At 36.5% G+C, this 238,882-nt stretch overlaps 17 protein-coding genes, 1 long non-coding RNA gene, 1 other non-coding gene and 2 pseudogenes across 26 annotated transcripts; 8 read left to right on the plus strand and 13 right to left on the minus strand.

Moving 5' to 3' along the window:
* Window positions 1–2,961: 2,961 nt before the first annotated feature.
* Window positions 2,962–3,594, minus strand: LOC127798525 (protein CLAVATA 3). 2 transcript variants are annotated; one of them, XM_052332143.1, is made up of 3 exons: window positions 3,444–3,594; window positions 3,295–3,359; window positions 2,962–3,154 (listed from the first exon to the last, which is right to left on the minus strand). In XM_052332143.1, exons 1-3 carry the CDS (start codon window positions 3,520–3,522, stop codon window positions 2,972–2,974), a joined length of 327 nt encoding a protein of 108 aa, XP_052188103.1. In that variant the 5' UTR covers window positions 3,523–3,594; the 3' UTR covers window positions 2,962–2,971. The 2 variants fall into 2 exon arrangements, with proteins under 2 accessions (XP_052188103.1, XP_052188102.1); XM_052332142.1 differs by having other exon boundaries at window positions 3,295–3,594.
* A 7,199-nt stretch (window positions 3,595–10,793) lies between these two features.
* LOC127797156 (serine/threonine-protein kinase Nek5-like) lies at window positions 10,794–20,787 on the plus strand. Of its 2 annotated transcripts, XM_052329759.1 has the most exons (15): window positions 10,794–11,354; window positions 11,452–11,518; window positions 11,607–11,672; window positions 11,763–11,809; window positions 11,920–11,965; window positions 12,178–12,258; window positions 12,357–12,399; window positions 12,502–12,551; window positions 13,661–13,742; window positions 13,842–13,891; window positions 16,752–16,825; window positions 17,987–18,038; window positions 18,123–18,776; window positions 18,855–19,182; window positions 19,282–20,787. In XM_052329759.1, the coding sequence occupies exons 1-15, from the start codon at window positions 11,257–11,259 to the stop codon at window positions 20,451–20,453; spliced, it is 2,910 nt and encodes a 969-aa protein (XP_052185719.1). In that variant the 5' UTR covers window positions 10,794–11,256; the 3' UTR covers window positions 20,454–20,787. The 2 variants fall into 2 exon arrangements, with proteins under 2 accessions (XP_052185719.1, XP_052185718.1); XM_052329758.1 differs by having other exon boundaries at window positions 10,795–11,354; window positions 18,855–20,785.
* Window positions 20,788–22,229: 1,442 nt separating this feature from the next.
* On the plus strand, window positions 22,230–25,925 carry LOC127797695 (nuclear intron maturase 2, mitochondrial). Its single transcript, XM_052330800.1, has 2 exons — window positions 22,230–22,378; window positions 23,381–25,925. The coding sequence occupies exon 2, from the start codon at window positions 23,460–23,462 to the stop codon at window positions 25,671–25,673; it is 2,214 nt and encodes a 737-aa protein (XP_052186760.1). The 5' UTR covers window positions 22,230–22,378; window positions 23,381–23,459; the 3' UTR covers window positions 25,674–25,925.
* LOC127797696 (uncharacterized) lies at window positions 22,230–27,490 on the plus strand. 3 transcript variants are annotated; one of them, XM_052330803.1, is made up of 2 exons: window positions 22,230–22,378; window positions 26,908–27,490. In XM_052330803.1, exon 2 carries the CDS (start codon window positions 26,919–26,921, stop codon window positions 27,156–27,158), a length of 240 nt encoding a protein of 79 aa, XP_052186763.1. In that variant the 5' UTR covers window positions 22,230–22,378; window positions 26,908–26,918; the 3' UTR covers window positions 27,159–27,490. The 3 variants fall into 3 exon arrangements, with proteins under 3 accessions (XP_052186763.1, XP_052186761.1, XP_052186764.1); XM_052330801.1 differs by having other exon boundaries at window positions 22,236–22,378; window positions 26,900–27,490; XM_052330804.1 differs by having other exon boundaries at window positions 22,240–22,378; window positions 26,892–27,490.
* A 1,106-nt stretch (window positions 27,491–28,596) lies between these two features.
* LOC127797508 (transcription factor E2FB) lies at window positions 28,597–36,399 on the plus strand. 2 transcript variants are annotated; one of them, XM_052330479.1, is made up of 14 exons: window positions 28,597–29,045; window positions 32,624–32,816; window positions 33,045–33,104; window positions 33,242–33,327; window positions 33,401–33,489; window positions 33,652–33,706; window positions 34,280–34,332; window positions 34,422–34,472; window positions 34,590–34,638; window positions 34,774–34,839; window positions 34,913–34,989; window positions 35,188–35,410; window positions 35,695–35,758; window positions 35,862–36,399. In XM_052330479.1, exons 1-14 carry the CDS (start codon window positions 28,908–28,910, stop codon window positions 35,981–35,983), a joined length of 1,326 nt encoding a protein of 441 aa, XP_052186439.1. In that variant the 5' UTR covers window positions 28,597–28,907; the 3' UTR covers window positions 35,984–36,399. The 2 variants fall into 2 exon arrangements, with proteins under 2 accessions (XP_052186439.1, XP_052186438.1); XM_052330478.1 differs by having other exon boundaries at window positions 35,867–36,399.
* A 145-nt stretch (window positions 36,400–36,544) lies between these two features.
* Window positions 36,545–38,098, minus strand: LOC127797510 (uncharacterized). Its single transcript, XM_052330481.1, has 3 exons — window positions 37,631–38,098; window positions 36,879–37,070; window positions 36,545–36,788 (listed from the first exon to the last, which is right to left on the minus strand). The coding sequence occupies exons 1-3, from the start codon at window positions 37,886–37,888 to the stop codon at window positions 36,627–36,629; spliced, it is 612 nt and encodes a 203-aa protein (XP_052186441.1). The 5' UTR covers window positions 37,889–38,098; the 3' UTR covers window positions 36,545–36,626.
* Window positions 38,099–40,388: 2,290 nt separating this feature from the next.
* On the minus strand, window positions 40,389–41,539 carry LOC127797509 (probable CCR4-associated factor 1 homolog 11). The gene has a single exon (XM_052330480.1). The coding sequence runs from the start codon at window positions 41,338–41,340 to the stop codon at window positions 40,471–40,473; it is 870 nt and encodes a 289-aa protein (XP_052186440.1). The 5' UTR covers window positions 41,341–41,539; the 3' UTR covers window positions 40,389–40,470.
* A 1,094-nt stretch (window positions 41,540–42,633) lies between these two features.
* LOC127797647 (ubiquitin-conjugating enzyme E2 variant 1D) lies at window positions 42,634–50,549 on the minus strand. Its single transcript, XM_052330730.1, has 4 exons — window positions 50,382–50,549; window positions 48,074–48,213; window positions 43,235–43,360; window positions 42,634–43,070 (listed from the first exon to the last, which is right to left on the minus strand). The coding sequence occupies exons 1-4, from the start codon at window positions 50,413–50,415 to the stop codon at window positions 42,930–42,932; spliced, it is 441 nt and encodes a 146-aa protein (XP_052186690.1). The 5' UTR covers window positions 50,416–50,549; the 3' UTR covers window positions 42,634–42,929.
* Window positions 50,550–71,015: 20,466 nt separating this feature from the next.
* LOC127797614 (uncharacterized) lies at window positions 71,016–72,098 on the minus strand. The gene is made up of 2 exons (XR_008022255.1): window positions 71,815–72,098; window positions 71,016–71,716 (listed from the first exon to the last, which is right to left on the minus strand). It is a non-coding gene; the product is annotated as an uncharacterized LOC127797614 (long non-coding RNA).
* Window positions 72,099–75,917: 3,819 nt separating this feature from the next.
* On the minus strand, window positions 75,918–81,785 carry LOC127798252 (uncharacterized). The gene is made up of 3 exons (XM_052331695.1): window positions 81,469–81,785; window positions 80,629–80,823; window positions 75,918–76,583 (listed from the first exon to the last, which is right to left on the minus strand). Exons 2-3 carry the CDS (start codon window positions 80,782–80,784, stop codon window positions 76,416–76,418), a joined length of 324 nt encoding a protein of 107 aa, XP_052187655.1. The 5' UTR covers window positions 80,785–80,823; window positions 81,469–81,785; the 3' UTR covers window positions 75,918–76,415.
* A 3,950-nt stretch (window positions 81,786–85,735) lies between these two features.
* LOC127796902 (secoisolariciresinol dehydrogenase-like) lies at window positions 85,736–92,531 on the minus strand (annotated as a pseudogene).
* Window positions 92,532–93,770: 1,239 nt separating this feature from the next.
* Window positions 93,771–99,604, minus strand: LOC127798251 (NAC domain-containing protein 40-like). Its single transcript, XM_052331694.1, has 4 exons — window positions 99,188–99,604; window positions 95,895–96,148; window positions 94,671–94,967; window positions 93,771–94,472 (listed from the first exon to the last, which is right to left on the minus strand). The coding sequence occupies exons 1-4, from the start codon at window positions 99,378–99,380 to the stop codon at window positions 94,005–94,007; spliced, it is 1,212 nt and encodes a 403-aa protein (XP_052187654.1). The 5' UTR covers window positions 99,381–99,604; the 3' UTR covers window positions 93,771–94,004.
* Window positions 99,605–109,018: 9,414 nt separating this feature from the next.
* Window positions 109,019–114,771, plus strand: LOC127797643 (bifunctional nitrilase/nitrile hydratase NIT4A). Its single transcript, XM_052330725.1, has 5 exons — window positions 109,019–109,302; window positions 109,946–110,125; window positions 111,447–111,740; window positions 112,304–112,585; window positions 114,280–114,771. The coding sequence occupies exons 1-5, from the start codon at window positions 109,116–109,118 to the stop codon at window positions 114,417–114,419; spliced, it is 1,083 nt and encodes a 360-aa protein (XP_052186685.1). The 5' UTR covers window positions 109,019–109,115; the 3' UTR covers window positions 114,420–114,771.
* Window positions 114,772–115,371: 600 nt separating this feature from the next.
* Window positions 115,372–119,726, minus strand: LOC127797644 (uncharacterized protein At5g41620). The gene is made up of 3 exons (XM_052330726.1): window positions 118,126–119,726; window positions 117,911–118,009; window positions 115,372–117,332 (listed from the first exon to the last, which is right to left on the minus strand). Exons 1-3 carry the CDS (start codon window positions 118,456–118,458, stop codon window positions 116,091–116,093), a joined length of 1,674 nt encoding a protein of 557 aa, XP_052186686.1. The 5' UTR covers window positions 118,459–119,726; the 3' UTR covers window positions 115,372–116,090.
* A 138-nt stretch (window positions 119,727–119,864) lies between these two features.
* On the minus strand, window positions 119,865–121,157 carry LOC127797645 (photosystem I subunit O). The gene is made up of 4 exons (XM_052330727.1): window positions 120,952–121,157; window positions 120,749–120,821; window positions 120,416–120,595; window positions 119,865–120,081 (listed from the first exon to the last, which is right to left on the minus strand). Exons 1-4 carry the CDS (start codon window positions 121,040–121,042, stop codon window positions 119,991–119,993), a joined length of 435 nt encoding a protein of 144 aa, XP_052186687.1. The 5' UTR covers window positions 121,043–121,157; the 3' UTR covers window positions 119,865–119,990.
* Window positions 121,158–124,143: 2,986 nt separating this feature from the next.
* On the minus strand, window positions 124,144–125,393 carry LOC127796531 (F-box protein At3g44326-like). The gene has a single exon (XM_052328705.1). It carries the CDS (start codon window positions 125,328–125,330, stop codon window positions 124,326–124,328), a length of 1,005 nt encoding a protein of 334 aa, XP_052184665.1. The 5' UTR covers window positions 125,331–125,393; the 3' UTR covers window positions 124,144–124,325.
* Window positions 125,394–138,155: 12,762 nt separating this feature from the next.
* LOC127797718 (uncharacterized) lies at window positions 138,156–145,574 on the plus strand. Of its 2 annotated transcripts, XM_052330841.1 has the most exons (10): window positions 138,161–138,460; window positions 139,456–139,610; window positions 140,003–140,107; window positions 140,258–140,314; window positions 143,092–143,172; window positions 143,849–143,883; window positions 144,106–144,195; window positions 144,286–144,442; window positions 144,520–144,732; window positions 145,068–145,574. In XM_052330841.1, exons 1-9 carry the CDS (start codon window positions 138,271–138,273, stop codon window positions 144,637–144,639), a joined length of 990 nt encoding a protein of 329 aa, XP_052186801.1. In that variant the 5' UTR covers window positions 138,161–138,270; the 3' UTR covers window positions 144,640–144,732; window positions 145,068–145,574. The 2 variants fall into 2 exon arrangements, with proteins under 2 accessions (XP_052186802.1, XP_052186801.1); XM_052330842.1 differs by lacking the exons at window positions 144,520–144,732; window positions 145,068–145,574 and having other exon boundaries at window positions 138,156–138,460; window positions 144,266–144,424.
* A 585-nt stretch (window positions 145,575–146,159) lies between these two features.
* Window positions 146,160–181,612, plus strand: LOC127797715 (uncharacterized). The gene is made up of 14 exons (XM_052330838.1): window positions 146,160–146,620; window positions 166,637–166,806; window positions 167,654–167,757; window positions 168,145–168,211; window positions 168,708–168,800; window positions 168,889–169,053; window positions 169,161–169,301; window positions 169,381–169,458; window positions 174,394–174,506; window positions 174,592–174,652; window positions 175,792–175,959; window positions 180,321–180,422; window positions 180,795–180,884; window positions 181,042–181,612. The coding sequence occupies exons 1-14, from the start codon at window positions 146,338–146,340 to the stop codon at window positions 181,102–181,104; spliced, it is 1,698 nt and encodes a 565-aa protein (XP_052186798.1). The 5' UTR covers window positions 146,160–146,337; the 3' UTR covers window positions 181,105–181,612.
* LOC127798583 (U2 spliceosomal RNA) lies at window positions 148,894–148,994 on the minus strand (annotated as a pseudogene).
* A 371-nt stretch (window positions 181,613–181,983) lies between the features above and the next one.
* Window positions 181,984–227,793, minus strand: LOC127797716 (mRNA-decapping enzyme-like protein). 2 transcript variants are annotated; one of them, XM_052330840.1, is made up of 9 exons: window positions 227,656–227,793; window positions 227,398–227,583; window positions 227,272–227,312; window positions 227,055–227,104; window positions 224,921–225,065; window positions 204,708–204,764; window positions 203,798–203,924; window positions 182,974–183,417; window positions 181,984–182,397 (listed from the first exon to the last, which is right to left on the minus strand). In XM_052330840.1, the coding sequence occupies exons 2-9, from the start codon at window positions 227,554–227,556 to the stop codon at window positions 182,341–182,343; spliced, it is 1,080 nt and encodes a 359-aa protein (XP_052186800.1). In that variant the 5' UTR covers window positions 227,557–227,583; window positions 227,656–227,793; the 3' UTR covers window positions 181,984–182,340. The 2 variants fall into 2 exon arrangements, with proteins under 2 accessions (XP_052186800.1, XP_052186799.1); XM_052330839.1 differs by having other exon boundaries at window positions 227,398–227,767.
* Window positions 227,794–233,011: 5,218 nt separating this feature from the next.
* LOC127798558 (small nucleolar RNA R71) lies at window positions 233,012–233,118 on the plus strand. The gene has a single exon (XR_008022422.1). It is a non-coding gene; the product is annotated as a small nucleolar RNA R71 (small nucleolar RNA).
* The last annotated feature ends 5,764 nt before the right edge of the window (window positions 233,119–238,882 follow it).

Below are 238,882 nucleotides of genomic sequence, written 5' to 3' on the forward strand. Positions count from 1 at the left end.
CTCCCTCACTCTCTCTCAAACTCAGTTGCAACGCCAGCCCCTCACACAGCCGCTCGCACCGCCGTCACCGTCACCCCCGCCACCACTGCTCGCACTGCCGTCGCCCAAGAATGGCGCCACCGTCGTCGCCTGCCATCTCCCCCACCAAAATCGCTCGCCGTCGGTCCCCCACTCGCATAGCCGTCTCCTTCACCAACACCGCGAACACCTCCCGCCGTCGTCGTCACCTCTACCATCGGCCACTGACCACCGTCGTCCCCCACACACCGTCGCTCCGACAGCCATTGTTGGCCCTTCGCCCCTACACGGTCGCCTGCCCCACCCTCTTCGTCGCCCACAGAAACCCTCCACCCCCACCCGTCGCCCCCTTTGCATACATTTATATATTTTTTATATATTTATATCTTTTTATTTTTCTGCTTTAATTTTTCTATTTTCTTCTGTTATTTGTTTGTGTTGATGAGAATTTGGTTGTGAATGTGGAAAATTAAGAAGAGATGATGATTTTAGTTTTTGTAATTCTGAAAATGAAAAATTTGTTATTTGAGTGTAAATTTTTTAAAATTTATGTAATTAAATTAATATTATGAAATTTATGTAATATAATTAATTTTATTTTATGAAATATATTTTAAAAAAAATAGATTTGTCATATTTCAATCCCGAACTAGGTTGAATTAGGTTTGAAAAACTGCTACAATATTGTGCAAATGATCCCTTAAACATAGTCAGCTCATACATGACACTGAGAGTCAATTTGTTTGTTGAAGCCTCCAAATGACCAACACAAGGGCTTTCATCTAAAAAACCAAATTACGGGTGAAATTACGAGTGAGCAAGATCAAGAACTCAAGTTGAAGTCTCCTGAATTTCAATTTTTCTTTTTATTAAGTTTTGATATATAATTTTCATTATAGTGATTTTGATTAAATATTGTTAATTCTAACCTTAAACGCTTAAACTTTTAATCAAATTTTGATAATTTTTTTAAATATATTACATAATATAAAATTAATTATATTACATAAATTTTATAATATAAAATTAATTACATAAATTTTAATTTTTTGAAAACTAAATTTACAAACAAATAATAAATTTTTAATTTTCAGAATTATAAGAAGTAAAATAATTACAAACAAAATAATATTTAATATTTTCATCTTGCTCGTCAAAGTCTTCAATCATTCTTATTCCGACTACTACATTCGCTAGTAGATAAATTTCATTTTTTTGACAATATCATATAAATTTAATATTATGTAAACCCAAACCACAAACTCCTAACACAATCAAAAAATCAACCAAGTAAATAGAAAAAAAAAATACAAATCTATGTAAATGTATGTGCGTCCCGCCATGGGGCGACCCGGTGAAGGTGGACAACAGCAGCGGGTGGCTATCCGAGCAGCGATGAGGGGCTGGCAGTGTGGTAGGTGTAGGCAGTTGCTCGCGGCGGAGGGAGGGGCGATGACGTGTGGGGGCGTGGCGGTCCGAGCGATGCTGGGGGGGGGGGGGGGGCGACGGTCTGTGGTCAGTGGTGGGGGCGAGGCGGTGCGACCGGTAGAGACAGGGGCAACAGCGGCCGGGGGGCGCGAAGACGGATGCTGCAACTCGCGAAGGTGGGTTTGAAAGAAAGAATGAGAGAGAGATAGAGCGATTTTGAGAAAAAGAGGGTTGAGAAAAGGTGGTTTTGAGAGAAAGAGTGAGAGATTTGAGAGAGGGTGGTTTTGTTCTTTGGTGGGTTTGAAAATGGGCGGGCCAAAAATTAATTCAAAAATATTTGGGTGGGTATTTTAAAACATGTCAATCTCTCACAATATTTTGATATTAAAATATCGCGAGAAATTAGAGTTGTCTAACTTTCTGTTCACTTTTACGTACGTGTAGCATTATCCACGTAGCATAGCAGTGTTGGGCCTTAGCTGTTTGTTTGGTTTATTTTTGGGAATTTGGTTTTTGTCCGAGTTTGAGAAGGAACTCATGATATCCCTCCAAACAGTAGAAAATTCTCTAAATCCCAATATCTTTTTTTTTCAGTTGAAAAAAAAAGGGCTCTAAATCCCAATATCATTTATTAAACCTACACCAAAATTGATTCTTGTCATTCAGCAATCTCCACACCCATTTCAAAAGTAAGGGGGCTTTATTCTTATTTTGTGAAGTACTCTAAAATTTTAATGTTTAGAATAGGTGATTTGTTACTATTTAATTATATTTATAAAATGTGCTCTAATTAAAATAATAATAATTTAAATGTATTTATCAATTTAATTTTACCATTAACAACGTAACAATATATTAAATTACAGGTTCAGGGCACCAAAACTTCTCGTCTCCTAAACACAAATAATTTATCATAAAAACAACATGGGTTTCACTCAATTAATTTTTTGTTTATCAAAGAAGCCCACCCACAGATACTATTATTCATCTGTCAAATGAATTAATTATGATTCCTATTAAATAAAATTAATTCTTAAATAACCTTTCTGCTTAAAAATCTTCTAAAACAATTTATTTTACCTATCAGTACGGAAATATAAATAAACTATTATTTCGTATAAAAAAATGATTTCTTTAACATTCCAAAACAAGATTTTTCGGCACTACGAACGGATCATGGTGTCGTCAGCCTGGCTAATATTCTATCACAGTGAACGAGAGGATCAGTATTCAGTACAAATCTGGAATAGTGGATGAAGGTTTGTTATGGCAGAGGATTTGAACATTTTGCCCCAAACCATCACATCTCTCATGAATCACATCTACGTTCAACATTTCGGCTTAGTTTGCATGCCAAACCAACTTCCAAAAATTTGCATTAATTTGAGCAAATCCACATAACATATGCACATATATATATGAGCACTAATTTCATCAAAGAGACAAAAAAGGATTTATATATATATTATATATATATATATATGCTTCTGGGTACGTTGCATCTAGTTGAGGGGAAATAGGGTTTTCATGGAGTAGTTCTGGGCTTCTTGGGGCTGCCGCCGTTATGGTGCAACGGGTCTGGACCGGATGGAACCTTCCTCAGTTCCTCGAAGTTCTCTCCATTGCCATAGCTGCTTGTGCTTGTTGATCCATGAGCTTGATTCCCAGTTTCCAAAGCCGCCCGCTTCGCCTCCAAGCTGTAAAGCACCTGCTCCGTGAAATGCTAGAGTTCTTATATTAAATACAAATGGAGATTATATGATGAACCCTAGTTAGTTGTATTTTCAGCTGTACGGTGGAGTTTTGTTTCATTTAAGATTAAATATATAGAGAGTACGGAGACTAAACCTTTCTGGATTGAACCAGTTGAGCAGCTGCCTTGGCGTAGAAGCCTCCACGACCAGAGTAGCATTCTGCAGAAGACGAAACAACTTCAAGACATAACTTTCCCTTTCCACATTTACAGAAATTAACAGCAGTGGCGAGAGAGAGAGAACCAGAAGTTTGCCGAGTGAGGAGTAAACACAAGAGGAGCGTGAAGATTAACAGACGGGCAAACTTGAGTGCAGAATCCATGAAGCAGAGCGGAGATTGTTGCAGGCGTTAGAAATGGGACAGATGAAAGCTCGATGAGGAATATTTAGCAGAGATGGAGAAGGTGATGGGGATGACGAGGGAGTGGGATAGGGGACCCAATTTATAGAGGGTTTGGAAAGGGGAACAAATGATTGCATAAGCAGCCATATCTGTAGTGTATATGTGATAATTAAAGACATGATTGCGAGAGTATTGAGTTAAAAAGTAAAACCAGACAGATACATGTAAATCATTAGATACGATTCTTGTCATTAATTACCGTCGTCGTCGTTATCATCATCCGAACTTTCCACCACCCGCTCTATCTTTGGCGGCCTCCCTCCCTCAGCACCGTCACCACCACCGTCACTTTGTACGTGTCAACCGACTATATACCTGCAGCTAGCTCCCTCATCCTCCATGATGATGACTAGTTTAATTTGGATTGGTTTTAATTAATTTGGATCGGTAGGGTGTAGGGTATTGTATGTATTTGAAAGTTTTCACAAACTGACAACTGTGGTTATGCATCATGCTTGCTAGGGTTTATAACTTTGATTTCTATTTTAGTTAGTACTTTGATATTCTTTGCCAACCCCACATTTGTGCCACCTTAATGTCATGGGCTATCGCTTCTTAATAATTACGTTCCAAGCAAAACGACTCAAATACGAACATCCATGGCAAAACATAATACATTATTTTACATCAATTATATGCATGCATGCATGCCATTTCTAACTATATATATATATATATCACTGGCCTTATTTAATTATTATTCTTATTTTTTAATAAAATTAAAATAGAATATATATATATTATAAGAATATGTTAAAAAAAAAATAGTTTTTAAGATTAGAACAGCAGGAACTTTTGAATGTACATTTGCAGAACGGTATCTTAATATATATATATAGGGTAGGGTTTTTATTAGCTGAAGATATATAATGAATGATGATGCGCAATGATGGTACATTATAAATTATACTTTTGTACGTTTACAAATACATATATGAGCAATTATTCTGTGATTTAATAAACGGACTGATTGATTTGGATCTCTGTCTCTGCGTCTGTCTCCCGTGTCTGTCTCGCGTATCATATATATATATATATGTCTTGATGCGCGCGCGCGCGTGTACATGCAGGAGTGATGTCACAAATTATCATATTTTATTTTAAATCAAAATTGTCCAACTAAGCAAAATAAATTTAAAGTTGAAAAGAAGCAGCAATTCCAAACTAATAAGTGGCGGCGGGCAAAGTCATATTTATATTTATGTTTCTGATTTTTTATTGAAATTTTAATTTTTTCATATTTTTAAATGTATTCTTGAATTTAAATTAAAAGTATATTTACATCCATAAATTTTTTTATAATTTTAAATATATTTTTAAATTATATAAAATTACTTATTTATACATTTGGCCAACAAGCGACAATTTTTTAATATTTTCTCAACTCATTTTCTTTCCCTATCTGTCTGATCTCTCTCTTACGTCTCTTCCAATTGGGTTACACAAGCTAGATAAGTTAGATGGGTCACTAACGTACCCAAGTCAATGATCACCCCACCATTTTGGGGGATCACAGATGGGGTCAATTTAAAAATAACATTTATTGTAGGAGATGCAGCTGAATGAGATGTCTAAGAGATACAGAGGGAAAACTAGAGAGAGATGAGATGCCGAAAAAAAAGAAAGGCATGAGTTAAGAAGATATCGAAAAATTTTCACATCAGTACATGTGAGTATTAGTATCACTTGTTAGCCAAATGTTTAAATAAGTAATTTTGCGCAGTCTAAGCACATTTAGAACCACAAAAAAATTAGCATTTTCACAAGAAAAAAATGCAAATTTAAGAATAAAAATATGTTTTTGGTCTAAGTTTGAGGGCACATTAATTTGAAATCAAAAAAAGTTTAGACTTTCAAAAAAAAAAATTAAAAATATAAATACGCTTTTGGTCAATAAGTGCCCAATTTGCATGACATGAAATTCACTATCATGGGATTTTTTTTTTTTTTCATATTAGTGACAATTGAGAATCAATTTATAGGTTAAGTCTCGCTTGGTCACAACTCTTAAGATAGATTTCACTTAGCATAGGTCCTCTACAACAAGTCTTTCACGATCTAAACTAAAAAGATTTCATAGACTTATAAGCAAACGTGCTTAACTCAAAATCGAACTCTTACAATTTAACCGTTCAATCTAAATTTTAATAAATTTGAGATAGAAATATTTTCTTAAATCTTAAAAAGACATTCTACAAATATAATCTTAATTTTCTTTAAGATAACGACTGTTAAACGCTATTGAACAAGGAGATTTAATTTTCATAAGCATACTATTCGACAAAAAAAATTAAATGTAATATATAAATTCTAGGAGTCTAAATTTTTTTTTTTTTAAATTAGAAACAGCTGGGAGTTACTCAATAGATATGCAGAAAGGGTAAATCATGTTAACAGGGTTTAGCTGAAGATAATGATGTGCAATGATGGTACATTATTGTTATACATACAAATAAATACGTATATGAGCAATTATTATGTGATTTAATAAAGGGCCGCGGGCTGATTGATTTGGATCTTTGTCTCTCTCTCTCTCTCTCTCTCTCTCTCTCTCTCGTATCGTGTAAGTCTTGATCCGAGCGCTTGCTTATATACATGTAAGTAGGAGTGACGTCACAAGTTACACTATTTTTATATTTTAAATCAAAATAATAATCAAACTAAGCAAAAGATTGGATTTAAGTCTCGAAGTGATTTCTCTGTCCAATCTTAAAACAGTCTCACTATTTATTTGTTTGCAATCTATTAACACCCCAAGGATCTTGATTGGAGTTTTCATCATCTCGTGTGTTTTCTTTTTATTAAATATATCAATGATGAACTTTCAGTAGCATCAGATATATTTTATAAGAATTACTTTCGAGTAAAAATAATTTAGTGCTTAACTAAATAATCGGAAAAATTCTTTTAGTGTGGTTATATGTGTTTGATTAATAATTTAAAAATAAAAAGTGTTTTTAACCATAAAATTATCAAAAATGGCATTGAGAAATTTTTGTTTGTGAAGTTAATTCTATTTAATAAGTGTATTATTTGTAATTTTAAATATTGATTAAGGGTCAGGCCGGCCCAAGCCATAAGCCACTAAGGCCTATGCCTAGGGCCCTCAAAAGTTTGGGGCCCTAGAAAATATACCGCCCCTCCCAAAGTAAAATATAATCTCCCAAAAAATACACCCCTCCAAAGTAAAATACAACAGTCAAATTTGAGGCCCCAAACAAATACAACCCCCAGAAAATACACCCTCCAAAGTAAAATACAACAATCAAATTTGAGGCCCCCCAAAAAATACAGTCCCCTAAAAAGTAAAATATAGCAACCAAATTTGAGAACCCCAAAAAAATACAGCCCCCCAAAAGTAAAATATAGTAGCCAAAATTTGGGGCCCCCAAAAAAATATAGCCCCCAAAGTAAAATATAACTGTCAAAATTTGAGCCCCAAAAAATACAGCCCCCCTCTCCCCCGTGAAAGTAAAATACAGCAGTCAAAATTTGAGGCACCCAAAAAAATACACCCCCTCAAAATAAAATATAGCAGTCAAAATTTGAGCTCCCAAAAAAATACAACCCCCCACACACAGAATAAAATATAACAATAACTTGAGATAACAAACCACCTTCCCTTTCAAAAAAAAAAAAATTAAATTGGGGGCCTCCAAAAAATACAACCCCCACCCTCCAAAAAAAAATTATTTTCGCGTAGGGCTCACTTGACCTCGGGCCAGCCCTGTTAGGGGTCATGCATTGTTTAAAAATAATTTTATTTTTTCTTTTACTTTTACTTTACAATATAAAAATGAATTTTATTGTCAGTGATTTCACTTAATTTTGGCCAAACAAACAAAAAGAACTTTTATTTTGAAAAAAAAAAAGAAGGTATTTTTGACTTTGGACTTTGGATTGGGGCACAATTAATGTGTTTGGACTTTGGACTAGGCAAGCTGGGCCTAGAAGCTTGGGCTTCGAGGGGGTAGGAAAGCCCATACTATGTATGGTCTGGGTTGTGGGTTGATCTTCTTAGTGGACCTTGGGCCTAAATCAGAAAAGCACGCCCACAGTCCACCACATGTATATAGTTTGGTCTGGGTAGGATTCAGCCCTAATGGATCCAACGTATTTTGGACGACGAAATTTGATAGAGGACATGCCCAATGGCGACAAAATCAATTATTTGGGGAGCTATAAAACCATGTTGGACTAGGAGATGCAATAATTAGTGGATTTGAGTTGAGTTGACAAGCAAGCAGTTGGCACAAAGGAAGTGCCAATCTTGAACCCAAAACCAGCAGTACGCCACGCTCCATGTTTGTTGCGAGATCTAGATTAAGCGATCAGATAAGTGATATTTTGGTGTTAGTTTGGTGGGTTATGAGTTTAATCTTTATTTTACTGATTGAGACAAAGACTCATATTTATAATTTATTTCTCTTAATATAATTGATATAATGTACAAATATTAAAAATCATACAATGATCCAAGTCATCCTACTTGACTAAATGCAATAAAATATTGTACTTGCTTGAGCCTGCAACTGCCTTGTTGCTATCTGTCCAAGGAATCTCTTGCCCCTCTTGGAGGCAGAGGCGGATAGATAATAATAGCATGTATACGTTTGACAAAGGACATTAAAATTGTTTAAAAAGAAAAATAAATTATTTTCAATACAATATTGTTTAGGTCGGGAAATGAACTTGATGAGATGTGACTGTCACATTATTCCTGCATCGGTTTTTAATGCGAAAGTTATGTAATAATATGCCAATTGATTAGGGAAAAAGATGGTGCTTTTTTAAGTTAACGAGTAAGTGTCACTTGGAGGGCAAGTGATAAGAGGCAGGCATGTGGGTTGTGGGGAATGACTTAAGCTGGCAGGCAAAGGACCACCATGTTTCTGATATCCCACCAAATCTTTTTTTTTTTTTTTTGGGGGGGGGGAACTGCCAGCACTCTCTTATTTTAGAGTTGAAGAGGGAACATGGCCTCTCATCACTTGCTGCATTGACCACTGACCATTTTCATTTCTCATTCCCCTTCTCAACTCCAACTTAATTATGTTACCTAGCTCAAATCTAATTAAGTTCCTGGTTCGGCGCAAGTTAGTCTCAAATATTCTTTTGGCTTCAATTCATCTCTCCATAATATATATAGTTCAAGATTAATTCTAATATCATTCGTGTCGCTATAAATTTTTATTTAAAAGTGTTTGTTAAATTTGACAAGAGCAAAAGTGTTAAAAAATAATGATGGGTGATAGTTTATTAAAAAGATTAGTGTTACATAAACATTATGATTTTTTTTTTTATTAAAAAAAAGAAAAAGAAAACACATTGGAGCGGAGAAGCTATTGTTCAAAGCAGTGCCCCAACAACCGGCTCGCAGCCCCTAGGAAATGCCATTTGGTGGCTAAAGGAAGGTTTGGTTCGTGTGTTTTTTTATAAGAGGGTACTTGTGATGAAGTACAGCCAATATTCCATCCTCATCCCCCATTTGATTTTCATCCATCGGCAGCCCAATGGCAAAATCTCTCGTTGATATAACTCGGATTAGTTCGGATTTTATATTAACTCAGATTTAAATTAGTCGACGGGAGATTTTGAATTTGAGTTTGTATTTAAATTTCAAAATTTAAACCCCTAGTAGTACTATTACTTTTTTGAGTTTTCACCCCAGTAAAAGTTGTGATTGCATTTCCATCCTGTTAGTGTTAACGCTCCAATTAAACCAGAGTAGGAATAGGGTAGGGTAGCTTAGGTGTAGCTGAGGTAAGTCTTAAGTCCCACAAGATGACACCTAATTGCCTTCGTCGTATTCCGTAACTGCATGTGCGCGCAATTGCCGAGACGACTCCAACAATCGTCGTCCAACGGTGCCGGAAGAAGAAGGGGACCCCGCACCCCCTGGCCCCACCAATCATACTGCGCCAGCGTGTTGCTCCGGCGCAGCTGACCAGCAGCGCCCCCGCGCATGTTAGAACCCATTATTGGTTCTGATTTTTTCCCCCACTTTATTAAATGGTCCATTTTGATTTGGCAAATAATTAATTTGTTGGTTGTAAACTTATTCACAGAAATTTGACGGTTTGCTTGAAACCATCCGAAATTGGGCGCTATGTCAGAGAGGAATTCCCCATTTCGGCTTGCTCTTCTCTTCTCTTCTCTTCTCTTCCACAGTTAACAATTACCAATCACGATAAGTTGAAAAGATTGTTTGTTGGATAATACGCAGTAACTTAAAACACAAAAGAAAAAAGAAAACAGCAAAAAGGAAGTGGCAAAATTATAGGTAGGACTAGGAAGCAGTAGTAAAAGTACCAGCCAACTGGGGCGGTGGTTGTACGTTAGCGGTTCGAACTAGAAGCTTCATATGTTGAACGAAACCCAGCGGAGAAGTGACCGCAGAAGCCATTAATCATTCCGCCCTATTATATTGCGACGACATCCCATTTCCTAATCATTCATTGCCTTCTATGTTGTCAACTCGTCCAATTATGCATCCCCACACCTAACCCAGAAAAAAAAATTATATATATATATATATATTCAAATGTATTGGTGTTTCCTCTGCGTCTCTCATGTAGGAGAAGGTGAGAGGTGTTGTTGGAAGTATTACGAGTCAAATACTTCGAGATGGATAGAATAGGCGAACGTTGCTAAAGATAGATTACGAGTCAAACAATAATTAAATTATTATAATTGCCAAATATCATCTTGTGTTCATTTAAATTTTTTTTATTTTTTATTTTCACTGCATAACGCGAATCACCCTTAATTGAAATTGTTTCTAGGTGATAATATACAATTTTAAAGGATAAAATAAATTTTATTTTTAATTACCGTACAATTATAATTAAGATATATATATATATATATATATATGATGCAGCAACACCACAAGGCCATATATGGCAGAGTTGTAGTTGATGAGTTTAATTCAACCCAGATAGGCTAGCTGTTGGCTGAGCTGGCAAGAGAGCTCGGGAACCCAGCTGGTCTTCTCCGCCGACAGCCAAGCATGCACGTGACCTCCGCCTCGTCCTCCGGCTTGGCCGGCTGGCTCCACACACACATCTAAAACCGTGGTTAAGAGCTAATTAACCCATATCTCTCAGTTAAATAATTGAGCGCTACATCAAAGTGTGAGCTCGAACCGTTTCTTTCGTTTTTTTTTTTTTTTTTTTTTTTATTTACTGCGTACAGACTCTTATACTCACTTTTAGAGAGAGGAAGCAGAGAGAGAGAGAGAGAGAGAGGGGAAGTGGGGGGGCGGAGCCGAAAAGAGGATCAACAATTGGACCGAAAGTGGAAGGAGGCAGCAACCGAGCGGAGCGGAATCCTTCCCTCTGTGTTCCTGCTTTGTTGACTGATGAGTGCATTTCGCGAGTTTCCAGAAAAGCGATTTCAGTCTGATCGCGTTTGGTGACCAAGTCGAAGCACTGCCGAGCGTGGTGTTAGGGCTTATGCACATGTTGTATGTGTGTCTGAGATGTTCCTTTCCTCTTCTGGATGTGATCTGAAGATGCGCCGGTGGAGTACGTGGAAGATCAAGAGATTGTAGGATTGTGCACTGTGAGGTCGGTGATTGACTGGAGGAATTGCGATTTGTGTTGTCTGTGAATTGAGGTATTGGTTGGCACCGCTCGCCGGCTTTTGCTGATGGAGTCCCGAATGGATCAGTACGAGATCATGGAGCAGATTGGCCGCGGAGCTTTTGGAGCCGCCATTCTCGTCAATCACAAGCAGGAGAAGAAGAAGTACGCTCTTTTTTGTCTTTGTGTCTTTGTTAACTCTTCATATATATATATATATGGCCCTTCCGTTTGTGATATTGATCGTATTCTGTATAAATAGGTATGTCTTGAAGAAGATTCGTCTGGCAAGACAGACGGAGCGTTGTAGGAGATCTGCTCATCAAGAGGTTGCTCAATTTCACGGATCTTGAACCTACCCTTTCTTATTCTTGAAATGATTGTTTTCATGTACATTTGGGAAATTTTGACATGTAGATGGCACTGATTGCACGCATTAAGCATCCTTACATTGTCGAATTTAAGGAAGCGTGGGTAGAGAAGGTCAGGCTCCCCAATTATTTGTACTGAATTGGTTCTTGTTTCATGTCCTCCGCTTTTGTACTGAATTAGTGATCATAAATCCTAATGTAGGGTTGCTATGTTTGCATCATTACTGGGTACTGTGAAGGAGGAGACATGTGAGTTTCCAGAAAATCCGGAACTTCAGAATAGCTTATCCTTTCTCCTTTCCTATAAACTAAACTGCAGGAATTTCAATTTCAAATTCTGATGTATAACTTGTCCACAGGGCTGAATTGATGAAAAAATCAAATGGGCAGTATTTTTCAGAGGAGGTATATACTTTCATTACGGGAGGCATTATTTTTCATGGATGTCCCTTCCAAATGATTTTAACTGGGGCATTTTAGTAAATAAATATAGTAATTGCTCCAGAAGCTCATGGTGCAGAATGTTGATTCTTCATTTGCTTATTGATATACCGGTTTCTTAGCCAGGAGATCATCTCTGATATGCAACGTTTATTAACAATCATGATTCTTATCAGAAATTATTGAAGTGGTTCACTCAACTACTATTGGCTGTGGAGTATCTGCATGCAAATTTTGTTTTACATCGGGACCTAAAAGTATGTCAAAGAGTTTTGGTCAATACTTCTGGTTTAAATTCCCAGCATTACCCACCAATGAAGATTATACAGACTGATTTTGTCCAATTTTCTGGCAGTGTTCAAATATCTTTCTTACCAAAGATCAAGATATTCGTCTTGGTGAGTATTGTCTTAGTTTCTCTAATTTTTTTTCGGCCAATTAAAAATGACATTTTCCTCTAAGACATTTATTTTGCATCATTAATTTTTATTTAAATCCAGGGGATTTTGGACTTGCTAAAACCTTGAAGGCAGATGACTTGGCTTCTTCAGTACGTCTCCTATAGGCTATTTACATTCTCTTAAATTTTAGCATTGTTAAAGGGTTAAGGACTTCATATTAAACATCTTCTGGATATGATTTATTCCTGGAAATGATTGTTTTTATCCACATCGCATGGTTAAAAATGGAGAACTTGTACATATGTCTCACATATTACAAAGAGTAAAGGCATATTTCTTCACCCTGAAACGCAGAAGCAGGTATGTATGCTAGTCTGCATCATTGGGCACTAATATTCAAGCTTGATATGCAAAACATCTTTGCAAAATGGATATTGATGTTCCTAATGTTGAATTTTTTCCTGTTGCCAGAACTCAGTGCTTGGAAAATTATAGATATCGAAGATATAAAATTAACAGGCACCTTATGATATTATCATAAACTAATATTTCTGTGGAAGATAAGGATGTTAAAATTGTGTTAAATAATTTAGTTTCTTAGAAGATAAGCAACACAGAGTTTGGGAAAAGAAACTGAGAAGGTAACTCAGTGCACAAAATCCCACCACTGGGGAGGGGGGGGGGAGTTGTTGTCAGGTGCATGTAGTTTTCCCTGCAACAGCTGTACTGTGATTTCTACCTGTGACCTCTAGACCGAGGTGGAGCAGCTTTTACAAGGCTAGAAAAATGTTACATAAATAGTGCAGAATGTTCGAGTAATGAGTATCAGTTTTTTTCAATTGAACATGGATTTTGATTTATTAAAATAAATATTATTAATTGAATGAAGGAAATGTTGGTTAGTTATTTGGTTTACGACATTTCCAAATTTGTTGTTGAACAAATAGTATGGAGGATAATAAGTGTGAGGAAATCCCAAGCACATAATACTTACATATAATTTCTATTTCTAAAAGAAAGTGCCTACTTTGTTAAGTCTTGTTATATATTAATTGCAATATGCCAATTTGATTTATGTTTTTTCCTATATAATTATACAGACTATGAATGATATTTATAGCTGATTTATTTTATTGAATCTATGTTTATTTACCTTTTGAACATGTTATTATGTTATACTTTTTGATTTTTCTGAAAAGATAAATCCATGCTATACATTTCCACCATGGAGCTAATGATCATAATCCATTTTCTTTAGGTAGTTGGAACTCCAAATTACATGTGTCCAGAACTTCTTGCAGACATTCCTTATGGTTTCAAGTCAGATATTTGGTCCCTGGGTATGTGTTTTTGCTTTGTGTACTTGTGCATTTTCCGGAAATCTGTTTGATAGAGCTTTACCTTTATTTCCGTGGGTGAATTTTTACTTTTTGGATCAGGTTGTTGTATGTATGAAATGGCTGCTCATCGCCCTGCATTTAAAGCATTTGTAAGATTTTTTCCAGTTTGTCCTATTACAGCCATTTCTGGCTTCATTTCAACTCTTGATTTGAGATATAATTACAGTTTTTGTTATGTTGTGTTGTGAAGCTAAGTGGTTACTGAATTATTTTACTGCCTATTGTTAAATGCATAGGATGCACAATAAAGTATATGTTATGGCTAAAGAAGAGACCAAAAGAAATTCTTTCATGTATATTTATAGTGTAAAACTGATTACAATTAGAGTTGATCTTGTTATTTTGTTTTTATTTATATAACTAGAAGCTCGCCTGAGGGGTCAACCCTGCACCAGAAAAATAGGCAAGAGGCTTAAGGTTCTCACTAGCTATTTATCAGTAAGATTTAAGTGATCTAAAACTTGCACAATAGCTGATTGTCCAACACAAGTCTCCTTCCTCAATCATGAAATAGGAAAGAGATTATATATTCCTTCAAACAAAAATCAACCTCTTTATGCCTCAAAAGCATTTTTTTTCCTTACCATACACATCTCGTAGCACAAAAGGACAAGTCAACCAAGCTAATCCATCACAAATACCAACATACCTGTTGAACTCCCAAAATCATTTAAACAGGGCCCCAAATCTCTAAAGTCACTAAGCAGTGAAAGAGGAGATGATCCCTCAACTTACAAGAGCTCTTGCATGTGTAACACCAATATAGGACTGCTTGACAAGGCTTGAGAAAGTTGGCAGAAGTGAGAATAGTACCAAGAGCACATAACTAGGTGGAAAAAGGCAGTTTTAGGAGGAACGCTTGATCTCTGCACAGCCCTGTCATATATAGGACATCACAAAATGAGCAAATAGAAAAGGTTGACCCTCGTAATTAGGGGCTATATAGAGACAGAGGGGCACTCTCCCATCACTATCTCCATATATATAGTTGCAAACATTGAAGTCAACAAATTTGAAAAGTCATTCTAGACCTCATATCAGTCGTCTACAGTGCCTATAGTGTTACTGATTTTGTTCCATACCAACGGATACATCCTGTTTAGGAAGGTTTTTGGTGTACAAATCCTCCTTTACCATTTCTTTTTTTGGTTCTGGAGAATACCAGACGCCTGGATCAATACTCAAAAAGGGAAGGAACCACAATGTAGTTCCCAGAATCCTGAGCATAGGCTTATAGCCCAGGCTCTACAGGCCAAGTTCTCAGCTTAGGGCCAGTTCTATTTTTTTTATTTCTTATTTTTATGAACTTATATAAGTATTTAATGTTAAAAAACACATTCAATTTAAAACTAACAGCAGTTATGGTTTAAATAGTGTTTATTCCTACCTTACGATAATTTTTATAGAAGCATTTATATCATTATATTGAATTATTTGTTTAAAACATATTCTTGATTCTAATTATAGTTTTATATGTTTTAAAATGTCATTTTGTATACAAAAATTTGTTCATATTTTTTATAATATCTGTTATTAATTTATTATAATGATATACCTGAAACAGTACCTGGTATCATCTGGTACGATGCTATGTGATACTAATAACAAATCTGGCACTTTATCTGATATGGTATTTATAATTATGATAAAAAATTCTAAAACTGCCTGCTGACCAACGCCTCATTGCTTTATTCTTTACCTATCGTGATTCTGTTCCATAACACCAGTTCCACTTGCTGAGGAGAGCTTTATTAAAGAGCTTCCACTTCAAAATACAGAGAACACCCCCGTTACAGGGAAGGTGAACCCAAATCCCAATTCCAAGTATACTTTCCCATCAAAAATCTTGTTTGAAGCTTGTTGGGCCTATAAATAACAAAACAGGGTTATTGAAAAGGAAAATGCATGCACAGGGAACTAGAGATGGTGCTTTCTAAAATAGTGAGTCTGCTTCCCTTTGAGAAATATTACCTTTTCAGGAGTCCAACCTATTCTCAAAATGCTCACTTACACCATTCCATATGCCATTTAGCTTTATAAAGAATCTCAAGGCAAACCAAATAAGAGGCAGGAAGAAAACTGACCCCATAACTGTAAAGAGATGGTCATTGACCTCAGCATCTGGCCTGATGGCCATGATCTCACCCTTAGTAAAATTAATGCTCATTATGAACACATATTGAAAATGTCAAAGGGTGCATCTCAAGCTTCTCAGAACTCTCTTTAAAGCACCACCACATAACAAAACATTATCGTCAACAAAAAGAAGATGCAAAACACTGAGCATGGCATTCCACCTTTTCCGAAGCTCAAAACCCTTCACCTAACCGAAATGATCAGAAATGAGGAAATGCCACATAGCTCTCTTGAATTATCATAAAATCTTCTAGAATGACAAGAACAAAGAATCTGATGGAAGAAACATGATGATTAACCAATGTCTTCACTTGGAACCAATCTGAAGAGCTAACTAATTCAGTAACCGACCACATGTTACATTTGTCTAATAATAACTAGCAACCATGACCAGTGTTACAACCCTTTATTGATCAGACTTTTCTAGGATCATATCTAAATTGAAAGTCCTATATCATATTTAAATTTGTCACTTATTTTTGTTCTCCTTGTGTTTTCTGTCCAGTTCTTTCATCTATGTTCAGTAAACCTGCACTTCACAATGTATGGAATAGCAAGCAAAGCTTTAATGGTCCACAAAACCACATACTATATGGATACCAGTTTATTATCTTCACTTTCAGGAGGAAGTTATTGCTTATTGCAAAATTACATTATTGTAGAACTCTGTAGTATTATCATCTTATTTTGCTTTCTAAAAATTTGATTCAGTAGTTTCTTATTGCAAAATCCATTGTGAAAATTCCTATCTTCTTTTAAATGTCAGTTCTTTTTGTTTAATTTTTTGATATTGGCCTTTTAAATTGGTGTCAGGATATGGCAGGATTGATAAGTAAGATAAACCGATCGTCCATTGGTCCTTTACCTTCCTGTTATTCTCCATCCTTGTAAGTCAGAGAAGATTCTTGATCTGGTGTTAGACATGTTATTCTGTTACATCAGATACAACTGAACCATCTTGATGAGCTGTTAAGACATGCTACTTAGTGTCTAAGCTGTTACTTTTTCTGCTGCTCCTCCAATGGTTTTGTCTTAGGTGGTTGCATAGTTGATAACTCTGTTGTTTCTGAAAGTTCTTTCACTTAGTTCTGTGACTTCCATCTTGTGATTAGTTACTGTTTTTGTTGTGGTCCACCACATTTATGTTTTATTGGCACAGTGCACAATATTAACCAAACAGCTGATCTAAAGCAAACCGGAAGAGAGGACTAGAAAATTATGTACATGGGCCCTTTTGGAGGAAGAAAGTTCCATCATCCACAATGTGTATAAAATTAGATTGTGTTTGTTACTTATCCTTGAAATCTCCCTTAATATGTCCTTGACTCTTGTGGGTTCAGGTATTGGATATGATGTAGTATCCACTTAAATGAACCGCTGTTATTATTCTGGGCATGCAAATTTTTCCTTGCTTAAAGATATTTTGATAATTTTTTAGGCAGAGTCTGGACTGCATGCTTTGATTTCCCTATATTCTGGTTGATGGCATAAGCAAACTAGTTAACAGATGCAACGAATAATGGGTTAATAACTCGCCTCTTTTACTCAATTGCAACCTTAGGGGCTCTCTTTGCATACAGGCATCAATCACGGACCAAGGATACCCTGCTGGGTATGAAAATCCTTCCATCAGGTTTAGATGTTCTGAGAAAGTCAGTGTTTTATATTAAAAGCTATTCTCTGAAATGGAAAATTTACAAGAAGACAATAGATGGAATTAGTCAGACGACCACTATCATAAGCTGAAGAGCTAAAGAGAGAGAGAGAACAAAAGTCAACAATGAGATACTATCGCTGGTCTATATAGGTCTATTCTGTTCTGATGCTTGAAATCATTTAGATCCAAGCTAATTATCAATTTGATCTGCTTTTAACTGTATGAAGATTCTTAACAAAGCGTATGGGTAGAACCTTAAATCTACCAGTCTACAGAACATTATCAATTTCCACCTTCCTTTATACTTCTTTATTGAATTCTATTCTGTGATGATAATTTTTTGTTAAAAAATGTGGCAAGGTGATAACTGATGTGTTGCATTCTCCTTCAGAAAAACACTTATCAAAGGCATGCTAAGAAAGAACCCTGAACATCGACCAAGTGTAAGCCATTGCGGAATTTCAGTTTTGTTGGAAAAACTTTTCGATTAGGATATATAATAATCATCTAATTCCAATTTTTGTCAGGCATCAGATGTCTTGAAGCAACCATATTTGCAGCCTTATGTTGAGCACTACCGCCCATCATTCAACCCTGCTGCTTGTTCTCCAGAAAAGCCTCTTTCTGGTGCTCGTGATACTAGGAGGAATTTGGCTGAAAGCCAAAGCAGCAACAGTTCTTGCAGCGATAAAGATAGCTTGTTTTCAAGTGACAAAAATGTTGTGGCTGCAGCATTTAATTTTGAGAGCAAAGGTACTGATACAGATTTGGCTTCCACTGAGGATGAGGTTAGCTGTCAGCAGTTGGTGCTAAGTGATGAACAACATGGGAACAAAATACGTCCCCCAAAAATGGATGGTGAAGAACTGATGAAACATGTGCATGCTGAACAGAGATGTCCTGTTGAAGCCAAGCAGCCAAAAACTGTAAAAAATATTATAATGGCTCTGAAAGAAGGCAAAGGTAGAGAAAATAGTTCCCCTTTGAGAAGCAATCGTACAAAAGCTGGGGCAGCAGGGGCCCAGAGAAATAACTTAGAAGCATCTCCTAAAGTCCCCAAACCTAGTCCAGTCACTCCTGGTTTCAAGGTTAATAATGTAGAGGAGCCGCCTTCTGTCCCAGCAAAGCCTGGCGGTGATTCTGCAAAGCGTAGTCTGGGATCACATACTTTGAAGCATCAGGTAATACAGTTCAATATTCCTGCTTGTATCAATATCTGTGGTTGACTTGTCATTAACTTTCTTGACCTATCCGTGCAGTTACCTGTTGTGGACTCCTCACTCAATACAAAACAGAGACATGATGGAATCCCTCCTGGCCCTACAAGGCATGTTACTGAAGATGGTATTCCAGGAAAGCCAAGACTAAAAACACCTCCTAATTTGCCCAGAAGACCATTTTCTGGACAGTTGAAGCAAACAGTGATTGATGCCCCCGTTGCAGTGGCCAATACTACGAAGGTTGGTCCAAATGAGACAACTCAAGATCCTGAGAAGACTTTCTTTAAAATGCCAAATGGTCGCTTTACTCATGTTGCAGAAGAGATAGTACCGGAGTTAGATAAGGGTTTTGTGGGAGGTTCCAAGGGTATTCCACTAGATAGCAGCAATTCTGTCTCGTCTTCAATTTCAATTCAAGCATGTGAGCTTTCTGATGATGCAACAACTCCTCTTGCTGCCTTGACAGATTGGATACTTCCCGACCATGGAACAGTTACCTGGACTGGAAGTTCAAACTCGACCTGGTCCTCTGTAGCTTCCCCGTTCCAATCTGACATGGCTGAGAACAGGACAAGGGAAAACTTTGGAGCTGACCATAAATCTATACAACTGGAAATCTCTGAGGATCCCTTAAATCTGGAGACTCTGGCCACTAATACAGAAAAAGCAAGTCCTAGTGCACCTTTGAAGGTCCCATGCCAACACCCTGAAGAAATATATGTTTTAAAGGGTGATAACCATTCAAGCAGGACTGATACTGTTACTGAGGTCCCAAGCCAGTGTTCTGAAGAAAAATCTGTTTACAAGGATGAGAAGCCTTCAAGCAGTAGTAGCAGCTGGTCTGATGAAGGGCCCCAGTTAAATCTCACCTCTAAATCTAAGGGTAATGATAAGTTTACTGTGAGGGAACTTCTGTCATCTGTACCCAATGGTAACACTTCCCCAGGCTCCCTCTTTTCTAGCCAGAAGAATTTTCTACCGGACAAACAAACCATTTCACAACATTCAGCTATTCCCGCAGAAAATGTTTCACAAAATTCAGTTGTTGAAAAACCAGCTACCACGCATCTTCCTCCGGCTTTTGATGACGTCATACATGTCATAAGGCACAGCAGTTTTCGAGTTGGGATGGAGGTAGAAACCATGGAGAGGGGGAGGGGCACGGATGTAGGGAAGCTGACAAACGTAGTCAAGGATGAGACCGAGACAAAAAGTGTTGCAGGTCCTTCTACTCTGAAATCATCTAGCTGCTCCGAAACTCCAAGCCTGAAATCAAATTCATCCGACAATTCTGGCATCAAGGAAGTGGATATGAAACATCCGACGTCTCCAAATACCAAAGTTGAAGCTTCTTCAAAGCCAGCAAAATCTAAACCTCCTGCAACAGAAGAAGAAACGCCAGTCAAGGAAACGCTAGATGTTAAGTCTTTTAGGCAGAGGGCAGACGCATTGGAAGGGCTATTAGAATTGTCTGCAGACTTGCTCCAGCAAAACAGACTGGAAGAGCTTGCAGTTGTTTTAAAACCTTTCGGTAAAGATAAGGTTTCTCCAAGGGAGACGGCTATCTGGTTGGCAAAAAGTCTGAAAGGAATGATGCTTGACGACTCTGGGCGGAATACTACTGCTACCCCTACGTAAATCATGTATTCTGCTGCTGGTAAATGTTGGTTGGTCTAATTTCTTTTCCTTGATATTTGCTTAAGTTAGCACTGAGGTTATTGCCTTGATTTTCTTCTATTCAAGTTCCATTCAAATTTTAACAGAACCAGCTCTTTTTTTTTCTTTTTTTTTTCCTTCTGTTTTTTGGTGGGGGTGGGGGTGGGGGTGACTTCTCACCTTGTAATTCTTTCAATGCAGTACTTTGTACATAGAGAGAAACGAATTAAAATATGTTCTCATTGCGAAATGTATGAATATGTTGCAGCTTAATTACCCTGGCTAGCTATACATCTCATTTCATGGGGACTCTCTTAAAGTGGTTGTAATTTTGTAAACGTGCTTGGCTAATAGAAAGTTAGCCATGGATATGTATTTTGACTGTTGTCTGTTGAAGTCAAATCGTTAGGTTGGATTTGGCATTACCGCGCTCTTAACGTACAGTTGCTTTTTTATATACATAAATAGAAGATTCACACAAAAATATTTTATATATTTATTTATATATCTAAACACTGTTAAAAAAATGTTGTAGTTTACAAAAGTTGATGGTAAACAATATTGTTTACGAGTTTAATTATATTATCATTAAATCTAACATCTAGCATGGCTTCATACTGTTAAAAACATCTTCTTCATGTAAAGATACTGATTATCTAAAGATATTTTTACTTAACAAATATAAATTTAGAAATATCTTTAAAAACTAATGTTTTACATTATCAAATAATTTGCAGAGTATTATTTTAGTTATCTAACTCTATTTTAATCTTATTTTATTTTAAAAAGTATACTTTCTTACTAAGTACTATTTTCTCAAGAATTAACCTAATAAGCAAGGTTTCTATTGTTCTCTCTTCACTATTGGGTTTAAATTTTCACAGGCTAATTCACACACGAATTTTATATAATTATTTAATATATATAATTTATGAGTTATTATATGTCAAAAATTTATAACCATACATTGTAATATTTTTCGTAGTTATTGTATATTCTTAATTTAGACCTAAAATTAATGTGTTTTGTTAGGTAAATTTAGTACACTTTATTTTTAGAATATAAATATTATAATTAATAAAAACATTTAAATATCAAAATAAAATATATTAAAGATATTTAAATAGAAAAACTCGTTTAACTATAATAAATAAATTCTCCAATACCTACCTACGTATTAAAATGCACCTATTCAATATAACAAATATATAATATTTTGTGAATTGTTTTCATTATGCAAGAGATCTACCCATCCAAATTGGGCTGCCTTTTGGAGGATTCCGAACCTAAATCCACACTCTCCAAATTTTATAAGATTTAAAAATTTATCCAAATTGTTAAAGTTTTGTATAATCTTAATCATCATGAAATATCGATTATTTAGTATATCTCTAAATTTTTAAGAATTAATTAAAATTTGAATGCCTAAAATAAATTTTTTTTCTATGATGCAAGAAAATGCCTAGAAGGTACTCTTTCGATGATTCCTAAACATTTAGTATCGAAATATTTTGAAATGTCAAAAAAAAATTTGGGGACATTTCTGAAATTTCGAAAATATTTTAGTGCCACTTAAAATATGGAGGGTGGTGTTCGTCCACGAGGTTAGAGACGGAAAAAATTCCGTCTCTAACCAGCATAATATTAGTACGCACTCGAGGGCTGCCCGTGTCTCTCTCTCTGAGCCCTTATCATCGTTCCCCCTTGCCTCCCGGTTGCTCGGCGCCGCCGTCGATTCACAACTCCGATTGCTCGGTGCCTCCGTCGATTCACAAAACAGGAATCGACGTTTCCGTGCTCGGTGCCGCCGTTTCCGTGCGACACGAATCGTCGCTACCCCTTGCCGCTATCGATTCACAAACACAAACTCCGTTTGCTCGGTGCCGCCGTCGATTCAGCTTAAAGGGGTATGATTTCTTTTGTTTTTCTTGTTTGTCTGTTTCTTGGTCTTATTTTTAGTGATTCTCGTATTGCTTCGTTTTGACTTAAAAGGGTCTGATTCCTGTCCTTAAGCTAATGATTTTTCTTTCATTGTGATAATTTGATTGTGGTGTTATAATCTTTCAGTGATGGGAAGTTGGGAAACTTTTCTTGCTAGGGTTGTTGATTCGTGTCACCCTAATTTTGAGGCTGCCCCTGTTTGATCAAATAAACTCAATCAGAATTATTACAAACTGAATTATTGTTGGTTTCTTTAATTTGAAAGTGAAATTTGTCTGGTGGCAGTTAAAGGGATGTGCCCACTCTCATTTCAACCCAATAGATGCTTAGCATTTAGCAGAGCTGACTCTGTTATCCATCCCAACCCGCCAACTGCTATGCTTTTAACGGCTCTGTCATCTCTCTATCTTCTCCGTTCCTCTTAATTATACTGATTCAAGGTGCTAGGCTTTAGTCTGGGAAAGAACTGAAGTGTGAACTTGGTTGATGTGTTGATTAAATGATATTGGACTTGGTTGATCTCCAAGAGACCATGGAGAAAGAGAATGATGAAGTGGAGGAACTTTTATAAATTTTATTATGTTTGATTGTTTTCTTTTTTTAAATTTATTGTTTGTTTTTAATTAGTAAGTCATGGTTCATGGATGATAGAACTTATGTTTATGTTTGTTTGAATGTATTATGGAATTTATGTTTATTTTTAGAGAAAATAATTATTTTTTATAATTTTCTATATTAAAAATTATATTTACAAAAAAGACCCCTATATTTTTTTATTTACACGTTTCCTTTGCGTTTTCATTTCCCACTTTTTTGGAAAATGTTGATTTCCTGATTCCATTTCGTATCATATACATTTTCCCTTTCCCGTTTCCATTTCTATGCAACCTAGGTTTTCTTGGTTTCAAACAGCGTAAGGACTTCAATAGCCTTAATTTTTTACCTCAATTTCTTTGTCATTTTTACAGTCTTACCACAATCCTTGTGCGTACAATTCATCGGAATTTCACCAAAGGAATGTCTTGAATTTGGGACATTTATGCTCTGATGCATCGACGCCTTGCTGTGTTTGGTCGTCAAGTTCTCACAACTTCATCGCTTTTTACACCAACCACCAAATCTTTATTATTTAGTCAATCGAGTGCTTGGAACTGCAGGGTTAATGCATTGGCTGTATTTCGAGTGTTTATGTTCACTTCGACGCATCGTAGGGGGGTTTTGGACCCTGATGACCCGTCCACATTGATGAAGGAGGATGGAGTTTCAGTTTGTTCGCACATGTGGATTGAAAATTTTCGAGAACCTGATAAGACTGTGACCAACGTGTCCACTTATTTACGTAGATTTGAATTGTGGGTTTTGGCATACCAGAAGGTTTCTGCTGATGAGACGGGTGCTTATATGCCCCGAAGTGCAATACAGAGGTCAGCTCTAGAAGACTTGTTAGCCCTTCGAAATGCAGTACTTGACAATCGTTTTAAGTGGGGAGCTAGGTTAGAGTTCTTTATTAAGTCTCCAAGGGATAAGACAGAGTATGAATCATTGTCAAAGAGGAAAATTAAGGCCATTTTGACTACTACACAACCAGCACCATTTCAAGATCGGATTGTTCAGGAGGTTTTATTTATGATTTTAGAGCCAATTTATGAGGCTCGATTTTCACAGAAATCATTTGCATTTAGACCAGGTAGGAATGCCCACACAGTTTTGAGGGTAATTAGGAGGAGTTTCGCTGGTTATTTATGGTACATAAAGGGAGATTTGAGTACTATCTTAGATGGTATGAAAGTAGGAATGGTCATAGGTGCCCTCACAAGGGATCTTAGGGATAAGAAAGTGGTTGATTTGATAAAAGCGGCATTGGTTACACCTGTGATCACCACTCCGCCTGGTGAAGGTGAGAAGAAGAAAAAGAAGAAGAGGAAGTACCAAAAGAAGAGGGTGTTAGCTGAAGATGAACCAAAGCCTGACCCATATTGGTTAGATACCTTTTTTGGTTTTGCGCCTGAGGAGGCTGAGAAGGTTCCTTCTTGGGGGCATTGTGGAATTCTTAGTCCCCTTCTAGCTAATGTATGTCTTGATGAGTTGGACCATTGGATGGAGGACAAAATAAAGGAATTCTATCGTCCTTCAAAAAGCGATGTCATATGGAATGAACCGGATGGGGAAGTGGAACAAGGAAATACATCTTGGCCAGAATTTGTTCCAACAAGTGGGCCAGATAGGACCCGAAAGATTGATTATATCCGTTATGGGGGTCATATTCTGATTGGAGTTAGGGGACCCAGGGCAGATGCAGCAACTTTGAGAAAGCAGTTAATTGAATTCTGCGATCAGAAATATCTCTTGAAGATTGACAATGAGAGCCTCCCTATTGAACATATAACCAAGGGCATATTGTTTCTTGATCATGTACTTTGTCGTCGAGTTGTGTATCCAACACTTCGGTACACTGCAACTGGTGGAAAGATAATTAGTGAGAAGGGTGTGGGCACACTCCTGTCAGTTACAGCAAGCTTGAAACAGTGCATAAAACAATTTAGGAAGTTGAGTTTTCTCAAGGGGGATAGGGATCCAGATCCACAGCCTTGTTTTAGAATGTTTCACGCCACTCAAGCACACACAAATGCACAGATGAACAAGTTATTGTCTACAATGGTTGAATGGTATAGATATTCTGACAATCGGAAGAAGGTAGTAAATTTTTGTTCTTACATCATAAGGGGTTCACTCGCTAAGCTCTATGCTGCAAAATACAAGCTCCGATCTCGAGCAAAGGTATACAAGATTGGTGCACGGAATCTTTCACGTCCTTTAAAGGAGAAAAAGGGTCAGTCACCACAGTACCATAATTTGCTCAGGATGGGTCTTGTTGAGTCAATTGATGGGCTTATGTATACTCGAATGTCTTTGGTTCCGGAGACTGATTACACACCATTCCCCACTGGCTGGAGGCCTGATCATGAGAAAGCATTGCTTGAATATATAAGTCTGGATGACTCCAAAACCCTAGAGGAGCAGCGAAGTTCCCTGAGAGAACAAGGTCTGTTTTCACCTCAGGATTACATCTCAATGCTTGTATGGAATTACAAACGGAATGCTATTGTCATTGATCAGCTGCCCACATCAGTGACGAGTGGCAATAACATAGAAAATGGAAAGCAATTGTTATTGGGATCAAATGATGGAAGCAATGAAAGAATAACTAGAGATGATGAAGTTGGGGAAGAAAGATGTCACGCTGCATTAGCTGTACTTTGAGAGTGATTTTTTTCTTCTGTTTTTACCATGTAATTGGTTCTCCCAACTAGTTATGAGAAAACCAGTCCAATGACTTCACTTCTGCAGTGTTTTGTTAATCCAATTCAGAATTAAGAAAATATAGAGTAGCTTGTGATCCTTTTGTACTATTTTATAATATTGTTGCATTAGCTGTCATTCATTTCTGGTACTTTCGATGGTTGGTCATTTGTTAGTAGATGTCCAAATGAAAACAGCAGTGACTTATTGTTATGTGATTAGTTTGTTCCTTTTCAGCTTCAAAGTTGATTTTCTCATTTGAGTTACTTTAATGATCCCTGAAACCTTTGTTCTTTTTTAATGATTTTTTGTTACAATTATGGTTTGAAGACTCCACCTGGGAATTTTCAATATTGCCTGTAGTTTTACTGTTTTCTCACAAGAGCTTTGTTTGTGTTTCTTTGTGCATGTTACTCATTAAATTTAGTCTTAATGGTCTCTTCTAAGTTTTTGTTTGTTCTGTTTCAAAATTCTTCCTTTGAAGTTAATGATAATATTATTATTAAGCTATTATTGGTTAATAAATTTAGCTTTTTATTGGTTCTCTTCTAATTTAGTTATTGTTATTTTCTGTAACAATATTGATTCATTTGCTTATCTCCCAACCAAAATTACAGTAAATGCTAGCTTCAATTTCCTCATTTTCATTCCCTATCCTTTCTCTTCCTTTTCCTTTTTCCTTCACAAATCCTACCTCAACATGTGCTAAAAGTTTAACGGCTTTGGGTGAGAGGATTTCAAGAAATGTGCACTGGCTATGCTTTGGATTTTCTGGAGCTACGCACACCCGTTTCTAATAGTTCTAGTCATGCTAAACAGCTCAAAGCTCCTGAAATCTTGAAGCTAAACTTTCACCAGCTCCTGTACGATTGTTTTGTTAACAGCCAGCATTTGGTTATTCATTCATATACAATTCAGGAGTTAGATTATCTTACATTTAGTAATGAAGTCAAACACGTGCACCTATTTAAATATTAGTTGGCAATGACCAGTGACTTTGTAATACAGAAGTTTGTTTGTTTTGGTATCGTGTTAATTTGTGAGTATTATTATTTGGTCTAAAAGGTTAAAACTTTTAGAGAGTGATAACGTTATTATATATTTATGCATGTTCTCCCCCACGCTCGTGCTTGTGTGTGTTAGAAAACATGGGTGTTATTTTCTTTTTGTGATTGCCAGTTTCATAGATCTCCAGGTTTTCTTAAGATGGGAAACAAGCCCGTAAGTGTAAAGCAAGAGAAGGAAGAAATACTTTTGAAGATTGTGCCTCCTTTGGACCATTCGTGCGTTCGTTGGCTTGCTCGTGATCTTGAGAGGATTCACAGATTTACCCCAAGAAACCATCGTGCAGTGAAGCCGCCAGATGGTTATATCGAGTACATGCGCTTGTACGGATGGTTGGATGTAGACCTGGATGATCCTGATCTTGCCCATTTATTCAAGTAGATGGTGAAATATGAATGGTGGTGAATGAGAAAGCTGAGTATAGCAAAATGTAATAATGTTCTCCCAGGGGAGATTGACAAGGTCTTCATGTGTGTTTTAGAGTGAGCTACACTAGCAGTAACAGTTCAAACTAGTAGTTTGGTATAATAATGCTTTACTTGGTGTTGAGTATGTTTTGTGAAGCAAGTCCCACCCACCTATAGCCTGGATAATGTACAACAAAAGGCTACAGGGTCCAAGTTTTATTGCTGCTGCTGGTGTTTGTTTGAACAGCAACATTTTGTATTCCAATATATCTATCCATTTATCTTGAAAGCAGGATGACTTTTGAAGTTTTGATGCATTGTGTTTTTAAGTCTTTTTAGTTCAAGCTAAGCTAGTTTGTGGTTTGTATGTGTGTGTGTTTTTTTTTTCTCTTTTGCTAGGTAAAAGTTAAGTTAGCATTCTTATGTTTTAGTTTGTGTATATAATAGACTAGTGGCTCCTAATACGTGTATATGTGTCATTACACAATTTTTTTTTTTTTTTTAATTTGGTTTATCAAACAGTTGGAGGTCATATATGTAATTTACATTTATAGAAATTGGGATGGTATATACTATACATTGTAACTTACTGATGTTGAGTGTAATTTACTGTTTCTTTATTGCTAGGTTACTCAAAATAATGTCATTAGAATGACGAAATAGACAGGTATCTTTATAGACTTTTTTTTTTTAAGTGTTCCTCATTTGATTGATAAATCATCGAAAACTGCCCTTTTGGACCCTCAAAATTGGGGGGGCCCAGCTCAAGTTAAATTCCAACTGTGGGCCTATTTCATTTAAGAAAGAGCCCAGACCCGAAAGGAAAAGCAAAAACTACTACGAGTTTAGCCTGGGGGCGGGGGGGGCTGAGTTAACAAAAGGCGCGAATCGCCGATTCGAACGACCTGCTTATAGAATTTTCCATTTTTTTTTTGTTGCATAAATAAAGTAATAATGCTCTCATTTCTGATATTATTGAAAGAAAGCTCCCCCTTTCCTTTTCGTACATTCCTCCATCATAAAAAAATAAAATAAAAACCTAATATTTTGACATATATATATATATATTAGTAAAATTAATTGCTATATTTGCTTTGGAAACATCTTTTACAAATTACAGTAATAATAAAATTATTACTCTCCTTTTTGTTTTTTGTTTTTTTTTTTCAGAGCATAGAATATTTAATTGTTTTTTTTTTAAAAAAATAAATTATGAACTCATGAATAAACTTACGAAATTATGAAAAATATAAAAAAAGGCGGCTAATAACTCGTCTGACGTGGAAATTTGAATTCTAATTGGACAATTATTATTTATTTGACTTTATTATATAAAAATAAAATAAAAATAATAATAATAATAATAAAAGCCGCAGCGGGGGCTTCCCTCCACATCTATATCCGAACCAAATTCCCTCCTCGCTTGGCTTCTTCCCTCGTTTTCCTCAACTCACTCTCTCTCTCTCTTCCCGCTTTTTTAATCCTTTGTTTTCTTTTCTGAATTAGATCTCAATTCATTCAATTCCATTCACCACCGCAATCCTTCCAATTTGCCAATTCCAATTCCGATTCCTCTCTTTCTCTCCCTCAGAAACCCCCAAAAACTCTCACGAAGAAGGGCTTCCTTCTTGATTCATTGATCCTTCTCGAATTTCCAGCTTTGAAGTTCACTCGATTCCAATTTTCCACTTCGCCAACTCCGAATCTGCCGCCGGAGTAGATCATGCAACAACAACAACAGCAACCGCCTCTGAAGCGCCAACTGCCCTTCACGTCGGCCAAGCCGCCATTTGGGGACTACCACCGGTTTTCGGCATCCGTAGCCGCCGATGAAACTGAGGGTATTCTTGTTAAATCTCCGGTAAGTATTCTTTTTATTACGTTCATTTAACTGTGTTTGATTTGTAATCTTAAGGGCTTTGGTAATTGCAGAATTTGCAGTGAGATCTGCTGATTTTTAGGCGTGAATTACCTTTTTTCTTTTTATGTAGTTCGGGTTGGCTTGGATTTTTCTTCTTCTTTTTTTTCGGGGGTTGAGAAAGACTAGTTACTATGTTTTGATGCAATTATGTTTTTTGTTGATTCAATCTTGGAGCTATATTCATGTGATTGTTCACTTAGATTTATATGCTTACTTTTTAGGAATCATAATTTCTCTTATACACCATGCTCTCTTAAAGGCTGATGAGGTCCTGAGGACTGTCAGGTTCTTCAAGGCTGCTGAGAAGTACAATTTAACCATTGGAAGATATCTTCCTTCCAATTAGAGTTCTGTGCAGGTTGCTTTAAGCCACTGAAATAATTAAACGCTGATTAGGAAGTTAAAAGATAATTTATGTAATTCAGGGACAGTGCTGAGATTACATATAAATTCCACGAAAAGTTAAGAGTTAGCAATTCATAGCAGCCTTTAACAGATATTGGTAACTATGTAACTCACCTAAAGAGAAAGGCTGCTGGGGATAAAGCTGATCTAGAATCATGTTAAGACTTAAGAGGAAGATAATGATTTGTACCACACAGAGATTCAGGATCTCCATCTTCATCAAGAGATGTAGAATATGTCTTGCTTGAATGTTTGATACAGAAGCCCAAAGTTAGAGTCATGATATGACGATGTGATACACGTGGACACACATTTGTGGGTGTTGGGAATGGTATCAGTTGTTTTGCTACCTCCATATAATATATTTCTGGATCACTTATCCCTCACCATATTATATTTAGATCAAACATCCACCTTTCTATGGTTTCCCTTGCCACATAAATTTCCATGTCCACATCTCCATTCCCAAACTGCATTTTACTATTTGAATTTAATTTCCATGTTGATTTATTTACTCATTGGCGGAAAGGTTCAAAATGTCCTGACCTCTCCAGGTGCTTAGAAAGCCTTTGATTTGACTAGTTTTATGAAATCTTTGAGTGAATTACTCAGTGCACTGTATTGAAAATTTGGCTCACTATAACTTCAAAATGACTATATGAAAAGGCATAAGTATCTTCCTTTAAAATGTATACTCACAGAGAAAGGATATCCCATATGGAGTTTGTTGTGAAAGTTAAAAATGAAATTCGGTTTTCGTGTGACTGATATGTATGAATATCTAGACAGAATAATCTATACCTTCTAAGACGTAAAGGTTATAAATGAATTGATCAGGCATATTTATGATGAGCCTTTTTTTTTCCTTTATTCGTGGCTCCAATTTGTTTTACTGTGTAAAGGTAGGTGTGTGTGCTGTGTTCAACTTACATGCAAAGTCTATGGATGACTAGTAGATACGAATACTGGTTAGAAATACTCAGTATCCAGGCACCAATATTTTGATAAAATGAGATTTATTGAGGAGACATGGTATAATATTAACAAATTGAGACCTTTGATGAGTATGGTTTTCTGGATTATAGCTAACCATGTGGAGAAATGCTTCTATGAAGTAGACACTTGGTTATGTAAGTTGTGTAAGGCCTTTATGCTGTACTTAATTTCTATTTCTTTCTCATTTATTAATTTTTCTGCTTCTTAAAGGACATTATAGACTAGAAACACCTGGATTTAGGTAGCAAAGTTAACATAATAGTATTTTCAGACCCTCTCCTAGTCAGGCAGTTTTAGGTTAAATTATACTAGAGAAGTTCATTGGGTTCCAAGATGAATCTCTTCCTTGGGAAAAGAATACAGAAGACCAGACTCTAGAGCAATTGAAAGCTGGCTTCTTTGGTTGTGTGGTGGCAACCGAGAAAACTTTTTACTAGTGAGTCTGATAATAGTTTCTAAATTGGTCTTGTGCAAGGTAGCTAAGGAGGTTAGTGGATCACCTCCTCGTACAGTTCTGGCAATGAAATGCAGAACATTTGTTGTCTTCATTTAAAGCATTATAGCATATTCTTCTTCCCAGAGAAGGGATAAAATGGATGAAGTAAAGCAGTTGTGTTGGTGTGTTTGGTTGACTTGCCTGCTGAGCAATCTGATTCGTCCTTATCATTTCTTCTTATTTGGTCAATTTATCCATATGGAAGAAGCAACAAAATGTGTTGTTCCTGTGAGATAAGGAATGATATGGACGAACTAAGTTGGTGCTGTTGAAGTGCTAATTAGCTGACTTCCATGTGGATCAAATCAGTGGAGAATTGAATTTGAAAGAGAGGACATCAATTCACTGCTGTAGTTCAGAATTGCTAATACAATTTGTTCTTGCATGTGGACCCGTACAAATACCATTGTGCACTTTTTTATTAGACTTGTTTCATTTTTGTCTTATTTTCCGCTCAAAGTCAAATCTTATGGCTTATACAGGAAAAAAGCACAAAGCTGTATCTAAAGCTAAATCTTACAGAGAAAAACAAAACATATCAAACAAATATTTGGACCAAATGGGCTTAAACTGTTAGCAGGGTCATAAATCCCATTCCATCTACTCACTCAAAAATGCTTGAGGTCTTTAGAAACTGAGACACTGTTCTGCAGCAGTAATCCCTACTCCAGATCTTGAATAACAGAATCCATTAAAACATCCATAACAAGGTAACTGGCATGCTTTATGGTTTAGCTTGAGAACTACCACTTCTTGTTCACTGGTGTCTTGTTTTATATTATCAACATCATAATTTGCATAACTTACTCCAACAAGCTCTTTTGAATTTATTGATAATTGTTATGTTTCTGAAATTACAGATTACCTATTGTCAGAGACCTTGGCTTAGTGGACACAGGTTATGGTTTACCTCCTCTTCCCATCATTACCAATATCAACTTTCAATCACTGCCAACTGCCACCATACCAATAACATATCACCTTAACTTTCCATCTAAATGAAGCCATTGATGGTGAAGATCAAAGTAGGAAGCTCCCACCATGTAGAGACTATAATAGGGCATATCTATCTAAATTCTGAACACCTCCTTCCCCCTCATTACCTCTACTGTAATGGAACACAAGCACTGAGAATCAGCCATCATCACTGCAGATTCTAGTTGTCCTTACTGCATTATATGAAGCTTGAGAAGAACTTGATGTTATCAAGTACTCTGCCATTACTTGTGATGTAAAGTAAGGGTGTCAGCATATTTTCTCTTGTAATTATGTTTAGCTACTAAATATTAATCCCCTATTAATGATTATACAAAGAAGGCAAACTTAAATTTATTGTTTCCAGTCAGGTGTGGTTTACAATCAACCCTCCTTAATATTGTGCTCATCAATGTCACTCTGGTTGTGCGATTATTTGTCTTGAAAGCCAGTTGATATTTTATGATCATCAGAGTAATAGTCTTTGTCTTTGTAGTTGGTAAAGTGGTTGGCAGGTTGAGTTGAGTTTAGTGTATATTATTTTCCTTGGACAGAATTTCGATTTATTTTCCCTATTTAATTGTATATTTAAATTTTCAGACATATTGTTGATTTTATGTTGTAAAATTTAACTGGTGACTTTTAGCCACTGAAGCGGAAGAGTGGAGCAGTGCACTCTGAAGTTGAATCTAATGAGCAAAATCCTAGTGCTGGATTTACCAAAGTTGTTAGTGGTCCCCTTCAAACACCTGTATCAGGAAAGAGGGGAAAGGCACAAAAAGCACCAAGGATTGCAAAGTGCAATAGATCTGGATTTCAAACTCCTGTCTCTAATGCTGGTGAGTAGTGCCACGCACCAAAGTCTTTATTTTGGCATCTGTAACTAATATGCCATTGCATCCCTGTGAAAAATTTTAGTAGCCGCTGAAAAAAATCTTCCACCATTGTTTTTCTCATGATTTTTTCATGACTGCTCCCTCTATTGTTTATCAAGCCGGCAAATATGGAGAAAAAATACTGGGCAAAAAAATGGAGAAAAAATGTGAACTATGTTTCTTTTTCTGCAGGTTCTCCTTCAGGCAATAATCTCACTCCAGCTAGTACCTGTCGCTATGATAGCTCCCTTGGTAACTGAATTGTGGTGCTTTAATTTTGTTATTTTTTTTATTTTCAAACCACTTTTTCTTTATCTACTAAATAATCTAGTCATGGAGCATGTATCCATCAGAATGACCAATGACAGTATTCTTTCATTTTTATGCAGGTCTACTTACAAAAAAGTTTATCAATCTGATCAAACATGCTGAAGATGGTATCCTTGATCTAAATAGAGCTGCTGACACTTTGGAGGTAACCATTCCATGTCCGTTCTGCACGGCATGTGTTACAATGTTTTATTCAGTTGGTGGTTTGGTTGTTACAGGTACAGAAGAGGAGGATATATGATATAACAAATGTCCTAGAAGGGATTGGTCTCATTGAAAAGAAGCTTAAGAATAGAATTCAATGGAAGTATGGATGTCACTAAACTTCTATCAACTTTTATGATGGTTACTTTATATTCTGCTGTTTGTAATTTATTTAGTTAGTTCTATTTTCATTATTTAGAATTTAATTAGTTCTAAACACCACCTCAGCACATGAGAATTGATTACTAAGTGATTAATTAATCAGGGGACTTGATGCGTCCAGGCCAGGGGAGGTTGATGAGAATGCTTCTACCATTCAGGTATGAAGAAACTGCAAACATATGAGCTTATTATTGGATTGTGAAATTTTAGTGTCTTAGGTATTGATTACCACCTTCAGAAAATGAGAGTTGGATCTGACACTTGCTAGCAGAAGCCAGATTTGTTTATACCTTCACAGACACGTTGGTCTATGTGCCACACATCTTTTAACATTTTGATCAAGATTACTGCACAGGCACACATTGAAACACGTCATGCATGTAGCAGGCACTTCTTAATATACAGATATAATACTATTGATTAAAGATGAGGGTCCCACAATATCAGTAAAGTTCAAATGAAGCATAGTATGTAACAAATCAAGAGAAATGCTGACCTAATAGAAAATAGATTTGAGCACGTACTTATTTATGCATAATGAAACATACACGTGCCTTGTGGTCTCCCAGAACAGAAAGAGGAAGGTTTTGGTAACATGCCCCAAAAGGACTCTGTTGGGGCATCTTTGGGTTGCTTTCAATTCTTTCAGCTCGAAAGGTGAAAAGGTGCCTCGTGTTCTTTTTCTTTAGAAGTGCATTAGTTTTGTGCTCACAAATGCTTTCTCCTCTCAGGCAGAAGTTGAGGACCTTTCTATTGAGGAGCGCAAATATGATGAACAAATAAGGTTGCAAACGCTTGTGCCAAGAAAATCATATCTATTTCCTTTTTGCAACCTTGGATGTGCTGATGTTCCTATATTTCAATTTTGTGCAGAGAAATGCAGGAAAGGTTGAGGGAGATGAGTGAAAATGAAAACAATCAGAAGTAAAAAATCTTCTTCTGCCTCTTGCCTTTCTTGAAATTCAGTTATTAAAGAGTTTCTGAACCATGGTTTATCAGTTTAGCTAGCACAATTATCTTGCTTTCTTGCTTCTTTTGTAGGTGGCTGTTTGTGACTGAAGATGATATCAAAAGCTTACCCTGCTTCCAGGTAATATGTTTCCTGTCCCTTATAATTTGTATAATTATTGATTTCTAATTTTATGGTGTTAGGCTGCTGTTTTTTTCAAAGTATAGATTTCTTCTGCTGAAATTTCCCTTAAAATTATTCTTATTGCTTTGTCAGAGTGAAACCCTGATTGCGATCAAAGCTCCACATGGCACCACTCTGGAAGTCCCAGATCCCGATGAGGTCATTCAAAGTCACATTTGATTCAGGAATAATCTATAGATGCATGTTCCTTACATTGTTTGATATTTACCAGGCTGTTGACTACCCTCAGAGGAGATACAGAATAATGCTAAGGAGCACCATGGGGCCAATAGATCTTTACCTTGTCAGGTACTTCTGCTTCTTGTATAGGAATCAGGGATCAATATCTGTTTCTGTCTTTTGGTTAGACCCAACCTTTAATCTCTAGTCCTAAATAAAGTAGAGTTGATATTTAATTCTTGAAGAACGTAGTTGCTTGTAAATGTATATACCTATACATTCTTGTCATTTCTATTCCCCCCTTTTCCTGAATGCCATTTGTTTCAGTCAATTTGATGAGAAGTTTGAAGAGATAACTGGTCCTGAGGTATCACCAAGCGTTCCTTCAACATCAGGGTTCAACGAAAACCCAGCCATTCCAATGGTAGCTGAAGAAAACATACGAAATGAGACTGAAACACAGGGACAAGAATCCTATAGAATGTTCTCAGATGTAAATGCTTCACAGGACTTTGTGAGTGGGATCATGAAGATAGTACCAGAAGTTGAAGTAAGTCCTGCTGCTTGAATTAATATAATTAGCAGTCGTTTTGGTTCGGAGGTATAATTTGCAGGATTGCCTCAGCCTCCAAAACGTTATTTTTTTTATCTAGTTCCATAACATCTGCAAGAACAACTTAATATGATGCCGGTTTTTCAAGAGTAGGCATTGTTTTTCTTGTGACTTTAATTAATTGGTGTATTGGTTAAACCATTGCAGGTCCAGTCCAATCAAATTCTTTTTGAGTTTCTTTTTTTTTTAATAGTAATAGATGCTTCCTTTGATCTTTGCAGAGTGATGCAGATTACTGGCTCCTATCAGATGCTGATGTTAGCATCACAGACATGTGGGCAGATTGTATCCTCTACTCTTATTTGGCTTTCTTTCTTTTGCGTTGCCTTCCTTTCCTTCGTCTCATCTTGGTATTCTCGAGTATGAATTGCAATCCCTGACTCGCAAGCACAGGTGGGGTTGAATGGAACGAATTGGGTGCGCTTCAAGATGACCACGCAACAGCGAATGTCAGCACACCTCAACCCCAAACCACACCTTCAACTACAACAGAAGTGCCATCTGCTGTAAACACCACCGGCGGATGACAGGGATTGAGTAGTTATCAATCCATGCCATGAGAATGCATAATAATCATCACTTCCATTTTATGCTCATTCAGTCATGGAGTCCATTGGATTTGAGCTCTGCATTCCTGGATTAGAAGCCATGCCCGGAGACGAACAGCCGCCTCACTGTATAGTAGTAGATTAATAGGCTTGCAAATTTTGAGTACATCGGGGATAGTTATGAATAAATAGGGGTAATGTTCTTATTAGGAGTGTGCTCCCGTATATTGTTTTATTTCTCTTTGCTGGAATGCCTTCATTAGCATTAATTCCAGTTGTTGTACAAAGTAATTAAGGAAATCAGAGTCATGTACCATTGGTTTTGCATATCTATTGATAGTAATATAATAAGAGTTTAGGGTTTAAGGTCCCATGGTCAATAGATAAAAATGCTTGGCTGAGTTAAAATTCCTATAGTTAACTCCATCTAGGGAGACCAGCTATGAGGTAATGTGGCTTGGTGCTTCAACGAGCTCCACATGAATGTTTGCTGTTTAAGTTGGCATAAAAATGGAGTTGCAGAGGTGGCAAATATCATGTAATTAACTCTGGTTAAAATTGTTTGCAATCAGAGCGAATAAGGGAACATTACATGCTGATACAAACTATTTCTTGTCTCCTTCAACTTTCTTCCCAATCCAACTAGCAACAATGGGGGTGAGAGCCACCGTAGGAGGAAATCTTATTGGAGATGCAGCCTTGTGAGCTGCGTATGCTAATGCAAAAGTTCCAACTTTCTCCCCGGTCTCATTCGTGGAGATTCCTACCTGCAAGTAACCATAAGGATTTTCCAAATTGAAGTTGGTCGCGTACAATTTGCAGGTAATGTGAATTAATGCAGCTATATCCGTACTAACCTTCTGTAACAGAGTTTGGACATCGACACCGGCACTGATCAGGGCATAGCAGAGGCCGAAGGAGATCAAGGACAGAGTAATGGAGGTTGCCAGATATGCTCCTCCATATTTGGCCAAGAGCTCTTTTGCTTGATCCCCCTTTGATTTCTTTCCACTGTCCTCTTCCTTTCCTTTCTCTTTAGAGCTGAAAATCTGCACACACAAAAAAAAAAAAAAAACGATTAAAACTGTCACGAACCGAACCAATCCCTCGTCAGTAATTTACTTGGTTCCATGAACCCGTAAGACAACTTCACTAGCACTCTTGGTCACAACTTAATGCATCATCATCTGTGAGCTCAATGTTGAACATATCTCAAAGAGGATTCAGCGAACACGGAAAGTAGCGGCAAAGTGGCTTTTCCTAGTGAAAATAGGATAGAGGATCCTCCTGTTCATTCCATCACGGAACAGAATTTCCAATTCCGTTCCTCAATCGATAAGCTGGCATATTAGTCTGACTACTGAACCTATAGATATAACATATTGCCAATTGAGTTTTCGTTGGCTGTGTACGGACCAAAATATACATTGATTTTATTTATGGCTGTATATGGACGAAGATATAAATTAATCTAAAACAATTCATTGGCATCATCATCTACATCTAGTAAGGACAGACAGAGGATTAAGCAGACTCCTCATTGAGATTGAATCTTCATCACCAAAACCAAAACGAAACAGAATAAAGAAATAGGGCAGAGATGGGTTACCTTCCAAAGACCAGCTTCTAGGCCATACTTTTTGGTTATTTCTTCTGCAGAAGACGGAGACGGAGATGGGGCCTTAATTTCCTCTGCTTTCTCTTTAATTGCTCTGACTGTGAAGCTTTTCAACTTGGGCTTTGAGGAAGGAGGAGGAGCTGAAGCACAGCCGCAGAAATTGTTGCATCGGCCACTACTCAGAAAAGTTGCACCGAATACAGTCTTGTTGTTCAAATGGTGGCAAGGGGCTAGCAGACCTGTGGCCATTCTTAATATTTTCCTGGATACTTTCCGTCTATCCAAACATGCTTCCAATTTCAGACGAGAGAGTCTTGTCTCAACTCTGTATAAGTTGTTATTATATCGCAGCACCAGTGGGATGAAGAAAACAGTGAACTTTCTAGTTTACCCTTTTTTGGCCTCAATTTTTGCAAATAGGAATAGTGTTCGTTGTAGGAAAGAAGAAAATAATAAAAGGAGAAAAATTAACATAATACAAAGCAATTGAGCTTAAAAAAAGAAAGGGTTGCGTCTGTCACATGCTTGATCGACTTATCTTCCCTTTTCAAGTTGTATGGTGAAGAGAATGGACAAGTAGCACTCTTTAGGCTTCTTTTCCACACACCCCCAAAAGACGCCTTCTATCTATGGCCACCAAATCATCGCCCTCCCTGTTTCTGGATGCAATAATAATAATAATAATAATGATAAAACAAACAAAGTTGATATTTTTACAGAAAATCTTATTCAAAAAATAAAAGCATTAGTCGTAAGATATTATTCTGAATCTGAAGTGAATAATTTTATTTTGACAAAACCGAGAAAATATGAGTTTGGGCTTAGCAGATGGGAGATAAAAAGAAGGAAAAATCCTTTAGGCCCAATCTCATCTCTTTAGGCCCAATTGAGCTGAGCTGAGCTGCTGAGAATAGAAATGCAATACTAGTTTTATAATAATAATAATAATAATAATAATAATAATAATAATAAAATACGGTTAGCATCTAATATGAGTAGAGAATCATATCATAATTTTCCCATTATTATTATTATGCATGGTGTCTAAATCTAAATTCTAAGATAATCCAAAGGATATGAATGTAAATATATATTTTTTAAGGAATGACTTTATCCAAATGGGCGTAAGAGAATAGTGCCAATTAATTCGGCGGCCGGTGATCATATTCATATGTATATATTTTATCTCCACACCACACCACACCACAGATCGAAGATCTGATCTGCAATTCTTCGTCTTCCACTGGATTCCAGTGATGAGAGGTTTAGGGATGCAATTAGGGTTTGAAAGTAGCGAAGCATCATCGTCATTTCTAGCACCAGACCTGGATTCTCCGTCGACGTCTTACACATCCTTGAAGGACATCATCATAAACGAAGGCCGATCACAGACATTAAATTGCTGCTCTGCCATCGAAATCTCCATCCAGAATCACCTCGTCAAGCAAGCTGCGTCCTTCTACTTGCAGCCCATGCCGTCCAGTTCCAGCCCCAGCTCCATCGCATCCAACAATCATTTTCTTCAACTGTGGGAAACCATTTGCACAAGGCTCAAGTATCCCATCTCTTCTTGTCTGGGCTTCACCAACAACTAGCAACAATATATATATATATATATCGTGAATGTGGCAAATGCATGCGGCCAAATTGTTTCGTGTAAGTACGAATATTAACTTTGATGTAAGGATGATGACTTAATTAGCGATGATGCGATTTGTCCCAATTTTTCTAACAAACTCGTTTTTTCTTCCTTTTTATTATTATTATTATTATTATTAAATAAAAGAACCACCGATTGAACCGATCCTTCTTTTCTCCTTCCCCTTCGCCTTTGACTGTTGTTTTTACTCGAATCTCCAATCCATCCAAACTAAAGATTCAAGCCTCTTTTTGACAGTTGTCATCTTGACTAATCCCAATAGAAAAAAAAGTTAAACATAAGAAGAACCAACCGAACCAATCTTTCTTCCCTTCTTCTCCTTCGTCTTTACTTGTTGTTTTTGCTCTTGTCTCTCATCTCATGTCAACTCGAATGGAATAACCAAGTCTCCCATCAATAGATTAGTGACTCGCAAATAGCTATTCCCCTTCTTCGACCAGTGATCCTCAACTAACTCACCCTTCCCATTCTTACCATAATTAGATGGTTAATTTGTGTAAATTATAAAAATTAAATATTTGATAGGTTAAAATTAAAGTTTAGAAAGGTAACAAACTTTTCAAGGTAAAATTGAAGGGAAAAATATGAAATCAGCCTAGATTGCAAGGGTGGTGGGCTGAAACGTTAGTAAGTATGAAGTTGAAGTTTTATATTATTCTAAGTCTCACGAGTTTTAGCATTTCCATTGGTTCCATACACGATATCCAGCTCATGAGAGTTTATCGACTTTTAAGAGAGAAAAGACAGACTAATATAACTGCTACCAATTCCCTTTATATATAGCTAATACATTCTGTCGTCTGCATTGATTTTCTAAAGTATCAACTGTTCTATACCTAACCTAAGTTGAAAAATAATGTTTTTTAAATTAGACAACATACATATATATACGTATATAGAAATGTTATTTGTACCCTTAAATTTAATACTTTTACTAATTAATATAAATAAATATGAAATTTAAATATTCAAATAGTAAGAAGCTGTTCAGTATGGTTTAATTTTCCAAGTAGAACAGTTCAATTGATTCGATTTGATTATCAAACTCTTTTGTTATTAGTCAAATTAAACCATTTGCTGCCCCTGCCGTTAAGTTTGAATTTGTTTGATCACTACTGATAATTTGAAATTTTTATTTTGTCCAAAAAGAAAGAATCAATTAAACGAAGTTTTAGTTTTGCACAAAAGGGCTTCTTCCTTCTTCCAAGCCATACAAAACACCGGCATGTTTCTCCGGCCCATCCCCTGCAAAGTAGACGTCCCTCATCTTCTGGAAGGCATGCCACGTCAGCAGGCTATCCGAACCGGCCTGATGGCACTTCCCCACCGCCCGGTCCAATTCCAGGGTCCTCGCCACCCGCTCCAACCCTCCGTACAGCCTCTCACAGAACCGCATCAAATGCTTCACGTCGTAAACGTTGCTCCCGAAAATGACGCGCAAAATTCCCAAAAAGTCCTCGAGACCACTTGGCAACTCGCGGCGCGTGAGGATCTTCACCAGGTACCCGAAGTCGTACGCGCTGTGAAACGTGACCCAACTCACTGAGTCGTTGCAAACCAGGCCCGACGACATCATCAACTCAGCGAAGCGGGCCGAGTCCACCCCCTCTGACCGGTTCCGCTCGAAGTCTATGCCCTGGCGGCGGAGAAGCTCCACGGAGTCCGGGGCGTGGGGGTCGCGGCGCTCGTCGAAGTCGCAGAAATTGAACTCCCAGATGAAGCTGCTCTCGCCGTCCCCGAGATCCGGGAGGTTTCCGGCAGCGTCGGTGAGCGTTAAACCCACCTGGATCAGGTTCAGAGCGTCGACGTTTGACTTCAAGAGCCTGTAGTGGTCGGACGGCTGTAGCCTAGGTCGGCCGTGGCGGTAGTCGACTGAAGCCGTGAAAACGACGCCGGGGAACTCAGTGTCCATGGAAACGTAAGGGTAGCGATCGACGAGATCTCCAATGAGGGCAAACTCGGAGTCAAGATTGGCCGACCAGACTTGTCGGATGTGGACAGATTTGGATCTAGGTTTGGGAACCAATACGTCGCCTGACATGATCGATCACTCCGGAAGCTCCTTATCTGTGCTAGTGCTTCGTGATCTAAATTCTCCAGAGAGAGAGAGAGAGAGAGTTGATGATGGGGGTGGTTGTTTGTATTCTTATGTTGGTGACGGACGGGAGAGTGGGGGCCGGGGTGGGTTTTATAGAGAGAGAAGAAGAAGAAGAAGAAGAAGAAGAAGAATGAGAAGGTGGGAGGAAGAAGATGGATCGAATAAAGAAAGAAAGAAAACGGATAAGTAGTAGGAAAGAAGGGGGAAGGAAGGAAGGCTTCTTTCTCTTCGCTTCTCTTCTGAAAGAGAAACTGTTTCAGGGATGGGGAGGGTGGGGCCCGGCCGCTCGTCCAGGTTCAACGCGTTGTTCTGATTTGACTGCCCCCAAGCATTTATTTATTTATTAAGAAGTAATTAGAGCCCCCCCTTAAAAACTGTTTTAAAATCATATCATATCATTGGAAATTAATATAATTATTATTATATAGTAAGGTTGAATTATTCAATTTTCAATATAAATGAGAAAAGGAAAGCGGATGGCTGGCGGCATGATAAGAGGAATCGGTCTTCGGTCAACAAGTTCAAGCTCCTCATGCATGCTCATCCTCCCAACTAACTCTCTCTCTCCCCCCATCACTTTCAATCATCCCCCACCCCACGCCTCTCTCTCTCTCTCTCTCTCTCTCTCTCTCTCTTCTCCTAATTATTATAATCCTTTTGGCGTTTCTTTATTCTTCTATACTAAAAGATGGAACATTGTTTTTGAGCGAGCTGTCTAATGAAATCTCGACATTTCTCTCTGCCAGTTGGTACTAGAAATCGATGGGTTTGACTAACAAGGGATGGCTCATCTCGTGGCCGTGTGAATATCAAATGATTAACTCGTTTCACCGATTATGTTAGCATATAATGCCATTAGGAACTACTACTTTATCGGAGATTCATTGAGCCAGTCAGCTAAACGATATTCAAATTTTCCCGAATTATCATTTAACAATAGTTCACATTAAGTCTTATGAAAAAAAAAATAATAATAACTAAGACTAGCAGAGTTCTACTTTTGAGTTCCCAGATAGATGATTCTGACTACCACCAACCCCAACCGCCTCCACTCTAATTACAACTTAAACTATTAACATAAACCATTTTGCCAAAATACAGAATGCCACCTGCGTGGCCCATTAACGAGATTTTCCATCCAATCCATAGAAGAAGATGGCAAGTTTCCGCAAACTCTCAACACATGGGAAAATCATAACAATGCCACTCCACTCTAAATAAAGGAAACAACAGGGATTAGGTTCAAATAAAGTTAACACGCTTCTATTTATAGTTGCGATGCAGAGGATTAATAAGAGTGACCTGTCCTCTGTTCATGAAGTTCCGACTAAATACAGAGCACACAAGACGAGAAACACACAGAGAGAGAGAGAGAGAGCGGAGGCGGCGAGCTGCTAGCTCAGCTCATTCACTTCCATTAGGACAAAGACAAGACACTTTAGAAACTTTTTATGCAGAGAAATTCAGTCTACAACATTCCCATATTCTGATAGACAAAGAGGTACCCCTAGAATTGAGACGGTTCATCCCAACTAGAAGTAGGTACCTTCTGGAGGCTGCACAAGCTTTCGGTTATGCGGGGCTGCCATTTCCTTCCGCAGCTGCGTCAGTATGTCTTCCATGGTGTACTCCCGCTGCCAGTTTGCCAGTATTCCGAATTTCTTGGCCTCAACCTGTTAAGAATGAGACCACCCTTTAGTCATGGAATAACAATTTCTAAAAATCTTATTTTCTAGCTAGGATTCTCCTATTCAATTAGTAAGACAGACCAACCAAACAAATAATTTCACTGCGGGAGGTGAGGGCAGCGATAGCAGAATAGATGTGCAATATTTACCACTCCACTCTCATGATTTACACATGACATGTTGATGCGTGAGTGGAAGCGAACGCTTGGAGGCTTGTCAGGATAATCTTTGTCGCAGAACAGCTTCAACTGATAAATGCGGCCTTCATGTACACTCTGGAATTAATAAATATGAGTTCATAAACAGATGTCTACATACATTTAGTGTTTAAAACGCAATTGGGGATGATACATAAAAAAATATTCACGAGGAAACAAATTGCTTCCCTTTGGCAACCAAACCATTCAGAAATAAACATTCCCATAGGGACCACGCCTAAACCAAGATCATTGACTTTAACCTTGGTAAATTTCCAGACACAGAGTTGGACCCAATGTCTATGGACATGTCAGCCAAGCTTACATGCTTATCCATAAAATAAGAACTTTAACAATAGTTATATAAGAAACTCAACTACTTAGATATACATGTTGGATGCATATACCAAGTGTTCCATATATCGAAACCAAAGTTTTGATGGTCTGACATGGGTATCACACAAATTGGGAAAGGTAATGAGACCTCAACTCTTCCAAGTTCCAAAATGGTCCCGTTTTAGGTAATGGTTTATTTGATGCAGAAGGAATAAGTTTCTTTCAAGGACTTGGCTTCTCAATAACACTACTTCTACCTTACCAACAACACTAGCAGTTAAACTTAGAAGATACACCTGAAACATAAGAGGCTGTGAGTTTAATCAGATATCAATCAGAAGGATACAAGGTGGATATTTAGGAACTTGGATATTTCTGTTACAACTAACTTCTTGGTCAAACTGTGGACAGTAGAAATGAATAATCATTTAGCCTAGATTTTGGTAATATAAGAAGAATGAGAGCTGAATATGACATAAATCTATTGTCACGTGATCTACCTAGTAAATTTGGACATGCAAGCCATCTAATAGCAATTTCAGGTTACTGGATAAGCAGGTATTGCAACCTGGAAGTCACCACAAGGGGCCAAACCCTGCACAGAACTTTGAGAGAATGTGTTATATCCACAGCCTTAGTATTATCCCCTTCAATCTGTTGAAGTATTCTTCTGTTTTCCAATATTAAGCCTCTCCATGCAATAGGAAAAGAGAAGCTAAATACCCTAATATCACAAATGAGGGTAAGAGTTACAAAAATCTGATCTGACCCCATTAAATGAGTTGCACATGCCAATCTTAAGAGCAAAATTTATGCCACCTGTGATATGAGACGAGCTCAATCAGAAAATGCCTTAAAGCTCACAACTCCATCTTATTCCATTATTCTAGTGGGTCACAAGAGCACTTAAAGTGGGTCAAGTAGTTATTTTTCTCTTTAGGTTAACAATTTAAGTCCAGCTCATATTTGTATTGGCAAAGTGACAAGTTGATATGAAGTCAAAGTGATATCCACGATCAAGAAAGTCTGGATTTATACTCCAAATATAGTATTTTCAAGGTAAAAAGGATTCAGATACTGACTTGTCACATTGGATTTTGACGATATATGGACCAATAAGAATCCTAAATGTATTCCAAGTACCACATTTCATTTCCAGAAATCTCCTCTTGACATGCTCAACTCCAGGCAGTATATGAATTGAGCTAACTGCAATTTAGCTATGACAGGTTGAATTTTAGTTTAATATTCAGGTTAGTTGGAAGCTAACTTCCTAGCTACTAACTGTCATGATCCGAGTAGCAAAAGGGGGGTGGTATAGTAATTAAATGTAATGGGAAGGGAGAATTAGCAAATTAGTAGAATATGTTATAAGGGGGTGGTACAAAGTTTGTTGCTGCTGTGGGCAGGTTGTACATTCCCTGTTGTAAGCGGTTACCTGCACACGGGGAAGGGAATCCAGCTATATATACAGCTGATTCCTTCCACCTTATTTCTCATGCAATCATTCTAACAGATTCTGAATATTCTCTCTCAATTCTCTCTCTCTCCCTCTCTCTCTTCCCATCTCTCTTTCTCTCCCTAATTTCTTTCTCAATCTTCCCTTCTTCCTCCTTTGATCAATCTGTTGATCGAAGAAGTGCTGGTCAGTTCCTTGGGAGCTGACACTAACTCAAGCACAAACAACCTAAGCTTACCCATTCAGGAATGAACCCTGCCTAAACATCATTACAAAAATGTCTTATATTCCTATAATGACAGGCACAAGTAAAGCAAGTGAAAGAACACTTTACCAATTATCCAAACGAGATTCCCATGTTAACCTGGACAGAGTCTGCGTATCATAGATAGTTTAGAAAAAGAGTTCAACCTTCAACATTTTTATTTTTCACCTTGGGGCATTGCATGCTTGGTTGAAACCAAACAGAAACAGTGCTAAATACTCTTAAGGATATGGCAAAAACATCCATGCATACATGGATCACAACACAAACATTTGCATGTTCAATAATTTCAGATCTTATTATCTGGCAATAATCTCCATACATTGTCTCAGTCCAATTAAACATTAGCATGTTCAATAATTTCAGATCTTATTATCTGGCAATGATCTCCATACAGTGTCTCAGTCCAATTAAACATTTGCATGTTCAATAATTTTAGATCTTATTATCTGGCAATAATCTCCATATAGTGTCTCAGTCCAATAAAACATTTGCATGTTCAATAATTTTAAATCTTATTATCTGGCAATAATCTCCATACAGTGCCTCAGTCCAATTAAACCAAGCAACAAAAACTGACCAATCTCAAGTGTGATGGCAATCAATATAATCCTACTCTTAACACTAGCAAGCTTGCTCCTGAGCTACTAACCTGTCTTAGCATTTTCCAGTATAATTTATTGGGATGTAAAAATGCACCCTGACAAACAAAATAGCCCGCAAAATCTCTTTCGAGCATGTGCAGTGTTATTAAAGGCACGCCTAGGTGCAAGGCACAGCTTTGGTGACTAGAATGCTCCCAGGCAGAAGCAGACCAGTCAAGCGCGCCTAGACCAACAAGGCCCTCTGGCGCAGCCATGGGCTTAGGCATGCCTGGCTTTTTTTTAACTGTTTTTAGGGTTTACATTTACTGTTTATTACTTTATTTAATTTTTTACTGTTTAGGATTTATATTTATTGCTGTAACTTTTTTAAAAATTAACTATATCCAATAGAATCCTAATGGGAAAAGGAAACTTTAAAGATTCCAATTCCAATTATTACTAAATACTAAACAAACAATAAATGAAAAGAAAGAAAAAACAACACAAGAGCTGACAGCCATTAAAAAAATGGAAAGAAAACTGAACCATTATTAATTTGGCGAGTGAGATGACGTGGAAGAAGAGTTTATTGGAGATGATGCTTCTAATAATGAAAATATGAAAATGTTTGATCTTGATGATGAGGATGATTTTTAAGTTATTTAAAATGCGTAGTTAGTTCTTAATTAGGATTTAAGACCTATAAATGGTCAGGGCAGGCTCAAGGGTATGGGCTATGGTGGGCCCTAAGCAAAAACTAATTTAGGGGCGGCAAGCCCTGGTTGGCAGCAAGAGGAAAGGAGATGGCATGGCAGTTCGGCGACCGAAGGCAAGCGGGAGGCCAGTGGTCGGCAGGGGGCAACGACGCAGCCGAGAGGTAGGCGAGGCAACCCTCTCTCTCTCTCTCTCTTCGGTCGCCATCTGCATCTGCACAAATGGTGAACCGACCAGCGACCACTGCCATCTCCTTACGCCTGCCGTCTCCTCCAATCTCCGTCACCGCCTCCTCCTTGGTGGTCGGCCAGCAACGACCACCTGATTCCTAAAGCTGGGCCTGAAATTTTTTTGGGGCCCCCCTAGCCGATCTTGTCTCCGTCGCCGCCGCCTCTTTTGGGGGGCCCTAGGCATAGACCTTAGTGGCCTATGCCTTAAGCCGTCCCTGTAAATGGTTTAAGATTTAATTTAAGTTGATTTAAAGACTTTTAAATTGCATCTTTTGGTATTTTTTTATTGTTCTTTTCATTATTTATATATATATATATATATTGTTGACATATATATATGCCAACAATAGATTTTAAAATTTCTGACAAAATTTTTAACTTTTGTGATGCTTATATGCAGGTTACTGAAATATGATGGGATGTATTTTGTTGAAATTTACAAGTATGTAAATTGTTTTAATATTTTTTTTAGTTAGTATATGTTGAATTTTTTAATTTTCTTGATAACATACTTGTGAATATGTTATTAGGAGTCAGGACCTATTTTATACTTTATTCTTCAACTAGGACATATCTATATATATATTTAGACAGCATTTGCCTAGTATCCACTAGGCACATGCCTTGCCTTGCACCTTGTCCCTTAACCTCCAACTCCCTTTGCGCCTTAGTACATCTTGAGCCTTTAATAACACTGAGCATGTGAACCACTCATTCTAAAAGTGAAAATGATGTGGGCCCAAATACCACTCATCTACACCAGCAATCAAGTGACAATTAGCTCATGCATCTCAATTTGTCCCACTCAAAATGACCACAAGTGTACATCAATATAAATTCAACACTCTGTTATTTCCCTTTATCTAGAAATAAAAGGGAGTCTTAAATGCACAATGAATGATTTGATAGAGAACACTTTGAAGTCTTTACATGGAAATTCCGTGCATTACACACAAGCAACCAACAATAGGAACAAAACCGTTTCAATAAGAGTCTAACAGAATAACATGCAAGAAGATCTCATTATTGTCAGCAATATGAGAGAAATTAGGGAACAGTCAACAGAACAAAAGGGTTTCAATAACCTTCATATTCTAAAGCAGCAGCAAAAATTTTTAGACCGTCAGCATACAGCAAACAGAAGATTGATCTACTGGAATAAACAGGTGAATGATGTAGAATAAAGAGTGGAAAGATAATTACATTGTGGGGACCAATTATAGTACCAGTCCAGGAGCGCATATATATGTCATCAGCATCATCCATTCCATAGCTGACAGAACCATCTCCAATACCCTTCTCCCCACGTTCAAGCTCCTCTAACAATCTGAAGTTCCTAGGAACTGCAGAGAAACAGTAAACTTTTAAGCTCTCATCACAGAGAAAGTTGTTCCACTGTGCATAATATAACATACAAATCAGTGATGAACTTGCTTATCCAGTGGTTTCAGTAAATGTCTCAATTAACCAGAGAAGTTTTTGACATAAGTTAAATACCAAAATTGCAAACAAGTTGCAAGGTTCAATAAACATTCTTGAAAAATTCTAGCAAGAAAAAAAGAAACTGAAAATGAGAAAAGGAGAATATGGCTTATTTTCACAATATTCAGCACTACATTTCAGATAAGAACCTCCAAATGATATGGATATCCATGTCAAATATAAGTACCTATTGACTAGATCCAATAATTGTTACAAAATTCAGCCTCTTTTATTGATTCTTTGTAACTTTCTTGTTTCATATGTGCAAGGACAGATCACGGAACAAACTTCAAGATAAACTTCAAACTTTCCATTCACAGTTGAAAAGCTTTAATCCTTTGCCATGGTAATGTACTATACTATGAGAATGGTAAGGCATGTGCATTATGAGTGGCATAAATAAACCATCATGCCTATTAGAAAAAGAGCATTTTTTTTCTTTTCTTCATAACTTCTTGATATAAACTTTTTACTGGGATACTATAGCTTATGTAACTAGAATTATTCATTCATCATCTGAAATATGCATCCACAAACTCCCATTTTCATCAATTGTTTTCCTCTTTTCCTACAACCATACTTTCCCTCATGCCTATAAGGTAGCAAACTTTTCCTAAGTTGAATGTTTTGAAATGTACAGAATGCCTAGAATATCAAACATAATTGAAAGATCCTGAGAATCTTACATAAAATTGACTTTTCAATGTTTTCCTAAAGAAAAAGATAAGACACGAGTCACATGGCTTAAAAGAAAGCAGTCCCTCTGTATTTTAGCATAAATTTTCCTGGAATAGAATAAACAATGTCGGCAAGACCCAGTACCAAATTCAAGCATTGAAATCCAGAGCATTTAAAATCATAAATATGGATTCCAAAAACCCACCCACCCTGCATCAAATAATGTGACAGAAAAGTTAGCTGCTAATGCAAGGAAGATTCCAACTACAAAAGCCAACAAAAGATATGGTTCTTCCAAATGCCAAACAGTCTGCAACCCACTCAGAAAGTACAGAAGGTGGATTTGTCATCCTTACATTGGAGTCTTTGAGAGGAGAACCGGGAGCTGGTTCCCAAGAGCAATGTTTTGAACCTGTAACTTCAAGCATATGTTCCTAGTTACCCATTTCATTGGTTTCTCAGGTGGAAAAGTCTACTTCTATTAATCCCTTACTCAACTTTAGAAGCTCAAGCATGCACTAATCTAGTCTTACATGTTTCCTTTTTTCTTCATCTTATTACCTTGGGTAGCAGTACCAATCTTCATCCTTGCTATGATTTCCTAGTGCAAATACTTTCCCTAGAAAACAACAAGAGGAGCTCTGGTCTTAAAATGCCAAATTTCCAATTGCAATATGAAAAAATTGACCTTTTAAGTTGGCTTCCACAAATATAATCCCCGAAGAGGAAGGAGAATCACTGCTCAAACACAACAACAAGAAGAACAATCACAAGCCTTAAACCCACTAGGTGGGCTTGGCTGCTGTGAAAAATCAATTCTCAAACATGCAATTTATTCATCATAACTAAAAAAAATTCAAAAAGAACATTTTATGGCATAAATCTCAAGTAAAAGCCAGACACACGAACATCCAAGCAAATCAATGCGGGCATGCTCGTACACGCTACTATCAATATTCTTGGATTGGCTTGTTTAATTACCATGTTCCCGGTCTTTTCTAACCCTTTTTCAACCAAAGCTAATATACTTTACTTTCAGTCTATATTTTAAGCTTTTCCAGGGAAACTTAAGTAAAGGAGTAAACAAGCCGCAAGCAACTTTAATAAGCCAGCTTATAAGCTGTTCTGTTCCGGACGCAAAATAATTGGCATGCCCTAAGATCAACAATATTTGCACAAAACCCCAAGGAAACAGCAGAAACCACAGCAATCAGATTTACCTGCCACTAAATCAAGAATATACATCTGAAAACTAACATAGAAATGAATTGATAAGAAAGATTAGTGCACTCGGATCCAAATATTACAAGTAAGACTAAAGAAATGCGTATGAAGATGGAGTGGATCATACCAACGACGCTGGATCCTCCTGAACCGATCGTCATTGATGCTGATGGAGCTCTGAGAGTAGAGAAAATGAAAACCTAATCGAACTCAAAGCTAACAGCAGAAGAGAGAGCGATCTGGTCGGGAGAAAGAACAAGGAGAATGAACCGAGGCCACCCCAACCCCCAATAAAGAACAATATAAGGCACCAATTGTATTTTAATAATGGAATAAGATATTCTGAGAAGAATATTGCTATGTTTGGATGCCAGGAACCAAACAAACACAAAGGCACGTGAATCCCCTTTCCAAGAATAGGATAGCTCGCGGTTTATCCAATTCTCATTTAGCTCAATAATTTTCATGTAAAAGCATTTCTATCTTCGACTTGCAATTTTGTGTTATTTTTAAAAAATAAGATATATTTACTGTATTTTAATCAATTAAAAATTATTTATTTATTTTTTTATACTAAATATATTATAATATATAATATTTTATCACTTAATAAAATTATTTTTAACCCAAAAATATGATATATGAAATGCACCTTATGTAATATTTGAGATTTTTTAATTTAATTTTAAAAATAAATTATTTAATATTTCAGAGAAACAAAAATGGGCTTAATGTCAATTTCATTCAAGGGCATTTTGGGTAAAAGTAGAGTTTTTCAAAAGTTTTGGGACTTGAGAAAAATATTTTAAAAGTTTTTGGGATGCTGATGAAATTATTTAAAAATCTTTGAGGTATAAGTAATATTTTGAGTTATAAGGGGTCTCAGTGAAATTCTTAAAAATTTAAAGTTGTGATACAAGGGCATGAATGAAAGAAATCAAAAATAAAGAGATGGAAGCATAATTTTCAAAAATTTTGCAAGTTGCACAAACTTGCTGTGTCTTACTGTCACCACCAATGACAAATTCCAAGATTTGACCTAGGGATTAAAAGGAAATGAAAGAATGGCAAAGTTTGGAAGACTTGTCATGTTTTTTTCGACCAAATAAGAAGACCAAACGGAGGGCTCGAGGTAACGATAGTCCACACGGCGGGGGGCAGCTGACACTTACAAGTATTTTGACTCTCAGGTAAGTGAAAGTTTAAGGTAACAGAATTTCTATAAAGATGAAAGTAAACATATCTTAGCTGACGACCAATTAGCTTATAAACAGAGGAAAGCCTTTTACGTGTTGTCAGTCGTTGCAAGTGGGCTGGGAGTCGAGGATCTCGAGGCAGTTGAGGCTCGCCATGGGTGTGAGTAATTTGGGCATTGAATCAATGGGATAGATGATGTTGTTGAGCTGACGTTGATGAGATAGTCCCTAAGAATTAGACCCAGTACCGAGTTATAGGTTTACCTTTGGGTCGGGCTCAATAGAATTAGTAAGGTCCATAACTATTTGGACAATTGATTTGGATTATAAAATGATGAAAATGGTTGAGAGTTCCAAGGATATAATTCAATGGGTTCATGAAAATTTTAAGTGGGCTTGAGATAGTTTCGAGTAAAATGGATAAATGTTTTTTTTTATTAAGTCAATACGATTCGATTAAAATTAAAATAAAGATAAATTATGAGATTTTGAAGGGGTTTTGTGATGTCACTAAAAATTGCATCTCACTAGAAAAATCAATCCAATGAGGTACAAATAGATGACACTAGTAATTGTTTCGATCAAAAAAATGGGGCAAGAAAATAAAAAGTGGGGAATAAAAGAAAATGGGAAGAAAAAATGAATAATTTGAGGGTTTTTATAATCACTATCCCTAATAAATATAGTCAAAAAAAATAAATGATTGAACACATGTAATCAACATGTAAAGAGGTGTACGTGTGTATTCCACATGCCGAAGGAACACAAATATATAAAAGAAAAAGGAAAAAATAAATTAAAAGTAAGGAAAATAAAAAAAATCAACAAATATAAGAGATTACCAAAAAAAAGAAAGAGAAAAGTATTTATAAAATTATCAAGTACTTAGAAAAGCATTCAAGGCTACGTTTATATAATTGACATAAACCAAACAAGTGACGATATCCTTTAGGTCATCTTAATCGCAAACAAGTTAAAAGTTGACATTGACATAAAGATTTTTTAAATCTTTCTTTAAGGATAATACTACACCAACAAACGCTTGGACAACTTGATAGACAACTCTACATTCTCATAATATATTGACACCAATATATCACAAGAATTTGTTGACTCTCTCATTCTTTGACTCTCTTCCACCCTCTTATTCTCTATTTTTCTCTCACGTGACTTACTCGTTCTCTATGCAGTGCGAAGACCTCATTTTTTACCACCAAGATGAGAAGATTTGAGTCTAACTCTCTCCCACATTTTCTCTTTCTACAACGCAAGATCGGCCACCACCTTTGTTTGTTAAAGGTCAGCCTGACCATCTCCTTCAAGTCGACCACTTCTAGATCTGCCCTCCACCGGCGATTCATTGCTAAATCGACCACCTACACTATCACCTGTCGGTACTTCACTGATCTCTCACAACAGCAATAGGTCTTCATTATCTATGGTTCCTGATCTCTCCATTGGTATGTGGCTTTACATCGTCTAAATACGTATTCACTTTGTATTTGTTTTAGATATGTTCGTTGCTTGTTGAATGTGATTCTTTGTTGGTTTGTAGTTACTGGGTTAATCTCACAACACACAATCTTTTCTTGGTAAGTTTTTGAATTTGGGCCCCTGTTCATCTTTGTTTTCTTTTCTAAATAAAGGGTCTTGCAATTTTTAAAGAAAAACTAAAAGATGTTGGTGTAGGATTGCCTCTTTTTTTTATCATTGTTTATTCAGTCTTGTGTCTATGCTTATGTCTCGAGATTGCTAAAGGAAATGAAATGTTGACTTTTGCGATTTTTACAAGTTATTTGAATATTGAGTTTTTGACATTAAGTATAATATTGAGTATTAGGCAAGTGCTAATATATAATTAGTGCCCAAATAACATTTTTACAAAATTTATTCAATGGTAACTTTAATTTCCATAAAAATTCATTTACTTCAAGTATAACTATATACATATTTTGTGGGAAACACGTGTAGAGCACCTCAAGACACATTTTCAACAAAATATATAGTCACCGAATAAATTAAATTGCCCATAATATATATTAGCTATGATATGAAGGCGTTATACTCAAAGGGTTGCCTTGGTCTTGGTGTTGATGGTGATAAGAGATATATAATATAATGTTTTGTAATTAATAAAAAAAATGTATGTACGAACTTGCATGAAAATGAAGTAGGCATATAGTTATTGTTAGGAGGTGGGGTGGAGGCCCCCATAACTACTTTAGAGTTTGTGACTGAAAGAGAAATGTCATAAAGAGAGAATTGATAGCTATATTTCACATGATGATATAAGTGTACAACACTTGCCCTTATCTCCTTTCATTTTCTCTTCCCATTCCGAAAGGCTAAAAGGTTGATGTTAATTAAAGTTGTTATACTTTTCATGGGGTGGGTCTCAATTTTACAAGCAAAAGAAACAAACATCTACTACTATATATTGTTTGTTTTGATTTTTTAACTTTGTTATCCAATTATATGATTGTGGTTGGCGCTGATACCTTACTGATGGAGTACTCTTCTCCATGAAAGTCTTTCTTATCTTGAGCTCAATCAATACTCTATTATAATATTAGATGAAGCTCATGAAAAGAGTCTAAACACATAAGATTCATTTTTTGTTTCAATATTATGGCATGTTCTTTTAGTTTATGGGTTTTTGTTATTTCTCTTTCTAGTATTAGATTATAGAATCCAGGTTGTTGGTCCCCTTAGGATATGGCCACTCAAAATGGGGGTAAATTGAGTGATTAAAATTTTCTCAATTTTAATAAATATTATTGATTAATGATTTTATTGAAAAATATACATTTGATAAATATAATAAGTTATATTTGAGATTAATAATAAATATAAGTCACAAGATATAAAAAAATAAATAATATGAGGTACAACATAATTTATAGTGGTTCGGTGTTTCCACACACACCAAATCCACTCTCCCAATGTCTAACCACCCTTGGGGTTCTACTAAATCAAAATCACCAAGGTTTCCACACTACCTCACTTTGAAAACTAGATACACACCTAGATTACAATGGGTTTTAGGTAACCACTACACTAAGGTTTTCTCCCTACCTTACCTTGGACACAAATAAGCAATTAAAAACAAATTATACAAGACAATAATATTTAAATAAATAAATAAACAGTGACCTCAGTTTGAATAGAGAAGATCGGATTCGGTTTTGCGATCTCTTTTTCTCTTCTTGCCTTGTGGCTCTTCAGCAAATAAATAATGAATCTTTGAGAGCGTTGGAATGTTTGAAAATTAGTTTGAGAGCTTTTGGGAGCTTTGGATGTGCAATATGTACAATGAATACTCAAAAAATGAGTTTAGGGAGTATTTATAAGCATTTTAGCCACTAAGAAAGGTTTAATATGTAGTTTGAAATTCAAAAAATGTTTAAGCTTTCTCAAACAATAAAAAAACATGTCTCATATTTAATTTAAAATAAATTTACTTTTTGCATGAGAAATCAAAATTTGAAAATTCAAATATAAGCTTTTGAGACATAAATGATTACAACAAGAAAAAATAAATTTACTTTTTGCATGAGTAAGAGAAAACATATTTAAAATCAATTCTCTTTAATTCAAAATAAATTTATTTTTTGTATGAGAAAGAGAAAACATGTCTAAAAGTAATTCTCCTTTAATTCAAAACAAATATATTTTTTGCATAAGTAATAAAAGCAATCAATAAATAAAAATTCAAACATAAACTTTGGAGACATAAATTATCAAAAGAAGGAAATATGTTTAAAGACAATCTACTTTTAATTTAAAATAAATTTATTTTTTTATATGAGAAAGAAATACATTTATATCATAAAAATATTTTTGTTAATCATCAAAACTTAATTAATATGAGCAAGTTGGCTCAACACTTGTCATGTTTGAAACTTTTATAGTATTTTAGTTTGTCTATATTGGATTTAGTCTATGCATTTTTATGTACGATAAGATATACATTTGTACATACTTTTGCCTTTGAACGTGGAAATAATGTGTAGGGATATATTGCAGGGACTAATGAAGCGATCAATATGGTTCCTAACAAGTGGTATCATAAGATTATTTCTATGTTTTATTGACGCATTTATTTTCTATTTTTTTACATACTTTTTCTATGTAATGTTTAATCATATTTTTTACATACTTTACTTGCATATAAATAGGAGGATATTGACAATGTTAAAACATTTCAAGTGCAATTATTTCAGAAAATCATATTTTTCAAATTTTATTATTTTAATTAAGATGACTTCTAATTTAAAAATGGGTGAAGTTTCAATCAAATCTTCTACCTCTCATTAAGGAATAATGTGTGAGCATGGTGTATCTGTTTGATCATATATATCATGGACTAAATCTAATCTTGGAAGGAAATTCTTACGATATTGATTTTGGAAGGTAAGTTATTTTATAAATGAAAAAACTTTTAATTAATATGAAATTGATTGTTGGATGGTTTTAGTGGACATGATGATGATTGCAGATGGTTTCAATAGATCGATGATGAACGTACAAGTTGTGAGAAAGCATTATGTGGAGGTTTGCTAGATAAGTTGAAACATAACATGGAAGAAAGAATTGAAAATTAGAGAGTTCTTCAAGAACAAGCTAGAGTTTTTGAAGAGAATGCCTTAAGGAGAAAAAAAAAGAAGATACTGAAGCTTAAGAAAAACCATAGATGTATAATGAAAGAAAACTTTCAATTGAAAATGAAGCTCCAAGAGTATAGGATGAAAAATGTTAAGTTTGTTAGAGGTCTAATAGTGTTAGGATTCAGTTGTTTTCTGTTGACTGTATGGCTAATGAAAAATGATAATAGTAAATTTAGATATTTAGCTTTAGTGTAATAAGTGTATAAATAGGTATCAAACATGAAAATACGTTTATTGTTTGTTAATTATGTATATAATCAATTTGATCGCTCATTTTTCTATTCATTATTAAGTATGCAAGTTCCTTTTACAAAATCCGTAGTAGTCATCCTGAATTATATTTTAGCAATTATGCATATTTTCAAGTGGAATCTCCTTAACTACCTTGCAAGAAGATGATACCTTAAAGTATGTGTTGGAAGAAATATAAGACTCAAAATATAAAATATTGTACTGCTTTGGATGCAAAGTTTGAGGACCTAAAGATATTCAAAAGCTCAATTTGATGATTGAGCCTTGATTAACCAAAACCAAAAAGAAAAGATAAACTTCAAATTAATTAGCTAATGTACTTCTAAAATTGGTATCCATGGAAAAAAAATGAAAACAAAATAAATAGTTCAATGTAAATACCAAAGTGCATATAAATTATATCAATTTTTCATTTTTTTTTAAAAATGCACATTACATGAAAAAGAATCATTATTCCAAACACAGCCTAAAGGAATTCTTCCACAATGATTTAACTGTAAAATTACAAAAACTATTTTCAAAATTATAACTAGTAATAAAGTTGCTTACATGCCACATATTCAAAATTACTAAATCCTTATTCCTACCAAATTTATAGCAAAGACACACAAAGTACACTTTCCATTGAAATGCCTAAGTGCTCCCTTCATTGTTGGCCAAAGTTGAGGAATTTGGGTTGTTTTTTCTTGAAATAATATATCAAGCCTTAACCTTACTAGATGGTATCTAGATAAGGCAGTTGTTTCTTCTTGAAACAGTCACAAAAATTTCAAAACAAGAGCCTAAAGTCGACAAAGCAACCCTACCACCATGATACAGGGCATAAACCATCTACATCAAGTGAGCCATGCAAAATAATAATAATAATAATAAAATAAAATTTTAGAATCTTCATAGAGTAAGTCTAGCTGTCTGTGCTTAACTAACACCATACTAAAACCACAAGCAGGACCATATTAAAGCCACATTGTCTCAATTTATGCAATAGAGCACCAATAAGTAGTGCTAGGAGTCTAGGAATAGTCTTTTTTTTCTTTTTCTTTATGTTGTTAACTAGATTAAAAGTCTGGGAGTACACTATTCCATAGATTGCAAATAGTAATAACTAGGGAAAAAATAACATAAAATACTCTAACCCAGATGAAAAAAAAATAACTTGAAATCTTAATTGTTTAATGAAAAAAAATAACCTTTTGGTCGTCATCAAGATTTTCCCTCAAAATTCACAAAAACATAACATAAAATACTCCTAACCCAGATGATATTTTTCTTCATTAATCATAAATTTAAAATACATGCCATATATACAATTACATCACAAACTCTTTCTTTCAACATAAAAAAATACCAAAAATAGAGATATTGGATATAAGATGAGATTTACTTTAAGTGGTAAAAACAGTCTCTGAAAAATAAAATCTAAAAGCTACTTCATTTAAACCAAGAATTATACAAATCAAAAACTACCAAAAGAAGAACCTATTAGTAGCCAATCTGTTGGTATAAGGCTTACAATCTCAAAAATCTAGTGGGTTGTCATCGGGTTGTCGATGAGGCGGGTACATTGGCATAAACGGCGGTGTCATGCCAAATGTAGGCACCATAGTCACTCCGTGAGCAGCATTCCAAATTTGATACTGAATATCCTACAATGAAAGAGATTAGATGCAAAAAGATGTATGCAAAGCATAAGATAAAACCTATAATATAAAAAAGAAAAATTATAAAATCCAAGTTATATTATTAGCCTAATCTTATCCTACTACTTACCATCATTTGTTCTAAGTAGGTTATTGGTGGAAGCACGTGATATTATGCATCTTGTGAAAAAACTTGATTGAATACTTGAGCATCTTGAACAATATTTTACCTTGGGCCCTTACATTTGCTTGATTTCGAGGATTTCATCTAGACATTAAATGAAAGTAACAACCATTACATACAAGTGAGAATTTGAGCACATAATCAATTTGATGTAAATAAAAAATATAAAAAAATATACCTTCACTTTCTTGGTACTTATTTCCAATGGGCCCTTCTTGCGAAGCTTCCTAGGGTCTCTCTTTGTTTGGGAGCATCTTGGATCCATTATTTGCTCGTTAGAAACTATTGCTCCCTTTCCACAATCAGGGAGTTGTTCTTGCACACTTTGTTTAACATATATATTATTATCACAGTTTGGCTTCGCATTGGATATGGTCAATGCCTTCATTTGAGATTGGATCCACTCCATAGTTGTCTGAGTTAATTCTTCGTCCTTTGCTACCAAGTCGGCTACCTTCGCAAACTCACTACACAGTTCATCGTATCTTAACTAGCTAGGAATACTAATCTAACCATTGTAATTGATTTTAACCCTCATGTAAAATCTACTGACATCTCTCATTCATCGCCGTAAGATATACCTCTCGGGAATTAATCTGACACCATTTTGGATCAATATTGTAACAACATGTCTGCAAATTATTCCCATAAAAAAAGAACATGTGACATGTGCAAACAATATCACATTTCTCTTTCTAAAAAATAACCAAATATTTTTTTTTCTTACTCTTTTGTCAAATATGATATCTTCCCGTACCATTTACCGCGTACCCAGCAATCCCTCTTTGGTAGACACAATTGCGTAATACATCTTTCCAATGAACTCTTCTTGAAACTCCTTGAATTTTGCAATTGTGTAGACTTCCTGAAATTGTTTTTCTATGGGATACTTCAATATACATGGGACCATTTGAGAAAATGACCTAACGTTGGCCTGAAACTCCTTTTCTACCTTACACCTCATTGTCCGATCATATTGTTTAACAAATTGTTTCAACGAGATTTTTGAGTGTACATATCCATCGAAGAATGCGTCCTCATTTCATTGCGTCGTTGACATCCCTGCCCAAAAACTAATTTTCAAGAAACATAGGACCTATCGGCCTCTTTCTCTGTAAAATTCATATAACCAATCGTTGTCATATAGTGCATATTGCTCAATCATTGAATTCCAAGCTTACTCAAATTCTCCAGGACTCTGTGATTCATACATCGCGTCATTTATGACTGAAAGAATATAAGCCTTGCAGTCATGGTTCTCAAATTTTTCAAGCAACTTCTTTAATATATGCTACAAACACTATTTATGCTTTATGTTAGAGAAGATTATCTCAATAGCATTTTGCATTGCCCTATCTCGATCAGCGATTATTCCTGTAGAGGCTTGATCATCCATAAACTCAAGCCATATCCTAAAGAGCCACACGAAAGTCTTCGTATCCTCGTTGGAAATTATACATCCAAGTAGTGTCAACTGCCCGTGGTGATTTACACCAACGAATAGAGCAATGGTATGTCATACCTATTGGTCAAGTATGTGGTGTCAAAAGTGATAACATCGTTGAATTCCTTGAATGCTTGTCTACACCTATTATCAGCCTAAAAGACATTCTTCAATCGACACTCTTCATCTAAATCCACACTAAAGTAAAAACCCGGACAAAAGAGACTTGCATATTCGAAAAGTAAGCTTGAATAGCAGCAACATCTCATTCCCTAAGTCTTAACCTTCTCACTTGATCAATGTAATTATTGCAATCCTTTTCCAAAAATGTCAGGTTCTCATATATATCCAGCAGTTTCAACAACAGCTGAGTTAAAACTTTTGTGTAATGGAATTCCTGCTATATTGATGAGAGGTCAATATTTCCTAAATCTTAATGAATTATATCTCCATTTTGGCTTTATATTTATACTTAAAATAAATAATTATTTGCATTACATATTATTACAGGATAAAGCAAGGAAGTTGATTTCTACAATTAATTAGGGGCATAAATCGAAGACGTTGGATTACTCATTATTGTTTCTCAAATTCATGGACAAATTATGGAGTCTAGAGGATGTTTCAAATGCACTTGGCCCAACTATCAAATAGAATCTAACATAAGAAAGGCTCAAGACCAACCAAAGGTCCAAGACCAATCAAAGGCCCAACAAAGCCCAATTTGTAGAAGACTTTTATTTGTTTTGTATTTTTTTTATAAGTGATTTATCACCTAAAGTCTTTTGTATTCTTATGAGTAATCCACCACCTAAAGTCTTTGGTATTTTTTGTCTTTTACCTAATTTTCTTACATTGGTTAGGTGAATGTTTTGTGAGTGCCCATTAGATATAATTATGTTTAGTTGAATAATTGTGTGATTTGTATTGCATCTTGTGGGCTATAAATAGCTCACTTGAGTGCATTTTTGAGGAAGTTGTTATTATTTGAATCAAAGTTTAGTTTTGTTCTTAGAGTTTCTCTTAGAGAATTGTTCTTATTCTCTCTCTTGTTTTCTCTTGTAATCTTACTTCCTTCATTTCTTCTTTTAAATTCTTATGTCATTTATTGTTACTTTATTATTGTAACGCCCCGCTTTCCCGGGCGCGTTATAAATTGGGACAATAAATTTTTTTTTTCAAACACTAAAGGTGTGTTTGATTACATTAAATTCTAGGTAATATTGCCTAGAAAACAAAAACCACCTCACCCCCTTAGAAAATGAATTCCATAGAAATAATCTTTAAATACTTGTACTATATATATTTTTCCATAGAAAAATTAAGAGTGTTTGATTGTTTTCCATAGAAAAAGTGTAATAATTACATATTTTTTATGGTAAATATGTGCAATCAAACACACTCTAAAGCTAAACCGCATCATTCCTCGAATTTTCCCCAGAATTCTCATACATTAATCTCGAAAGAGAATCACTATACACATCAAATGCGGAAGCAAAGATTGAAACCTGATATCTTAACATTAATCATAAATAAATTCTTACATCTTTAACATTCCTCAAAACGTTCAGAATTTAAAGTAGCAGAACTTAAATACAGAGACTACGATACATACATTTCATTTCTCATGCACTCTGCTAAGTGTCATTTCATGCATCATCCATTCTCGTTATCTGCTACAATCTCCATATGAAACGTTTGAATATTCCAGGTACAAAACCCAAGTTAGATGATGAATCATCTAAGTAAGGGTACAGAAAACATATTTCGTGTATGAATGCAATGTCTTACCTCGTAGGTGTCAACTGCATCCCTTATGCTACCTACCATTTTTGCGGCCCCCTCTTTCGAAGCCGAGGTGTATGGGTGCACCCTTGGTAAAGTAGCGGTGTCAGTTCGTACTCCTTACGGCCTCAAATGCGAGTGATCAATGATATCAACGTGTATTCATGCATTTCATAGTTATGTCATGTATGCAGTCTAAGTGATGGATACATATCAAGGCATGTCAATATGATGAAAACATTTCGAGGAACATAAACCAAACATTTTTCATAAAACTAACTTTAATCGGGGAATACCATTTACCTTCTCAAGCTTATCGAGCTACCTCGATATTCGCACTTGCCTAGAAATTCGTGCATCGCCTCGATTTGAGTGCCAACCTCAAAATTTGCACAAGTCTCTTCAACTTACGCCTCAAAGCATCCTAATCACCATATTTATTTAAATAAGCATTAAAACCTATTTTTCCATAATTACTGGCATTTTCTATAATTTTCTCTCTATTTCTTCCTATTTTTCCTCAATAAATCCAGATTAAATATTTCTAAAAATATTTTCTCAAATATTTCACTATGAAAATTCATAAAATAATATTCTTGAATTTCTGAAATTTTCTAAGAAATTTTACTTACCTTGACTTAGCATCTCCGACTTCCTCGGTATGCGTGCCACATTCTCGAAACACCTGTCCGGACAATTTTTCCTGACAAAATCTCTGAAATAATAATAAATCACCAAATCCTATTTTTTTGGATTTTTCCAAGACCTTTTCCTATTTTTCTTCTTTTTCTTTTTTTTCTTTCCTTTTCTTTTCTTTTTCCCCTTTTTCTTTTTTTTCTTATTTCTTCTCTTCTTCTCCACCTTCTTCTTCCTCTTGCTCCCGCCTGCAACTCCCTCTTCTTTCTTTCTTTTTTTTTTTCTCCTTTCTTTTCTTTCTTTCTTTTTCTTCATTCTCTTCTTTTTCTTCTTCTTCCCCTCATTCTCTTTTTCCTCTGCTTCTTCTTTCTTCGCACAGCACCCGCGTGAACAGAGCACCGCCCACAGCCACCCGCCGTCGCACGCTTGCTGCAATCGGCCGCTGCTGCCCACCTGGCTGGACTCGCTGCCGCTTGCTTGCGCCTCCGCTGGCAGCCTGCGCATAGCCACCCAGTTGCAATGGCGGCGGCTGCCATGGCCGCTTGCAGTGTGGCCAACCCAGGCTGCTTTCAGCCCGGCCAGCAGCTGCACCAGCCTTCACTGGCCTCTATCACCACCTCTTTGCATCACCTAGCTTCGACGAGCTTGAGGCTCGCGGCCATGGCTGCCGAACAACAGCTTACTGCTGCTGCCATGGCCGCTTTTGGCCATCTCTCCCTCTCTCACTATCCCTCTCTCTCTTAATCTCCCACTTGCTTGCTCTCAATCGGCTAACTTCTTTGCCTATTTATAGGCATTCGATCTCTCTTTCACCTCACCGCCCCATACTTCCTTGGCGTGCAAAATCTTTCTTACATGTGAAATACTTCATTTACTGCCATTGATTTACAGAGGTAATCTTCGGTTGCAGAGACGCGGCAAATTTGGAGTTGTAGGGCATGGCCATTGCGTGCCTTGGTTGCTTTACAGAGGCATGGCCTCTGCGTCCATATATATATATATATATTATATTTTATACTATATTACATATTTAATTACATATAAATCCCAATTTTCTTCTTATATCACTTGGCCAATTTCGTAATTTCAATTATACCCTCAAACACTGAATTAAATTGCATTTTAATACAGAAAACGCAAAATTAATAATCCAATTCTTAGTTGAAAATGACGATTTCGCCCCAGTGTCCTTACTGGGCTGTTGTTTCATCCCAAAACCACTGAAAAGTTGTTTATTATGCAAAATCGGAACCCCCTAGGGTTCCGTTGATTTTTCGGGAGCCTCCTACAACGATTCGGTTTTACAGCCTAAATGGCAGCTATATTTTAGCTATACCGAAAACTGTTCCCGATTTGATCTCTTTCGATACCATAAATCCTATCTCGAAATGCTCGTCGAGACTATGTCATTTTCCTTAGACAAATCCACTCCAAGGTATTCCCTGCAGCCGATTCGGTACTTATAACTGCTATTAAACCAATTTTTCGGTATTCTAAACTCATTGAAATTACGTGGCAACTTCATATGAACATGGGGTATTACAATTATCCACCACCTAAATGGCCGGTTAATTTATGCCTTTAAATTTCTGTAATTTTAATTCTTGTCTTTTAATTATCCATTGCCTAAATGGCTGGTTAGTTTATGCTATTTTAATTCTGTTATTTAAATTACGCTATTTAAATTCTTGTCAATTAACTTTTAAATGGAAATGAGTAGCTAAATCTAATCTTGGGTTAAGGCAATAACAGTGTCCAACGCCAATGATTCCTAAAGAAAGCTACGCTTTAAATGAGTAACATCAATTTAAATTTCAGTATGAGTGTGTTTTAATTATTAGAAAATCACTAGGTTCGGATTGGAGCGTAAGCCTAACTTAGAGCTTTCATGTCACGTATGAGAGTTACTAGAACTGGAAACGTTATCATACCCAAACCCGGATGATTAATTTAGTTATTTTGTATATTAATTGTAATTGGATTTATGGTAGTTGCTTAAATTAGAATCCCGCATATCATGTATGGGGATTGCTTAAACTAGAACTATCATCATCTCTAATTGCATTTAGTAACAAACTCTCATATCTGAAATTAAATTAATGTTACTAACCTTATCTGCTAAAATTTGGGAATCAACGAGTTGGTGCTGAAATTGTCTTAACTCAAGTGCTATCCAATTTTATATCCTCACATTAAGTATTTATTTCAACTTCTACCTTACTTTATTTTCTAGTATCTATTATAAAAAAAAAAATCATAAAAAAAATCTTGTTACCAATCCATCTAAATGCGTGTGCGTGATATTCTTTTTCTTTTGCCATAAATAAATCTCTCAGTGTACGACCTGCACTCATCCAGAAAGTATAAATTTAAATTTGGACTACAACTGCACTCGTACACTGACGAGTATAAACCTTTCACCTAAATAAAGAAAAAAAATATAAAAATTTTATTGTGTTTTGTTTTGTGTTTTAATTGCAGGGTGAGAGTGCAACCATATATCATTCACTTTAAGTTATCGCTTCACATATTTGCTTAATTGCATGTTGCATCAATATAACCTAGACTTGATTGGATTTGTTTTATGATTATGCTCAAGATGGACCATGCTTATTCGCCGTGTTCCTAAAACATTTGAACATGCTGTCATCCTAGCTTTACACCCTAACTGCATTGTTGGTTGAGGGTTCAAAAAGGTGTTAGCTTTAATATTTCTTTTATCTTCTCGACAACATGCATATCACACTTATCTTACCAGCCCATCATCTCCCTTATTCGAACTCTTTCTTTTAATAGGAAAACCCATATGGTAAACATATCTTTTGTAAAATTCAAAAACTTCCTTCTCGTTATTGAACTTCATTCCAACCTTAGGGATAAGCTCACTGTCTTCTTCTGGCAGTTCGTGTTCAATGCAAGACACTCATTATCTTCGATAATTTGCTCATTATTAACCAAAGTTCTCTCATTATCTCAAATGATTCCGCAAGCACAGTATGATTTTTTGAATCAAAACAAGGTACGATCATATGATAATATAATATTAGATTTATAATTTGCATTATCTATATACATTCTTTTAGCAAGCTTGTTTTATATGGTTGTAGTCTGAGGAATCTGTGCCAGATTTGGAAAAAAAAAAAAAATCAAACATACCTATGTCAATATTGGTTTCCTTCGTCTTATAAAATAGAATTGCTTGTCCACAATAAAATCTGAAAAATAATAGTAACTGAACACAAAATTTGGCTATTAACATCACTCATGCATCAACCCTATAGCTCACATCAAATATGAAAAATATAATGTTGTAAATTTTTTATTTAACAACCCTATAGTTAATATCAAATCTGAAAAATATAATGTTGTTAATTTTTTTTATTTAACACCCCTATAGCTAACAACCTTCAAATTTGAAAAAAAATTAACATCAAATCTAATTTAACATCACTCGTGAAATCTAGAAAAAAAAATTAACAACTAAACATAAAATTTGATACAGTTAAACCGAATGTTAAATAACAAAATAAAATAAAAGAATACATGCAAGAAAAATACACGCTAAGAACTGAACATAAACTTTGAACATAAAGGAATGGATTTGGTTAAGGTTGTTATGCTCTTACACATGAATGGAAAAATACACCCTGAGAAAAATATCACAAATTAAATACTCACCAAAAAATATTAAAAATTAAATATAAAAAAATACCATCGATGGAGGGCAGATCTAACAGAGAGAGGCTGAGCTCAAACAGAGAAAGGCGATGGCCGACTTGGAAGAGACGGTGAGGCTAAGCTCCAACAGAGAGAAGCAGTGAGAGTGTGGCAGTAAAAAGGTTTTCGAGATGTGAGGTGAGAGGTCACTAATAGGGTTTTTAATCTGGGAAAGTGAAAGAGTGAGAAGTAAGAGTGAAAGAGAGTGTCTCAATCAAGGGTGAAGTGGTTTTCGAGAGGTCAATAATGGGGTTTCCGATCTGGGAGGGTGAAAGAAAAAGTAAGAGGTGAAAGTGAAAGAGATAGTGTCTCGATCAAGGGTGAACTAGTTTCTCGTTGACAGTAATGGGATTTATGATTTGGGAGTTCGAAGATGGGAGAGTGATAGAGTGAGAGGTGAGAGTGAAAGAGAAAAGGAGAGGTAAGAGTGAATCAGATTAAGGGTAAAGTTGTCTTTTACACTAAGGGTTAATATGGTAATTTTATTGGAGTTGTCTACTAAGTTGTCCAAGCGTTTATTCGTGTAGAAAGAAAATAAGAAGAAAAAATTAAAAAAAATGAATAATTTGAGGGTTTTCATAGTCATTATCCCCAATAAATTAGTCAAAAAAATAAATGATCGAACGCGTAATCAACATGTAAAGAAGTGCACGTGTATTCCACACACCATAAGAACACAAATATGTAAAAGAAAAAGGAAAAAGTAAATTAAAAGAGAGAAAAATCAACAAATATAAGAGATTACAAAAAAAAAAAGAAGAGAAGTATTTATAAAAATATCAAGTGCTTAGAAAAGCATTCAAGGCTACATTTATATAATTGACATAAACAAACGAGTGATGATATCTTTCAGGTCATCTTGATCGCAAACAAGTTAAAAGTTGACATTCACATAAAGATTTTTTTAATTTTTCTTTAAATGTAGTTGAAATAGAGGATGTGAGCATTTTATTTATATAATAATTGACATAAAAATATATAATTGTATAATATTATATTGAACATATGTTATAAAATATACAAAATAGTCATACACGTGCTATTTATTGTCTTTGAAAAATTCATGTGAATGTACAATTTACAGTATTTTATTGTTATTAAATTATTAAAATTGATTATTTACATTATGTATCTTATGTAAAAATATCTGTAAAACACTTAACTCACCCCAAATATATACATATATATATATATATATTTGTTTGTAGATGTAATGAATAATTCACAAAATAAGATTCTCAAAGACAAACGACTCATGAAAATATTAATGAATTTGTTCATTAAATTTTCAGATTTACTGGCATTTTTATATTCAATGTTTTAAGTTTGTATTCTTATTTTGTTGTATTTTTAAACAAATTAATTAGAATGTCATTTGAATTCAACTTGGATATATATATATATATATTATATATATATTGTTCATTTAAAGTTTAATACTTTATTTTAGGTTTAATATAAAGTACCACTTTATGTTAAACTATGTTTGCTTGTCTTTAACTTTGTTTTATTGAGATTGAAATGTTAAGGGGGTAAAAAAGAAATTTTAAAAATATTTGAGGTCAAAGTGTAGTTATTGAAAAATATTGTTTGTATGTGAACTTTAGGTTTTGTATTAAATTATTATCTATACTTTAATTTGTCTTAAAATAGTTAATTAAACTTTAATTTTGTTATAAGTTTAAGTCTACTATTAAAAATTTCACTAAAAAATTATGATGAGCAAATACATTTAAAAAAAAAATTAAAAATAAAAATTGTGATTATTGCGTTCATCACTTCACTAGTAACCGCTAGTTAGTTTAACCTTAACGATAGAAAAGGCCGTTGTGGGTGTATACAATCAATTATAATTGAACTAAATTGATTGAAAATTATGAACTGAATCGAACCAAATTGAATCATATGTAATAACCAAATCGAACCGATTGACTATAACCATAACAAATCGAACTAACCGACACCTAAACTGTGATAACCGAATTGAAATACAAAATAATCAAGAGACTGAACATTAGTTCAATTTTGTTGTTGCCGCCGGCCGATAATTCCAATGATTGGAACCGATCATCAAATTCCTCCAACCACAGTGACCCACATACCCAAAAATCAAAAGTATCTAATGGTTGGATTTTAGTAAATTTAGGTTTCAATGTAAAATAGAAATAGCTGGAAAACTTACCGAACGGGCCATTGGCGTCATCTTCGTTTCCGGCATTCGTCTTCGTCATCGACGATGGTGAGAGATGGAGATTGGAGAAGGCTATCGCTTATCGAGATTCGAGTGTCGCGTGAGGGTAGTAGGTGCACAGTTCAGGTGCCATGACGGCGTGGGGTGTTGCGCCTGCGTTAGGGTGTTGTCAGTTCGTTTCGGTTGGGGAAGGGGTTTATGGCTATATAGTTCGGTTCGATTTTTTGATTATTTATATTAAAATAATTGAACCAAACTGAATAATCAATTTTTAGAAGAAAACATAATTGAACCGAACCGTTTTCTATGAAAAATTGAACTGAACCGTTCGAACTTATCAATTGGATTCAATTAGTTCGATTTATCCGAACTTCTGCTCAGCCCTAATCATGGGTTCTTTCCTATTCACAAATTGCATGCATTCTATAATTTTAAAATGAATTCTGGAATTTTAATTTTATGTCCACATCGCATGCATTGTTGTTCCTTAATTAAATTAGGACACATTTTGTATGCGTAATCTGTATCATCCACAAACGTACATATTCATTCGTATTTACAATTTTTTAGTCGGAATACAATTAAGAGGGGTGACTTTTAAGTAGATCACACAATCAATGGTGGCCGGAAGGTGGCGATTGGCGAAGCAGCGAGCAATTTAATTCTCAACAAATTCGGCAAGTCTTACTGAAACTTGCTTTCGCAATACATACAGCAAACCTATAACGCGCTATGCATTAAATGAATGAACATAGACCGGTCAACTGCATTATATACTAGTAATAAGTTCGTAACGATCGAACAGTTTCGAGGAACTTACGGCGGCTTCCGACTCAATTGGAGTCCGTGCCAATTCGAAAACGACGGGCTGGGAATAAATTACACCGAAGAACACAAAATTTTAAAGTTCTTTTCAATTATGATGTAGCGTTGAGATGATATGGCCATTGTCACGTCAATAATTTTAGTAAGAAATTATCTAAAAATTACTTTAGTGACCATATTATAAATATTTTAAAATTTTATTATTACTTTATAAAAAATTAAAATTTAGTATCAAATTAAAAAAGACGTCAAAATTTTGTGACCCTTGGTATGATTTACCCTCACAGGGCCCAATAGTTATGCATTAGGTTTTTTATTTTTTTTAATCAAATTTGATTTTTGTTATATAAGGGACTAAAGGTCAAATATTTTAATTATTAAGAAATTAAATATCATATTTATATATTAAAACTAATTTAATGTACCTCGTTAATATAATTTTTTTATGTGACGTAACATCTTATGTGATGTAAATAATAACTTCATTTATTTTTAGTCACGGTAAAAATTTAAAATCATAATTTTTAATAATTAAAATATCAAATCTAGATGTTACATTTCAAAAATCAAACACCATATTTTTTAAATGGAAAGGCTTGTCTAACTACATATTATTTTAGGAGTAATATTAATTATTATTTTTAGGATAATGGCTAAGTATTAATAAATTATTTTACTTTTAGGTAAAATATATTATTATTTTTTTAAAGTTTAAATAATTTTATTTGCTAATAATAAATATATCGTGTTTTAAATCAAGATGCAATAAATACGCTTTATAAAACAAAATACATTGACAATGGTTAGTATTACCCTGTTTTTAGATATAGTTTTGCTTAGATATTTGATAAGATATGTTTAATATACTTTATTTTTAACATTTAAATACTTTTATTAGTTGCTAATAAATATTATTTTGAAATATTTTACTAATTATTAAGAGTGTTTAGATATTGAAAATAAAGTTTATTAAATGCATCTTGAGGACACTCGTTACCAATTTTTTTTACATAAAATATGTTTCAAAATTGTTGTGTCATAAGTAAAGGCATATTAAAAACTCAAAAGCCTAAACTAACTTTTTGGGTTAAAAAACATAAATTTTTCATATGTGAGAGGTCCCACACAAACAAATAAACTAGATAATTTCGATATTCAAAAATTTATTCGAAAAGATAAATAATTACATACATAATTTTAATTCTAAAATGATTTCAAAATATTCTAGGCACATTAGGAAAAATCATGGTAAACGCTATTTGTAAAAATATTAGTTCTAACAAAATTAAAAAAAATTAAAATAAATATTATCTATAATAATCATAATCCCATATTAATTAAGATCACTTCATATCCATATATAAATAAGCAAACACTCATCTCTTATATTGGTTTCAATACAATCTTCATCACTTTTAGTGTTTGACTTAAATATCGGAGTGTTTGTGGGGGAACTTGCCTTTCCCATGCTCTCTAATTATTTTCTTATTTTTACATATTCAGGCAGTTTGATAGCGAATTTATTTTATAGATCCAGTCAAATAAAATTATTATTATAATTGAGTAATAACAGAAATAATTTTATCAAGTGATGAAACATTTCAAAATGTCATATATTTATGATTAACCATTAATAATATTTTTTATCTTAAAAATAAAGTATAATATATATATATTTTAAAATAGAAATATTACTTAAATACTGGGAAGTGACATTTACTATAATATTCTTATTTTTTTTATTTATTGGGCGGGGGGGGGGGGTGTTGATTGATCGCAAAAAAAAAAAAAAAAAAGAAAATCATTATTTATGTTAATTGGCTCACCCACCAAACCAACCATTAATTAACGATGCATTTATATCTGCAGAAAAGCATTAGGATGTGGGTCAGCGTCAGCCACCACCCCACCCCAGCCTGCTTTAATTTCAAACCACGACCATTTCTTCTTCCACTTCTTCTAATTATATATTACTTACTCTCTTTGATTAATTATTTAATTTCACCACACATGCATGCATGAGTGGATGATATATAGTTTTTGTTTATAACAGTCAAAGGAAATTAAGGGCCATCCTTTTCCTTTCCCACACGCTTTCTTTTCTTTTCTTTTCGTGCTTTGGACTTTTTGAGTAGCTTAATTATTCTGGTTGAACTTAATTACATATTTATTATTTATATAAAAGAAATTAACTGTAAAATTGCTGTAAATTAAAAAAAAAAAATTAAAATAAGCTGCTCACCAAGCTCATCATTAGGAGTCAAGACGTTGTTTCCCCATCTCAAATTTTTCTCGGGAACCAAACACGATATGTAAGATGAAAGGAGACAAGAGAAGAGAAGAGAAGAGGAGGAGGAGGAGGAGGAGAAGGGGCAGAAGGACAACTAATTAAGCTAACAAGGGCTAGAGACTAATTAATTAAGTAGAAGCCTCCTGACTATCCCTAATTAATATCTAGTTCTAGCAGCAGCAGCAGCAGCAGGCATAAAATATATGATGATGACGACGACGACGACGACGACGATTAATTTGGTTGTTCTCTTCATCATTTGATCTTGTTGGTGAGGTGTTGATCATGGAGAATATCAAGCAAGAAAGTGCCCCTGCACTTGGGGCACTTGGGATCCTCAGACGACAGCATCACGTACATCAGGCACTGCGGGCACCCCATCAGCATCATCGTCTTCGCCTCCGCGGGGCTCGCCTCCGCCGTCGACAAGCACGAGCTCGTCGGCGACATTTCCATACTCCTCGTTGTCGACGTCGACGTCGACGTCGACCTCTTCGGTGACTCCATCGCCACCACCCTCGGCGGCGAGAGGTTCAGCTTCAAATCCAGCTTTGGACCACGCCCGGCCCTCTGATTCATCATTATAATATATTATAATATATATATATATATATATTTAATAATTCTCCACCAGCCTGCAGGAAAAACATAATTAACTATATATAATTAATTATCCGTGAATCAATGCCAGCATGAACTTAAAATAGACAAAAAAACGAATTAATTTGATTACTTGGGCTGATCGATTCCTGTCCGATCAACTCTGTGCAGCTCCAAGAATCAAACTTGGGAAGGAATTACGAACTGATCAAACTTGAAGATGAAGATGGAGATATATATATATATATATGCGTGTGTGTATGTATAGCAGAGAGATGATGAGAAAATATGTATATATCTCTGATGAGCGTAAATAGTGTGAGGCGAGGTTTGGAGATGAAGCGTATATATATATATATATATATATATAGCGGAGCGGGATGACAATGAACAAGAGAGGGTAGGTTTATTCATAATTAATTTTAGTTCGTTATTAATTGTTAGGACCGGTTGAGGAAGATGATGGTTTTATAGGTAAGCTACATTTGCAGAGACACGTGGCAGTTGAGGTTACACCTTGGCAGTTCAACTTACACACGTACCCCAAGTGTTTCGATTTGATCATTGATAACAACATTTACTCTTTTTTTTTTAAAAAAAATAAAAAATAAAAATAAATAAACCCTGACCTAATAATGTCATCCATCTCAGTTGCGAAATGTCGTTATCGTATTCATTTTTGTGTTAAATTTTTGTAATAATATTATATATTAGGCAGATGATTATTGACATTAAGTAAAAAGGGATCGAGGAGAGCTGCAAATTAAGGTGTTTTAGCAAGTAAGAAATTATGACGTAATTATTACATCACCAAAAATCATCCCATCAGAACAAAGATATATATATATATATTATTGTAATTCTAAAAAAGAAAAGAATCCCAATAATCGACTAAAATGTATATAACCCAGAATTTTTATGTAAATTAATTATTTCTCTTTTGGGTGAAGCTGGCCATGGAGAATACAAGTAACATCAAACATGTTTACTTAGGTTGTAACGATGTAACAATGGGATTTCAACTGGCCCTTAATTAGAAGAAAGGGAAAAAAAAAAAAAAAAGAAGCATTAATGGTTGGCCATGAATCCACCCAACTACTTCAGTTGATGGTAGTTGATATATAGTGGATAGTGTGAGAGAGATCGATTTTAGACAGTGAATGATATCTGAGACTGAGAATGGAACAACTGCAGTAAATAAGGGTTTTTAACCATGAAAGCTAAAAGTGGGAAGAGGAAGGTACAGGAGGGCAGTTCTTCCTTTGCTTTGCCAATTCATAATAATTAATTAAAGCCAGAAGTAGATGAGTGTCGTTTATAATGCATGGCTTTGCCTTGCTTGCCAGGCAGAGACAGAAAGCCAGCTCTTCCTTCCTTTGCCCAAGGCAGGAGGACCCTGCAACTTCATTTCAACTGCTTGCTGATTAATGTATCCCCAAACTTCAATTCACATTAATTGTTTCTTTCTTTCTTTGTTTCTTATTTTTACATTGCTAGCTGATGACATGGTGACCTATCTATTACACCATCAAGGACAGCATCAATTAATATTTTTATTTATGGATCATCCACAACTATTTGAAATTAAGGGCATGTTTGAGAGAGGGCATTAGTAATGAATGTTGTATCAGGTGGGCTACTGGGGTTTTATTAAAAAAGAGAAGATGATATTGCGAGGAGCGTTTGTCAATATAATAGTGGGGGGGGGGGTGTTAAGGCAAGACGCTGCAACAATAAATTTGGCCACCTAGTTTCCCCAGTTGAGGTCATTGCACTGGGTACGTACGTGGTCCAAGTACCGTATGTATATCCTTTTATGTACATATACATATATGTGTGTGTGTGTGTGTGTGTGTGCAACGTCTCTCCAACTACTGTTAGTGCTTAATTTTATGAGTATTTTCAGCAGGAAGATGGTTGCATCTGAAAAAGACTATATACACTTCAATTGCATGGACCTAATCCCACTGACTCATCATCTGCTACTGCTGTTTCGTCGTCTTTCCAAAATCAAAATATGGCTGAAATCTTTAATTAGTTCTATATAATATATATATAGAAGAAGAAGAAGATAAGATATGGTTGATCTATATATATATATATATCCGATTAATTTCTACATAGCTAGGAAAGCCCTAAAATGAACCAAATTCAGCTACTGACCCCGTAGATTCACGTACGTTTGATGAGATGGGGTTTGGAAGTCCTAATCATGAAAACTTGAATGACCTCCAAATCAACTGATATATGATGATGATCATTTAGCTATGTATGGTGCATGATAATTCCCAATAAATAATATATATATTTATACGATCCATTCTAGCTGGCCAAAGCAGCCAAAACCAATGTGATGATCTGACAATTCAATGTATTGCAAGGACTTTAGACCACCCAAAATTTGACTCTTTAACTCTTGAAGTGACAACAAGAGCAGCTTCTTAACCCTGCGCATAGCAGAGTGCCATATAAAAAGCAACAAGCCATGTCGCTTTGTACTAGGTAGTCGGCATCATCTTTGTTTAATTTTTTTCTAAAGAAATATTATATATATATATATAAAGAGTCCTTGTATTATAGTTATATAATATATATTATATTGTGTACCACATTCTTTATATTATACAAAATATCAATACCTATAAATATCACAAAACTTGGTGATATTTTAATCACAAGAATTTGACAGTAAGGTGCACTGTTTGCCAAGATTAGATATTAACTTTGTGATATCTTCAAAGCTTCATTTCTTTAACTTTAACTAAAATAAAAATATATATAAGTTCCATTTTTTTATCTTTTTTGAAGATCCAAAATTTCATTTTATTTCTTTGACTGACTCTTGGACAGGGCTGGGATCAAAGGATGGCTCCTTCAATGCCAATGCAAAAGGTGTTTACTGGTCTGATAACTTTTGTGATGGAACTCTTTATGTTATTTTATTATCTTCCGAGATTATTTTTTTGTCTTTTGTATTTTTAATTTTAATAAAAGAGATAAATCATAAATGAAAGATTTATCTCACTGTGTAGAATAAAAAATCGAACTTACGACCGATCTACTGATACGAATCTCAACTTATCATGATCTAATTACTTGACTTGTGTCTTGAGAATAATTTTATTTTATTTTATTATCTTTTTGCATGTTAGTAATTATTGATGACAATACATTCATATAAAGTAGTGTTGAGTATATTGCATTTGCATGTTATATTTATACTAAAATGTTACCATTAATTGCCGGGGAAGGATTAAAAAAGTGGGTGCACAAACTACCAATTAATTAATGGTGTTGGAAGTTGAAAAATGTCCTTCACGGACCAACCCAACCCAACCCCACCCCACCCATCTAGTGATGGATTCCATACCCGCCTACCTATTATTTTTAGCCCATCTAGTAATAGCTTACCAATTAACCTAACACTTGAAAGCAAGAGTCGCTCTGTAGGACCCAACGAGCTTACAGAGCGACTCACAAAAAAGGGCAAAAAAGATAATTTTGCCCCCGCCCGCTTTGCAAATTTGCAAAGCGGGCCACTGCACCCCCCTCTCTGTGCATTCACTTGCCATGGCTGCCGTGCCTCACGGCTGTCGCCTCTCAGCCATGGCCACCTCGCCCTCGCCGACAGTCGATGCAGCGACTGTCGGCAAGGGCGAGGCGACGGTCGTAAGGCGCAACGACGAGGCGAGGCGGCAAAGACACACAGAGCGAGGGGGATCCATGGGAGAGGGAGGAAGAAAGCAGGCGTGGGGGCAAAATCGACTTTTTGCCCCCTTTCGATAAGACTGTCGGGCTTTCTAACATTTCTCCGAAAACAAATCTGTTGCGTTGTCATGGACATATTTAACTCCATAAAAATAAAATAAAATAAGTAAAAACTTAACAAATCATACACAGGTTGAACAAATATTATTTTCGACGGTTGCTCGTGAATTATGTCCTTTTTATTTTTTATTTTTAAATTGAAAAATACGTCATCATATTAATGTAATACTATATATAAATTAAATTATGTTCTCTTATCATATTGAAACAGTGAGTAAAGACAAAATAATAACAAAAATAAAATTGGTCTTGAAGTACTATACTTCAAGATACAACAAAGGCCTCAACTCAAAACTCTCGAAAAACAAGTGCCTGGACGACGGACATCTTGGTCTTGGACGCTTGGAAATTTAAATTTCAAAGAAAACCTGTTGTTATTTAATCAATCCCCAAAAGGAAAATTGGTAATTCTTCAACTCCTGTAATTAATTACCATATATCATTACAAACACAGCTCCACAGAGGCTTCCGTTTCACAATCCAAACAACTGCTTCTTTAAACCCACAACAATGCGAAAGTGCTGTCATATAATTGGAATTAAAATGACATTGATACCAATCACTTTGAGATAATATATTCTCCTAGATCATCTAAAGTTTCTTTCTAGCAAGTCAAATTCTCAAGACTTCAATTTTCCAGAAAGATCACCTTGCAATTGTACCAAGGTTCTGAATCAGACAGACCAAACGAAGCATTGATCAGCAGACGCTGCTGTATGCACCGACATCGACATCGACATCGACATCAAAGGGGAATGCTGGACCTTGTGACACTTTTGAGAAGTTTCGGTTAATTGGAAATGATGCTAAAGTTAACACACAAAAGCTGCAAAGAAAAGCCCTGGCAAAGAAATTGGTGTCGTAGTATACCATACCGAATGATAAAAGGGAATTTCAAAGTCCCTTCTAATCTTCCAGAATTTGCTGTCGCTCAAGCTCGATAACATTTTCACTCAAAGAATTCATAGATCCATTCATAGTCTCATTAGTACTCCGACATTGTAGCAATTGTTCCTTAAGACTCCGGACAAGCTCATTGAGTCTCTGAATGTTCTTTTCTTGCGATAAGATTATCTGCAACAAGAATTGAGCATTCACTAGAAAGCAATTTTATCTCAGATAATGCAGAAGACAAAAATGCCACATACCACTTTCGGGTAAAACAGTTCGAGAGCCATTTTCTCACACCAAAGTGGCATACGATATGCACAAAACATAAAAGCTACCAACTCCCATTAATGTTTCACTGTTTCTTCGGTACATTATTTTCAGTATGAAAAGTGAAAAGTTAAAAGTTAAAACTGCAACCTTAAGTTCTAAACCATTTACTCCCGTGTAGGGTAAAACTTAATTGCGGCATTCATCAAGCATAGAGTCACGTAAATATCTGACACATCCCTTATGTTGTCCCCCTAACATGCATTCTAGGGTTTCCAGTACATAATCATGCACATCATACTGTTACAAGCATGAAGCTCACTGATGTAGTTTTGTCCCTATAGATGATGCTCTTTGAAGCACTAAATACAATTGAATGCAGATGATAATACACTTTCATCTAGCTATGCACAACAATTAAAAACCAGGCCAAAAAAGAAAAAGAGCAACAACTAGATTTGCATTTGACATAATTGATTCCTTCTATTACAAACAGCTTTTCTATTTCATTTTGAAGTCAATAACATCATCATATGACATGTTCTTCAACAGTTAGACTGATATATTGATTGATGTTACATGTGAGACGAACAGGAATAAACCACTGTCCAGTCACTTGTAAAGGCCTGCAGCCCCACTTATTCAGTTTTTGGTGTACAGCATTGATATCAATAGTGTCACAAGTGTTTTACTCTTGGAGTTGGGGTTGCCTGAGGCACAGGCCCAAGCATGCTTGGATGCTACTACTTTTCCTGTTATTAGTGCTTCTCGCATAAGGGACTGGATACCTTCTAAAGACAGTTTATTCACTTATTATTCCCATTTCCTTATTGGTGTGGTGGAGAGAAGACAACCTTGATCTCTGTTCTTTGGCGCAGCTTCTGAGAAGCTTTCCATTCTCAAAATACATAGCTTTTTCCTTCTTCTATTCAAGGTTTGCCCCACTTTCGGCATTTGTTCAACATCATTCAAAAAAATGTCTGGAGGAACACAGGAAGGCTCAACCACAACATTTTACTTTTACTCATGGTTAACAGGAATATTAACATTTCTACAATATTCGCATACTTTTCTCAGCCATGCAAGTTATTATCCTATGGCATTTTAAGGCAGAGGACATTATAGGTTTGAATTTGTGCACGAAGTTTCATCCTTTATCACATTATGGTGGAGCATTTTTGCCCATCAACCCCTGACCTTAATAAATTAAGAGACACACCAAAATAGTAATAGAGAGGAAATATAGAGAAATCCACATCTAAAGACAACAATGTATGACATAAATAATATATTGAGCTTCTACCTTTTTACTTTGGTATATTTATGGATTTTAATTGAAACAGTGATAAATAATGTAAAGAAGGAAAAATACCCAAGTAGAGAAAGATAGCACCTACCAAGGATGCAAATGTGACAGAAGGAAAGATTATCAGAAAATGAATAAAGACTAAACTTTAGAAACCACATATAAAGCAAAAAATAAAATACAATTCGTCTCAAACTTAATTCCTAAATGTGAAAGATAGATAGCAACATAATGGAAAGAAAAGTTGAAAAAGCTGAAAAAGCTGAAAAGTTAATAAATTCCTAGATTAATATGATATGATTAAAGGAAAAGAAAAGACAAAATAAACAAAAGGAAATTTGGAGGTATCCCAAGGTAGACAAAACAACTACTCTCTATCTATCTATCTATCTATCTATCTGTGGTTGGGTTCGGGAGGAAATTTCTAATGGTTTTAGGGCTTTAGCAGAGTAAGTGAATAATTTATATTCACCAGACATGTTATCCCCATTTTATTCTCAATATGTTATCCTCCGGCACCATAACTCCCCCTGTGTACAAGGATGGGATAGTCACAGCTCATTGACTTGCTTCAAAATTTTCTGTTTTTTCCTGATAAGTTAAAGATTCAGATTTTCCATTATTTCTTCAATAGCAATGATTTCTAGGGAAGTTGAAGCATAAGGACAAACCTGAAGAAGAAGAAGAATTAAGATCCTCTTTGATAGGACCAGAAGTCTAAGTAGTGCTTTTCATAGCACCATGAAAAACTTAGCCATCTCCATGGACAAAGTCTTCTACTTCATTTTTGCTTTTAGAACCATATCTAACATGGAATAAGTTGAGATTAACCAAAAACAAATCATCAAGAATGGACCTACTAGGGTGTCTTTTCACCTGCTAGGGGTTGGGATATAAAGCTCTCCTTAATACATGGTCTAGACATCTCTAAAGAAAGCTAAGTTAATGACAAAAGTAACTATATAAACCCATTTTACTCACTGGCTACATAGAGAACACAGGAAAAGGGTGATTGCAGATATGACTAAAGGTTCTTAACAGGCCTAGGTAAGTAATAATAACAGCAGCACCACATAAAGCCTCAATCCCACTAGATGAAATCGGCTGCATAAATTCTATGTCACCTTTTGTTGTTTGATCTGACAAGCCTTGACAGGCCTAGGTAAGCATTTTTCTCAAAATAGTCCATTGTGTTAGAACTTTTATTTGTACATGTTTTCAATGAAAACACTTAATAGGATTACCTCTTTAGATCTTCGACTACTTCTACTTGTTTGAAGATCTGCTTGCAAAGTTTTCATGAAGCAGGCCCTATCGTTTTCTAGACCAGCCATACCCAGTTTATGCTCACAAACAATTTTCTAAATAATAGAACTACAAGATGCATTTGCACTAGATAATAGATTTGAGGCAAATTTGAGTGGTTTATATTTCAAATAAACATAGCATGGAAATCTCCTTTATGTTGGTCTTGTGAAAGGATTATACCATAGCAAACTCTCATACATGAGTGAGAATTGGATAACTAAAAGAAACTTCATTTATCAATATGGCAACTGCTGGGCTTCCTCCATATGTGGGCTGATAGGGAGATTCCCACTTTATTTTATTAAGCCCGTAATTGTTTCTTCTAGCCTATTGGGGCACCTGTATTAGATGAAGAAACAAAGGGGGTTTGGTACAATTTTAAAATTTTAATTTTACATACCAATTAGGAAAATGTTCCAAGCGTTGTGCGACTTATATTCTATTGGTTTATGCATCTTTAGGGAACACATATATTTTGGTTTTGTCTTGAAAGGTCTTCACTTGGCTTGGCTTGAGGGAAGATGTCATTTGCAAAATTGAGCTTTTGGATTGCATCCTTGTGATGAGCTTTTCTCAATTGGGTTTGACTTGCGTGTCCTTGGTTTTAATAAGTTCTCTACAAGACTACAACTACTTCTTGGCTATAATCAAACAGTTGATTTTTATCTAATTGAGTTGAAATTAAGAGATTCTTCCAATCATCACTGACAAATTCCATATGGTGGTTTCATATATCAGAGGTCTCTATACAGGATTTATGTGATACATCAGTTTCTAGCCATTCTAAGTAGATTGTTCTAAACTCTCTTGGATATTATTTGTTTCCGTTGTGGGGCTATAAGATATCTGATCATTGTAATGCCATATGGGGCTAAACTTCTTGTACCCATTGATCATCGACGGTGAAATTTTGTTGGAGATTGTCCCATGATTTGTCCCTTTACATTGAACGGTTTGCCATGTTAAATCTTGTGTTCCTACGTGAGTGTTTGATGTTCCATTCTATTCGATCTGACTATTATCATTATCTAGTACTCCTATTATATTATCACAATAGGGGAGAATTTTACTGGTCGATTATTTGATTTCTTGGATATTCTCTCAACAGAAACATAGAGTAAGGACTGCAGATTAAAATAGTAGATTCTCAAGAGTTCCCGCCTATCCTCTCTCTTCATGGTACTATTAGGAGAAAAGAAGATACACTTCTTTCGAAATTGGGCTTGCATAATTAAGCATGTTTCCCAGGGAACAAGCAAAACTATGCTGAACTCATTCAGTAGAATAACAGTGTATTCATGGTTACATCAATGAGAAAAAATAACAGATGATGGGAAATTTGGTCACCTTCTCTTTAACTTCTTCCCTCTTGGAAATTTGTTGTTGCTTTGGAGATACACTTGGAGTAGCATCAATATCACTCACAAGTTGTTGCTTCCACTCAAATTGTGAGGTGATTATCAATACGAGCAACAAGAAAACAAGCAACATCGGTCTTGACATCTTTACAATCTCCTCTCCAAATACCTGCTTCCTCAAAAGCTATACAAAGTAAACAAAAGACATCACAATTAGAGTGCCAAACCTAACAGCACATACAAATAGAAGACTACATCCAAGTAAAACCATAAGTAGTAGAAAAAAAAAACAAACAATTTGAACACATAAGCCTAAATTCCTCAATCTGATTGCTCAAAAAATGAACCAAACGCTAAAGAAACTGAAACTTTGAAATCTCCCGAAACTGAGCTCAACTCAACTATATGGCCCTAGACCAGGATGGCGAGGCCCCAAGTTCGATATCCAATTTGTGTTCTTTTAGCCGACTTTTGTGGACAACCACACAGCCGGAAATCACAGCTCAGGGTTCACAATTCGTTACTCCCATTGATTATGATTATAGTTCCAATAATTACAAACAAAAACGAAATTGAGCAAAACCAAACGTCGGAAACCCTAAATAAGAGGCAACCAAAATACCAATGAACAAAGGAATTCAAGCGCAAAACCTAAATTACTCTGCTTGCCTGCTCCTAAATGAATAAAAGATGAACAAACTGAAAATTTAAGCCTATGTCAACCAGATAGCCATTCTTTGTTCTCTTATTTCCCGAGGCTGTTTTTTCTTTCCTTCTCCTTCCAGGCAACCAAACGGAGAAACGGAGGCGGATGGTAAAGAAAACTTACAGATCGAAACTTGATTCAGACATTATCCAAATCAATCACTGGTCAAGGAGTCCACTTCGTTCGTTAGCTTCGGGTGTGCGACGTCAATTAAAGTTGGAACAGAAGCCACAGAAGAACTCCTTGTGTGTGCTTTCTGGGCTTCGAGAGTGGTTGATGATGGTGAAGCTGAGATTATGACTAATTACTTTTTGGGCTTAACGAGCAGAAAGAGGAATGAAAGCCATGAATTGAATTGCTTCTCTCATGTTGGCATGCAATCGAGAGGAGAGGACGAGTGATGCATTCAGTTTGACCCTCTAATTTATGGGTAGGATCGAGGAATTTAGAATGATGTTCTTTTAAGACAATTTTTAACTTTGTATACAACTTTTGGATCGTTACGCTTTCACCCCTAATCTAGGGGAGATTTTCAGTTCGTGGCGTCTAAAAATCTATATAACAATTAGGCCAAGTTAGAAAATGTTTACAAGCTGCTGATATTGATTAGACAAAACAAATTAAGACTGCGTTCTCTTTATCGTTTTCACCTTTTTATGAGATTTCAGTTTTTTAAAATACTGAAAATACGTTTATTTTATTATTTTTAAAAATATATTTTTAAAAATAAAATAAAATTTTATAAAAAAAATGTTGAAAATAGTCAAAATAAGTGAAAAATTCAAAATATTGAAAATGGGTCTTTGTCATTTTTCTCTTTTTTTTCTCCATTTTCACGTGCTGAAACTTTCCTAGAAAATAAACGACATCTCTATCCTTCTTCATCGGTGTTTTGCAATTCATATATGTTACCTTTTGCAACTCATTTTTGTCTTCATTATTGTTTGGGCTTTTGCTGCCACCGCTTCGCCCTCTACCACCGATCTTTTGCGGTGTTGCTTCGCGATTGTCGGCTTTCTGCAACCATTGCTCACCATCGTTGGAAACTAAATTATCAAAATGTCATTAGTATTAAAATAAATTACTCAATGAAAGTAATCCGTAACAGTTGTAAACGGAAATTAACAATAGGGGGTGGATTTGCAGATTTTAAAAGATGATCTGACTGACGGTAAGAAATTCAATCTTCAGGAGGCCTGCAATCTAGAGATGCTGATCGATATTTATATATAGACTCTGGTGAATCCTTTGGTTTGATCCATCGAGCTGGAAGAATTTGGAAACCTATGATTTATTTAAATCTAAATCAGATTATTCTATTGCTACAGCCATGAATGGTCCGAAAAATCTGTCCTTAGCTCTCTCACCGAACTAAAATAATATTCTATTACTACCAGAGACACAAAAAAGTCCATTTAACAATAATTTCATTTCCACATCAACCGTTGTCAAATTTATAATATATATCTATCAATACTTTCCCACCATTACTAAAATCTAACCGGTTACTGGGGTCAAAAAATGGTTATTATTGTAAATAAATTTATTTTTATAGCTCTACTGCAATTTTAAAGAAATAATATTGTTATTATTAAGATAGAATATATTTACTTCTCTGGAACTTAGACTAAATTTAGAAGACTTGATCGCTATTTTGAAAAATTATAGTAATGTAACTCGTATCATTTATAAATTATTATTAATATGTTTTAAAATACCAAAAATATCATTTTCTTTTATTTCTCCCTCTCTCGCTTCCATCTTTCTCTATGAATATCTCATTTTCTAATAGTAGCAAATCCATTTTTCAAGCATTAATATTGAATTTTTCCTTTCTCCCCCCTCTGGTTGTCTCTTTATTTTTTCAATAACCTAACCATTTCTTTCTTTTCTTTTTTTGTTCCTTTAGCTATATATCTCCTTCTTTTGTCTCCCTTTTTTCGGCCATTTTATCTTAGCATGATCATGCTACTTGTATTGTATCAACGGGATGACAAGTTCGATGACCAAATCAAACTTCATCGTCGATCATCAAGTTGTTGCGGACGAGAAAAGCCCGACAGAGATAGCAATGACAAGGTGACCAGATGGTGCAGCGATAGTCGACGCAAGACGTTGCAGTGAGGCAACGACAGAATGTAGCGGCAATTGCGCGAGGAGGTGCAGCGGGGCAATGACCTGATGAAGCGGTAGTCGCGTGAGGTGCTACAGCAAGACGACGAGATGATGTATCAGCAGTCAACAAGGCAATGAGGAGTGACAATGAGGCGAGGCGGAGGTTGCTGGGGACAACCATGGTAGAAGATATAAGAGACGACCAAGGGTAGAGGTGGTGAATATGCAAATTGGGTGAGGACATTTTTGTCATTTGACGTCTTCGATCATCCTCTCAGTCATGCTCATTCAGGTAAAATAGTATTTTCCATCTTAACAATCTTTGGGGTTCATTTCCAAAACCCCATTGGGTTTCACAAGGTAACAATTATTAATAATTTTTTTTTAACTTCTAAAAAATAATGGAGAAAGAAACAAAGAGATGAGAGAGAAGAATATTATTACATGGACAAAATAGTTGTTTTACTTTGATTTTTGACAACAATAGAGATACTAGTAAATTTTTAAAACAAAGGATAAATCTCCAAGCTTAATTTATGAGATTCTTACCATTATTGCAAGCAAAGCTCACCCTCAAAATTATCACACTTAATTGATATTTTACTCTTGAAAAATAAAATAATGGTTTTGATAATGACTATATGAAAATCAATCTCTAAATCTTTATGAGTAAGTAAATATATATGGACAAAGTTTTTTTAATCAATCTATATGAATGAGAAAATCAATCTTTAAATCTCCTTGAGCAAAGTTATGAAAATTTATATAGGAGAAATGTTGAAGTGTGGTTGAGTGTATTTAGATTCAAAATAAATATGTTTTTAATAATCTCAACTTGCTTTCAAAAGAATCGAAATGAGGATTTGTCAAATTTTCATTTTTTCAAAATGGATAGTCGACTATGTGGTTCATTCTGTTGACTATGCCTAAAAATAGTCGACTATGCTGTTAAGGATAGTCGACTATGCATAAGAATAATCGACTATGCTGATTTGATCTGTCGACTATTTAAGGCTTCTGTCGACTATTTTTTCATCTGTCGACTATCAAGTAAGGATAGTCGACTGTGGCTTTTCATCTGTCGACTATTTTTATTCATAAAATTCAAAATTCTCTTCACATTTTTGCAATAGTCGACTGTGTATATGTATCTGTCGACTATGGAATTTTTGTGTTAGAAGATAATCGACTATGCCTTTTTGTTTGTCGACTATGTCTTGTTTTATTTGTAAAAATAGTCAACTATGCATTTTCTTCTGTCGACTATATTTTTTACAGAAAGCTTCCAACAGCTAGTTTTTCAACTTCAACGGTCACAAACGGTTACATTTCTCTTCAATCTTTTGGGAAGCCTATAAATACAAGTCATGGATGATCAAGAGAAGACTAATGGATGGAAAGGAATTTATTTGAGCTTACATCGTATACACATTTGTATTTATATTGACTGTGCTTTAATTTTCTCTCTTCAAGGCTTTGATCTTCACTTGTAATTATTCATTTTAAGCCTTATATCATTTTTGAGAGACATTGTAACTAAGAGATTTATCTCTTAGATTCTCTCCAATTGTATACTTCTTATTTTTCCTACCTTGTGTAGCTAGAGGGCCTACTTGGTTTAAGTAGGAGGTTGTATTTCTTAGCTTGTGTAGCTAGAGGGTCTACTTGTGTAAGTAGAAGGTTTTAGTAAATTAGTTTAAAATCCTTAGTGGGAGCTAAGGTAGTGGATTAGACTTGGTTTAAGCCGAACCACTATAAATCATTTGTCTCATTTATTCTTCTTGCTTTACATTTGTCATTTTATATGTTCTATGTTTTAAATCACTAAAACCTCAATTGGGTCAAAAAGTTTTCAAGTTCTATCAAGATTTTTAAAATATCCAATTCACCCCCCCTCTTGGTGTGTTCCAGAGCACCTCCCGTTCTAACATACATTCCATTCAATTCGAGAACACAAAGTCTTTTGAAAATTCTAAAACCATATTTCTCAGAGGTAAAACCCTCCATCAACCACAAAATTATGCCCACTCACGTACTTAGAATCATCACTTGCCAAGTACAGCACAGCCCGAGTCACATCCTATCCCTCGAGAGTTTCCCCATGAAGGTTGGAATAGACGAGTGCGATTTTGTTCACCCCCTCTAACGGGGGTGACCATCACCCTCACTGCTTTTGTGAGGGTGAAAAATAACGGAACGACATGGGTGTAATATTTGATTGTTGTTCCGTTATTTTTCACCCTCACAAAAGCAGTGAGGGTGATGATCACCCCCGTTAATGGGGGTGAACAAAATCGCACTCGGAATAGACATCACTAGCTGGATCCTCATCCTTCAATCCGAAAAACTTCCTCGATATCGATGTCACAACTACATAAGGCGACACATAGTTCACCCGAAATGCCAAACTTTCCCAGCTTCACGGCAGTGTTCCCCTTGAGTCCCAGCACTGCATGCTTGGAACTAGTATAGGCATGGCTGCAAACGCTTGTAGTCATTGCACAAATGTTGGCCGAGTTGATTATGCTGCCCTTCCTAGCCGGTTCCATCACTCTGAGCGTTTCGTGCCCAGAAAAGTGCCGGTCAGATTAACGCCAGTAGCCTTCTCGAACTGTGCTTTGGCGTTGTCCAAGATTGTCCGGCTTTCTGGTGTCAATGATGCCTGCATTGTTGAACATTATGTCCAGCTTCCACCACAACAGCCTTGTCAATGGCATTTTGGACATCCGTCTCGCTCATGACATCGCGGTGGATGAAAGAAGCGTAAGCCGGGCCAATGTGTTAGGATCTCAAGTCTCTGCCCTTGAGGTTCAAGCTGCACCCGGCTCGGACAACAGCACGGGAGTTGGCGCAACTAGCGAGAGTTCAAGGCAACCCGATAGCAGTGACAAGCATGATGCGCCAAATGAGGCCCCAGCCTACCAACCAGTGGACCAGCCAAGCCAACATGAGCCATCTGGGGCCTTAGCCCAACATTAGCCTGCAGACTCAACCCATAATGCAGCTACTCAGGGCCAGCCCAACCCAGCAGGATGAAGCCCACCAGACTTGGCCCATCACAGGCCCAGTCCAGCAAGCCCATCAGCCCATTTCGTCCAGCCCATCAGATGGAGACCAAGAGCCAAGTCAGTTCACTTGATCTGACTCCTTTATTAGATACATAAATGTTTCCTTTAATTGTTCTCTTTATTTCCAGCATTGATGTATTGCATTATTGCTAACATTCATGTAGATGCTTAAGTTACATTCTCAGCATTCATGTACTTAGCATCTAAAGGATCAGGGACAGCCTATTATAAAAGGCTTTGATCTGCCTTCATTTAAAAAACTTTTGATCAATTCAAAAATGAAATTGCCAAAATGTTCTTCACACTTTCGATTTCTTTCCTCTATCCTGTGATAGTTAGGCAGAAATCAACCTTCCGGGAACTAGGGCATCCATCATTGTTGTTCTCGTTGAGAGTCTGCCCACAGTCTCTTTTCGAAGCTTGGTGCTTATAAGACATTCTCAGAAGTTGTCTATCCAACGGTCATCCAACAATGGCGGAAGGACAGACGCACAAGGATCGCATAGAGAATTTGGAGAACATGGCCAACACTATGGATGAAAAATTCTCACGAATGGAGCAACAACAACAACAGGCGCCAAGGCACAACAGTAGCCGCTCATCTTCCCACAGGCGGTGATCTACTGCATCAGCCAGCCAAAGATCTGATTCGGGCTCTGGTGGTGAATTCGAGACAGACGGACGAGGCAGCAATTAGAATCCCACAAGCACCAACCAGCCAGCCTTTAAACCGCGCCTATAATTTTCCACATTTTCGGGTGAGGATCCTATCTCTTGGCTCAACCGGGCCAATTTATTTTTCAAGTCACAAGACATGAGCAGTAAGGAAAAGATGGAGTATGCCGCCTATTACCTTAAGGGCGAGGCAAGTCATTGGTGGCAGTGGCTGTCACGCACTTATGAAAACCAAGGCAAGAGCATCCGTTGGAAGGATTTCGAACAGGAGGTACGGACTCGTTTTGGCCCTACAGGTTTTGTGGATTATGATGAAGTCCTGTCAAAGATACGTTAGACAGGATCCTTGAGGGACTACCAGCAGGAACTCGAAAAGGTGGCCACACAAGTCGATGATTGGCCAGAGAAGGCCTTGATTGGGGCATTCATTGGGGGTCTATTTCTAGACATCGCTGCAGAAGTCAAGCTTCACCGACCCACCACTATGCGCCAGGCAATTGATATTGCTCAGCTGAAAGATGATCAATTGCGCGCCACGCGCAAGGCAATGGCATACAAAGGGCCAGCCATGGCCGGATCCAGTTTTAGGGCACCCAAGCCCAAGCCACCGCTTGTGCCACAACCCGCAACCAACAAGCGCATACCACCAGGCATTAAGCGCCTATCATAGGCCGAGATGCAGAAGAGGCGTGAGCAAGGCCTCTGTTTTAACTGCAATGAGAAATTCACCCCAGGCCACAAGTGCAAGGTGGCCCAGTCTTTTCTGATTGAAGTAAGAGAGCCACTAGAGAAGGAAGAAGACAAAGAGTCAGACCCACATATGCCTTTTGACATGCCTGCAGCCAACAGTGGGGTGGAGGCTGAGGATCTTCCAAAGGTGTCCCTTCATGCGCTGGCAGGATCCGAGGGGCCACAAACTATGCGGGTGACAGCAATGCTCAAGGGCAAAGTTGCCAGCCTACTGATCGACAACGGCTCGACCCACAACTTCATCAGCACCAAAGTTGCCCACAAGCTACAGATTCCAACTACCATCATTGAGCCATTTGAGGTGCGAGTTGCTAACGGGGAGCGCCTAGCATGCACACAACAGTGCAAGGCAGTAAGTCTTAAAATCCAGCACATCTATGTTATTGTAGATTTATAGGTCATACCTTTGGCCGGAGTAGACATAGTGCTGGGTGTGCAGTGGTTGGCCCAACTGGGCAAAGTTGTCTTTGATTACAAGCAGATGGCCATGGAGTTCACTTTAGGGGGCCGACAGGTTCGCCTATCCATGCAGCAGGGCATTGCTAGGGCAGCAGAGGTGAATGTGGTGCATAAACTGATTAGGGCTGGCAGTGAGTGCTATGCCATACAAATAGCATCACAGCCACGCGCATCCGACAATTTCCAATCCACTGATGTACCGCAGCTGTCCACAGATATTTAGGTGGTCTTGGCCAAATTTCCCACAATGGTGCAGGAGCCCACAAACCTACCACCAAGCTAGCCTTTCGACCACCGCATCCCACTATTGGATGAGCAACCCATCAACGTTGCTCCCTACCATTATGCCCATCATCAAAAAGCAGAAATTAAGAAGCAAGTCAAGGAGATGCTACAGAAAAATCTAATACGGCCTAGTACCAACCCTTTCTCATCACCAGTTTTGCTAGTCAAGAAGAAAGATGGGACATGGCTCTTCTATACAGATTACCGAGCACTCAACAAAGCCACAGTTAAAGACAGATTTTCAATACCAGTCATTGATGACATGCTAGATAAGCTAGCAGGATCCACAATTTTTACCAAGTTAGACTTGGGGGCAAGCTATCATCAAATCAGGATGCACCCAGGAGACATACACAAGATGGCATTTCGCACGCATCATGGGCATTACGAGTACATGGTCATGCCATTTGGCCTGTGCAACGAACCATCCACTTTTCAGGCTGCCATGAATCATATCTTCCAGCAAATGTTACGTAGGTTTATGTTAGTATTTTTCGATGACATCCTGGTTTATTCGAAGAATAGGGACCAGCATTTGCAGCACTTGGAGCAAGTCTTGAGCATACTGGCCAGAGAAAGTTTCTGCATTTAGCTGTCCAAGTGTGCTTTTGGGCAAACAGAGTTGGAGTACTTGGGTCACAAGATCTGCCCTGAAGGCGTCAAGGTAGAGCCACACAAGATCACAGCCATTTAATCTTAGCCGAAGCCAAAGAATGTTTCCCAACTGCGAGGATTTTTGGGCCTTACAGGCTACTACAGGAAGTTTGTGCAGCATTATAGGGCCATTGCTAGGCCATTGACGCAGCTATTGAAGAAAGATAAGTTCCGATGGACAGACGATGCTAACCACACCTTTGCCACATTGAAGCAAGCCATGACGTGCACTCCTGTCTTGGCTATGCCAGATTTCTCACAACAGTTCGAGGTACATACTGATGCTAGCAACATTGGCATTGGCGCAGTATTAGTGCAGCAAGGCCGACCAGTAGCCTTCCTCAGCAAAGCGCTTGGCCCCGCCAAAGCCACATGGTCCGCCTACGCCAAGGAGATGTTGGCAGTTATTGAGGCAGTGAGGGTATGAAGACCCTACTTGTTGGGGAAACGATTCAAAATTGTGACCGACCAGCAACCTTTAAGGCATCTATTGGAGCAGCGCATAGTGACCCCAGACCAGCAGAAATGGGTGGCAAAGCTGACGGGGTACGATTATGAAATTGTTTACTGACTAAGGGCGCAGAACAAGGTTGCTGATGCCTTGTCTAAACGAGATGATAGCCCTCAGCTACTGCCTATCACAGGGCCAAATTGGGAAATTTGGCAACAGATCAGAGATGCATTAGCCACTGACCAGTGTAGTCAGGATTTGATTGAGGCCAGTACGGATAGTGAGACTGTCAGCGACTACAAGTACCGCAACGGGCTACTATTGTACCGAGGCAAAGCTTACGTGCCAGATGCTGATGATCTGCGCACCACCCTCGTGCGGCACTTCCATAATTCAAGGGAAATAGGACATTTCGGAGTATACCGCACTTGGCAGCGACTCAACCGACTTTTCCATTGGGAAGGCATGAAGCAACAGGTTACCAAACATGTGATGGAGTGTGACACTTGCCAACGCGCCAAGAGTGACTCAACTCAGCCCAGTGGCCTATTGCAGCTGTTGCCCATGCCAGAGCAGATTTGGAAAGACTTGAGCATGGACTTTGTGGAGGGCCTACCAAAGTCACAAGGGTACTCATCTATACTTGTCGTGGTAGACAGACTTAGCAAGTATGCCCACTTTATACCCCTTGTGCACCCTTTCACTGCACAGTCTGTTGCAAGAGTATTCACGCAAACAGTGGTCCGCTTGCACGGCCTACCTCGGACCATCGTGACAGACAGGGACAGAATTTTAACCAGCCATTTCTGGAAGGAGCTCTTTAAGACCATGGGAACTGAATTATCAGCGAGCTTTTCCTATCACCCACAAACCGATGGTCAAACGGAGGTAACCAACAGAACTTTGGAGCAATACTTGCGGTGGTTTTCACAAAGCAACCCGCACACATGGGCCGATCGAATCGCATGGGCAGAATATTTGTATAACACCTCTTACCATCAGTCTTTGGGGCGTAACCCGTTTGAGGCAGTGTATGGGTGAGCACCACCCGTTTGAGGCATTGTATGGGCGAGCACCACATACATTAGTGTCTTACACGCAGTTTGCCAAGATGGACACTGTGGACCGAGAGCTAATTGATTGAAATGAGCTGCTAGAAGAGTTGAAAGCAAACTTGTCTAAGGCGCAGACCCGAATGAAGAATTACTATGATCAGGGGTGACAAGACCGACAATTCCAAGAAGGAGACCCGGTCTATGTGAGGCTGCGACCACGAAGGCAGAAGAGCGTCACACTTGTAGCCAAGATAAAGCTTGGTTATCGTTGTTACGGGCCTTACAAGATTTTGAAGAAGATTGGGCAGGTTGCATACAAGCTGGACTTGGTAGCTGATACTCGAGTCCATCCAGTATTTCACGTTTCCCAATTGAAACGCAAAGTAGGTCACTTAACCAATGTTGTGCATGACTTACCTGAGCTCAATGAAGACACTACACTGCTAGTCCAACCCTTGCGGGTCCTAGACTACCGTGTGGTCAAGAAGAACCGCAATAAGACACCCGAGGCATTGGTTTAATGGGAGAACATGTCACCAGAGGAAGCAACTTGGGAGTCAACCGAGTACCTGGCCTACCAGTTTCCGCATCTATATCTTGAGGACAAGATGCTTCCGAAGGGGTGGGGAATGTTAGGATCTCAAGTCTCTGCCCTTGAGGTTCAGACCGCACCCGGCTCGGACAACAGCACGAGAGTTGGCGCAACTAGCGAGAGTTCAAGGCAATCCGATAGCAGTGACAAGCATGTTGCGCCAAGTGAAGCCCCAGCCTGCCAACCAGTGGACCAGCCAAGCCAACATGAGCCATCTAGGGCCTCAGCCCAACATTAGCCTGCAGACTCAACCCACAATGTAGCCACTCAGGGCCAACCTAACCCAGCAAGATGAAGCCCACCAGACCTAGCCCATCACAAGCCCAGTCCAGCAGGCCATTAGCCCATTTCGTCCAGTCCATCGGATGGAGACCAAGAGCCAAGTCAGTTCACTTGATCTGACTCCTTTATTAGATACATAATTGTTTCCTTTAATTGTTCTCTTTATTTCCAGCATTGATGTATTGCATTATTGCTAGCATTCATGTAGATGCTTAAGTTACATTCTTAGCATTCATGTACTTAGCATTTAGAGAGTCAAAGACAGCCTATTATAAAAGGCTTTGATCTGCCTTCATTTAAAAAACTTTTGATCAATCCAAAAACGAAATTGCCAAAGTGTTCTTCACACTTTCGATTTCTTTCCTCTGTCCTGTGATAATTAGGCAGAAATCAACCTTCCGGGAACTAGGGCATCCATCACAATGTCCTTGCATGGCAACTCGCCCTGCTTGTCTTGTGTATCGGCAACGAGGACTTTCGCCCCGTGTTGATAGAATAGTTCGACTGTACAAGATCCAATTCCACCAGCACCGCCTATTAATTATCAGTGCCACCTTCCCTTCCAATCTGTCGTTGAAGGCATCAGACATGACCAATTAGGCATCTTAAATACATATATTGCTACACACATTCTAAGGGTAGCAATTTGGAAATCATTCTTGTAATTTTGAAAGCAAATTCAGAAACTTCGAGCAATAACTTGTAAATGGTTTTGCCATATGTTTTAATGAAATACAGACGATGGGGGAGGGGTTTGATTACCTCCTGGCAGCCGCTGAGAGAACCGTGAAACTTTCCATGGTTTAGAGACTTTCTGAGCTGCTTAGAACACCACCAGAGGTCTCAGACAAGCATTGATTGTTCCAGTGAACTTGAGCATTCTCAGAGCATCAAAACATTACAGCATCGGCCAAAGTACATATCGAATGATACAAGCATGATAATATGCAGTGGAATAGCAAGTTTCTGCTTTAGCTTGTCAAATGGTTTCTTAAAACTCTCCCGAGAAACATAATTTTATAAATACACCCATTTCTAGAAAGTAAGCTTAAACTGTTTCCCTATATATATTCCCCTAACTTGGGACTACTTCAATTTGAGTGCATAAAGTTCTCTAAATTATTCTTGGTTTTTGTTACAACAAACCAAAAATAACAATGAAAAGGTTTCTACATATCCGAAAAGCATCCAACCTTTTTCTTGTTCTTGATAATTCTAAGAGGGTATTATCAAAGGCTACACTTATTTCCAAGTCATTATCCCCTTGACTTTAAGTGGCTAGTGATGCTGAACAAGCTATCCAAACACACACACACACACACACACAAAAGGAAGACCATTTTCTAAGGGGCTTTGATCTCCACAAGATATTTCAGAGAAAATATGGTAGACTGAAGAAGTTTCTTCGTTTGATGGAAGCCATACCCATTCGTCCAAAAAGCATACAAATTTCTTCTAGAAAGAAATCACTCTCATCTCTCTCTCTCTATAATGGAGCTGATCTAATTGTCTTAGTGATCAATTAATTAGTTATAACTATTCCATTATTATACTTACTCCCAAGTTACGGTCGAGTGCACGTCTGTGACAGCATGGGAAGGGAAGTCTTCGACGGCGATGGCTGTGAGCTTATGGTTTTCCATCCTGTCTATTTATAAGGATCAGACAAAATCCATGTGTTAGGTGATTTGTAAGGAGACGGAAGGTGATAGAAATCAAAAGGAAATTTGTCGTTCTTTCTTAATTTTTTTTTTTTTGGAAGAAAAAGAGAGAAAAACTAAATTGTTAGATTAGGAATTAGAAAACGATTAGGATTAGGGAAGACAAGAAGAGGATCGACTGTCCTTTGTACATTGGCATGAAAGAGAATGCTTGGGTTATGTATTAATTAAGAATCAGTTATACTTGACACTCCTAAAATTTCACTTCATATCCTAAAAATTACACTAATCTCTCGTTGCAATTCGTTTAACACTTGAGGTAATCTGATGGAGCTCCCGAACAATATTGCACAAAGCATGGATAAATATACCCAAATATATATGCCTGTTATTTATTCAATCACTTTAGATAAACATTCAGGAGGAAACTAAGAAGAAACGGATCAGCTATAATATAAAGCATAAATCAACACACTAGATATATAGCACACCTACATATTACCTATACAACAGACAGCAATTTCTCCATCTACGCACAAATTTCACTTGCAAGTCTACATCATGAGCCGGGCAAATTAACAATGCTCACTCCACTTCGAAACTGCCTGCTTTTCATAAGGAAGGATATTTGAACCCTTTGCGCTGCCATGGTACTTCCAGCAAAGACACAAACACCAGCAGCAAGCCCAGGAATATGAAGACAAGAGACCTCGTGCTGCGACTCACTCCCCGGTCTGAAACTAAGCTCAGGATGCATTTTGGAGGCTGCTCTGGGCTGGGACGCGTGAGTTCCTCGATCGAGTGCCTATTGCTTGCGTCGACCTCCACTGGCTCGAAATTGCCAGTTTCCGGTGTTTGCCGCCTAAACCTGATTCTTCGGTTGGCTGCGCCCTGGAGAGGATCAAGGTGTAATGAAGTTTCCTGTACATGCTCTTGAGGCGGCCTCTGATCCTCGGATTTTTTATCAGCCGCTGCTGGCAAGAGATTAGGTGTTGGAGCCAGTAAAGATCCGTCGAGGGTGACAATATCATCCTCCATTATATCAGCAAAATCATCATAACAATATCCTTCATCGCCAACCTGCAGACATCCAGACAAAAGCCAAGTAAAATTTTGAGGTCAAGCGTCCCTAAGTCCATTCAGGCAAAATAGAGACCATAGATTTGGGAATCCACGTGCCTTAAACTAGGTTAACAGTAAGTTTCTGGGATTTTTTGACCTTAAAACTGTATTGGTAACATGAAAGTTGTCAACCCGAAGCAGAAAAGACAAACCAACCTGGTAGCTAGAAGAACCAGGCTCAGAACACTCACGTGTCAAATTCTGATTAGACTCATATCCGGAATCAGTCTGCTCCTGAACTGAGTGGGAAGTATAACTGCTGCTACCCTCCTTCGAGCAGGATTCAACTGCTTTAGCTCCTTCAGGTATGCCTGATTGTTCAATTACATCAGCTTCTAATGAATTAACATTACCATCACCTTCAGTCTGTAACTGCCTTCCGCTTGAAGAACTCTGTCCATCATTTAGTCGAAAGTCATAGTTCTTCCGTAGGCGGCAAACAACCAAAGAATCCTACAGATGGTTCAAATAATTGGAGAGTTCTGGTTACTATTTGGAAGAAATGCACTGATGGTGAGTGGGAAACAGACTGGTCCATTATGTACAAAGCAAACTTCACAAATCACAAGATGACATCAGAATTACATTTGCAGGAAGTGAATGAACGATAAACAACGGATAGATCAATATGGCAACCAGATATGAATTCAACATGGATGAGGCTAAGAAGAACAAATAAACCATAAATGATTTGAACACAGGAAAAATAATTTTTCCGCTTAATACTCAACAAATGAAAAATAAAATAGACAACAACCTTGACAAACTTCTTCATCTAATTCTGAAGCATGCATTCCTCTGCATCTTCAGTACAGGAACCTTCGACTATGGCTGCTACTAGATCTGGGACTGACTTAAAGTTCACAAAGCAAAAACACACAAAGAAGCCTGCTCTGGTATAACCAAGCAGGAATAGCTTATGAATACAATCCAGATGGGATAGATATTTATGGTGAAACTCTTGACGTCTTATTTCAGAAATAAATACCATAAACAAAAATCTAAAAATAAACATCAATTCTGATTAGCTGATGATTGATACATCACAAAAATTAAAGCACCAAGAGGAAACTTCAACCATCTTCAAAAAGAAATAAGAAAGATGAAAAAGAAAAATCAATTATCAGAGGAAGGTTATGAAATGGCTAAACTTGATAGCTTACTATTACCTAGAATAAGCTCAAGTTGATATAGGACAAGAGTGAATATGTAACTATAACAGTATATTCTTCCGGGAGCTTTTTTTTTGCTAAGTGAGCAGGCATTTCAAAAAATACTCATTCAAGTTAAGACAGACCTAACAATCAATATGGTCATGATAGTTTAAAGTATCAGTCAAGTCCAAATAACTAACATCGTCAACTGTATAGCATTGTTCACCTGAGACATTCCATTCATACAGAGTTCATGCATAATCCATTCTGTCCTCTCCCCCTTTGGTGCTCGACCTTTATGGAACACCAGAGTCCTCTTTGTACCAATCGCATTAGACCCTGACTTAACATTTCGCTCTTTCCCCGTAGCTTTCCAATAGCCAGATTCAGTCGCCCTCTTACTTTGAGTTCCATTTGGGTACTTCCTTCCACGAGGAGAAAAGAAGAACCACTCATTGTCTGATTGAATGACAGCTTTAGCTGGCAAAACATAAAGATCAGAAATAAAATTTATTCATTTCTTTTTAGTAAATGAACTGCCAATTAATCTTTATGCTAAACAGAAGCATAGAAAATTTTACTTCAAAAAACACCCTGAAAATGCATTTAAGCCTGTGAACCAAAAATCACAGATACCAACAAAGGGGCACTTGATACACATAAAACAATAAGGCATAGCGTCCAGAAATCCTGATTGGTTTGGATTCAAAAGCTTACACCCAACCAGGATTCAAAAGCTTACAACCAAGCAAACACGCAAGGCACTTCTACAAATATCTCATTTTTTTCTTCAGGAAAAAGTATCAGGAACTGCACGACACCTGAACAAATATATACAAAGCATATGATTCTAAGTCAAATATTTGAATAAAGTCATCGACTGAAATTGTAATATGGACATCTGAAAAGTAGAACCTCTATAACTTATGTTACACATAGGGATCTGCTGGTGTGTCATAAAAATGAAACTACACTGGGCCAACAAAAATATTCTCCCCTCTCCACACCCCAACACACAGAAGAAGAAGAAGAAGAAGAAGAAGAAGAAATGTGTGACAAAGAAATAGTAAAAAATAAAAGAAAAAAGAAAGAGAAAAGGTCAGATTATTGAGCTTGTCTTGAATTCACCTTTGAACCCAATCTAAAAGATAGTACAAAATGCCAAACATATTCATAGATTACTTAGGATTTTTGACTAATTTATTCATTGATTTCAGAGTATGGATTGTGTCATAGAATTATCAGAGTAGTTATGAGATTGAATATATGGGGTTCTTGGGTTGAGAGTTTTTCTCCTCGCATAAACCTATTTTTCACAATTCACATAATGAATTTTTTTTCTCCTCTTTTGACAGTGGACGCGAGTTGACTCGTGATTTTACGAGTTTACGAGTCATCAAGCATAAAACGAGTCAACTTGCTTGTAAGATCGAGTTTTGGTAGAATCAGACCCGACTCGCGAGTCAAACATGTAAAATCGGTCCGAGTTCACCGAGCTAGTCTTGCGCTTAGTATAAAATTAATATTTGTGCATATATAGGTGAGGAGGCTTGCAGCTTGGTGGTCACGCGTGCGAGGTAAGGGTCTTGGGCAGCAGGTTGCGGGTTCAAGGCTTGGTGGCACGCTGGAATTAATTCCCAATGCAAGGGTGCCAAAATGGTGCCGTTTTGGGGGCGAAGTTTTTCTAAGTCTCCCACAAGTTTTGATGCTAATTTAAGAATAAGATAAAAGGCAAACTTGGAAGTAAGGTATAGAAACAGACAAGTTTTTTTTTTATGCTAATTTATGACTTAGTATTTTTATTTATATTTAAGAACAATGTTTGTTGATGATAATGGTAATGTTTGTTGTTTGGAATTTTGATTATGGATGGATGAATGATGAATTGATGATACATGATGGATTTAATATTTAGAAATTTCATATTATTTAGTATTTTTGAAATTGATAGATGAAGTAATTTTGAAATAGGTACATGCACATCATTTATAATAAGGATTATGTCATTATAAACATGTATTTATATAAATTAAAGGGTATTTTTAATGTAAGGTTTTACGATTTAATTTTACAATCCGATTTTATAGACCCTTTTACGATCCCACTTAAAATCTTGATTTTAACAACTATGGTCAGACCCATTAAATCAGTATGTCTTTCATTTTGATCATTTTGTGGGTTACAACTATTTATTCTATCTGTTTGTTTGGTAAGTGTGATTATCTATTCTATATTTGACCCTAATAAATATGTGGTATACACAATTGAGGAATCCCAGCAGGAAAAAGAAAAAAAAGGAGTATCCTGTGGCAGCTAAGCAACGGAAAGAACTGTTAGACGTGAATTTTTTTTTCCAGTTATTTATATTGACCTAGTCTTTGGAATTGAAATCCCTATTTTTCCTTGATCACTCTCCCAAACTCAAACAAACATGATAGAGGAGATATTAACTAATAAGATAGAGCAGGGAGAGAAATGATAATGGCTAGTGCTTCAAACTTCAAAAGGGGACAGGAGGAGAGAAAAGTGATCATCTATCAATCTGATCATTGTTCTCTCTCTCCCCAACTACCTTAGCAAAAGATCATCTAATTGCTGCGAATAGAGTCATCAATGCATATTTTTTTTTATGTAAATCATTTGGGAACATACAAGACAATGAAGTTCATAAGAAAGGCCATACTACACAAGAGCCTCCGAAGAGATCATTGTATTTTGTTGGGAGGAGAATGTCATTCAAATCCAATGCAAAAGCAGGCATATCTACTCTTAGAAAAGAGCAGCTTGTGTGCTGCGGATCTACATTTATGGGCCGTTTTTCAAACCTTATATAACATACATGTTTTTTCAAGGTTGCATTTGAAAATAGAGATTTCAAATTATATCATTTGAAATTTGTCATTTCAAATTCCTCCATCTTTAGGTCCAAATCCACTGTGGATTTAGACTCAAATCCATATGCTTTTAACAAAAGTGAAATTGGAATTTCAAATGATAGGGTTAAATGACCCTGTCCAAACGCAACATGAATAGAGAAATTTCAAATGGTGTCTTGTGAAGTTTATAATTTAAAATACTTGCATTTCAAAGTCTTCCATTCGTTAATGTCTAAATGTAAATTTTGACTTTTGACTCAAATCCAAATGCTTATGTACCCAAATAAGACAGATAAGGTCAAATGACCCTGTCCAAACGCACCCTAACTGAAAAAGGAATAGAGAAGGTCCAGATATAGAGAAAGACGCTCGACTCTAACAGTCAAAGGAAAAGCATAAATGCGTCCTGATCGTATTGATGTAAACGCGGGGCGTCGACAAGTGCAAAGAAGAACTTGCATCTTAGGAAACTCGAAGCTTAAACTGTTTACGAAATCGATCCAACAATAGACCAGACAGCTATCGAACAAACCAAATGAAGCACCATGTAACTGATTGATGAGGTACCAGCTATAAAGAGATTGGTTTGAATGATTAAAGCAGTCAAATGCAGAAGAATAAGGGCAGTGATTACGGAGGGTACCAGGTAAATCCCAGGGATCGTATTTACAGAGGTCGACCTCGGCAATGACTTCGACGCATTCGTCGCAACCTTGGAGCTTCTTGCTGAGGTAGAAGGATATGAGTTCCTCGTCGTTGGGGGAGAATCGAAACCCCGGGAACATCGACGACGTCTCTATCGAAAGCTCCATCTCTCTCCTACTTCCTTCACCCATCTCTTTCTCTCTCTCTTTGGATATAAGTTACAGAATCAGAATCAGAATCAGAAGCAGAAGGCTGAAGGAAGAAGAACTATTTCCTGCTGAAGCAATTATTATTCTTTGGTTGTGGTGGGGGCGCAAACGGGCTTTCTTGGGTCTTTTTACTTCCGAGGAATCACTTGGACCATGCTTTTACGCTTTGGTTTGGCTCCGTATCTTCCTCTTCTGTTTCTGTTACTATATTTCTCCTCCGCTTCTGCTGCTGCTTCTTCTTCTTGGTGTGTGCGCCACGGTCGAGAGCGCAGCTGGCGATGCCACGTCGTCCGCCCACGTGTCATTGTTTTGTGACAGGTACTCCCCCTTCAACTTTTTTTTTTTTAATTTCCCTGCCATATCCGTTTACACCATTATTATTTATTTACCAACTCTTTCTCATTAATTATTTGGATATGAAATGTCACGCCATTCTGCTAAAACTTTAATTTTATTCTGATTGTAAAGATAAGGATTAAATTTAAAACGTTACTCTCTTATTTACGTTTGAATTTAATGAATTAAAAATTATTAATTTAATTTTTTTTATTTTTAAAATTTATATAATTTATATCATATGTAAACATGTTTCACCTAATTTTCTTATATTTTGTTATGGGTATTTTTTGGACCACCTTTCGTATGGGTTGGATTCAACCCAACAGGCCGACCAACTTCTTGAAGTCCGATGGGCCCAAGATTGAGGTCGTCAGAGTAAGGTCGCACATCGTCGAAACTCAAGCTTAGATCGCAGAACCAAGTGAGCTCTCAATGATATTATCAGCTCGTTAGTCAAACCATTCAGCTTGCATAATAACAAGGCCATGGAATAATCGGAGGCGATGCCCGCCTGTCTTATCTAAGGCAAACTGGATCCCTAATAATGTCGAACCCACTCTCAATTTTATGGAGTTAATAAGGACACATTGTCTCCCATGATATTATCCTTCTACTTTTGAATTTTACGTAAATTGTAAACACTCCACACTATAAATAGGGGTCAAAATCATTGTATAAGGGAATGAACAATAATGATATACTATTACTCTATCAGAATAACCAGAGAATAGTCGTAAACTAAGCATAGTTTTGACCGAATCACATAAAAACTTCCCTACGTATAATTTATCATTCGTTATATTTATTTCTTCTCTTTGTACTTGTACTCATTTTCTCATTGCGAGCCTACTAATCATGGTTGACCTACTTTGAAAGTGGATATCTTTCGATACTGAATACTTGTTCCATTTTTTTCACTCTTTTCATGTGAGCTTAATATATAATTATATAATTTAATAGATATTGTACTTTTTATCTACTTATATTCTTAGAGAGAAATGAAATATAATTAAAGTATATGAATTTATATGACCTAATAATTATAAATTCAAATAAAATATTTATTAAACTAATTAAAATTATTGATGTGGTGTGTGAAAATCCCTAACAATGCATTTTAACTAACTTAAATTGACAATTATTCAATTGATGGTAAAAACTATTATTTGTTCATTGTAACTTGAAATCACATAAATATAGACTTGTTTGGTAACATGCCTCAAATAATTTTTTAATATTAAAGTTAGAAAGATTTTTTTTAAGGGATAATACAAGGGAAGGAATAATTCAATTTGTTAATGGTTGTGTAGTGGTTTTGGTAGTCATAGAAACCATAAATTAAAATGTCCAGATTAAGATATTAGTGATTGAGATTTCATTTACCTTATTATATATAAATGATATTGTTGTTGTCTGAATACAAAAATGAATTTATTTAACTGAAAACGTCGTCATCAAGTCACTTAAATCTGTAAAAATAATAAAATAATCAAATCTCTCCGCGCAAATACTCTAATCGATGCTTAAATCAAACACTGAATATGATAAAAGAAATTGCATTAAAACTAATATAAAAAAATGTCATACATTTTCAATAATGAGTGCCTGATCATTTATAGAGGTATATGGAGTGATATAAAGTGTAACATAATTAAGATTTTTGTAAATAATGCTTATCTTGATTAATTCTAATTTGACTGAGACTAGATTTGTTATTTATGATATCACTTTTTTATAGATGAAATTTATCTTGATTAATCATAGTCTAGCTGAGACTAGATTGTTATGGATAGATTTATTTCTTATGGATGACGTTTATTCTAATATTCTAAAATTATTTTAGAATTAAAATTCTTTATAGATAATTGATAATCTTCCTGGAAAAATTTTTGGATATCGAAATTGTTTTGTTTGAACGTTTGTGTGAGACCCCCCCGCATGTGAGAAATTTATGCTTTTCAACCTAAAATATTATTTTGGGCTCTTAGGCTTTTAATGGACTTTTATTTATAACACAACAGATAGTATTATTGTTGAAATATAATCATAAATTTATAGTTGTGGGAGATTCTTTAATTTTCAAGAGACTCTAGGTCCTCAAGCGATTACAAGATAGAAAACAATTAGAGGCAAGTGGTCTCTCTCATGCCAACTATTCGATGTTTAAATTAGTTTAAGTAGAAGTTTTTGTGTGTCTAGAGAGTGGGGGTTCACCTTTATTTATAGAAGTTGAAGCTGATAAATGAGAGATTATTCGTATATTTTTAAATTGTTTATTTCACCTTTTAAGACATTAGTTTCAGAAATTAGTTGGAATGCTTTAACTGATACCATATTTGAAGGGTTTTCGAGACACTTATCACTTTTTCGAAAAGTCTTCTCAATCCTTCATGGTTTTCAAGGACTTGGTTCTCTAGGAGACTTAAACGATAGTCTCCTAATCTTTCGTGATTTTCTTTTTAATCTTTTAGTTTTCTTTGGACTTGTTTATTCTTGAGCCTAGTATTTTTGCAAGTGGGTCATGATCCCAAGCACATCACTTGTTCACCCCCCCCCCCCCCCCCCCCCCCCCTCCCTTTTGCAGTTTTCTCAAAGGAAAGTGTAAATATGCTATTTCTTTCTTGAGTTAGGGTACGTTCCTTATTCTTTTGGAAGAATTTTGCTCATTAAGGGTGAAAAACGAATATATACCCAAGATGGCATCCGAATTAGATATTTTAAAACGTTTTCAGTTAAAAGAAATTTTGTATAAAAACTGTTTGTGATGGATTTGTTTGGCACAATGGCACCACAACTATCAAGACGGGGTGAATTGAGTTATTTTAAAAAAATATTTTAAACTTTGAAAATATTTTACTTGAATGAGGTTTTAGTAAGATAAAATAAAAAATATGAAATGTCAAAACAAATGCTTGAAGAAATAAAAAGCAAGAAAGAAGATAATTAACTAATTATTCAGAGTTAGCTTTTGGCTGGATAATTGTCATGGTCACATTTGAGTGAATTGTGGCAAAACCTCTTCTGTTTGGCAAGAGATAGGATATTGTGAGTAATTGTTGTTCCTCCACCTTAATTTGAAAATTAACACCACAATCCCTCACCAAAAAGTGTGAGCTGAAGTTTTAACTCTTAAATTTATGAGATCAAGTAATATATCCAAAACCTCCTTAGTACTAATGATCTAGAATTGGGTTAGGACAAGGAACCTTGTTTGGTCCCTGCAATGTAGGTACAATGTGAAAATCAACAAATTGAATCCACGCAGCTTTGTTGAGATCATTCAAGTGTATTTGGCCTGGGGCATGGTGATGACAAATGGTATGCCTTCTTCTATTCACTGTAAAAAAAAATGGGTTTTTTGCGATGATTTTTCAAGCGCCGCAAAGTATGTTTTTTATAGCAGTTTATCTAATATTTTGTGGCGATTTTTGGAAACTGTCGTAAAATTAATTAATTAAAATTATAAAATTAAATTTAGAGGCGGTTTTAAAAAATCGCTACTAAACTCAATAATAAAAAATTAAATTTAGCGACGATTTTCTCAAAATCGTCGCTAAATTCATTAATAAAAAATTCAAAAAATTAAATTTAGTGGCGGTTTTGTAGAAACCGCTGCAAAATTTAATAATAAAAAAAATCAAAAATTAAATTTAACGACAATTTTGTCGAAATCGTCACAAAATTCAATAATAAAAAAAATCAAAAATTAAATTTCCTGGCAATTTTAAAAAATCACCACAAAATTCAATAATAAAAAAATTAAAAATTAAATTTCGCGACGATTTTATAAAAACGCCGCAAAATTCAGTAATAAAAAAATAAATTTAAAAAAATTAATAAATTAAAAATTAAATTAAATTAAATTTTACAAAATAATCTAATTTTTTTATTTTTTAATCAATTAATTTATTTATATCAATTAATTTATTTAATTTCATTCAACTAAATTAAATAATTTATTTATTTTAAATTTATCAATTAATTAATTTATTTTAAATTAATTAATCAATTAATTTATTTAATTTAATTAATTGGTTTAAAACATTTTATGTTCAATTAATTAAGTTAATATGTTAACTCTTTTTTAGGTGTTTTGAGAGTTCAATTAATTAATTTAATTTAATTTAATTTAATTAGAAATAAAATTATTTTTTTATTTTATTTAATTTGGAGCCAAGTGTAATTTCAAAAACTTGAGTTTGTGGGTGCAAAGTGAATTTTGAAAAATAGTAGTTTGATTACTTTATAATTAATATGCGCCAATATTTTATAAGGTGACTTTGCAAATTAGTTGGTTTCGCACGCGTACGTGCGTACTGCTGGTCACGGGATTGAAACTTGAGAATTACATTTGTTGGAATTTATTCCAACAGGCGAACGCTCGGGCAGGTGCGCACATGGCGAGGGTTCACGGCAGTGGGCGCCCAGGGGCGAGGTCTGGCGCGCACTTGCTTTTGGCTTGCATGCGGTAAATAGCGACATTTTTAAAACCGTCGCAAAAAATTAAAAAAAATTATCGTTAAATTATTTTTATAATTAAATTAAATAATTTAATATTAAATTTAATTAAATTTAGCAGCGGTTTTAAAACCGTCGCAAAATTTAAAAAACCGCTACAATTAAAAATATCACTTAGCGGCGGTTATACCAGCGGTTGATAAAAATCGCCGCTAAATGCTGCCCGACGGCTGTATCAGGGGCGATTTTGATCACTTTACGACAGTTAAAAATCGACGTTAAATACCAAAAAAATCATCGCTAAAAATCAATTTTGAAAAAGAGATAGCTTTCTTTTTACTCATTTAGGAATATCCCTTCGTGACAAAGTAAGAGAGATCTTCGCAACGGAGTTGGGCTTTTTCAAGTTAAAGGGCACAATCAGGTCTAGAAGACTTCCTTTCCACTTCATATAGGACACCCAGTGTGGGAGGAATTCAAGAGTTGGGGTGTGCACAGTATCAAGTTTTTGTCTAAAGGGAACCATTAATTCTTGGAACGTCCCAAACTTTGATACTTTCCACGCCATGGATCCTACACTTCACCAATGTTCCCCTCACCATATACCGGAACACACACTGGCCCTTTTACAAAGGTATTCCACCACACAGCTTTCCTATCTGCTACAATTTGGAAAAATTACTAACAAGTCCAACGCAAGCCTCTCATTTTATTACTAGATGTGACTCTCAGTCTCAGATGTGACTCCCAAACTCTATTTTACGTACATCCTACCAAATATATCATTGCAAACTCCAGCCTATATAGATAGCTATTGCGTATCTGCTGGTATAAATTAAGATAATCTACTCACTCAAAGTGCATATATAGCATGAGCAATGCTCCTTTTATCTGGCAAATCACATGTGTAGCTACTTTTCTTTTCCTTGGACAAGAAAAATCATGTTTGTAATTGAGCCAATGAATTGAAGTTCATTACTATATATATATCTATGTGTGCATGTCAACATATACACCCAGCGAATACAGGAAAATGTACTCCAGACAATGTAAGATTACGAATTATAGGCAAAGATATATATTATTATGCGAATGAAAAGAACCTGCGCATAGAAGCCCCGCCAAGTTTAACAATTCCAGTGGTTAAATTCCTGAGGTTCTCCTCCAAGGGTTCCAAGAGCATATATAGTTTGTAGCCAGCCAAGCAAAAAGAGCTTCTTCTTCACCTTTCATTATCGCAGCCCATTGGTCCTCGAACAGAAACCCGGACGACCTCAAAACCCGTCTGCAGCTCTCCAATATAGCCTCCCTCGATCAACCTCAATTCCAACCTTTCCAACTCCGGTCGTATACGTACACATCAACTGCACCTTGGTATTCCTCCACTCGCTCCTCGGAACCCGACTCTTAGCAAACTGAACCAACTTCGATACCGATCGTCCGGGATCGTCGGCGAACCGGTGCAATCCTGGCTCGACCTTGAACAACCTGGAGCAACATATATAATATCTACACGAAATTATATTATTTTAGTAATTTTTTATTTAATTTTACTTGAGAATAACATTGTGTCCCTAAAACTGCAATCATTATACAAAAGATAAAATAACATTTACTTAAAAAATTTAAACTAATTTTTAGTACATTTTTTATTCAATGTACAAAGATAAACGAGTTGCATTGTTATAAGGTAAATCACAATGTTTAGACTCTTTTAAATTTTATATTTTATAATTACTAAGTCATTTTACTTTAATTTTTGTTATAGTACGAAGTTTAAGAACTAATATTGTAATTTATCTATTATTATATATAAACATATTATCTGAATATTTTAAATAAATTTATTTGAATTATTTTTAAAATTGTTAATATGATTCATTTCTTATTATGTTATTTATATAAAAGCTTTTAAATAGAAATAAAATAATTGAATTGAAGTAATTTTATCCACGACTCGGTTGGATATTGTTCAATTTGGATTGATTTATATTGATATTCAGAGTTGATCGACCGTGATTTGTAGGGTCATAACGAGAAAAATGAGCACAATAGCAAAGAGGAGAAATAAATGGAACGAATGACAATCAGTATGTAAGGAAATTTTTACGTGGTTCGACCAGAATGATGACTAGTCCACGATTGTTCTCTTGTTATTCCGACAGAATAACAATATATCATCCTTCTCGTCCCCCTCATTCAATAGTGTTTTTTGATCCCTATTTATAGAGTGGGATGTCTACAATTTACATAAAATTTAAAATAATATGATAATATTATAAAGACAATATGTCATTATCAATTCCATAAAAACTAGGAGTGTATTCTGCATTACTAGGGATTTGGTTTGTTTTAGATAAAGTAAGTAGGTCCTTACCTCTGGTTGTTCCGCGATCTTGTTGTTATGCTAGCTGGATGATTAGACTAGCGAGCTCGAAACATTGCTGAGACCTCGCTTGGTTAGGCTAGCGAGTTGGGAGTATCACTAGGAGTTCACTCAGTTTCATAGCCTGATCTCGAGTTTCAGCGATATGTGACCTTATTACGAGCTCGGTCTTGGGCCTATTGAGTTTCAGGAGATTAGGTTGCCCTGCTGGGTCAAGTTCAACCCATAAGAAATGGTGCAAGAAATATCCATAACAATTTATTTATTAACTTTACCTGCATAATCATCTTTATATGGATAGAAATAGAATACATAAGATATCAATTTAAAAATATTTTATATTTGATCTAGTTTTAATCACGATCTATTTGTAAAAAATTAATAAGTTCGGAGGAGAGAAGAAAAAATCACGAGTGCATCTCAAAGACCCTTTTAATAATTCTCATTCAAACATTAAAAGAGAATTTTATAAAAGAGTGATAAGTCTCTCAGAGACTATTTGAATATAGTTTCACCGAAGCATATCAATTAACACTCAAAACTAATGCCTTGAAAATTAGAACAAAAGATTTTGAAAAATATGAATATTTTTTTGGCTATCAATTTTAGCCTTTATAAATAAGGTGATCTCTTACTCTTTAGGTATATAAATTATATTATACAAAACACTATTTTTCTTTTAATTTTTGACAAATCTAACTTAGATATGGAATGATCTGCACGGATGACATCTCAAATTCTTTGATAATCTTATGTTTTATAGATTTCTCAAAAATCAAACTCTCTTATAATTATAAATCTATTATTGTATTTTGATAACAACATTAATATTTTATTTTTATATATATATTTTTAATTTTATTTTTGGTAGGCATTGTATCTAAAATTCCATTAAAAAAATGTGTACCTTTAAATGTGAAATATTTTACTCTATATATCATGTTTGATATTTTAAAAAAAAAATATGAACGACTTAAAAAATATTTTTGTATGTAAAGTTTTAAAAATATTTTTATATTAAAAACATGGAACATTAAAAAAGTTGGAAGTATTTTGTGTGTGTAAAAAACTTTTAGTTTTATTCTGAAAACAAAAAATAATTTACAAATAACCATAAAATATATAAATGGAATATCAATTAAAAGAATTTCAAAGAATTATTGATATTAATACAAAGAGAAATTCTATTGGCAGTCCAAAAATTTACTCTTCACAGCCCATGTCCCATCAAATTTTCTAAAAATTTTAAGTACCTATTTTATCCCACAGCCAACCATCTCCTCCAATCACCTCTCATCATTGCCGGCCATCGTCTCGCATCTCTTTTTCTCTCCCACATTATATACACACAAATACATATAAATACATATACACATAGCCATGCAACCAGCAAGTGCCCACACACACACATAAACCAACAAGCGCGCGCACACACATATATATATATACACACACCGCATGGCCGCAATCATGACAACCGCGGCCATGCAACCCAGCACACACACACACATATATATATACACACACCTATATATATATACACATAGAAAAACATGGTCACGGCCATGAAAACCTTCGCACCTCGCGGTGCGAAGGTTTCAGCAACCCCCACATCGCGAGATGCGGGGATTTCAGCAATCCCCGCATATTGTGATGAGGGAGTTTTAGCAACTCCCGCATCGCGAGGTGCAGGGAAGGCCCGTACCTCACGGTGCAAGAGTTTTAGCAATCGGTGTGGGGATTTCAGCAATCCCCGCATATCGTGATGCGGGAGTTTTAGCAACTCCCGCATCGCGAGGTACAGGGAAGGCCCGTACCTCTCGGTGCAAGAGTTTTAGCAACCCCCACACCGGGAGGTGCGGAGGTTTTCATGGTCGCATCCATACTTTTGTGTGTGTGAGTGTGTGTATATATATATATTTGTGTATATATATATGTGTGTGGGTGTTGCTGGTTGCATGGCCGGGCCCATGTTCTGTGTATATATATATATGTGTATGTGTTGGTTGCATGGTTACGTGTATATATATATTTATATGTATGTATTTGTGTGTGTATATAATGCGAGAGAGAAAAAGAAATGCGAGACGATGACCGGCGATGAGAGAGGAGAGGGTTGGCTGTGGGGTGAGAGTAAATTTTCCGATTTACTTAATTACTAAAATAACCCTAATACAAATGGAAAACGGTTTTCTTTGGATTACTTAATTACTAAAATAACCCTTTCATGGTTTCAAATTACTATACACGACCACAAAGTTAATATTTGCAGCTAAAATGTTAAAAAACAGTACAGAAAAGACAATTCCATTAGGGGAAAAGTGGCAGCTTTTCTGAGGCTAGAGACTAAAGCCTAAAGCCCGATCCGATGGTGGCCACACGATGCTGCTATCTGACCCGCCATTGGCTGCTCACTATAAAAACCAAAACGAAAGCGGAAACGAAATTGTACTGAACCAAATCCCAGCGCGGGAGGATTCTAGAAAGTCCGGAAGGAAGGAAACGGGCTCTACCTTCTCACCTTCCGTAAATCAATGCAAAATTCCACTTCCCAGGAAGAGAGTGTTGTTCCCTCTCGGAGAATGGCATTGGCACCGGCGACCCACAGCGACGGACCTCTCTTTGCGGAGGTAGATATGGGCGGCGACTCCTCTGCTCCAACCGTCCGCGCCACCGTGGTCCAGGCCTCCACGATCTTTTACGACACACCGGCCACTCTAGGTACGCTAACTCGCTCCATTTCTCCGATCTGATGTGATCTCAAGGGTTTTCCATGAAAATTGATTTGCTATTGTAAAATTATCCTTAAGAGAGAGTTAAGAATTGAGAAGTTCTAGAGTATAGTGCGGCGAGCTGATGGTGATGCTGGAAGGATGGGAAAGAGAGCATGGAAGGAGTACTAGAGACCGTGAATTTGCTTGAGTTTGTGCTGTGTGACTCTGGTGATGTTTTTTTTTTTTTTTTTGAGGTTCATAGGGAAATTATTTTCGCAAGTTCTTGAATAGAAGAGACCTTTTACTATCAGTACTATGGCAACCCTCACCCTCCTATCAGGACAATGGGATAGTAATGCAACAGGCATCGAGATTAACGTCCTATCAAGGACCCACAAAGTATGCCTTCGCTGGGTAGCGTTATGCGTTTCTTACTTGTCGATGACTGATATGGGCGGATGCATTTTACTAGGCATGTATATTTTTTTCATTTTGGTATTTTCTCCACGATAAAATAGAGGACTTATAAGGTGACAATTGGTGAGGATTGATTCATTTCCAATTTTCTTTGCAAACAACTACCTGTGTTACGAAATTTTAGACTTTGTTGGAAAATTTATGCATTTAATACATTCTGTATTTGATTGCAGATAAGGCTGAGAGATTACTGGCAGAGGCAGCCTCATTTGGTTCACAGCTTGTTGTTTTTCCGGAAGCCTTTGTGGGTGGCTATCCACGTGGATCAAACTTTGGCGTTACAATTGGGAACCGCATGGCTAAGGGTAAAGAAGAATTCCGGAAGTATCATGCTTCAGCTATTGATGTGCCTGGTAATTTCTCTTGTGTTTGGTCTGGTTAAAACTGATTTATTGTTATAATGCAAGCTTGAGAAGGACCATTTTGGACAATAACATTCGTGGAATGCTTCTGAATACCCAGTCAAATGTTATTTATTTTATTAATTTTGTGAACCAAACATTTATGACAATTGGGGGCTTGTCCTTTATTTGAACAAGTTTGAAAAAATAACTTGGGATGCATTATGCAACTGTATATTCTCAGTTTCAACCTAACCTTTTGAAAATTTTGCCTGAACAATCGAAAGTTTACTCCATTGACAGTCCCACTAAACTGAGGACAATTTCACCTGTAGACTGTTCTGGCTTCCTTTGAGTCATTTTTATTGTGTTCTCTTAAGTTGGGTCAACTGTAGTCCTCAAATCATTCGCAAATTACATCTCAAACCTTTCTTAGGAATTTTAGGGCATTTTCTAACATCTCGGATCTCGGTCATCTCCTGTTTGGGGTGTAAAATGAAAATTTTCCCTGTCGTCATTTTCTCCAATTTATCCACTGGATTCATTTCTCAGGTTCCCTATTCATCTTATTTTAGCCAAATTCGTTATTTTGAACTCAATAATTCATTGGGATGTATTGTTACACCTCCATTGTCAGTTGAAAGTATTTGTGGTCTAGTAGCATGGAAAAGCTGGTGCGCTTAAGGTCACAAAATAAATTTTCGTACAAAGGGCATGTAAACAGGATGCTCTGATTCACTGTAGCAGTTGTTCTATAGAATCCTGCTAACCACACTGTGTCAAAGAGGTTTTGCATTTAAAAAGAAAACCTTTGCAAGGGAGCTCCTCAAACTTCTAGGAAATCCATATTTAGTCTGGGTATATTGCAAATTCCCTTGAAAAATCCCGTGTACTGCTCATATGTCAGATATCATCATACACTCCTATTTGTTGTATGCAATTCAAACTAACTTTGAGGTTGGTCTGAATTTCAAAACAGATGATGTGTTTCACATGGTGGTTGGGCAAATCAGCAATGGAATTTTATGCAGTCCCTAATATGTCCGTGCATATGGGTGGAGCATTTTATGTAGACAGCTGGATTAGGTTTAGGACTTCATGTATTATATCCGTATTGTACAGTTCTACTAACTGAATTTATTTGGGAAACCACGTTTTAGGATATATTTTTGCATATGCATGTCAAGCCAGGAAGAGAATGAGAGGAAATGATGCTTGTCAAAAGCTAGACATCCTAATTTGTTGATTGATCATTTGCTTGCAACACATCCATCTATATATTCCGTGCATTTTCAGTTAATTAGTCCAATATTCTGATGTATGATGTATGCAGGTCCCGAAGTTGATCGATTGGCTGCCATGGCTGGAAAATACAAGGTTTATTTAGTGATGGGTGTGATTGAAAGAGATGGATATACACTCTATTGCACAATTCTGTTCTTTGATTCTCAAGGCCATTTTCTAGGAAAACATCGCAAAGTCATGCCAACAGCTTTGGAACGTATAATATGGGGATTTGGAGATGGATCAACAGTTCCAGTCTTTGACACTGCAATTGGGAAAATAGGTGCTGCCATATGTTGGGAAAATAAAATGCCACTTCTAAGGATGGCAATGTATGGAAAAGGTTTGTTATATTTATTTGCTTTTCATTTTTTGTTTTTGATGTTCTTTATTCAACATGGCAAGCACACTTAACTTTATAAAGATATATCTTTTCTTGTTCTTGTTTTATTTGTGTGGAACCTTTTTTTTAGATCCTTTTATGTAATTAGTTGTCATGGGTTATCCTTTGTGGCTCGCCCATATCTGAGAGTCTTCATTGCACAATGAGAGAAATCTTCAATTACCTGTATTCCCTAAATTCTAAATTTGCTTATTAAATCATTTAATTATGATGAAGATCATGAATCTAAAACCTCACAATGCACTTGTTTAGATGCTAGCTTGAACTTCTCCGTTGGACATTGGGAGTTCCTAACTGATTTTATGGGCTGAATACTTGAAGTATGGTTTTGATGTGATTGTTAATCGAGTAACCTGTGCAATTGTCTTTATGCCTATATGCATGTATGAGTATGGGATGTGTTTCTTAATGAACTGGTGATTCTTCCTACCCTGTAGTTGACCACCTCGTCTTGGTGCAAAAGATGTCAGTGCTCTTTGGTTGACAAAATTTTACCTGTGTAGGTATTGAGATATATTGTGCACCTACTGCTGATGCAAGGGACATATGGCAAGCATCCATGACCCACATAGCTCTTGAGGGTGGGTGTTTTGTTTTGTCGGCCAACCAATTCTGTCAAAGGAAAGATTATCCACCTCCTCCAGACTATGTATTTCATGGGACAGAAGAAGATCTTACTCCAGATTCTGTTGTTTGTGCTGGAGGCAGTGTCATTATTTCACCATCAGGCACTGTTTTAGCGGGCCCCAATTTTGAAGGGGAGGCACTTATCTCTGCTGATCTAGGTATGGTTTCTGATTTCTCCTTTCAATTTTTTCCAAATGCCTGCACTTATTCTCATGTTGCAATACATGATTACAGAAAGAAATGAATATAACCATGAGAAAAAATAAATCCACTGAAAAGAAATGGGGTGACGGGTGAGAAATGATAGATCATACAACCATATTGAATCCAGTTAGGATTTCTACAATTGTGAGTTTCATTCATTTTCCTGAATTCTCCTAGCCCCCCCCCCCCCCCCCTCATAATTGTTCAGATCATGGTTCACCAGCTTCTGGCTTTGGGACTATTTCTGCTTTTCTTAAAAAAATCATGCCCTTTGCTATTCCCAAAACCCAGCTTCTATTATTAATACTAAAGTATAGCATGCATGCAATGGTTACGACCACTATGGGATCAATCTTTAGAATACATCATTTCATGAGAGGATATTTGGGAGCGAATTGCAGAAATGCTTAGGGCCTGTTTACTTGTGGAGAATGTTTTTTGTTTGCCATCTCCAGTTTTCATCTGAATGTTTTCATTTCTACAAAAAATTAGAGAAAAATGAAAAATACGTTCATTTTTATTAAATATGAAACTAGTTTTACATTTCATAAAACGAGCGAAATTGTTTAAAATCATGCAGAATAAAAGATGTAAAAATTGATGGTAAGAGGAGAGATGAATGGTTAGGGTGGCCTGATGAAGAGAGGAGCTGTCACCATCGTAGTGGCAGAGGGAGGTGCGTGCTAGTCAAGGGATAAGGACGATAAGAGGAGCTGTCACCATCGTAGTGGCAGAGGGAGGTGCGTGCAAGTCAAGGGATAAGGACGATAAGAGAGGAAGAGGACAGTGGGGAAGAGTGCACTGGTGGTGCCCATCACAGTGGCAGGGATGAGGACAGCAAGAGAAGAGGCTGGTTGTGTTCACCGTTGTAGTGGCAGAGGGCGCGGGGGAAGAGGAGAGGAAGGTGTGGTGAGTGGGTGGGTGGGTGCGAATGAAACATTAGGAAAAAGAGAAGTAAAAGGGAAAAAATTATTGTTGACAAGATTCGAAGTGGGGCTCAAATTAGAAAAACGTGTTTTTTTTAGAAAACATTTTTAAGATGCTTTCTATTCTCCAATTTAGGAAAAAAGATCGTTTTGAACATGGTTTCCAATTTTCTATCTCAAATATATTTTCTAAAAAACTACTCTAGTTTTCCACAAGTAAACTGGCCTTTATATTTTGAGTGTTGGAGGTGGACTTATATTAAATTGAATGCAAGACTAGTTCTCATTACAAAACTGAAACAAACATCAATGCTGTCATTGAAGCTATAAACATATCTATAATGATGCATTAACTAGTTTTCTGTCGATTTAAATTTTCTCTTGCTTGAGAGACCTCTACATCTGACACAGCATGACCAAAATAACTCTGCAGCTCATACATTATAACAATTCAATATAGAAAACCCCAGAATTCCATATTCTCTCTGAATTTTCTAATATAAGATATACTGGTTGAAAATGTTATTAAGTTACCCCGGCCAGGAATTCTGTAGGGGGTTTACCTGTGATAATTGTGGTCCTTTTGCTTGGTCCAAAACTAAGAATCTCTCTCTCTCTCTCTGAATTGGAGATTTAGTGCTGAGCACGTTCTTAGTAAAATTCTGTGATTGGTCTTTTGAGAATTTAACTCTTTATCTTGACTACGATCCAATGATGCACAGATCTTGGGGAAATAGCACGTGCAAAGTTTGATTTTGACGTTGTTGGACACTATTCAAGGCCTGAAGTGTTCAGTTTGACTGTGAAAGACCATCCAACAAATCCCGTTACTTTTACATCAGTATCTGGGAAAACTAAGTAGCTCCTACACGTAATACCAAAATATTTTACTGAAACCTGTTTCAAGTGCTAGCCTGAATGCTGAAAGAGATTATAAGCTATCATCACGACTGTTGTCCGGTGGTGTACTGGATGCCCTTATGTTTAGAATCTTCTTTGCACGGTTGCATTCACATGTTGTCTTAATTAGTCGTATGCATATGTTGGTATGCATATGCTTCTCGTTGCCAATAGTTTGAGATATGAACGTTTCTCCTGTTTGTTACTTGCAAAACTCCGATTGTAAATAAAACAGTTATGATGACAAGTTGTTCATTGGATGATCGCAAGTTTCATTATCAAGAAGCTATGGTTCCCATTGGTTGCGATGTTGATATTTTTGTTTTCTTTCTTTGTGTTAATTGTTTTAGACAGAGAATAATCAAAGAAATAATAAATCCATCTTCGGGATCTATTCCGCACTAAGACTTATGAAATTTTATCTAATTTTGGGATTAATATATAATTTTTAGAATGTCCATTGCTTTTTTACTTAGAATTGATAACGGAGGTATATGCCAGGTACGAGTACGTGAGAATCATCTCTTATTACAAATTCAAGGGCATTTTCAGTCTTAGAAAATATATTTTTTTTTAATTTTTCAATTCTAATTTTTTATTCAATGATTGAATCTCCAATTAAAAAATAAAAGACTCAATTTTTTTACTTTGTATTATGAATTGAAAAACATGAAAAAGATGTTTTCTAAATTTTTTGAAATAAATTATATTGGTTTTTGAAATATAAAATGCTAGGTATGTGTAGTTGTAAATTTAAAAATGTTTTCGACAATTGAAGAAGCCCTAAGCTTTCCAAGCTTTGATCTGCCCCCGCCTGATTAAAATCTGTATTGATGCTTTGCTGGCTAAGCATACTTGGACTCCTACACTAATCTGTATTGCACAATCATTTTGTGGAAAAAATAAATATCTGCAATAAGTAAAATTAGATTTATTAGAAGCTTCCATGCCAGGATATTGATTATGATTATAATTGATTACTAATTCAATATGTTGAAACAAATCAGTATTGGCTTACATGAATATTGGAAGGCCTGTTTGTTGTTTGTTTTCTCTCGTCTTTTTGGATTATATTAAGATGGTTCTGTTCTTTTTTAATTATTTTTTTATGTCCCGTCAGTATTTTTGATATTTTTTTTGCATTGATGAATTTTATAGTTTTGTTAGTAATCATTCACATCATTACAACTGCCTTCCCAATCGCAATGAAATCATCAAAGCCAAGGCAAAACTTGATACATTTTAGTACATCCACTGCAAAGGAACATAGATCAGACTTTTTGTTCAGACAATCAGAGTCGTTTTTGGTAGCAATATACAAAACGTTTCATCAGACTCAATATATTCCTATTCAGCAATGGACTTTGTCCAACAGACGGTAGCTACCTGGAGGCTGGAGAGACCTAACATTCTAACTATATGTTGGCATATATGCAAGAGAGTTGGCTTGGTCTGTCATGAAACGGATTAAGCAAATAAACAAAATACCTTTCTCCACTTGGATTCATTTTGCTGCCTCCAGGCCAACACACTCCAATATATGCCAAAACTTTATCACATACCATAATGCCAGATTCCTGGGAAGGTAAAGATCCAGTGTCTGTTTCTTTAGGAACTTAGGATTGGCAATGCCTTAGGGAGCTGCTTTTCTTGTTCTAAATAATATGTGGTCTCTAAGATCTTTTACCATCTTGTATCTCTCCATTTCCTCTTTATAATCTTTTCTCTGAACCTGCGAGGCAAATTCCAGTATTCGTCCCTTGTCGATCCAATCTGAATATTCCTCTGCTTTCTTGCCTAAATTCCATCCAAACCCATCTGTGTACTTCTCTTCCAAGTCAATTCTATTTTTCTGAACTCTCTCTTTGATGGTCCTCCTTTGATTGATTTCTTCATCAACTGCATCATTGTGAGTAACACCCCTGCAAGTGTAACTCCAATTGAATCCCTTCCCAGTGTTATCCACATTAAACTCTATCGAATGAAGATCACTGCTAGCCGAATCGTCTCCCTCAAGCTCCTGTCGACTCACAGTCTCCCCTCTATCACTCTCTCTCTCTTGATTACCACATGTTGGAGTGAGGTTCTTCCTCAAATACTCTTCAAGCTCCTTGATTCTGTCATAGCTAGGAGAGCCATCGCTTTTTAGTTTACTCAGTTCAGTTCTTAAGTAGCCTCCGTCGTCACTCTCAACAGCTGCATTTTTCTCCTTAAACTTATGTTTGGCTTCTGAGATCTTCATCTGTACTCTTTCCTTGTGCGACGCATCAGCAAGAGGAATCATACCACTCTCACTTTCCACCTTGTCCCAAGCTCTGCCTGATTCTTTTTTCATTTCTTCCACATTCCTGTCTTCTCCAATGCCTTTAGCTAACTCATCACATATTTGCTCTATTGTCTCTTTTGTCCTTTTCTCGCTCTGGAGCTCTTTCAGTGTCTTGGACAAAGAGGACTTCATGTCTGCCAACTCTCTGCCGAGCTTCTTGTTCAGTCTTTCAGTTTGTCTTCTCAGTTTCCTCTCTACCTCGAGTTCTTCTGCAATGGATGAAATTGCATTCCAAATTCTATTTCGCTCCCTGCTTTTCCAAGATGCCTTTTCTTCTGCAATCTGCTTCAGAAGGCAATCTCTCTCACCGCGGTTAGATTGCTGCACTTGGATCAGCTGATCAATGTGCATGCGAGCTCGACCAAGTTCAGATTGCAGCACTGAAAGTAGAGAGATTCCTGAGGAACAACGTTCATCCTGAACACAAATATGATTCAACACCTTCACGAGCTCCTTAGATGCAGTGAGGCCATTACGAACGTCCTTCAAACAAGTCTTAACATCAACTACACATTTACTTGGAGTTTGACCACAGGATTGAGTCTCAGCCTGCAAAGTGATCATAGCTACATTTTCATACAATTCACACTGCATGAAAATCTAACAAATCTGCACTGTTTTGAATTTTGAGCTTAGAACATTTTACACTTTTGGCCTCAAAAACTCTCTTTACTTTAGTATACTTGTCTTCCACAGAGCCTAGACATGGTGGAGGTTAGATTAAGGCAGTGTTTGGCACAGGCCACTCTCAAATGGTCCAAAGTTCTAATCATGTAAATCATAAGACTTGTCCTAGGACCATATTCTCTATTTTCTACGTTTGTGCAAGATCCTTGAATGATAACAGTAATCAGAACCACTGAAATAAATAGCTTTGCTACTTAGATACGTTAGATTACCGATTGTTAAGATAGGAATCAGATCAAATTTGAATTGTGTTTATTTCTCTTCAAGATATTATATTATAGGCTTACTATCACTTGACCAATTCTCTCTATAAATAACTCTGTACGACAGTTTATAATCCATTTGAAACAATACAAAATTTAATATTTTGGGTATTATAATTCTTACAGCACTTGTTAATTATGTTTCATAACGATCATATGCAAAACTTAAATTGATACCTTAATTATGCCGGAATCCTGAAGAGACGGCTCCAAGCCTCCCAAACGAAGAATAACGGACCTTCTTCCATAATCACCATGTCTATATTCACTCAATCTCTGAGAAATTCAACAACAGTTAGAACAGTAAATACAAAAACACTAGTTAGTTTATATGCAAAACTCTGATGCCTCAAGTTCAGTTGGAAAAACCAATTAAAATGAAACCCACAAACCTGAGCCGTAGAACAACCTGATTGCAGTCCCTTTAGAACTCCCCCTCTGCTCCTCACCACCATCTCCCTATTCCCTTCCCAACTCTCTCCCACTCCGGGCAAAGAAACTTCATTGAACTCCCAGAGAGCTGTGGCCCGTCCCCGCGCAGAGGCAGCTACAGCCTTACATGGTGGATACTTAGTGTTCGACCAGCCTCTCTTCCCGACAGAAACTGCTCTTTTCAACCGGTAATTGTGCACCAATGAGGAAGATGACGATGAAGAACAGCCTCGCTTTCTGATTCTACACTTTCTTCCTACCCTCGCTTCGACATTCAATTTCCGCCTCTGCATTCTCTGGCACACTAGTAAGTAGTAACCTCTCAATTTGACGGCAAAATAGAATTGGAATTCAGATTTGGTTCTAGAGATCTGGAATTATAGACAATGGCAATGAGCTTGGTTAGCATCTTTCTTGGTTATCTCGAAATTGTCCCTTGGAATTTTGGGATGGAAACGTACTTGTCGAAGGTCGGTTTCAGTGCTTTTACCGGTCACAAAAAAGATCAAAACCCGATAAACGGAGGGGGAATCTGAGCGCTTTAAGCCTTTAACACTCGAAACTTTGGTGGCAATGAATGGGAATTAGATGTCAAAGTGGATCTCTTTCAAACTTAGCATAGAGGGAAGGAAAAGGAGAAAGCAGCAAAGCAAGAGAGAGAGGCCTTGAAGTTGAGGAAGATTCAAATCTTGATCTCGAAGTTCAGTTGATAAAGGCCGATACATACATACATATATATATATTATATACACGGGAGGAAGAGCTGTTTGTTTCCATGGAAAATGGACGAGAAAACAGGGAAGAGAGGAGGCGGGGAAGATCGTTAATGGTTGGCATGCACGTGGCTCGGATTTGGCAAATTGGATACATTCCGGAGCAGGTTAACTGTATTTATCCCTTAATTGACTCGAATCTCATACAGCTACAGTTAGTTACATTATTCAAAAATGTTATGGAAATTGGAAGTTTTGGTGGTAATGACGACGCTGCAATCAAGGAAAGAATCACAATCTTCCAAATAAACTAAACAATTTGTAATTGAATTCACATTAACAGCGTTCACCAAAATAGCATCTCTTTTAGAATTTTTATTTCCTTAATTCATTCATTACTATACGAGATGATTGATACTTATTTTCCCCACTAAAAGGTGTTTTTGCTGGTTATTTTATTTTAAACTATAATATTTTTAGTTTACATTTGTGTATAATTAATTATTTACTCATGAAATCCAGAGCCAACGAGAGTCTAGCACATTGATATTGTTTATTAAATTTACAAAATTCCCGTTAAGAATCATTGATTGATTGTTTTTTTGGCCTTTAAAATCGAGGAATTACCTAAACATAGTTATAAAACTCAAACTTGAATTAGCAAATCTTATTAGGAAGGATATCCCATCTTTTTCTTAAATTGAAAAAAAGGTAGTCCATCTTAGTGGCTTGTATTATTATTGTTATGAACACATTGACCTCTTCTTAATCAGTTGGTGTTTGTGAGTCTTCCACAAGCATACTCCTTTCTTTCTTCAACATATATATATATATATATATATGCGTATTGTTACTCATTAATTGGTTAGTTTTGTAGGCAGCAGTATAGCAAACAGCAATGCACAAATAAGGTACAAAATGGGCGCCACAAATGGAAGCCTAACCCAAAAAAGGGCAGAGAGAAACGATTAAAAGTACAGCAATAATTTGAGAAATAGCAGACGTTGAGAAACTACTAAATAGAAAGGGATGTTATAATACATGATAGGTCACACATAAAAAGGAAAAGAAAAGAAAATAAAGCAGGAGGATAAGCATATATATATGCCAGCTTAAAAGTAATCCTCAGTCCTGCCTTTGAAGCCAATTTGCCCAAAAGTCAGGCACAAGAACAACCCCAGGTGCCAGCATACCATCCACAACCTACACATGTATACATATAAAAATAAATAAATAATGGTCTCTTTATTAGACATTTTTGTATGTAAGAATTTCCAATTAAGAATACTATATCAATAGATTTTTTTATATTTTACAGAAATATAATAATGTGGTTATTTGTTGTATCATTGTTTGAAATAAAAACCCAACCATTGCCTTTTTATTTTATTTTATTTTTAAAAGAACTGATGAATGAGAATTTTATATATACATACATATATATGAAGAGTATTTAATTTGAAAGAAAAGCGGACGCGCGTATTAATGTATGTATATAGTGAAATGAAATATGCAGTAGTAGCAAGTAGTAACTGACCAGAAAGGAGAACTGAGAGCAGGGCCGGTGGGGAAGTGAGAGAGCTCAGATCCAATGCTTTGGAAGAAAAGCCCCGTCAGACTGTTGCCATTTATCGCCGGAACGCTCGATGGCGCCAGCCACCCGATCAGTCCAAACCCAATCACGTTCAGATCTGTTCTCAGCCAGTCTCTCTCAAAGCTATACATACATATATATATCCATCATATTAATTCGATTCCAATAATTAATTAATATCCCATCACCACCATTAATCACATATTGTAGCAATTAATTAGTTAATATTAATGGCCATGCATTTAATAATAATAATAATAATAATAATAATGTTACCATGTAAATTTTCCTCCGGATGCATGAGCTTGCATTAGAGGGTTTCTCACCCTGACTGGAGCCTTCACAAACCCTGCAGTAGTCACCACGTATGTATTGGTTATTACTTTTGTCGATGAAATATGAAACCTTGTCCTAGCCAGTCGCTCCGATCCGGAACATGATTATCACAAAGTGCGTAATATAATTGATTAGACAGACACCTGAGCTGAGGGATGATGTCGTTGTCTTGCGCGGAGAGAGGGAGGGAGCGGCGGCCAACCCTGAGACGGTGGATGTGGCGGCGGCGGCCATTTTTCTATGATATATCACTCCGACGATCTGTATCTGTACTGGGCTCAATAGAATGGCGATCGATGGATGGGGCAAAACTTAATTTAGCTGCCGGTATCTGGTGACATGCGATGGAGAGATTGCGTGGATGGAATGTTGACCTATAGCATCGTGCCAACTGGGATTTTGTGGATAGAGAGGGTCCGTGGGTGGGTTTTATATGTGGTTTTGTTTTGTTTTGGTTGAAATTTGAGTGATCCACTGGCGGGCCGACACTGACGGGCTTATCTTGAGCGGATTCGCAGCGTTGGGCCCTCACCAACCAAGTTTACTGCACCTTGAACTTGAACTTGTGGATTCCACAGCGCATTCCTCCTATTTTCTACTCTCTTTTTTTTTTTTTTTTTTAATTAAGATATGAATTAAAATATATATAAAAAATATTTCAAATACAAATATTTTTATTACATTTATTAAATTTATTTAATATTTTTTTAAAAAAAGTAATGTGAATTCTTATATAAAATTATTTAGTTAAATTTATCAGATAAATTTATTTTGAATCTCACATATAAAAAAGAAATAACATATATATTCTCTAATGTATTCTAAAAAATTTAACAAATAATTTGATAAAAATTTTAAAATATTTTTTAATCTTATCTTAATTATTTTATATATTAATTTAAAAAATATTTTAATCTTATTTTAATACAAGCACTATCATAAAATGCCGAATTGTCGACACGTGCAAAATCTTGAAATACCAACAAAACAGTCAACTCAGAGTTGGAGCCAGCCAATTAGAAAACATTTAACCACAGATTTATGTTCTTGTGTTATTTTAATATTTTTTAATGTTAATATTTGTCAGTAACGTTATTCATATAATTTAAACTACAGAAATGTTCTACGTAAATAAATAAATATTCATTAAATGATATTTGACAGTTATAATTTATTTTTTAATTTTCTTGATAAAATTTAAATAAAATGATTTTTAGTATAGTAGTAAAGTTTTTAAAAATATATTTAAAAAAATAATTTATTAACAAAGTTTTGTATATAACATAAAAACGTAATATTTGCTTATATCATAGTGATACTATTATATTTAGTAAAATTTAAAACCAACAATTCACTGATGGGGCCAATGAACTTATGCCCTTCTCTGTTTAATGGTTGCATGAGTTTAGCAATTCTGCCCATTAGGCAATGTGTTTAATTTACATAAAATTTAAAAAATAATTTATGAATAACATTATTTCGTATTCTCGATCATATTTTGCTTATCACATTAATGTCTCACACTTCAAATTACTATGGAAATTTTAAGGAATGAAGCAATGAAAAAAAATTGACAAATAAAAATAAACCTGAAAGTTAAAAAATAAAACATAATAAATAAAGTACCACGTGGCACATAGTTAAATTTTGCTACAATGAATAGATTTAGTCATTTAAATATTTAAAATATTTTATTTTTTGATAAACATCTTATATTTAGATTAAAAAAAATAAAATTATATGTACATAGAATAAGTATTATAATTATCTAAATAAATTTACGTATAGGTTAGGACGCCCTATCCCTGTACTCATCTTTTAGGGGGGGCGGGGGGGGGGGGGGGGGGGGGGGGGGTTCATACCTATTCCCTAGAAATAGGGTTCATACCTACTCCCTATAACAGATTTTTCTTTTTCTCCAAATCCAGCCCAAATGAAACAAATTTAAGGATTACCTATAATTCTGTCTGTAAGTTAATTAAGCCAATTAGGCTCATAATCAAATTTAAAACTTGTTCTAGTCTAGTGCCTGCTGCTATGCCATGCCATTAAAAATGGCCAATTAGGCTCATAAATTTTTTTATTGAAATTTTATTATTTTGGTGGTGTTAGCGACAACTCCAAGGCAATTTGTTGATTTCGAGGCAATCTCAACTCTTGATGAGCTTAATCTCGTGGGCGAGATTGATGATCAGGAGGGGTCATGCCCCAAGGGTGAAAAATACAATTGGTGAGTTTAAAGCTCAGACATGGTCCAAATCGACAATTAAAGTTGTTGGGTTAGAGGGGTCGAAATGTTATGAGATATTTTTGCTATTATTGTCTTCTTAAAGAATTTGAAAGAAAAAAAATTATCGTAACAAAAGCAAAAGAGAGAGTTTCAGGGCGATTTTAAGATTTCTAGTGAAATACAAATGAATGGAGATGATCGAATTTAGGATGATATTGTGACAGGAATTAATGGTGGCAGGTCTGGGTTTTCTATTAGCAAACCCAATAATGGAATTATCGTTGAATGAAAGGAGATATATTTATTCGATGATTCAACGAATTCGAATGACTCCAAGCGATGAAGTCACATTCTTGAGGGAGAGAGATTGGTTGAATACGATGAAATCTATTCGAGATAGAAGATTGGGTTTTGGTTTTTTTTCGAGTTTCGATGATGAGGAGATGGCATCAAGCAGTAAGATGAAGTTGATCTCATTAGAAAATTTTCAATCAGATTTCTATGATGATAAATATCAAGACTCTCAATTGGGAATGGCATATTGTTTACATGTGATGGGACAAATATCTCATGATCTAGGTATGTTTATGAAATCAAAATTTGAAATTAAGGAGAGGAAGTAGAAAAAGAATGCCCTTAGGAGAGTCCAAAAGGGTTTTAAGTATAGTTATTACTGATTTAGCTTGACGGTGATAATTTTTTATATATTTTCTATGCACACTCTTAGATTAGCAGTGTGTTAGATTATTATTATTATTTTTGTATTCTGCTCATGACTCAGACCCCAAAGCGCAAGCGCGCACATATGTATACGCACGCGTAACACAGCATTCACCTTCGCATTCGCATTCGCGTTCGGATTCGAATTTTTAGCCTGTACGCCGGCTTTGACCTGCAATCTTGACCCCATTTTGTATATGCACTTTAGTTTGTGGGGGGTGGCATCCCTCGTGAATAATAATAACTTAATACTATAATATATATATAACTTAATGTCAATCATTATTGAACACATGCCATATCAAAGTGGATAACATATATCTTCTTATGCCACAAGCATACATCTTTAATTGCATGAGTGAGAATAACAAGGCCAAGGCCAATGGAATACAACTAAAACTGGTTCATTAATTAAGAAAAAAATTAAAATAATTAATCAAAATTACAAAAATAATCCTGCTATATATATATATATCATTTTAATTACTAATAAAAAAAATTGTGTAAAAATATCATTTTCCTACTGTCTGTAATAATAACAGCAAAGAACTACAATTAACAATTTAATTATCTTCTTAACAGAACAAACACCCAGGCTAAGAAGATGACGACTCCGGCGGCTATGCACGCCATGTCCATTGTCCTCTCTCTCCTCAGATTTCTCTCTCTCCTCTCTCTTTTCATCCTCAAGAATTCTCCACGCCTCTCTCTCTCTTCCCCTCTCTTCCCCTTTCTTCTCTCCCCGCTCCTCACAGCCTCCTGCAAAATTACCAAGCTCTGCTGCCCTCTCAAATTCTTCCCTTCCATGTCCTCCATCAGAAAGCTCACATCCTTCACCTGCAATTCGCCTCCCTCCTTCGAATTTCCACAGCACGTTACCACTGCTTCGCACACGACCAGCTCTCCTTTCCTGCCACCGGCGAGGACCACCGAGTATCGAACCTCTATGTCGCCAGTCAGCCAGTGCCGGTTCACCGAAACCGGCCTCCTGCTGGAGAAGTTCGCCGCTCGGTTCTGGGTTGGATCGATCATCACCCAGCTGAGAGTCAGGTTGTCTTCTAAGTTCGCTCCGTCGAGTTTGATCGGTGTTGGTACGGTCTCTTTGGGTTCGAGAAGGTCCAGCCGGAAAGGCGAGCATAAGAACCACCCGGTCACGGTCTCGGTCCGGTGGATTCTGGATAGTATAATATGATCTTGGTAGTGTATGTCGATAGCGGAGATTAATTCTGAAGGTGGCGGCGGCGGCGGAAGTTGGCGTTTGGTCTGTGAACGATGGCGATGGTGGAGGGTGGAGAAGGAGTCGGAGAAGAATGAACGGTGACCTGCCGGGAAGGTAGAAATAAGGTGGCGCAGAAGGGGGTCGCTGGTGGAGGGCCACGTTTGGTTGCAGACGTCTCGCCAAAGGTTCTCGTCTTGGGAGAGAATGTGTAGTTGGGACGACGCGCAACAGGCGGAGGCGAGGGTTGGGCCGTCGAGCCTTGTCAATATGTGGGTTTGGATTATGTCGACATGGACGGCGGAGATTGCCGTGCCTACGCCGCCACCAGTGGTGGCCGAAGAATCAGAGTCCATTCTCTCTCTCTCTCTCTCTCTCTCTCTGCTCTATCTTGAAGCCGAGCTTCCTTGAGAAGGGACAGATCAATTAGAGTGGTTTTATACAAAAGTTTTGAGCATACATTGAAAAGTCAAAGTGACGCGTAATAAATCATTGTCACGTTATCTTCAGTACATTTTTTGTTTCTCTAAGTGGTATTTTTTTTAATATATGAGAATTTTGTTTCCAACATATCATTATTCTATCATATATATATTAGAGATATCTAGACTTTTATATTTATAGAAAATATATATAGTAATATATAAATAAATAAAACAACTTACACCATACGCACGTTTTGAGTTGTTGACATAAAAAAAAAAAAATAATAACTCACCTTAAACGAGTTTTTGGAGATGAAAGAAGACTGCAAATTTGAGCAGTAGTAGCTTATTAATGGGGGTTTAATTAGATGTTTCAAAGTGGCCGCTGGCTCTGGCTGGACTTTTCTTTCTTTGAGAAATGAAGGTGTACAGTCCATGCACTGAACATAACATGAGACTGAATGAATTGATATCTATCAGCATGGAAATTATGTGTCAAAACTGCTCGACTAATTAGAAAATATCCCCTTGGTCAAATTTGGCAAACCCCCCGCCTGCCTTCCTTCGTCTCCATGCACCACCCACCACCCGGATTTTTAATTCATTTGTTCTCACCTCTTCCCGGTCACATCTATCTTCATTCTTTTCTTTTACAAGTACCAAGTACCATTATATTATTCTATACTCTATTATCTTAATTTTATCTAAATAATATTATGAGTCATATATGGTGATAGTATCATCAGTCATATATCACAACTTTATTAAATGATATGTTATACAATTAAAAAAAATAATGACATATAATCTCTTTAATCTCTTTTAATGAGAATACATCATATAACTGATAATATCATTATCAATCATAAATTGTAACATTATATTTTTTGGGCCAATTCTTCTGAAATTAATTCTCGCCATAAATCTGTGGAATTCAAGAAAAGACGGCTCGGCTGTATATAAAGTTTCTAAGCCCGCGACTTTGAATTGTCAAACAGGCCTTAGCCCTCCCTCAATATTAAATTAAATAATTGAGTCACAATTAATGTTTTCCAACACTGAGCAGTTGGGGGATCAACGGATATTAGCCATGCTTGGCCGCCGTTATTGAAGAAACTATATATAATTTTTTTTGGGGTACATAACTAAATATAAATTTTATAAGATTAATGTCTTGCTTACTAGATTTAGACCATGAGTTAGCTGTATTGGATTATCCATTAATTAAAATCTAATAATGTGTAAATATAAATTTGATTTAGAATTTTTAAATAGAAAAATTATTCTAATTTATTTATGACCCCCTCCATGCATTGCTAACTATAAGCACCCCTGCCCGGATATCCCCAACCACTTGGACTACCTGAACGGAATTGCCTACAGGAGAAGAAAAAGAATGAACATAAGACAAAAACCACCCTGACATGCATACACAAAAAATAAGAACAACGGAAGCGAAGCTAAACACATGCATGCTCTACGAGTACCCTGCAACATAGCGGTCACATGATAAATAAATAAATACAAACTCTTGTGCTGACATACACGAGACTTGAGGAAAGACCTGACACAGTAAGAATAATAGAGTAAATCGTACTCAGACATCAGAGTTAACCGGGACTGCCTGTACACCATACCGACTCTGTCGCTAAGAGATGACTCCCTTGCCATGGCCCACGCTGGCACTACCTAAAATGATGGAAAGCAAGGTGAGTCGAGAGACTCAGTAAGCATAAGAAAATAAAGGCTGAAGGCTGTATAGATCCAATAAACTCTCCTCAGCATAAACCCTCAGGTACACACAAGCCATGAGACGCTACAACAAAATGGCATAACATAATAAAAGCACATATCGGTCCTTGGGGCCCACATAAGACACCTGGCACCCAAGTCCTATACCAACATGTCGCTGCCCTGGACGGTAACAAATACCTCCAGCAAATCTGTGCGCGCCATCCCGGGTCGGTACTCCCGTCACCCGTCCATGTCGGTACTCCCGACACCCAAGCCATAGGCTCCCTCGGAACGGTACTCCCGCCCAAGAACTAATAACTACCAGTAGCCATGCAATGCACATAGAAATGCAATGGCATAGTGAGCATCAACGTGATACACCGGCGCTCATACATCCAGTCATCAGGCTATGCTCCGCCCACATAGTAAATCAGACGCGATGCATATGCCCGTGTTGGATGCAGCATAACCAAACTAGAATGTCCGTGACCAAGCATAACCAAATCATGATAAACCCCACATGTAGCCTGTACCCATGTGCATATCAAATCATGAACAGTAATATAATGAATCTAAACGTGCAGTAAATCACATACTGGCAGAACTAGTCAGCAGTGTCTGGCACCGGTCAACGGCCAGTGACTAGGAGTGTCCACCCGACGGTCCACTTCAGGGCCGCACAATAGTCTACCCCAACGTCACCAACAACCGACCCCTACCCTACTGCTCAATAGCTCTAACCGAACCATAAATAAATCCGAGAAAAACTGTAAATAAACCCGATAAAATCGTAAATAAACCCGCACGTCTAGGAACCTAGTTTCCAGGCTGGTTCAGCATCATTCTCAAAAGGAGTGGGGGCGATACAAACCCCCGTAGGCACTCAACGAATAAAACTCTAGAAGTCTCGGATTTATTTAAATTAAAACAAATGAATAACAATTCAACAAATAAGGCTAGGCGCCGAATTAGAGTAAGGGAGATGATAAAATACGAGAAACTACGAAGTCTCTCAGGAGAATTAGAGAACACGAGGAGAGGGTTAGGAACTTGGCTTTACACGGTTGTTTCTTACATTTCTTGTACTCCCGCTGTGAAGTAAAACGTTTAATAGCGATTAATAAAATCGTGCCTTGTATTAATTAAATCTAACCGTGTAATATAAATAATTTAACCGTCTAAAATCACATGTAGGCGCACCATAAATAAAACCCCAACGAGTCTCATATTTAATTTAAATTAAATTACGCTAATAAAATCCTCATTTCGTATAATTAATACGCGAAATCGGAACGAATTAAGGGAAGGCGAGGGGTTCATAAAATAGAAAAAGATCGCAAGGGTAGAGGGAGCTTGCCTCTATTTAAGCTGATTACAGCGTTCTCACGCTTGAACACCACCAAATTAATACACACTATAAATTAATATACTCTCCAAAAATTAATGAAATTGGACCTAAAATAAAATTCCAACCGCATAAAATGATTTATACACATTTATTTACTTACCTGGTTGATTAAAACCCATTTATACCAAGTTTAATCTTGGATTTCTTCTCAAAAATAGCCTTGTGTGCACTGTTCTTTTTCTCCCAAATTTCCTTGCTGCTTTCTGCTTCTAAAATGGCCGAATTCGGCCTTAAATCAGAGCAGAACGAAGGCTGCTAGCGTAAAATAATTGGGCGGCTGGGAGCGCGCCACGTGGCGGGCGCTAAAGGCTTCACCGCCTCCTTGAAACGACGTCGTTTCGGGGAGGAAATTTGCTGAAAGATCAACAAACTTCTCCCAGCCTCGCGCGTCCGTCGGGTGGTTGATCCCGCGTCCCTCGTCTGGTCAGCCTCGCGCGCGACTGCCCGCGCCCATGCCCATCTTCAACCTATAAGGGTTTCCATTAAATTTAAAGTGACTTTCAGTCACTTCCGCAAATCACACTTCAGCACCCATTATTTTCAGTAATTGCACATACACCCGATCTTCTATTTTCTTCTGATTTTACTTACACCCTGATATTTCCAGAAATTCCACTCGATTAATTTATTTTCTTATTTCATAAATACTCCCAATTAACTTAATTATTTTCTCAAAATTACATAAATAACATTTTTCTTAAATCTCCCAATACCCAAATAAATTAATATTTCCTTTTAACCCACAAATATACAATAATCTCCACAAACACAATAATTAATAATTAATGTCTATTAAATATAAAAATATTTAATAATTATTAATTGGTCCTACTAACTTAATAATTATTTATTTAATTCTCAAATTCTGGATATTACAGTAACTAACGAGAATAACCAATAAAAATAAAAATAAAAATACCACTTTGACGAAATTTCCGATGTATCAAGTCAAAATATCAATAATTTTCTCAATTCAACCAATGATGTGCTGAACGTGCTTAATTGGGCAATCACTAACCCATTAGAAGAGAGAGTGGTTGCCTATCTAGTGCCTTCATTAATCTATATGTTGACCATACAGCCTGATGTCTTGCTTGTAACTATCCAAGAATATAAGCAACCGATCATCTCGATTGGACTTTTGGAGTGATGGCCTTATTGGACCAAATCCAATCTGTGGGGCATCAACCTATTTGTTTCCACAACTTAGCATGAAACTTGCAAAGTCAAGAGAGGAGAACAGACTAAAAACAAGAGCCAAATATTAAATTCTCAAAATGATCATGATAAGCAAATAAGAAAAAAGTTAAGAGAACCCACTTGTTTTTTTTCTTTTTTTAATTTTATTAGAGCTTAGTAAATTTTTAATATTTAATAATAATTTTTAAATATTTGAAATTTAATGTCTGCTATCTCCTTGAAAATTTTCCAAACAAGATCCCATGAATAAATAATTAGTCCGTACAATATAAAATTCATAACAAAATGTTTCATTAATATTATTAATTACTTGTCACAACAACAAACTTTAATTATCTACTAAAGTTGATTGTCGGACCATTTTTGTGATGATCTAACTAGGGCTGACTGAAGGGTAAGGCCACTAAAATCTATATCTAGGGGTTTCAAAATATTTTTAAAAGTCAATTCTATCTATTATAAAAAATTAAATACATATATATTATATTTTAAAAGACTCCTAAATTAATAATGATTTAGCAGCCTAACCCCTTGAATCGACTCCGGACCTAACTTAATTAACTTTTGATGCATTTCCTACTTTATATGTTTCTTCACACTTTTTATAAAGACCCCACTTTGATGATATGATTGAATTTAAGATAACAAGTCTCCCATGACTTACCTGTCGATAAAATAAGGATCAATCAAACGAATAATTAAAAAGCCCTTCTTCGAGTGTGATAATGTAATGAAAATAAAACGAAAAAATAGCTGTACTTTAATTACTTAGTTCATATTTGCCATTAGTTAGTTTCTATTATTAAAAGTCTGTAGAAAATTCAATATACCTAATTATTATGTTAAAAAGTAATGGTTAAACTTTAATAAATGGTTAGAAATTATCATGCAGAAGAAGAATATTACAGAATTAAACAGTAATTATATAAATCATACCACCAATTATAGTTAATTAAATAATTATTTGTACGTATTCAAATATCACAAAACAAAACTTCAATCTGTGTTGTAAAATCCCTTAATGGTACCCGTATAAATCATACATCCTCCTGCAAGCAACTGCAGCACTCAATGCAAAGAAAGTTGGCCATATTAACCAAATTACCCCTTTATTTCCTCACGTAATATTTGCTAACTAAAATACAAGTTAAAAAAAAATGAGATATAGAAAGTATTATAAATAAAAGTATTTTTTATTATATTTATTAAATTTATCTGGTAATCTTTAGAAAAAAAGTCACGTGACTTATTATCTTAGATTGTTCAGATAAATTTATCTCTTCTATCTTGAACTTTATAAATAAGAAAAAATAGTTCATATGCCCCAAAACGTATTTTAAAAAATTTAACAAATATTTTGATAAAAATCTTATAATGTTTTCACAAACTTATCTTGATTATTCCATATCTTGGTTCAAAAAATAATTCTACCTTATCTTGATACAACCTTATCTTTCTCATTTTAACAAATACTATCTAAAATGAGTAAGATAAGATTGTATCAAAATAAGATTAGATTGTGTTCGATCAAGATATGAATGATTAAAATAAAACTGAGAAGCATTATAAGATTTTTATTAAATTATTTGTTAAATTTTTTAGAATGCACTGAGGAACACATGGGTTATTTTTTTTATTTGTAAGTTTCATGATAAATTTATCTGGAGGATGAGAGAGATAAATTTTTTTGAACAATTCCAGATAAAAAGTCACGTAACTTCTTTTTCAAGTATTGTTAGATAAATTTAACAAATACAATAACAAATATTTTTGTCTAAAATGCATAAACGATCAAGTAACTTTGGCTTTCTTCTAATTTCACTAGCAACCATGAACCTTTCATTTATGTTTACAAATGAGACAACATCCAAAAATTTGACCAAATCTTTCCTCTGTTATGATCTCTTTCCTAATTTGTTATTAATTGAGCACAAATTTTTATCAATTCTCTTTAGTAACTTGTTAATATAATCACTAACAATTTACTCTTTTCGTTCCTATCTCCATTTTCTTATTACTCTCACTCTCTTGTTTATGGAAATCAAAAGACATTATCTTTGGTAATGTTCTAGCCTATCTGTCAACAGCCTTGAAAAATGCCATGAATTTGTCGACAGTTTGGCAAGCAACTGTCGATAGTCAATATGCTTACAAAGGCATCCGTCGACACCTTGCATGTATTTGTCGACTATGTCCTTATTCTTAAGATAAAATTGTCAACTAACCATTTCTTTTTGTCGACAGTTTGTGTCACAAAATCTCATAACGACTAGTTTTTTGAGCATTAAATACACATCAACCACCAAGCAATGGTCTAATTTTTGGAAGCATCCACTATCAACTATGAATAAGTGGTAGGATCATTCAAAACTCTTAGATCATTCAATACTCAACTATCAAGTGTCTAAGAAGTTATTGAGCTTTAAATTTCTTTTATTCTCTCGTATCAAGTGTAAAAATTGTGCTTTTTTTATATCTATCTTCATTCTAGCCTTATATTTTTATTGAGAGAATCTGTAACTGTAATATCCCAAAAAAATAAATAATAAAAGTATAAATTAAATTTATCTAAATTAGTTTAAATTAATTAATTTGTTAAAACTTGAGGCGGTGCGCGTGTGTTGATGTGCTAAGCATCAATTTTTTTTTCTATTTTTTTGTCTCTCATTGAAGCTTCTTGAAGCTTTTGGCCGAGATGGGGAAACAGAGAGGGAGATGGCTCGGCCAAGTGAGGGAGAGAGCTCGCGAGGAAGTGATGAAGAGGCTGAGAGAGGGAGGTGGCTGCGCTCGGCCATGGAAGAAGTAGCCTTGAGCTGCTGCTGCAGTGATCGAGAGAGAAGGCCGAACTCGCCATGGCCGATGCAGCCTCGAGCTGCTATTGCTGTGGCCAAGTGAAGTAAGCATGCGGCGAAGGCGAGCAGCGGTGGCCGGTTGAAGACGGCCTGAAGCGACCGCTGTGGCTGGCAGTGGTGGCCGCTTGGAGCAGTGGCCATGGCCGACGCACCAGCAGCAGCAACGCGGAGGCAGCGTGCGCGTGGGGAACCAGCGACGACGGAAGCGGCTTGTGGCGGCGGTCGTGGGGAGTTCAAGATGGCCGGTGGACCAGGTGGCGGTGGCCAGCGACCATGCGCGACAGCCCTGCGCTGGCGCAGTGAAGAGGAATGAAGAAGAAGCTGCGCAGGAGAAGGGAGAAGAAGATGAGGGAAAAAGAAAAAAAAAAAAGGGAAAAAAAAAAGAAAGTGAAATAAAAGAAAATCTGGAAAAAATGGGAAAAATAGGAGAAAATTTCTAAAAAATTACGAAAAAGTTCTGGAGATTATTTTGGGGTTCGGGAAGTGTGCTTAAAGCTCGAAAGTGGAAATTCGAGGGCATTATGGCAATCCAATAGGCGATGCCAATATGGGCGATTAACTAATTTTCTCTTCCTGATTAACTGAGCGTGTATTAATTTAGTGGTGTTTAAGCGGGGAAACGCTGTAAACGACTAGATACATGCAAGCTCTCATCTACCCTTACAATCTCTTTCTATTTTATGATCCCCTCGTCTTCCCTTAATTCGTTTCGGTTTCGCGTATTAATTATTCGAAATGAAGATTTTATTAGCGTGGTTTAATTTAAATTAAATATGAGACTCATTGGGGTTTTATTTACGGTGTGTCTACGTGGGATTTTAGACGATTAAATTATTTATATTACACGGTTAGATTTAATTAATGTGAGAAATGGGTTTTATTAATAGTTATTAAATGTTTTACTTCGCAGCGGGAGTGCAAAAAAGGCAAGAATCGGCCATGTAAAGGCAAGTTCCTAACCCTCTCCTCGTGTTCTTCAATCCTCGTAAAAGACCCCGTGATTTCTCGTATTTTATCATATCCCTTACTTTAATTCGGCACATAGCCTTATTTGTTAAATTATTATTCATCTGTTTTAATTTAAATTAAATCCGAGACTTCTAGAATTTTATTCGTTGTGAGCCTATGGGGTTTGTACTGCCCCCACTCCTTTTGGGAATAATGTTGAATTAGCCTGGGAACTAGGTTCCTAGACGTGCGGGTTTATTTACGATTTTATCGGGTTTATTTACAGTTTTTCTCGAATTTATTTATGGTTCGGTTAGAACTATCAAGCAGTAAGACAGGGGTCGGTTGTTTGTGACGTTGGGGTAGACTATTGTACGGCCCTGAAGTGGACCGTCGGGTGGACACTCCTAGTCACTGACAGTTGATCGGTGCCGGGCACTGCTGACTAACTCTGCCGGTATGTGATTTATTGCATGATTAGATATATTGTATTACCGTTCATGATTTGATATGCACATGGGTACAGGTTGCATGTTGGGATATTCATTTATTGACTATGCTTGGACACGGACATTCTAGTTTGATCAGGTTGCATCCAGCACGGGTATATGCATCGCGTGTGGTTTACTATGTGGGCAGAGTATGGCCTGATGCCTGGATGTATGGGCGCCAGTACATCACGTTGATGCTCACTACGCCATTGCATTTTTATGTGCATTGCATGGCTACTGGTAGTATTTAGTTCTCGGACGGGAGTACCGTTCCGAGGAAGCCTCTGGCTCGGATGTCGGGAGTACCGACATGGATGGGTGACGGGAGTACCGACCCGGGACAGCGCGCGCAGGTTTGTTGGAGATTTATGTTGCCTTTTAGGGCAGCAGCAGGTTGGTATGGGACTTGGGTGCTGTGTGTCTTGTGTGGGCCCCAAGGATCGGTATGTGCTTTTATTATGCTATGCTATTTTGTTGTAGCGTCTCATGGTTTGTGTGTACCTGGGGGTTATTTTGAGAAGAGTTTATTGGATTTATACAGCTTTCAGCCTTTCTTTTCTTATACTTGTTGAGTCTCTCGACTCACCATGCTTTCCATCATTCTAGGTAGTGGCAGCGTGGGCCATGGCAAGGGAGTCATCTTTTAGCGGCAGAGTCGGTACGGTGTACAGGCAGTCCCGGTCAACTCTGATAGTTCAGTATGATTTACTTTATTATTTTCGACTGTGCCAGGTCATCCCTCGAGTCTCGTGTATGTTGGCACAAGAGTCTGTTTTTATTTATTGATCTTATGACAGCTGTGCTAGCGGTGTTCCCGTAGTGCATGCATGTGTTTAGCTTCGTTTTCGCTGTTTTTATTTTTGTGTATGCATGCCAGGGTAGTTCTTGTCACATGGTTCATTCTTTTTTTTTCCTTCTGTAGGCGCTCCCGTTCGGGTAGTCCGGGTGATTGGGGATATCCGGGCGGGGATGCTTACAGTAACTAAAAGGTTAAACTCTTAGAACTCTCATTTTACTATTGTATTCGTTTGTTCCAAGCTTGTAGAGCTTGAGAGCCTATTTAATGGATATGAGGTTGTATTCTTCCATAATCTTTGGACTAGATGACCTACTTGGTTTAAGTATGAGGTGTTAATGGATTGAGTTTGAAATCTTTAGTGAGGAGTTAAGATAGTGGACTAGACTTAGATAAGCCGAATCATTATAAATCTTTGTATTCTTATGTGCTTGGTTTTTATTTTTTATTTTTTTTTATTTTCCGTTTTTGCTTTTAACCATCATTCACTTGTTTCTTATTGCAATATTTTACATTGTTCAAAGTATTGAAAGTTAATTATTTTTAAATTCACCAATTCACCCTCCTTTTGGTATGTGCCCTAGTACCTAATTTTTATCACTACCAACTACTCTAAGTACATTGATAGAAATTTTTCTTTTTTTACTTCTATAATGAGTCTTTTTATCTTCAGACATTATTACTTTAATACGAGTGTCATTTAGTGTACCTAAACAATCCTATACAAAATGCAAGTGTTTTAACGTTAAGGTATGATTAATGTGTAACTTCAAAGCTAATTCAAAATTATTATAAAGGATTAACTCAAAATCTTTCAAAGTATTTTCAAGCAGTTTGTTGTTACTTGTTCATGATCCACAATCATCATTAGGTAAAGTTTTAAAATGGCAAACAAAACTTTATAAAAAACCTTACTAATGGTTTGTCCTGATCTAGTCTAATAAGTGATTTGATATCTATTTTTCATACAATATGCACAAATATTGAGAAAAACAACCACCATCTCTTTTATTGTTACGATCCTAGTTTATTTTAAACCAACACACCTCAACAAATTACATAATATACCAAAAGTTCATGTATCCATTCTTATAGTGCATATTGCAGTTCTGTCATTATGGAGCAACTTGTTAAGTTGTTCCACTTGTGATTTTATTATGATATAAATTAGATCTCTACTAGGATTTCTTACCTTAGGTAGGGTCATCAAAACTAAGTTCTAATACTTTTGCAACAACTACAACAACACTTGTTGTAGATCTAAACAACCAACATATTACAATTATCAACCATAACAATCATTCGGAGTCATCATCAATGTTCCACGAGTTCTCGTCCCATTTAATGTCAAACTCCTTAAGATCCATATTATCCATTACAACTATAAATGAAAAAAAAGAAGAAGAGTAAATAAGAACTTCTATGCAAATAACATTATTTTTCAATGCACAAATGATTATTCTTGAACAATCAAATACTAATATTGAATCCAATGTTATTATTCTTACAAAAATTTAAGTCCACAATTTGCAAAAATTTTGGACATTGAAAGAAGGTTCCAATTTGTAAACTACACATGAGAAAGCATTCCACAACCTTACTTCTATCATATGACAAATTTTAAAAGGTGAAATAAAAATATGCATAAAAATAATACCATACATCAGCAAAAAAAAAGGTAATTGATTAAGCATGATCAAAAGGAAAATAGGAATGATGCCATGATACACTTGAGATTAAGATAAGAAAAATATTAAACAAATAATAAAATTTGAATAAATCCAATGATTAGCAGAATGATTAAAAACTGTAACAAATATTTAGTATAGCATAAAAGGCTAGCAATTGTAACACAATAAGTTGATAGATTAGATATCAAGTGCTAAAATGATAAACTTACAATACAAGAGATTTAACACTATAAAAGTAGTGATGTAAAATTGCATGATTGATTCAACATAATTGAGATAAGGTTAATCCAGAAAGATTAAACGAGACAAGATTACAAAATGTACTTTGATTACAGAGTCATCATAAAATTATATAAAAAAAAAAGGGAGAAACATTAACTTTGCATTATGAGCCATGTTTGTGCACATTAAAATTTTCTAAAATGGAGTACATTATGATTGTTAAAACAAGTTATACTAATGCTGGATGTGTGAAACCTAGAGTACAATGATCTTTCAAATAGAAAATTAAAAAAAGGAAGATAAAATAGTAGATTTTTAAAAGCATTTGAATAAAGAGCAATCTTTATAGTGTGCATTGCATTCAATCAAACATATAATACTCATATGTTGTAATATATGCGTTACAATAGCAATACTCTATAGTTGAAGCGATAACAAGAGATAAAGTAAGCCACTCTGAAAGCAATAACCAGAGATGAAACAGGTTGTGGCAAAGGTGATGATCAAGGCCAAGTAGATTGTGGTGGATGCAATGGTGGTCGTGGACTACGTAGAAACCAAGAAAATGAGTAGGAAATAAAAGAAGATGAATAGAAAATAAGAGATAAGACTTTCTTTTACCTTCTAGGGCTATTTTCGTTAAAGCGTGAAAAAAATAAAAGATAAAAGAAAATGAAAACGAAAGAAAATAAGATGAACAAGTGAAAGAAAAGAAGATGAGTGATACTTTTATACAAGAAGCATATGAGTTATTTATCTTTATCTGTAAAATCTCAGATAAATTTATTTAGACGAGGGGAGATATAAATTTATCTGAAGGGAGAATAATAAATTTATTTGTAAAAAATTATATAAGAAGTCACATAACTTCTTTTTTAGTGGTTGTCAAATAAATTTAATAAATACAATAGAAATAACAAAAGTTTGAAATGTTTTCTATATCTTATTTTTTTAAACTCACATCTTGATTAACAAACATTAAAAAATATCAGACATTTAAGTTTGTTATAATCATAAAATATATTTTAAATTTTTATATTTATTATGGTTACATAACATTTTAAAAATAATTAATTTTTATTATAAGATAATAACTTAAGGGATGAGTTGAATAGAGAAGGAATTCACTCACTTTTATACTAGAATATTGATTTGTTAAGAAAATAAAGAAAGATGAAAAAAAAACGTAATTAAAATTGAAGATAGAGCCATTTCCGGTTTTTCTTTGTCCATTTAAAAGCAAACGATATTTTATTAATTATAATAAACTTATAAATCTAATTAATGAATTCAAAAATTAAAAAAGTATTATTATAACATTATTTAACAATTCGGCACTCCGAGTGAAGTGGGATTGAAAATCATTATTAATCCAGTAATCCTCTGCCTCTCGATCTTTATCTATCGGTGGGCCATTTCGGAGCCTAGAGATATTTTGGTGTAGCCCAAACCAGAATGAGAGAACCGATTGTTTCCACGGACTTGGCAAACTCTGAGAAGAGGAAAGGGATTTGCAGAAGATTTGGGGAATGGGCGCTGTGGCTGGAGGAGGTGTTGAGAGATTGCTGTCTACTTGTACCGCTTTCCAGTTGCCTTCATCTCACTCCCTGCTCTGTCCGAGAAGAATTTCCCTGATACGTCGCCGTTTCGGGAAACTCCCTCCTCGAAGACCGCCATTATCAACATCGGTGGCTGCAGTCTTGGGAAGTTCTCCTCCAGGTGAGTTTCTTCGTTTGGTCCCTACAAATGTCACGAACAGAAAATTAGATAGGCATTTCTATTATAACCTTAATCTTTCGCAAGAGCGAAGGTGCATTCTTTGAATTTCAACGGATTTAAATGATTTCAGTTTGAACTTGAGTACACACACACACACACACACACACACACACACATACACATACATATATATTATGAATGGACATTTAGGCGGAAAACCACTGAATGCTACGGAAATTGTATCGACACTCCATGCCTAAACATACGACGCACTTAATTTAGGAAACAAATGCCATTTAATCAAATGGGTATCTGCAATTTGAAAGTTAATTAAACAAACATGGGTTAATGGTAACTAGAAAATTGAAAAAAAGTTTCGAGAACGGCATTTTTCACCAAAAGTTGGGGAGATGTATAAGTTATAGGATAGATGATTAGATGCTTGGTCCTTTCTAGTGATTTAATGTGTGCTGTAGTAGAATTGGGGGTGTTTTCAGTATGATAAATAAGGATAACTTGATTTTGTACCTAGTGGGATTAAGGCTTGCTATGGTGGTTTAGGCAGTTTGTTGTTTTGCATGGTTTGATATCCTAATTGACTTTGAACTAATCTTTTAAGTTCAAAAGTTCATCTGCATTTTGTTCAATTATAATAATTAATATTTGTGTTTTGTAAGATATAAGAAACTCGTTTTTGCTAATTTCTGTGTTTATTTTTGTTTTCAATGATCAGTTCGTCATTTTTGGTTGCATTAATTTCTCCAATAACTGCTAATTGAAGTCAGACATTTCTGACGAACTTTATATATTTTTTTAATTATTTTTCAGATTGGCCTTCTTATACTTGTGAGCCAATGAACCTAACAAACTGATGAAACCAAATGCCTGGGCGATTCCTTTGCTTTAATTAATTAATTCAGACATTAGAGGATTCAACATAGTTGATATTTATTGTTTGCCGATGGTTTATCATTCTTTCTTCTCTTCATTGCCAGCAAACAAGAGTGCAGAAAATGATGTTCTGCAAACATTTCTTAAGGAGAGAGAGTTGAGTGGAGATATCATAACGAAAGTTTCTGATATAATTTGGCTTAGAAAGGCAATCAGAATTGATGATGAAGAGGCTGATGTTACTCAACAATCAGATGAGGTATCATTTATTTATTATGAATCACTGTTTCCCCTTTTATGTTTTACTGTTTGATAGCATTATCTGACATTACAAGAACGTATTGCCAGAATTCAAAATAAATACTGTAAAAAGCAATTTCCTGGTTACAAAATATGCACACTTATGCATATATTGATTTCCTGGTCACAGTGAGTTCAGTAGCAACAAATGATATTTAATATTTTTGATAAGCTGCAATAGACAGATGTTGAATCTGTCTTTGGTGTTGAACTGCCTGGAAAATCAAAGTGCCATGGCAGTTTTGTTGTGCCAGTTTATTTCATAGGTTTTTTTTCTTTCCTTGAAAAAGATATAGGTCACCTTTTATCTTAATCATTTATTTTTATTCTTCTGATTCTATGTATTTGCAGAGCATGGGAGATGAAAGTGAGGGTGGGTATCTGAAATTGACGAGGACCCATGATTGGGTGGCAGGTGACAATTCTGCTCCTGTCAACAAGAAGATGTTCTCTAAGGTATGCCTTGGTTGGACATCTTTACTCTTTCCGCTGAAGGACTCTGATCTTAGCATTTTGCCACCTTATCCATGCATTTGTTGATCTTTCCCAATAACAGCCTACAGGCCTTTGGCTTAAGCTTTACTTATTCATGCTTTCTAATGACAGGAATTACAGAATGATAGTGACAGAAGGAAGACATTGAATCTTCTGAGATATGAAGCAGTATGATACCTCCTTGATGCACTTGTGACACATTTAATTTTCATCGGTTTGGTTCCTAATGTGTGCATTTAAAATGATACAATTGCATTGTCCTGCATGTAGGCAAAACTTTGATTTTTGTGGAAGAATTTTGGTTTTTTAGTTTACATATCCAAAAGAATGAGAATTGGCTTGGTGCAGGAAAACCATGACTGCTGTTATTCCCCTTCTCTACACTGTCTGCTGTGTGCATCTCGTGTTCAAGTTTTTTAATTTGGGGTTTTAATATTATTGGGATATCATACCTTTTTGGCATCTTGTTGCTCTTAAGATTGAATGTTGACATTTGTAATAATGTATTTTTTGGAATGTGTTTATCCCTTCTGTTTTTTGACATAAACTTTTACATATTTGAAGTTTCATAATTTGGTGCAGCAAAGTTGAGTGGAAATATTTCCAGAAAAATAAAATTGTTTATCTTGCGGATTCTGGGTTTCATGTTGGTTACCTCATCTGATATGGATAATTTGATACATAGCGAAAATATTACATTTTTATTAAGAAACAGGAAAATAAATTAGGGGGCTGTTCAGTGGAAAATTAATTTCAGTTTTTTATCTTGAATTTTCTATATAAATTATCTCTATTTTCATTTTTAATAAAAAATTTGAAAAACGCCTTCAAATGTTAGAAACAAAAAACTAATTTCCAATCTAGAAAATTGAAACATATGTGCAAAAAAGGGGATATGTTTTAATTTATTTTATGAGTAACTTGTATTAAAGAAGGAGATGGAGATGATTTGGGGGAAATTTTTGGAAAACCGTCTTTTCCAAATCTCCAAATTAATGAGGAAAACTTAGAAAATTCATTTTTGGAGTTTTCTAAGTTCAGTTCAATTTTGGAAACCGTGTTTTCCGGACCTCCATTTTCCATTTAGAAAATTTTCGTATTTGAACAAGTTTTCTATGGAGTAATTTTTTGGAAAACTAGGGCTGTTTTCCACAACTAAACACCCCCTAGGGGTTTCTACTGTTCAATTTTTGCTTAATACATTATGAAATGTTCGAAGAACTTAGTGTGCTTGCCATGAGACGTTATCATTTTTAGTATACATACAGTAAATTGCTCATGTTTATGTGCATAATTACATAAAAAATCCTCATAAGAAACTCATCTGATTGTTCATAATCTCATAAGTACACCTAATCCTCCTTGTTAGGTAGTCCTTCCACTTGTTGCTGAACTAGCCTACATCCTCCACAATGAACTACTACCTATCGGTGAGCTTCCACCAGGACCACCACCATTTACCCAATAAGGCTTATTAAATCAACCTATCCCCCTATTGCCCAAACCACCATCTGCCACGGAGAAAACAGTGTATCACTGCCTACCAAATGAAATTAATCTCTCTGTCTAGACCTTCCAAATAGAAGTGTCTCCAGATAACTTTCTCTAGTCTTTTAAACTCGAAGGATGGAGGACGTTACATGGTTGTGCATGCTTGAGAGAGCACCTTTGATGGGCATAAGCCACCCATCTTTAGATGAATACTACATTTTCTAATAAGTGAGATTCTTCTCACACTTGCCTCCACCTTGTCCTAAACCAATCTGAATTTTCCCCACGGGAGCCCCATAGAACCAACCAGACAACTCAACAAACAAATTAAATAATTGGTATTACCCACATCTGTACTGGAACTATTACACTTTTGGACAAATTGATTCATAATCCAGGTGGTCTCAAAACTTAAGAGAATGCATTTGACTGCTACAAGCCTTCCCGGTTTACAGCTACAACATTTATCATTGACAACAAGAGGTAAAGCATAATAGAGCACTTCAACCCTTGTACTATCTAACCTCAAAACCAAGTGATACTCCTCTAGGAGTAACCATAAATCTGAGGGCTTCCATGACCAAGATAAAATGGGTTAATCAAATATTTCTACCATTTGATCATATGCTTAATTGTAAACCCAATCTTAGCTGAAGTTTTATAGATTGCGCCAAATTTGAGTGATTCACATTACCTTGCCCTTATTCTGTTATGGGCAATTATTAGTGCTCATTAGGTCCATGATTACTGTTGGTTATATTATTTTGTTCTGTTTCCTATCACCAGAATTTGTTTCCTGGATTAGTCAGTGACAAATGACTAGCTGACAGTAATACTCTATTGGCCCATCTTTGTTTACTTCTTGATAAATCCAAAAGTTCCACTGACAAAATTCTTTCTGGAAAAGAATATTTAGACTGAGTTTTTCCTATTAGTTTCGGTCCGATTGGGACTGTTACTATTTCTTCTTTCTTCTGCTTTTTATTTTCCTGGGAATCTTTTCAATACCCTGCTTGTATATGGATTATGGACAGATTCTTGAATATGTTGAAGCGTAGAAATTTCATATATTTTTGCTTTATGGTTCCTTCATTGTTTGTGAATAAGCTTTGTTACCTTCAATAAAGACTTTTTTAAGATGAATTTTGCTGCTGTACAAAATTATTGTATGAATGCCCTGCTTCAGCTTTACAATTTATTCATTTGTGGCATTAGATACATTTCATGTACCAAACTGCTTACATGAATATTTAAATTTGAAATGGTTATGTGGAATTGTGTATTCCAACTAATGGATCTAGAATAAGTGCAATAAGCATGTCACTGAAGTAATGCTGAAGCATGAATACCTTTGTTGTTCTCTCTTTTAAATTTGCTTTTAGATAGGAAAAAAATATATTGATGCATATTCATTTCCACAGAAAGATGCTCATCATTTATTCTTCCCCTTGCAGCTCAAGAGGGAAATGCTGCTTTTAACCGTGGGTATTGGAACTTTTTGCAGTGGATACTGTTTCCTAGCTTTATCTGCACAGGTATGTTAGACAAAGCCCATGCTACTTGTTAGTTCTACTTGGGTGGTCATCCTAGTGTTAAAGCAACATTGGGTTTTTCTAAACAACCAGTGCTTTGATCAGTTTCTATTCTAAGCACCACTTTATTTGGCATTTTTTGTAAAAAGTTGCTTTGGTTAAACCTTTCCTTTTTATCCTTTTCAATTGTATATCTCATTCATTATGAAGAGAAAAGTTGGACTGGTTATTTTTGGAAAACTGTGCCCCATCTTTCTGTTCATGGTTTATATATTTTTTTCTCTTCACATTGCTCATTTAACTAGAAGACAAGGAAAACTCAATCTTGTTTTATTTTCGTATGTTTGAAAAATAAAACAAATTGCAAGGAAGAAAATTAAATTAAAAAAAGAGGATTAGTTGCAGAGCAACAAAAAGAAAGCTCCTAGACTATATAAACAAGAAGTGAATGGGGAAAACAAGATTTTCTAGGATTTGCACTTCTGCAACACTCACTAAACCTAAGTTTTTTATTCTAAATTTATTTTCCTTCTGCACTGTCTTTGGATCATAGGAATCAGGATTGCCCTCAACTTTTGGAGAAGGAAATACCTTAAAAAATTTTGTTTGAAAAGTTAGTTATGAACTTTCCTAGATCATGTACTTCATAATTGACCTGTTTCACTTATAAATTGCACAGGCTGCTATGAGTTATGGGACAGGAGTTCTTTTCAGGTCATTTTCTTTCCTTGAATACTGACTCAGTACTCATTAGTCTTTAATTAGTGAAACATCTGTCACTTGGATAAGTCATCGGATTGGTTTATTACTAGGATGATGCTCATGAGTAATGAACTTGTCTTTTTCCATGGATGCCCATTGAAATTTTAATTTTAAGGCAAAGTGAGCCTCCTTTCATGGTGACTTCGTTTATTGTTGCTATTGCTCTCAATGCAGTTGCATATACCTCCAGCTCTTATACAAATATGTGGATAACCTCTCCAAGGAAATGGTTCCACAGATTTTCAGGCTAAAGAAGTCAAAAAAGTACATTCAAAACTTTTTAGCCTCTATGTCTGCCCATTTTGGATCTATAGTGTTAACTTCTCCTGGAAAGTGATTTCTGTCTTATATCAGGATTGGTATAAGAAGCCAGGACCTGAAGGATATGCTTGAGAGATCAGTTCAAGGTTCTGGTATTTCTCTTTCATCGCCTAGGCTTGTGATCCCTGCTGCAATATATGGATTGTGGGGACTGTCTCAGCACTTTACCAGTGACTTATTTGACTTCCAGGTGGCGCTCAAATCTGCATTTCAAACTTCAAATTTTTAGGGTCTTCTCATCTAATATGCAGCTGCTCTTGTTTGCAGCTTGTGCCAGCGATGGTAGGGTTGTTTGCATATAAAGCCGCTGCCTTGGTTCAGGTTTACAGGGACAATGAAGATCTGAGATTAATTTTCCCAGAGGATGGAGAAGGATCAAGTGAATGAAAGTTGGTTTTTGAATTCCAAAGACGATAATCATTCATCTTCTCTGGATCTTAGAGCAAAGTTGGCCAATTTGTACAAGTCTTTGTCGTGCAGGTCTCACATTCATCCTTCTTTTCTTCAATTTCATTTTTCTCTGTCCTTTCCTCTATTGAGAATGCTAAGGTTTCGTTGCAAGCCAAAAAGTCTTTCATTTTACTTTGTCTTCATTTTTAGCAGTACGTACGTTTGTTCTCCTTCCACATTTGCACCGGGAAATTCCGTTCCCATTTCCTGATGCTCAATTGCAGTTTTATGCCACCCAAAATTGGTTGGATTTGCAAGCGATCGTGTACAACCTGCTGTCTTTTCAACATATCCTGTCCATCCACCAGTTGGATCAGAATTACCTCTTCCGGTCTACTTGCTCTAAAGGTTTCTTCCTTCTGCAGGAGTGAAAGGGAATGCTGAAACAAGATTGTCTACACCAGATGGAAACTGGAGAGTGAGAAGAAAGAAATTTCAAGCAATAAGCGGACCTTGCAGCGGCCTCTCGATGCAAAACCCGGTCAAGTCTCACTCATTCTCTCTGCTGGACTATTCAGGAAGCTATAGAAATTGTTTTACTGGTATCGTAGAAGTAACAGAAACCTTGGGCTTTTATTTTATTTTGGGTCTCGACAGAGCACAATCTTGGCCATGCCATAGATCTGCAGTGAGGAACCATCGAGACAAAGATTTACCGTGCTGTCTCTATAGGTTAGATGTTGTCCTTTGGGAATGCTTTACTGTGAGATTCGGATGATAAGTATTTGTAAGTTTGGTGTTTATAGAACCCTTTCCTTACCATAAGGGTGAGTTTATGGACAGGAATTTCTTATGGGATTAGGCTTTAAATGTTTCTTTGGGGCTTAGCCAAAAATTTGTGTGTTGACTTTGATTTGTGAATTATTGAGTTTATCCACTGCTTATTGATTTCTAATGAAGGGTATCAGGATAATGATTTTTTTGACTTTTGTGTTTGCCGAGATGAAGTGGCACCCCTGTTGCCACACCATCTTGGCAAATCTAAGAAGAGTCAAAAGAATCATTGTCCATGGTATATTTGCGCCTATTTTTGCATATTGGATAAGTTGTTAAAGAGTATCCAAATTATAGATTAAAACATGTGGTTGGACAATCTGGTTAGTCTCATGGGTTTGCAGGTTGACATGAGATTGAATCTGGTTAATCTCAAGATTCGAATGCTTAACTCCGGTGCCGGTTACAAAAAAAATAAAAATAAAAATAAAAAGAATCACACTGCTTTCATCATCAGATATATACTTGATTTTCTCGGTGGCCTATAATTTTCATTAATTTGCCAAATAAGCTCACATGGAGCGCAAATATTGCCAGTGTAATATAAAGCTAGGGGCCAATAATTAGTTGGTTTGAATTTTAATTCTGCAAAGTGCTACTGGCCAAAAAAGGGAACGTAAAGAAAATAAATAAATTAATAAATTCTGAATTTCAATTCTGCTATTGAGAGTTGAGTTGGGGTTCCGCTCCTGGAGCGATACTTACGAGAGAGAGAGAGAGAGAGAGCTCTTGACACAAAAACTTTCTTTATTGTTATTACAGATCAATCTACAAAACCATCACCAAAAACCCTAACCCCCCCCCCCCCCCCCCCCCCTCCCCCTTTCTCTCCCGCCTCTCTCTCTCGAGTGTACTCCTCCGATGGCGATTCCGAGAAAAGCTCGCAGTGGCGACGTGTTGGAATCCGTGTCCTCGGTGATCGCGATGGTGTTCGTGCTAGTGGCGTGCGTCGAGCTCTCCGACGCCGTGGCCGTCGTCGACGTTTACCGGCTCATCCAGTACGATCTCGCCGGGGTGCCCTACGGATCTCGGCTCGCGTCCCTCAACCACCACGCCAGCTCTTCGCTCTTCGGGCCAGGCACTGATCTTTCCCGTTCTGTCCTTATGATTCCCATCGGCGAAGTCAACATGACTTTCATTCGAGGTATACTTTTGAAGTCTTCTTGTTCAATTGGAGATTTGATTTACTGGTTGATGAGTGCGAAAACTTTGCTTAATATGCAATTTAGTTCTACACATCGATTGATCAATCGCTGTTAATGAATTCAATTAAATGCTTCCAGTTTAAGACTTTGAGTTTAAAGTATGGTCGAATGTGAGATTTTGACTACAGTTGATGTTAGCCGTGAGTAGTGATGTATATGAGCATGCATTCCTTTCTTGAATCAGGGACACGAGTCTTTTTACTTTCAGGTTATATGGTTATAAGCTGAATCATATATGTATTTTTGGAATTATCTTAATTATGCTCCATTGTGACCTGGAGGTCATAGGTGGAAACAACTTCTTTACTAAGAGTAAGGTTGCATACAATTGACCTTCCCTAGATTACACAATGTGGGAGCCTTGCACTGGATCCACCTTTATCTTAATGCTGAAAATTTTATTTTTGAGTAATTATTGGGAGGAAGCTTGGAAGCTTTTGGCTGTATAGACAAAATTCACAAAACTGGATTTAAAAATCCGATCCATTTCTTTTTGTTTTTCATTCTTTAGTATGAATGGAATTGGAACTTTTCAGTTTGCTTAATTTAGTGGGTACCTGCTTGAAATGGATTATATCAAATCTTTTCAAATTACAATTGGATTATATCAATGATCTACATTAAGTCTTGGTGTATGCTATTTGCAAATGACATTGTGTTGGTGGACGAAACAAAAGGCGTGAATACTAAGTTCGAGATATGGAGAAACACTTTTGAACTTAGAGATTTTAAGTTAAACAGATTGAAACTGAATATATGGAGTATAAGTTTAGCAAGAATATCAGTATGGATGATGTTATGGTAATACTCGAAGATTGAGTCATATCAAGAAAAGACCAGCTAGGATATTTTGGATTGATCATAAAAAAAAGATGGGGAGATAAGGATGTTACTATTAGAATTAAGGCATGACCGTTAAAAGTGCATCCAACATTTTATGTGATAGTAAAATTTCATTAAAGCTAAAAGGAAAATTTTATAAAATAGTTATACACCAATTTTGTTTCATGACAGAAAATGTTGGCCAATAAAAGCCCCAACATGTGCAAAATATGAGTATAACAAAGACGTGAATATTAAGATGGATGCATGATCATAACAGAAAAATATTAAGATGGATGCATGATCATAAAAGAAAAGATAAAACTAGAATTTATGTTATCAGTAATAAGGTCGGAGTGGCTTCTATTGAAGATAAGATGTGTTATACACAACCAACATGGTTTATTCATGTGACGAAGACTAATAGACTCCTATGAGGAGAATATATTAAATGGAATAAGTATTAACAAAAGAGGTAGTGGAAGACTGAAAAAAACTTAAGTGGGAGATTTTTAGATATGATATGAGTTATAAGGGCATTACAAAAGATAAGGTTATAGATAGAAATGACTGGTGACTTAGAATTTTTATAGCTAGGCTTACATAGTGGGATTAAGGATCAATGTGTTGTTATTGTTGTATTCTAATTAAAGCAAGACAATTGTCATGTACCTAGGGTTCAACCTAGGGTTTAAGAGATAATTGGAAGGAATTTCGGGAGATAGATAAAAAGAAATGGGAAGGAATTCAGAAAGAACATAAACAGTGAGAGAGATTAGGGAGAACCGAGAGAAAGAGAGGGAAATTGAGAGAGATTGAAATCAGATTTCATTCAATAATATTCTTTTGTGTCTTGAATTAGATTGGATCAGCCTTATATACTGATCCGGGTAGCTAAGGTTTGGTGCCAATAGGGCTGCCAAATATTCAAATCAAGTACAGCTGAAGGCAATTGTCTTTTAGGTACAAACCGCTACAACTACAGTACAACTAAGAAGAAATTCATCTATTATCTAATTACTATCATGTCCTTGGGTCATGACAACAATCAATAGTATAGGATAAGAAAAAAGTTTAACGATGTTTGAAAGAGTAAAATGCACTAACCACCCCTGAGGTTTGGTATAATTATAGAGACCTCCCCTCTAGTTTGAAAACTTGTAGGGACCTTCCCAGTTGCTAAAAAAATTGACCAATTTACCCATATAACTTTTTAACAGTTGAATTTATCATTAATGCTTTTATAGTTAAATACTATTTGGATATAAAAGTGCTTTTAGCATTTTTTAATTATGATGATTGAATATTATTTTTAATTTAAAATCTATTACTTTAAATTATGAAAATAATTAAAACAGAATTAATATCTTGAATTTAACACAGTAACGAGATAAGTTATTGTTGGCTTGTGAAGATAAACAACAATTTGTTGGTTGGTTAGGATGAACAAGGTACTACACTTGATCTTAGCCAAAAGGCTGAGAAAGGTATGATTTAAGGTAATTTTTATACTTTTAAATGTTGATTGGTGTTAATTTTAACTAAAACTATGCATGTGCAAATTAAAAAAAAAAAAAGAAGATTTCCAGTGAAGGCTCACCTTTGATGAGTGGTGTATGGTGGTAGCAGTTAAATTTTTATTTTTTAAGGCATATTTTAAATGAAGGTGAGCCTTGATGCCATGATAAGGTTGTTCTCGTTCTACCGTGACTCGGAAGTTCTAGGTTCAAGTCAAGGAACAACTTCTTTGATTGCTTTGCTTTTTTTCTTTTCTTTTTTAAGCAGGATATATAAAGGGTATTTTTGGGAAATAAAAAGTTGACAGGGCTTCATAACACCAAATTTGGTGTTTACGTGTTGGCTTACACAATAAATAGATAATTATATTATCTACTTTTGTTTTGTTATTCTGCAGATGTTCCAAATTTATGCTTTTGCTCCAGAGGAAAAAATAGCTTTTGCTGTCATGTAAAGGCACTTTTTAATTTTGGTCAAACACCACAAAAATAGACAAAAACACTTTTGTTAGAGAAAAGCCAATTAATCATCAATGTCACACATCAATTTTACTGGACTTATTAAGTTTTAAATTGTAGACTTTTGGAAATCATGCTTTTTGCCCTTTCTAACATTCAACTTCATCAATCTAAGAATATATTCTATGTTCCTCCTTCTATCTACACCAGAACAATTACTTAGTGCTACAAAAATTGTAACAAACAGCTAGGGCTACAAAGAAACCTAGGGCACAAAGATAGCGAGAGAGAGAAGAAAAGAATGCTCTCGTGAATTTTACTAAAAGAAAGATTAATGAACAAAAGACACAATAGAAGAGGTATTGCTGAGATTATATATTCAGTGAGCCTAAGTTCAGAATGATACACCGCCTAACTTAATTATAGCAAACAAACAACAGCATACATATAACATTACATTAACATAATCGAGAAACAAACTTAAGTAAAACTTTCTTCCACATTCCCCCTCAAAACAAACTCCCTCTTGGATATCTTCCTGCCTAAAGAGCCACGAGAATTAGAGATAACAGGAGACAATCTTAGACTCAATTTGTCACACAACAACTGGAATATGCTTCTTGGGAATCCCTTAGTAAAGACATCAACCACCCAATGAGAAGTAGGAACATGTTTGATTTCTACTTCATTTTTCTCTACCATCTCTCGAACAAAATGCACATCAATTTTAATGTGTTTAGTATGTGAGTGGAACACTGGATTTTCAACGATACTCTCGGCAACTAGATTATCACTCCATATAACTGGAGTATGAACACATGGATAACCCAATTTAACAAATAATGACTTCAGCCACAAAACTTCTGTAATACCTTGGGCAGTAGCCCTATATTCAGCCTCTCTAACTGATCTTGCTACTCCAATCCACCAGATTATTGCCAAGAAACACACAAACTCCACTAATAGATCGTCTAGTAACCCTACAGCTAGCGTGATCAGCATCTGTATGCACAACTAGAGGTAAATTTGTAGGGGATGGAGGAAACAACAAACCCAAGCCAAGAGTACCCTTGAGATACCAGAGTAATCTCTTACATGCCAACCAATGTTGTTGCTTAGGAGCCAATAAAAATTGGCTTAGTTTATTTACTCCAAAGGCTATATCCGGTCTTGTATATGTCAAGTATTGTAAAGACTCGATAGCAGTTCGATATAATGATGGATTGGCAAATGATTCACCCTCATCAGTTAAGGAAATAACAGAATTTACAGGAGTAGCACAAGGCTTACAATCTTGCATAGCAGCTTTCTTCAACAAATCTATTGTTATTTAAGACTGTCAATTGAAGACCAAACCCGAAGAGAATTCCACTCAAATTCTTGCACATTCACAGAACTTAGAAACCAACTAAGAAAACAGACAAAACAGAAATGGAAATGAAAATACAGGAAGATAAAAACAAACCAACACATAGACGGTAGTTATCCTGGTTCAGAATGCCTTTGGCAAACCTACATCCAGCAGTCAATACCCACACACAGAGCATCCTTTATTCAGATGAAAACAATCAGTACACCAAGCTTCTAAAACCCTCATCTATGTCCTCGAGTACATTCACTCATTCTCTTAAGAAATACACTAGACTAAATACTAATCACTCAGTCTCTCTTTTCTCAAGAATGAATCTCAGCACTCGATCATAGAAGAAATAGAAGCTCTCCTTGGAATAACTCCCGATTGCCTCCCTTACCCTCTTATTTATAGAAAGGGAAGACATCCCAAAGTAACTACCTACTATTGGGATATTACAATTAGACCCCTGATATACTAAGTAATTACACTTGGTGTTTTTAACCCTAATTGATCTAATCTTCCGGTCGATGTATCTCTAAGACTTTACTGATCTTCTACTCGCATACACTCTAGGCAAACTCAACAATTCTCCACCATTTGCCTTGAGTCCTTCACTTGATAGCCTTGAACCTACTCTCATCTGGGATGAAGACAAAAACACTGATCATATTAGACATAAAGAACATTAAGAATGGATAAACAATACTGTAATTTAGACGTAGGGACAGTTTTGGTAAACATGTCAGCTGCATTTTCTTCTCCTGCAACTTTTATTAGGGTTATCTCCTCCTTCTCAAGAATTTCCCTAATGAAATGATACCTAATATCTATGTGTTTGGTTCTTTCATGGTGTAAGGGATTCTTAGCCAAATGAATAGCACTTTGACCATCACACATTAGCCTAACCTTAACATTTATTCCTAGCAGTTCACTAATGATTCCCTTAAGCCAAAGACCTTCTTTTATTGCTTCAGTTATAGCAATATACTTTGCCTCGGTTGTGGATAGTGTCACTACTGATTGCAGGTTTGTTTTCCAGCTAATGGAAGATCCCCATAGTTGAATTACATAACCTGTTGAAGACCTTCTCTTGTCAATATCTGCAGCAAAATCTGCATCTGTGAACCCTAATATGTAAGGTTTTTCTTCTAGTTTACCTCCACCATAAACCAAAGCCATACCTAAAGTCCCTTTAACATACCTGAAGATCCATTTTATAGCATCCCAATGAGCTTTACCTGGATTGGCCATAAACCTACTAGATACACTCATAGAATGGGCCAAATCTGGTCTTGTACAGACCATGCTGTACATTAAGCTCTCAACCGCATTAGAGTAAGGAATCTTACTCATTTCCTTAATGTCTTCTTCATCCTTAGGAGACTGCTCATTTGATAATTTAAAATGTTGGGCAAAAGGAACTGATACACCCTTTGCATCACTCATGTTGTATCTCTTGACTAACTTGCTAAGATAGGATTTTTGAGACAAAATTAGCTCCCTATGCTGCCTGTTCCTTTTAATTTCTATGCTAATATCTTCCTAGCTTCTCCTAATTCTTTCATTTCAAAAACTGATTTTAAACTCAGTTTTAGATTCATGATTTCCATAGTTGAATGGCTTGCACATATCATCTACATATAAGAGAAGATATATAGATACATTATTTGGCATATGCTTAAAATAGACACAACTATCATATGAGCTTCTCTTAAACCCTTGGGACAACATAAATGAGTCAAATTTCTTATACCATTGCCTAGGGGATTGTTTTAAACCGTAAAGAGATTTCTTAAGAAGACACACTAGTTCTTTCTTTCCTCTCACCTCAAATCCCTTTGGCTGTTCCATAAGAATATTTTCCTCTAAATCTCTATGTAGAAAAGCTGTAGTAACGTCCATTTGTTCTAAAATTAAGTCTTGATGGGTTGTGATTGCAAGTAAGATTCTTATTGAGGTGTGTCTCGCTACGGGTGAGAATACCTCATTGAAATCTACACCAACTACTTGAGTAAAGCCTCTAGCCACTAGCCTAGCTTTATACGTAGGCTTATCTTCCTTCCCAGCTCCTTAATTTTATATGTCCACTTATAGCTAACAACCCTCTTTCCTAAGGGTTTTTCTACAAGAACCCAAGTATTATTCTGTTTAAGCGAGTCCATGTCAGATTTCATGGCTTCCTGCCACTTTTGAGAGTCTCTAGACTTTACTGCTGCTTCATATGAAAGGGGTTCCTCCCCTATTTCTATAACTGCACTTAACAGGGCATAGGAAACTAAATCAGAATAGCCATATCTTACTGGAAGTTTGGAAACCATCCTCTGTCTATCCCTAGCTACATTATACCTCTCTGGATCAGGTGAATTTTCTGAACAAGAGGATTCTTCATAATCCTCTTGCTGTCCAGAAGATGATGCCTCATAATCATCCTGCTGACTTGGAGAAAATTCTCCATACCCTTCATTTTCTTCTTCCTGATCTTGAGGATTATTTTGGTCTCTATCCAATGGTTCTTCAGATAGATCTACATTTACTGATTTTTCTTTCTTAGCATCATTTGATTCTTCCTTTCCCTCAAAGTCTTTTATGTTAGATTCCTCATTAAAGGTAACACCTCTACTTACAACGGTCTTAGGCATATTTGGATCTAAACTCCACAATTTATAACCCTTAACTCCTTCCGGGTATACTATAAACAAACACCTAATTGCTTTAGGGTCCAGCTTGCCTTGCTTGCTTAGAGTGAGCATAGACAATACACCCAAACACCCTAATATGATCTACATTAGGCTTGTGACTAGTCCATATTTCATAGGGGTTTTAAACCCTATGGCTGTGGATAGTGACCTATTAATAACATAGGCTGTCGTAGATAAGGCTTCTCCCCAAAAAGATTTGGAAAGCCTAGCATGAATAATCATGCACCTAACTCTCTCTAAGAGAGTTCTATTCATTCTCTCGGCCAAACCATTCTGTTTGGGTTTTCTTTTAACCAATAGGTGTTTTAGAAATTCAGAATACCATCTTGTTTACATAGGCGGGCAAATTCCTTATTGCAAAATTCCAAACCATTATCAGTCATAATGATTTTAATTTTGCTTCCTTTCTGATTTTCTATCATGGTTTTCCAAGTTTTAAAGGTTTCAAAAGTTTTATCCTTTGATTTTAAAACATAAACCCAAACCATCCTAGAATAATCATCAATGGATAGGAAATACCTAGCTCCACCATGAGATAAGGTTTGGGAAGGGGCCCCATAAATCAGAATGAATATATTCTAAAGGGGCCTTAGTAGAGTGTATAGCCTTTTTAGGAAATTTAACTTTTACAGATTTTTTAAATATGCATGTTTCACATTTGTCTATAGCTGTAACCTTTCCAGCACTTAAAATCCCTTGCTTAGCCAATTCTTTAAGTCCTTGCTTACTAATGTGAGCCATCCTATAGTGCCACAGTCTAGACTGCTCATAGGATTTTCCCTCACCTAATGCCTGTGGATGCTTGCAGCATATATATGCCATTTTGAAGGATAGCCTTCATGCATATGAAGGACCCCTTTGTTACCTTAAGAACTCCACCAACTCCTCTATAGGAGTAGCCTTTTTTGTCTAATTCTCCAAGGGATCTCAGATTTCTCTTCAAATCTGGTACATATCTTATAGCAGACAATGTCTTAATTATTCCATCATGCATTTTTATTTTAATATCCCCAACCCCTTTGTGTGGAGATAATGGAGAATTAAAGTTGATAAGCTGAGATTAAAGATGAGATAAGAAGATTTGAAGACTGGTTGCTACATAGATAAGAATACCGAGTATTTAGGAGATAAGATAACAAAGCTGATTTAGTTTTTCTAGAGGTAGCTAGTTTATATTTAAATTTATCTGATATGTTGTACATAGAGTAGACTCCAACTTAAGGTAGAAGACTTGTATATGGCTGTATATTTATTCCCCTTTACGATTAATGAAGTACTCGATTCCAGCCTTAGAATCGATTTCTTCACTTTGATTTTACATTCTTGGTTGTTTCCTAGAAGGACTTTACCCCCATCTATGTTCCTAAAACCTAGGAACCAATCTCTATGAGGAGTCATGTGGAAAGAACAACCAGAGTCTTAACACCCAGGCCTGCCTATTCTTGATATTTGACACAATTAGTGCATCAGCACTATCATAATCAAATTAACAAATTGAGGATGAAATCTCAGCATTTCCTTTATTATGAAATTCCCTCTTTTTCTTAGGGCAATTTCTCTTAATATGACCTTCTTCGTGACATAAGAAACACCTTACTATTTTCTTACCATTTTTAGACTTTGATCTAGACCTTCCCTTAGTCTTTTGATCCTTCTTTTCTGTCCTTGACCTAGCTGTAAGAGCATCTCCTATAGAATTCTTGATTTCTATCTTTTGTTGAAGTTCTTTGGAGTTTAAGGCTCCAATAACATCATCTAGAGATAGGTTTTCTCTACCATGTTTTAATATATCAACAAAAGTCTCATGAAATATTGGTAAAGAGTGTAAAAGGACAAGAGCCTTATCCTCATCATCATATTTCATATCAATGTTTTCTAGATCTAAACATAGCTTTGTAAAGTCATCTATATGGTCTTGTAGCTTCTGACCTTCTCCCATTTTAAATGAGAAAAATCTGGTTTTCAAGAACATTCGGGTGGAAAGATTTTTGGTCAAATATAAAGTCTCTTAACCTATTCCATAGGGATAAGGCAGTGGTCATCTTGGAAACTTCCCGTAGGACTTTATCACCAAGACCAAGAATCAAAGTATTATAGGCTTTTTCATCTATTTCTTCCCTCAATTTACTATATTCTTGTTTCTATTCAAGGGTACTAGATTCAAGTAACTTTTTCTCTTCTTCTAGTGCCCTTTTTAGTCCTAGATTCCCTAGAAGCACTTTCATCTTAATTCTCCATGGGCTGAAATCATTTTGGCAAGTGAATTTTTCTATATCATATCTTGTTGCAGCCATAATCAGAACTAAAGTCTAGCAGATTCAACAATAAATTATCAAGAAAAATATCAAGAAAGCTTATCTTGGTCGAAGGATGGCTCTGATACCAGATTGTTGTTATTTAGGACTGTCAATTGAAGACCAAACCCGAAGAGAATTCCACTCGAATTCTTGCACATTCACAGAACTTAGAAACCAATTAAGAAAACAGACAAAACAGAAATAAAAATGAAAATACAGAAAGATAAAAACAAACCAACACAGAGACGGTAGTTATCCTGGTTCGGAATGCCTTTGGCAAACCTACATCCAGCAGTCAACATCCACACATAGAGCAGCCTTTATTCAGTTAAAACGATCAGTACACCAAGCTTCTAAAACCCTCATTTGTATCCTCGTGTACATTCACTCATTCTCTCAAGAAATACACAAGACTAAATACTAATCACTTAAGTCTCTCTTTTCTCAAGAATGAATCTCAACACTCGATCATAGAAGAAATAATAGCTCTCATTGGAATAACTCCCGACTGCCTCCCCTGCCCTCTTATTTATAGAAAGGGTGGACATCCCAAAGTAACTATCTACTATTGGGATATTACTATTAGACCCCTGATATGCTAAGTAATTACACTTGGTATTTTTAACCCTAATTGATCTAATCTTCCAGTTGATGTATCTCCAAGACTTTACTAATCTTCTACCGCATGCACTTTAGGCAAACTCAACAAAATCCATAGTATACTTGGATTGAGCAAGATAAATGCTACTATGATCTCTATATGCTTCAAATCCTAGAAAATAATTGACAGAATAAGGGTTTTAAGAGAAAAATGAGTATCCATGTCTTGAATGCATGCCTTAAGAGCTGCAGAATCGGATCTTGTAATCAAAATATCATCCACGTAGACTAAGATGAACAACACACACTTAGGAGTTCGCTTGATAAACAAAGAGGCATCAAACACAACTCTTGAAAATCCCCAAGATTGAAGAACAACCCTCAATTTTGTGTACCAAGCTTGAGGAGCTTGTTTCAGATCATAGAGAGACTTTTTCAGCCTACATACATGAGAGGGAAATTGTGAACTTACAAACCCCTCACGCTGTGACATAAAAACCTCCTCCACAAGATCACCATTTAGAAAGGCATTGTTGGCCTCAACCTGTTGTATATCTCAGCCAAAAGTCACAGTTAATGAGAATAATACTCTAATTGTAGGGGCCTTGACAATAGGGCAAAGTTTCAGCATAATCAATTCCTGGGTTTTGAAGAAACCCCTTGGCCACCAGTCTAGCCTTGTGCTTAAGAACTGCCCCATCAGGATTATACTTGATTCTAAACACCTATTTACAGCCAATGAGATTCATATCTTTAGAAAATGGAACCAAATCCCATGTATTATTATGCTGCAAGGCTGAAAACTCTTCCTTCATAGCCTTAACCCATCGTGAGTCTAGTAGGGCCTCGTGAACTAAGCTAGGTTCTAAGGAACTCACTAAGGCATGAGGAGAAAAGGTTAAAAGTTGTTTAGTCTTGGACCTTGTGAGCATGGGATGAATTGAAGGAGCTGGGACAGCTTTGTGTTTAGGAACATGAACTGTAGGTCTAGGTGAGAAAGGCCGTGTATTAGATATTGCAGGCAAGGGATCAACAAATGAGGCGGAGGAATCAGTAGAAACAATTGTTGATAAGGTAGGAATTGAGGGTCGTGCTACTTGAGAAGAGGAAGAAGTGGAAGTGGAGAAAGGTAAAGGAAGAGACTTGTGAGAAAACAATTATGAGAGAAAAATCTAAGAGATTAGTCTCTTAGTGTGTTATTTATAATAGGCACAACGGGCCTAATAACTTACGTGCTTAGTCTATGGGCTTAGCCTAATTACACATGATTATAACAAATAAATAAATAAATAAAAACACATACAACAATATGTAATATATCTAATTATACTAATAATTTTAATATTCCCCCTCAAGTTAGAGCATAGATATCATATGCACTAAGCTTGTTACAGATATATTCTATCCGATGACCGTTTAGAGACTTGGTGAAGACATCAGCAAGTTGATCACTGGAATTAACAAATTCTGTAGCAATAACACATTCAACCAGCTTTTCTCTAATAAAGTGATAGTCGATTTCAATATGCTTAGTCCGCTCATGGAACACTAGATTGGAAGCAATGTGTAAGGCAACTTGATTATCACAAACAAGCTTCATAGGGGACACTTCACAAAACTTGAGTTCCTCCAAGAGTTGCTTAAGCCAGATGAGCTCACAAGTTGCATTAGTCATAGCTCGATATTCTGCCTCTGCACTGGATCTAGCTACTACATTTTGTTCCTTACTTTTCCAAGAAATCAGATTTCCTCCAACAAGAACACAATATCCAGAGGTCGACTGACGATCAGAAGGAGAGCTAACCCAATCTACATTTGCATAACAACAAATATCTGTGTGCCCCTTATCCTTGTAGAATAGCCCTTTACCCGATGCTCGTTCGATATATCTTAGAATCCGGATAACAGCATCCCAGTGAGAATCACATGGAGAATTGAGAAACTGACTCACCATACTCACAACAAAAGCAATGTCGAGACGAGTGACTGTGAGATAGTTCAGTTTGCCTACCAATCTTCTATACCGTCCAGGATCTGAGTAAGACTCCTCCTGTCTCGGCAAGAGCTTGACATTTGGGTCCATTGGGGTGTCAATCGGTTTGCAGTTCACCATACCAGTTTCTTTTAAGATGTCAAGTGCATACTTTCTTTGAGAGATTGAGATCGCATCTCTTGATTGAGCAACTTCAATACCCAAGAAATATCGGAGTTTGCCTAGGTCTTTAGTCTGAAAGTGCTGATGGAGATGTTCCTTTAGATTTTGTATACCAACTTGATCGTTCCCTGTGATAAAAATGTCATCTACATAAACAACAAGGTAAATACATAAAGAAGAAAAATATCGATAAAAAATTGAATGATCAGCTTCACTTCGAGTGAGACCAAAGGCTTGAACCACAGTGCTAAACCTGTTGAACCAAACTCGTGGAGATTGTTTCAGGCCTTAGAGAGACTTCTTGAGTTTGCAGATTACATTAGACTCCCCCTGAGCAACAAAACCAGGTGGTTGCTCCATATAAACCTCCTCTTGCAAATCACCGTGAAGAAAGGCATTCTTAATGTCCAATTGATAGAGCGACCAATGACGTGTGGCAGCCATAGAGAGAACTAGGCGAACAGAGGCCATTTTAGCAACTGGAGAGAAGGTATCACTGTAATTCGACCCATAGATCCGTGTAAAGCCTATGGCAACCAAGCGGGCTTTAAGACGTTCAATCTGTTCGTCGGGGCCCACTTTAGGGGTGAGCACCTACCGACAACCAACGAGAATCTTTCCTAGTGGTAAAGGCACCAAATCCCAAGTGCCAGTAGAATGCAAAGCACCCATCTCATCTAACATAGCTTGGCGCTAACTAGGATGGGACATGGCTTCACCTGTGGTTTTAGGAATAGAAATGGAAGAAAGGCTCAAAACAAAAGCACTATAAGCAGGTGACAAATGGTCATAACACAAAATTATAAAGAGGATGTGGATTGCGAGTAGATCGTGTACCTTTGCGGAGTGGAATAGGAAGGCTGTCGGGCTGAGGATCCATGGCAGGAGTGACCACTGACGGAGAGAGTGAGTCAGGAGAGTTGCAGTTAAGAGGAATGCCGGTGCCAGGAGCAGGATGAGGACGACAGTGATAAGTAAGAAGTGGAGGAGTTAGGGAGTGTGGACCGAAAGATGGAAGTGAAGGGTCCATCGAGGAGGAGATAGACGGATCTGATAAGGGCAACGGAAGAGAAGGAATAGGCAATACCTAGTCAAGACGTTGTGAATTAGGCTGAACAACCGAGAAGGACTGTTGTTCGAAGAATGTGACATCACCAAACATAAGATAGTGGTTCAACTTAGGAGAGTAACACTTATAACTAGGGGTGTTCAAAAAAACCGGTGAACCGCAAAAATCGCACACACCAAACCGGACCTCACCGAACCGCACGGTTTTTTTAAAGAGGCGGTTCGGTGCGGTTTGGAAAACCTCCAAATCGCGGTTTCGCGGTTTGAAGGTTGGCGGTTCGGTTTGAAACCGAACCGCCCGATTATCCTTTAATTATATTAAAATATATATATGTATATATAATATAAAATATAAATTATAAAATGAGAAACGCGGCAGGGGAGGGGGGTGTTTAACCAGTAACCCTAAATCCCCAAATCCCTTCTCTCTCCCCCTCTTCGTCTCTTCCCCTCTTCCTCTGTTAGAATTGGTGATGGTGACGCACCCCTCGCCGCACCAGTTCTCTCACCGACAGACCCATGCCACCGCCGGCTGTCGCTACCACGCACTTGGCCCTGACTCACCCGTTGCACCCAGACACTGATCGAGGCGAGAGCGACGAAGCTTGCGACGAATCGACCCATCCTTCCGCCGGCGGCCGCTGCCACGCACAAGGACTTGACCCACCCGCCGCACCCAGACACCGACTGAAGTGAGAGCGACGAAGGTTGCGATGAACTGACCCCAGCCACCCACCGCACCAGACCAACTTACGACGCCATTTCGATCAAGGTACTACAATATCCTGACTAAAATAAGATGGATTCGAAGCTTTTATTATTTGGAGTAAATCTTAGTCGATGAGCGAGTGTGGAAGTTTGGTGATGGTGAACTGAGAGTTGTTGCATTTCCAGCAAACCGCAGAAATCGAACCGCACTGCACCGCAATCTGCGGTGCGGTTTCTTCTCACCAAGTTAGACCAATCGGTTTGCTTATAGGTGCAAACCGCATGTGCGGTTTGGCGAATTTTCTTGGCCCAAAACCGGCCAGACCGAACCGTGTACACCCCTACTTATAACCTTTCTGCAACCGGGAGTAATCGAGGAAAATACACTTGAGGGATTTGACAGCAAGTTTATCCTGCCCTGGTGAAAAGGAATGTACAAAACCAATACATCAAAATACATGAAGGGGAACAGAATAAAGGGGCTGGGAGGGGAACAAAAGAGCGTGAGGAATGTTGTCCTTTAACATTGAAGATGGCATGCGATTGATCAAATAACACGCAGTACGAACATCATCTCCCCAGAATTTGGTGGGAAGATTGGCATGTAAAAGTAGTGTTCGTGCAGTTTCAATGAGATGGCGATTTTTACGCTCGACAACACCATTTTGTTGAGGTGTATAAGGACAAGAAGATTGATGCATAATGCCACGAGTAGTCATAAAAGTAGTAAATTGAGAAGAAAAGTACTCAGGGGCATTATCACTACGCAAAGCACGTATAGAAACTCCAAACTGTGTTTTTATTTCAGCAGTGAATGTCTGAAAGACAGAAAACAACTTAGACTGACTCTTCATGAGAAATAACCAAGTGCAGCGAGAAAAGTCATCAATGAAAGTAACAAAATATGAGAAACTAATAGTAGAATTGACACGATTGGGCCCCCATACATCAGAGTGCACAAGAGAAAACGGAGCCTCAATCCTATTATTGACACGACTGGAAAAAGAACTACGTGCGTGTTTACCACGCTGACATGACTCACAATAAAAAATAGACAACGATGACAAACTAAGAACTAATTTCTTCAATTTGAAGAGGCTGGGATGACCAAGACGAGAGTGGAGAAGATCTGGGGAAGCAGCACTCGTGCAAGCCATCGGCATAGCAAGATGATAGTGACCCTGTGACTCATGCCCGACGCCAATCGTCTGCCCCGTACCCTGGTCTTGTACACAAACAGAGGTAGGAGTGAAAGTGACTGAGCAGTTAAGGGTTTTAGTAAGCTGACTAATTGAAATCAAATTGAAATGACTGTCAGGGACATAAAAAACCGAATTTAAAGATAAAGATGAAGTGGGTGTGGTTTGGCCTATCCCTTTAACTACAGTTTTGGTGCCATCAGCCAGGGTAACTGTAGGCAAGATATCAGAATAAGTAAGTGAAGAGAAAAGAAGTTCATTACCACACATATGATCAGTGGTGCCAGAATCTATAATCCAAGGACCAAGAGATGGGCTTTTAGCAACGCAAGCAACGGGATTACCAGGATGAGACTGTTGGGTGGCCTGAAACTTAAAAAAAAAACATCATACTTAGCTGCAGACATAGGTATCAACTGTGAACCCAGTACAGATTGGACAGAACTAGGATCACTCTGGAATGCATGAGTTGCACTGGTAGATGATGTAGGTGGAGTAGCGGGCCGACCATGTTTTTTCCAACACCTGTCCTCAAGATGATCCAGTTTCTTACAAAAGGTACACTCTGGACGTGTCCGATTATTATTACGGCCTCTATTTCTTCCTGAGTAGGAAGCCTGAGACACAAGGGCTGAAGATTGGCTGGAGGAACAACATGAGAAGAAGAGGACATACCATGCACACCAGTCATGTTCATCAATCTTTTAAAAGAGTCATTCATGGTAGGATTAGTGGAGCTAGTAAAGATTTGATGCCTGATGGCATCAAATTCTGATTTTAGACCGGAAAGAGCAACAACCATAAAAAACTTTTCTTTTTGAGAAACCTATTCGGTCTTGGTCGTAGTAATGGGAAGAGGGGCATCAAATTCTTGCATGAGAGCCCGAACTTGTCCCAAATAAGATTTCATGGATGACTCTTGCTTCAGATTCTTGATATTAGAGACCACAATGTACAAACGTTGGATGTCATTCGTATAACATTCTTCAGCTTCCTTCCACACGTCAACACAAGTTTCAAATGGCCGTAAAAGCTGCATGATGGATGGATCAATGGACTTCCATAGGAGACTGCATGACTGGGCATCAACTTGTTCCCATCTAGCCCGATTGGCTTCCCGCACACTTTCAGCCTTTGTGGTAAGATGATCGGCTTGGCCTTGCCATTTGAATCACATTTTGACAGAGGTTGCCCATGAGAGATAATTGGCGGACCCTATCAACTTGACAGTGGTGATATTGGCTATTATGAGATTGGAGACAGTAAAGGACTAAGAGGCAGTAGGGGCAACAGGTGCGGTTGCGGGAGTAGCACCAATAGAAATTGCATCACTGAAATTAGACATAGCGAGGATTTGACACCGAGAATAGGCCTAGAGCAGGGAGACGGCTGCGCGTGGGGCATGGGAGCTCCGGTGGCTGTGATTTTCTGGCAGCAACTCGGCCTGAAGGCGGCAAACCCTAGGGTGGGGTTGGTTCCAGCAAAATACGGCCGGACAGTGATGTTCCGGCGTGAATAGTGACGAATAGAAAGAAAACTAGGGTTTTCTCGGCGTGAACAATGACGGTGAAGAAAGAAAATTAGGGTTTTTAGGTCGCTGGAAAAAGATACACATCGGTGGTTAGGGTTTTTCTCACCTATGGCTCTGATACCATGTGAAAAAATAATTATGAGAGAAAAACCTAAGAGATTAGTCTCTTAGTGTGTTATTTATAATAGGCACAATGGGCCTAAAAACTTACGGGCTTAGTCTATGGGCTTAGCCTAATTACACATAGTTATAACAAATAAATAAATAAAAATACATACAATAATATACAATATATCTAATTATACTAATAATTCTAATAAGACTGAAACAACAAAGTAGAAAAACCACTTGGAACTGAGTGAGATGTGGAAGATGAAGTAGGAGAAAACAAAAACAAAGTAAGAAATGGGAACTCATCTGGATTAAAATGCACATGTCTAGAGACATAAACTCTTCATGATGGATGCAAACACTTGTAACTAGCTTGAGTATGGCTATATCCAAGAAATATACACTTGGTTTAGTGGAAATCAAATTTATGCTTGATATAGGGTCTTAGGTAAGGAAAACAAGCACATCTAAAGGGCTGCAACAATAGGTAGTTAGGTTGCTTGTGATAGAGCAATTCAAATGGGGTACTGAATTTGAGAGAAGAGGATGGGAGCAAGTTTATGATATGAACTACAGTCTGAAAAGCCTCTTCGCAAAATTTTAGAGACATATGAGCCTGGACTAACAATGTAAGTCCCATCTCAGCTATATGTCTTATGTTTTCTCTCAGCTACACCATGTTGTTGGTGTGTATAAGGACAAGTAAAATGAGACTGTATCCATGGCTTTGAAGATAAGGCAAAAAGGCACCCCCGCCCCCTCCAGTGCGGCTGCATAAATTATCAGTTTGAATGGCCTCAATTTTGCTCTAATATTGGAGTTCAACAAGTTTATGAAAAGTGACAAAAGTAGGCAAAGCATCAGACTTTAATTTCAATGGATATAGCCATGTATATCTTGTGTATGCATTAACAAATATGATATAGTATCTGTACCCTCTAATAGAAATAGTAGGAGAGGGACCCCATAGATCAGAATAGATCAATTCCAATGGTCTCTTCGCTGTAATTTCATGAGTAGCAAATGGAAGTTGATGAAGTTTTCCAATTTGACAAGAATCACAAAAGGAAAGAGCTGAATGAGAACAAGGGATACGAATTTTATTAAGAACAAATTGCAGTACATTGAAAGTAGAATGTCCTAACCGCGCATGCCATTGCTGACGTGTTATTTTGTTGGGCTACATTAGCACTAGGAGACAGTCTATGATAGAATGGATGCTGTCTATTACAATTTTTCAAAGAAAATTCATTACAATGGTTCAAAGAAAATGTACTGCCGGCAAAGGTTGTAGGCTGTTTAGGCTTGACAGGTTGGGCTGGAAAGCTGTGAGCATGGGCAAATGCTGGAATCAGCTGGTAAGGCCCATCCGTAAAGCCCATCCTTAAGACGTTCTCGGAGTAGCACCAGTCCTGAACTCTTGTCCTTAATCAAACACAAATTGGAATGAAATTCAACAATCACATTGTGATCTTTTGTAAACTGTGATACACTGATTAAATTCTTCTTTATATGAGGTACATGAAGAACATTAGGTAAAGAAATAATAGATGTAGGTCTAGTTTGAGTGTATAATTGTCCAAGACCAATGTTAGAAATTGGAAGCTACTTAGCATTACCAACGGAGACTTTATCACCACCGTTGTAAGAAGCATGCAAGGACAAGTTGATGAGGTTTGAGGTGATATGATTTGTTGTGCCAGAATCAACAAACCAAGAGGGTTTTGGTAAGGAAGCTTGAGATCAGGTTTTAGATGGTTGAGACAAATGACCATAGTGAGCTCCTTGAGCTGATCCTATGTCACTCATGAAGGTCTCGTTAGAATCACTAAGGGAGGCTAAATTAGCTCTTGAATCAGTTTGATGAACAACATGAGATTTTCCAAAATTTTGACCAGATATTCTCTGAAATTTCTGTCAAATCGATGATAGCATTTGTCTACAAAGTGCCTTGGTTTTCCACACAATGGACAATAAATCCGTCTACCGAATGTTCTACCCCGACCTCTTCCCCCTCTTTTCATATATCCACCTCCTCTTTGTACAAAACTGCCTCTACTGTTACCATTTCGTGGCATATATGAGGTCATGTTTACCTGCATAGGAGTAGTCATAACAGATTCAAAATTCACAGACGATTGTGGCATATTCTTAGAGGTTAATCTCTATTCATACATCAACAACAAGTATTGTACTCTCTCTAGATGGATTTCATCCATTTGATAAGTGATGAGACTGACAATAGTCTCATACTCATGATCTAAGCCATTCAAAATTGCAAGAAGCAAATCTTTATTGTTAAGAGGCTCACCAGTGGCAGCAAGTGCATGACTTGTAGTATTGATTTTCAAAATATAGTCATTGATAGACAATGAATCCTTCTTAGTCTTAATTGCTGCTTTAATTGAAATGATTTTGCTATGGTTTGGCGAGAATAAAGACTTTCAAGTGAAGACCATACCTCGGCCGATGATTCACAATGAATCTCATGCGCTAAAACCTCCTTGTCAATTGTAGAAAATAGCCAACCAAGCAACAATTGATCTGACCTCATCCAATTTAAGTAGTCCGGATTCACCACCAGAGATCCAGCTTCACCAGCAACTGGATCTAACACATACTTTGGCAGAGGCGGTGATTTATTGAGGAACGATAAGAGATTGAAGGCTCTGATCGTTGCTAAGATTTGAGCCTTCTAGAAAATGTAGTTGTTCGAATCCAATTTGATAGGTATAAAACTGAAAGCTTTTGCCACCGCCACAAAATCAGACTGCGAGGCAGATGACAACGTGGAAGAGGAATGAGGTGGAAGAGAGGAAGAGGAACTATGATCAGGATGAGACGCCATGGACACAAGTCGAAAGCTCTGATACCATGTAACAAACAGCTAGGGCAACAAAGAAACCTAGGGCACAAAGATAACGAGAGAGAGAAGAAAAGGATGCTCTTGTGAATTTTACTGAAGGAAAGTTTAACGAACCAAAAGATACTGAAAGAAAGATTATCGAACCAAAAGATACAATAGAAGAGGCACTGCTGAGATTATATAATCAGCGAGCCTAAGTTCAGAATGATACACTGCCTAACTTAATTATAGCAAACAAAGAACAGCATACATATAACATTACAGCAACATAATCGAGAAACAAACTTAAGTAAAACGTTCTTCCACAAAAATGTAATCACATATCATTGAAATTTGATTGAAAAATGTGAGTACATATTGTTGTCTGTCATTTTTTTTTTGGTTTCATTTTTCTTTTCACTCATCCCTCAGGAAGATGGGGTTCCCTTATGCATCTGACATGGACCACATTGGTGCATTAATGCTTTTATCATTGTAACAGTCTTTGCACCATATCTACTTAACTTAATTTTTTGTGAGTTTTGTTTGTTTGAACTCCAAATTTTTTTCTTGTGTGACAAATATGGCAGAATATATTGGAAAAAGACAACCATTGGGGGGTTTAATATTTTTACTTCCTCGGATATTTAGCCCTGAAAATGAAGACGGCATTGATGGAGATGATGAAGATATTGGCAAAGACTCCATGAATAACATATTGGTGGAATTGGAGCAGTTACTTGTACATACCAATGTTCCTGTGAGTAAAAGAATAGTATAGTAGTCCTTTTATACTCTCTTGATTATTATTCTTTCATTGTTTAATTCTATCATCTTGAGTTATTTGGTTTTCTTCTTTCATGATTTTTCTATTTATCCTGTGTGTGTAATGATATAGCGCAACTGGTCATGTTCCATTACATGCATACACTGCTTGGTTGCAACATGTGTACTGTGCCTTTGTTGTATTGAATGGTTCTCTCTTATGATTCTGGGTTTGTCATTTTCTCCTGGTCCCTTTCCCAATGACTAACTTCTGTCAACCAGACCAATTCTCCCATTTCATTGTCTTTTCTGAAAATGTAAGCTATCCTCACAGGTAAATGCAGCTGTTGTTTTGTTTTTTTTGGTGTTTTTCTCCTATATATCTTGCACTGCCTTCCTTATTTTATTAATGCTTTTTCAATATTATCTGTTAAATTGTACCCAAAAAATTAAAAAAAAAGCCTGAGTGTTTATTGACTGTCAAAATCTGACTTGTACATCTTCCCCGATCCAGAAGGGGGAGGTGCAGTTTTCAAGTTCCTATACATTCTTTATGCACATGTGTGGTATTAGGATGGAAAAGGAAACAAAGTTAAACAAATTAAAATTGTAGCTGCTGACCTCCATAAAATTCTGCATAAATTGTAAAACTAGTCGCTGTTTCTGGCTCCCAACATTTGTAATTTAGTTCTAGGATTCCTGGAGAGCATTTCCTGGGACATTTTACTTCCTGCCACACTAATTCATGGTCATACTCATACATTGAGGCATCACAGTTCTTTTCATTTACTGTCTGAGTGATTTTATCTTGGAAATTTATGATGTGCTATATTTGGTTCCAGTATCCAGTGTATTATGCTTTTGAGGATAATAACATCAATACTGTGTTAGCTGATATAAAGAGGAATGATGTCACTGGCCAGCCTGCTACAGCAACTACTGGAGGGTGAGCATATATACTTATAATCATCATGTTACAATTCATTTGAGTACTATTTTCCAGAAGTTTGACATTGGGGCATAGCATGATTATTCTGATTACTAAATTTGGGTCTCCTGTGTCATTTGTCAGTAATTTCTGGCAGATATTTTTTTCGTCAAATACACTTGGGATATGTATATTCTATTATGGTCTTTGAGCAAACCGTAGTAACTAGTGCACTGAAATTTCCTGCTCTTACATTATCGTAAGCTATGACATTAATGATCCCCCCTGCGTCCTGTGGTTTTGATGAGTAGGAGCAGCTTTCAAGCAACAAATGTTTAAGGCATAACATGTTACATTGTCAATGATCTCACAAATCACATCTTTTCTATTTCTAAAATGTTGCAGATATAAACTTGTTGTTCCGGCGCCAGAACCTAGGAAACTTGCACCTCCTACTATCACAAATATTCAGGTCAAGATTCAATTTCATCCTTCCCAACCCACTACATCATGCAATGCACTCAAAGAGTGATAGAACTGCTATTGAAGAACTTTATGATAGCATGTGTAATCCTGTTGTGGTTGATGTTCTTATCACCTCTTGACGTGCAATTAACATTTTTTCTGTTTATCTCTCTCTCTCTCTCTCTCTCTCTCTCTGCCATCTACATGTCTTTCAAGCTAGATGTACTTGAAGTTTTGCTGATTTTTGGGGTCCTTATTTGCTAAATGAGTGCTGTTCTCTTAGTTTTGATGATTCAGATTTGCAAATTTTCAGCCTAACTTTTTGTATTTGGCATCTCCAGAACGATTAAAATTCTGAATGCATATATAGTGCTTTAGCTACATGTATCACTTAGGGCTTAGTGGCCATGAAAACTACTCATGGTTTAACCTTTCAGATCCCTCTGGTGATGCTTATAGTCTAAAATTATCTGCCTGTGTAACTAATCTTATTGTGCTGACAGGGATGGTTGCCCGGATTGAAAGCAGATGGAGATTCAAATCAACTCCCAACCATTGCCATAGTGGCGTCATATGATACCTTTGGGGCAGCACCGGTAGCTAGGTTTATTGATTGCTAGTCTATTTACTTAATATTTATTTTTAGGAAGTCTGATTTTTTCTTCCAATTTTAAATGTTTGTAGGCTTTATCAGTGGGAAGTGATAGCAATGGAAGTGGTGTAGTGGCACTTCTTGAAATAGCTAGGTTATTCTCTCTGCTATATTCAAATCCTAAAACTAGAGGAAGGTACAATTTACTTTTTGGGCTAACATCTGGTGGACCTTACAACTACAATGGAACTCATAAGGTGCTTAGATTCATTTCTGGACTAGACTTCTCTGTTCTCCCTTTATTTTGTCTTTCATTTCTTGATTTTTTTGCCATGCACTCAATGTTGTATTTTACCCTCTGCAGTGGCTGAGAAATTTTGATCAACGTTTACGGGAGAGTATTGATTTTGCCATCTGCTTGAATAGTATTGGCTCATGGGATAATGAAGTCTGGATTCATGTGTCTAAGCCTCCAGAAAATTCCTATATAAAACAAATATTTGAAGTAAGAAATTAGTGTTTTTCTATCTAAAGAAAGAAGAGGCTGCAGCACTTCCTGTTGTAACTGGTGGAATTTTGTGCAGGGCTTCTCAAATGTTGCTGAAGAACTACGGGCTAAAGTTAGTCTCAAGCACAAGAAAATAAACATCTCTAACCCTCGAGTAAGGAGACATGCATGCAAGTATACATTTAGTGAAGAAGTGTACACTTAATGTTATCCATATAGAAGATTGTGTAGAAAGAAAAAAAAAGCTGGATAGCTTTTTTTTGTGCACATTTATCCAAGTCTGATAATAGTGAGAACATAACTGAAAGTCTGAAACAGAATAATACCCATTTCTCCTCTTTTTCTTCGGGAAAACATTTTCCAGTTAATTCTCATGCCATACTTAATTACCAGACATGATTAAACCATAATCAATAGTTTTTGGTATAACTCTGTAGAGAAAGACCATGTTTATAATATCAGAGTCAACATTTGGCTTAATGCATTATTTTGTTCCTGGACTAATCAAAAAAATGGCTTTAAGGACCTCAAGTATTTTGTACTCACTGTTCATCCCTAGACTAAGTATTTTTGTGCATTTTTCATCCCTGAGTTAATTGCCGTTAAAAGATGCGTTAACTTTGCCTCATCAGCACTGCCACCTCATCAAAATTATCCCCATCAGCTTCTTTCCTTAATTTTAAAAAAACAAAACAAAAACCAGTCACCCTCTGATTCACCCATCCCCCACATTCGTGACCCACCCATATACCATTGAAACAGCCAATGAAACAACCTCTAATTCACCCAGTCACCCTCTGATTCACCCATACCCATTGACTACCATTGAAACAGCCACCCATCGACTACCAATCTTGTGGGCTTCATGAAGCAGTTGTCGGCCACTCCCTGCCGCTCTTCCCGTCGAATCAAGCAACCGAACCTTAGCATCAGATCTGGCTAGCTTCTCCTTGGAACCAGTCACCCTCTAACTCTCCCTAAGGGGGGGTTATGCTTGGATATGCTGACAGCAACAGAGGTAGCCTCGTCATCGCCGGAGAAAGCCTTGAATGTGTCTCTGCCCTATTCAAAAACCAGAGCCTTGTCTATCGCTAGCTCCCTCGTGAACGTTGATTTCCTTGTGCGAGATGGAGTTTCCAAGTATTGAGGACCAGAAAATAACTCATTTCCAGCCTAAGAAGTCGAAGAAACAAAAGCATCAGGTAATGGGATGGTCAGTTCCTCACTCGATCTCAGGACCCCTGTTTTTCTTTCCTCTATTTCGGACGAATTGGAATAATCCTAACCCTCCCCCACCCAACCCACCAGCTTGCTCTCTCCCCCAAAACCAGATCTGGCACGCGGCGGTGGCGACGACCGACAGCGACGAAGACCTCCAGTGTCATCGTCGTCTTCTTCTTCTTAAATGAGCTGCTGCTGCTGCTGCTGTGTGATACTTTGTGTGATTGATCTCGTGTATATTATGTTATTAATTTGTGTATTTAATTATTAATTTTGTATATGTGTTTATTTAATTATTTTATGTATTTGATTATTAATTATGTAAAATTATATATCTGATTATTTTTGTATTAAATGATTGATATTGTGTGTTTAGTTATTAATTTGTATAGTTAATTTTGTGTATGTGTATTTGTTAAATTTTTTGTATTTAATTATTAATTTTATTTATGTATGTATCTAATTACTTTGTGTATTTAATTATTATTTTGTATATTTAATGAGGTGGCAGTGCTGGCGAGGCAAAGTTAATGCCTGTTTTAATGGCAGTTAAGTCAGGGATGAAAAATGCACAAAAATATTTGATTCAAGGATGAACAGTGAGTACAAAATACTTGAGGTCCTTAAAGCCATTTTTTTGATTAGTCCAGGGACAAAATAATGCATTAAGCCGTCAACATTTCTAAGTGAACTGCGTTAGGATCTCTGTTCAATATTATCCCATGGTTTTATTTTGAACATTTACCTTTGTTTCATTTTTTGTCTTAAAAACTTCTTTGCTTCTTCCTAATTTTTTAGGCTTAGTTGGCTTATTTGGCTACGTAATTCTAGAGTGAAGCAAAATTTTGGGAGATAATCACCCTGGGTGTAAATATAGGGATCGACATTGTTTATTTTATTTCTATTTTTATTTCCTAGTTTGTATTTATTTCTTTTGTTTATTGTGTAGTTAATCCTTTAGTTATTAGGTTCCATTAGTCGTGATCCTAATTAGGGTGGATTAGTTGCCTACTTAAAGCTTTTTTTGGATGTATTTGAGGTGGCCTGTGATCATTGAATTGATATTGAGTTGATTTGAGTTTTTGATTGTGTTCTTTTTGAGTTTGTGCTTGTTATCTTATGGATTCTACATCACTGTTTCACTTGCCCTTGCATTTGTGCCCCTTTATTTTTATTAACTGGTCTATATTTTGGTTCTAAGTTAACTTAATTCTTTTCAATTCATCATTCTTATGTAGAAAGGGGGGAAAGGGTAGTTTCATCATACCCAAAATTCTTTTTATGTGCTTAGTTAGATCATCAGTTTCATCATTATCCAAAAATTATAGTCATTTCCTTGCTAGAGGGTTGTGTCAAGAAGAGCATCTGGCATAAAATTTTGCCACATTGTTCTTTTGTATGGATTTGTATTATTAATGTAACTTTTAGAATTCAATTGACATTATGAATGTTGTGCCACTGACCCTAACTTAGTTAGGTTTAAGGCGCAATTGATGATGATGTTGTGCTTAGTTAGGAGATTAATTTTGCTAAATTACTGTAGTCATAAATAATTTGACATCTAAAATAAAACCAATATGGTGTTTATAGATCTAGAAAATGCCTATGATAGGGTCCCTAGAGAAGTATTATGGAGAGTTTTAGAGAAGAAATGAATTCAAATAGCCTATATACAAGCCCTTAAGGACATGTATCACGGTGCAAAGACAAGGGTCAGAACATGCGGAGGGGATACTGAACAGGTTAAAATTACAATGGGACTACATCAAGGTTCTGCACTAAATCCATATTTATTTGCTTTAGTAATGGATGAACTCACTAAACACATTCAGACAGAGGTGCCATAGTGTATGCTATTTGCATATGACATAGTGTTGGTGGATGAAACAAAAGAGGGAGTGAACACTAAGCTTGAGTTATGGAGAAACAATTTAGAATCTAAGGGATTTAAATTAAGTAGAAGGAAAACATAATATATGGAATGTAAATTTAGTAAGAATGCAAGAGTGGAGGATGTTATAATAAAATTGGAAGACCAAATCATACAAAGAAAATACCATTTTCGATAGTTGGGATTAGTGATTCAAAAATATGGAGAAATTCACGAGGATGTCACGTATAGAATTAAGGCAGGTTGGCTAAAATGGAGAAATGCATCGGGGGTATTATGTAATAGTAAAATCCCATTAAAACAGAAAGGAAAATTCTATAGGATAACTATAAGATCAGTTTTGTTGTATGGCTTAGAATGTTGGGCAGTCAAATATCAACATGAGCAAAAGACGAGCGTAGCGGAGATGAGGATGCTAAGATGGATGTGCGTCCATACAAGAAAAGATAAAATTAGAAATGAGATTATTTGTAATAAGGTAGGAGTAGTGCCAATCGAGGAGAAGATGAGAGAGATTAAACTAAGATGGTTTGGTCATGTGAGAAGAAAACCAAGAGATGCTTCTGTGAGGAGAGTTGATGAAATGAAACAATTAGTCAAAAAAAAAGAGAGATGCAGACCCAAGAAGATTTTGGGAAAGACATTAAAGTTTGATATGAAGTGTATGAGCCTAAATGAAGATATGACAAAAGACAAAAATATATGGAAGTCTAGAATTCATGTAGCCGACCCCACATAGTGAGATAAAGGCTGGATATGTTGTTATTTTCTAAGTTGAAGCACTTGAAAGATTAACAACAACCACCACCAACAATCACTAGATTTAATCTCACTAGGGGGGGTTGGCTATATGAATTTTAGACCTTCACCCATCTCTATCCAGGTCATGTTCTCTATAAAGGCTATTGTATCCTATGTTATGTTTAAGATTTTTCCACCAAGTTTTCTTTGGTCTTCCTTCCTCTTTCGCCACAAACTTCCTTTATTTTATCCACTTGCTTTATTGGTGCATCCAGCAGTCTTCTTCTCACATGTCCAACTCATCTTAATTGTGTCTCCTACATTTTATCTTTAATGGGCACTGCTCAAATTTTATTATGTATAGCCTGTAAGATTAACATACTGACAATTTTTTTAGATGGGAACTTATAGCAAATACAGTATTCCCTTCAGTATTTTCCTTTATTCTTAAGAAAGCCATTTTTCATTGCGTTGTGTCATTAGATTATTAGTAGCGTGAGATGTGAAATGCAGCTTCATATGTTAAGTCCAGAAAAATGGGCAATATAGGACTTGTTTGTTTTTCTAAACAGATACCTCTCTGAGGTGCATTAGTAAAGAAAAATGCAATGGTTTCAAGTAAGAGACTTAATATTCCAGGTCTACTGGAGAGAGAGTGGTCAGTAGAGTTTTCACGCTCTGTAATATCACCTTATTGATATTTCTTGAGGAAATCAATTTACAGTCTCTGGACTGCTGGTCTAAATCTTTATCTAGAATTCCCCCTCACTTAATCTTTTTTTCTGGTTGGTTCTTTTGTTATTGTTCTTTTGTCTTCATTTTTTTATTTTTTGCGGAGGGTGGGGGGATGGGTTGATGCAGCATATGAAAGCACCAAGTGCTTCTGAATGAAAAATGTGTAACGTGTTTTCCTTTTCTCCAATAAATACTGGTTGAGACATTCTTGGTTGGCCTTATGTTTTCAATGCAAATTTGGTGACCTGTAGATACATTGTCCCGCCATTATCAACATAATTCTTAAGGAGCAGTTAATTCGTTGAGATTCCTATTATGAGCCAAACATGTGCGGTAAAACAAATTTTTTATCATATAATTAATATTACTGAATTTGTATTTTTTGTATGGTTCTAACCACAATTGCAGATATAAATATAAATCACAACACAACTTTTACTATGATTGTGTACTGAAATCCATCTCTTTAACTGGGATGTTAAATCCATTACTGTACTGTAGGTAGCATGGGAGCACGAACAGTTTTCCAGGCTGAGAATTACAGCAGCAACCCTCTCTGAACTTTCTGTTGCACCTGAATTGCTAGAAAGCACTGGGGGCCTGTTTGATAACAGGTCATGGTTTGGAACGAAAACCCTTTCTTTTAAGAAATCCTTCTACATGTCAGTCCAGTTCTTGAGAACTTTCTTCTCTGTGCAGACATTCTGTGAGTGACGCTGCAATCATTAGAAGTGTCAAGTTGGTTGCAGAGAGTCTAGCGGTATGGGTTTATGGTGACATTTTTTCATGCTGAACTTTTATCATGGCCCTTTTGTATGTAATCCTATTAACACAAATGCACATTACATGCATACTTGTCCCTATGGATATTTGTCATTGGTTTACCACTTTCCTGTTTTGGTTTAGTATTTCTTTGTATGCAAGGATAAGGTTATGTACACAAACCACCTTTAGCAAAGCGGGGAGCCTCATGCACTGGGGATACCCTTTTATTTTCGTTTCGAATTTCTTATTATTTTTGGGTTGATATGTAGTTCTTAAGTTCATTAGAAGAATACTGCTCCTGATAGAACATAAACAATTAGCATTTATGGATGTTGGTCTTTTATATCACCATGAATTTTTTTTTTTTTGTTGATAAATCATTGGGAAAATTCTGTAACTGTACTTTTTTAGCACATATACCTATATGCAGATAGTCAATTAAAAAAAGTACTTAAAAATCTATGAGATTCTTTGAAATGCCAGAACTGGCCGACATTTTGTAATTCAGCTTTGATTCTGCTATGTTGTGGCTTACTTAGGGGTTGTGCTACTATTGGAAGTCCACAGAACCACAATTGATCAATCTTGCATGATGCATATGCTTCACTGTAGATACGACAGGTCTCTGAAAGCTATCGTTCCTGAAGTTAATCTTCACATTTCTTTAACTCCACTGTTAACTGTCTTCCTGCATGAATGAATCAGTTGAGGAGACTTTGAGGCTTCTCAGTAATCACTTCTATGCTTAGCTTCATGAATTTATTTTTCAATTTTACTCAATCAAGTGTCATATTTATCATAGTATATACATAAATGTTTATGTATTATCAGTGATACTTTCAATTTTCCAAAAAAAAAAGATGTATAGAAGTGTATGTCTGTATATATGAATGTGTCACTTTATGACTGCATGCATGGATGCATTTGTTGTGTTTTAACCTTCTTTTTTGTGTGTGTGTGTTGGGGGGGGGGGGGGGGGGAGTTTAAAAGATTACTAATATTATTGGTGCTTATTATTTTCTCTCTGACATTTCACACCCAAGATGTTATGTAGAATATTTTCCAGCCAGATGTGGTGTTCATTAATCTTCAATAATTTCAACTGGCTGATGCGTGCCCCTTTTTTGTTTACAGAGGCATATCTATGGCTACCAGGGAAAGAACATTAAAATATTTGCGGACAACAGTAGTTATGCTGTCAATCCTTCTTACATTGCGTCTTGGTCCAATCTTTTGTCACGAACTCCTCGGGTGGCACCATTTCTTTTGAAAAATGACCCATTAATCATTGCATTGGAAAAGGTACTTTTTTTTTTTTTTTAATATCTCTCATATTTAAAGCATTGGCACCCCAAAATCAGTGCTATATTTGTATCTGGCATGAATTTAGAACTTGCTCCTTGTACATGTCAAAATACTACCTTAATGCGGTGTGTAGGTTGAATGTGGCGCATGGACCATGTCAAAATATGTGTTAAGACAGAGACATGGCAGGGCCAGTGGATATAACATGTTTGAAGTTAGGCACACTTGAAAATGAGATTTGTTTTAGAAATAATGATGCACTTATCATGTATGATATTTCTTACTTATGAATTTATCTATTTTGTATTTTCAATTCATGTTACATTTCTGTGGTTTGTCGAAGTATAGGATTCATTTCACTCTGAAGTCTAAGGAAATGAGACAATCCAAGATATCGTAATTTAAACCCTTTGTATCTACTTTATGCAAAATTTTTACAATTTAGAACTCTTTTTGTGTGGAATAAGAGGTTTATGCATTGTAGACAACTCTTTCACTTTGTCATATTTTATTGAGCCTAAGTTCAACTAGCCATGTTGAACTCTGATCCTGTATCCATATCCTAACAGTCCGTATTGGTTGCTTCACAAATTTAAGATAGTCCTTAAACTATAGGCTTGTGGATGTTATTTATGTAGGAATAACTAATAAAAAAATATATGAAAATATAACTGTTTTGCCATGTCTGGTGTGTTTCCTCAATTTTCTCAAATCACCATGTCCCATGTATGTATCAATTTTTATGTCCTTACTCATATCCATACCCATCTTTCTTACCTTCTCATATCTTTTGCATTCAATGGAATCATCCTATCTATGCGCACGCACACGTCCAACATGGTTTCTTACCTTCTGGGTTTTTCTTATTAGATGGTTGTCAACTTAAGTAATAACTTCCTTACTGTAATTGGAAGGTCATAATGTCATAAGACTCATAACATACGTGGCCATTCAATGTTAAATTGAATCGATCTTTCCATTTCTTTTAAAGGAGGCATACCCTGTGTTTATCTTGTTAGATGATTGTCAACTTAAGTAACAACCTCCTTACTGTAATTGAAGGTCAAATACTGTCACAAGACTCTTAACATATATGGCCATTTGATAGTACATGGAAACAAATGAAATAAATCTTTGCTTCACCTGCTTTGTAAACCCAGTTTCAGTGAAGGATATTAGGTTCAAAAATATTAAATGATGTTTTGTATTTATCCTCCTGGTATTGTTTTATTATTCTTTGAAGAACGAAAAAACTAATTTGTGTAGAATTCATGTAGTTTGTGTAGAGCAATTTATGAGGAGCAATGTATAAACTAAAAAATTGTACAATATGCATGACATGTTGGGACACATACCTGATGCATGTGTTTTGTGCTCCAAAGTTTATCTTTCTCAATTATTTTCATATTCAGTTAAGGCTTAACTTTGTACATAAACCTTGGCATTCTGTTTAAATTTTTACTGCCTAGTTATCAAAGAATTGTAATCTAGTGTTAGATTTTCATGATGGAGGTACGTGCATGTATTAACAAGGCTTAGTTTGGGAGAAATTTAATAATGGAATGGAATGAAATAGAATGAAAATGAGCAGAATGGAAAGAGTGAAACGGAATATAAAATATTTTCTCATTTGGGAGAGTAGGGAATGTAAAAGTAATGGAAAATGTTTATCCTTGTTTAGGCGAGCAATGGAAATAGATGGAATTGAAGGTTATTACTCATCAAATGACGATTATACCCTTTTAATGAAAGGATAGTGTGCGCGAAAGAAAAAGTCAAAGTTGAACTTAAAAAAACTATTAAGGTTAATATTGTCAAAACACAAAAGTTTGTTTTCCATTTCATCCATTCTCTCCCAATTTGAGGGAGACAAAAAGGTAAGCTGTTGGATGGAAATGGATGGAAACACTTTTCTGCCATTCCATTCCATTCTGTTACTAATGTGTCTTCCAAAAGAGAAGAATCCTCTTCCACCCAATTCCATTCCATCCCCTTCCCTCAAATGCCCTGTAAGGAGTTCTATTCGGTATATCACACAGATTTGGCCCTTTAGGTAATCTTGCTGTTTTTATATGTCTGGTTTTAGGTGTCTTATCATTTGCTGTGGACAAAGGAATGTTGTTTAATAATTGCCATGACCAGATCTTCTTCATCTTTCTGGTAGTAATCAGTAATCTTCTGTTAAAATCTTTTTGTTTCTGTTTTCTTTAGCTTATCAGGAAAAAAAATTCTTTTAGGGTATTCATATTAGATAGTTTAGTTGCACTACCAGTAAAATCGATGTAGTTCCTTGGTTACCCCTTGAGATTTATTGTGAACAAGATCTCTTTACTTTTCCTACTTAAGATATCCAATAATATCACCAAGCAATTATTTCAAGTAGCTATCAAATTTCAAAGCTTATGGTGTGTGGAGAAAAAAGGTTTTAGGTTTCAGTTAAAATATGAGTTGTAATACTACCAAATTCTTATTAGACACCTTATTTGTGCTGCCTTTTATTACTGTTGCAAGAATTTCTCTTGTATTCAACTAAAAGAGTGTACACCTATATATACACATATCATGACATAAGCCATGACATAATAACAATTTTATATACAACTCTACACTCCCCCTCAAGTTAAGAGTATAGATATCATATGCACCAAGTTTGTTACAGATATATTCTATCCGAGAACCTTTCAGAGACTTGGTGAAGACATTTGCAAGTTGATCATTGGAGTTAACAAACTCTGTAATGATAACACCTTCAACCAACTTTTCTTTAATAAAGTGACAGTTGATTTTAATATGCTTGGTCAGTTCATGGAACACTAGATTAGAAGCAATGTGCAAGACAGCTTCATTGTCACAAACAAACTTCATAGGGGACACCTCACAAGACTTAAGTTCCTGCAGGAGTTACTTAAGCCAGACGAGCTCACAAATTGCATTAGTCATAGCCCGATACTCTATCTTTGCACTAGATCTAACTACTACATTCTATTTCTTACTTTTTCAAGAAATCAGATTTCCTTCCACAAGAACATAATACCCAGAGGTTGACCTACGATTAGAAGATGATGTACAGTAAAGGGTTGATAGGCAGCAGAGTCATTAGAGATATCAAATGTTGAAATGGACTCACCATAGATAGGGGTGGTGTTACTGAGGTCAGACATGGCGAGAGCTACAAATTAGATCTGAAACATGATGGAAGGAGCAGCGTGTAGCAGCTTGCTGGAGCACCGACGAAGATAGACCGAAACTGGAGTGGATCTAGCCAGGTGGGTTTGGACAGATCTGATGGGTCGAATCTGGTCTGATGGATCCGATCTGGGCTGAACAGATCTGAAGCGAATCAATGGGTCAGATCTGGGCTAAACAGATCTGAAGTGGATTGATGGGTCGGATCTGGGCTAAACAGATCTGATGGGTCAGATCTTAGGCTGAATAGATCTGACGCGGATCTAGGCGGCCGGATCTGGGCAGCGTGCAGTGATGGTGGCAGCGGCGGCTAGCGGTGGGCTGATCTAAGAGGTGGCTGGATCTGAGCAACGGTTCTAAGCGACTGGATCTAAGCGATGCGCGATCGGATCTGAGCAGTGGCATTCAGATCTGACTGCAATGACTGGAGGTGTTGGTAAAGGAGGGAAGCAACGGTCGGCAACTTCAATGTGGATTCGGGCGACCAGGTCTGAGGTTGCTGGTGCCTGATCTGAAATAACGGTGGCGTTGGCGACTCTGGCGATGGCGGAAGCAGCTCTGGCAGCGATGGCACGGTGCGGCGAGGACGGTTGACGCGGTGCTGTCGGCTCGGTGATGATGGTTGCACGACCGCACGACGAGGTGGTTGGAGTGTGAGAGATAGATCTAGGGTTTGGATACTGCTGGAGAAGGATACACAGCGGTGGCTTAGGGTGTTCTCGTTGATGGCTTTGATATCATGTGAGAATTTCTCTTGTATTCAACTAAAAGAGTGTACACCTATATATACACATATCATGACATAATCATGACATAAGCTATGACGTAATAACAATTCTATATACAACTCTACAACTGTCACTATTCTTTTGTATCAGGCTGTCAGTGTCAGCCCTATTGCTGGTTGAGATCAAGTGGCAGAGTTGGTTTTGGCATAAGATAGAAAAAAACATTAAGTTAATAGTTGTTGTCATTTCTTTATGTGCTCGCTGTGTATGCGTGTGCATCAGACAAATGGTTGTAGAAGCTGTAATATCAGTTTCAAATTGCCATCTGTGATAGAAACAAATGCTTCTAGTTATTTTGCCAAAACCAACTATAAGCTGTAATATAGTATTGTCCTTTATTCGTTTGTGTTTCTTATTACTTTTTTTGATCAATATTGTTGACAGGAATTAGGAGAACATATGGTTGAGGTGAATTTACAGCATGAAGTCCTTGATGGGATGTTCACATTCTATGATACAACAAAAGCCAGGCTTAACGCATATCAGGTGCCTCTCTCTCTCTCTCTCTCTCTGGTGTCAGACTTGAGTGCAACAGATGGAGTCGTAGTACATCTGTGCTTGATAGGGAAAATTATTAGTGTTCTATTTTCTTGGGCATGTAATATTGAAGTTCTGGAATGGAATTAGATGGCTTTCTTTTACTTTTTTTCTGCCTCCCCCTGTTCTAAATGACCAAGATCAATTTCACCAGAAAAAGAACCTCTTGATTAATCCTGCTCTTTTTAGTCAACAATGTTGACCTCTGCCCTGTCACAATTTTTAATGTTCGGATATAATCATCCAAAGAGTTTTGAAAATTGAAAGAAGAAAATCTCTTTGGTAAAATAAGCTGACTGTTTGCTTGAATGTTTATTGCAGGTTGCCAGCGTCACATTTGACCTGCTTTTGCTGCTAGTGTTGGGGTCATACCTAATTATCCTCTTCAGTTTTCTTGTTATCACAACAAGGGTACATTTCTCTTTTAATATCTCTACACGTGTTTCTGATAATTGTATTATATTGGAAGTGCTAGGTCGTTGTATGTTCTAATTTTGATTTAGTGGCCTTATATTCTGAGCACATAGAACGAAACTAAGGCATTGCATGTGATGGTAATTTTCAACAGGGTCTTGATGATCTGATCAGTCTATTCCGCCGCCCCCCCTCTCGTAAAGTCAAAGCAGCTTGATCCTTGCGGTAGGATTTGTAGGCCACGTCTTTACCCCGGTGCTCTGATAACTGAACGCCAGCTTATACTTGGATGGATGAGTTGGCCGATTGGGTTCCTACTTTTTGTAGGTTAAGTTGTTCTCCACTAGGTGCTCATTTTGGTGTCTTGACCTTCGGAAGAAGGATGTGTCATTTATTTTTGTCTTTACTTTTTTGCCAGTCAAGAAAATTAAGCTGCTTCAGTTTTGTTGAGAATAGGTTAGATAGCAACGTATTATACCTTCCAGGAATTTTCTTTATTTTGGATTTAAAATTAGAGGGCATCACCCGGTGAGGGTAGACAAGAAGGGGTGTGCACTTTTAAGCGTCGGTGACTTTTGACTTCAAAATTCCTCGGAGGAGAATTCTCAGGCTGACGAGGCATGACCCCGAAATGTCATGTAACACAGGCTGGGCACGAGGGGTACTTATTTTTCAACGATTGCATTTGATTATCTATTTGATTTAGTCCATTATATACTCATAAAGCTCCGGACCTCTGTTGATCTGCTTTTGCCACGATGCGATTGCTTTTATTGTTTGTTGTAGTGAGTGATTGTCGACTCTTTCTGAATCCTAGCCAAAGGTTATATAGAAATTTATATCAAGCTATAAACCACGATTTTAAGGTTAAGACAATTGATCCATTGGCTCACTAGGCTTGCCATGCATGTGTTTTATGTATATTTAGCCCAATATGAAACCTGAAACCTGAGTGGGACGTGTGAATGGCCCTGTTCTACAGTTAAATGGGCCTACTTGCCTAATACTTCCACAAATGTTGTAGGCACCCGACAATACAGAGCCCACTTGAATACACGAGTCACCAAACTGGCAAGTCCCAATTCGACAAAAATCATGCTTGGCCCAATTATTAAAGCCCATTAAACTTTATTTTCTGTCGTCGGCCAGTTTATGCATGTTTCATAAGGTCCTTCAAATGAAAATCCATATGCTTGATCTCTTCTTCCGGTTACGATCGCTGCATCAATCCTACGTTGAATCTACAAACTTACGTCATCCATAACTGGGCAAATTTTCTTACCTCTAAAGATGATTGATAAGAATTGACAGGCTCACATTAACAAAGCCAACATATAGACAATATAAAGGGAAAACTTGAGGCCCAAAATAATAGTTTACAGCCCCTCCAAACCCTACCATCTTCACTCATGGTTGCAGAACAATGTAAACTAAATTTGATGCTTTAAACTGCTCAGGAGTGATGTGCATTCAGCAGTGCCCGGTAAACCATGTCAATGAATTGGTTGTCCTACGACAAAAGAGATGATAGTTAATCAGATATATGAAAACTATATCATGAATTGAGTGTCAAAACTGATCCAAACAAATTAAGCACTGGAACCATATTATCAACCACCAACTCAGTTACCTACGATGGAATGCAATTAGAATGATCAGACCTGTATGGCAATTAGCGTGATGCAGGTACACTCATCAGACTACATTGTCTATTAACACACTGCCCATGACAACTTGGGCTTTTTTTTTTTTTTTTTCCCCTAGAATCAAGAATTACATATCATGCTATTAAGTTTATATTTTTTTCCCATAAACACCATTTTCTTGACTATTTTCTACATTCTATAAGAAAAGCCCCTGAAGCGTTTTCTAGTCTTGATACTGATAAGCTTACATGGCAAATCTCCCAGTCTTATCATAATCAATTGCACCTTATCCTAACCAAGTTAGGATTGGTGGCAAGGCATTTCATAATACATTGACAAAACAACCAAGTTGCAACAACCAAAATAAGATTTAATGAAAGCAAGTCAACATGGCATCTTATTTTACTGGTATAAAATTACAAAGATCAGACAAGACTTACCTGTACAAGTGTCAGTATGGCATCACGGACTTTATCTTTACTAATAACATAGTCCAGACCAGGAATAGAAGCTGGAGTAAGGGATGGTGGGGGAGAGGGTGGGGGGAAGGGTTGCAGCAAAGGAGCACCATATGGGCGTTGTAGACTCCCAGAATGACTGAGTGGTGGAGCAGTAGGGACAGATGACAAGATGGGTGGCATCACCAGGCCAGAAGAGGGACGACTGAAAAATGAAGATGGCTTTAAAAGATTTGCTGCTCGATTGCTATTGCTGCTGATTTCTGGGGGCATCGAAGAAGTGGATGTTGACAGTGGAGGTGCGGGTAACTGGATGGTTGGTAAAGTCCGAGGAACACTGGGTGGACGAGGAGGAATCACTGCAGAAGACTGGTTATGTTGTCCAGTCATTGCAGCATTTGAAGTATTCCCAATAGTCATAGCAGCCTGAAAACATATGATTGGAAGATACGCCAGCAATCAGACACGTAGAAGCGATAGATTTCATGCAAATGAGGTGTGAATGTTAACTAAGCAGACCATTCCAGAACAATATTTGATCATTCACCATCTGAAGTAAAAGACAGAACAAATATTGACTTACTATTTTTTTTCTAAGCAACATCATTAATTAAATCATCCAATGTTGCAAATAAAGCTTGAGCAAGATACTGCAATGAAATGACTGGAAAACAGGTAGTCTCCAGATTACACAAATTCTTCACTGGGGTGAAAGGAGAACCTTTCCCAAGTTGAGAGTTCAATACACAATGTGAAACAATCTAATCTTGCCTCTTTACTTTTGTGTTTTCATCTTTTTTTTTTTTTTTAAAGGAGTAACATGAACCATACAAAAACTCTGAGAGTAAAAATGCACCAGGCCCTAATCCTGCTATGTGGGGTCAGCCGCATGAAATCTAACTTACAAATCATCTCTATCCATGACCATATTTTCTGTAAAGTCATCATGTAATGCTTAAGAGTTTACCACTGAGGTTATCTTGACCTTTTTCTACATCTTTTACCACAAGCTTTTTTTCATTCCATCCACTCTCCTCACAGGAGTATATATAGGTCTTCTTCTCAAGTATATATCCTAAATAGGAGTTACTCCAATCTTGTTTTGAATAAACACATTTCTAATTATATTATTTCTTGTTTGGCTGCACATCTACCATAATTTTCTCATCTTAGTTCCACTCATTGAATATCTACACCCTGTCAAGAAATCTATAACTTTGCATCCCACTACAAGTCATCAAATATCTAGAACCAAGTCTATTCCTTCTCTTTGCCACCCCAGATATCCACTCCAGCATGCATTACATCTATCAGCTTCCTCAGAATCATCCAATCATAGTGAATATGCACAAAATGATGTCCAAAACCCTTACGGCCTTACCAATCCCATCCATCATTCTGCAGATAACTATGCCCAACATCCATGTTACAAGGAGTATTTCATTTGCCACTCGCCATTGTTTTCTCATATCCACCAAATAACAGTGAAAGACCACCTTCACAAATTAGATACATGGGATTCTGTAATTATAAGTCAATCTTGAGAGAAGACATTTCTAACCCCTCATTGACAAGAGACAGAAATACAAATTACCCTCTAAATTCCTTGCTATTATTTTAGGAATATATTTAGAAAGAGAAGAGGCTGTCACTTAGATTGAATCCTCTACATGTTTGAAAAGACCGCATTGATAATGCTAATTAACATAATGTCCAATCACTACCATATCCACTAAAAACCCATCTTAACATAACAAACTCCATGCACCTGAAGAATGCTTCCTGAAATCATCGACATTAAAAGATCTGTTTCAAATGAGAACAAAAGCAGTCCTCATCATGCAATCCAAATAAATCCTGGTCAAAGGAAAATCTATCATATCCAACTCCTAAATGACGGTGAAGTTAGAAAAATTCCTCATTACCCCCAAATTTCCAAAATCCCTAAATTTTAGGCTATAATTTTTTGGTGGGCTAATAGCATGAGAAAACCAAACCTTTTCGCATTTTTGCGATTTTATCCGAATGTTTCAATTTTGGCAATAGACTCCCGATTTGGTCGATTGGTTGCAATTTTAGACACGACCCGAATCCAATTCGAAAGGTGTGTGCGCTCGCTGACATGACACACCACCTGGCATTTTAAAATATTTTGAGTGGGCCCCAAATCGACATACGTGGAAAAAATAAAAAAGAAAATAACATATATAAGCGTTTTATATATATATGTTGATGTTTTGCCCGAGTTAAATGTGCTGGAAGCTTAGAAGAAATCAAAGGAGTCAAGGTGGATGATCGAGCAACAATTAGTGTGCAAGGCATTTCTGTAATTAACGGGATATACTAGGGGTAATTTAGACTTTTGTAGAGTCGGTCATATCCCTAGGTCGGTCCACCCCATAGTCTATAAATATGAGGGCAGGGGATCGGTTGTGATCATCAATCAAACAAATCATCCTATTCTCTTGTGTACGAGTGCAGTGAGAAGAATAGTTCTTGGATTCTTTTGTGAGAATTGTACTCGGGTTCTATGAGAGGGTGAATGACTCTGTTGTACTGATTCCTTTCATTCTTAATGGATTGTTCTCTCAGTGGAGTTGTTGGATGTAGTGACATTTCTGTGGCATGAACCAGGGTAGAAATTAACGTGCAAGACTATGGGTTGATCTTTCTTTTTGTATTTCAATTATGTCTTTCATTTGCTTTCTGATTGGGTATGTTTTGTGGTTTTGTTGGTGAGTGATTGAGTGAGATATTGTGTACCAACAGTGATCCCAGTTTTAACAATCTAGTATCAAAGCCGTGGTCACTTAATCAAGAACCACCAAGAACCCTTAGAAACCTATAGAATATTTGTCTATCATGGCTTTCGCGTCCCTTGATGCCTGGTACAACATTGAAAAGTTTGATGGCACTAACAATTTTGGACTTTGGAGGATAAAAAATAAAGCCTTGATGGGAGACCTAGGGTTAAAAGAAGCCTTAGAACCCCAAAAGCCATTGCCTGAAACGGCTACGACTGAATAGAAATTAGAAGCAAATAGTCGTATGCAAGAAATCTATGAAAAGGCCTTTAATACTCTAATCTTGAGTCTAGGGGACAAAGTCTTAAGGGAAGTGTCTAAGATGGAAACTGCTGAGGCATTGTGGTTTAAGTTAGAAAGTCTCTATATGACTAAGTCTCTCTTGAGTAAGTTATATTTGAAAGCTAAATTCTTTATTTTCAAAATGCAACAAGGGCAAAAGCTCCAAAACCATATTAATGATTTTAACAAATTATGCCTTGATTTGGAAAACCTAAATATATCATATGAAGTGGTCCTAATTCTACTGCATTCATTACTTAAGTCATATGAGCATTTTGTGGACATTCTAAGGCATGGTAGGGACACCATATCCTTAGAGGATGTTATAGGTGCTCTTAACCCTAAAGAGCTACAACAGAAAGTGGAGATGAAGAAATCTGTTGGGGATGCCCTTACAACTAGATATAGGTCTGAAAAAAGAGATCCTAAGGCTAAGGGAAAGGCTCGATCAAAGTCAAGAAGTGGTAGGAGAAACCTTAGATGTTTTCACTGCCACGAGGAAGGGCATATGAAGAAAAATTGCCCAAAGAAAAAGCAGGATTTTTTAGATAAAGGTAAATCATAATTCTCAAACTCTATATATGAGTTTGACTATGATAGCTCGGATGCACTTGTGGCATTAAGTCATTCGAATAGAGAGGTGTGGGTATTGGATTCCGGTTATTCTTTCCATATGCCACCCCATATAGAATGGTTCTTGAATTATAGAGACATTGGTGAGGGGTAAGTTTTGTTAGGGAATAACTAAGAGTGTAGCATAAAGGGAATTGGGGACATTAAGCTTAAGATGTTTGATGGGTCAGTAAGGACCCTGTCATCAATAAGATATGTCCCGGACTTAAAAAAAGAACTTGATTTCCCTAAGGGAGCTACCTAAGAGTGGCTATAGTTATAGTGGTCATGGTGATGTTCTCAAGGTAGCTAGGGGATCACTTGTATGTATGAAAGCAGTCCTGAAAAATGGGATATTTGTCATGTTAGCTTCCGCATTATGTGGGGATGTGGTTGTAGGGGAAAATAAGACCTATGAGCACACAACTATGTCATTTTAGGATAGCTCATATGAGTGTCCAAGGGCTTAGAGAACTAGTTAGTCAAGGGATTTTAGGCTTCGGTAACGTAACAGATTTAGACACATGCAAACCATGTATCTATGGAAAATCTGTGAAGGTAAAGTTCCCTAAGAACGCAATCCATACCTCTAAAGGCCCACATGAATATGTTCATTCGAACTTATGGGGCCCTAGTCAAACTCTAACTCATGGTGGAGTTAGGTATTTCCTTTCTATAATAGATGACTACTCTAGAATGGTTTGGATCTTTGTTTTGAAATCCAAAGATAATACCTTTTGACGCTTTTAAGACCTGGAAGATTATAATTGAAAATCAAAGGGGTGTAAAATTGAAGGTCATTAGGATTGATAATGGCCTAGAATTTTGTAATAAGGAATTCACCCAACTATGTAAAAGAGTGGCATTCTAAGGCACCTTATTGCCCCCGGTAACCCTAAACAAAATGGGTTAGTTGAGCGCATGAACATGACTCTCCTAGAGAGGGTAAGATGTATGTTGTTTCATGTTAGGCTTCCAACAGCGTTTTGGGGAGAGGTTGTTGCTATAGCAGCCTATGTGATAAACCGGTCACCTTTATCAGCCATAGGTTTTAAGACACCTTATGAAATGTGGAATAATCATAAGCCAAACCTAGATCATCTTAAGGTGTTTGGGTGTATAGCTTACGCTCATGTAAAACAAGGTAAATTAGAACTTAGGGCTAAGAAGTGTGTGTTTATTGATTATCCGTCAAGGGTTAAGGGGTATAAGTTGTGGAATTTAGAAGAAGAAATGCCTAGAACCATGGTAAATAGAGATGTAACATTTGATGAGAATTCCTTTATTGATCAAGATAAGGAGAATATGGATAGGAAAAGGAAGGAAAAAGTTGTAAATTTTGAACACCAGCAACAGGATGATGTTGCTGCATATGATACTCCCTTAGAACCTATTTAGGACTAGCCAAGTGCTGGTAAAGGATCCTTAAGCCAAAATAGCCTTGACAGATCTATAGATGTGAGGGATTCATCGAGTTATGATGAAGACCAGCATAAGAACAGTGTTGGTTCATCAAGTATAGTAGGAGATTTAATTAAAAGAAGGTATAATGTAGGCCAAGATAGACAAAGAAGAGTCAGTAGGACACCATTGAGATATGGTTTCTCTAATTTGGTAACATACGCACTGCTAAGTGCGACTAAAATGGCTAGAGAAGAGCCTCAATCCTATGAAGAGGCTGTAAACTCAAAGGAATCTTAGAAATGGAAGGCTGCCATGGAAGCTGGGATGGAATCCTTGAGGAAAAATGAGACTTGGGTTTTGGTAAATAGACCCTTGGGAAAAAGAATAGTAAACTATAGGTGGTCGTTTAAGGTGAAAGAAGGAGTTGAAGATAGCCTCAAGCCTAGGTATAAAGCTAGGCTAGTAGTAAGGGGTTTTACCCACGTAGCAGGGCTAGATTTCAACGAAGTGTTCTCTCTAGTTGTGAGTCACACTTCTATAAGAACCTTGCTAGCTATGACAACCCATCTAGACCTATGCCTAGAGAAAATGAATGTTACCACAACATTCCTCCATGGCAAGTTAGAAAAGGAAATTCTAATGGAGTAGCCTAGAGGGTTTGAAATTAGGGGAAAGGAGGACAAGGTTTACTACCTAGGAGACTGTTTTAGTCCATATAAGGACTTTTTAAACAAGCAAACCTTGTCCTCCTTTCCCCTAATTTCAAACCCTCTAGGCTACTAGGTAGTGGTACAAGAAATTTGATTAATTTATGCCAAGTCAAGGTTTTAAAAGAAGCTCATTTGATTGTTGTGTCTACCTTAGGCATGCTTCCTCTAAAGTAACAATCTACCTCCTGTTATATGTAGATGACATGTTTATTGCAAGTCATTCACCTGTTGAAATCCAAAGTTTAAAGCTGAAACTTAGTTCAGCCTTTGAGATGAAGGAGTTAGGTGAGGCTAAGAAAAATTTTGAGATAGAAATTACTAGGGATAGACATAACCAAACCCTCCAACTATCCTAGAAAGCCTATCTAGAGAAAATCATAAGGAAATTTCATATGTTGGATGCAAAAGTGGTAAATGTACCCTTGGCACAACATTTCAAGTTATCGCATGCCCAATCTCCAACGGATGAAGAGGAGCCTAAGAGAAATGGAGAGAATTCCCTATTCTAATGTTGTTGGCAGCCTTATGTATGCTATGGTATGTTCTAGGTTGGATTTAGCCCATGCCATGAGTGTTGTAACTTGTAAGTAGATTTATGGCTAATCCGGGAAAGGAACATTGGACAGTTGTAAAGTGGGTGTTTAAATACCTAAAGGGGTCAATTGATAAAGTTTTAGTCTATGGTGGAGCTAAGGAATTAGAAGAGCCGAATATTATAGGATATACAAATGAAAATTATGCATCAGACCTAGATAGAAGAAGGTCTTCCACCAACTATGTGTTCCAATTATAGAACTCCACAATTAGTTGGAAGATTAATCTTCAACCAGTTGTGGCTCCTTCAACCACTAAATCAGAGTATATAGCAATGACTGTGGTGTCATTTCCGTGACATGAACTAGGGTAAAAATCAATGTGCAAGATTGTGGTTTGATCTTTTTTTTTGTATTTCAATTCTACCTTTCATTTTCTTTCTGATTGTGTATGTTTTGTGGTTGTGTTGGTGAGTGATTGAGTGAGATATTGTGTACCAACATTGATCCCAATTTTAACAATATATACACAGAGAGAAGGAAGGTAGACGAAGGACGAAAACGATGATGAAGGAGGATGATGACGGCAATGGCGTTGGGTTGGAAGCGACAGTTTATCTAGAAACTGGAGGCGGCGATGGAGGCCAATCAAGAAAAAGGCTAATGGGGCCGACTTAAGCGATCAACAATGAGGGTGAGGCGGCCGACAAAAGACGTCATTAGCCGGCAATAGCAGAGGGCCGTTGGTTGCTTTCTGTGAGGTGGCCGTGAGTAGGAGGAAGCCAAGATCGGTTGTCGATCTAGCTTCCAGATTGATCGTTGTCGCCGTGAGCAAGATGAAGCCTAGATCAATTGCCGCCTCTAGCTTCCAGATTGGTCATTGCAGTCGTAGTCGTCGCCATCGCTATCGCCGTCCTCTTTTGTCGCCGTCCCCATCCTCCACTTGCTTCATCCTTGTCCTCGATATGCTTCTTCTCTTTGTGTATATATATATATATATATATATAACTGTAGAAATAGAAGTATTTTGAATATAGAATATTCTTTGTATATCTTAGAAGCTATGTATATTCTGTGTATATTCCTCTTTCCTTTTTGATATTTTCCTTTTGTATTATTCTCTTCCTCTATAAAGGAAAAAGGAGAATTAACGTGTAACCTTAAGAAATAAAGAAATGTATTTTTCTCAACTTTGTTTAGATAGTATCAGAGCAAGAATTAGGGATTAAATCACAGTTGTTCACTGTGAAACCCTAATTTCTCCTATTTCTCTATTATACCCAAGAACTGTCGCCTCCCTTTCACCGGCCACCTGTCACTGTTGCATTCTCAGGCTGCTGCCGCCCGTACACCAGCTGTCGCCTCTGAGATCCGGCCATCCTGACCGCCGCCGCCGCCTCTACAGTTATCGTCGTTCTCCAGTGGGTTCCCACATCTGGAACGACCACGGCCTCCTAGCCTCTGGTGTGCGATGCAGAGGCAACAAAAAGTACAGCAACAGATGCGACGGTCGCTCCTATCCGCCATCCTTGGTCGCGTTCGTGCTACCTCTATATTGCGCATCAGAGCCGCCTCAGTTCGCCGTTCAGCCCCGTCCTTAATCACTGTTCTACATTGCCTCTATCACCCAAATAAGATCTGATTTTCTATTGTTTAGATTGGGGGCACGTGGGTACCCAGATCCAAGCGCCCAGATCCGTGGGTCACTGCTAGCGAGTCTGGATCCATCCACTGTGTACAGATCCGGCTACTGCATCGCCTTGCTTCTGCTGCCCTGATCTATTTTTTTTAGCCACCATGACTGAATCTGCATCTTCAGTCACTCCAACCCAGCAATCCTAGTCCTCTCAAGACCAGTTTTGAGTTCCCCGAAACTCCTACTCACATCAGGTACAGATTACGACCATTCGTCTCAATGGTACTAATTTCCTGCATTGGTCGCAATCTGTTTGTATGTACATTTGAGGTCAGGGAAAGATTGGTTATTTGACTGGCACCACATCAGCCCCAGACACTAAAGACCCACTGTATGACATTTGAGATACCGAGAATTCAATGGTGATGACATGGCTTGTTAACTCCATGGAGGAAGAGAGAAGTTCAAACTATATGTACTTCTCTATAACAAAAGAACTATGGGATGAAGTCACTATCATGTATTCTGATTTAGAGAATCAATCCCAAATCTACGAGCTCAACTTAAAACTTGGTGAGATTCGATAAGGTAGCGATACTGTCACCATATATTTTAATTATTTAAAGCGCATTTGGCAAGATTTGGATCTCTTCAATACATATGAGTGGAAAAACACAGAAGATTGCAAATATTATCAGAAAATGGTCGATGCTAACCGAGTATTTAAGTTTCTTGCTAGACTCAATGTTGAGTATGATGAAGTACGAGGGAGGATCGTCGGTAGAAATCAACTCCCGTCTCTTAGTGAAGCTTTTTTTGAAGTTCGACGTGAAGAAAGCCAAAGACTGGTTATGTTGGGCAAAAAAAAGAGTAGTGAAAGTGGGCTATCTGAAAATATGACGCTCGTTACTGCTGATGCTAATGCTGATGCTGGTGGACGGTATATTGCAGGTTAACGAAAGGCGGAAGAAAAGCCTCGTGTTTGGTGTGATCATTGCAATAAACCACGCCATACTCGGGAGACCTGTTGGGTGCTTCATGGTAAGCCAGCCAATTGGAAGCCAAGATCGAAGCGATCCCAACCTACCACCCATGAAACTAATGCAAGACCATTCAACAAAAAGCAACTTGATCAACTTTTGTGATTGCTAAAACCTAATCTGTCACCTGGTACACCCAATTGTTCATTGGCCTATTCAGGTAGAAATTCCTTTGCACTATCTAACTCCTTTCAATCTGTTCCATGGATCATTGATTCAGGAGCATCTGATCATATGACTGGTTTATTGCATCTATTCAACTCGTATATTCCTTGTTCTAGTAGTAAAAAAATAAGAATAGTTGATGGTAGTCTTTCAAAGACTCTAACTATCGTGTTATTTTTTTTTATTCCTATTGCATTTTTTAGGCCTAGAACTTGGGGAAGACGATTGGTAGTGCTAGAGGAATAAACGAGCTCTACTATTTGGATGGGGATGTCTTGCGTAATAAAAAAGCTCAAGGGCTGAGTGGTATTAGTTCTACTTTTGTTTCTAATCAAATAATGCAACGACATCTTAGGTTAGGCCATCCTAGTTTTCCTTACTTGAAATATTTATTTCCTACGTTGTTTAAAGGAGTGGATCCTTTTATGTTTCAATGCGAGAGTTGTCATTTATCCAAAAATCATCGTGTTAAATTTCTTTCAAAACCCTATTGTCCTTCAAAACCATTATATTTGATACATAGTGATGTTTGGGGCCCTTCTAAGGTCTCCATTTTGTCTGGCAAAAAGTGGTTTGTTACTTTTATTGATGATCATACTCAAGTTTGTTGAGTTTACTTACTTGCAAAGAAATCAGATGTACCTAAAACTTTCAAGGATTTTTTCCATATGATTGAGACTCAATTTAACACAAAAATCTGTATTCTTCAATCAGATAATGGCACTGAATATTTTAATGAATCTTTGGGGGTTTTTTAAAGGAAAAGGGAATTTTACATCAATCCACTTGTTGTGAAACTCCCTAACAAAATGGTATTGCTGAACGAGAAAATCGACACCTACTAGAGGTTGTCAGAGCCATCATGTTTTCGATGAATGTCCCTAAATACCTCTGGGGTGATGCAATTTTAACCGCTTCCTATCTTATCAATATCAATCATATGCCCACCTGTGTTGTACAGTTTCAAACTCCCTTAAACTTTTTAAAATAACTCTTCCCTCTATGCCGTATATATTTTGAGTTACCCTTAAAAGTTTTTGAATGCACTTGCTTTGTTTATGTTCCTCAAATATGTCGTTCCAAATTGGATCCAACAGCTAAAAAATGTGTCTCTTTGGGTTATGCACCAAATAAAAAAGGGTACAAATGCTTTAATCATGTCACTAAAAAAAACTTATATTAGTATGGATGTGTCTTTCCTCGAAACTCAACCCTACTTTCCCAAAAATCATCTTCAGGGAGAACATATTGAGAAAGAAGATAATTTTTTGCATTCTAGTATTGAGGAGGATAATTCCTTAAAACTCTATGATCCTCGTCCTACCATGATTGGTGCTCCTCTCCATTTTGATAAACAACTCAAGGATATAAATGTTCCAAAGATTGTGGAACAGGGTGTGTCTGGTTCACAGGCGCCTAGCGTGATAGGATTTGAACCAGGGGGAGAATTACCACAAACGGATCAAAATATTCCAAAATCGAAGCTTTAGTTTTATACAAGAAGGCAAACCTTGAAGAATACTATCAATCCGAATATTCCTCTAACTACTAAACAATCGACGTCTTCGAATGATGGGCCTTCCGATAGTACTTCTTCTCATGGTAACTCTAAACTCACTCCTTCAGATTACTCTTTATTTGACTTGTTCGATCTTGATGTCCCTATTACTACTAGGAAAGGGGTGAGATCTTGTACCAAACACCCAATTGCTAAATACCTGTCATACCAAAAATTGTCTAATTATCATAAGGCCTTTCTTTCAAATATTTCTAACCTGCATGTCCCAAGAACAATTCAGGATGCCCTTGGTGACCCAGATTGGAAGTTAGTAGTCCAGGAGGAAATGAGTGCTCTTAGAAAGAATGGAACTTGAGAGATTGTGAATAAACCAGAAGGCAAAACAACGGTAGGTTGTAAGTGGGTATTTACTATAAAATGCAAGGCAGATGGGAGCATAGAAAGATACAAAGCAAGGATGGTTGCTAAGGAATTCACCCAAACATATGGCATCGACTATAAAGAAACATTTGCTCTAGTAGCTAAAATAAACTCCATTCAAGTTCTTCTCTCCCTTGCAATGAATTTTGATTGGTCACTCCACTAATTTAGAAGAATGCCTTCCTAAATGGTGATTTAAAAGAAGTGTTTATGGATCTTCTACCAGGATTTGAGAAGAGCCTCGGTACAAACAAGGTATGTCGTTTAAAAAAATCCTTGTATGGTCTAAAACAATCTCCGAGAGCATGGTTTGTAAGATTTGGAAAGGCGGTGAAAAGTTATGGTTATATTCAGAGCCAAATAGATCACACACTATTCTTCAAGCATGCTAGTGACGGTAAGAAAGCAATCTTAATTGTCTATGTGGATGATATAATAATGACCGGTGATGACAAGGAAGAGATTGAAGAGCTTAAGAGGAGATTAGCTCATGAGTTTGAGATCAAGGACTTGGGTCCTCTAAAGTACTTTTTTGGGATGGAATTTGCAAAATCTAAGGAGGAGATCTTTGTTAACCAACGTAAGTATATTTTGGATTTACTCAATGAAATAGGAATGCTTGAGTGAAAGGTTGTTGAAACTCTCATTGAACCCAACTTAAAACTTCAACCTGTTGAGGCCAAGAATGTGGTAAAAAGGGAGAAATATCAAAGACTTGTGGATAGACTTATCTATCTATCTCATACTCGACCAGACATAACTTTTGCTGTAAGTGTTGTAAGTCAATTTATGCACTCACCTGGTTCACAACATTTTGAAGCTATCTACAGAATTCTGCGATACCTAAAGGGAACCCCTAGGAAATGTCTACTTTTTAGAAAACGTGGACATCTTCATATAGAGGCTTATACAAATGCAGACTGGGCAGGCAATATAACTGACAGAAGATCTACATCACGGTACTACACCTTTGTGGGAGGCAATCTTGTTACTTGGAGGAGTAAGAAACAAAATGTGGTGGCCAAAAGCAATGTTGAAGTCGAATTTCGTGCAATTGCCCATCGTATTTGTGAGGTCATGTGGATAAAAAGTCTTCTATCAGACTTAAGGGTCTCCACTTCCCTATCAGCTAAAGTTTACTGTGATAATAAAGTTGCAATCTCTATTGCTCATAATCTAGTTCTCCATGACAGGACGAAGCATGTATAAGTGGATAAACACTTTATTAAGGAAAAAATTGATAATGGAATAATTTGTATGCCCTACATTCCAACAGTTGACCAAGTGGCTAATATTCTTATAAAATGATTACACAAAACTCAATTTGAGAATCTTGTGAGCAAACTTGCTATGAAAGATATCTTCAAGCCAGCTTGAGTGGAGAGTGAAGAAATATAAGTATTTTGAATATAGAATATTCTTTGTATATCTTAGACAGTATTCTAAAAATCGCTCTAAGAGGCTGCCTAGGCGCTAGGCGGCCACTGGCCGCACCGAGTATGCCTTAGTCGGGCCTCCTAGGCGCCGACCTGATTAATTGACCGCGATGGCGCCTAAGCGGCCCACATCGCCTGGGCCGCCCAAGTTTTTGCTTTATATATCAGCCAATTTTAGGATATTTTATTTCTTAATCTCGTCTCTCAGCCTCTCCCCCTCTCACCCCAAGGCCGTCGTTGCCTCAACACCGTCGGCTCGCCGGTACTCACCGCCATCGCTGCCTCTAGCTCCATCATCGCCGTCAAGCTTCATCAACACTGCCTCTATGCCATTCGCGTCCTCCTCGCTGCCTGAACGTCGTTGCCGCCGCCAGCGAGCTCCATCTCCTTTGTAACCCCCCCCTCTCTCTCTCTTTATGTCTTGAGTCTCTGGTTATTGGTTTTTCTTTATCTTCGTTACATTGTGTCTGTTTTTCATTTTATTTTATTTTATTTATTTGTTCTATTTATATATTAGATATATATTTAGTTTTCACTATTATTAATTATAATATGTGTTTTTAAATGATGAAGAAGATTGAAAACAAAAAATTATATGAGGTTATTGGTTATTTTGCAGAAAATAATTTTTTTTCATTATAATATAAAACAAAAGTTATTTTGCTATTTTATTGTTTTAATTTTATTATTTTGTAGTTATTTTGCAGTTATGGCATGATATATTATTGTTATTTTGAATATTAAGTGAGGTTATTGGTTATATATATATATAGGTTTCTATTGCAAGTTTCTCCAATTAAAAAAAATTCAAATTTTTCTATACTTTGCCTAGGCACCCTAGGCACTAGGCCCCAGCCTGACGCCGGCCTAGCGCCTTTTAGAACACTAATCTTAGAAGTTATGTATATTCTATGTATATTCCTCTTTCCTTTTTGTTATTTTCCTTTTGTATTATTTCTTCCTCTATGAAGAAAAAAGGGGAATTAACGTGTAACCTTAAGAAATAGAGAAATCTATTTTTTATTAGAATTATTAGTATAATTAGATATATTGCATATTGTTGTATGAGTTTTATTTATTTATTTTTTATAACTATGTGTAATTAGGCTAAGCCCATAGACTAAGCCCGTTGTGCTTATTATAAATAACACACTAATAGACTAATTTCTTAAATTTTTCTCTTATAATTATTTTCTCAAGTATCAAAGCCATCAGTGAGAAAAACCCAAACCACCATTGTGTATCTTTTTCCAGTGGCCTAAAAACCTAGTTTTTTTCTTCATCGTCACTATTCATGTCGAAAAAAAAAAACCTAGTTTTTTTGCTATTCGTCACTGTTCACGCCGAACATCACTGTTCGGCCATCTTTTGTTGGAACCAACCCCACCCTAGGGTTCGCCGCCTTCAAGCCGAGTTGCCGCCGGAAAATCGCAGCCATCGGAGCTGCCACGCGCCGTCGCCACGTGCATCCAGCCGTCCACCCCCATGTGCCGGTGCGTGAAGGCGCGTCTGCCGGCCGTTTTCTCCCGGCTTCTCCAGATCAGCTCGCCTCCCTGCCCTAGGCCTATTCCCGGTGTCAAATCCTCGTTATGTTTAACCTCAGTGACGCAATTTCTGTTGATGCTACTCCCGTAACCGCAACTGTTACCCCTGCTGCCTCTCAGTCCTTTACTGTCTCCAATATCGAAACAGCTAATATCACCACTATCAAGTTGATAGGGTCTAACAATTATCTCTCATGAGCAGCCTCTGTCAAAATGTGGTTCAAAGGGCAAGGCCAAGCCAATCATCTTACCACAAAGGCTGAAAGTGTGTCGGAAGCCAATCAGGCTAGATGGGAACAAGTTGATGCCCAGTTATGCAGTCTCCTATGGCAGTCCATTGATCCATCCATCATGCAACTCTTTCGGCCATTTAAAACTTGTGTTGACGTGTGGAAGGAAACTGAAGAATGTTATACGAATGATATCCAACGTTTGTACACTAGGGTCTCTAATATCAAGAATCTGAAGCAAAAGTCGTCCATGGAATCTTATTTGGGACAGGTTCAGGCTCTCATGCAAGAATTTGATGCTCTTCTCCCCATTACTACGACCAAGACTGAACAGGTTGCTCAAAGAGATAAGTTTTTTATGGTTATTGCTCTTTCCGGTCTAAAATCAGAATTTGACACCATTAGGCATCAAATCTTGACTAGCTCCACTAATCCTACTATGAAGGACTCTTCTAAAAGGTTGTTGAACATGACCGGTGCACATGGTATGTCCTCTTCTTCTCATGTTGTTCCTCCAGCCGAATCTTCAGTCCTTATGTCTCAAGCTTCTCACTCAAGAGAAAATAGAGGCCGTAATAATAATCGGACACGTCCACAGTGTACCTTTTGTAAGAAATTGGGTCATCTTGAGGACAAGTGTTGGAAGAAACATGGTCGGCCCGCTGCTCCGCCTACATCATCTACCAGTGCAGCTCATGCATTCTAGAGTGATCCTAGTTCTGTCCAATCTGCACCGAGTTCACAGTTGATACCTATGTCTGCAACTGAGTATGATGTCTTTTTGAAGTTTCAAGCCACCCAACAGTCTCATCCTGTTAATCCCGTTGCTTGCGTTGCTAAAAGCCTATCTCTTGGTCCTTGGATTATAGATTCTGGCGCCACTGATCATATGTGTGGTAATGAACTTCTTTTCTCTTCACTTACTTATTCTGATACCTTGCCTACATTTACTCTAGCTGATGGCACCAAAACTGCAGTTAAAGGGATAGGCCAAACCACACCCACTTCATCTTTATCTTTAAATTCGATTTTATATGTTCCTGACAATCTTTTCAATTTGATTTCAGTTAGCCAGCTTACTAAAACCCTTAACTGCTCAGTCACTTTCACTCCAACCTCTGTTTGTGTACAGGGCCAGGGTACGGAGCAGACGATTGGGGTCGGACATGAGTCACATGGTCACTATCATCTTGTTGTGCCGATGGCTTACACGAGTGCTACTTTCCCAGATCTTCTCCACTCTCATCTTGGTCATCCCAGCCTCTCCAAATTGAAGAAATTAATTCCTAGTTTGTCATCGTTGTCTATTTTTTATTGTGAGTCATGTCAGTGTGGTAAACACGCACGTAGTTCTTTTTTCAGTTGTGTCAATAATAGGGCTTAGGTTTCGTTTTCTCTTGTGCACTCTAATGTATGGAGGCCCAGTCGTGTCAATTCTACTCTTGATTTCTCATATTTTGTTACTTTCATTGATGATTTTTCTCGCTACACTTGGTTGTTTCTCATGAAGAGTCGATCTGAGTTGTTTTCTATCTTTCAGACATTTACTGCTAAAATAAAAACACAATTTGGAGTTTCTATACATGCTTTACATAGTGATAATGCCCCTGGATACTTTTCTTCTCAATTTACTACTTTTATGACTACTCGTGGCATTCTGCATCAATCTTCTTGTCCTTATACACCTCAACAAAATGGTGTTGCCGAGCGTAAAAATCGCCATCTCATTGAAACTACATGAACACTACTTTTACATGCCAATCTTCCCACCAAATTCTAAAGAGATGCTGTTCTTACTGCGTGTTATCTAATCAATCGCATGCCATCTTCAGTGTTAAAGAACAACATTCCTCATGCTCATTTGTTCCCCTCCCAGCCCCTTGCTGCCAAATCCCTCAAGTGTTTTTTCCTCAGTTACTCCCGATTGCAGAAAGGCTACAAGTGTTACTCTCCTGAGTTGAACCGCTATTTTATGTCTGTTGATGTCATATTCTTTGAACAACAGTCTTTCTTCTATGTTGTTCAGCCTGATTCAGGGCGTCCTGACCAAGTATTGCCTATTCCTTCTCTTTCGTTGCCCTTATCAAATTCGTCTATCTCCTCCTCGGTGGACCCTTCACTTCCATCTTCAGGTCCACACTCCCCGACTCCTCCACTTCTTACTTATCACCGTCATCCTCATCCTGCTCCTCACACTGGCATTCCTCTTGACTGCGACTCTCCTGACTCATTCTCTCCGTCAGTGGTCACTCATGCCATGGATCTGTTGAGTTACATAGATCTTATCATATGCGCAGCTGAAATTAAAATTTAATTTGGAGGTATCCCGTTTTTCAGAAATTATGGTTTAATAAAACGAAGGCATAAACAAAAAATACCTCTTTGATGAAATCTTATTTCACCGTTAGATTTCCCGCCGTATAATCCTCCAAGTGTAGGATGCCGAGTCGGTCCACCCGAAATCACTTCTATTCAAGAATATCAAAGAAAGAAGATAAGTAGAAGAAATTTTTCACAAAAATTTCTAACTTACCTCTTGGATTCAAGAACACTTCTCCAAAATTCTCTCTACATTCAAGTGAATCAAGAAGACACTTATGAGAGAAAATAAGAGTTTGGAGCTATTTATAGTTCCAATTAAAAACTATTCTTCATTAAATGGGTTGGGCTTCTCAAGCCCATTCCATTTAATGCAATTGGACCAAGCCCAATCCAATGGAATTTATTTAAATCCAATAGTGCCATTGGGCCAAGCCTAATGTACTAGCAAAAGGCCCAACCCAATCTATGATTAAATAATTACATTCATAATATAATTATTTAATTATTTTTATTTATCCAATAAATAAATGCACTATAATTAGTAATTATAAAATTACTAATTTATTTATTTTCTCTTTGAAAGTAATTTCTTTTTGGGTGGGACTTTCTGGGTCCACAAATAAATTGGCAACAAGAATAATCAACAATTAATTCTCGTAAATCATGAGTGACATCTAGCAATATATCATGATTACCCAATTTATTGTGAAGCGGGTATTGTGAACCTTTTACTACGTTACCATACAATACGGTCCTTCTATCATCCTATATCCCGACAAGATATGAGATCATGGTCAGTAGGTCGAATCTCTTAATCTTGTCATATGACCAAATTCAAAATCAATCTTGACAAATTATGACACAACCCGTATGGAACAAATTCCATCGTCATATTACCTCGGCCAAGGATTTATCGTCAAGTGATTACTGGATCGCATAGGATATCTTCCTCATAAATCTCGAGGTGATAGATTCCATGTCTAATGCACACATACCTCATGTATCACTGAATCAGGCACATAGATACGTATGATTATCCTTGATTAGAACAACCACATGATATCGTTGATATCCTAATCCACCAATACACAGATATCCATGTCATCTCAGGTCTAAGGACTAGTTGTAAAATCGCAGCTAACATTAAATCATTGACCCGTGAGAAATAACCCATGTGATTTAATGTTAACAGTCCCGTTCAGTGAACTCGTTCTTGTAACGAGCACCCACTTATCTTCCTTCTATAGCTCATACAGAATGGCACGAGACTCACCAACCTTATCTTTCAGTATCTCATACTGAAACAAGGAGGAAGACAATGTGCTGGCCTTTACGAGTTGCTATCATCCATGATAGGAATTCTATGGCCAGGAACATGTTTATAGTATAACAAATTCTGGATTATCCGTAACTCGTATTCTTAACACTTAAGAATGGTATCCACTTCTTATTATACTAATGGATATATGTTTTATAATTTAAACCATATTGCAATTTAAATAAAAACATAAACTTGCCATTTAAATAATATTTAAAGAATTACAAGATCGAGTCCCTTTGTGTCACTGGAACTGGTCTTTAGGGCTCATATCTAACAGGATCCTCAACTCGACAACCTTCCTACTGCACTCTGCAAAGGTACACAGTCTACTCGTAATCCACATCCTCTTTATAATTTTTTGTGTTATGACCATTTGTCACCTGCTTATAGTGCTTTTGTTTCGAGCCTTTCTTCTATTTTTATTCCTAAAACCACTGGTGAAGCCATGTCCCATCCTGGTTGGCGCCAGGCTATGTTAGATGATATGGGTGCTTTGAATTCTACTAGCACTTGGGATTTGGTGCTTTTGCCACCAGGAAAGACTCTCGTTGGTTGTCGATGGGTGTTCACCCCTAAAGTGGGCCCCGACAAACAGGTGGAACGTCTTAAAGCCCACTTGGTTGCCAAAGGCTTTACACAAATCTATGGGCTGGATTATAGTGATACCTTCACTCCAATTGCTAAAATGGCCTCTGGTCGCCTATTTCTCTCTATGGCTGCCACGCATCATTGGCCGCTCTATCAATTGGACATTAAGAATGCATTTCTTCATGGTGATTTGCAAGAGAAGGTTTATATGGAGCAACCACCTGGTTTTGCTACTCAGGGGGAGTCCAACGTAGTTTGCAAACTCAAGAAGTCTCTCTATGGCCTGAAACAATCTCCACAAGCGCGGTTCGGCAGGTTCAGCAATGTGGTTCAAGCTTTTAGTCTCACTCGAAGCGAAGCTGATCATTCAGTTTTCTATCGATATTCTTCTTCTTTATGTATCTACCTCGTTGTTTATGTAGATGACATTGTTATCACAGGGAACAATCAGGTTGGTATACAAAATCTAAAGGAACATCTCCATCAGCACTTTTAGACTAAAGACCTAGGCAAACTCCAATATTTCTTGGGTATTCAAGTTGCTCAATCAAGAGATGGGATCTCAATCTCTCAGAGGAAGTATGCACTTAACATCTTAGATGAAACTGGTATGTTGAACTGCAAACCGATTAACATCCCAATGGACCCAAATGTCAAACTCTTGCCGAGATAGGGAGAGTCTTACTCAGATCCTGGAAGGTATAGAAGATTGGTAGGCAAACTGAACTATCTCACAGTCACTCGTCCCGACATTGCTTTTGTTGTGAGTGTGGCGAGTCAATTTCTCAATTCTCCATGTGATTCTCACTGGAATGCTGTTATCCGGATTCTAAGATATATCAAACGAACACCGGGTAAAGGGCTACTCTATGAGGATAAGGGGCACACAGATATTTGTTGTTATGCAGATGCAGATTGGGCTGGCTCTCCTTCTGATCGTCGGTCGACCTCTGGATATTGTGTTCTTGTGGGAGGAAATCTGATTTCTTGGAAAAGTAAGAAACATAATGTAGTAGCTAGATCCAGTGCAGAGGCAGAGTATCGGGCTATAGCTAATGCAACTTGTGAGCTCATCTGGCTTAAACAACTCTTGGAGGAACTCAAGTTTTGTGAAGTGTCCCCTATGAAGCTTGTTTGTGATAATCGGGCTACCTTGCACATTGCTTCCAATCCAGTATTCCATGAGTGGACTAAGCATATTGAAATCGACTGTCACTTTATTAAAGAAAAGCTAATTGAAGGTGTTATTGTTACAGAATTTGTTAACTCCAATGATCAATTTGCCGATGTCTTCACCAAGTCTCTAAACGGTCATCGGATAAGAATATATCTGTAACAAGCCTCTCGAATAGGATTCGGGTCGTGGCTAAAATTACAACCAATCGACCAAATCGGGCGTCTATTGCCAAAATTAAAATGTTTGGATAAAATTACAAAAATGCAAAAAGGTTTGGTTTTTTCATGCTAATAGTCCTTTTTTGGTTGATAAAGATGAGAACTTTGCCTCTCCTCTCCCAAATTTAAGAAACTTCCTACATTTGAACAAGAATGTGGGATACAATTACATTTTCAATTCTTATTAGACCATGCATCTGAGGTAATTCTGTCTAGAGCTTATGGATGGGATTAAAGCCAGAAGGCATGCAATAGTAGAGGAACGTTAGACATTTCCCAATCATACTTATAGTGCATAATGCTCTCTTTCCTCTATAGTACCCTAGACTACATCAGACGATGAACTTGTATCATATCAGCAGTTTCTAAACGAAACAATGGACTGAGAGAGAGAGAGAGAGAGAGAGAGAGGTGCATAATGCTCTCTTTCTTTATAGTACCCTTGACTACTTGAGACGATGAACTTGTATCATATCACCAGTTTCTAAACAGAACAATGGGCTGAGAGAGAAAGGGAGAGAATAAAATAACAGATTGACAAATTAGATTCTCAACAGGACTCGGTACACTAGAATAGCTGAGTTTAACCCCCTTCAATGCATTTTCCTGTTATGTAATTCTTTACTTGTAAACAAAAAATATCAGAGTCTTATGCTGATGTGAAACCCAGGCCATTGACAATTAGGAAGGGAAAAAATAAATACACTATTTGGCATCTTTCAACATGATGAAAACTTAATGAATATTAAGTCGGCACATATCACACTTAAGATACCAGAAGGGTTTGCCAATAAGCATCTTAGTGAGTCCAAGATCTATATCATGCAATTAAGAGGAGAACATACACTGAAGAAGTTAACGAAAGAAGGGTCATCAGGAACATCTGTGACACTTGAGGTGGTTGACGCAGATGGCTCTAAAGGACCATCAATTACTGCCATGGTAGGGACTGCTTCCAGTTCTTCAAACTCACTTCATTGATGGATAAAAGGATATAAAGTTAGGAAAATAGCAAGAAATTTAAACTGATGCCAAATGTTAAATGAATGTGATCCAAACAAAAAGCAAAGTCCACGATGTAAGTAATATAAATAGAATATACGGGCACAGAGCAAAGGCATAGACAATTATTGTTCAAGGAGTCACAAAAGGATATTACTGAATTGTTAACCACCACCAAATTTAAAAGCTTAAGTTGATAGATAGAGGGTTAACTTTATCTTTTATACAATTATTTTATCCTCTAACAGATATAAATTTAGAAAATTGAAAGCAAATATGAAACTATGGAAAATGTCAAATGAGCGTGATCCATCCAAAGAGGAAAGTACATGAAGCAAGTGATTTAAAACAGAACAGATGGCAACACAGAGCAAAAGCATAGATGATAACAACAAAATTATTTTTCAAAAGTGAAAAAACCATTGTAGACTTTACAATTGACTTTTGAACGATTTGACAACAACAAACTTTGTTATGCAAAACCTAGCAGCTCAGGCTTAGTCAAAATCTGTAAAGGTAAAATATTTCCTATTATATCTCCCCATTTTTCTTCCAGCCCAAATGCAATGCTTGTTGCTTCACATGTAAGAAGATAGATGTAGAAGTTGCATTAGATTATGTATATTGCCATGTCCAATCAAGAACAAAAATTTCTATAAGGTAAACTAAATATAAGGAAAACTAAAAACTAACGTGAGTGCTTCTAACAACATAAATCAATGTGCACAGGAATAGGCATGAATTAATTATTACCTTTTAGCTGAAGATACCTTTGACATCGAAGGCACCTTAGAGAATGCATTTAGTATCCTGCACATACACAACAAAAAGAGTGTCATTATTAGATGATTATCTATATCTGTTAAGGCACTTGGCAAACTGGCTAGGATCAAAGGGACAAAGGGAACCAAATACATGAGAAATTACCAGCCCTATCACTGAACAAACTACTTCACACGCAATTTCATCACTATTGTTTATAAGTAATATGACATTCATATTTCAGCCATGCAATTTTACCAGTGTTCTAGAAGGCAACTGGCTAGGTGCTGTTGAGGCGTTAGGCGGCCCCTGGCTTCCGTGAATAATAATCGACACCCCTAGATGTTGGGCCAATTAATCAAGCCCAATCGTCGCCTAGGTGCTTGGGTCCCCTAGCCGCTTGGGTCGCCCAGACATGTGTGTGTGTATACTAATATTGAGTTGTTTAGTACTTTCCCTTTCTCTCTCTTGTCGTGTGCCGCCTAGGTCGTCTCTAGTGGACTCGCCACGCTCTCTCTCTTGCTGCTTCCTAATTTCTCCATTGGTTTATACTCCACTATTTATAGGCACTTGGATGATAGTCTCCCACGTATGCTGAAAGCTCAATTTCAGCTGCACCTAGTGATGCCATGAAGGTAAGAAGAACCAGTCCAGCAGATTAGGCAAACAGACAGGAAAGAGGAAGAAGACAATCGGAGCACGGAGGCAGCGCTGAAGAAGCAGAATGCACACTCAAGCATTTTGGAGGGTTCGGGGAACAGAAAGACAGACGCTGGAGAAGGCTCTTGCTGCTGCCTTTTATTCATCTTATTTTAATATCATATATTATACATATATATATATATATTCAAGTGGCAGCACATGGGAGAGAGAAAATGACGGTGGAGGTGGAAGCCCTTTGTGCATCCAATATGCTGGAAATTTCCACCAGCTGCTCTAATCTTCTCATTCCCCTACTATTATATGATATTAATATATTATGTTAGCAATATATATTTATATATATATATGTTATTAATATAGTAGTTGCTAACATTATATATATATATTACATCTTAATATATATATATATAAGTTAGCCACAACAGTCTTACCCAAGTCCCAACTACCTTTCATTTCCCTTTAACATTATTTTCTTTTTAATATAATACATGTTCCCCAATACCCAACTACATTTCAGTGTTATAGAGAAAGATTTATATATATAGCCTATATATAATCTGTTTATATATATATATATAAATATGAATTCCATTTAAATTTTAAATAATTTTTCTAGGCCCCAGTTAGGTGGCTGACAAGCGCCTAGCGCATTTTAAAACACTGAATTTTACACGTATGATTTTGCTTAGGCACTAATGAAGGTGGGGCTTTTCTTGCTTCTCTTTGATGCGGTCACCAATCAAGACTCAGCCCAAGGCTAACCCAACCAAACCGGAACAGTATCACCAAAATAATAGTGCCATAATGTTATTTTAATATTTCTCAGGTTCTAGAATTCTACTTGATTTAGGATTCTATTTCATGTTTCTACTTGATTTAGGATTCTATTTCATGTTTCTACTTGATTTAGGATTCTATTTCATGTTTGATTAGGATTCTAGTTAACTTTTATTTATGATTTATTTCTATTATGATTCTAGTTGGATTTTGTTTTCCAAATATTAGATGGATTTGGATTAGCTAAATACTATAAATATGCCTAGGATCTAAAGTTTGTAATCAAGTTTTAATCAATCAAATTTCAGCAACTTATTTGGAATTTCTTAGCAAAACAGTCTTGTTTTTGCGTTTTCTTGAAAGCTAAGCTTCGGCCATTGAAGTTTGCTCTTTCAAGGGTTTATTTTGGTGTATTTTTTCACACACGCGCTACACGTTGCGTCAGATGGTATCAGAGCGGTTAATCAACCAATCAGATGGCCAATCTTGAAGGTAACGGTAGCAACCAGCCTCATGACGGTGATCAGGGGTTGTCCGCAGTTTGGAGAGTAATCGAAGAACAGCGAGAAGTAACTCGTACTATCCAGTAGCAATTAGAGCAACATAGCAACCAATTGGGCACCTTACTACGAGTTGATGATGACAGGAACCTAAATAATGGGGTGAATCAAGCCAGAGCGGGAAGACCACCCATTAATCATGTCCTTGTTAATCCTAGAAGACCAATGATTGAAGATAGCGATGAAGAGGATGATTTTGGTGAGCAATAGCTAACCCTGGTGGTAGAGGGGTTAGGAGAAATGCGTATCAGCACAACCACTCGGGCAACGAGGAGTATAAACTAAAAGTTGATATTCCTACCTTTAGTGGAGATCTTGATATTGAGGGGTTCCTGGATTGGATCACTGAAGTTGACCGTTTTTTCAAATACATGGAGATCCCAGATGAACGACAAGTAAAGTTAGTGGCTTACAGGTTGAAAGGCGGTGCATCTGTTTGGTGGGAGCGATTAAGCGAAACGAGATTGAGGGAAGGCCGATTGCCAGTTCAGACATGGAGACGAATGAAGCAGTTGTTAAGAGGTAGGTTTTTGCCCCCTGACTATGAACAATATATGTTTGAAGTTTATCAAAGATGTGCACAGGGAATGAAGAGTGTGAATGAATATACCTCTGAGTTTCTGCGATTGGCGGAGAGAAACCAATTGTCAGAAAGTGACAATCAACAAGCAGCTCGTTACTTGAATAGATTGAAGCCTGCTATTCGTGATAAAATTGGGGTTCAGATGGTTCTGAGTGTGCAAGAAGCAAGGAACTTAGCTTTAAAGGCTGAGTTAATGTTGAGTGAGAGATCTCGTAATGACAACTATCATCGGTATAGTGGGAATGAAAAAAAACAACCAGCTTTTGATAAAGGCAAGTCGGTTCAAGGAGCGCAACCCTCCAATCCACCCCATACAGTCAACCCTAATAAGGCTACAACGGGGGGAAACATTCGAGGTACTACTTCTAATCTTCCAAAATCCCCTAATCCTTATGCAAAGCCTATTCTTTTAAAATGTTTTAAGTGCAATGAGGTTGGGCATCGATCTAGTGATTGTCCAAGGAGAAAAACAGTTAACATTGTAGAAAAGGAAGAGGAAAATGTTGTTGAAGAGGAAGTATATTGCAGGCCTGATAGGGAGGATGACGAAGAAGATTATGGACATGGGCAATATACCTGTGTAGTGAGGAAGTTAATGCTATCTCAAAAGAATGAAGATACTACTCAACGGCATAAGCTTTTTCGCACGAGGTGTACGGTGAAAGGAAAAATCTTTGAGTTGATTATTGATGGTGAAAGTCAGGAGAACATCATAGGAAGAGACGTGGTGGCAAAGATGCAGTTAACTCCTGAAAAACATCCAAGCCCTTACATGATTGGATGGATCAAAGAAGTTGGTGGCATACATGTGGATGAACGTTGCAGGGTGCCTTTCTCTATTGGTAAGTACTCCGATGAAGTCTATTGTGATATTGTTGATATGGATGCTTGCCATATTTTATTTGGGAGGCCTTGGCAATTTGATATGGATACTAAGCACTCGGGTAGGAAGAACACATATCAGCTTGAGAAAGAAGGTGTGCGTTATACTTTGTTACCCATAGTGGAAAAGAATCAAACCAAAGCTTCTAAAGTGGAGCTTGATTTCGAAGATTATGTTGTCCCAGCAACCTCAACGTTTGCAAACTTAGGTATGATTTATGCTACTAACATGACAGAAACTCAAAGGTTATTGACTCATACTGGGGTATTTTCCAGTCCCGATAGCTCAAGCATTGCCTCGCAACCCAAGAATGGTGGTGTTTCTTCTGATCGACTTGCGACTGTAAAGGAGATGGAGGTCATGGTAGCAAATCCTTCTATAGTTTATTCAAGCTCTGGCATGGTTGAATCTAAGGCAATAAGAACATATTCACCTTTGCAATTGCAAAAGCAAGATGGTCACATGGGTCTCTTTGTGGATAGGGGTGTTGGATCTCCTAGACTAGTTAACTCAACTGCTGCTATAGCTGATCAAGTACTTAGACCAAAGGAGGATTTAAGCATCAATATTTTAAGTGATGGAGAGACTGCTGGTAGTCATGGAATAAGCTTTTATTCGAAACAGTTGCAAAATAATACTTCTCCAGGCAAGAAAAATCTACAGATGAATTCAGAAGCTGTTGAGGAGTCAAAATCAAGAAAGCTGATGAAAAGAGAAGGACCTATGATAAAATTTACCATGTTAGAAAAGCACTCAAGATGGAATGTTCAACGTCCTCAATCTAACAGTAATAATACAGTGGAGGCAGATGGAAACAAACATGGCGATGATTGGACCCATGCCAACCCAGATATGGCTAAGAAGGGGAGGAATGTCTTTGGTCATGTTCCCTTAGCAAAAAAGTTCAAGCGGTTCAGGAAAATGTCAAGCAACGGTTGCACAAATAAGAAGTACAAGGCGACAGCTGACAAGCATAGGAAGCACAAGTTATTTGAGGTTGAAGATGAAGTCATGATATTCTTGAAGAAGGAACGGATTCCAGCAGGAAATCAAAACAAGTTCAAATCAAAGAAATATGGTCATTACAAGATTACGAAGAAGACCAATGATAATGCTTATGTTGTGGATTTGCCTAATCATATGGGTATTTCCAAACATTCAATGTGGCTAATCTCTCTTTGTACTTACCGGATGTGGATTTGTCCAAATAGAATCAAAATTCGAGGTCGAATTTTTTCTCAAGTGAAGGTGAATGATGCGGTCACCAATCAAGACTCGGCCCAAGGCTGACCCAACCAAACCAGAACAATATCACCAAAATAGTAGTGCCATAATGTTATTTTAATATTTCTCAGGTTCTAGAATTCTACTTGATTTAGGATTCTACCTCATGTTTGATTAGGATTTTATTTTTATTAGGATTCTAGTTAACTTTTATTTATGATTTATTTCTATTATGATTCTAGTTGGATTTTGTTTTCCAAATATTAGATGAATTTGGATTAGCTAAATACTATAAATATGCCTAGGATCTAGAGTTTGTAATCAAGTTTTAATCAATCAAATTTCAGCAACCTATTTGGGTTTTCTTAGCAAAACAGTCTTGTTTTTGCGTTTTCTTGAAAGCCAAGCTTCGGCCATTGAAGTTTACTCTTTCAATGGTTTATTTTGGTGTATTTTTTCACACACGCGCTACACATTACGTCACTCTTTCTTCTATGTTTTTCTGTCTTCTTTTCTGCACCAAAAACCACCTTTCTTGTTTTAAGCCTGAAACACAATCAATCAAACCGTGCTAAATCCTATCTTTTACACTACCATATTGGCCTTTTAAATTGACACTAAAAATTCAATAAATCATTACTATTCAGATCTTTAATAGAACTTTTATAAAACATCCCAATTTAAAATATTTGAAAATAAAGTTGTGAACAAATAAGAACCTTAAGTAGGAAGATTCTAAGGGAAACAGGAGGAGAACAAAATGAATTATGTCACACTTGTATTTGATTTCCTACGAGATGTATATACATGAGCAGACCTTAGTTTGCTCCTCGAATATAGGAATTCAAAAACTAATTTAAAACACAATAGATAAGATAGAATTTAAACTTGAAAGGTAATTTTCTCCTATCTTTGTGGACTACTTTATCTGTAACTTCTTATCCTTTCTTTAATTATCTTTAATTTCAAACTCTTCTCCTTATCATTCCAATATGCTCCCATCGTTTATTTAGCCAGAATCCTTCTTCAACACTCCCCCTCGAACTGGTGAATAAATCTCTCTCATTTCCAGCTTGTCTCTAAGTAATTCAAACCCTTGTTTAGTCATGGCCTTGGTAAGCTTCTTGTGAACCAATAGGAATATATGTAAGATTGAGTCCTCCATTTTCAATTTCCTGTTTAATCAAATGTCGATCAATTCTTACATGTTTCATTCGGTCATGTTGAATTGAGTTATTCACAATACTTATGGCCGATTTTCTCTCACTATATAGCCTTGTAGGGGTAGTTATAGGTATCTACAAGTCTTCCATTAGTTTCCCAAGACAAATTATCTCACATATACCTTGAGCTATAGCTTGGTACTCTGCCTCAGCACTACTTCGAACTACCACACTCTATTTCTTACTTCTCCTTGTAACAAGATTGCCCCATACCTTAGTACAATACCCGAATGTAGATCTGTTATCCTCAATAAATCCAGCCTAATCAGCATCTACAAACCCCTTTATTCATTCATCTTCATTTTTCCTGAACAACAACCCCTTTCCAGGAGTTCCTTTAAGGTATCTCAGAATATGACAAACAGCATTGAGGTGTTGACTAGTGGGTGAATGCATAAATTGATTGACTACATTCACTGCATATGCTATGTCAAGTCGTGAAAGAGATAAGTAGATCAATTTGTCCACTAACCTTTGGTATCTTCCTTTGTTTACTAGATTACCTGTGCCATCATCTTTAGTCTTCCAGTTTGGTTCCAATGGTGTGCTAGTTGGCTTACAACCAAGTTTGCCCATTTCCTTCCGTAGATCCAATGTGTATTTCCTCTTTCTTTACTTCTTGCCACTTCCATTCCTAGGAAATACCATAGATGTCCTTGGTCCTTGAAGCCTTGAGCCACCAATATTGCCTTGTACCTGCCAAGACTTCCATCAAATTTATATTTAATAGTAAACACTCATTTGCTACCTACCACCTTCTTATCTTTAGGTAATGTCACAATTTCCCATGTTCCATTTTTTTCCAGCACATTCATTTCCTCCATTACAACAGTCCTCTAGTGTGCATTTTGAAGAGCATCATGGATATCTTCAGGAATTTGACTCTCATCAACCTTTGTAGTAAATGCCCTGAACTCTGTAGGCAATCAGGAATATACCAAATGGTTCGATATGGGATACTTTGTACATAATCTAACTCCTTTCCTCCAAGCTATTGGAATATCCATAGGTTTTTACAATTTTTGTCCTTTGTTCTTCCTTGACAAGTATTGTCATCATCTCAGCTTCTTCAGGTTCTAGTCTTCCATCCTCATCAGGTATTCGACCTTCCTCCTGAGGTGATGACTAGCCTTGCTTTGGGTCATAAGTCCTTCGAGAATAAACCTGAAGTGGTGGTTTTTGAGGAACTTGGATCGGTTGTTCTCCCCCCTTCATCTGTTACATTACTAGGAGTAGGAGTAATCATGTTAATTGCCTCAAGACAAAACAAAGAATCCCAACCTTGCTTTGCACAAGAGGTCCCCCCTACAGAGATGTGGGAGAATGAAAGTAGTGATCCTTGGGAAAAGAGACATGACAGGACACAATAAATTTCCTAGTATATTAGGACAATAACGCTTGCAGCCTTATTGTGTTAGGGAGTATCCCACAAACAAACCAAGGATTTAGGTTCCAATTTGAAGTGATAATTATTCACAAATGTCGTACACCCAAAGACTTTTTGAGACAATGAATTAAGCATTTGGGTAAGGAGGGGATAACTAACAAGAAGAGTGCTCAAGGGAGTCTTAAAATTGAGAATTCAAGTAGAAAGTCTATTGATGAGATAAACAGTCGTAAGTATAGCCTCTCCCCAATAGGAGCTAGGAACTGAGCTTGTGAACATCAAGGATTGAGCAATTTCAAGAAGATGTCTATTCTTTCTCTCAAACACTCCATTTTATTGTGGATTATAGGGACAAGTACTTTGATGGACAATCCCATTTTCACTCAGGTAGTTATCAAGCTCATTTGAGAAATATTCCCTTCTATTATCCGACTGAAGGATATTGATTGATGTTTAAAAAACATTGCGTACCATTTGGCAAGAATACATTGCTCATAGTTGAAAGACTCATTCTTTTTATTGATAAACAAATGAGGGTACAAAATCTTTTAAGTATCTGAAACTAGGATGGCCTAAACGTTTGTGCCATAACTAAATAGTAAAATCTAAGACAATAGTAAGGGAAAATTTATTGTGTAACCTAGATAAAGTGGGAGTACCGGCTGGTCCATTAACATAATAAAAGCCTTCTTTTCCCTCAACATTGCCAATCATCTTCCCTGAAGTTAGGTCCTGAAAAACACAGTGAGTTGGAAAAAATGTCACTTTACAGTTCATGTCCTTTGTTATCTTGCTGATTGACAACAGATTACACTTCAATTTAGGCACATATAAGATAGACTTCAAATGTAGGCCAGCTATATATACTGATCATTCTCCTTTAGCATAGGATATGGTACCATTTGCCATGGTCACAATTATAGTCTTATCACACCCTTTATAGTTTGATAATCCATGCAATGAACTTGTCATATGATCTAAAGCTCCTGTATCTACAATCCAATAATCTGTAGACAACATTTTAGAGAAGTAACACTAATAAAAAATACCTTGTTTGGCAAGTGATACAATAACTAGATCAAATGGCTTAGTGATCTTTGTCTGCTTCAGTACTTGCTGAAGGAGTTCCAATTGATCCGTTGTTAGGGTAAGATTAGTCATTTTACCCTCTTTAGCATCTACTACAAAGGCTGCTTGAGTCATCTTCTTTTGATTTTTGCCCTTCTAATTTGCTGGTTTCCCATGAATTTCCCAGCAAGTGTCTCTAGTATGATAAGGCTTATGACAGTGATCACACCACCATTTCTCTTTTTGTGATGCTCCACGTATTGGTATTGTCTTTAGTTTAGAAATAGCAAGGGCTAAATTCTGAGTGTTATTTTCATGTATAGAAAATGAGTTCAACATTATCTTCTTTCGGCTTTCTCCCTTCTTACTGTTGAAATATTTGCCAAATGATTAGACATATGGTCACGAGAGAGGAAGGTTGAAGAGAAGGTACTAGATTTAAGTTTCTAGAAATCTGATAGTTAGGGGTTATAATTGTAACTGCCATGCAATTACTGAAGTCCTTGTAAATCCCGCCCTTTATAGTTTATAAATAGAGGGTTCGAGAGTCTTATTTCCTCCCAATCAGTTTTCGTTCTGTCTTGTGAAAGAGTATGTGTTGTGTTTGTGCAAAAGAGAAAAGTGGTATTGCTTTGTAATCTCCAAGTAGGGCAGCTTGGTAATAGAGTTGTGAGAGAAATCAATGTTAGAGTAGAAACACAGCAATCCCCTTAGACTCACAGAAATCACTCCCCACTTCCAAGAACACAAACAATAAGAGAAATAAACAAGAATAATAGAAAATAGTAAGAACAAAAGGGATTTATTCTGGTTCAATCTCAAATGTTGAGACCTACGTCCAGACTGCTTCAGCTACACCAATCCACTATCTTGAGAACAATCTTTAGGATGATTACATGGAATACTCGAATCCAAACCCAGCCCATATACCCTGAAAGCTACCTGGATTCCCGAGATTACAAAGCTTGACCCCAGCCTTACTCTCATCCACTCAATCAATCCCAACCCACAAGATAGAAACAAAAAACCTTCTCAGAATGAACTCTCTACCTGCCTATCCTCACGATCCCTATTTATAGGCCATAGGGGCGTGAGTTACAATAGTCTAGCTGACTGCCTTATTGACCGGAAATAGCAAATAACTAATTCGGTCAGCCACCCTTCTAGAAACATGCCTTCTAGAAGAATACACATTCTAACCATAAAACAACAAAGAAACATACAACTGCCCTCATACAAAAATATATCTTCCAACAAAAAAATCCTAATCTAGTACAAATGACATAACAATCAATGCATGTAATCTTTGATTTCGGTTTCAAGATAGTGAAGAACAGGATCATCTCAGTTTGGATGTAGGTTCTCCATCTAGGAGTTCCGAAGTAGGATAAATCTCTTGTCTTGTGCGTGAGTGCTTTGATTTTGTGTTGTTTTCTTGTATTCCTTTCTTATGTCTTATCCGTGTGTGAGTGATTGTATTTGTCTTGAGGGAGATTTGAGTGTGTGTCGGCGGGAATTGTTACAACAATCTGGTATTAGAGCGACCATTCGTCCCACGTCCAAGATTTGAAAAAAGACTCAAGAAAGGAGATGCAATCCAGTAGGCAATCATGGCTTCCATTTCATCCTCTTCCAGACACGATATAGAGAAATTCGATGGGCAAAATGATTTTGCCCTCTGGAAGATGAAGATGAGTGCATTCCTCAACAATCTTGGCCTTGAGGAGGCACTAGAGGGAGAAGCAAAAATGCCCAAGACTTACACGACAGAACAAAAGAAGGAGATCGTCAAGAAGGCATACGACACATTGATCCTAAGCCTCGGTGACAAGATACTACAAGAGGTGTCCAAGATGAAGACGGCTACGGAGATATGGCTCAAGTTGGAGAGCCCACTTAAACTTAAAATTAGACCAAATGAATGTTACCACAACCTTTCTCCGTAGAGACCTAGATGAAAGGATATTAAAGGAACAACCTAAAGGGCTTTGAATCTAGAGGAAAGGTGGAGCATGTATGATTGCTTAAGAAGTCACATTATGGGCTTAAGCAATCACCAAGACAATGGTATAGGAAATTCGACTTGGTAATGTTAAACCAAGGATATAGAAGAAGTTCCTATGATAGCTATGTTTATTTTAAACATGCATCACCTAGTGTTTCAATCTATTTGCTCCTTTATGTGGATGACATGCTCATAGCAAGTCAATCTAAGAAAGAAATTCAGCAATTGAAGCTAAAATTGAAGTCAAAATTTGAGATAAAGGAGTTAGGGGAAGAAAAGAAAATTCTAGGGATAGAAATTTCCAAAAATAAACGGCAAAGAAAATTGTACATTTCTCAAAAATCCTATCTAGAAAAGTTAATCAAAAGGTTTGGAATGGCAGATGCAAAGGCAGGAAATGTGCCATTTGCTCAACATTTTAAATTATCCTTAGAACAATCTCCAAAAGATGAGGAAAGTATGAAAGAAATTATTAATATTCCCTTCTTTAGTGTTGTGGGCAATCTAATGTATAGCATGGTGTGCACAAGGCCTAATTTGGCTCACGCAATGAGTGTTGTGAGCAGATTTATGGCAAATCCTGAGAAAGCACACTAGAATGCAGTTAAGTGGGTGTTTAGGTATGTGAAAGGATCTAGCAGCATGGTTGTCCTATGGTGGAGCAAGTATAGGAGAATCAGTCAGCATCTTAAGGTATTTGGATGCTGATTATACTGTTGATTTAGAGAAAAGAAGATCCACAACTAGATATGTATTTAAGTTGTGGAATTATACTATCAATTGGAAATCAAGCCTCCAACATGTGGTGGCTTTATCAACAATTGAGGCAGAATATATAGCTATATCAGAGGCGATTGAAGAAGCCATGTTGCTAAAAGGCCCAACTAGTGAGCTCCTAGGTATTATAGTGCAAGACACTTTGATGTGTGATAGTCAAAGTGCCATACATTTGTCCAGAAACCAAGCTCACCATGAAAGGATAAAGCATATAAATGTTCATCACCATTTTATTAGGGAAGTATTGGATAAAAAGGAAAATTTTCTAATAAAAGTTGCAGGTGATGATAATAAAGCAGATATCTTCACAAAAACAGTTCCTATAGCAAAGCTAAAGCATTGTTTGAAGTTGCTTCAGATGAATGAAGAGGTTGGAGAAGAAGATCAAGTCAAGTATGGTTTGTATGCAGGTGGCTATCCTAAAGCAGTCAAATCCTATGCAAAATGGTGGAGATTTTGTTGACATATTTGTCCAAGGATTAGACATATGGTCACGGGAGAGGAAGGTCGAAGAGAAGATACTAGATTAAAGTTTCTAGAAATCTGGTAGTTAGGGGTTATAACTGTAATTGCCATGCTGTTATTGAAGTCCTTGTAAATCCCGCCCTTTATAGTTTATAAATAGAAGATTCGGGAGTCTTATTTCCTCCCAATCAATTTTCGTTCTGTCTTGTGAAAAAGTATGTGATGTGTTTGTGTGAAAGAGAAAAGTGGTATTGCTTTGTAATCTCCGAGTAGGGCAGCTTGGTAATAAGGCTGTGATAGAAATTAGTGCATGTAATCTTTGTTTCCGATTTCAAGATAGTGAAGAACGAGATCATCTTAGTCTGGATGTAGGTTCTCCATCTAGGAGTTCCAAACTAGGATAAATCTCTTGTCTTGTGTGTGAGTGCTTTGATTTTGTGTTGTTTTCTTGTATTCCTTTTTTCTGTCTTATCCGTGTGTCGGTGTGTGAGTGATTGTATTTGTCTTAAGGGAGATTTGAGTGTGTGTCAACGGGAATTGTTACAACACTTACCTCTGCAAATGCTTCTTGGATTGATGGGAATGGTTTAGTTCCCAGTAATCTTCCTCTTGACTTCATCTAGGTCAAAATTAAGACCATGAAGAAAATCAAACACCCGTTCTTTCTCCACCATTCTAGCGTATTTAACTCCATCTTCAATACACTCCCAACTAATGTCATAAAATAGATCCATTTTCTACCACAATTCAGTCAACATGTTATAGTAATCAATGACTAAATGATTACCTTGTCGAGTGGTCTGAATGGCCAACCGAATTTCAAAGCATTGAGTCGTGTTCTCCATATTTTACTAGAGATCTTGCATAGCCTCCCATACTTCCTTGGCTGTCATATAGAATAGATAGGTTCTGCCTATCTTTGGCTCCAATGGAATTAATGAGCTAAGCCATGCCAATTGAATTTTCGGCATCCCAGACTTCATAATTAGCAGCTTCAGGATCTGGCATAGGAGTACCACCAGTTAGGTATCCCACTCTTCCCTTCCCTTTAACAGCAACAAAACTAATTGAGACCATTCTTAAAAATTAGTCCTATTCAGTTTATGTCGTGTGATTTGAAGGGAATGGCTGTCGAGAGAAATAGGAACACCTGGAGTTTGTGGGGTTCTAGTGGGTGCAGGATAGGTAGTGGAGGTTTCACTTGTTGGAAGGTAGCTAGTCATCTTGGAGCAGCTGTTTGGTGAGAAAAAAGATAAGGTATGCAGTCACTAGATATGTGGCTTTGATACCATGAACAAATAAGAACATTCTTAAGTAAGAAGATTCCAAGTAAAACGGGAGGTGAACAAAATGAATTATGTCACACTTATATTTGATCTCCTATGAGATATATATACATGAGCAGACCTTAGTTTGCTCCTCGAATATAGGAATTCAAAAAACTAATTTAAAATACAACAGATAAGATAGGATTTAAACTTGAAAGATAGTTTTCTCTTATCTTTGTGGACTACTTTATCTGTAACTTCTTATCATTTCTTTATCTCCTCGGCTGTCTTTAATTTCAAACTCTTCTCCTTATCATTCCAATCTGCTCTTATCGTTCATTCAGCTGGAATTCTTATTCAACAAGTTGGAACTCAAAATTTTCTATTAATAAACTCTAGAGGCCTTCTTTCAACACTTGAAGCCTTCAAACTCAAATCTATGCTGTGAAATCCTAAATCAGAAGAGCACATATAGTATTCAGATACAAAGGAACTAACATCATGGCCAGCCACAGGACCAACTCAAAAGCCTACCAAAAAATAAAAAGGTAAAAAAATCAACACGTTTAGCACAATAGCCAGGGAACTCCAATTTCACCCCTTAGACATGCACAATAGCCAGGGCCTCAGTTGCCAAGTGGAAAAACCAGATTAACTACTGATTCTTCAAAATGGAAAAGTGCATTCTAGAGCTGTAAGTTAATAGCCATTTCTGTGTGATTATCCAAGCACATCCACTCATTAACTACATACGTGGAGCCCATCCAACATGGGCATCCTCACCAGAGTAGTATTCTGGTGCTTTATTTTGAAATCTATATTATTGTTTGAGAAGTGGAACACCAACTCAGCTCTCAAACAGTAACACATATTTGACTCAGAAGAATAACAACCCACATCGAATAAATTTTTATTCCCAGTTTGTTTGCATAAGAGAAAAGACACGAGAGACATGGGTTAATGAGTGTGAACTCTACTGTTGAGCTTACCAGTTGCCTGTCAACATGACAACTGAAGGATTTTAATATTGGTTCCAGCAGTCAACCAAACAAACAACTATTGGATGGAATATTCAACCTATTTAGGTCACTAGTTCCAACAGGGAGCTTAATGAACCTTAATCACTCACTAGTTCCAGCAGTTGATGCCATGGTCAACTAAGTTAAGATCAGTTAAGCAAATTTGATCTCTGCTCCCAACAGTCGACCAACAATTGACAATGTTCCCAGGGCCTTGCAGGTGCAACATGACAACAAGCAATACAACAATCAACTCTGTTAATCCAGTGAGGTAATCTGATCACTGGAATCAACAGGCAACCTAACAGTAGACTATCTGATGTCTCAGTTGACCAAGGCTATTCTCACTCAGGCTTCATTAGGTTTTTGCTTCTTATTTTGTTCCTTGTTCATGAAGAGAGCTGAAACAAGCAGAAAAATACTATCTTGCTTGAATAAATCTCACGGAAAAGAGCAGAAAATATATACACAATACATCCTTATCTTTTCTCCTATAAAGCAGGAGATGAGATAGGATATTTTATCTCCTAAATATTAGGATATTCTATCTCCTAACTTATAGAGACTAATTTAAACTTTAAAATACAAGTTTACAATATTTAAACTATAAGACTAAAGGCCTTATCCATTGGTTATCAATCTTCAAATTTGAATTTCTCTTCCTCATCCAACACTCCCCCTCAAATTGAGGAGTAAATGCACGTCATCCCCAGCTTGCCAATTAGAAATTCAAAACCTGGTCTTACCATTGCTTTGGTGAGCACATCTGCTACTTGATCAGTGATAGGAATATAAGACAAGACTATCCCTCCTTCTTCAATCTCTCGTTTTATAAAATTTCGGTCTATCCTAACATGTTTCATGCGATCATGTTGGATAGGATTCTTCACTATGCTTATTGCTGACTTACTATCACTGTATACCCTTGTAGGTTGAACCAAAGGTATCTTTAGGTCTCCAAAAAACCTTTCTAGCCAGATTACTTCACACATTTCTTGAGCAATAGTTCGAAACTCTGCCTCAGCACTACTACGGGCTACCACTGATTGTTTTTTACTTCTCCATGTCACCAAATTTCCCCACACCTTGGTACAATATCCGGTTGTTGATTTGCTGTCTTCACTTGATCCTGCCCAGTCTGCATCCACAAATCCCTCAATTCCTCTTTCCTTTGTCTTCTGAAACATCAACCCCTTTCTAGGGGTTCCTTTTAGATATCTTAGAACATGAAACACGGCATCCATATGTCTTTGTGTAGGAGAATGCATGTATTGGCTTATTTTACTTACTGCATAGGCTATGTCAGGCCTAGTAAGAGACAAATAAATCAACCTCCCTACCAACCGTTGGTACTTCTCTTTATCCACAGGGACATCATCTTCTTCTTCTCTTGATTTCCATCCTTTATCTAATGGAGTTCCAGTAGGTCTACAAGCCATCATCCCGGTGTCCTTTAGCAAATCTATAGTGTACTTCCTTTGTGAGATAAATAATCCTTCTCGACTTCTAGCAACCTCCATACCTAAGAAGTATTTCATAAGCCCGAGATCTTTGACTTCAAATTTGGATTTTAGCTGCTTCTTTAAGGTCTCAATCCTTTGTATGTCATCACTTGTAACAATTATATCATTAACATAAACAATTAGAATAGATTTCCTTCCATTTTCTGAGGATTTTACAAATAATGTGTAATCAGTTTGTCCTTGTTGATACCCAAATTGAATTAAGGTCATGCTGAAATTTTGAACCAAGCCCTAGGTGATTACTTCAACCCATATAGAGATTTCTTCAGCTTGCAAACCTTGTCTATACCAGCCTCCTTTTCAAAACTTGGTGGTACTTTCATGTATATTTCCTCATCCAAATCACCATTAAGAAATGCATTCTTAATATCAAACTGATATAGTGGCCAATCTAAGTTTACAGCAATTGAAAGGATTACCCGGATCGAATTTAATTTTGCCACAGGAGCAAAAGTCTCCTCATAGTCTATCCCATAGGTTTGAGTAAATCCTTGGGCCACCAATCGAGCTTTATATCACTCCACATTGCCATCAACTTTATGCTTTACTGTAAATACCCATTTGCACCCAACTATTTTCTTTTCTAAGGGTCTTCTCACTATATCCCATGTTCCATTATCCACTAATGCCTTCATTTCCTCCATAACAGCTGCTTTCCATTTCGGATCCTGCATTGCTTCTTGAACATCTTTTGGAACAACTATATTGTCAACTTTAGCAATGAAACCTCTGAACTTAGGAGATAACTTAGCATAAGTTAGATAATTTTTGATAGGATATTTTGCACAGGATCTTACCCCCTTCCGCAGGGCTATTGGCATTGCCCAATCTAGCCCATCCTCAGGAATTGCCTCACTGTTAGCATCATGTGTTGATCTGAAAGTTTCTGTGCTATCTCTGGTTATTTCCTTTCCAAAGCTGCAGTCATCCTTTGATGGACCAGCTTTTGGTAGAGATGATTGGCATTGCTGCTGCTCCGTTTGGTTCCTTAATCGTCGGGAATAAACAAATTTAGGTTCAGCAACTGAGTTAATTTGTGGCTGAGAGGAAAACTGACCAGAACAATGGTCAAATGTTTCAAAATCAGTTGATTTTGACTCAGAGGCTGTGTCAGGGGCTGCTGGAACTGTTTCAGAAAGGGATGGGACTGCTGGAACTGTTTCAGGAAGGAATGGGGCTGCTAGAACTGTTTTAGAAAGAGATTCCACTGGCAGTGTATTGTCATAGGTAATGATTTCTCCCCCTTGAGAATACACTAGCAGTGACAGTGGAGAGGGTATAGGCACAGATGGGTTGGACTGATAGAATGAGATATTTTCATAAAAGGTGACATCGGTGGAAATGTAATACTTGTGGGTCATAGGGCTGTAACACTTGTATCCCTTTTGGGTAGGTGAATAACCAAGGAAAAGACATTTTTGGGCCTTGGGATCAAGCTTAGTCCGAGATGTGTTGTGGTTATGAACATAGACAACACAACCAAACACCTTCGGTTCAAGAGATTGTAAGAGAGGAGCATGAGGATATATAGCACAAAGGGTCTCAAGGGATGTTTGGAATTTCAATGTCTTGGAGGGAAGACGATTTATGAGATAGGCAGTCGTAAGAACAGCCTCCCCCCAATAGGAATTAGGGACATGAGTGGTGAACATCATAGCCCTAGCAACTTCTAAGAGATGCTTATTTTTTCGTTCGGCCACTCCATTATGTTGTGGTGTGTATGCGCAAGAACTTTGATGCAAAATCCCATGGTCAAGAAGGTAATTATTTATGTCATGAGAAAAATATTCTCTCCCATTATCAGTCCTAAGAATATAAATAGAGACTTGAAACATGTTCAAGACAAACTTGTGGAACCGTTTAAAAATATTGCTAGCTTCGGATTTCTCTTTCATAAGATATACCCAACAAGCCCTAAAATGGTCATCTATGAAAGTTATGAACAATCTAGAGCCCAAAACATTTGGGAGTTTAGAAGGACCCCAAATGTCACTATGAACCAAGTGGAATGGGGATGAGGGTTTATACGGTTGAATGAAATGATGAGCTTTAGATTGTTTAGCAAGAATACATTGCTCACATGAAAGATTGTGATCTTTATTAATGAAGAATTGAGGATACAAAAATTTTAGGTAAGGGAAACTAGGATGTCCTAAACGTTTATGCCATAACATAGCTTTGACATTTGAATTAACATTTAGAACAACTTTATTTGAACAAAATGGGTTTGAAGGACTTCCTTTCAATCAATAAAGACCATCCTTAGCTTTAGCACTGCCAATCATCATCCCCGAGGCTTGGTCCTGAAATAAACAAGAAGATGATAAGAAGATTACTTTGCAGTTCATGTCCTTGGTAATCCGATTTACAGACAACAAATTGTAGCTTAATCCTAGTACATATAGGACTGAATTGAGTTTTAAGTCAGATACACAAACTTTCCCAAGTCCTAATGCAGGTGCAATAGACCCATCTGCCATAGATATCTCAATCATTGTTTTACATGGCCTATATTCAGTCATACAATCCATAGAACTAGCCATAAGATCAGATGCCCCAGTATCTATTATCCATACATCCTTAGGAATCTGTTTTGACATAAATGAGCAGTGAGGATTACCTTGTAAAGCAACTGATCCAGTAGGTTGATGATTAGAAGACCCGGTTGAGTTTGTACCTTGGTTTAGTAGCCTGTATAGGGTTTGGATTTGTTCCTCTGACAGATTTAGATCTATTTTTGATCCCTTTTCCACAGATTTCGGTCCACTCTCTCCGGATGTGGTAGTCATATAAGCTGATCTGGTGCCTTCTCTCTTATTCTTTGGTTTCCAGTTGGCTGGTTTGCCATGGATCTTCTAACATGTCTCTCTTGTATGATATGGTCTCTTGCAATGATCACACCATTGCTTCTCTCTCCCAGCATCCTTTTGAACAAAATCTCCTTGTCTAACAGTGGCTAGGGCAGACTGTTGATGGGATAGATCATCAGCAGATTGAAGCATTACTTTGCGTCGACTTTCTTCTCGCCTAACTTCTGCAAATACTTCTCTTAAACTGGGCAAAGGTTTAGTACCTAAAATTCTGCCACGCACTTCATCTAAATCACTGTTAAGTCCATGGAGAAAATCAAATATCCGGTCTTTTTCAACCATCTTATTATACTTAATGCTATCAGCCACATTTTCCCAAGTTATAGTATAGAATAAATCCATCTCATGCCACAATTCAACCAAAGTATTAAAATAATCTGTAACATTCAGATTACCTTGTTTGGTATTTTTTATGGCTGACCTGATTTCAAAATTTTGAGATGAATTATCCAAATCTGAGTACATCTCTTGCACCGAATCCCAAATCTCCTTGGCTGTTTTGTGAAAGAGGTATGTCCTTCCAATCCTAGGCTCCATGGAATTTATCAACCAAGCCATAATGGTTGAATTTTCTGCCTCCCAAGTTCCATATGTGACTGCTGTCGGTGGAGGAGCAGGGGTAGCACCGGTTAAATAGCCTGATTTTCCCTTTCCCTTGATCACCAATAAAACGGACTGAAACCATTCCCTAAAATTACTCTCATTTAGCTTATGGTGAGTAATTTGCAATGGATGGCTGTCGATTGAATGGCTGGACAGGTTTGGGAAAGATTGAGAGGTAGCCGAGGGATGAACCGCACCTGGAGAACTGGTGGCTGAAGCTTCTGTGAGACTAGGGTTTTGATTTGTATCGCCCATGATTTTGAGGAAACTAGCAATCGGCTGAGATAGACTAGAGATTTTTCCTATGCTCTGATACCATGAAACAAGCAGAAAAATGCTATCTTGCTTGAATAAATCTCACGGAAAAGAGCAGAAAATATATACACAATACATCCTTATCTTTTCTCCTATAAAGTAGGAGATGAGATAGGATATTTTATCTCCTAAATATTAGGATATTCTATCTCCTAACTTATAGAGACTAATTTAAACTTTAAAATACAAGTTTACAATATTTAAACTATAAGACTAAAGGCCTTATCCATTGGTTATCAATCTTCAAATTTGAATTTCTCTTCCTCGTCCAACAAGAGCCAATCTAAGAAGTGAACAATCAATCCCAACAGTTGACTGCTGGGCTATAAGGCTAGTTTCTAACTTTCTATACTATGATGTCCATCTTTAGCAGATAAAAATATATCTTCCTATTGCATCCTCATAATGTCTACCTCTTCGTTCTTTCAATGTTGAATTCTTATTCCTATGATCTATCCATGTTTTCTAGATGTTCTTTGGAAAACAAGCAAGGAATTCATTAATTAGTGATGTAATTATTGGTTCTTCATTCAAATAGTGCAGAAAGTCAGAGGTACAGGAAATTATGCCACAGCAGACTGCATTTTTTACCATATTCTAGTGAACTACCATTTCCAGAAGGTTCTTGAAGCAAATATCTTTTGCCCCACATTGACTTTGCTAATTCAACTCAAAGTCCTGTTTCTCACACCATGGTTGGATATCCAAACCTGCTTTAGCATCTTCTAAAGACAAAGGAAAGCACTTAACCACCCAACCATGGATTTAGTAAACTAACCAGCATGCCAAAATTCAGGACCAAATAGTTTATCAAACCATAGATATGTGCGAAAGTTTGTATAATTGTGTCCTCAGATAAATCACTGCTTATTCATAACACAGGTAAACATTATGAAAGTTAAAATTGCATTGGTCAAGAAAGCTAGAATTTTACAAAAATAACAAAGAGCTTATAATTCACACCAGCAGCAATTCTAGGAAATGGCAAAACCTGCTAAAAAGACTAGCAACCTCCTCACATTCCTGTGGATTGTAGAACCATATACCATTTACTTCTTGGGCTGCATTCCGATATAATAAATATGGAACTTGGACTTCATACTCAAAATCTCCCAAGAGATCCTCCACCAAATTATCTGCTTGTAAATAAAGAGATGATTATCTATCAATGATCATTTAAGTTCCCAAAGCATGTATTACATTTGAGGTTACTTATGTTCTTTTTGACTTGATTAAAAATTATTCATGCTCAAGTCATGCTGAGAACAGGAAAGATAAACAGACCTAACAATATAAAGTGACTGAGAGAGAGAGGGGATAAAATCCCTTTGTCATCTTATGATACGAGGTTGGTGATGCCAAATAATGAAATATGAAATTACCAATACAAAATTTATTGAAAAATACCATTAATATCCACTAATTGACTGTGGTCACTTGATTATTCATCCTGAAACCAGTTGTAATTGCTTTTGAAGAAACGAATGCAACACAATTATCATATTTTCAATATTTATACAACTAGAATACTTCAAAAAAATTTGTCTAGGGTGCCCCTAGCATAGGAGGCTTCCCAATTGGCAAGCATCAAGGAAGGTCTTTTTCGTGCTCAACATCCCCACCCCTTTATTTGAAAGATGCTATTTCCAAAATAAAACCTGTGACACTCCAGTCATTTAAAAAAAAGAAAAAAGAGTAACCTTACCATTGCTACCAAGAGAGCTTAAATAAAGATTAATAAAAAAAGTGTATAAACATGTTATTATCGAAGCATAAGTGACATTACAATTTTGTAACACAAAATAAAATGGTTAACCTAAAAACTCAAAAATATACTTCAAATATAACAAATTTATATCAGGAATCAGTATAAATTAAGTCAGGTCTCATTTTCATTTTTGTTTCTCCCACAAAAAAAAACAATTATCACTAACATAAATTGTAGCGGATATAAATACGTGATGTATACATGTGTATGTGTATCTAATTATATATTTGGTGAGTGCAGTGCCAACCAAAATATATTTGCATACGGAAAGACACAAAAAGAATTGATTATGAGTCATTCACTGTACCAAGCAAAAACCATTTAACCTTATCAAACATTGATTCCTTCACTACCTCCCAACATGTTGAAATTTGCAAACTAGAGTTAATACAACAGCAGCAGCCTTAGTTTTTTTAAAATGATCAAAAGTTATGCAAGTTAAAATTCTTCTGTCTTTACAATTTCAAATAGAAATGAAACACACAAGTATGCAAATCCCTGTTATGGTCCACTACAAGATATGGGACTTGTCTCATATTGAAAGTTTAGGCTCTTGGTGTGGGGTTTATAACCTCTTGAGCACCCTCCCCTTGGCAGCTAACTTTTGAGAGTGAGTTATACCTAAGAGGGTTGTAACAGTAGTATTAGAGACGGCCCGATGTCTCCCAGTTGCAAGCGCGCAGCGACAGAGATGACGTCCGCATTGCAATGTTTGTCTAGGACTAACCGTGGCTAGTGCACAACCTGCTGTCGTGGGCGCTGAACTGCGAAGCGTGGTAGTATGTTATGGCCATTGCAAGGTATGGGACTTGTCAAATATCAAAAGTTTAGGCTCTTGGCATGAGGTTTATAACCTCTTGGCACCCTTTCTTGACAAATAGCTTTTGAGAGTGAGTTCTACCCAAGAGGATTGTAACAATCCCATCAACTTGCCTTCAGAAGTATATTTCCTAAAAAGAACAGCAATTAAACTCCAAAATGAATTTTGTTTCAGTAATGCTACATGCCAACAAAATGCGTGCCTTGGGAAACTTTAATATTCTTTCATTTTGCAAGGGCCACTGGCTACTCCACTTTTATCTCTAATTCCAAACAGTTGCATTCAGCTCTAATTTGTTGGTCCTTCTATTTAAATATATTGTTTCTAATACGACTTGATTACTTGGAAAAGCTGTCAAAAGTCACTCTATTGAATTACAGCAATGTCTCAATTAGATACACAAAGCTGTAGGATCACAAACTTTGCATTACGTTTCAGATGTACAACCTAACCAGTCCATCATAAACTCTGTAAAATGAAAAGGAATAAAGTGCTACCTAGCAAAAAATGAAAAAAGAAAAGGAATAAAGTGCTAACCTGTATTTCGGCGGTTCATCACAATAAACTGGAATCGAGGTTGAGTATTCCTGAAATGATCACAAAACTTTTCAGAACTTAAAAGTCCACAATCAAAGATCGGTCGCTAGTACAAATAGAATCAACGCTCCAAAAAGTTAACTCTAAACACAACGCGACCTTAAAATTAGGTCTCGGAGTTTAACCAGTCAAAAAACCACAAAACCCCAAATCTCACCTCTTAATAACAAATAGAGATCCTTCGACATCCTTGCGACTCTACAAATACAAGAATCATAAATAAAAACAAATATACCAATCAGAGAGCGAATCTGAAATAGTGCGACTGTACGGCGAGGCGTACCCATTGGCTGAGGTCGATGTTGAATCCATAGAAGGTGACATGAGCAGCGGTGATGAGAATCTCTTCGACGAAGGGATCAATGCGCTGAAGAACGGTGAGGTTGAGGAGTTTGGTGCTTTGCTGGTCCAGATTTGGCATCAATTTGCCATTCTGAGCCATCTTCTACGCCTTTATGTATGTGTATATCTGATATATGTATAAATATGGAGAGAAAGAGAGGAGATGGAGAGAATTCGAAACCCTAGAGCTCGAAGGTACCTGAGAAACGAAACGCTGCTCTTGTCGTGTGATCTACGACTCTCTCTTTCGCTTCACTGGATTTCTAATTTCTATCCGGAGGGTGAGAAAGAGGAAACTCAGAAAATCTGTCCCACCAGGGAGGTCGGTGGATCGCCGTATTTGTCAAATGACTTAAAACACCCTCCTGCATGCCTTTTTGATTAAAATTCATTAAAAATTACATAGTTTGCCCTTTATAAGTTAAAAAGGTCAAGGTTTTTTATCAAGCCAAAAAATAAAAAATAAAAAATAAATTTACACGTGTTTTTAATTATTAGGTGTCTGCCTATTTCTATCCCACACGTGGACAGATCGTGACAAGTAATATAGTAATGAATAGAGTATCGCACCCACGAAAACTAACTTTTGACGTTTACTCTAACTGATTTAACCTTAACCTAACACACACATTAACAATGACTTTAAGTGTAATGAAAACTAATTTACTAATAAAATATGCAACTAAAACAACTTATTTGATTCAAAAACTCACAAGACTAAGGCACTAGGGTTTGTAAATTCATCGTTGGCCTTCTATGATTCAATTATTCATTACTCGGATCTTGTTATTCCTTATCTTAGGTTGAAAATCGATGATCCAATTACAACTAAAAGCCTCTCTCGATGGTCATTCAGTTCTATGTATATATATGAGATTAACTATCTCTAGTCAACCTTCGAACATATAAACATGCATTCAATCACGGTGATCACCACAAAATGATTTCATAGGGCATATCGGTATCTCTACTTATTATAGGACCCTACGTTGTTTGCTACCATGTCTAATCCGTATTGAATCTCTAGAAAACAATATAAATCACAACTATGTTTCAATGGTGATCAAGCATTAAAACGGCATTATAAACATAACAAACAAACAATTTGAATGAATAAGGAAATAACAAACCGAGTAACCTTAAATCAAACCATTAGAAGTCGAGATTTTGTCATTCACCCTAACTATAAATACTTAACAATGCATTCTTGCAATCAAAAGAAAAATAAAAGAGTTGGAATCTATAGCAAATATTTGAGAAAGAAAAGAAAAATACAACTCAAGAATATAGTCTTCAATCTTCTGTCGGTTCCTCTTCCATCCAAAAAACTCCCTAAATCTCTCAAGAATAAGTCTTTATATAGTGTTTTTTAGGTTATTAAAATCGTGCAAAGTAAAGACTCTCGTTTCCCATTGATTTGGACGGAGACGAGCCAAAATCGGGCTTTAAATTGAAGTTCAAAACGCTACTACGGTCCTACTACGGTATGCTTGTTGCCGCAGACCCATGAGCTCCAACTAGCAATTCCTAAAGTGGTCTTACAGTGGTATGCATTCCGCTGTAAGATCGTGAGCTCTAGAAAATAATTCTTATAGCTGTCCTACAGTGATATACATTCTGTTGAAGGATTGTGAGCTCCATAAACTAATTCTTATAACGGTCTTACAGCGATATGCATTCCGCTATAGGCCATTAGATTTCTTCCTTAGCTTATTTCTTCTTCACTTTTCACTTTTCTCTCTTATTCCACTTTCACTTTCTCCATCTTATTTCAAGTTGATAGCTGGTCATGCCTTCAAGTTTCTCTTCCACTCATATCATGCACCAAAATCATTTTTTTTTTTTTGGTTCCATATCTGCTTTACATGTGATGTGTACCTATATTGACAATATTGAGACCAAAATTAGTAGCAATCATGTTCATTGAATACTTAAATGATAAGATTGAACCATTAAATAAGAGTGTAAACTATACTGATCAAACACCCCCAAACTTAGCCTCTTAGTCTTCCCAAACAAGATTATCACTCACGTATACATTAGATAACCTTACCATTAGTCTTAGATTTTGGTATCTTCTAAAATTCACAATGAGTTATCAAGTAATGCTCCACCATAGTTTTGAACTAATTCCATGCTTAACGTGTGTGTGCATAGTCGAATTCTTTATCATGCATAAGGGTTGTTGCTACCCAACCCTTCGATGGTCCTGTTTTCCTTTCCCTCATATGACTTGCACTCCACCCCCAAACTTAATACTTTTATTCAATCCCTAAGTATCCTATGGTTAGTCTTAGTTTCCTTTTTTTTTTTTTTTAGTCTAGTTGGGTCTAGCTAGAGGTGATGCTATATCGGTTTATGAAAATTCTCCTTAATTTTTGAGTGTTTTAACATTGCAACCTCTACCAAGTAGTCAAACCCACTAGTCTTCTTCATCCCCCACAATATAAGTGTTAGCACAATCATCATTTACTCTTCTTTTTTTTTTTCTTTTTTAGCAAAGCCTCTCCTCATTAAGCTTTCTAGAAGAACCTTGTAGCGAGCTTTCAGCCGATGACTCCCAAGTCAGATGACCTTAGGGCACCAGGTGTTGAGACACCCCTATGGACTTAGTCACCCGATTCAACTAGGCTACGAAGAAAAGTGCATAATATATATACATGATGATTGATATAGTGTGCATGACATAACAATAGAGGGATAAGATTTCTAACCTTTGGTCATTGCTTAGCTTCCGTTAGTTTGTTTACACACCCCACACAAATTTTAAACATACATGTAATCAACACATTCCTCAGTAGACACTACCATAGCTTAACCTTCTCCGAACTTTTTTTTTTTTTTTTTATGAGTTTCAATACTAAGTCGAAGGGGAGAGTCCACTAGCCATCTAGGTAAGTGTATTCAACCTATGCAATGTGTAACCTGACACATGTGCTCAACAGAAGTCATCACATGGACATATGAGTAATTCAAATAATGTGAGGGGCATCACTATCAACCACTTTGTGAATCATAAAAATATCATATAGTTTTCATTATTGCTAATAGAGTTATCCAACTATTTTTTTTTTTTTAAATGGCTACAACCAAGTAGGCTAACACATCATGCATGATTGGACTAACCAAATCCTCCCCCCAAACTTAAAATGAGTCATTGTCCCAAGGGCTCAAAAAGCATTAAACATGAAGGAAGGTACCTGGGATGGAGAAGCGGTGCAGTGATAGTCAAAGTGAGTCAATGGTCTTCGGGGGGTGGCGGAGCCTGCTGCTACAAAAGTTATGCAAATTACAAGTCTTTGGTGGCATTCTAACGGTTGGAATTATACCTACATTGCACAAGGTTAAATATGAGATCTCAATCATGGATAGAGAATACAAAATTATAGAGTCGAGTGATTACCCAAAACTCCCCCCTCTTTTTTTTTTTTTTACTAACTCCAAATGATGACCTCAATATTATTATTTTATGCATAAAACAATTCCTAAAAAAAACATGACACTCTAACCTAACTCAAAATCAAATAAACCAAAGGCAAGAAAGAAAAAAAAAAAAAAATGCAGAATGACAATTAAATGAAAGGGTGAGAAAATTGAGTTGTCTACTAATAAGCGCTTGTTTAAAGTAGTTAGCTTTACTTTATCTCCATCTTCAAGGAGGCTTGAATCCTTCTTCCATCAACATTTTATCGGTGCCAATTATTGGACTTAGTCCTTGAATGTTAGCAACTTTCAATCCAATCCCCTTATTTTGTACCTTTAACACCCTTACCAACTTTTTCTTTTTATAACTTGGTGGCTTGGCTTTTGAAGAAGAAGATACATTCAAAGAACACAATTTGTCTCTTTTGGATGGACAACATTTTTGCTTCTCTCCCAAAGAACCCACGGCCATGACCTTGTTCTTAGCATCCAAAATTTGTTTCTACTCATCAAAAGAGTTAGTAATGCAAGTTTCTGTAGGGTTATCGAGTCTCTCTACCAAATCAACAATGTCATCTCTCATTAAGACTTTTTTTTCATTGCCATTAAAATGTTTCATAGCCTTAAATACATTAAACGTAACCATCTCATCATAAATTCTAAGGCTAAGTGTTCCTTGCTGGACATCAATCAAAGCTCTTCCTGTGGCAAGAAAGGGTCTTCCTAAAATTAAGGATATATCATAATCTTCTTTAATATTCAGAACAAAGAAGTTAACAGGAAAAATAAATTTATCCACTTTTACCAAAACGTCCTCTACTACTCTCCTCGGATATTTGATACTTCTATCAGCCAATTGAAGAGAAACAATGGCGGGTACTGGTTCTTTTAATCCAAGCTTTCTAAAAATAGAGTAAGGCATTAGATTGATACTAGCACCCAAATCACATAGAGCTCGTTCAAATAATAAACTATCAATGGTACAAGGAATAGTAAAACTCCCTGGATCTTTAAGCTTCGATGGTAGTTTGTTTTGCAATATAGCGCTGCTCTCCTCCGTTATCATAATAGTTTCATGCTCCTCCAACTTCCTCTTATTTAATAAAATTTCCTTCATAAATTTCACATAGCTGGGCATTTGAGCTAAGGCATCAACAAATTGGATGTTTATGTGAAGCTTCTTGAATACCTCTAGGAACTTCTCAAATTGCTTATCTAGTTTGTGTTTGCGCAACCTCTGAGCGAATGGAATTGGAGGAACATATGGCTTGACTGGTGGTGGAATTACCTTCTCTTGTTCATCTATTACTTCAGGCTCTCCAAGTTGATTCGTTGTCTCCTGAACAATACCATTTTCCTTTGCCACACTCGGTCTTTTAACATGAATTTCTGGTAGCTACACCCCACTCCTTGTTGTGATTGCATTTACTTGCTCCTTTGGGCTAACTTCTGTATTGTTAGGCCATATGCTCAGTTGCCTTTCTGTTAGGATTTTTACTAGTTGCCCAATCTGATTTTTAATATTCTTAATGGCTGCATCAGTCCGGTCATTTCGTTCTTAAAGCTTTGAAACTACTTCCTCCCATCCTACTTTTTCCTCTTGTGGTCGCCCTTGTATTGGTGGATTTTGGATGTTCTAAGTATTATCATAAGAAAAATGAGGATGATTCCTCCAACCTAGATTGTATGTCTACGAGAATGGGTTATTCTGCTGCCTTTGAAAATTTTGCTGACGTTAAAAATTCTAAGCATAGGCAGCTTGCTCTGTGAATGGTGGATTTATGATCAGCTGACATTCAGGCGATGGATGAGCTCCACAAGTTGCACATATGGGAAGTGATCCTTGCACCATATTAACATTCAAAGAATACTTCAAGACTTCCATCTGCTTTGATAGTGCATCAATATTGACCAACATCAACGTATTAACATCCACTTCATGCATTCCAGCTACTCTTTTATGTGAGTTTCTATTTGGCCACATCACTAACTGCTCACTCATTGTCTCGAAAAGGTCATGAAGTTTCCCGGGTGATTTGTTTCGGATAGATCCTCCTGCTGTAGAATCAACTGCTGAGCGGCTATGAGGAATGAGTCCAACATAGAAAAAATGATTTTGAGCTGGTAGTGAAAAACCATGACTAGGACATTTTCTCAATAACTCTTTGAATCTCTCTCATGCTTCATGAAAATTTTCAGACTCAACTTGCTGAAAAGTTGAAATCTCATGCTTAAGCTTGTTAATCTTGGCAGGTGGAAAGTATTTGAGTATGAACTTCTGTACCAAATCTGTCCATGTAGTAATACTACCCGGTGGTAATGAATCTAACCACTATCGAACCCTATCCTTCAGAGTGTGAGGGAAAAGGCGCATCTTGAGTGCCTCTTCATTAATTCCTTGATACTTGAAATTCCCACAATACTCCAGAAACCGAGACAAATGATAGTGTGGATTTTCCTCGCTCATTCCATAAAATGGTATGTTGTTGGCGAAGAGATTGATCACGTCCGACCTCAACTGAAAGTTCTCATGCCTGTAGGGAGGTAGATTATGCTTAACAGGTTCTCAATCACTAGGGGCATCATGAAGTCCCCCATCAGAATGTCTCTTTCATTAACTTCAACGGGCTGCGTCATTTGAACAAGTTGGTTTGCGTTGTCACCCTATTACTCAGTTGCTCTTCCCCCATTGCTCTCTGTTCATGACGTCTTTGATGGAACGTTCTTTCTATCTCAGGATCGAACTCACAAATATCCGAACGTTGTGAACGGCTCATGCACTATCTCAATCCCTGTACACACACAAATTGAAATAGCTCAGCCCAAAAAATAATAAAAACAAAATTTAATAGTTAAAATTAATATTAGGCAAAGTAGTAATCAAAAGAGTTAATCCTCGGCAACTACGCCAAAACTTGTCCGCCTATTTCTATCCCGCAAGTGAACGAATCGTGACAAGTAATATAGTAATGAATAGAGTGTCGTACCCATGAGGACTAACTTTTGACGTTTACTCTAACTGATTTAACCTTAACCTAACACACACATTAACAATGACTTCAAGTGTAATGAAAACTAATTTACTAATAAAAGATACAACTAAAACAACTTCTTTGATTCAAAAACTCACAAGACTGAGGCACTAGGGTTTGTGAATCCACTGTCGGCCTTCTATGATTCAATTATTCATTACTCGGATCTTGTTATTTCTTATCTTAGGTTGAAAATCGATGATCCAATTACAACCAAAAGCCTTTCTCGATAGTCATTCAGTTCTATGTATATATATGAGATTAACTATCCTTAGTCAACCTTCAAACATATAAACATGTATTCAATCACGGTGATCATCACAAAATGATTTCATAGAGCATAACGGTATCTCTACCTATATAGGACCCCACGTTGTTTGCTACCATGTCCAATCCCTATTGAATCTCTTGAAAGCAATACAAATCACAAATATGTTTCAATAGTGATCAAGCATTAAAACGACATTATGAACATAACAAACAATCAACCCGAATGAATAAGGAAATAACAAACTGAGTAACTTTAAATCAAACCATTAGAAGTTGAGGTTTCATCATTCACCCTAGCTATAAATACTTAACAATGCATTCTTGCAATCAAAAGAAAAAGAAAAGAGTTGGAATCCATAGCAAAGATTTGAGAAAGAAAAGAAAAATACAACCCAATAATATAGTCTTCAATCTTCCATCGGCTCCTCTTTCATTCAAAAAACTCCCTAAATCCCTCAAGAATAAGTCTTTATATAGTCATTTTTAGGTTATTAAAGTTGTGCACAGTGAAGACTCTTGTTTTCCATTGATTTGGACGAAAACAGGCCAAAATCGGGTTTTAAATTGAAGTTCAAAACACTACCACAGTCCTACCGCGGTATACTTGTTGCTGCAGATACGTGAGCTCCAGATAGCAATTCGTAAAGCAGTCTTACAGCAATATGCATTCCGTTATAGGATTGTGAGCTCCAGAAAATAATTCTTATAGCGGTCTTACAGCGGTATGCATTCCGTTGTAAGCCACTAGATTTCTTCCTTAGCTTATTTTTTCTTCATTTTTCACTTTTCTCTTTTGTTCCACTTTCAGTTTCTCCATATTATTTCAAGTTGATAGCTGACTATGCCTTCAAGTTTCTCTTCCACTCCTATCATGTACCAAAATCATTTTTTTTTTGTTCCATGTCCGTTTTGCATGTGATGTGTACCTATATTGACAATATTGAGCTCAAAACGAATAACAATCATATTCATTGAATACTTAAATGCTAAAATTGAACCACTAAATAAGAGTATAAAATATACTGATCACTAGGGTAATTTGATTTAACTATTTTAAATAGTAAGAATAATTAGTATAATTTTTGAATGTAAAATTTACTTCTTGTAATTTAAATTAAATCTCAAGACTACAATATATTTTAGACTAATATAAGAGTAAATAATTATATATGCCTTTTTTTTGTTTTTCTAAAATTGAAATTGAGGATGGAGATCAGCCAAGCATTAGCAACAAAATGAGAAAAGCGGAGCCAGTCCCATAGGAACATTAACATTCGGCTAGAATGGCAACAAACTAGCAAAAAAATATAATGAAATCTAGGGTAAATCACACCAAAGATCACAAAACTTTGGCATCCTTTTCAATTTGGTCATTAAACTTCAATTTCTTGCAAAGTGATAACAAAAATTTAAAATGTTTTGCAATACGATCACTAAAATGATTTTTTGATAATTTCTCACCAAAATTGTTGACGTGGCAATAGCCACATCATTGCCACGTCAGTGCCACATCATCGCTACGTTAGTATTTTCGGCTAGGAACCATCAAAAAATCATTTTAATGATCACATTGCAAAACATTTTAAAGTTTTGTTATCACTTTGCAAGAAATTGAAGTTTAGTGACCAAATTGAAAAGAATACCAAAGTTTTGTGACCTTTGGTATGATTTACCCATGAAATCTATGAGCAAAACTTAGGAAGCTCGAGAGGGGACCGTCGGTACAACAATCTATATATATATTATAACAAAACAGCCGCCAAATTATTTTTCCGCCCATTTTAAGTTTCTATTTTGATATTTTATTATGTTTTGTTTATTTTTTTTCTTACCCAAAATAGAATTTTTGTAAATCATTAATTAAGTTTAGATTTGTGAAAAATATGTAATTCTTAGAATCCGTAGATAATGATTTTTAGCTAAAAAGTGCTTGGAGAATGTGTAAGCATGGTATATGAAGAGACAAGATATAATCTATATTATTAATTCTTAAATATTAATATAAAATTTTAATTAAAATAAATTGCAAAAAAATAAAACTTTTTTAAATTGAGAGAAATTTTGAGATATCAAGTATTATCATCGAATACCGACTGCCAAGTAAATTTTTTTTAAAATTAAATTAAATTTTTTATTTTATTTTTCATAATTTATCTCTCATTCTCTCTCAATAAAGCCACCACTACTTACTCTAAAACCCTTAATTAGTTTCAAAATCATACAAAAAAAGTACAAATCTTATATATGTTTATGTTATTAATTAATTTTAAAAAATAATTAGTTGGTAGGTTATGTTAAATTAGTTATTTAGGCAAAATTTAATTATTTTAAATAAGTCGTTCAAGTTATTTTGACAAAATTAATATTATGTATAGACTATTTATATTTATCATATGTTGTCATATTTATTTTAAAAAAATTATTATATTTTATATTTTAATTATTGACAACAGAAATATGTGAAGTCATATATGGATAATTAATTTTAAAATTTTGATTATTATCATTTATATAATTAATTGATTATTTAAATTATTTTTATTTTTTATATATAGTTTAATTAATTTAATTTTTTTATAATTTTAAATGTTATAATTTTATATATAACTTAAATATTATAATTTTATTTTTTAACTTTATTTTTTTTATTGCTTTCCTAAAAATTGACATGTCTTAAATGTGGTAATTAATTGTCAAGAGAAATATGTAAAGTATGTATGGATAATCAATTTCAAAAATTTATTATTGTCATTTATATAATTAATTAATTATTTAAATTATTTTTATTTTATATATAGTTTAGTTAATTTAAATTTATTTTTTAAAATTTTAAATGCTATAATTTTATTTTTTTAACTTTATTTTTTTTATTACTTTCTTAAAAATTTGACCATCTTGAGTATGGTAATTGATTGGCAGGAGAAATTTGTGAAGTCATGTATGGATAATCAATTTCAAAAATTTGATTATTATAATTTATATAATTAATTAATTATTTAAATTAACTTTATTTTATATATAGTTTAATTAATTTGAATTTATTTTATTATAATTTTAAATGTTATAGTTTTATATAATTTTATAGTTTAATTAATTTAATTTAATTTAATTTTTTTAAATTTTAAATGTTATAATTTTATATATAAGTTAATTGATTATTATCATTTATTTAATTAGTTTAATCGTGCTTTTGGTTTTCAATCAATTAATTTTAATCGTATTTCTGGTTTGTTGTGAACAGGTTTTGTGTAACAACTTAATTTTTTGAAAATCATCCTAGTATTAAGTTTTTCAGTTAATAGTTATTTTTTAACTTTATTTTTTTGTTATTTTCAAAAAATTTTGACCTATCTTAAATGTGGTAATTAATTGTGAGGGAGAAGATGTGAAATCATGTATAGATAATCAATTTTGAAAATTTGATTATTATAATTTATATAATTAATTAATTATTTAATTTTTTTTACTTTATATATCATTTAATTAATTTAAATTTATTGTTTTAGATAAGTCGTTTAAGTTATTTTGACAAAATTAATATTTTGTATAGGTTATTTATATTTATCATATGTTCTTATATTTCTTTTGAAAAATTTATTATGTTTTATATTTTTATTGTCGGCAGGAGAAATATGTGAAGTCATATATGGATAATTAAATTTAAAATTTTGATTATTATCATTTATATAATTAATTGTTTATTTAAATTATCTTTATTTTTTATTTATATAGTTTAATTAATTTAAATTTATTTTTTATAATTTTAAATGTTATAATTTTATATATAGCTTAAATATTATAATTTTATTTTTTAACTTTTTTTTTGTTACTTTCTTAAAAATTTGACCTGTCTTGAATGTGATAATTGATTGCGAGCATGTATAGATAATCAATATTTAAAGTCTTGTCAATGTGAACTGATTTTGTCTAAGAGCTTAATTTTTTAAAAGTCGTCCTAACATTAAGTTTTTTAATTAATAGTTATTTTTTAATCTTTTTTTATTGTTTTCTAAAATTTTTGATATATCTTGAATGTGGTAATTAATTGCTAGAAAGAAGATGTGAAATCATGAATAAATAATCAATTTTGAAAATTTGATTATTATAATTTATATAATTAATTGATTATTTAAATTATCTTTATTTTATATATATAATGTAATTAATTTAAATTTATTTTTTTTATAATTTTATATATAACTTAAATATTATAATTTTATTTTTTAACTTTTTTTTTGTTGATTTTTTAAAATTTGACATGTTTTGAATGTGGTAATTGATTGTCAGGAGGAATATGTGAAGTCATGTATGGATAATTAATTTTGAAAATTTGATTATTATCATTTATGTAATTAATTATTTATTTAAATTATCTTTATTTTATATATAGTTTAATTAATTTAAATTTATTTTTTTATAATTTTAAATGTTATAATTTTATATATAACTAAATGTTATAATTTTATTTTCTAACATTATTTTTTTTGTTACTTTCTTAAAATTTTGACCTATTTTGAATGTGGTAATTGATTGACATGAGAAATATGTGAAGTCATATATGGATAATCAACTTTGAAAATTTGATTATTATCATTTATATAATTAATTAATTATTTAAATTATCTTTATTTTATATATAGCTTAATTAATTTAAATTTATTTTTTATAATTTTAAATGTTATAATTTTATATATAATTTAA

Source organism: Diospyros lotus, chromosome 3 (genome assembly GCF_014633365.1).
Source record: "Diospyros lotus cultivar Yz01 chromosome 3, ASM1463336v1, whole genome shotgun sequence".
Lineage (NCBI taxonomy): Eukaryota > Viridiplantae > Streptophyta > Magnoliopsida > Ericales > Ebenaceae > Diospyros > Diospyros lotus.

Coding starts and splice junctions, on each gene's coding strand:
- LOC127798525 (XM_052332142.1), bottom strand. CDS start 3,522: ATGGATTCTGCACTCAAGTTTGCCCGTCTGTTAATCTTCACGCTCCTC. Junction 3,155..3,294: donor AACTGGTTCAATCCAGAAAG/GTTTAGTCTCCG, acceptor TTCACGGAGCAG/GTGCTTTACAGCTTGGAGGC.
- LOC127797156 (XM_052329758.1), top strand. CDS start 11,257: ATGGAGTCCCGAATGGATCAGTACGAGATCATGGAGCAGATTGGCCGC. Junction 11,673..11,762: donor AGGAAGCGTGGGTAGAGAAG/GTCAGGCTCCCC, acceptor ATCCTAATGTAG/GGTTGCTATGTTTGCATCAT. Junction 18,039..18,122: donor ACCCTGAACATCGACCAAGT/GTAAGCCATTGC, acceptor AATTTTTGTCAG/GCATCAGATGTCTTGAAGCA.
- LOC127797695 (XM_052330800.1), top strand. CDS start 23,460: ATGCATCGACGCCTTGCTGTGTTTGGTCGTCAAGTTCTCACAACTTCA.
- LOC127797696 (XM_052330803.1), top strand. CDS start 26,919: ATGGGAAACAAGCCCGTAAGTGTAAAGCAAGAGAAGGAAGAAATACTT.
- LOC127797508 (XM_052330478.1), top strand. CDS start 28,908: ATGCAACAACAACAACAGCAACCGCCTCTGAAGCGCCAACTGCCCTTC. Junction 29,046..32,623: donor GTATTCTTGTTAAATCTCCG/GTAAGTATTCTT, acceptor GGTGACTTTTAG/CCACTGAAGCGGAAGAGTGG. Junction 34,840..34,912: donor AAGTCCCAGATCCCGATGAG/GTCATTCAAAGT, acceptor GATATTTACCAG/GCTGTTGACTACCCTCAGAG.
- LOC127797510 (XM_052330481.1), bottom strand. CDS start 37,888: ATGGCCACAGGTCTGCTAGCCCCTTGCCACCATTTGAACAACAAGACT. Junction 37,071..37,630: donor TAGAAGCTGGTCTTTGGAAG/GTAACCCATCTC, acceptor TTGTGTGTGCAG/ATTTTCAGCTCTAAAGAGAA. Junction 36,789..36,878: donor TCCAAACTCTGTTACAGAAG/GTTAGTACGGAT, acceptor GGTTACTTGCAG/GTAGGAATCTCCACGAATGA.
- LOC127797509 (XM_052330480.1), bottom strand. CDS start 41,340: ATGTCAGGCGACGTATTGGTTCCCAAACCTAGATCCAAATCTGTCCAC.
- LOC127797647 (XM_052330730.1), bottom strand. CDS start 50,415: ATGACGATCGGTTCAGGAGGATCCAGCGTCGTTG. Junction 48,214..50,381: donor AGGAGGATCCAGCGTCGTTG/GTATGATCCACT, acceptor GTTTCTCTGCAG/TTCCTAGGAACTTCAGATTG. Junction 43,361..48,073: donor CTATAATTGGTCCCCACAAT/GTAATTATCTTT, acceptor TATTAATTCCAG/AGTGTACATGAAGGCCGCAT.
- LOC127798252 (XM_052331695.1), bottom strand. CDS start 80,784: ATGTCAAGACCGATGTTGCTTGTTTTCTTGTTGCTCGTATTGATAATC. Junction 76,584..80,628: donor GGGAAGAAGTTAAAGAGAAG/GTGACCAAATTT, acceptor TTCTTGTTGCAG/ATAATCTTATCGCAAGAAAA.
- LOC127798251 (XM_052331694.1), bottom strand. CDS start 99,380: ATGGGTGAAGGAAGTAGGAGAGAGATGGAGCTTTCGATAGAGACGTCG. Junction 94,968..95,894: donor GTATGAATGGAATGTCTCAG/GTGAACAATGCT, acceptor AACCATCTGTAG/GATTCTTTGGTTGTTTGCCG. Junction 94,473..94,670: donor CTGGTTCTTCTAGCTACCAG/GTTGGTTTGTCT, acceptor GGATGTCTGCAG/GTTGGCGATGAAGGATATTG.
- LOC127797643 (XM_052330725.1), top strand. CDS start 109,116: ATGCAAAATTCCACTTCCCAGGAAGAGAGTGTTGTTCCCTCTCGGAGA. Junction 110,126..111,446: donor TTCAGCTATTGATGTGCCTG/GTAATTTCTCTT, acceptor TGATGTATGCAG/GTCCCGAAGTTGATCGATTG. Junction 112,586..114,279: donor ACTTATCTCTGCTGATCTAG/GTATGGTTTCTG, acceptor AATGATGCACAG/ATCTTGGGGAAATAGCACGT.
- LOC127797644 (XM_052330726.1), bottom strand. CDS start 118,458: ATGCAGAGGCGGAAATTGAATGTCGAAGCGAGGGTAGGAAGAAAGTGT. Junction 118,010..118,125: donor CAGGTTGTTCTACGGCTCAG/GTTTGTGGGTTT, acceptor TGAATTTCTCAG/AGATTGAGTGAATATAGACA. Junction 117,333..117,910: donor AGGATTCCGGCATAATTAAG/GTATCAATTTAA, acceptor ATCACTTTGCAG/GCTGAGACTCAATCCTGTGG.
- LOC127797645 (XM_052330727.1), bottom strand. CDS start 121,042: ATGGCCGCCGCCGCCACATCCACCGTCTCAGGGTTGGCCGCCGCTCCC. Junction 120,822..120,951: donor GACATCATCCCTCAGCTCAG/GTGTCTGTCTAA, acceptor TGACTACTGCAG/GGTTTGTGAAGGCTCCAGTC. Junction 120,596..120,748: donor TCCGGAGGAAAATTTACATG/GTAACATTATTA, acceptor ATGTATGTATAG/CTTTGAGAGAGACTGGCTGA.
- LOC127796531 (XM_052328705.1), bottom strand. CDS start 125,330: ATGGACTCTGATTCTTCGGCCACCACTGGTGGCGGCGTAGGCACGGCA.
- LOC127797718 (XM_052330841.1), top strand. CDS start 138,271: ATGGGCGCTGTGGCTGGAGGAGGTGTTGAGAGATTGCTGTCTACTTGT. Junction 143,884..144,105: donor GGGACAGGAGTTCTTTTCAG/GTCATTTTCTTT, acceptor CTCTCAATGCAG/TTGCATATACCTCCAGCTCT. Junction 144,196..144,285: donor AGGCTAAAGAAGTCAAAAAA/GTACATTCAAAA, acceptor GTCTTATATCAG/GATTGGTATAAGAAGCCAGG.
- LOC127797715 (XM_052330838.1), top strand. CDS start 146,338: ATGGCGATTCCGAGAAAAGCTCGCAGTGGCGACGTGTTGGAATCCGTG. Junction 168,801..168,888: donor ATACCTTTGGGGCAGCACCG/GTAGCTAGGTTT, acceptor AAATGTTTGTAG/GCTTTATCAGTGGGAAGTGA. Junction 174,653..175,791: donor TGGTTGCAGAGAGTCTAGCG/GTATGGGTTTAT, acceptor TTTTGTTTACAG/AGGCATATCTATGGCTACCA.
- LOC127797716 (XM_052330840.1), bottom strand. CDS start 227,556: ATGGCTCAGAATGGCAAATTGATGCCAAATCTGGACCAGCAAAGCACC. Junction 203,925..204,707: donor AAGGTATCTTCAGCTAAAAG/GTAATAATTAAT, acceptor CCATCAATGAAG/TGAGTTTGAAGAACTGGAAG. Junction 182,398..182,973: donor CCATACTGACACTTGTACAG/GTAAGTCTTGTC, acceptor CTTTTGTCGTAG/GACAACCAATTCATTGACAT.